The sequence below is a fragment of the Triturus cristatus genome, chromosome 5_2, assembly GCF_964204655.1.
Source record: "Triturus cristatus chromosome 5_2, aTriCri1.1, whole genome shotgun sequence".
Taxonomy (NCBI): Eukaryota; Metazoa; Chordata; class Amphibia; order Caudata; family Salamandridae; genus Triturus; species Triturus cristatus.
The window spans coordinates 1087764088-1088052445 of NC_140588.1; the positions used below are offsets into that span (position 1 = coordinate 1087764088).

General features: G+C 49.8%; 1 protein-coding gene and 1 pseudogene across 6 annotated transcripts; both read left to right on the top strand.

Moving 5' to 3' along the window:
- The first annotated feature begins 41478 nt into the window (after positions 1-41478).
- LOC146829723 (gap junction alpha-3 protein-like) lies at positions 41479-226181 on the top strand. 6 transcript variants are annotated; one of them, XM_085608434.1, is made up of 5 exons: positions 129276-129407; positions 180666-180765; positions 203165-203341; positions 209443-209711; positions 224756-226181. In XM_085608434.1, exon 5 carries the CDS (start codon positions 224778-224780, stop codon positions 225855-225857), a length of 1080 nt encoding a protein of 359 aa, XP_085464560.1. In that variant the 5' UTR covers positions 129276-129407; positions 180666-180765; positions 203165-203341; positions 209443-209711; positions 224756-224777; the 3' UTR covers positions 225858-226181. The 6 variants fall into 6 exon arrangements, 5 of the variants coding, with proteins under 5 accessions (XP_085464562.1, XP_085464560.1, XP_085464559.1 ...); XR_014962288.1 differs by lacking the exons at positions 209443-209711; positions 224756-226181 and adding an exon at positions 208388-208730; XM_085608433.1 differs by lacking the exon at positions 209443-209711.
- A 36069-nt stretch (positions 226182-262250) lies between these two features.
- Positions 262251-262321, top strand: LOC146829724 (U6 spliceosomal RNA; annotated as a pseudogene).
- Positions 262322-288358: the final 26037 nt, after the last annotated feature.

A 288358-nucleotide genomic window follows, 5' to 3' on the forward strand; every position in this document is an offset into this window, starting at 1 on the left:
GCAGCTTTTGGACCTCTATGCAGAGGTGCTAGAGACAGGTTCATTCCCATCGGAGACTGACACGGCTACGATAGTCGTTCTCCCTAAGACGCAGCCTCCGTTGCAGTCCTGTTCGGACTACCGACCGATATCTCTTATTAATACTGAGGTCAAAATATACGCCACCGTCCTGGCACAGCGGCTGCGTCCATGCCTCAGCTCCCTGGTCCACCCGGACCAATGTGGGTTCATGCCGAACCGAGGTAAGCGGCACTGCCTGCGGCGCCTGCATCTCGCCATGGCCCACCGAGCATGCCTCTCTCCATATCTAGCTCTGTTGTTGGTCGACTTCGAAAAAGCCTTTGACTCAGTGGGGTGGGTCTACCTTGATGAGGTATTGGAGAGGATGGAGTTCGGTCCTCAATTCCGCGCCATGGTCCGGATCTTATACGCGGCTCCACGGGCTAGGGTGTTGGTGAATGGGGCTCTATCCCGCCCGTTTCCTATCGGGAGGGGGACGCGTCAGGGCTGTCCGCTCTCGCCCCTCCTCTTTGCCTTGGCAATGGAGCCTCTGGCGGTTTTGGTCCGCTCGGACCTTGCTCTCCGTGGGTGGGCTTGGCCGGGCATGGTCCCCGATAAAATAGCTCTGTATGCGGACGATGTCCTCCTTTACCTTTCAGACCCGGCTACCTCTGGTCCTATTGTGCGTGGGATTCTTCGCCGGTTTGGTCAGGCGTCGGGTCTTCGCCTCAACCCTAGGAAATCGGTCTTGGTTCCGCTACACCCGGCTAGGGATTGCTTCGATTGGCAGTCCGATATTCCCCTCCGGAGGCTTTCTTTTAAGTATCTAGGAATCTGGGTCACCCTTTTACCAGAGCTCTGTTGGGCCCTTAACGTGGCTCCCGTGGTTAATAAAGCAAGATCGGACCTGGCGCGATGGCAGTCGCTCCCCCTGAACCCACTGGGGAGGATTGCTCTCTACAAGATGATGATCCTTCCCAAATTCCTATACATTCTGCAAAACACGCCCTGCTCTTTCTCCCGTCTGTGGTTCCGGGACTTGGATGGTATGGCGACCAAGTTTCTATGGGGTGGCGGTGGGGCCCGTCTGGCCCTGGGCCGGTGCCGGATTCCATCGCACGATGGAGGTATGAGCATGACCAACCTTTATTTATACTACCTTGCGACTCGGCTCCTGGTGGTCCATGACTGGTTCTCGGGCGGGTGGGGCGACCCGGCCTACAGGCTGGAGGTGCAGATACTGGGGTTCCCCTCTATTCAAAATAGGCTCTACGGGGCGACGCTACCTCGGTCGCTTCCGGATGTTGTGCGGGCCCCCTTCTTGGCTTGGCGTGCTGCTCTACGTCATACCCGATGGTCGAGGAAACTGACCCGCGTTACACCACTCTGGCAGGGCACTTGGCTGCGGGATCTGTGGCGAGGGAGTCACATGTGCTCCTTCCAGGAGCTTCAGGCTCGCTTCTCGCTGTGCCCCACACAGTTTTACAGATATCTTCAGCTGCGCCATGCGCTTCGGTCTCATATACCTCTTGACTCGCGGATCCCTGATCATAGCCCACCAGAAACGCAGGTGATGATGGGATTTCTGGGTAGGGGGGGTATCTCCCGTATTTACCGGACCCTGGTCAATAACACCCCTATGGACTGGGAGGACACGAAGTCGCGTTGGGAGGCTTGGGTGGGGCCGCTGGACGAGATCGATTGGAGGGAGGCCCTTATGGCACCTAGGACGATCACCTCCTCGGCCAGGCTGCGGCTCATCCAGCTTTACTATTTGCACACTGCCTATCTGACCCCGGAGCGCCTCCACCGTGCGGGTCTTTCTACTGATGCTTCCTGTGCCCGTTGTGGGGCAGACCCGGCGGATTTTTTCCACATGGTGTGGACATGCCCGCGTCTGGAGAACTACTGGGGCGAGATTGAGGCTGAGCTAACCGAGACACTGGGGTGGGAGGTCCCCCATGATCCCAGAATGGCCCTGCTGGGGATAACGGACGGTCTGGATGGCTCCCGTCATGAGAAATTTTTCTTGACTACAGCTTTGGTGGTAGCAAAACGGGACATTGCGGCCGCGTGGAAGCGGTCTGAACCACCCACATGTGCTACGTGGAGGAGGGGGGTGGATTGGTGCGCAACGCAGGAGCGTGTGCTGTACTCAGCGCGGGGCTGTCCTAAGAAGTTTCACAGAGTATGGGGGAAGTGGCTAGGGGGTATAATTTAGGGGTGTCAATGCGGGTGGAGGGAGTGAGGTGGTCGGGTAAGGGGCGGGAGTTCTTGCTGTTGTTTGCCAGTGGTCGTAGACGATATCTTTTGATGCCAGTTTTCTTGGACGGTTGTCCATGTAACTTTGTATGTTTATTTTCAAAAATAAAAATTTGTTTATCAAAAAAAACCACATTAGTTTAAGTTCACATGACAAAAATGCAGGGTTTGTAAATTATTTAGTAGGAGACTCAGTTTTGCATCAATGAGCTCTTTTCATCGACAATCCCAGTCAAATTCACAAGTCAATGGATGGAGCAAGCAATAACATATGTGAGTCGATTAAAACCAGGCGAATGTTTGCACTCTTACTGGTCTTAAGACCACAATATATCTTACGTCAGTGGTTTGACTGTCTACAGCGAGGGAAGAGCTTTCGAACACATCTGCCTTGAGAATTCCATCTCAAACCTAATCCAGTTGTCCACATGTTCCTGCACCTCCTTTTCTTTCGGGGTATTATAGTGCAATATCTGATAATACAACTTACGTACTTGAATGGATTAGTAGTAGATTCATCGAAGGTGTTACAAGAGATATTGTTAGTGACACGCTAGTGATCTTCACACATCTTGTGAAACCTATGAAATGCTGCATGGAGACATCGTAGACTCTAGTCAGGTTACACATTACTCCTCGGAGGGGTCTCAAATGGGGATTCATAGAATCATCAATGTGTCCAAGAAGTAGAGGAGCCCCAGGTGCTGGTTACTATCTCGAGGTTGCTTCAAGTAAGGATCTTTTTCAATTTTCGTAGTCGACTTTTATGCAACTCAATCAGACTTGTAATTCCAGTTATCACCCTTCTCTTCTTTTTTGGATATGAAATCAAGTCAAGTAGTTTATTATGCATAAAATTAATTAAAATAATTGCATAAACGAGACACATACAACACGTACAGTACATTGTTTTTAAATAATATTAAAAAGATTGCCTATGTTAGTGACATAGAACCCAGCTATAAAGTTTGAATTGCTGGACACGTTTCTGTTCCAAAGCGCTTCGTGCTTCCAGGAAGACACCCTCCGCTGGGGCAATGCACCAATCTCCCTTTCCCTAAGCTATCGCTGGTAGGTACCGCAGACAGGGTACATGCACCCTATTCTTCATCCTCGCAGTTCATCCCTACTAATCTGACTTCTTCTTTGGTGCACTGTCCCTCCGTCGGGGGCGCAAATTATACCTAGCCACTCCGGGCACAGAGTGATCAGTAAACAGGGGCTCAATTTCAGAGGGGACAAGGGACTGAGGCTCAAGCACTTGTGGGCCAGTCGAAGCAGGATCCTGAATGGCCTTTATTTACGGGGGCACTACCTCATTTAACAACGTGCCGTTATCCTCCTCTGTTTGCACCCGCATCAGTTCGGCATCCAAAAAAGGAATGAAGCGTGGCACGTGCTCTTATCATTCTGCCACACGGGGTCTAGTAGCCGGCACGTCTCCCTCGACCCCGCGGCTGCCATCTTAACGGCGTGGTCCGAAGCGTTGGTGCCGGCTCTTTAGTGCTACCCGGATTGTCGCGGGCGCTCCTTGGCACTGTGGTGTGGCCGGTAGCGTCGCGCTACTGTGGGGTGCCCGCAGCTGCTTCCTCCGCGCTCGGTGTGCAGCCACAATTCTGCCGAGGGCTGAGCTGGGGCCCTGCTTTTCCTGCTGTGGGCGGCGCTGGGACGGCTGCATCTAGAGCCGGAGGATTGCACTGGACATTTGGCTCGTGCACCCAGGACTGACGCGCGACTGCCCTGGTGGAAGTGTCTGCACACAGGGCACCGATGAGAGTCTCCTGACGGTGAGTGGCCCGCCAACCTCCATCTATCTCCCATTACTGGCAGCCTCAGAGTATTGGGGCCAATCCTGCATGCTGTGGGGCTCCTCAGGTGGAGACGGCCCTTGACTGGTACATGTGGGCCTTGAGGGGGCTTTGACTGTGGCCTGCGCGATCTGTGATTAACTTACCAAGGGCCTGTGGGGGGGCCCCGGACCGGGGTGCTTGTTTGGTGCGCCGGACAGGGGTGGATGCCCCCCACCTGTGGACTCGTATTCCCCCCCAGCCAGCTCCCTTGGTTATGCCACATACTTTGTGACTGTATCTTTCTGGCCTCTGGCATTCTGGTTCCATCTAGCGAGGCAGCCTCCTGCCCAGTGGGGCGTGCTCCTCGTCCCCTGTCCTTTGCACAGCCCACGGCCGCACATCCAGATGGGCAAGGGCGGGCCCGGCGGGGCCGGCCCAAAGCAGGGCACCATAGACCAGTTCACCACGGCCACCGGGGCGGCTGTAGGTGGGGATGGGGCCAGCTCTGCTCCGGATAACGCTGCCCTTCTGGCTGCCATCAACAATGCTCGAGATATCCTGGATGCAAAAATTTGCGCAGTGGGGTCTGAGGTTTCCTTTCCCCGCCAAGATCTCCGCAAAGCAGTAGACCGAATCACCAAGGCGGAAACGAGGGTCTCGACGGTGGAGGATTCGGTAACCTCACTCCAAAAGAAAGTCAATAAGCTGACTGTCACACAGGAACTGGCTTCTAGGGTGGAAGAGGCGGAGGGCCATGCCCATAGGAACAACCTGCTCTTTGTGGGCCTGGCCGAGGGTTGCGAAGGGGCATCTATGCCTTCATCGTAGAGCGGGCGCACAGGGCTGCTATCTTGCGATTCGCCAGGACACATAAAGACAGCTTCGTATATTTGAATCTAGTTCTATCTTGGTCTTCCCGCACTACAAGCGCTTAGTCCAGCAACAACACCAATCCTTTATGGCAGCAAAGCGTAGACTACGAGACCTGAATGTACAATATATGCTGCTGTATCCGGCTCGCATGCGCATAATCTATAATTCCAAGTCCTATTTCTTCGATACCCCAGAGGCGGTCTCTGCATGGTCTGATGAGCGCCCACGGATCCGGGCGGGATCCCCATCAGCCTTGGATTCGGACTCCTCTCGCAGCTTCAGATCTCAGCGGCCACGACGCAATAAGTCCCAGAAGCGGTGAGGCCCGGGGTCAGATAGAGCTTCGCCGAACCCTGAGCGACCGCCTTGATGGCTTCAGACTGGTCCATTTCCCAAATGGTGATCCGTAAGACAATGTGTTTCTTGAATATTGCTTTAGAGATGTCGTCTTCTGAGTGGGCGTGGGACCCGCTTTGCGGGCTGCTAGGCCATGATTGTTTTGCACTTCCCGTTTTCTTAGGTTGATTGGGTGGGTTGGGAACCTTTGGTGTGGTACCGGAGGGTCCCCAGTTGGGGGTCCTCTGTTCTCTACACCGCAACAGATGATCCTTGTTTCTGGTAGAGTCGGCTGGGGGGGTCCGTTTTTTGGAAAGGTTGGTTTATTTTGTCTATGTTCGGTTCATACCTACAGACAGTGCGTTATGTTACATATTGTCTCCTATACAGATCCCTTGCTTAATACAACTTCTTCCTAGAACCCAATGACGTCCGGTGAGGCACATCCTTTGGGAGACTTGAACAGTGGTCTCCTGGAATGTTCAGGGATTACTAAATAAGGTGAAACGGGGGGCTGTCTTGCGACAGGCTAAGAGGTATGGGGCAGACATCCTACTTTTGCAGGAGACCCACATGCTGGGCACGAAAGTCCTCTGCCTTGCTCGGTTTGGCTTCTTTTACATCTACCATGCGGGGTTCACGAGTGGCTCCAGGGGGGTGGCAGTTCTTATACACCGCAGAGTACAGTTTCAATATATAGCACATAGAGCAGACCCTGGGGGCCGGTTCCTTTTTGTCACTGGCAAGGTGCATGGCGAGCAGATCACCATTGGGAGTATTTATGCCCCTCCACCTCTGGGCGCTACTTTCATTGACAATTTATTGGGGGACTGGGGATCCCTTCCGACTGGCTTGACCCTGATGGGGGTGATTGGAATGACACGATGGGGCCTTCTGATAGACAACGCACCTTGGATACCCCTATACCTCAGGGTCCGACTAAACTGCATACCTTAGAGTCGACATTAGACTGGGCAGACATATGGCGCGAACTCCACCCTACTGAACATGACTACACGTATCTGTCTGCAGTCCATGGGTCACAGTCCCGACTCGACTACTTCTTTGTTCCTCTGGTATTTCTCCATAGATTCTCCCAGGTGCAACACCAGCCAACGGCCGCGCGGTCACATTGCGCTTCCACACGTGCTCACGCAGGCCCCCATTCCGCTAACGCATGTCACCTTGGCGCCTCCGTAGTCCAGCCCATCAGGACATGCTCAACGCAGCGATCACTACATTTCTTGCTGACAATGGCCCATCCGCCCCTCGAACACTACCCTCTGGGAGGCTCTCAAGCCAACCGTCAGGGGCTCTGACATTAGGTATCGCACACAGGAGAAACAGAAGCACCGCGAACAATTTGATACCCTAGAAGAGCACCAGATGACCCTGTCTGCCCAATTCAGTGCCAATCACTGCCCCGTCCTTCGCCGTAATTTGCCTTTAGTGCAGCAAGAACTGCGTCAACACCTCCTGGATGGAGCTAAAGAGATCTGGGAGGCATCTCCACATCGGATATATCAGTGGGGGGACAAGTCAAGTAAAATGCTCCATAGACTGTGCCAAGCGGACGGCGCCCTGGCTTTCACGCCTACGATCCAGGGCTCAGACGGGTCCCTGTACACGTCACCGGCAGAGGTAGCGGACGAATTTGCGCGACACTTCACATCTCTGTATGCCCGTAAGGAGCAGATTTCTGCCGAACTTATCGCTGAGTTCCTCAGGGACATTCCGCCTCGCCGGCTCCCTGATTCAGTGCGGGAGAACCTGGAGGCACCCATTACATTAGAGGAGCTGTCTGATCTGTCTGGTGCCCTCAGTGCGATCCAGCAGTGTCGCGCCCCGGGTCCCAACGGGTTCCCCATAGAATTCCTTCGGTCCCATATGACCCAATTGGGGCCTCACTTGTTGGCGACGATTGCGGATGCAACCGATCGGGGAAGTCTGCCGGAGGACTGGCGGCACGCGGAAATAGTGCTATTTCCTAAACCTGGCAGACCCCCTGAGGACCCGTCTTCCTACCGCCCCATCTCTCTTATTAATTTTGAACCCAAATTGTTGGGGAAGGTCTTGGCCGACCGCCTTTATGGGTGCGTCACAGATCTGATCCACCCGGACCAGTCGGGCTTTATGCCACAGAGGGCTACAAGACAAAACATCAGGCGCGTTCACAATGCCATTGCTGCGGCCCCTACGTTAGGCCGCCCTGCTGCCCTATTATTGGCCGATATTGATAAGGCATTCAACTCCTTAAGCTGGGTCTATCTTTTCCAACTACTCGAAGCTGTCAACTTTGGGCCCCGTTTCCTGACCTATGTTCGCCTATTGTATACGAATTTGACAGCGTCAGTTCGTATTGCCGAACACCGCTCCCACCCTTTCCCGATTCAGAGAGGTACCCGCCAGGGCTGCCCGCTTTCTCCATTGTTGTTTGCCCTGGCGGTCAAGCCCCTGGCGGCCTGGGTAAGAAGCGACCCGGTGCTCCGGGGGTTCGATTGGTCCCGCTCGCGGTCAGATTTTATAGTGCTATATGCTGATGATGCCCTATTTTATTTTGACTGACCCGTGGTACTCTGGACCCCGAATCCTGGAGATCCTCAGAATGTTTGGTAGCACCACCGGCCTCCACACTAACCCTGCTAAATCCATTCTCTTCTCGGTATGTGGACATCAGGGCCGTGAATCGTGGGCTACGCAGCAGTCCTGGGCCACGGATGGGTTCAAATTTCTGGGGATTTACATCTCCCCATGCCCCAAAATCTCTTGGGCACACAATATTTCCCCGTTAATGGTTAGCCTCAAAAACGAGACGGCGGTGTGGTCTGCTCTCCCGTTGTCCCTCTATGGGCGATCGGCCATTTTTAAGATGGTGTCCTTGTCTCGGATATTATATCACCTCCAAAATTTCCCATACCCTATCCCTCACGCCTGGTTCGTACAGGTGAACGCAATTCAAAATAACTTCCTACGGCGAGGTGGGGTTGTTCGGGTGGCATTTCGCACCTGTTCACAGTCAATCGTACTGTGGAGGGATTATGGTAGCTGACATCTATTCCTATTATGTTGCATCTCACATCCTTGTGATCAATGAACTATGGTACAATTCTCCCACAGACCCGGCGTTTGCTATTGAACATGCCTGCATGGAGCAGGTTCCCCTACTCCATCTATTATACAGTTATACGAAGCTTGATCATCTAACGCCGGCTGGCAGACAAGCCATACAGCTGTGGCAGGCTAAGACCAGGCAGATGGGATGGAAGCGGAGACTAACTCAACAGACCCCCCTGTGGCAGGGTACAAGCCTCAAGTCTGCTACTGCATTGAGGGGATTTAGAGAATGGGACCTGGTGGGGATCTCGACCCTAGGAGATGTCATTAGAGGTGCCACACTAAAATACTTTCAACAATTACAAACAGATTTCAGCCTCCACAAGTCACAATTTTACAAATATCTACAGCTCCGACATGCGCTCTCCCCTCAGATCCGCAATTTGGGAACCCTCCCTGAGTTTCAGCCTTTGGAGGGCTGTCTATTAATGGGGGACATCGGATTACACAAAATTAGACAAATTTACCAAACACTGACAACACACACCCCCACTACTTTGGACAAAACCCGACAGGCCTGGCAGGCAGATATCCCCGATTTAATGGATGACGACTGGGCCGAAGCGATAGCCAGACCTAGGGGCGCAGCCGTCTCCACACGCTACAGGCTCATCCAGTTAAAATATTTGCATAGAGTTTATTATACCAGGGTACGTCTGTGGCGGATGGGGGTCATTCAGTCCCCAGTATGCTTGCGGTCTGTCTGTGAGGAGGGGTCCTTTTTCCATACCGTGTGGACTTGCATGGCCCTGCAGCCCTTTTGGAACAGGGTTCGATCATGTCTCAGTGAAGTGTTGGGGTGGGTGCTCCCATTAGATCCACAGTTGTTCCTATTACATTCCACAGACGACATTGGGGGGAATCGCTATAAACAGCATCTATTGTTCCTTGCCCTTACTATTGCCAAGAGGGACATAGCGCAGTGTTGGAGGGCATCCTCTCCTCCGACCATAGGCAAATGGAAGGCCGCACTAGATAGGTGTATGGAAGCTGAGATCGCTGTCTTTGCAGCTCGGGGCTGCCCCCGGAAACACCGTAAGATTTGGACATGATGGGCGACTTATCGGGGAATTGACTTGCCCCCTCTGCCTGAGAAAGACTCATAAAAATTACCCTTTGCTCCCCACCCTGCAATACCCCGGACTATGTTGTTTGACTGTATCACCGCCTTATTGGAATGAATATTGGGAATCTGTTGCATTATGTACTATATTTTGGGATCTGTCTGCATATTGTTTATTTTGCTTTTATTTTTGGTTTACCTGCATGTTTGGCAGGGGCTGTTTATTTTGGTGGAAATGGTTATTACTGCATATGCTGTTCAAATGATTATGTATGCCACTGTGGGGCTTCCGCCCGATAAATTGCAAAATGACCAAATAAAATTTGTTGTTAAAAAAAAAAAGTGTATCAACAGCATGAGGTACTATGACTGTGAGATCAGTATCAAGGGCGAGCCCTGCCGATTGTCGAATAGAGATGGCCGCAACCGCTCTTAAACAGCTCAGGAGGGCTCTCACGACATTCTCAAGCAAAGCAGCAAAATAAGCACACACCCTCTGCTTACCTCCAAAGGCTTGTGTTAAGACAGAAAGCGCACAACCATTGTCACGTGTACATACAACACGAACGGCTTAGCATAATCTGGCATGCCAAGCACAGGCGCAGAGCAAAGCGCAACCTTTAACTGCTCAAAAGCTTGTTGACATTCAGGCGTACAGGGCAAGGGTTCATGCACATCTTTAGTGGTTACCTGCAGCAGCAGCTTTGTTAGTAAGGAAAAGTTAGGAATCCAGTGACAACAATACAAAGTAATGCCAATGAAAGTTTGCACATCCCGCTGAGTCTTAAGGATGGGCATTTTAACAATAGCACTAATGTGTTCAGGTGTTAGTCTCCTTCCCTCCTTTGACAGTAGGTGACCTAGGTAGGTGACCTCCTGTCGACAATATTGGGATTTTGAAAGGCACACTTTATATCCGCGCTTTTTAAATTATTGATTTCAGTGACAATTATACAAAGAAAAACATTAGGCAGTAATCATCAGGTTATTCATCTCATAACAGTTTTTACAAGGGTCATCGTCAGATATACATCAATCAATTCTTTCTCGGTCTGTATTTCTGCGCATCTCTAACTCCACCATGGTAGACACACATATATCTCCGCAATAACTGTTCCACTTGGACCACTTCTTGTCCAATTTTTGGGGCATCCCCTGGCTACAAAGTCCTCCGTCTCCGCCAGCATGCATCTGTCGAGCTCTTTCGCCCACACGGAAGTGGAGGGTGGAATGTCCTCCCCCCAGCCCTTTGCCAATTCCCGCTTGACCAGTGTGTAGCCTAATGTGGCCATCTGTTGCTCCGTATCAGTCAGGCCAGTTGCAGCCCAAATATTCAATAACCCCAAATGTGGTGTCAGGGTCATCTCCTTCCCTAATGCTGTCTGCACGTGATTTGTGGCTTCTTCCCAGAAGTGGCGTATGGCAGGGCAGCTCCAGACAGTGTGATAGAAGGTGGCCTGTTGTTGGCCGCCCCTCAGGCAAAGGTCGTCAGGTCTGGTTCCTAGTTTTGCCATTACTTTCCAGTCACATATGATCTATGGAGAATCCTAAGCTGTATCAGCCTATATCATTGTGTAATGGCTGCTTCCCTTGAAATGTAGTAATAATTTGATTGTTGCATCTTTGAAACCTTCCTCAGTGTCGGAAGCAATCAAGGGATCATCCATGTACTGCAGTAATACAATACCTGGGGTAAGCGTGAGGGAATCCAATTGACCTTTTAGAGCTTGACTATATATGCTAGGACTTTCAGTATAGCCCTGAGGAGCTCAACAGAATCTAAAGCTCCTACCGGCTAGGATAAATCCAAATAGGTGTCTGCTATCTGGATGGATCGGAATGCTGAAGAAGGCATTTTTTAAATCAATAACGGAAAAGAATTTGGCAGAGGAAGGAATCATTGTCATAAGGGCAGTGATGTCAGGGACCACTGGGAACTGAGGGACCACAATCCTGTTAACCTCACTTAAATCAATCAGAAACCGATAGACATTAGGATGGTCATCAGAGGCACCCGAGGGTGCTCTCTTAAGAATGGAAAGGATATGGCTATTACACATGTTTGCAGTCGTCTCTTCAACAGCCCCTGACTTAATCAAGTCCTGTACAGAATCTGCAATAGGGCTCGCACCCCTGCTTGCAGTATTTTGTACTGAGGAATACGAGGCAAAAACAGCATTGTCTTTGATCTTAATAGAAACTGGAGGTATCTACAACAGCCCCACGTCCGTATCACCTGGAGCCCACAACATGGGCGGCACCTCCTTAAATTCAGCAGGGAGGGGCGTGTCCTTGGACAAACACTGCTTGGTACTAACCACATTAGGACCCACTGTCATATAGACACCAGCCAGGGAACAATAAATTGTAGCATGCAACTTCTTCAATAAACCTAATCCCATCAAATTCTCACCGCAATTGGATGCCAGAAAAAAGGCGAATCAACAGTATTGGGACCAACGGTCAGGGCAAGGGGTTTGGATATGTGGCTCACAACCGGCATACCAGAAAAGCCTACCGAAACATTATTATGACCAGACAGGGCTGCCCCAGGGACCAGTGAATGAGAAACAGAGCTGTTCATTGCGCCTGTATCCACCAAGAATTGCTAAGCTGAGTCCTGCAAATCAGCAGTAAGATGAGGTCTGCGCTGATCTACAGGTATCTGAACTGGTCCCTCGCCCTGTCCCTGGCTGTCCTAACCATGGGACAACCCTGTCACTTTGTCCAAATCATAGTCATCATGATAGTACTGTTGCCGTCGAGGGTCATCAAAATAGTCATGACCACCTGCTCTACGAACCCGTCCACAAGAACCCCGTACTCTAGGGGTCGCAACTTTCTGCAACAATGCCGGGCACTCGCTGCGCCAGTATTCCTCCTGCTTACAATATGCGCACTGATGCGGCCCCACATGCGCAGCATTTCTGCTTGTGCGGGGCAGCTGTCGGGCCGAACCAATGCCACGTCCTCTCCCGTTCCCTCAAGATACCTGCTGCATCAACACCTTCATCTTTAAATCCTTATTTTTCTTCTCCACCTTCTCCTTCTCTTTGTTCTCTCAATGCTCATAATACTGTGCCATACTCAATATTACTGGTGGGGAGGAGGTCATTCAAGTGCTCTCCGAAGCCTGTAATCGAGTCGCGATCTCGGGAAGCTGCTTCGTAACAAATTTGTTAATGAAGAATCGGACATCTCCCTCCATTGACAAATCCTGTCCACTGAAATCCAAGAACACACCTTCAAACCGAGTGAAAAAATCAGATGCACTATCATCTTTCTTCTGACAACATGCAGTTAACTTGTCCCAATCTACTCTTCTAGTTGGAATAAGAGAGTGCATGTAAGTAATAATTCGACCTGGCAAAGCTAGGATCTCAGCCTTAGGCTTCTCACCAGGCTTCCTCTCCTAATCCCAGGCTCTGATCTCGTCCCAAGTGCCACCCAATTCCACAACGTGGTCCCGTGTGTGCACCTGCCGCCAAATATCAACTGGTACCAACAAACCAAAAAACATCTCAATGTCTGCCAATGGCATCACTGTCAACGATGCAGCTTCTGTCAATTCTTTATAATATGGACCAGGATTTGTCCTAGGATCGGGCAGCTGATTCTTGAGGGACAGAACCTCACTTCTCTTCCATGGGGTATAAGTCCATTGCTCCTGTAAATGGCCTTCTACTCGCTGCTGTACAACAACATCTTGTGCATTCCTTACGTCCGGCATTTCGGGGTGATACAAAGGGTTACTTCCCTAATCGGAAACTGGAGTATCGCCTTCGGACTTTCCTGAATCAACCTACCTCGATAACCGAGTAACACTGCGACATTACCAAAAACCTGATCAGGTGCCATGTCAGCCGCATATACATGGCCCCTAAAATCATAAATGACCTGAGGGGCCACTCCACTAAAACACTGCTCCCATAACCCAATCAGGGTAGCCAACAAATGGCTCGTAGTCCTTTAACACACTCCACACATCCTCTAGGCTATAAATGGGGTTACGAGCCCACTGGGCAGATTGATTAGCTACCATTTTCCTCTCCTCCTCCCACACATCCGATCGTATCAGTACCCATCCCAATCGTTCCTTAGCAGCTCCCAAGTCCCCACTTCCAAATCCACACACTGGCATTCCAAAACTCAAGGGTGTTGGGGTATGGGGGAGAGGGGAGGCTGTAGCAATGGAAGCATCTGGTACTAAAGTTATCAGAGGCTGTGAAGTGGGTGTGACAGCTGTGGAAAGAGATGCCGAAGCAACAGGCGTAGCAGGAAGACTGGCCATCGTAGTAGCCGCAGGGAGAGAAGCTGAAAGAGATATCGGAGAGACAATGACCGAAGCAGCCTGGTCACTAGCAGAAGAAGCAGGAGCCGCAGAGACAGGAGAAGCAGATGGCTGGGGCTGTGGGATAGCAGGATATATTCTCTGCCGGGCACATGGAGGTGGAGGTTGTGTCTCCAATAGTTCCTCCATGAACGGATCATCTTCCTCGCTAGAAACATAAAACTGATCACATTGTAATCAGAACTTCCTAGCTGCACACCCTATCCCTTTCTCTATTTTCTGCCTACCATACGCTACAGCTTTCTGAGTTACTGTCTGCGTTCTCCCTTTCTGATCCTCTTTTTCTGCCTTTATACTTCTCCTTCGTGTCTCTTTCTGTAGGTTTGGAGTGAGTCAAACATCGACTGCCTACTTCTTTTTGCAAATACCCTATCCTGCAGGAAATTAAATTTTTGTTAATCAAAGGAGCCCGTCAACAGCCACTACAACTCTGCATTGTCCCTCATATATTTGTGCCATAATGTACTAAACATAATAGGGCCAACACCATGTTTTACATACATTTCAAAGTTCGGCATGCCCTCCGGAGATGCAGGGTTACTCTATTTCAATTGAGCATCAGTAGAACAAAACGACATCCCACACAACACAACTTGCAAAGACTAGGCATTCTTTCCCACAGACGCACATTAACTACATATATACCAAACAAGTAGTTGCAAATAGCTTCACCAAAATTGGGCCATAGACCCCGTAAAATACAATTCTCAAATGGTACCATACTCAAAGCGAGCCCAAACAAAATCAAGCACTTGTCCAAAACCGATCCGCAGACCATATCCAATTTAAGCCAATGTGCGCCACAATCACAAGGAACAAAACCAAATTCACCTGGTGCACACAGGTCAAACAAATTTATTTTCCACTGCCGACTCTTTGGACCAAACGGTCAGATCCAAGGGTCTCACTTTTCAGGACCCCAGTCGGGATGACCATTGGGCGAGGCACCACCCGGTCAGACAGGCGGGAAGCTGCGAGTACTAGGCAATATCGTGCAGGGATCCCCGATCCGCCCATCCGACCCAATGTGGCTCCATCCTCCTCACCTGTCCGCGGGTAAAGAAGGTTAATTCATCCGACGGTGGTCCCTGTTCGGGCGCAAAAGGAAGAAAGTGACCCGATTAGGGCCACCCGGGTCACTCACGACCACCTCTCAGCCTTCCATCCAAATGAAGAGTCGGTCAGACAGTCGAGAAAACAAACCAAGTTATTTATTAGTATTGCGCTCGAGCGGAGTCCAGTCTGACTAGCCTCCTAAGATGCTACCGAGGAGACTGACCCTCATCAACATTACATCAGATGTTATACATTGCCAATGCCCACTGGGACCTGCCCAGAACTGGAAATTTCCAGTTGGAGCAGGTTTACAAAGGAGACACAGAAGATGAGCTACACTCCTGGGATCGGGTACATGTTATCTCAGTCTCAAGGTTACTCTGTCCGTGCCCGCCACTGTGAGCATGAGAACAGGCCTATCTAACAAAGAAGGTATGTGAAGGCACATTCATATATTCAGTGTGACAACCAAGCTCAGCCTTGGAGGAATAATAAAAAAAATATCGAAACTGCTTTCTGGGGGGAGGAGCCAAGATGGCGACCGGAGCAGACGCTTGAGCGCCCGGCTCCGTCGGCCCTTGGCCTCGGACTATCATCCTGATTCCTATCCTCGCCGATTCTCGAGGTGAAACGTGTGCGACGACGCGCTGTCCACGCCGCCGCTTCCCCGAAGTCTCAGCCCGCCCGGATGCCGGAGTTCTTGGTGCTTTTGTTCTCCGCCCTGGATCCCTGCTCCATTGTTGCCTTTGCCGGCCCCCTGGAAGCTCCGCAGTCACCGGACCCGCTAGCGCAAACCCGAGCCGCGCGGTCCCGACCTCACCTCACACCACGGACTGTCGCCAGCTGAGCCTGGGGAGGGACGGCCAGACACCTCCTGCACCCTGCGCCTGAAGGGCTGGGGCTGTAAGGTAAGCCCCGGTGCGGCGGGTCTCCTGCCCCGATCTGTGGACCGCGCTGTGGGAGGCTGCCGACCCCCTTCTTCCATTGCCTAGTCGGCTGCAAAGAGAACCCGAGGGAAGGGAGGCGACTGTTGGCTTTCCCTGTTGCGGCGCAGACCTGAGGGGAACTGACTCCTTGCTACGACCCCCCCCCCCTGGCCATTGTACCGTCCGGCGGTAAAACATGGCGTTGTTTGCCTGCTCGCGGCTGGAGGGTGATACTCCGGTCTTGCCCGCTGCCCGCTTTGCCCTCCCTCCACCAGACACCAGCTCCACAGTGCCGTCCCGGATTGCTGCCGATGTGGGGGTGCAGCTTCCGCTGACATGCGGCTCCGTTCTGGCTGTCCTGCGGGACTTTCGTCTACAAATGTGTGCTGGCTTGCAGGCGCTGAGTGAGCAGTTTGACTCCATCCTGTCGGCTGCGGGTCGTGAGCGCCCCGTTTGTCATCAACACGGCGTGGATCTGCCAGTGCTTTTGTCCTCTTGCGGGGACGCAACGGCTGTGTGTGATCGTGCTACACTGGTGCCTGCAACTGGCTTTCCCGGCACCCAGGATCAATTGCTCTCCAGCTCAACAGCGGATACTTTGTTTCCCCGTTCATTGCTGCCTGCTTCATTGTTGCCTGCCTCACCGCGTCTGCAAGAGTATCCAGCTGAGCAACACCTAACATCCTCGAGGAATCGCTCACGGTGGCCTACTGCTTCTTTTTTGTGGAACTCCTGTACTTTACATGCCATGTCTGGACTTTATGTGGTGCACAAAGGGACCTCTACAGATGGTCGGCGGCCATTTTGTGATTCTACTTCACCATCTTCTCCCAAGCGGCCATATTGTCTTTGTCTGCACGGGATGCGGGGCCTTCATGTAGGGGCTGGCTTAATCTCAAGCCCGCGATCGGGCCAGGGCTAGACTGATTTATATCGCCATGGTTTCACGGATGGGCTGGACTGGGACTGGAACTGTATGTATATGTTGTGCGCACTCGTCGCGATCTGTCTTCCTTCATTTAAATTGTTGTGACAATTCATTTTCACACGACCGCTTTTGGTGTAGTGGGTTCTCAGTGTGTGGAGGCCATAGATGGCCGATGGTTCAGGGCGCTCTGATGATACGTAGGCTCCTCCCCACTTTCTTCTTTTTGGGAGTTTAGATTAGAATAGTCCTATTCTTTTCTCACCCCCTTTATCATAGGTGTAATGTTTTCTTATCTTTCTTTACTCTATTCTTACTCTCTTTCTTGTCTATATTTCGGGTTTCTTGGGCGACAGGCACTATGCTGGGGGGGGGCGGGCAGGCCGTAGCCTCCGCATTGGTGTAGGGTGGGGGGGTAATTTACTGTTTCTAATTAGTTCTATGGGCCTTTTCTCTTTCTATGTTTCTGCGCTATACTTGTTTCGATTCTGGGTCCCGGTGTGGGGTTGACTGAGTGGGGGCGGCACTGGAGGGGTGCGTAATTGCTCATGTGACTATCCTGTTATATAACTGCATTGCCTCACTGCCTGAGATTTTACTTCCATTGCTGTTTTAATGATGCTGCTGCTCTCCCGTGTGGTGAAGATATCGTGCGGACTCGAATCTCCTTGGTTCTTACTCTTCACTGACTTTTTCCCTGATAAAATTATTTTGAAAAACTTTAAAATTAACCTTCGCTTCTCCTCCCCCTGGTGTCAAGGATCTCTCCAGTGTATAATTCATGAATCGTTGCTAATCTTGACCGTTGAAGCGCAGGGGCCGTAATGTTTGTATCAGTGCTTAACCGTATCGTGGCCGGCCTGAAGGTTGTAGGCCCGTATTTGTTCTTTTAATATGCACGAATAAAGGTTTTCAAAAATTTAAAAAAAAAAAAAAAAGAAACTGCTTTCTGCTGAGGCAGACTAAATGAGACAGAAGTTAGTTTCGATCATCACACAAAATGGCGGCTAAATGCAAAATGGTGCCGCAAATGCTAACTTAAGCATAATGCTAATAGAGGAGGAGTCGATTAGAAATATTTCCTAGTCTAACACCCGTGCCCGTCGATCACTGACTCCAACACATCAGGTGGCAGATCACCAAAAGCTATGAGTCCCCCCAAGAGTTTTAACTGTCCCCGAGCCTGAGGGAACCTTTAAGACCGCCTCAATGGCTCCAGTACCCAATTTCTCGACCCCCTCCTCCATACGTTACTACATCAATGGCGGCTGATCCAACACAGAGTTCTTCACAAGGCCCTCCTAATCAATCTTCTACGTTTGAAGTCATCCGAAACATAGACTGGGAAGGACATGATGGTCTTTCTGAGCCTAGGCCCCGTACGAGTCTAGATCTGCCGGCAGCAGCGTGGCCCTTTGGGATCATCCTGGTCAATTCCCCGCAGCTGAAGAGCCTGCAAAAGGAATCCACAGAACAATTGATGTTAAAAGCTCATCAATGGATTAGTAAACACACGGAGGGATGGTCAGAAGCTTTCACAAGCATTATAATGGCGAGGAGGATGGGTGGGTGGGACATTCAGACAAGAAATTCAGGGGGGGCTGTGTTGTTTTGAATTTTAAATCGCACACTATGTCCTGGAATCTTTTATGCTTTCTACCTAAGGCCCCTTCTTCGCTGTCCCAAATATTCGCCCTACCTTTGGGCTTTTTTTTATAAACCTGTAATTCAAACTCCCTGGGGAAAGGGAGTTAGGGACCTGGCAAGTCACCCCCATTTAATGAACAATCAATCACCTCTGAGGCTACTACCTAACCCTACACCAACCAGCAACAGCTCTTTGCTTTTGGCTGATTTGGAAGCCTGCGATTGACAGATGACAAAGGGGGCCCCCCAAAAACACAATTTTGAATAGTGATAGAGAGGGGATTGTGAATCCATCATTAACCAATATGGGAAATGATCGGTTAACGATGATTGTATGGAATATTGCAGGGCTAGGTCCCAAAATGTGATCAAATATGGCTCCGATACATCACTACCTACAATATAATTTGTTTACAAGAAAAGTGGGAATTAGCCCCCTTTTATGTGGATGGATATCGTACCTTCCATACCCTAGCGATACAGCCAATATCGGGCCGTGCAAAGGGTGGTATTTTGACGCTATTAAAAAACACAGTGAAATTTCAAGTTTTAACCGCATGCAACAACACACCATATTTCAACATATTACAAATATTAGGGCCTGGGGGTAACACCATTCTCCTAATAAACTATTACAATAACAACTTTGGAGGCGAAATGGCAAAAGTTGTTTATATGTTGGTGGGGAAATAAAACAGTAGCAATTCAGAATTGCAAGAAGACGCCCCCCAGTATTCTAAGGGTGGGTGACCGCAATGAGCACATCGGCCCCTCGGCAACCAACACGAATTGTGGATTCTTCGATGAGGAAGGTGGGGGCATCGTGCACTTTACTCACAATCTGCATGGGGAGGCCCTTAATAGACTTCTTTTTCAGCAAGATTTAGAAATTTTGAATCCTATTACTGAGTCCACAGGTCAGTTAGAGAATACTTTCGGATCTATGTACCATGGATCGACCATTGATTAGGTAATCCTCAGCATCCCTTAACAAGCCCATTACTGATCTAAAGGTAACCATCTCTAGATTTAGTGGCCATGCGGCTATTACTGGCTGCCTGGCCTGGGAAGGGATACACGCCCAACAATTAATCCACATAAAAACATGAATAAGTAGGAAAAATTGTATTGTTTTATAATAGGAAAAAAATGATAAGGAAAAACTGATCCCTTCAGTAGTTTGCAAACCAATACAACGAAATTATGACATGCCTGGAACATCCCAGGAAGATTGTGACAGCTTTTGAGTCAATACTGTGTGAGGTAAAAAATTATTAAACAAAAAATGGTATAGCGTCCTAATCAACTGCCCCAATGTGGTTTGACCAAAATTGTACCAACCCTCTCAAAGCTACATAAGGCCATCAGGACCGAACCCAGAGACATGGCACAGTTAAGCTATCGTGGAAGCTTTATAAAGACCTCAGGTTGGCCAGACTACAAGTAATGAAGGAGGAAGCCTGGGAACAACTCCAGAAGGCCGCTACCTTAAAAAATTCAAGAGAATTTTGGAAGGTTATGAATGGCCTATTTTTTAAATCATCCTTTGACCCTAACCTAGATAGTCATGTGGATGAAGATTCATGGGTGGCTTACTACTCAAAAATATTTGGAATAGGGAGCGAGGGAAGGCAAGTCCCCATGAACAGCATCAGTTCTAATTCACCCCCCTTTCTCATTATTAATCTTTTAGAGGTAAGAGAAGCCCTCTCCCAATGTACAAACAAAAAGGCACGGGTCCAGATGGCACTCCAATAGACTTTTTTACTGAGCTCCCGGACCTTTCGGCCCCAGTTTAGACCAATGTTTTTAACCTGGTGGCTAAGGTTGGCCTGCCGGAGTCATGGTCAAAATCTGTTATAATCCCGATATTCAAAAAGGGGGAGAAATCAGAGCCAAAAAACGATAGACCTGTCTCACTCCTGGACACCACGGCCTAACTAATAAGTCGAATCCTACTGAATAGACCGAAGGAATGGGCTACAAACAACAATGTCCTGATCCCCGCCAAGTATGGTTGTAAGACGGGGAAAGGCACCAAGGACCAGTGTTTAAATCTCAGCTTGCTTATCGCTCAGTACTCACTAGCCAATCAAGGCAAGCTTTACTTGGCTTGTATGGACCTCTCAGCAGCTTTTGACTGTGTGGCTCATCACCATCTGTGGAGACTCATGAAGGACATGGGGTCGAGGCGGCCATTATTCTCTTTATAAGACAACTATACTCTAGGGCAGCGCCTTGTGTCTGCTATAGGAAGCCGGGAGAGTGTACTAGGTGGTTCCATATCAACAGAGGGGTCCACCAGAGGTGTGTCCTCGCCCTTTTTCTTTTCTCCTTGTACACTAATGGGGTAGAGGCCCCCTTGTTAGAGTCAACCCCTGACTTTCCAAAGGTGAATAAAGCCCACATTCCCATCCTGCTCTACACGGATGATGCGGTTTTAATAGCACGCACAGGCGCTCCAGAAGCTTCTAAACACCTATGTTAACTTTATGTATAAATTAGATTTGCATACCAATGATACAAAATCTTTTATCTTGGTGACTGCTCCGAAAGTGAAGAGAACCCCATCTTTTTAACATAGCGGGTCAGAGATTGTCTCAGACAGACACATTCTCCTACTTAGGGGTGACGTTCAATAGTGTGCTACTATGGTCCCATATAATGAGAAACAGGGGCCTAAAGCTAGAAAAAAGCATTGGCGCTCTACTTTCTTTTAGTTAGGTTTGAAGCCCTTAGACATTGTAAACAAGCATTTGCAATGCAATAGGTCTCGCATTGGCAGGAGTTTGAGTTATTGGCATTGTAAATGACAATGAATAATTTCTGTGTTTTCAAAACCTGGAAGCAGTGTGTAAACACGCACTTTAAACTTATAGTCCTTGCTTATGAAAAGCAAGGCTGGCAGTAAAAGAGGTGCAGTTACTGCCAGCGTTGCTTCTCCTAACCAACGACTATATGTACAAAGTGTGTGTTTACACACCTCTTGTTCTTTAAATTATCACTCCACTTAGAAAACATACCTAAAACACATTGTCATTTACAATGTCAAAAGCTCCAACTCCAACAAATGCGAGACCTGTTGCATAGCAAATGCTCTGAAGCCAAGGCAAGCCGGGCCTAAATGAAGGGGCTGGAGCACTACACAGAATGATGGCGCACTCCCACACACCTCTGTAAAACAAACACAAATAAACACTCCCACGTGCCCCTTTTCTGTAGGACAAGGCTACAGCGCCATCACATACCAAAAACATGCACTGCAGCCTTAGTGCTTCCCCCAGTCTGCAGCCTTGAGGCGCCCCTGCAGCCAATGCTTTGAACCACCAAGCACTCGAGACACAGAAACATAAAACAGTAAGTTAACAGCATCAGCAAGTAGCCACCGAGAGCTCAACATGTGTTCAGTTTTGAAAGCATGCAGGATTGGATTGGACGAGCCTTTCGTTGCAGCCAAAGGAACAGCAGCTCGCAGACTCGAGAAGAGTGAATGAATGCACACTAGACAAAGCTGGGTTTGAGGTGACGAGCGCAGTCAATTTGTATCCTAATCAGACTCCCACGTCCAACGCTCAAATTAACAATTTATATTTCCCTATATTAATCCACCTCTAAAAGTTTGTGTTCGGGAGTAACATGCTACTCGCCGAAAAGCGCTTCACCGCCTCGTCAGGTGCAGTAAGCGCTAAAGAAATACAGTTACAATTTCATCAAACGTGGAAGAATAAAAAGTAGAGATGTCCCAGCGGAGATCTGAACCGCTGACCTGCAGCAGGTACTAACACCTTCAGACAGGTGCCTGCACTTTCACGCTGTAAAGCCCAATTGTTCTGCAAGGAGGCTCAGCTGGTTCAGCGTTTACTGCACGCCTCGAGTCTGATGGGATCTGTAGATAAACTCAAGAACACTGAATTAGACAATTTGAAAACCATTGAAAGTGCTTACACGCAGCTCTACATAAATAAAACAATCTGATGCAGACTTCAAGAGGTGGGTATCCGATGAGTCCTATGTAATAACACGATCTGTGTATACAAGATTTGTTTGGGGTGTTTAAACAGGAGGCCACCACAACTGTAATCTGTAAGCTCAAATGACCTTACAAAGTAGGAAATGGAGCCTGGCACTACCTCCCCCTGTGAATGTTGTCGTTCACAGGCAGAATTATGCACTGACATGAAGCAGTACCAGGAACAAGCAGTGCGGATCATGCGCTTTTACAGAATTTCGATGCTTGCATTCGGTTAGGCTGCAGTTTAAGCACAGCCATGGCCAAATCCAAACTATGGTAGATTATGACGTTACATTCAGAAAGTAATCCGGGGGACTGAAAAGGCATCTGGAACTTAAAAAACAATTCATTTTCCGCACATTGGTCCCAAAGATGCACCATTTAAAGGCAGTTCTGAAGCCGAACTAATGGAGTGACCAATATTTTAGGGTGCGGCAGAGCAGCTTGGGTAAAATGTCTCTGCAGCAGTTAAGCATGTCGGTTCCTACAAAGACAGGATTGCGCCTCGCCCCCACGTCTGGTGCTCGGGCAGAATGAGCTGGGGTTTTAACTAATCTAGCCCTCCAAACATCAGCAGCGCCAGTCGGCCTAACGGGGCTTTCCTGTAAGGTCTGTTTGGCGCACCATGGCAGGTTACCAGTATACATGGGGCACATCTCACGCCACCAGTATCGCTGTCAGGGTGCAGGCAAGGAAGAAGTTTAGTTTTAGGTTATAAACTATCCTCCGCCATTTACACCCATTGCTGTGCTTCTAGCATGGTTACATCGCTCTCCTTCAAAGCTCTTCTAACTTGCTCCACTCCTAGCTATCTGCTCAACCACTGTCGCCCCCACTTTAGAGGCAGCTTGCACCCCCCACCTCCTGGCCACTCCCCTCCGCCCCATCCGGGCTATCTTCTTGTTTTCAAACACAAGAGGAATGCTGGAACAATGCAGGTCTCGACTGGTCCAACAGGTTCGTTGTAAAATGAAACGTGCAGAGGACGCGCCGGCAGGACATTGGCAAAAGCCTCTCCACCAGCACCAAATAAATGCTAACAAGACAATGAAAGCAAAGAGGGAAATGTGTACATTTGCAAAGCTGCTCCAGAGACAGAGCCCGTACTATCGGGAACTCTTACATAATGATCCTGGAGCCGCTCACCTGTTCGAGTCCATTTCCAGCGCTGCATCCGAAAACACGCAACCTTTCTATAACACCTCCAGGGAGCAGCGCCTCCCTCCACGCTCGCTCTCACATAATAACCCCGGCTGTTATTTCCGTCACGTTGAAATCCAAGCACGCGAGTGGTGCGCGTGCGCCACCACTGCCATGTGGTTTCAATTATCGTGCCCGTTTCTGGGCACAATAATTGAAACCACATGACCGGCGGTGTGCGTAATAGACACCATTAGGCCATGGGCGGAGCAACGCGACCGCCTTTGGCCTATTGCGTGCCGTCTTAGTGAAAAACACACACACAAAGCCCAATAGCGTGGGCCAAAAGGAAGAGCACACGCACGAGCGTGTGCAATTCCTAGGCTGATTTTCAAACCACGTACAAGAGGTCTCTTGCTGCGCGAGCAGTGCTGCGCACTGCAACGCTAGACGCGAGACCTAAAAAGGTATACTCAGCCAAGTCCACTGCAGTAGCATTTCATTTCATTTCTTTCTTTATTTCGGTGTTGTACACCATAAAATAACAAGCACCTATAAATGCAAACAATGCTAAAACAGTTAAGAAAGGCTAAAAGTCAGGATAGAAACAATTTTGAATTAAAAATACATTTGGGATTTAAAACAGTGAGAAGGTTAATCACATAGCTTAATCTTAATAGCAATGGTGGCAGCCATCAACCCCTGGACCCACAACAAAACACGAGCCAGGCAGAGGGACGACTCAACAGAACCCGCAACAGAGTCTGCAGGGAGAGGATCCGAACAGGGGGGAGAAACACCGCTCCCAGAGAGGTGTCGAACTGTCCCCCAATGAACTGAAGTCCCCAAACGGGATCCAGATGAGACTTGGCCAGATTCATCTTGAACCCCAGCTCCCGGGAACAGGGTCAACGTAGCCTCCACCGCCAGAAGAGCCACAGGAAAGGAGAAAGCAGAGATCAAACAATCATCAATATAGGGAAACCCGGAGAAACCCGGATGATGCAAAACCCCCACAGCAGGAGACAACACCTTGGTAAAAGTCCTGGGAGCAGTGGAGAGGCCGAACGGCAGAACCTGAATATGGAAATGCATCCCGTGGACCGCAAATCTCAGGAACCGCTGACTGGCAGGATGGACCTGAACGTGAAGATAGTCGTCTTCTAAGTCCAGAGAAGCCAAAAAATTGCCCTCCTGGATGAGGGGAATGACGGACTGCAAGGTGACCATCCGAAAATGATCCAACTGCACCAACTTGTTCAGAGATAGGAGATTCAGGATCGGGCGGAAGGAACCAACTGGCTTTGGTACCAGGAACAGATGGGAATAGAACCCAAGGCCCACTTCCTCCACTGGAACCGGCACAACAGCCCCCTTTGACAACAACATGGCAGACTGCCGCGCTGGATCTCTTGATAACGGGGTAACCAGAAAACAATCCAGAGGGGGAGGACCCCGGAAGGGAATCTGGTAACCCCACCTGATGACAGACAAGACCCACTGGTTGGAAATCAGAGCTGATCAAAGGTCCAGAAACAAACGGAGTCGAGCCCCAACAACGGCATAGTCACTTCTGTCCCGCACCAGAGGGATTCTGCTCCTGCTGCTGCTGCTGCTGAGGACGGGACTTATAATGGAACGCGGCTCCCCGACCACGGGTCTGACCAGAAAAGGGCTGAGAAGACAAGGCTCCCTGAAAACCCTGTTTATGGAAAGAGGACTTTTTCTTAGGTGCAGGCTGAAAAGGCTTCAACAACTTATTTTCCTCCGCAGAGCGCTGGACCATCGCATTCAAAGCATCCCCAAAGAGACGGGGACCCTCAAAAGGCAGCTTATGGACCAAGGCCTTCTGCACAGCCTCAATACGCCAAGGTTTGGTCCAGAGAGACCTCCTACCAGCCCCGCCACCCCAGCAGCTGAGGAGAAGACCCACAAGGAATAAAAAGTCATATCCAAGAGAATTGCGCCAAGACCTCCATTCGAGCCAACAGAGGAGTAGGGTCGCCCTGATCCTGAAGACAGTCAAACAACTTCTCAAAATCCTTCAGAAGGACCTGCGAGGCATAGGCCGCATAAGTGCTAGCACGCACCCCAAAGTGAGAAGCGGCGTAAAAACGTTTGAGAGCAGACTCCACATTCCGCTCCACCGAATCTGTCAGGGAAGCCTCCTCCGATGACAAAGAGGAAGAGGAGGTGGAAGCCATAGAGGACAAAAGAGAATTGACTTTGGAAATCGCAGGAAACTGGGTGCCAAAATCCACAGAGGAATACCCTGCTTAGCCACCTCAAGCCACGCCTTAGTCAGAATATCCTCAGGACGTCATAGAAGGGAAGGTCATCCACCACAGAGGAACTATACTGTGCGTAAAACCCCTCATCAGACAGGGATTTAGGGGTCAAAACCAAGCACCTTCCAAATATGGACCAAGATATCAGAAAAAAACTTGCCCTGAACGTACTTTCCCTTAGGGAAATTATCCATGTTCTCCTCATCATCCGTAGACCTCTTCGCCGCAGGTTCCAACAGCGCAGACTGAACAGATGAATTTATCAACTCCTGCAGAAGAAGCCCCCCCACTCATGGTGAGCAAACCGGAGTAAACCTCACAGGAGCCCACCACACAAAAAGGAAGTGCCGAGCAACCTCCAATAAATACTGCCCCCAAAAACCAAGTCTCGTAACGTGAGAACGGAGAATGACAATAAAAAAAAAAGGCCAGCCCTGCAGTCTCCACCCACAGCCACATAATGAAAGAACATGGCCGTGGGGGCCGGACGCTGCACTAAAGCACCAGCGCCGGAATTACCCGGGGCCAGGACACCAGGAGAGCTCCCCACCCCAGCCCAGCACATGCACAGGGAGCGCCTCACCCCAGAACAGGAGCGTAGCCGACCGGAGCGGCCGCGCCGGGAGAAAATGACATTTCAAACAAATAGAAGCATTTTTTTAAATACAAAAGAATCCCACACGGCACCGCCAAACCATCCAGAAGAAAACCAGAACAGACACAGGAACCAGGAGCACCAGCGTTCGATCCGAACGCCGTCGGAGCAGAAAAAAAACAGGCATGGTGGCGATTGTGAGGAGCTTATGTAACCTATAAGCTTTTGGATTTCTGGCGTTTTGATTGGCTGGGTGGAGGCAGGACTGCCTCACTCAGTAAGGACTGAAGGGGTAATGTCATGGGTGCAGCTCTCCCAGCCCCTGTGCTGCGGCCACTTGCACATACTTATTTCAACCCTTGACAACAAAGTGAAAACGCCGTTATTGCCATAGTGGGCATTATGCATATAAAAGTCCTTTTGAGATCCGTTCAATGGTTGTTTCGGACGACCGAGGCCTAGTGTGCAAACATGCTTCTTCAGCCCTTTGGCTCAAAGGTCCTGGGCATTTGAAAGCCACCGGCCCCTCGCACAGTCCTAGGAGTCTATGGAGCGACTGCAGCAAACGAGCTTCTTCCGGGCGTCGGCTCATGGTTTGCAGCTGTTGGAGGCCAGAGGGCCCTTCACAGTCCCAAGGCTCCATTGCGCGACTGGTGGCTGACATCGCACGCAGAGCATGGGTTGCAGCTGTTGGAGGCCAGAGGGCCCTTCACAGTCCCAAGGCTCCATTGCGCGACTGGTGGCTGACATCGCACGCAGAGCATGGGTTGCAGCTGTTGGAGGCCAGAGGGCCCTTCACAGTCCCAAGGCTCCATTGCGCGACTGGTGGCTGACATCGCACGCAGAGCATGGGTTGCAGCTGTTGGAGGCCAGAGGGTCCTTCACAGTCCCAAGGCTCCATGGTGCGACTGGTGGCTGACATTGTGCGCAGAGCATGGGTTGCAGCTGTTGGAGGCCAGAGGGCCCTTCACAGTCCCAAGGCTCCATGGTGCGACTGGTGCTGACATCGCGCCAGAGCATGGTTTGCAGCTGTCGGAGGCCAGAGGGCCCTTTACAGTCCCAAGGCTCCATGGTGCGACTGGTGGCTGACATTGTGCGCAGAGCATGGGTTGCAGCTGTTGGAGGCCAGAGGGCCCTTCACAGTCCCAAGGCTCCATGGGGCGACTGGTGCTGACATCGCGCGCAGAGCATGGGTTGCAGCTGTTGGAGGCCAGAGGGCCCTTCACAGTCCAAAGGCTCCATGGGGCGACTGGTGGCTGACATCGCGCGCAGAGCATGGGTTGCAGCTGTTGGAGGCCAGAGGGCCCTTCACAGTCCCAAGGCTCCATGGGGCGACTGGTGGCTGACATCGCGCGCAGAGCATGGGTTGCAGCTGTTGGAGGCCAGAGGGCCCTACACAGTCCCAAGGCTCCATGGTGCGACTGGTGGCTGACATCGCGCGCAGAGCATGGGTTGCAGCTGTTGGAGTCCAGAGGGCCCTTCACAGTCCCAAGGCTCCATGGTGCGACTGGTGCTGACATCGCGCGCAGAGCATTGGTTGCAGCTGTTGGAGGCCAGAGGGTCCTTCACAGTCCCAAGGCTCCATTGCGCGACTGGTGGCTGACATCGCACGCAGAGCATGGGTTGCAGCTGTTGGAGGCCAGAGGGTCCTTCACAGTCCCAAGGCTCCATGGTGCGACTGGTGGCTGACATTGTGCGCAGAGCATGGGTTGCAGCTGTTGGAGGCCAGAGGGCCCTTCACAGTCCCAAGGCTCCATGGTGCGACTGGTGGCTGACATTGCGCGCAGAGCATGGGTTGCAGCTGTTGGAGGCCAGAGGGCCCTTCACAGTCCCAAGTCTCCATGGTGCAACTGGTGCTGACATCGCGCCAGAGCATGGTTTGCAGCTGTCGGAGGCCAGAGGGCCCTTCACAGTCCCAAGGCTCCATGGTGCGACTGGTGGCTGACATTGTGCGCAGAGCATGGGTTGCAGCTGTTGGAGGCCAGAGGGCCCTTCACAGTCCCAAGGCTCCATGGGGCGACTGGTGCTGACATCGCGCGCAGAGCATGGGTTGCAGCTGTTGGAGGCCAGAGGGCCCTTCACAGTCCAAAGGCTCCATGGGGCGACTGGTGGCTGACATCGCGCGCAGAGCATGGGTTGCAGCTGTTGGAGGCCAGAGGGCCCTTCACAGTCCCAAGGCTCCATGGGGCGACTGGTGGCTGACATCGCGCGCAGAGCATGGGTTGCAGCTGTTGGAGGCCAGAGGGCCCTTCACAGTCCCAAGGCTCCATGGTGCGACTGGTGCTGACATCGCGCGCAGAGCATTGGTTGCAGCTGTTGGAGGCCAGAGGGCCCTTCACAGTCCCAAAGCTCCATGGTGCGACTGGTGCTGAATCGCGCGCTGAGCATAGGTTGCAACTGTTGGAGGCCAGAGGGCCCTTCACAGTCCCAAGTATCCATGGTGCGACTGGTGGCTGACATCGCGCGCAGAGCATGGGTTGCAGCTGTTGGAGGCCAGAGAGCCCTTCACAGTCCCAAGGCTCCATGGTGCGACTGGTGGCTGACATTGTGCCAGAGCATGGGTTTGCAGCTGCTGGAGGCCAGACGGCCTTCACAGTCCCAAGGCTCCATGGTGCGACTGGTGCTGACATCGCGCCAGAGCATGGTTTGCAGCTGTTGGAGGCCAGAGGCCCCTTCACAGTCCCAAGACTCCATGGTGCAACAGGTGCTGACATCGCCAGAGCATGGTTTGCAGCTGTTGGAGGCCAGAGGCCCCTTCACAGTCCCAAGGCTCCATGGTGCAACAGGTGCTGACATGGCGGCAGAGCATGGGTTGCAGCGGTTAACTCATTCTTCCTGGGTTGAGGTGCTGAGCTTTCTGATCCTAACCGGTTTTTAACAACCACTCAGTATCACAAACGTTACCAGCCCACAGCTTAACACCGAATCATCCGATCTCAAACATGCGAGTATGGCTTCGTGCCTTGTTTTAGGCCGCGGCGGAGTAGGTTCCGCCTCTCATTGATTAGTTCTGGCAGAGGAGCACAGTATGAGTTCTGCCCTCATGGGCATCCCAGCAGAGCCGACACAGTGGTGAATTGACCTCTGTTTTCCAGGTATGCCAAATCCATACTTTAGCAATGTTTCCTTCATGTGGATGGACTAGCCAGTCTCCAAGTGTGGCTGGGGTTTCAGGAGATGATTATTGTTGCACGTCATCCATCCTTGCCGTGTGCTAGCGCGGGAGACTTTGTCTTCAATAAGTAACTGTATGTTGACTGATCTATTAATCATTCTATTGAAGCCTGAGTGACCTCTCGGAGTTCCCCAGAGCTCTGTGGCTCCTTGGGATGTCAGTGCCAGGGTTAGGTATTGCCATGCTGGAGACTGAGAGCTTCATTTTCAATATTTTGAGGCACGGCACACAGCAAGCCTTCCCGCTGCGCTGCTGTGCGTCAAAATAAAAGGGCAGGAATGCACCACAGCTACAAGATACGGCGCATTCATGTCCTTCTCCCCTGTGCCGGCGCACAAGCAGCAGCCGTGCACCATCGCAGACACCCTTGCGTCATGATGGTGCATTCCTGTCCTCCTCCCCTGCGCCGGCGCACAAACAGCAGCCATGCACCATCGCAGACACCCTTGCATCATTTTGCAAGGGTGCCTGCACTGAGGGGATGATTCTTTTTGTGAAGGAAGGGACACCTTCCTGCACACAGACAATCACTGCAGGCATTTTCATCTTTCCATGTGTGCTTCAGAATGCAGCATCCGTAGAAAGAGGAAAAAACGAGGGGAAATAAAAGTATTTCTCCTCGTCATGCCTCCTTACGCCTCCCCTGGGGAGGCGTAAGATTCTGATGCATTCCCAGCTTTACAAAATATTGTAAATCTGGGAATGTGTCAGGTCCCATGGGTGCTGCGTGGCAACACCGACAGCAACACCCATGGCACGCCCCTTTCACACAGAGCAATGTGTGAAAAGGAAACATATTTACAAGGCCATGAAAAATCATGCGGGTGACTGTGGCCTCGTAACTATGGGGAAGCCGTTTGCGCTGCTGACGCGACAGTAAAAGTGACGCCGTGGTGGAGCAGTGGGCTTGTAAATAAGCCCTTAATTTGGCCTGACATCTCCTTCCAGAGTAATGTTTTTGAGTTTGTGGCACATTTTCACAAAGGCTGCTTATCTAACCAATGCTTGTTTCTTGACTCCAAACTCGCGCCAAGGCTGCGCTGGTGAGAGGTGGGTTGGGAAGTGGAACACGTACCATAGGGTCTTAGAAGTCGTTTCCAGCAGTGACCTGTCCCTCCCTCCCAAAGGTTCACGGCCATGCGCAATAGCTGGAACGAGCTTGTCTTCCATCCCTTTTATTAGCGGTGCGAGACATGGACCTCTCGGGGTTTTGGAGGGTCTTGAAGGCCACAGCGAGCCCCACCCTTTCCTTTTGATCTGCGCCTTTTGTTCATTGGAATATCCCTTTGACTCAAACACAACCCCTCGATTGCAGTCGCTCACTCCATCGAGAGGCTCCAAGGTGCCACCTCAAGCCACACCCCCTCTTATCTCTGACTGCCACATCATTTCATTCTTATGTTTTATTACTAGGTCCATGGTGTCAGGAATGCTTCCTGACTGTGGGGCGTCCCTGGGGGCCAGTGGGCGTCCGGCTCAGTGGGACAGCATTGTCGGCAGATCACACATGGCTTAGTGGCAGTCCTCCAATCACAGGGGCGTGAGAATTTGTTCCATTTAGTAATAATTTGATATTAAATCAATACAGGAACACAAGTGTTTGATTTTCAATGCATTTTCTCTTGCTCAGTTTTGGGTGACCTATGAGGATGTCTCTAGCATGGATGTCATTCAAGGGTCTCCAGGGGTCACAGCTGCCACCTTTGGCCTGCCCCTTGATACCCCTACCACTGCCGGTGTGACCCGTGGCCTCAGAGGTGGCAAAGTCAGTGCCAAGAATACAGGAGCCTCTCACTCGACTGGTCGTTGGGGTTCAGGTCTTCTTTGCTTTTAGCTCATTTTTTATTCCACCGATAGTGAATAAAAGGCTTTTATTCACTGTTAGTTTAATACAAAATGGAGAACCAGGACCCAGGAAAGGACTTTCACTAACATCTGAGGTAAGTAGAAAAATGTTTTCAAATGTATGCTGCGTGCAGGCTTGCAGGTGAGAGCTTGTGTGGGAGAGGCAGCTTGTGAATGTTTATGTGTGAGTGAAAGTGAGTGGGTGAGAGCCAGTGACAGGTAGTGATTGAGAGTGAGTGGGATTGAGTGTGAATATGAGCGAGTTAGAATGAGTGAGAATAAATGACTGAGAGCAAAGGTGACTGCAAGTGAGTGAGAATAGATAAGTAAGAGTAAATAAGAATGAGTGTGGAGTGTGAGTGAGAATACGTGAGTGAGTGACTCAGTAACGAGAAAGAGTGAGTGAGTCAGAGTGAGTGAAAATACGTGAGAATTTGAGAATGACAGGTTAAAGGTGATTACAAGTAGTGTAAATAACAACTCCTGGTCTTCCATAGCATCGCCTGGTCCACACAGCGACAGCGACAAGTTCATCGTCAACTCTCCCACATCTTCCGACAACGGTGGGCAATTGTCTTTCGTGCCTCCTGGTCCCTCCTGAGTGGCATAGACTCTGACCCCTCTGCTAGCAGGTACTTCTCTTCCCGAATACACCCTTGGATTCCACCGGACTCTTTCACCTTCTTCGCCAGCGGCATCTTTTCTGAAGTCCTCCTTTGTGTTCTACGGCGGTTTCTGATGGCACTGCGCACCTATGCACCCGGCTTCCCTGGTGTATGTATCCTGCTTCCCGGGGTATCCACAGATGGGGTAACTCTTCCATCTTCCCCTGGGTTTCTTTTGGGTCCTCTATAATAATAATAATCCACATGTGTAAAGCGTGATCAATCACCCGTAAGGGTCTCTAGGCGCTGGGGGCCGTCGGGAAGATTAAGCAAGCCATTGCCCAGAGTCACATGGTGCTGGGCTAATCTGCCGCCGGGGATCGAACCGTGATCCCCAGATTCTGGAGTCAGTCGCCCTGGCCGCGGCGCCACTGTAAAGGGTCCTTCTTCTTGAAAACTGCAACCACGACTTCCCCATTGACTTTTCTTGAGCTTGCAGTCGTGTTTCCAGTCTGCACACGAGCTCTGTGGAGTTCCTGGGTACTCACCTTGGGTGGTTCCTTGGGTCCCGGGCACTACTACGTCTTCTGGGTCCAGTCTCGACTTATGTTGTGGTTTGCATTCCCTGGAGATCACTGTGTATTTGTGCTACATACCTGTTCTATTGTTGAAGTATTGTGTGTAATGTGATTATATCTCCAGGTAGGAGATATCCCATTGTGTTAGTGAGGGTTTATAATAAATACATATTTTTTATAACTGCACTGTGCCAGGGGTGGATTGGGATGAAAATTTGGCCCGGGCACCCAAAAAAAAAAAGTTGCCCACAGTTGCAGTTCACAATCCTTCATGCCAAAAAGGGCATCCGTTTCAAGTCAGATTTGTTTTTAAATTGTAAAGTTATTTGAAAAATTTTGTGTTTCTTGTTTTTTTCTCTCATTCCAGTGCACAGTATTTGAATGAAACGCCCAAACTCAATCTGAGAAGACTGGCAGCAGGCCCCTGAGGCTGGCCTGTCGGGTCGTTGTGACCTGCTCTGAGGACTAAAGGTTCCTCCTCGCGCCGACCACTTGTTAATTGCGCTGCTCATGAGACACGCCCCTCTCAAAGGCTCACTGACACCTTCTGGGGCCCGGGATGGAAGGACATGCACCACATGATGGTGTCCGCCTGACGCCCTAGTGTCATTCTGCAAATAACAATTAATGGGCCTCATATGTGGCCTGCTCAGACGACCTCTCACCCGAAGCTGGAAAAGGCTTGGCAAAATCAGCCCAGGTATATAGGGTTTCTTGATCCCCAGACTAACAAAATCAGCCCACAAGCTGGCCTCTGTCACAGGCTCCTCAGGCACGGGCGATTGCCCGCCCTGCCAATCCATCCCTGCACTGTGCGGTTCTTTTTCGTTCAACCTACACTATATGATTAGTTCTGGTGAAACAAGCTGCTTTACACTCCTTCTGGACTAAGCCTGACGGCTGCTCTCCACAACTACCACTTAGAGAGCTTTCTAAGGTTGTCTAAGACTTCTTAAATCACCATAAGGGTTGTCTGCAGGGCACGTGTCTGCGATACACGCAGGTGGACGGCGTCCACCCACTATTTTGACAGGGTAAACGCCGTCCACCCTGCCAAGAATGTGGGCCCCAAGGAATAATGTGCTGAACTCATCCCGGTGTAAATTCCAAACACCGGGACACTTTCAGCAGCGCCTGCAGGTTGTGTGCTTTCCATCTGCAACAAGCAACACCGTGCAGGCGGGGATGGGGCTTCCTTATTCCTGACTCCTGGTGGTCCATAACAAAGGCGGAATTTGGGGGGTCATCGGGCCTCCTTTTGTTCGAGTCTCTTGGCTGGGAGCAGTCAGGAGCGTCACACCTGATGCAAATGTAGCAGAGGGGAAACAAAGGCTCACGCTTTGGTAGCACTTTACACATACTTAAGAGAGGCAGCTTTTTACTTTGTTCAGTCCCTTTTAGGAGATATGCATACACTGTAAGAATATCAGATGTGTTAGTCTTTCCCAGTATTTACACAAAGCAAATTGCATTTATATAGAGCTCACTTTCCCTGAGGAGGCGCTGAAATAATTTAAGTACCACTATTTTTTCTTGTATAGCCATACTCATTCAAACGCAGGGTGTCGGAGCGCTTTACATCAACACATGCATATTACATGTACAATAAATTATATAAGTTTGTGAATGAATGTACAGAATGTGTTACAAAAAACTGGGGGATTGCAAGGTGTAGAAGTCACATATCATCTTCCATAGCTCACTGTGCTATTATCCTCGCAATGTGTTCAAACGTACACGATAGACCTGCTAAATATGTATGTGACGGCTTTAGATCTGATGTCACTTCTTGTGATGCCACTTCCTGTAAAGTCGTGGCTTGTGATGCCACTTACTATGATGTCAATTCCTGTGATGCCATGTGTGATGTCATGTGTGCCGTGATGTCATGCGCGGTGAGGTTGCGTGCTGTGATGTCGCGCGCCGTGATGTCACTTGCATACTGCCAAACTAGGTTAGAGTCCCCACCTCTTTTTTTAGGACTTGAGCCCTGGTTGTCTGGATTGGTGCAGGGTGACACACTTGCATAAGTGAGCCCCATATACAAAGCCAGCCTCCTACAGGCAGAATGCCAATACTCAGAATGAAGTTAACCTATGGCTCATATACAAAGCCCGCCTCCTACAGGCAGAATGCCAATACTCAGAATGAAGTTAACCTATGGCTCATATACAAAGCCTGCCTCCTACAGGCAGAATGCCAATACTCAGAATGAAGTTAACCTATGGCTCATATACAAAGCCCGCCTCCTGCAGGCAGAATGCCAATACTCAGAATGAAGTTAACCTATGGCCCATATACAAAGCCAGCCTCCTACAGGCAGAATGCCAATACTCAGAATGAAGTTAACCTATGGCTCATATACAAAGCCTGCCTCCTACAGGCAGAATGCCAATACTCAGAATGAAGTTAACCTATGGCTCATATACAAAGCCTGCCTCCTACAGGCAGAATGCCAATACTCAGAATGAAGTTAACCTATGGCTCATATACAAAGCCTGCCTCCTACAGGCAGAATGCCAATACTCAGAATGAAGTTAACCTATGGCTCATATACAAAGCCTGCCTCCTACAGGCAGAATGCCAATACTCAGAATGAAGTTAACCTATGGCTCATATACAAAGCCTGCCTCCTACAGGCAGAATGCCAATACTCAGAATGAAGTTAACCTATGGCTCATATACAAAGCCTGCCTCCTACAGGCAGAATGCCAATACTCAGAATGAAGTTAACCTATGGCTCATATACAAAGCCTGCCTCCTACAGGCAGAATGCCAATACTCAGCATGAAGTTAACCTATGGCTCACGGGGAGCCACAAAAGCGTTACTGGAATGGGCTGCGCAGTGGGACCTACATGATGTCTGGCGGCAGCGCAACCCGGGGGTGCGGACGTACTCTTACTACTCCGGCGCTCACGACTTGCATGTCCGCCTGGACAGATTCATGGCTTCCACTGCCCTCCTACCCCACGTGACGGACACACAATACATGGGCCGCACGCACTCGGACCACAACCCACACTTCATGTCGCTGGCCTGGGCGCACCCGCACCCTCCTGTCCCCACTTGGCGCTTGCAGCCTGCGCTGCTGCTAGACGCGGCTTTCCGAGATAACTTGCTCACATGCATTGCGCAATACTTCGAGGACAGCGCTGGCACGGCGTCAACTCCACAGACGGAATGGGACGCCTTTAAGGTGGTACTCAGGGGACATTGTCTACGCGCGCAGGGGCACATAAGGCTCCAATTGGAGAGGGACCTGACCAGCTTGGAGTCGGACTTACTGCCACGGGAAGAGGGGGCTGTGGCTGGCGACGGGGGTCCGCTACATGAGGCCCGTGCAGAACACGCACGCCTTCTAGAGCGACTCCGGAACATAAACTATGCCGCGCACTCGGCGAGGACGCATCACCTGGGCGACAGACCTGGCAAACTTTTAGCGTGGCTCATCTCTCAGGAGACCCGCTCGACACCAGTGGCGGCTGTACAGACGGGAGGGGGGGACTTAGTATACACACAGATCGGTATCCACGAAGCCTTCACGACTCATTATGCAGGGCTGTATCGCTCCCGCTTGGCGGCTCCTCCTATGGCTATCGCTGACTACCTCTCCCCCCTGCCAATGCCGCACCTAACTATTGCGCAGCAGGACGAACTAGGTGCCCCCCTGGAGCCTGATGAGCTCCGAGAAGCCATCTTTAACCTGTCGAATGGTAAAACGCCGGGTCCGGATGGACTGCCGGCCGAGATGTACAAGGCCGGCTCGGATATTCTCATTCCGGAGCTGCTGAAGATGTACACCGCGGCAGCGGAGACTGCCGTTCTGCCCCCCACATTAAATGAGGCCACGCTGGTCTCTATTCTTAAACCGGGCAAGGATGGTACACAGGTGGGCTCTTATCGCCCATTGGCACTCCTGAACACAGATTATAAAATCTTGGCTTCTACCTTGGCTAGAAGACTGGCCCCCCATGTGCCCACCTTAGTACACCGTGACCAGAACGGGTTCGTCCCCACACGCCACACTTCCTTTAACATACGCCGCCTCTTCCGGGTGCAGGAGTACGCTACACGGCAGTGGCCGCGAGCGGGATGCCTCATATTGGATCTGGAGAAGGCTTTCGACTCTGTGGAGTGGCCGTACCTGCGGGCGGTTACAGAGAAATATCGACTGGGGGGGGGATACCAGACTATGATTGGCCTGCTCTACGGCAGACCGACAGTCCGGGTTCGCACGGGCCGCCTCATCTCGGACACCATCCGGGTCTGCAGGGGCACCCGCCAGGGCTGCCCGTTGTCGCCACTGCTGTTCTCACTGGCCATGGAGCCATTGGCCACGACCCTCAGAGCACACGGGCTGGAATGGGGAATCCCGCTGGCGGATGGAATACACGCCGTGTCACTGTATGCAGACGATTTGCTACTGTACGTCAGGGACATAACCGCCATCCCTGCCTCCCTCGCTGGCGTTTTCCGCACTTTTGAAGGAATATCGGGCCTCAGGGTTAACTGGGCCAAGTCGGGGGCGTACCCCTTTAACCCTGACGTACAGGAATGTGACATCCGGCTGGGAGGGGACAGGCTACAATGGCATCCCACCACTTTCCGATACCTCGGGATCCAAATCTACCGCACACCGGCGGATGTCTTGGAAGGGAACATTTGCAGAGCGATCGCTTCTATCCGAGCGCAAATTGGCTTTTGGAATACCCTACCCCTGAACGTGCCCAGCCGTGTGGCGCTAACCAAAATGATCGTGCTACCTCGCCTCCTCTACTACTTCGCGAACATGCCTCTGTATGTGCCCGTCAGGCTCTTTCGCGACCTAGAGGCACTGCTCCGTTCACTCATCTGGAACAAGGGAAGGCCACGAGTGGCGCTGACTAAATTATATATGCTCACAGACTCGGGGGGTCTGGCGGTTCCTAACCTGGAGCTGTACTACCTTGCGGCGCAGATGCAATGGGTGGCGGGATGGCTGAGCGGCAAACACCTCGAAGACACGGCCACACATATAGCTACATGGACGCAAACGCACATTAATGCGCTGTTCCATCCGATAACCCGCGCACCCTGCCCCTCCCAGATCTACCTGGCAGTGGCGCGCAGATGCTTTCTGAGGAGCCTTCGCCTCACGCGCGCTACGAAACCTTATGCCCCTAGCGTACCACTTCTGGGTATGCCCAGCCCGACGGGGCCGCTCACGGAGACTCACTTAGCTGGCTGGGACCAAGCGGGAGTGGCCACGCTGAGCGATCTATATGCTGATGGCGCACTGCTCACGTTCGCCAACCTGTCTGAAGACTCGACCCTCCCGGCGGGGCAGTTCCTCTTACATGCTTCCATTCTGCACACACTCACGGCTTCCTGGGGTGACATGACAGATGAGCCTCCGATGCATACCTTCATGCAATACCTACACGTTATGGGCCATGGTGCGCACGTCGTACACTGGCTGGCGCAGGCACTACAGGCGCACTCGCAGCCATCCACAATGGCATTGAGGGAGCGCTGGGCGACGGACAGGGGAAGAGACTGGGCGGACAAGGAATGGGCGATGATACTGGCCGGCCCAACGAACGTCCCACGCAACCCCCGCTTTAAACTTATACAGTACTACATCCTACAGCGCGCATACCTCACCCCTGATAAAATTAACAGATATTTCGCGAGGACAGACGCAACCTGCCCGCGATGCTCCTTGCCGGGAGCGGATCTCTTACACATGCTATGGCACTGCCCGGAGATACAGGCATACTGGGGCACGGTGCTGCCACTGCTCGCGTACGGCGCGAATGGGCGGCTCCCGCACACATGGGAAGCATGCATTCTAGGACTCTACAGGCGCACAAAAGACAATAAGGTGCAGGCACGCTTTTGGGACATGGGTCTTATCACGGCCAAACGTATGATTACCAAGCACTGGAAGGCAGCAGCTTCCCCGCACGTACGCCACTGGAGAGCCTCCTTTGTTAATTGGGCGCAAGCAGAGAGCGCGGTGCTCCTTCGCGAGGAAACGGCAGGGCTCCGGAAGTTCCCCATCGCACACCTCTGGGACACTCTCCTTGGGACATTCCAGAGGGCCTGCCGGGATAGGGGGATAACCTGAATCCCTGAGATATGTTGCACCTCCGCTGGTGGGACAGCGCCGGCCCTGGGGCTGCTGGGAGGACGACTCTTATCTCCCCCCCCCCCCCCCTTGCCCCTGCTTGCCCCTGACGCCCTGGGGAAACTGGTGGGCGGGTGCGGACGCGGACACTAGGGAGTCTCGACCTCCCTGAAAGCCCTCTGTCTCTTTTGTTCCCCTCTCCTGATTTGCGACTCCCCGCGCACGTCGCGCGGCCCTGCCGAGCCCAGCCTGACAACCAATGACCCTCCTGCTCTGCCGCAGACCGATCTCCCCCCCCCCCCTTCACTCCCCCTCTCCCCCTCAGCCCTGTTTGAGTTTATGACCTTAACCCTAGCACATATTCTTGCTATGCTCACACGGGATAGATAAGGACTATGATGCTGCATACCAGGCTCGCCAGCTCTATGCGCTGCCATATGTGTAGCTGTGAGCTATACTGGGTTATCCTTGCCGCGCTTCGGCCCGCACTCTGAGCGCGCTGCTGGCGTTCGACCACCCAGAGGCCTCTACATTCTGGGGACATGGCGACGTCCGCTGGGTCACTGGCTTGGGGCTTGGGTGGCAGCCGGCATAGCCGTGGAGTGGGCTAGATCACAGCGCCATCCTCTACCGTTGATAGCATGCACCTGAGACACCTCTAAAACTAAAAAGCACATGCGTAACATTCCGCGCCTACTCCCTTCACAACGCACACACCCCCCCTTCTGCGCGCATGTCATCCTGAACAATGCCGCCGGACCTCCGGGTTGTCGGCTAAATGGCTGTGTTCTCATATCTGGAGATGTACACTTTATTTAACTGCTTTACCACCTGGACGGTGACTGTGCGTTGTAAGACGACATAAATGTGCACAATAAAGGTTTTCAAAAAAAAAAAAAATGAAGTTAACCTATGGCTCATAAACAAAGCCTGCCTCCTACAGGCAGAATGCCAATACTCAGAATGAAGTTAACCTATGGCTCATATACAAAGCCTGCCTCCTACAGACAGAATGCCAATACTCAGAATGAAGTTAACCTATGGCTCATATACAAAGCCTGCCTCCTACAGGCAGAATGCCAATACTCAGAATGAAGTTAACCTATGGCTCATATACAAAGCCAGCCTCCTACAGGCAGAATGCCAATACTCAGCATGAAGTTAACCTATGGCTCATATACAAAGCCTGCCTCCTACAGGCAGAATGCCAATACTCAGAATGAAGTTAACCTATGGCTCATATACAAAGCCTGCCTCCTACAGGCAGAATGCCAATACTCAGAATGAAGTTAACCTATGGCTCATAAACAGAGCCTGCCTTCTACAGGCAGAATGCCAATACTCAGAATGAAGTTAACCTATGGCTCATAAACAAAGCCTGCCTCCTACAGGCAGAATGCCAATACTCAGAATGAAGTTAACCTATGGCTCATATACAAAGCCTGCCTCCTACAGGCAGAATGCCAATACTCAGCATGAAGTTAACCTATGGCTCATATACAAAGCCTGCCTCCTACAGGCAGAATGCCAATACTCAGAATGAAGTTAACCTATGGCTGTGTGGGCAGACTCACTGCTTCATGCTGTGTGCTGATTGGGTGAAAGAATACTGTGAATGGCACAACAAAAGACCAATGAGTGCAGAGTGCTGACTGAAAACCCTATTAGTAAATATATTAAAAGTATAATTTTAGAAAAATCAAAAGTTCCTGCGTTTCACTACACATAATAAATGGCCTGCCCATAGATAGTGGAAGTTCCCAAACAGTCAGTACGCTGCCACGATGCACCTGGGGTGAGGCCGTCAGGCCTATGCCCAGTAAGAGGGCACACGCGTTGTGCCCCTCGAAACCAGAGGGCAGGTCCTGGGCCGCGCACTGGCAAGGACAGGCTTAGGCCTTTACGCACGCACTGGCCAGGATATCAGTGCAGTCTTGGGGGGCTCAGGGGGGTAACGTTCACCATGAAGGGGACACTTCCGTCTCAAAAGACATCACAAGCACATGAGTCCCCTGTGCAGCTCTCTCTCATACGCTACCCCCGCACCCCCCCCCCCCCACACACACACACACACACCCGCACCTTATCACCCGTATCTTCTAGCGCTTCTACGTTGAATGGAGCTACATTACCAGGGAAACACAAAGTTGCGTGACACATCAAGGCGGGCACTAGTACACATGACTGCTCAACGCATACCCCCCCCCACCTCCCCCTCTGCTAAGAGGACCCCTCTAACTGGCTTCGTGGCGCCCCTCCCGTGACCTCGCGGTCAGGCCCCATGGCCACCTTCCTCACTCCACCATGTGCTCCGATGTCCAAAGATCGGGGGGCACCCTGCGAGGCCCCCTCCATCACTACCTCCGTGCCACTCCTTCTTATGCCCCCTATGTCCAGCCAGCCGTGCCCTGTGCCAGGCGTCTCCTGCCACCACACCCTCCCCGGGCCTGTCCATCATTCCAGCCTCGGACCAGGTTACCCGGCGATCCCTGGTATGCCGAGGGTCACCGGCAGATCACCCTCCCTGGCCGGCGCCCACCCACCCTCCAGGCTGCTGTCGGGTCCCAAGGGGAGCTTTAAATTTAGCCAAGAGTCCAAGTCAAAAATACTCGAAAGGAGATCCGCAGGGTGGGCGCGGCAGCTGCCCCTTGCCAGTCCGGCAAACCAGGGGCGTCCGGGGCACCTAGCTCCTCAGTTCAACTCTTGGCGCTGCAACTCACAGGCAGGAGCCGCCTGGGGGTATCCGAGATACGCGGGAGTGGGCACTGCACGGGGTGAAGGTACCAGGAGGAACCCTCGCCGAGGAGGACCGGCCTGGGCACTCTGGTCCACGCTCCCCCCGATCAAGATGTGTGATCTGAGGCACCCACGGGTGAGCATGCAGAAGTGAGGGCGCGTTCGGAACCCCGGAGAAGCAGGTGAGTGAGAAAACACCGCACTGGGTCAATCCACGTGCTGCACTCGTTTGTCCATGCCTGCCCGTCATAGAGGTTATTGGTGCAAAGTGCAAACACCTCAGAGGGTCACTGCGCCTGCTGCACGGACCTGTGTCTAAACCTGCCCGACGCAGGTTGCAATCCATGTTGGATACCTCGGAGGGTTAGGGTGCCTGCTGAAGTAGCCAAAGTGCAGCCTGCATGTCACAGGCTCCACCCAATAGCTCCATGAGTCCATGTGCCTGCTGCGGAGAGCGCTGTGTAACATAGACTCATCTAGGGGCCCACTCATCCTTTCATCCCTCTGAGGCTGATAGATGCGCGCCATTGAGTTTAACAATCTGAAAGCCTGAGGTAATTGGCTTCCCATTATGCGTCATATATAGAATGACCAGGCTATCATTTGCCAATGGGCACCGCGTGGCTCGCCGCACTATCGATTCCGCCACAGTTGTGCCTTGTGAGTGTGCAGTAACCGTTTCTAAGCGCTTCCGCTTCGGCAGCAGAGGCCAAGGAGAACGACAAGGGGTTTGTCCAGGATCACACAATGTAGTCAATAAGGAAAATTCTATTTCACAGTCGCACCTTCTACCCCCCTCGACCGACAGCTCGACCCCCGATTTAGATGCCCTGTGTGGGAGTCTTCCCTCTAACTACGAGTCTTTCAGGGTCAACAGCTTGTGCATGACTTCGCCCCAGCCAGACCAGCCTTCCAGGTGGACCGGTCTGCGTATGATTCTACCCCAGCCCTTGCAGCGTCCCAGAGGTCACAGTCCGTATGCGACTGACTACTCAGCCTAACCCGTCTCCTGGAGAAAATTCCTGTTGACCATTTACAAATAGGTTACACTGTTTCCAGTTACGTCAGTCATGATTTTAAGGGTAAATGGGCCTGTTGTACGATTTACAATTCTCAAAGAGTGGTCGCATATTACACACCGATTTTCTATGAATGGAACAGTATTTTGTGAGCTGACCTTTGCACAAACAGGCTAGGTCACAAAATACCAAATCGTCGTGGGTCACCATCCGACCTACCTACCGTATCAATATTTATGAAGCGGGTCGTAAATTGTAGCCCACTGTGATTGGCTGTCATCACCAGGGGGTGGGCTCCTAGGGTGAGCAGACCACAGTGTCTGTGATCGCATTTTAACAAACAAAACTTTTTTTAAAAATCGCGGCCTGTTTTCCTTAAAGGAAAGGGGAGTGCAGTCAAAAAGAAAAGTTTATTATTGTTTTAAATTTAGTTTGAGCGTTGGCAGTGGTCTCCTGCCCCTACCTGCTCCCCTGCAACTTTCTTTTACATTCTCAAAATGGAACAGCCCTCAAGGGGACCGCCCCCTCCCTTCTCCAAATGTGTTACTAGCCCAGCTCAGGAGCCGGTGACTGTTCCGTGTTTTACGACTGTATTATGGCCACAACAGTGATACATCCTTTAACAAACTGTCATTTGGAAGAGATGCTCTAAACAGGCCCCTCCCCACAGCGATTCGTTAAGGGTTTCAAAACCCGTTTTGTGATTCCACGTTAATGAATCGTAAAATGGGTTTAGTAAATCACTAATGGCCGTTCTGTACCTGCAAATGATGTGGTTTTTCCAGCCAGGCTTGGTGAATATAGCTTTGTAGTTCTGACCGCTGCCGCCAAACTGCGAAAAATGTTACATGCAATGGAAACACTGAGATTGTGGGGCTAGTCCTTGTGGGGCTGACTGTCCCTGAACATGAAGGCTGTAGGTTAAATATAAATATACAAATGTCAAATTACCTGAATGGAAAGAGTTTTTATGAGGTGAAACATGGGATATCTGTAATGTCGCTCAAACGATCACTCGAGGCACGTTGTTGATTTACCGATATATTTATTTGGCATACAAATGTAATTGTACCGAGGAGCGCCGGCCGGCACTCTGCTCTCTGGGATGCTCGGCGCGCTAATGCCTGCGCGCGCACCCCGGCGCCAACATGGCCGCCTGCGTCACGTCAACGTGACGTGACAACAACTAGACCACTACATATCTCCCCCTTTTACCAAACCAAAGATCAGTCACTTACAGTTCGCAGTTTAGTTCAAAGTCTTGGAACCTGGAAGGCCTTACAACTTGTCTTCCGCTCCTGGTCACCTTACCAATGTTCCCTCGAGCCCCTTGGCTCTGCGTTTCCTCGATTTCTGTTCCTCCACTCATTGCTCCTTCGCTGTTCATATTGCCTCTCGGCCTGTCCATCTCTACCACTGGAGTCTCACCCCCTAACTCGCCTTCTTCCTCCTCTCCTGCACCTGCTTCTTCCATTCTTTCACTTCCGCCCATCTTGTTCTCTTCGTCCACGTCTTCCATGTGTTCACCTTCCGGACACCACTGTTCCCATCTCAATATCTTGTTGCACCGGGCCATGCGGTCCTGCGACCACACGTTCCCATCACTGAGCAGGGCCGCTCGATCATAAACTTCCTTAACCTGCATCGGCTTGCTGTACTTGCTGTCTCCCTTTCTTTGTAGGGTAGCCAGCTTTACTCTCACCCATTCTCCTCTCTCTAAATGAGTGTCCTTCACATTCCTCCTCTTATTGTAGTTGTTGGTGTAGATGGCTTGTGCTCTCTCCAGGTTTGCTCTTACTACCGCCGGAGACCATTCGCTGGTCACCACCTTCTCCTTCCAGATTCTGTTGTCGTGCGTGAAGGGTTCACGTCCTCTCAATATTTGAAACGGGCTGTACCCCGTGCTTGTGGGCGTTATTCTGTAGGCCCATACCATGTTCTCCAACGCTTTCTTCCAGTCTTTATTACAGGTGATGGCCGCTTGTATGGCCCCCATCACCACCCTGTTAAATCGCTCCACCAGACCGTTGCCTGCCGGATGGTATATGGCCGTGTGCTTTACAGAGATGCCATTTCTCCCCATGAATTGTTTCCATCTTTCCGACGCGAACTGTGGTCCATTGTCACTTAAGATGGACTTGGGAATTCCTTCTCGGGTGAATGTTTCCGATAGAAACTCCAGGATGTTCTCCGTGTCCATGGATTCGCTCACTTTTATTTCTGGCCATTTGGAATAACGGTCGATGAGGACACACACGTATTTCTGTATGCTCTGGTCATCCAGCACCGGTCCTAGAATGTCTATTGACAACTCTTCCCACGGGTTTGAGGGATTGTCGAATTTTCCAAGGGCTGGACGTAGTGGTCTCAATGTTTTGTCGGCCCCTTGACATTGGGGACACTCTCTGACATGCCTCTCTGCTCTTACGTCCATACCTGGCCACCAGTAGTTCTGTTTCGATCTGGCCTTGAGTTTCCCTATGCCAAGGTGGCCTTCGTGTAATAAGTCCAGCAGCTTGTTGATGAGATTCGTGGGGGGAATTACTCTGTCTCCCCGGTAGATGAATATGCCCTTGTCTCCTACTGTCAGTTCTTCTTTCACGTCATAAAATGGTTTGAGGTTAGTTCTCACCTTTTTCTTATCAGGCCACCCTTGTGTGATGTGCGCTCTTACTTCCTTAAGGCCAGAATCTTCTTCATAGGCTTCAGTCCACTCTTGTATGCTGATTATCTTCTCTTGGTCCTCTATGAGAGCTACCATCTCTCCTCTGTCCGCTGGGTCTTCTTCTCCCGGCTCCATGGCCGCCGCTCGACTCAAGTAGTCCGCCACTCGATTCTTGTTTCCAGGGATGTACTCCACATCGTATCTGAATTCCAACAGTTTTAAGGACATCTTCGATATCCGGGGTGTGGCGCTGGCGTGCCCGCACGATGTTAATACCTTCACTAACGGCTTGTGGTCCGTCTTGAGCAGAAATCGGGTACCCCATAGGAACTGCCGGAACCTCGTCATGGCCCACACTACCGCTAACATCTCCTTCTCGATGACGCTGTACTTGCCTTCTGTCTCCGTCAGTGCTCTGGAGGCGAAGCTGATTGTCTCCATGTCCCCTCTTCCTCGGTCTTGCATGAGTACAGCGCCTAACCCCTTGTCGCTGGCGTCGGTGATGAGTATGGTGGCGCCTTGTGGGTCGTACCCCTTGAGTGGTATGGCTTCCAGGATTCCCTTTTTGATGGCTTCAAATTCCGCTTGGGCTTCCGGTGTCCACTGAAACGCCGTGCTCTCTCTGGTCAGCATCCTCATGTTGTAGGTCTTGGATGCGAAATGTACCACGAACTTGCTATAGTACTCCGCCATCCCCAGGAACGACCTGACTTCCTCCTTGTTCTTGGGGGGCGGTGCTTCAGCGATGGCTTTCACGTTCTCCGTCTTGGGTGTGATCCCCTGTCGCCCTATTTCGTGGCCTAAGTAGGTTACCGATTGCAGTCCCAACCGACATTTCGACCATTCTGCCGTGAGACCTTTGGCTTCCAGTGTTTGTAGTACTTTTTCTAGTTTCCGGTCATGATCTCTCCTATCTCTCCCCATCACTAGGATATCGTCCTGGAAGTACTGTACGTCTTTGCAGTCTCTGAACAATTGGTGCATCATCTTCTGAAAGACGGCTGCCGCCGAGGCTAGTCCGAACGGCATGCGACAAAATCTGTAGCACCCAAACGGGGTGATGAACGATGTCAGGCTTTTGCTGTCCGGGTGTAGAGCTACCTGGTGGTAAGCTGATGTAAGGTCAATGGTGGAGTACCACTGAACTCCTCTGGTTTTTGCCAACATCTCCTCTATCTTGGGAAGGGGAAATTTCTCCACCACTATGTTTTTATTGAGTTCTCTCAGGTCCACACAGAGCCTGACCTTCCCGTTGGGTTTCATCACGACCACCAAGGGCGCCAGCCATTCGGCACAGGTAATGGGTTCTATGATGCCCTTCTTCTCCAGATCTTGGAGTTCTGTCTGGACGGCATCCCTTACTGCAATGGGCACATTCCTCACTTTATGTGCTACTGGTGTGGCTCCTTCCTTAAGCACTATTTTATGTTGAAATTTCTCCATTTTCCCTACAGTGCCCCCAAACACTTTTGGGTAGGTCTTCTTCCATCTGTTCATGTCCGGCCATTCCTCCTGTTCTGTGAGCAGAATTTGTTCCTTCCCTCCTGGGTCGAGTTTTATGCCTAGGTCACCCTGGTCTAACCATCCTAGGACGGAGGGTCCTTTCTCGGCCACATATAGTTTGCACCGCGCTGATCGGCCTCTGAACTCGAACAGTAGACGTCGGAAGCCTAGCATGGGAATGCGATCCCCATTATAGGTAACTGGTCGTATGTCTAGTTTCTCCAGCTCAGGGCCCAACTTGGTTTGGAACTTTTCTTCCCACACTGCTCTCTGTATAATGGTAAAAGGGGATCCGGTGTCTGCCACTACTGAAATGGTGATGCCGCCCATGGACATCTCTAGGACTGGTTTGGTTGATCTCTTGTCGTCTACGCTCAATACCTGATCGTATATACATAAGACGGTGACCACTTCTTCCTCTGTGGCTTCCTCCAGGTCTTCTTCGCTTTGGTCAACATATTTCACCACTCCTTTCTGTTGTTTCTTCTGACACACCTTCTCGTAGTGACCCATGATACCGCAGTGCAGGCATTTGGCTCGGAATGCCGGGCAACGTCTGTCGTGGACTTCGTGGGACCAACTTCCACACCTGTAGCACGTTTTCTTGTTCTCACTGTTCGCATGTTTCCCTTGCCATCTGCTAGTCCCTTTGGCTATGGGTTGTTTGTTTTTCTAGTCCTTGCGGTGATCTTCCTCCTGTATCCTGTTCACCATGGTTGGGGTGACCGCCTCTTTTTTGGTAGCATTAGCGCACCTCTTCGCGAGTTCTGCCCTCTTCACTATGACCAGTACTTCTTTGAGTGTGGTGTCCCCACTCGCCCACAGCTTGTCTTGTACATTTGCACTAGTGGTGTGCATGACCACCTGGTCTTTTATGAATTCGTCTTCCCACAGTGCGTACTTACACGGGGCTGCTAGCTTCCTCAACGCTGCTACATACTCTTCGATGGTTTCCCCCACCTTTTGTTTCCTTTGCTGGAAGTTATATCTATCCACTGAAACACAGATGGTGGGGCGGTATCGCTCATCTAGGTCCTCCACTGCATGCGCATACACATCGTCATCTGTGTCCTCTCTCTTCTTTGGTACTAGACTCTTGTATATTCTCAGTCCTTCTGGGCCCAGATTTAGTAGCAGGATGCGTTTTTTTCTCTGAGGAGTGAATTTCTCTTCATTTTCGTCCTCCAGGACCCCTATGAAATTGTCTATATATTCCTTCCAGTCCTCCCATTTCATCAGTGGGTCTCCGGGTTTCGGTAGGAATTGCACGGGTGCAATCGCATACCCTGCCGGGGTACTCATCTTCACTTCCTTGGCGTTCGTTCCGTCGGTGGCTTTGCTCGGGGGGCTGCCTGGGGTGTTGTTGTTGTTCCCTGTGTGCTTGATTCTCTGGGGGCTCTTGTTACTAGACCCCACTTCCTCCTCTTTGGTAGCCAGCGCAGCGCTCCCTGTACGTGGTTGTGTGTGAAGGTGGCACGTGTGCTCTTGGCCGTTTGTGGATAGCGTCGTCCCTGTGGCCTATATGCAGCTCGTGTGCTGTACTGTGGCACTGCCACGCTCCCCGGTTGCTCCGTACCTCAGATCGTCCAACGTGGTTGACTAGGACGTTTTCCGCGACTCCACCGCTCCAGGCAGGCCTGTCTGGTGTTCCGTTTTGGGCCTGGTGACCTGCTTGCGTGTCTTCCTTCGCCTCGTGGGGGCCACGTGGAGTGTTGCCCTCTCCTGTGCCCCCGCGTCGGTCTGGTCTCTGTCCCGACCTCGTCGCCACTGTAATGTCGCTCAAACGATCACTCGAGGCACGTTGTTGATTTACCAATATATTTATTTGGCATACAAATGTAATTGTACCGAGGAGCGCCGGCCGGCACTCTGCTCTCTGGGATGCTCGGCGCGCTAATGCCTGCGCGCGCACCCCGGCGCCAACATGGCCACCTGCGTCACGTCAACGTGACGTGACAACAACTAGACCACTACAATATCATCTGGTCAGCATCAAGAAGAAGGTTGTTCCAACATCAGCCACTAGAGGGAGCAGTGCGACAACAATCCCCACTGAGGCGTTTTAACAGAGTGCTGTTTACAGAGATGAAGGCGGGTGTGCAAAGCTGCTGTTTCTTGGCCGGAGTGACCGCAGAGCCACCGAGCTGGTTTCTTGTCCTCCTGTCCTTCACTACTGATGCCCAAGGACACCTGGCATTTCAGGAGAGCCCTTGGACTGGTTCCCTACAGCACAGGAGGGGCCTCTCAGTTCACCTGGTTCTGGCCAGGGTTGTGCCCCCCTCCCCCTCAGCTGGGGCAGGTTTCTACAGCCCTCCTAGAAGGCTCAAGTTGTCTTAGTGGCCTGCTCAGTCTTTTCTTAAGGCAACTTACAATGTAAACAACATAGAACAAGCATTGGCAGAGTCAAGAGTCTCGTCTTTAGGACCAATGCTTTTATGCTATATTGTAGAGCAGCAGTGTGGCTGCTGTTCAGCGTGCTGACAAGTTATTATATACAAGAGTTAGAATGGGCGCTGTAAATGACAATGTCTTTTACCCACGTGTTATGGAGTGGATGTATGTGGCGCTGGGTGGAATTATATCGGTTGGATTGGAATTGTTAGTTGTGGAATTGTGTGGGGTGGAATTGTGTGTTGTGAAGTGGATCTGTGGATTGCAATTATGTGGCATGGTGAATAGTTATGGTTTGGGGCCTGTAAAGATTAATTAATAAGGGTGGTATGCGGCCTGTGCATGCCTAAAACTAAGCATTGGCGTTGTAAATGATAATGTGTTATACCCATGTGTTATGGAGTGCAGTGAATGTATGTGGTGTGGGATGGAATTATGTGGGTTGGATCAGAATTGTTAGTTGTGGAGTTGTGCAGTGTGGAATAATGTGGTGTGGAATGGATTTGTGTAGTGGAATTATGTGGCAGAGTGTGTAGTGGAATTACGTACATAGTAATTATATGGGATTAAGTGTGGAGAATAATTATGTGAACTGGTATTTTGTCTTGGGGAGTGGTATCTAGCGGAGTTTAATTATGTGGTGTGCAGTTGAATTTTGTGTCATGATGTGGAATTCTCTGGTGTGGCTTGAATGTATGTGGCGTGTTGTGTAATTGTGTTGTTGAGTTGAAATATGTGGTTTGTTGTTGAATTATGTGGTGTAGAATGGAAATATGTGGAGTTGAATTGTGTGACATTGAACTGTGTGGCGTGGAGAGAAATTATGCTGATTGGAAGTATGTGGATGGTGTGAAGTGTTTTTTTGTGGATTGTTGCTATGTGGTATCAAGGGGTTTCATGTGGAGTGTATTTATCTGGTATTGAGATAAGTGTAATTATGTGGAGTTGAATTATGTGTGTTGAGTGGTATTATGTGCAGTGTAATTATGTTGTGTGTTGATTAATTGTGTGGTGGTGAATTGTGTGGTGAGCAATTGCGTGTAATAAGTTAACCCACCCTTTAAAACTGATGTGCAATTACCACATAGAAAAATAGCCCATGATAGCAAAGTGTTCCCTCTGCCTCAAATCTTTCTTTAACATTGAAGTATGAATGCTTTTGCAAGGGTAACTCTGTAGACTTATTGCTGTATTTGGGTGTTCAACTGGTACTGAGGTGAAACCTAAGCTCTGACACGTACGAGTGTAAACATGTCAAAGCAATTAATGCTATCACAAATTGTGTTGCAATGTGCCGCATCTTTTCCTTTCCTTGCCGCATACTTCAGTCTACCCAGCAGAAGAATTTGGTCCTCCCTTACCGCATAATTTCAGCGACTCTCCAGAATGCCTGACCAATGTACTGTAAACAATGTGTTCTACTTTGCTGCCAATCAGTGCAGGGCTGACTTTGCCTGGCGTTTCATACCTTTTCTCTGTACAGTGCTCCGACACCCGATTGGGTACAATTTCCACTTCATAAGGAGACAAATAAACCAATAACATCACATCTGATCACCGTCCTGCATATCCCAGTAAGGGTGGTCCGGGACAGCTGTCCTGGTTGGCTTGACCTTGCCCTCTGCAGTGTGCAAGGACAGAGGAGAGAAATTTGAAAAAAGTAAAAATTCATTTTCATTACCTCTCTCTCCCTTGAACTTTGCGATGCAAACTATTTCAAAAAGCCCCCGGAAGACGCCTGGCTGATTTTTTGCGCTATGTGCAAAATTACATTGCAAACTTACCTGACGCCCAAAAATCAAGAACAAGTGTGGGCTTTTTCATCTTCTATCATGAGGTGCTGACAATCCTCTCTGGGACCGTCTTGGGAGTAGACAGCCGGAGGACAGCTGTCTATGGAAGGCATCGTTACCTGCCAAATATTGTCTTTCCCCTTATTAAAGACTCAGTCTACAGCGCTTCGAGGTAATAGCGCCAAAGACCTAGATCACGGAATCAGTTCTTCCGATCAGACTCGCTGTCAACGGAGGAGCGAGGAATGCCCCCGCCCCTCCCATGAATCCTGCCTGCCCCGCCTCCCGGACTTCTGAAATATTGATGAGTGAGCAAGAGTCCCCTACCTCAAGCGCCGTGAAGCAACTTGCAGTCACGTGCAGCGCTGACCGCGCATCACTAAAAACAACACAAAATGAAATAACCAAAGGGAAACGGGTGGGAAACGAATAATAGACACATGCATAAGTAGATTATCTTTATATAGAATTAAAGGTACATGCATAACCGATATGTAATACGCAATCCATTTGTAACTGGATAAATACATGGCTGGATAATCGGACACATACATAAAAGACTAAACAAAATGTTAGATCGTTTATTAGCAGTACGGCTGGGAGCAGCGCCGAAGACACGATCAGCTGGAAGCAAGTGCTGTCGGAAAGCAGCTAATTAAAAACAAGATAAGCGAGCAGCGGCAAGCCACCAAAATAAAACAAGCATTGGCATAGCCAATAGATCTCACCTTTGGGACCTTATAAGTGTTTAGCAATGCAACAGTTGCATAACTAAACACTTATAAGGTCCCAAAAGCGAGACCTATTGGCTATGCCAATGCTTGTTTTAACTGCTGCAATCTATTGAAGCCTCACGGAGAACATCAAAGCGGCCGTGCGACCGCGAAAGTGATCGCCATCAAACATCAAAGTGGCCCTGCGGCCGCGAAAGTGAAAGTAATCGCGGTAAAGCGTGACGCGCGCGCCCGCGCTCATGCACTGTAGCTCTAGGCTGGCCTGGTAGCACCTTTTGGAGCCCTCACAAAATTTCTCGCCAGACCAGCGCATTCGCTGGGTCAGGCGAGACCTAAAAAAGCATTAACACAGCGGCAGCTGAAAGTAAGGAAAAAGCTCTATGATGCGGCCAGTGCTAGCTGCGTCATAGCATTTTTCTTCTGGCAGTAGTACTATGGGGGGTGGAATAGGGTAGGTGGAATGGGGCAAGCAACACCAATCAATCAATCAGCAATTTTTAAAGCGCGCTACTCACCCGTGAGGGTCTCAAGCTGCTGAGGGAGAGTGGGCGAGCAGCTACTGGTGGAGCAGCCATGTCTTGAGGAGTCTCCTGAATGTCAGCAGGTCCTCGGTCTGTCGCAGGTGGATGGGGAGGGTGTTCCAGGTCTTGGCGGCGAGGTGGGAGAATGATCTGCTAACGGCGGTCATTCTGCAGATGCGTGGGACGGTGGTGAGGTCGACGGAGCGGAGCTGGCGGTTCGGGGTGTAGAACGTGAGTCGTTCGTTGAGGTACGCTGGGCTGGCGTTGTGGAGTGCCTTGTGTGGGTGGGTGAGGAGCTTGAAGGTGATCCTCTTGTTGACTGGGAGCCAGTGCAGGTCTCTCAGGTGGGCTGTGATGTGGCTGTTGCCAGGGATGTCAAGGATGAGGCGTGCAGAGGCGTTCTGAATTTGTTGAAGTCTTTTCCTGGAGTTTGGCTGTGGCTCCCGCATGGAGGGCGTTGCCGTAGTCCAGCCTGCTGGTGATGAGGGTCTGGGTGACCGTCCTTCTGGTTCCGGTGGGGATCCATCTGTAGATCTTGCAGAGCATGCGGAGGATGTTGAAGTAGTAGAAGGCGTTGACTTGCTGGGTCATTGACAGTGATGAGTCCAGGATGAACCCCATGTTGCGTGCGTGGTCAGTGGGTGTCGGCGCAGCTTCCAGCGAGGCTGGCCACCAGGAGTCGTCCCAGGCGGTGGGGGTGGAGCCGAGGATGAGGACCTCCATCTTGCCTGAGTTCAGTTTCAGGCGACTGCTCTTCATCCATTTGGCGACGGCCTTCATCCCTTCGTGGAAGCTGGTTTTGGCAGTGGTGGGGTCTTTGGTGAGGGAGAGGATCAGCTGGGTGTCGTCGGTGTAGGAGATTATGTTGAGATCGTGCTGTCGGGCGACGTCTGCGAGCGGGGCCATGTAAATGTTGAACATTGTCGGGCTGAGGGAGGATCCTTGGGGTACGCCGCAGGAGATCGTGGGGCTTCGGATCAGAATGGGGGGAGGCGGACTCTCGGTTCTGTTGGTGAGGAAGGAAGTGATCCTGTGCAGGGCTCTGTCGCGGAACCCTGAGTTGTAGAGGCATGTGCGTAGGGTGCGGTGGCAGACAGTGTCGAAGGTGGCCGAGAGGTCCAGGAGGTGAGGGCCGCAGTCTCGCCGTTGTCCAGCAGGGTCCTGATGTCGTCGGTGGCGACGATGATGACGGTTTCGGTGCTGTGGTTGTTGCGGAATCCGGATTGGGATGAGTCCAGGGTGTTGTTCTCCCCGAGGAATTGGGTCAGTTGTCTGTTGACAATCTTCTCGATGTCTTTCCCTGGGAACGGGAGCAGGGAGATGGGCCAGAAGTTCTTGAGGTCCTTTGGGTCTGCCTTGGGTTTCTTGAGTAGGGCGTTGATCTCAGCGTGCTTCCAGCTCTCCGGGAAGGTGGCGGTCTCAAAGGAGCTGTTGAGGATCTTCCGGAGTTGGGGTGCGATGATGGAGCTCGCTTTGTTGAAGATGAAGTGAGGGCAGGGGTCGGATGGTGAGCCGGAGTGGATGGTGTTCATGGTCTTGATGGTGTCTTTGTACTTGATGTGGTTCCAGGAGGTCAGGCAGCCGGTGTGACTGGGGGGCGGTGGGTCTGGGGTATCGGCAGCTGTTGGAGGGGTCTGGGAGTTGAAGCTGTCGTGGATGTGTGCGATCTTGCGGCGAAAGAAGGTTGCTAGAGAGTCGCAGAGGTATTGTTACTGCGGGATGTCGTTGGAGCTGGAGCTGGGGTGGGCGTTCAACAAATTGAGAGTGGGGATGGGGCATGGCATAAACAGAAACAAAGGGCAAGGAAAGGTGGCAAGCACAAACAACAGGGAAGGAAGAATGTGGGAGGGGCACCAGCCAAGCGAGGACGCTTGGTGGGGCATAGGACAAGAACAAACACCAGTAGAGAGGGCACGGGGCAAGAGCAAACAAAGGGGTGGGAGCAGGAGACAAGCAACAGCAGAGTAATGATTTTACGGACACAAAATATAAACCAGAAAAAGCAATTAGAGACCGGAAGCAACAAAGAGGCATTGGGTACCAGTGCGAGCACGCAGCCTATGCCGATTATTGGCTGTAAAAAACACACATCGATCCGTGGTAGCGAGCGTTCGCATATCAAAATAAACAAGCAGGGAGGGGGTGAGAAGTGCCACAGGGGCGGCAGGGGAGAAAATAACCCAACAAGCAGGAGAGAGGAGGAGGCAGCTGCAGTCCGAGGAGAGGGAGCGAGCGTTTGCAACCGTGGAGAGCTGGTCAAAATAAAAAGTTCCTGAGCCGGAAGCAAAATCGGAGAAGTGGAAGAGGCCAAGTCCTAGGGGTGGTCTATGGGAGTCAACAATTGAGAAAAAAGGTGGAACAAGCTGGAACCATTATCTGATTAGAAGCAACGTGTTTTAAAGGACACTGACTAAAGCAAATCGGATGCTGCAGGGGGGGATGTAAGCCCCTCCAGTGCTTAATTTGTAAAAAAAAAAAATACGTGCCAGGGCTCTAGGTAAGGGGCCTCCGTAGCTTGCACTACCCACTGCCAGCGTTGCCGATGACAGTACTTACACAACTGCTAACAAGCACACTGCTACAAGTGTGATAATTCAGAATAATCCAGGCCCCCAAAGGTATAAAAATGGCTTGGATGGTAGATATTAGTTGTTTTCAATGTGTACTGAATTAATAAACAATTGTTGTTCCGCTCATCTCTAAATTATGCAAACAGCGCCACCATGTGGCAGCTGTCATAAGTGCTGATGTTATCAATTAAGTGCTGGTGCGCAACACCAGAAACCACCGGCTCAAATTAAGCGCTGCCTTGACTGAATACAGCATGTCGAGAGACAGCATATGCATTGCCTAGGCTTGACTTAAAAACCTTCAAGGCACCTTAGGGCCAGGTGGCGGCAATGACCTGTAAAAAGCCCACATTCGCAAAAGCTTTGCGCTGGTGAGAACGTGACGCAAAAGACTGTGTGGCAGATTTATCAAAATGTCACACAATGCAGCAAAGCAATGTATGTTGCTGCACTGAGCTGTGTGCGTGACACGGCGAGGGCAGAAATGCGCAATATTTATCATTATACAGCGCATTCCTGTCCTCTTCTTGCGCTGTCACACTATATGCTGCCTCGCTCCAGCACAGTCACTCTTGCGCCATGGTGCAACGGAGCCTGCGTTGCAGGCAGGATTGTTTTAGTGCAGGAAGGGGCACCTTCTTCTACAAAACCAATAATCTGAGGCTTTTCCTCTTCCTACGTGACTGCAAACTACAGCACATGTAGAAAGAGGTTAAAATGAGGAGTAATATAGATATTTCACTTTGTTACACCTCCCCAGGGAAGGTGCAGCATAAAAAGAGGAAAAATGAAGATATGTTTCCTTTTTACGCCTTCCCTGGGAAGGCGTAACTTTTTGATACATTCCCAGGTCTACCAGTAATGGCAAATCTGGGAATGCCCCAACATCCATGGGTGGATGCGTGGGACGCCCCACACTCCTCTCAGGGAAGGCCTCCTTGGGGCATAGTAACACAACGCACTGGCTTACGCTGCCTTGCATTACTCCAGATTTGCCAAGCCACGCAGGGCCACACGAGGAGGCGTTCAGTGGTTTGGTAAATCTCGTTATAGTTTTTGTGTCATCCAGCGCTCCCTTGCGTAGCACCACGGCGATGAAAAACCCTTGATAAATATGCCGCTTTGTTTACTTTCTTTCCATTGCAAAGGCCCGCGTGTGCGCAGCACTAAATTGCATTGCGCTGCGTAGCAAAAGCATCAAGGAACATTTTTGTAAAAATGGACCATAGTTGGGAATAGTGGACTATGGTATGTAGATATGTTTTTCAGAATTTGTTCTGTGTGGTAGTTCTAGACCACAGGAGCCCTGATTGAGTCATTTGTCACACAGTACAGCGCCCACATTTGCTGCTCTGTACCAGGAGGAAGACACAGCGCAGAGCCTTCATTGCTGAGATGAACCCCTGCTGCTCGCTGTGTCACTGGAGCACAGTCTTACTCATTCAGGGTGAGTTTTATGCCTTGGTCTCACTCACTTGCTTTGAGTACTACTCATCTTGGTAGAGGCTCACATGCAGAGAGTGAGCCTCACGTCTTAAAGTCGTGTCTCCCTCTTGGCCATTCTCAATGGCGCCCCTGACTTTAACAGAGTTGGGAGTCAGTGATTCTGGGTTTAACCCCCTCAAATCTCATTCCTGTGGTCTCTTGGACCTTGGGTGCCTGGAAAGGAGTCCAGCGGCTGAAGGGTCAGAAAGAGGATTTCAAAGGCGCCTCAATCAACGCAATAGGTGGAGTGTCCGCAGAGGAATGTGCGTCACCACACCTTCGGACAGTGCCCTTCACACCTTCGGAGAGTGCCCTTCACACCTTCGGACAGTGCCCTTCACACCTTCGGAGAGTGCCCTTCACACCTTCGGACAGTGCCCTTCACACCTTCGGAGAGTGCCCTTCACACCTTTAGACAGTGCCCTTCACACCATCGGACAGTGCCCTTCCCACCTTCGGACGGTGCCCTTCACACCTTCAGAGAGTGCCCTTCACACCTTCGGAGAGTGCCCTTCACACCTTCGGACAGTGCCCTTCATACCTTCGGACAGTGCCCTTCACACCTTTAGACAGTGCCCTTCACACCTTCGGACAGTACCCTTCACACCTTCGGACAGTGCCCTTCACACCTTCGGACAGTGCCCTTCACACCTTCGGACGGTGCCCTTCACACCTTCGGACAGTGCCCTTCACACCTTCGGACATTGCCCTTCCCCAGAAAAGGGAAAAGAGACCAGAAGATGAAAAGAAAGTGTAAAAAAACAGACCGGAAACAATTTGAGGTTGGGGAGCCAACAAAATTGCCTGGAGAGCTGAACCAGAGCCGAGCCGAGGGTCTGTCTGGGCTCTAAGAGCCCAAGCATGAGTCGAGTCAGAGCCGAGCAGGGGGTCTGTCTGGGCTCTAAGAGCCAAAGGATGAGTCGAGCCAGAGCCGAGCAGGGGGTCTGGCTGGGCTCTAAGGGTCCAAGCAGGAGCCGAGCCAGAGCCAGATCGAAGGTCTTACTGGGCTCTAAGAGTCCAAGCATGAGTCGAGTCAGAGCCGAGCAGGGGGTCTGTCTGGGCTCTAAGAGTCCAAGCATGAGTTGAGTCAGAGCCGAGAAGGGGGTCTGGCTGGGCTCTAAGAGTCCAAGCAGGAGTCAAGTCAGAGCCGAGCAGGGGGTCTGTCTGGGCTCTAAGAGTACAAGCAGAAGCCAAGCCAGAGCCGGGCCGAAGGTCTTACTGGGCTCTAAGAGCCCAAGCATGAGTTGACTCGGAGCCGTGCAGGGGGTCTGGCTGGTCTCTAAGAGTCCAAGCAGAAGCCGAGCCAGAGCCGGACCGAAGGTCTTACTGGGCTCTAAGAGCCCAAGCATGAGTCGACTCGGAGCCGTGCAGGGGGTCTGGCTGGGCTCTAAGAGCCCAAGCATGAATCGAATCAGTGCCAAGCAGGGGGTCTTGCTGGGCTCTAATAGTTCAAGCATGAGTCGAGTCAGAGCCGAGCAGGCGGCCTGTCTGGGCTCTAAGAGTCCAAGCAGGAGCCGAGCCAGAGCCAGATCAAAGGTCTTACTGGGTCTAAGAGCCCGAGCATGAGTCAAGTCAGAGCTGAGCAGGGGGTCTGTCTGGGCTCTAAGAGTCCAAGCAGGAGCCGAGCCATAACCGGATCGAAGGTCTTACTGGGCTCTAAGAGCCCAAGCATGAGTCGAGTCATTGCCAAGCAGGGGGTTGGGCTGGGCTCTTAGAGCCCAAGCATGAATCGAATCAGAGCCGACCAGGGGGTCTGTCTGGGCTCTAAGAGTCCAAGCAGCAGCCGAGCCAGAGCCGAGCAGGGGATCTGTCTGGGCACTAAGAGCCCAAGCATGAGACGAGTCAAAGCCGAGCAGGGGGTCTGTCTGGGCTCTAAGAGCCCAAGCATGAGCCGAGCCAGAGCCGAGCAGGGGGTCTGGCTGGGCTCTAAGAGCCCAAGCATAAGTCAAGACAGAGCTGAGCAGGGGGTCTGTCTGGGCTCTAAGAGTCCGAGCAGGAGCCGAGCCATAACCGGATCGAAGGTCTTACTGGGCTCTAAGAGTCCAAGCAGGAGCCGAGCCATAACCGGATCGAAGGTCTTACTGGGCTCTAAGAGTCCAAGCAGGAGTCAAGTCAGAGCCGAGCAGGGGGTCTGGCTGGGCTCTAAGAGTCCAAGCAGAAGCCGAGCCAGAGCCGGACCGAAGGTCTTACTGGGCTCTAAGAGTCCAAGCAGGAGTCAAGTCAGAGCCGAGCAGGGCTCTGGCTGGGCTCTAAGAGTCCAAGCAGAAGCCGAGCCGGAGCCGGACCGAAGGTCTTACTGGGCTCTAAGAGCCCAAGCATGAGTCGACTCGGAGCCGTGCAGGGGGTCTGGCTGGGCTCTAAGAGCCCAAGCATGAATCGAATCAGAGCCAAGCAGGGGGTCTGGCTGGGCTCTAATAGTCCAAGCATGAGTCGAGTCAGAGCCGAGCAGGCGGTCTGGCTGGGCTCTAAGAGCCCAAGCATGAGTTGAGTCAAACCCGCGCAGGGGGTCTGTCTGGGCTCTAAGAGTCCAAGCAGGAGCCGAGCCAGAGCCAGATCGAAGGTCTTACTGGGTCTAAGAGCCCGAGCATGAGTCAAGTCAGAGCTGAGCAGGGGGTCTGTCTGGGCTCTAAGAGTCCAAGCAGGAGCCGAGCCATAACCGGATCGAAGGTCTTACTGGGCTCTAAGAGCCCAAGCATGAGTCGAGTCAGAGCCGAGCAGGGGGTTGGGCTGGGCTCTATGGGCCCGATTCACAGAACTAACTTAAGACAAAATCCTAAACTTACTACTATTTTGGTATTCACAGAAGGCACTTACTCATTTTGGTATTCACAGAAGGCACTTACTCATTTCGGTATTCACAGAAGTTAGGAGTCCTAACTTTAGGACTCCTAGATGCCTTCTGTGAATACCGAAACTCTTAAAATTAGGATTTTTCTCAGTTTAGTAGTATTATAGTTAGGACTCCTAACTTTAGGACTCCTAAATGCCTTCTGTGAATACTGAAAGACTTAAAATTAGGATTTTTCTCAATTTAGTAGTAGTAAAGTTAGGTCTCCTAACTTTAGGACTCCTAAATGCCTTCTGTAAATACCGAGGGCCCGATTCACAAAACTAACTTAAGACAAAATCCTAAACTTACTACCATTTTCGTATTCACAGAAGGTACTTACTCATTTTGGTATTCACAGAAGATACTTACTCACTTCGGTATTCACAGAAGTTAGGAGTCCTAACTTCAGGACTCCTAAATGCCTTCTGTGACTACCAAAAGTCGTAAAATTAGGATTTTTCTCAGTTTAGGAGTCCTAAAGTTAGGACTCCTAACTTTACTACTACTAAACTGAGAAAAATCCTAATTTTAAGGCTTTCGGTATTCACAGAAGACATTTAGGAGTCTTAAAGTTAGGAGTCCTAACTTTACTATTACTAAATTGAGAAAAATCCTAATTTTAAGATTTTCGGTATTCACAGAAGGCATTTAGGAGTCTTAAAGTTAGGACTCCTAACTTCTGTGAATACCGAAATCAGTAAGTGCCTTCTGTGAATACCAAAATGAGTAAGTGCCTTCTGTGAATACCAAAATGAGTAAGTGCCTTCTATGAATACCAAAATGGTAGTAAGTTTAGGATTTGTTCTTAAATTAGTTCTGTGAATCGGGCCCTCGGTATCTAAACTTTGTTAAAATATATATTTAATGTCTGTGTGTCTCAGATTTGAGGTCATTTCACTGCTGGCAAACACCATCCCACGGTCTGCTGGTGTTTTCCCAGGGTGATAGCGGATTTTGCAGCTTCTTTTTTTGTTTTTACTGGGGGGGAGATTCCCCTGTACCTCTGCTCCCCTGCCCAACCTACTGACAGGTGTGTGTGATGCCAGGTCTGGTGGGTTAGTGGGATCATGTGTCCACTCTCGGGGCCTGTGTTTGATCATATGGTCACAGGTTCAAATCCAAGCAGGTCCACTCAGCCTTTCATCCTTATGAGGTCAATAAAATGAGTACCATTGAGTTGGGTAACAATAAACATCTGTTATTCAGCGCCAAGATACTCTTCTGGGTGAACATGCACTTTACAAATACACATGTTATGTTGGGCGTGTATCTGTATGTGTTTGCACACGCGTGCACGTTTGTTGGTGAAGCCGGCTCTCATACACAGAGTGAGACACTCATTCACAGACAGGGTGGGCTGTTACTAGTGACTGCCATCGAGCCGAGGGGGCCACTGCTGTCATCACTCCTTGGGAGGGTCGTCTTCAGCTGTGGTTTCTTTTTTAACCAAAAGCGCACTGCATGCTGGGGCGTGTTGGGCCATAATTAACATGAGGAAAGGGAAACTACAAGAGAGGAGGTGGGTGCAGGGAGAGGGAAGGGTGCAAAGGAGAGGGTGCAAAGGAGAGGGAAGGGTGCAGAGGGAAGGGTGCAGCGAGAGGGAAGGGTGCAAATGAGAGGGAAGGGTGCAAAGGAGAGGGAAGGGTACAGAGGAGAGGGAAGGGTGCAGAGGAGAGGAAAGGGTGCAAAGAGAGGGAAGGGTGCAGAGAGAGGGAAGGGGGAAGGGTGCAAAGGAGAGGGAAGGGTGCAAAGGAGAGGGAAGGAGGGTGTAGAGGAGAGGGAAGGGTGCAGAAGAGAGGGAAGGGTGCAAAGGAGAGGGGAGGAGGGTGTAGAGGAGAGGGAAGGGTGCAGAGGAGAGGGAAGGGTGCAGAGAGAGGGAAGGGAGCAGAGGAGAGGGAAGGGTGCAGAGAGAGGGAAGGGTGCAGAGGATAGGGAAGGGTGCAGAGGAGAGGGAAGGAGGGTGTAGAGGAGAGGGAAGGGTGCAGAGGAGAGGGAAGGGTGCAAATGAGAGGGAAGGGTGCAAAGGAGAGGGAAGGGTGCAGAGGAGAGGGAAGGGCGCATAGGAGAGGAAAGGGTGCAAAGAGAGGGAAGGGTGCAGAGAGAGGGAAGGGTGCAAAGGAGAGGGAATGAGGGTGTAGAGGAGAGGGAAGGGTGCAGAGGAGAGGGATGGGTGCAGAGAGAGGGAAGGGTGCAAAGGAGAGGGCAGGGTGCAGAGAGAGGGAAGGGTGCAGAGGAGAGGGAAGGTTGCAGAGGAGAGGGAAGGGTACAAAGGAGAGGGAAGGAGGGTGTAGAGGAGCGGGAAGGGTGCAGAGGAGAGGGAAGGGTGCAGAGAGAGGGAAGGGTGCAGAGGAGAGGGAATGTACAGAGGAAAGGGAAGGGTGCAGAGGAGAGGGAAGGGTGCAAAGGAGAGGGAAGGAGGGTGTAGAGGAGAGGGAAGGGTGCAGAGGAGAGGGATGGGTGCAGAGGAGAGGGAAGGGTACAGGAGAGGGAAGGATGCAGAGGAGAGGGAAGGATGCAGAGAGGGAAGGGTGCAGAGGAGAGGGAAGGGTGCAGAGAGAGAAGGGTGCAGAGGAGAGGGAAGGGTGCAGGAGAGGGAAGGGTGCAGAGAGAGGGAAGGGTGCAGAGGAGAGGAAAGGGTGCAGGCATGGGGGAGTGCAAAAGGAAGACCAAGAGAGGCTTAGAGTAAAACCTGGAGTCTGCAGCTGTGTGTGCAAGCATGCATGTGTGTGAGAGACTATGCATGTCTGTGTGTGTGTACGCATGTTTGTGCATTGAGGTCCTATTTATGTATGTAAAGATGTGTATGGAAATGTCTGTGTACTTGTATGCATGAGTGTGTTTACATGCATTGCCAGGTATATGAGCAGGACTTTGAGTGAGATGAAAAGGGTGGGGGCAGGGCTTAGTTTGTAAACACATAAGTGCCGGGGCCCTCGTCAGGGGATCACTGCAGCTTGCACCACCCATTGCCCCTGCCAGCGCTTCCAGTGACAATGGACAGTGGCAATTCAGAGTATTCCAGACCCGAAATCTATAAGAATGACTTTGGTGGCTGGTATAAGTCATATTTTAATTATATTGACTTAATAAACAGCTGTTGTTTCGCTTATCTTTAAATTAGACAGCGCCACCATGTGGCAGACTGTCATGAGTGTAGGTGTTGACAATCAAGTGCCTGTGCCACGCATGGGGAAGACCACGGCTCAAGTTAAGCACTGGTGGGGCGTAGGGTCTCTACAGGAGGCGTGGCCAAACAAGTGCAACGAAGAACCCTTTCCAAGAGACATGGCCTATATGGATTGTGGCTTGAAACATGTACATTAAAACACTGTGCTTCCCATAGAGTCTGTGCATCCCACAAACACTGTGCTTTCCATAGACACTTGGCATCCCATAGACACAGTGCTTCCCGTAGACATAGTGCCTACCGTGGACACTGTGCTTCCCATAGTCACTGTGCTTCCCGTGGACACAGTGCTTTCCGTAGACACTGTGCTTACCATAGACACAGTGCTTTCCATAGACACTGTGCATCCCATAGAAAAAGTGCTTCCCATAGACATAGTGCCTACCGTGAACATTGTGCTTCCAGGAGACACTGTGCTTCCCGTAGACACTGTGCTTCCAGTAGACACTGTGCTTCCCGTAGACACAGTGCTTCCCGCAGACACAGTGCTTCCTGTAGACACTGTGCATCCCATAGACACTGCGCTTCCCATTGACACAGTGCTTCCCATAGACACAGTGCTTCCAGTAGGCACAGTGCCTACAGTAGACACAGTGCTTCCCGTAGACACTGTGCTTCCCGTGGACACTGTGTTTCCAGTAGTCACTGTGCTTACCGTAGACACAGTGCTTCCAGTAGGCACAGTGCTTCCAGTAGACATAGTGCTTCCCATAGACACTCTGCTTCCCGTGGACACTGTTCTTCCCGTAGACACTGTGCTTCCCATAGACAGACACTGTGCTTCCTTTAGACACAGTGCTTCCCGTAGACACAGTACTTCCCATAGACACTGTGCTTCCCATAGACACTGTGCTTCCTATAGACATAGTGCTTCCTGTGGACACTTTGCTTCCAGTAGACAGTGCTTCTCGTAGACACAGTGCTTCCCGTAGTCACTGTGCTTCCCGTGGACACAGTGCTTCCCATAGACACACTGCTTCCTGTAGACACAGTGCTTCCTGTAGATACAGTGCTTCCCATGGACACAGTGCTTCCCGTAGACACAGTGCTTCCCATAGTCACTATCCTTCCCATAGACACAGTGCTTCCCGTAGACACTGAGCTTCCTGTGGACACTGTGCTTCACGTAGTCACTGAGCTTCCCGTAGACACAGCGCTCCCCATAGACACTGTGCTTCCCGTGACACAGTGCTTCCCATCGACACAGTGCTTCAGTGCTTTCCGTAGACACAGTGTTTCCCGTAGACACAATGCTTCTCGTAGACACTGTGCTTGTAGACACAGTGCTTCCCATGCACACTGTTCTTCCCGTAGATACAGTGCTTCCCATAGACACTGAGCTTCCCGTAGACTCAGTGCTTCCCGTAGACACTGCTTCCCGTAGACACAGTGCTTCCAGTAGACATAGTGCTTCCCATAGACACTCTGCTTCCCATAGATACAGTGTTTCCCGTAGACACTGTGCTTCCTGTAGTCACTGTGCTTCTCATAGACACAGTGCTTCCAGTAGACACAGTGCTTCCCATACACACAGTGCTTCCTGTAGACACTGTGCTTCCCATAGACACTGTGCTTCCCGTAGACACAGTGGTTCCCATAGACACTGTGCTTCCCGTAGACACTGTGCTGTAGACACAGTGTTTCCCTTAGAGACTGTGCTTCCCATAGACACAGTGCTTCCAGTAGACACAGTGCTTCCGTAGACACAGTGTTTCCTGTGGACAGTCTGCTTGCAGTAGACACAGTGCTTCCCATAGACACAGTGCTCCCGTAGACACTGTGCTTCCCTTAGACACTGTGCTTCCTGTGGACACAGTGCTACCCGTAGTCACTGCACTTCCCATGGACACTGTGCTTCCCATAGTCACTATGTTTCCTGTAGACAAGTGGTCCCCTGTGGACACAGTGCTTCCCGTAGACACAGTGCTTCCCGTAGTCGCTGTGCTTCCCATATACACAGTGCTTCCCATAGATATAGAGCTACCCATAGACACACTGCTTCCCATGGTCACCGTGCTACCCATAGTCACCATGCTACCCATAGACACAGTGCTTCCCGTAGACACTCCGCTTCCCGTAGACACTGTGCTTCCTGTAGACACTCTGCTTCACATAGACACAGTGCTTCCTGTAGACACAGTGCTTCCCGTAGACACTGTGCTTCCTGTAGACACAGTGCTTCCCGTAGACACAGTGCTTCCCATAGTCACTGTGCTTCCTGTAGACACAGTGCCCCCCTGTAGACACAGTGCTTCTCGTAGTCATTGTGCTACCAGTCTGACACAGTGCTTCCCGTAGACACAGTGCTTCCATAGACACTCTGCTTCCCCTAGACACTCAGCTACCCGTAGACACAGTGCTTCCCGTAGACACTGCGCTTCCCATAGACACTCTGCTTCCTGTAGACACAGTGCTTCCCATAGACACTGTGCTTCCTGTAGACACAGTGCTTCCCATAGACACAGTGCTTCCTGTAGTCACTGTGCTTCCCGTAGACACAGTGCTTCCCGTAGACACAGTGGTGCCGTAGACACTCTGCTTCCCCTAGGCACTCTGCTTCCCATAGACACTTTTCTTCCCGTAGACACAGTGTTTCCCGTAGACACTCTGCTTCCCGTAGACACAGTGCTTTCCGTAGACACAGTGCTGCCCATAGTCACTGAGCTTCTTGTAGTCACTGTGCTTCCCATAGACACAGTGTTTCCCGTAGACACTGCTTCCCGTAGACACAGTGCTTCCAGTAGACACAGTGCTTCCCATGGACACTGTGCTTCCCATAAACACTGTGCTTCCCATAGACACTGTGCTTCCTGTAGTCACTGTGATTCCCGTAGTCACTGTGCTTCTCGTAGACACAGTGCTTCCAGTAGACACAGTGCTGCCAGTAGACACAGTGTTTCCCATAGACACTGTGTTTCCTGTAGACACTGTGCTCCCCATAGACACAGTGCTTCCCGTAGACACTGTGCTTCCCGTAGACACTGTGCTGTAGACACAGTGTTTCCCATAGACACTGTGCTTTCTGTAGACACAGTGCTTCCAGTAAACACAGTGCTTTCCGTAGACACAGTGTTTCCCATAGATACTGTGCTTCCTATAGACACAGGTCTTCCCGTAGTCACTGTGCTTTCCCTAGACACAGTGTTTCCCGTAGACACTGAGCTTCCCATGGACACTGAGCTTCCCCTAGTCACTGGTGCTTCCCGTGGGCACTGTGCTTCCCGTAGTCACTGTGCTTCCCTTAGACACAGTGCTCCCCTGAAGACACAGTGCTTCCCTTAGACACAGTGCTTCCCATAGTCACTGTGTTTCCCGTAGACACAGTGCTTCCCATAGATACAGTGCTTCCTGTGGACACTGTACTTCCCGTGGACACTGTACTTCCTGTAGTCACTGTGCTTCCCGGAGACACAGTGCTTCCTGTAGACACAGTGCTTCCCGTATACACTGTGCTTCCCATAGACACAGTGCTTCCCATAGTCACTGTACTTCCCATAGACACAGTGCAGACACTGTGCTTCCCGTACACACTCTGCTTCCCGTAGACACAGTGCTTCCCATAGACACAGTGCTTCCAGAAGAGACAGTGCTTCCCTTAGACTCTCTGCTTCCCATAGACACAGTACTTCCTGTAGACACAGTGCTTCCAGTAGACACAGTGCTACCCGTAGACACAGTGCTTCCCGTGGACACTGTGCTTCGCGTAGTCACCGTGCTTCCCGTAGACACAGTGCTTCCCTTAGACTCTCTGCTTCCCGTAGACAGTCTGCTTCCTGTATATACAGTGCTTCCAGTAGACACAGTGTTTCCAGTAGACACATTGCTACCCGTAGACACAGTGCTTCCCGTGGGCACTGTGCTTCCCGTAGTCACTGTGCTTCCCGTAGACACAGTGCTCCCCTGAAGACACAGTGCTTTCCTTAGACACAGTGCTTCCCGTAGACACAGTGCTCCCCTGTAGACACAGTGCATCCTGGAGTAACTGTGCTTCCAATCTGTGCAGTGCTTCCCGTAGACACAGTGCTTCCCGTAGACACTCTGCTTCCCCTAGACACTCTGCTTCCCATAGTCACTGTGCTTCCCGTAGACACTGCACTTCCTGTAGACACTTTGCTTCTCGTAGACGCAGTGCTTCCCTTAGATACTCTACTTCCCGTAGACACACTGCTTCCCGTAGCCACAGTGCTTCCTGTAGACACAGTGCTTCCCGTAGACACTCTGGTTCCCGTAGGCACAGTGCTTCCCGTAGACACTCTGCTTCCCATGGACACACTGCTTACCGTAGACACAGTGCTTCCCGTGGACACTGTAGTTCCCGTAGACACTCTGTTTCCCGCAGACACAGTCCTTCCCGGAAACACTCTGCTTCCCATAGACACAGTGCTTCCCGTACACACTCTGCTTCCTGTAGACACAGTGCTTCCCGTAGACACAGTGCTTCCCGAAGAAACAGTGCTTCCAGTAGACACTGGGCTTTCCATTGACAATCTGCTTCCGATAGACACTCTGCTTCCCGTGAACACAGTGCTTCCCATAGACACTCTGCTTCTCATAGACACACTGCTTCTTGTAGACACAGTGCTTCCCGTAGCTGCCAGTAGATGGATGGTTCTCTGTGAGCTCTCTGCTGTTGCACCCAGTTATAGCACACAGGAACAGACGTCCACCTAAAACTAGCCAGACCCAGTGCATTTGCCAATGCTTGTTAGCAGCATCAAATAAATGAGTAACAGCTGTGATTTTGTTGTGAATAATTTCAACTGAAAATGTTTCAATTCTGACAATGTAAGAGGTGAATGCAAGATGACTTATGTCTGGAGTGATCTTTAGACACCTCAGTCACCCCCTCCCTCCTCATCACATCTCTTTGGCTGCAGATACTCAGTCTCCTGGGCACTCCCCCTGTTGTGAGCTCTCTGGCAGGGACTGTTGAAGCTTCTTCTGTTCTCACCATGTGCTTGCTTTCGCATTCTTTTATCTCTCCTTAGAAAGTATGAGGTTCTAAGACACGTGCAGAAACGTCATCACGTCTGCTTACTGTCTGGACTCTAGAGAGACCGATTCAATTGGTTTCAGTTCTGGACGCTGCCATAACAGCAGCTGACCCATTTTTATTCTTTTAGTTATAGGATCTTATAATCAATATGAGACTCGAAATGATACACGTTGCCATGTTTGTTTACCTTGTTGAGGCTTTTGTGGCTGTAAGAGCCGCATTGTTTTTCTAAACCTCAGATACTATCAGGACCGTTGGGCACAGGGACTCACCCCTAGGGCTGTCCAGCCAGCAGTGAGGTGGCTAGGCAGTGTAGCAGGGCAGCCCCGGTCGGTGGCGGCGCCGCAAGCAGTGCAGAGAAGCAGCTTTCACCCTAGCGCTGTGTGTCATTCCCGAGCAGAGCTGGGATAGAGACTAAGGGCCCGATTCACAGAACTAACTTAAGACAAAATCCTAAACTTACTACCATTTTGGTATTCACAGACCGTACTTACTAATTTTGGTATTCACAGAAGGCACTTACTACTTTTGGTATTCAAAGAATGAATTTACGACTACTAACTTTACGTCCGCACTCGGACCGAAATGCCCCCACCCGGAGCGGGAATTCCGCTATCGGGCCGGAATCTCCGATTCCAGACCGTAATACACGCACTGTGGCCGTTGATCATTTTCCTCAAGAGTAAACACCTGTCCAAGTGCCTACCATCCCCCACCATGCATCAGCTGACACTGCAGCCAATCCCAGACCTGCAGCATGTATGAATGCAGAGCAGACACACACAAACCCTTTCAACGTGTTGCTGAATGTGTGTGTTGCTCTGTCCCTTGCCATGCGGCAAAACTACTTGAGGAGGAGGAGGAGGAGAGCAGAGAGGATCTTCAGGCAGAGGATCAATCTATTTGGAATGTCCAGCCAAGATGTCAGGGCCAGGTACCGTTTCCCTCCAGAAGTCATCTTGGAGATGGCGTGTGAGTGGGAGCAGGATCTTGACTGTGACCTACTTACTTTAACTTGTTTGACTTCATTGTGAATGTCTGTTACAGAAAATGGACACGTATTTGGTGAGTCATCTGCTATGCACATAGTGGCTCGGTGCAATGATGGGTTACACTTGTAACTGTGTCACATACACACACATACCTCCTGGCATGTCTAGGCCACCTACATCGTATACAGGACATGATACACAACAGAATCTTACTTGGGAAGATCTTTACTTTCTCTTTACAGATATTCACAGTGGTCAATTTGTTTTTGGGATGTTGTTAATGGCGATCGTGCTTGCGACATCGCAATTTCGGAGGTGATGATCGCTGTGAGGGATCAGGTCTGGCTTGGTGCCTACGTGTAGGTAGGTGTTGTCCATGTGCCTGTACAGGGTGATCTACATGTGCAGGGGCAGATAGTGTATGCACAGTTGGTGTTTGTGCCTGGACAAGGGCTGGATGTGCAGTTGGCGGGGATGCCTGTACAGGGGTTGGTGGTGGTTGTGCAGGTGGTGGGAGTGCCTGTACAGGGGTTGGTAATGGTTGTGCAGGTGGTGGAAGTGCCCTTACAGGGGTTGGTGGTGGTTGTGCAAGTGGTGGGAGTGCCTGTACAGGGTTTTGTGGTGGTTGTGCAGGTGGTGGGAGTGCCTGTACAGGGGTTGGTGGTGGTTGTGCAGGTGGTGGGAGTGCCTGTACAGGGGTTGGTTATGGTTGTGCAGGTGGTGGAAGTGCCCTTACAGGGGTTGGTGGTGGTTGTGCAAGTGGTGGGAGTGCCTGTACAGGGTTTGGTGGTGGTTGTGCAGGTGGTGGGAGTGCCTGTACAGGGTTTGGTGGTGGTTGTGCAGGTGGTGGGAGTGCCTGTACAGGGGTTGGTAGTGGTTGTGCAGGTGGTGGGAGTGCCTGTACAGGGGTTGGTGGTGGTTGTACAGGTGGCGGGAGTGCCTGTATAGGGGTTGGTGGTGGTTGTGCAGGTGGCGGGAGTGCCTGTATAGGGGTTGGTGGTGGTTGTGCAGGTGGTGGGAGTGCCTGTACAGGGGTTGGTGATGGTTGTGCAGGTGGTGGGAGTGCCCTTACAGGGGTTGGTGGTGGTTGTGCAGGTGGTGGGAGTGCCTGTACAGGGGTTGGTGGTGGTTGTGCAGGTGGTGGGAGTGCCTGTACAGGGGTTGGTGGTGGTTGTGCAGGTGGTGGGAGTGCCTGTTCAGGGTGCCGGTGTGAATGGGTACCTTTGCTGTGGTGTTGTGCAGTTGGTGGTACAGGTGTGTGGATGTGCTGTCCTGCAGGCAGATATGATGGCTCCCCTCCCTGCGTTGACCGTGAAGGGAGACTTTGGATCACTTTCAACATGCACTCCATCATCTTCATGAGCAAGGCATGGTGTCTTGCACTCTCTTCCCTTTGGATGGATATCATGTCTCTCATATTCCTGGACATGTCCTGCCAAGTTCTATCCATCCTATTCAAAACTTGGCTCAGCCTGTCCACCACCTGAGGGAATTGCACCATGTCCTGCAGGGACTCAGACATGTCTGACAGGGTAGCCCCTAAGGCACGAATGTCCTGCCTCACATCTGTCTGCTGTTGAAAGAAGCCCTGCTCCCACTGGCCACCATAGCCAGATGCAGGCCCTCTCTGTAGGTGTCTGCCATGGATGGGACCGGCAGGTCCCACAGCAGGGGGGGGTCTTGCAGGTAGAAGCCTGTGGACAGGGGAATGGTGCCCAGGGGATACGGGAATACCTGCACCCCAATAGGGTTGGTACTTCCCTCACATGGTGGAGAGGGTGCCGGGGATACACTGTATAGGGAAGAGCGTGAAGGGAAACCACCAGGTCGGTCCTGGATGTGAGTCCTGTGAGGGAGTGATGTCTGTGTTGGGATGCGTGGGAGCGGTGGCTGGTTTGCTCTATGCTGGGGACAGGCAATTGTTTGTTTTGGAGGAGGCTGACAAACATTGCTGGGCGGAGGATGTGATGCCGTGACTGATTTTGGCAATCTGCGAAGATAGCTCTCATTGGTATCAGAATCGTCATCCCGGAGTGGATGGACATATAGTCATCATCATCCACCAGGTCGCCGTCCTCAGGAAGTTCCTCCTCCTCTTGAGCAGTACTTGCTGCCCACATAACTGCCTGGAGGATCAGGGGATTCTCCCCTCTGATTCCCCGTCGGCCCGCACTCGTCATAGGTCTGTCATTCTCATCCTCAGCATCCCCTGGAACACAGAGGTTGCAGCCGTATTAGTGATTGACCTGGTATTACATGTGGTGCAACACAAGGGTTGTATTAACTGCACTTTGCATGAACAGCTGAGGATCAAGTGACCTGGTTAGGGTACCACCACCAATGACAGCTCACACCATAGCACTGAGGTGTTACACGGAGATGTACATGATACAAGCAAACTCACCACCTCCAGCCACAACTTTCTGTCCCTTCGTGTTCCCCCAGGTGTCACCTGCTGAACCTGTCTCCTCATGGCTGTTGTAGACATAGCTGTCCCCGATCCAGCAGCTGTAGAGGGAAGTGACAACATTCTCAATGATCTGCATCACTCATTGTCAGACAGGCACATGCCACTCCTGATTTGTATTTCACTTTTTAAACAACAACTGCTGATTCCATGCAGAGGGGGATCTTGATCTCTGTCATGGCTTAGGAATCTGAGCCAGTGGTTCCCAAACTGGGTCCGTGACACATTCCCTGGGGGTCCACAGGCAGCAGTTTTAAAAGCACTGCAAAGTTCCTTGTATAATCAGCAGTTTTTGGGCAGCAATAAAAGTGTCAAAATAACTCCGGTGATTAATGTACCTGCTGAAGAGAGATGGGGGTTTTGTCCAGTGGCAGCTTTGACTCATCTAAGGAAGCGCAGATGGTTAATATGCCTTCTGCAAAGAATGTCTACAATGCATTTTAAAAAAAGCTGTATCTTGTTTTGTGCATAGCTCAGAGGGTTCCTGTGGTTACCATAGAGATTCTTTTGTTATTGTGCAGTTCACAAGTTCCAATCGTAATCTAACACAGTGAGCTATGAACTGCCATCAAAGAGCTGCATGCAAACTGCATGATACTAGTTAATAAGTTAAAGCTTTTTCCCGGTCTTTCATTATCCCAATGCTGCTAAAAAGGTTTGTTTGGGTAGAAATAAATCCTTATTATTAAAGTCAACGCTAACCCCTGTGTTATGTTCTGAATCCTACGTTTGTGCTTCTCCAGACCAAGCACTCTTAAAAATGCCTTCCAGTATGGATGACATGTGAATCCTACACCTTGTCGTCCCCTTTGCCTCATGTAACATTTTCTATTCACTGATTTACACATGTATGATTCATTGTCTCTGTATGTGTGTGATGTAAAGTGCTCTGACACCCTACAGAGGTATGAGAGGTGCTATGAAATAAAATAAATACATGTGGCAGTGGGGCTGTGGAGAGATGAGAGGCGCTGTTGGAGGGTAGTAGTGAGGGAATCATTGAAGATTGACAAAGGATTGTTGAATCCTGGTGCATAGTCAGGTCACTATTTGCAATGCTTTAAAATCTAATATAGTTCAATATATAATGACAAATGTGTTGTAAAATACACCATTTTCCCCCAAATGTTCTTTGGGGCGAGCCCCTCACAGCCCCCTTTGTAGTGGTCAGGCTCACTCACTGCACTTGGTGTGCACTGTACAGGGACTGGTGTGACAACATATGCCAGGGCTGCATTGGGTTTCCAGTCCAGCCATTGGCAGTAGCAGGAGCCTCGGGCAGCAAAATAAAACCAAACAATGATAAGTTCGTTGCAAGATGCAGCACCAACCGTCTAGTAATTCAAGTCTAGTCTTTGTTTGATGTGCACACATGTGTGTTTATTTTTTCGAATTACAGTTTTAATGTTTGACATTTAAATCATACAAATTGCTTGGGGGTCTCCGGCTTCCAGTAGTGACTCAAAGGGGTCCTCAGGAGTGAAAAGTTTGGGAACCACTGATCTAAGCTAGTGACACACTTGATGCCAGAATTACCTGAAGGACAGGTGCGCGATGGTTTCACTGCTGCAGCCAGGCTGTCATGCAGTCCCCGGGATGGTGACGCTGCAGTGGTGTCATCCTGTCAGCAGCTGTGATGAGTCATACATGTCCATATTTCAGTACAACAGATGGTAGCTATCAGCCAACATGTCATTCTCAATATCCATTTCCGGATAATCCTGGACAATGTGCAGCATGTTTACCTCATGGACTTTACATGTGGACACCTCCGTCGTCTTTAATGAAATCAAGATTCTCTCTGTATGATAATTGGAGAATCGTCATTTGTGCTTCCCTACCCATGAAGTCACAGAGCTCATTTCTGAATGAGAGAACCCACATTTCTTATGCCCATCCTTTGAGTGTCCTCTCTTTGCATGCTCTATTTCCAATATCATGGTAGTATTTAGCTGACAACAGATGGTGTCTTGTACAGCAGACATCCAAGCCTTATATGTCTAACACTCACCTATACATGTGAATACGGTAGGAGAGGAGGCAAGCAGAATGGAACACATTGCGGATAGGCTGAGAAGCTTTGATGCTTTCCGCCTGCACTGGATTAGCATGTTGCTCTTCAGCCAAGTTATTTTGCAGGTGTGACTGCATGAAGATTCAGCTTAGCAGCCCATACACCCATCTCAAAGGTAAACACCTGGCATCAGTGTGACCCTCATCCATTCCAATTTCAACATGATTTTTCCATAGATATTTTGCTAGGGAGTTATCATATCATTGAATTGCAAGCCTGTTGTGTTTTGGACACTTCATATGACACAATGTACTATTTTATGTCCATTCTGCACTCACTTGGCATACATTTTGTGTCATCCTTTCATTAGCCAGCAGGGTCTGATCTTGCATGGGTTCAAATGCCATATGTGAGCATATTGTGATGCAGGACAACAGTGTTGTACAACACATACAACATACGGCGGACGTGAAAGGCACATTTAATGAGTATTCAGCCTGATTTATTCTTGGCTTTACTTCCCTTGGCCCAGCACCGGAACAGTGTGTGGTCCCTGAACAGATGTCACAGCCAACCTTGTAGCAGAAGTCAGTGTGTGTCTTTGATTCTGGGAGGACCTCATTGTTCCCATAATGATAAGTGTGTTTTGCAACTTTACATTTCTGCAGCCACATGTGATGCACTAGATTTCTGGCACAAAGGATGAGCACAAGCAGTTGTGGGCACCAGCGTTGCTGAAGTGTGTAGCACTTAATATCATGAGTGATCCCACATATATCATAGAATGGGCCCACTACCTAGATGCAACCTATATCACAATGACATGACTCCGAATCCTGAGGTAAGGTCCACTATTGTGTTTTGTTGATGGCCAACAAACAAGCCATCCAATGTAAGAAGTACATGACCAGCTTGGTGGGCCGGGCGATTTCATGTATATTGGAAACATTCGAAGTTGGACAGTGGATGCATTGTCAATACTACTGACCCTGGGATCTCACGTCTTGTTCATCATTGTCATATTTGTTAACATTGGAATTCTTGATTAGGTCGACAGACACTATTACAATACAGTGGGGACACCCTTTTGAATTGTTGTGGCAATCGATAACAGGATTGAGCTCCCAGGTCTGGGACTGTTGGTGGAATTCATGTTACGTTCACCAATTACGAAGGCATGATGAGCCAAGACATGTTATATTTTGTCTTTCGCTGTTCACATATGTCATTTGCTAAAGGGGAATGTCCATTGACAAATCCAATAGTTATTAAGCTAGTTTTTAATCTCTGGTTACCTTTCATATTCGGGCACTATATGTCCCTCTGTCGTCTCCTGACAATGTATGCCTTTTGACCATCTCCTGGCCACTTTGACTTACCAGTCGGTGAGGGTGGTATGCCTATCTCTGTACGATGGCGATTCCTCCCAGTAGATGCAGGGACCTCTGCTACTGCGGTTGTCTGTGCTCTGGCTGAATGTGTCAATAGGTGAGAAGAGAGAAAAGTAATCAAATGGGAAATGTGCTTGTGGAACTTTTCTGTGATTTCCCCATTTCTTCTGCACGCTAACAGTGTTGTGCAGTACTGCCCGCAGACGGGGCAGGTAGGAGCAGTGGGGCGTTGGGGATGTAATGGCGTGGCAGGGTGGGAAATGAAGAACGGAATATGTGAATGACATATTTTGATCTGAGGATTCTCTCACCTCCTGCTTTGTGATTTTGGCTGGCACAGGGTGAGTTACTTCTTGGATATTTTGTGGCAGATTTACAGGCCCCTTGCAAAACATTTAAGCCGCCGCTGCATCACTCCTGTGACACAGCGGCGGCATAAACCATGCGCTATGTTGCGACTTATTTACAACGTGACGCATCTAGGGAGATGCGTCACGTTGTAAAGCCCTGCGCAACATTAAACCTGCATCAGGTTTAATGTATGCAGGGTGGGCGTTCCTTTGGAAAATGCACCGTAAAAGTGATGCAGTGAATCTACAAGATTTCACTGAGTCACTTTTTCGAGACCGCTGCGACATAACCTTACGCCTGCTTGAAGCAGACGTAAGGAGTGGTGCAGCACGTTAGGTATGGGCGGTCCATGAACATTGTTGCACTTACGACACAACTCCAGCAAAGCGACGCCCTTACGCCATCAGATGCGACACACATCTGTCTATCCCTGCGCCACGGTGCGCAGCATTGTAAATGTGACGCATCCGTGGTGGCGCAAGGGTAGAATTGCGTGTCGCATCAGTACTGGCGCATCCCTGCTAATATGCAGGGATGTGCAAGTCCTTGTAAATCTGCCCCCTTGTATTGTCCTAATTCATTTGTCAGTTGATTTTCATATGCTCCGCAACCCCTTACGTTTTTGACTGACTCCGACGCATTTGGGCGAGTGGAAAGAGCACTTTGTCAATTGCTACTTAACAGGGTTAGGTATATACGGCAGCAGTACTGTGCCCATGTTTTCAATAGTGGGAGAGGGATTTGCCATTTCTAATACAAAGGATTCTGGGACTTGTGGTGCTACATACAGAGGGTAACACATGAGTCTCTGACTGACTCTATTTTTATATACACTTTGGACAACTTCCTTACTCACAATGGCAGTGCAACGCAGACAATCTTTTCATACACTTTTTTTTATCATCCTATTTACCTGGTACCACATAGCGGACGTCACTAACAGGCAGCCCATGGAGTATGTGGGGTGGATTGTGGTGAGGATATCCTCCTCTAGTGGGGTGAGACGGAGGCGGGGTCCGGATTGTGGGGCAGAGAGAATGCTGTTCAATTCGATCCTGGAGTACTTCTCCTTCACCCTCTTCTTTTCATCCTGCCACCTCTTCTTGATGTCCTGGACACTGCACTTCTCCTCCCCCAGTCCTGTGACAGGAGTGGCTAATTGCTGCCATAGAGCTGCCTTCTATGTGCCACTGGTGCAGTAATGTGGGTGACCATATAGGCGTTTGTGGTGCCTCACTATGTACTCCACAATTATGGTGGTCTCCTCAGTGGTAAAGTTCTTTTTCCTCCTCATTTGTTCCATTTTCCTCTGGCGATGTACAGCGATTGTAGACACGAACTCTCTGTGGCCAAACCTGTTCCTGCAATGTGTGCTGCTTTTCTTTGTTTTGTGGTGCTGGTCTTGCAGTTAGTGTTAATTGACTACAGAAGGAGCGCGGTGGGGGATGGTAGGGACTTGAAACGTTCATCAGGCCAAAATGGAGTTATTCCGGCATAAAATCGGAAATTCCAGCCCGGGAGTGGGGATTCCGGCCCGGGAGCGGAGATTCCATCCCGAGAGTGGCATTCCCGCTCCGGGTGCGGGAATTCCCACCCAAGTGCGTACGTAAAGTTAGTAGTCGTAAATCCATTCTGTGAATACGAAAAGTAGTAAGTGCATTCTGTGAATACCAAAAGTAGTAAGTTTAGGATTTTGTCTTAAGTTAGTTCTGTGAATCGGGCCCACTCTGAGGTGCTATTTTATTAACAGAAACAGGAACACAGATGCAACAACAGGCTTCCTCTTTCAAGCTCTTTGAAGCTTCTGCTAAAATGTAGTTTAGCGCCTAGAAAGAGGTTTAGTATGTTGGGAGATTAGGAACCTGCTGCCTATGCTGGAAATGTTCTTGTGTTTCCGCTGACCATGACGTGTATTACTACGTTTCTTTTTGTGTTCCGTGAGTCTAACATTAATATTTTATGCACTAGACAAGTACTTTAAATTAAACATTTTAACGGATCTCTCCAGTTTTAGCGCTATTTTGAGTGTATTATTTGTTGACTTGTGAGGGTTTAGTGTTCCACTGCATTCCTGAACTAATCTTGTGGGACTGATCATTATCAGAAACCCTTTCTGCACTGCATTGCTCAGCAGGTTGTGTATGCGTTGCAGTCCAAACTGGTTTCGAATTTGCACTGGTGCATTGACCGAGTCCTTGCACCAGGGGATTAGAAATCCTACCCAAGTACCTCATAAAGGGGCTAGATTGTATCAGCCTTCTTTCTCCTCAGATCTTTCGGAAATCCTCGATTTCTCACACCTCCTCTCTTTCCCTTTCCATCACCTTCTTTTTATACTCTCCGGAATGGACTGCTGTGTGTGTCCTTCAGCTCACATCCTCCTCCTACACACAACGCACCCACTTATCTGTAAGCATTGCACTTTCTTTTACTTTGGTGCTAAGTGCATTTGAACATCTGTGCACTTGTTCACACACTTTCCCATAACGACAATTAGCAGGTATGTGACCAGTGCTCTGTGCAGTCTGCAGAGAGGCCAACGATTGGATGTGCATACAGTCTGAACACCTTTATAATCCACTGACAGCAACTGTGAGAAACTCGCACTGTCTTCAGCCTCATCTTCAGAGCTCTCATTGTGCCCCATCATCAACACCCACAACCTGAAGTCACCCAGGTGCCTGGAGAGGCTCAGTTTACAGTAAGCACTACACAAGCGTTCTGCTGCATGAAATCATCCCCATATTGGCAACGCTCCTGGAGAAATGTGTGCACATCCAACTCTGTAACCACATTGATCAATTCCAACTCTTGGACCAATTTCAATCCGATTTCCGCAAGGGTCATAGCACGGAATCCGTTCTCACTCACATTGTAGACGATGCGCTAAGACTGCTTGATCAAAACGAATCTTGTCTACTGATCCTCCTCAACCTTTCATCAGCGTTTGATACTGTTAAACACGCAGGGCACGAGTCGGGTGTACACGCAGGTGGACAGCGTCCACCTACTATTTTGACAGGGTGAACGCCGTCCACCCTGCCAAGAATTTGTGCCCCAAGGAATAATGTGCTGAACTCGTCCCGGTGTAATTTCCAAACACCGGGACGCTTTCAGCGGTGCCTGCACGTTGTCTGTTTTCCATCTGCAACAAGCAAAACCTTGCAGACGGGGACGGGGCTGTCTTATTTAGGACTCCTGCTGGCCCATAACAAAGGCCGAATTTGGGGGGTCATCGGGCCTCCTTTTGTTCGAGTCTCATGGCTGGGAGCAGTCGAGCCGCACACCTGATGCAAATGAAGCGGAGGAGAAACAAAGGCTCACACCTTGTTAGAACTTCACACCTACTTAAGAGAGGCAGCTTTTTAGATTGTTCAGTCCCTGTGTAGGAGATATGAAAGTAAGAATGTTAGAAGTGTTGGTCTTTCCCAGTATTTACACAAAGCAAATTGCATTTATATAGAGATTACTTTCCCTGAGAAGGCGTTGAAATAATTTAAGTACCACTATTTTTTCTTGTATAGCCATAATCATTCAAATGCAGGGTGTCAGAGCACTTTACATCAACACATGCATATTACATGTACAATAAATTATATGTTTCTAAATGAAAATACAGGATATGTTACAAAAAACTGGGGGATTGCAAGGTGTAGAAGTCACATATCATCTTCCATGGCTCACTGTGCTATTATCCTCGCAATGTGCTCAAACGTACACGATAGACCTGATAAACATGTATGTGAGGGCTTTAGATCTGATGTCACTTCTTGTGATGCCACTTCCTGTAAAGTCATGGCTTGTGATGCCACTTTCTATGATGTCAATTCCTGTGATGTCATGTGTGATGTCATGCGCTGTGATGTCTTGCGCCGTGATGTCATGCGCCATGATGTTGCGCGCCGATGTTGCACACCGTGATGTCGAGTGCCGTGATGTCACTTGCATACTGCCTAAATAGATTAGTCCCCCCTACTTCTTTTTTAGGACTTGTGCCCTGTAAACACGATTACCTAATTGAGCTCTGGAAACACAGAATGGGGCTTTCTGGGCCTGTTCTAAACTGGTTCGACTCATTCCTCCACAATAGAACCCAAAGCTTCATGGTGAACCAGTCCCTGTGTCGTCCTTCTCCGGTCACGCTGGGGGTTCCACAGGGATCCACGCTCCCTCGCTCTTCAACCTGTTCATGGAGCCTTTAACAAACACATGGAAGCACCTGAAGTTAAACGCTCTTAAAACTGAATTCCTCCTAATCGCACCACCCAAACAGTCTCCAGTCATAGAGCAATGGATGAATCAGCTATCGGCTCTTAACTGTAGGCCACACATTATTGATTCCGCAACCTCTTTGGAAATAATGCTGGACAAGAGTCTGAACATGCAGAAGCACATTAGTACACTCACCAAAGAAGCGAATTTCCAACTCTAACCTTTAACCCCTTCGGTGCTCATGACGGAACGGTTCCGTCATGAGCCACGGTTGAGCTGTGCTCATGACGGAACCGTTCCGTCATGACCACGCCCGCGCAAGATTCCGTCAGCACAGCGGCGGAATCTGCGCAGCATGGAAGGGGTTAAGGAAAATAAAACCTTTTCTCCCTTCACCGGACCTAAAGGTTGTGGTGCAAGCCTTAGTGATGTCAAAGCTGGATTATGGTAGTGCAACCCTCTATGGCCTTCCAAGATCGAAGACGGCTCCTCTCAGTCCGCCCTCAATTCTGCTGCAAGGCTCTTAAAGGCGCTAAAAGATACAATCATATCTCACCAGATCTTATATCCCTGAACTGGCTGCCATATGAAGTTAGGATACAACTAGAAATTGCATTTATGGAACATAAAGCCATCCACTTCAATACCCCGCTGTACCTCACTCAAAAACTGAAGCTCTCGGGTGGATCGAGAGCCTCTAGAAGTGCCAGCACTTTACTGCGCAAACCACAAAAATGTAACAACAAAAAACCTTACAATTGAGCCTTCTTGGGTATCACCCAGATAATATGGAACTCCTTGCCCCCTGAAGTCAGGTTTAACCCCTCTACTGCCCTTTTCAAAAAGGAAATTAAATTGTTAGTGATGAAGACATTTTTGCCAAAGAAAGGGAGCTTCCAAGGAGATAGAGAACACCCCTGCTGGTTTGAGTTTGCAAACTAAGTTTTGTGGATCTGTTGTGACCTCCGCTTCTTCCCTTTGCAAATGTTATACTGTACTGTGCCATGACACCCCTATGGCCTTGTTCGCTACATAATCTGAATTCCGCCACTGCCTTTTCAAGGAAGCAAACAATACGGATGAAGAAACGTCTGCCTTCGAGTCCTAGCTCCCTAGGGTGCCCAACTCTACAAGACTGTTCACTTTGTTTTTTGTTTGGTTGTTCTGTTTTACCTCTTGTATCCTTCTTGATGTATAAACTGTATAGCGCTCTGATATCCTCGGTGGTCATGTTCTCGCTATAGGAAACTTTTTAAATAAAAATAAATAAACAAACCTGAATAACTTGAAAAAAGCAAACACTCTCACTAAATGCAAGATAAGATTTGTAAGTACAACACTGACATGGATTTCATGGACACTCATTCTTCAGAAACTGATCAGTGTTTTGTACGTGAAGGATATGAATGGAGGGCCTGGTTGGAACTGCTTCAATGTCAGATTTTGATTCCGCCCTCTCCACTTGCAGCTGTGTTTATAGGTGTGTGTATGTCAGTAGGTGCACGTGCATGTGTGCACAACCATGTATGCATGTTTAGGGCCTCATTTACAAAGAAGTGGCGTAGGGCCGCACCACAAGTCTTCTTGCTGCACTGCTGTACGCCAATTCGAAAGGGCAGGAATGCACTGTGTTTACAAGATACAAGTCCTTTCAGCCAGCGCCGGCGCACAATTTACTGCCGAATGTCAGCGCAGGCACTCTCGCACCATGGTGCAAGGGTGTCTGTGTTGCATGCCTGGTTGTTTTTGTGCAAGAAGGAACACCATCCTGCACAAAAACAACCGAGAGAGGCGTTTTCCTCTTTCCATCTGTGCTGCAGGATGCCCCACAACTGGTAGGAGGAAAAAATGAGAAGAAATGGCAACATTTCTCCTCGTTACGCCTTCTCTAGGGAGGCGCTGCCCCAGGTTTACCTGATGTTGTAAATCTGGGGCAGCGTCAAGGTCCATGGGTGTTGAGTGGGAACACCCACCGTGACGCCCATGGCACGCCTTCCTGAGGCAGTAGGAGGCATCGCAGTGACTTGCGCTGCGTTGCCTTACTCCATATCAATGAGACCACTCCAAGCCAGGCAGGGGGGCTTTGCGTGGCCTCGGAGATATGATTGAGAGGCCGGCGCCACTGCAGCGTCAAAAAAATTGACGCTCTGGCAGCGCAGGCCTCTTATAAATGAGGGATTAAGTGCTATGCACACTTGTGCAGTACAGCCCTTCCTTAAAGGGGGAGGTGGGGTGCACACGCCATGAGGTCAGGAAGGGTGTGAATCCTGCCAGTGCACTCTGAGCTCTCCTTTGCTCTGAGCCCACCAAGGCTTGCGGTGCAGGGCCGCCCCCAGCGGGGGCTTGGTCTGGGCTCACCCTGCTTCCAGTGACGCTTCCAAATGAACTCAGCTCACGCAGAGGTCACTGGAGAGGTAGAGTTACACAACTCCTGCACACGTGAAGACATTCTGCAAGTGGGAGTCCTGTACTTAAAAACCCCCAGGTTGAGAAGCTCTCAGACTTCGAGCTCTGAAAACAACATAAACAAGCATTGGCATAGCCAATAGGTCTCACCTTTGGGACCTTATAAGTGTTTAGCCATGCAACAGTTGCATAACTAAACACTTATAAGGTCCCAAAAGCGAGACCTATTGTCTATGCCACAAGGCCGCAAAAATGAAAGTGATCGCAATCGCGATCAAACGCAAAAGTGATCGCGATCGCCATCAAACATCAAAGCGGCCATGCGGTCGCTAAAGTGAAAGTAATCGCGGTAAAAGTGGCGCGCGTGCCCGCGCACATGCACTGTAGCCCTAGGCTGGCCTGGTAGCACTTTTTGGAGCCCTCTCAATAAGTCTCGCCAGACCAGCGCATGCGCTGGGTCAGACGAGACCTAAAAAAAACGCAGTAATATCGTGGTAAAGGTCGGCGTGAACCGGCTGCGTCACTGAGGCTGCGACGGCGATGGTGAAACACACGAGCGTGCACTGCACACCTATCGCTGCCGCCGAGAGCTTGTCGTCTCTGATGTCATAGTAAGAGCGGTAGGACATTTGCGCAATAGGAGAATTATTGCAGCACATATTAGTAACAAACGCCTGGTGACATTTGCATGAGGAAAAAAGTGAGAAAGAGAGAACATGTAAACAAACAACGTCCCAAACCCCGACTCCTCGGGACATCTCCCATCCTCACCTCATTAAGGTGCCACAGGGCGGTAATTTCACCTCTGGTAATACCACAAGGATTGGATTTACCTCTCTGGAAATGTACTACTAGGTGGTGATTCCGGCAACTCATAATGACGCCTTAAATTGCCCCCGGCTGGAAAGTCCAGTTGAATGTGGTAACACTATTGCCACAATGCGGTAATACCCCACACTGCATGAACGTGGGAGAGCCAGAGAGGGAAAGACAGGTGTAAGGCAGGAGTACTCTGAGAGTAAATCACAGCTGGGCCCCTGCCTGTCACTTGCCTCCTGATGGAGTGAAGCGTATGTATGTGGGGCAGTGTGTCTATCTGTCCAAGGTCACACTGCTGGACGCACTGACCTCTCGGGTCCGTCGTGTGACCTGTGTCGCACAGTCTCTGCTCCCAGTCGCCTGCACGTTGTATGTTCGACCGCAGTCTGCTTTTCTGCACCTGATGTATAGCGCTGTCATCGGTCGTGCATCATAAAAGGAAGGGAACTGTTATGCTGTGCACAATGGGGCAGGATGAGTAAGCGTGGGGGCAGGGTCAAAGACGTGACAAAAAAAACCAATATATATATATATATATATATATATATATGCAACCAATCCTGTTGTGGAAATATAGACAGGCGTAGACTCCGTGAGCATAAAGCAAGAGGTGGTTTATTTTCATCAAAAGACCATGACGCGTTTCGACGTGGGGAATGTCCAACAAATTAGGCAGCACTCAGGCACAAAAGAGCTTACCCCATTTGCTTTATTAGGTACAGCAGTCACGTTAGTCCAGAAATTAAAAGCAGCGGTCCACACCCCTGACGCGTTTCGAGTGATTCTCTTTTTCAAAGGGTAATTGTAGTCCAGAGCGCAAATGCGGCAACACCTTCCCTTGCATTTACACCATATCGTGAGTCCTGATTGGACGCCTCAAATGAGTAGATTCATGTTGTCTGCTGGGAGGTGAAGTCCACTAATGTATCCTCAGATGGTTGCGCTCACAATTCTCTGCTTGTTTACGGCTCCACATGAGCCCCGGCACGCGTGACTGCTTAAATCCATCGATTGTGCCCCACATATGAAACCCCTCATAATTAGGAGCCCTGTGGCCCCCGCTTCTGGAGTGGAGCTAGCCCTGCGGCAGGACGGCCGCACATAGATAATGCTCCGTGGGGAATGTCCAACAAATTAGGCAGCACTCGGGCACAAAAGAGCTTACCCCATTCGCTTTATTAGGTACAGCAGTCACGTTAGTCCAGAAATTAAAAGCAGCGGTCCACAACCCTGACGCGTTTCGAGTGATTCTCTTTTTCAAAGGGTAATTGCAGTCCAGAGCGCAAATGCGGCAACACCTTCCCTTGCATTTACACCATATCGTGAGTCCTGATTGGACGCCTCAAATGAGTAGATTCACGTTGCCTGCTGGGAGGTGAAGTCCACTAATGTATCCTCAGATGGTTGCGCTCACAATTCTTTGCTTGTTTACGGCTCCACATGAGCCCCGGCACGCGTGACTGCTTAAATCCATCGATTGTGCCCCACATATGAAACCCCTCATAATTAGGAGCCCCGTGGCCCCAATTTTCTGGAGTGGTGCTAGCCCTGCGGCAGGACGGCCGCACATAGATAATGCTCCGTGGGGAATGTCCAACAAATTAGGCAGCACTCGGGCACAAAAGAGCTTACCCCATTCGCTTTATTAGGTACAGCAGTCACGTTAGTCCAGAAATTAAATGCAGCGGTCCACAACCCTGACGCGTTTCGAGTGATTCTCTTTTTCAAAGGGTAATTGCAGTCCAGAGCGCAAATGCGGCAACACCTTCCCTTGCATTTACACCATATCGTGAGTCCTGATTGGACGCCTCAAATTAGTAGATTCACATTGCCTGCTGGGAGGTGAAGTCCATTAATGTATCCTCAGATGGTTGCGCACATAATTCTCTGCTTGTTTACTGCTCCACATGAGCCCCGGCACGCGTGACTGCTTAAATCCATCGATTGTGCCCCACATATGAAACCCCTCATAATTAGGAGCCCCGTGGCCTCCATTTTCTGGAGTGGTGCTAGCCCTGCGGCAGGACGGCCGCACATAGATAATGCTCCGTGGGGAATGTCCAACAAATTAGGCAGCACTCGGGCACAAAAGAGCTTACCCCATTCGCTTTATTAGGTACAGCAGTCACGTTAGTCCAGAAATTAAAAGCAGCGGTCCACAACCCTGACGCGTTTCGAGTGATTCTCTTTTTCAAAGGGTGATTGCAGTCCAGACCGCAAATGCGGCAACACCTTCCCTTGCATTTACACCATATCGTGAGTCCTGATTGGACGCCTCAAATGAGTAGATTCACATTGCCTGCTGGGAGGTGAAGTCCACTAATGTATCCTCAGATGGTTGCGCACATAATTCTCTGCTTGTTTACGGCTCCACATGAGCCCCGGCACGCCTGACTGCTTAAATCCATCGATTGTGCCCCACATATGAAACCCCTCATAATTAGGAGCCCCGTGGCCCTCATTTTCTGGAGTGGTGCTAGCCCTGCGGCAGGACGGCAGCACATAGATAATGCTCCATGGGGAATGTCCAACAAATTAGGCAGCACTCGGGCACAAAAGAGCTTACCCCATTCGCTTTATTAGGAACAGCAGTCACGTTAGTCCAGAAATTAAAAGCAGCGGTCCACAACCCTGACGCGTTTCGAGTGATTCTCTTTTTCAAAGGGTAATTGCAGTCCAGAGCGCAAATGCGGCAACACCTTCCCTTGCATTTACACCATATCGTGAGTCCTGATTGGACTCCTCAAATGAGTAGATTCACGTTGCCTGCTGGGAGGTGAAGTCCACTAATGTATCCTCAGATGGTTGCGCTCACAATTCTTTGCTTGTTTACGGCTCCACATGAGCCCCGGCACGCGTGACTGCTTAAATCCATCGATTGTGCCCCACATATGAAACCCCTCATAATTAGGAGCCCTGTGGCCCCCGCTTCTGGAGTGGAGCTAGCCCTGCGGCAGGACGGCCGCACATAGATAATGCTCCGTGGGGAATGTCCAACAAATTAGGCAGCACTCGGGCACAAAAGAGCTTACCCCATTCGCTTTATTAGGTACAGCAGTCACGTTAGTCCAGAAATTAAAAGCAGCGGTCCACAACCCTGACGCGTTTCGAGTGTATTCTCTTTTTCAAAGGGTAATTGCAGTCCAGAGCGCAAATGCGGCAACACCTTCTCTTGCATTTACACCATATCGTGAGTCCTGATTGGACGCCTGAAATGAGTAGATTCATGTTGTCTGCTGGGAGGTGAAGTCCACTAATGTATCCTCAGATGGTTGCGCTCACAATTCTCTGCTTGTTTACGGCTCCACATGAGCCCCGGCACGCGTGACTGCTTAAATCCATCGATTGTGCCCCACATATGAAACCCCTCATAATTAGGAGCCCCGTGGCCCCCATTTTCTAGAGTGGTGCTAGCCCTGCGGCAGGACGGCCGCACATAGATAATGCTCCGTGGGGAATGTCCAACAAATTAGGCAGCACTCGGGCACAAACGAGCTTACCCCATTCGCTTTATTAGGTACAGCAGTCACGTTAGTCCAGAAATTAAAAGCAGCGGTCCACAACCCTGACGCGTTTCGAGTGATTCTCTTTTTCAAAGGGTAATTGCAGTCCAGAGCGCAAATGCGGCAACACCTTCCCTTGCATTTACACCATATCGTGAGTCCTGATTGGACGCCTCAAATGAGTAGATTCACGTTGCCTGCTGGGGGGTGAAGTCCAATAATGTATCCTCAGATGGTTGCGCTTACAATTCTCTGCTTGTTTACGGCTCCACATGAGCCCCGGCACGCGTGACTGCTTAAATCCATCGATTGTGCCCCACATATGAAACCCCTCATAATTAGGAGCCCCGTGGCCCCCATTTTCTGGAGTGGTGCTAGCCCTGCGGCAAGACGGCCGCACATAGATAATGCTCCGTGGGGAATGTCCAACAAATTAGGCAGCACTCGGGCACAAAAGAGCTTACCCCATTCGCTTTATTAGGTACAGCAGTCACGTTAGTCCAGAAATTAAAAGCAGCGGTCCACATGAGCCGCGGCACGCGTGACTGCTTAAATCCATCGATTGTGCCCCACATATGAAACCCCTCATAATTAGGAGCGCTGCCTAATTTGTTGGACATTCCCCACGGAGCATTATCTATGTGCGGCCGTCCTGAACTGGGGGCCACGGGGCTCCTAATTATGAGGGGTTTCTTGAGAGATATATATATATATATATATATATTCAATGAAAAAACCATAGGTTTCACACATGTTATAGTTAGCTGGAAATTTTACTGATAAAAAACCAATGAAATTCCCCCGTTATAGTTACTGTAGGCAACTATAACTCACGCGACCGCAATCCTCTGCTGATGCTAATACTGTATTTAGACACTTTTTTGCCCATGTCTTCTTCCATTAAATTTTAGCTATACATATATTACAAATATTTTTTTTTCATAAAGACACATATGTCATCAGCAGAGGATTGCGGTCGCGTGAGTTATAGTTGCCTACAGTAACTATAACGGGGGAATTTCATTGGTTTTTTATCAGTAAAATTTCCAGCTAACTATAACATGTGTGAAACCTATGGTTTTTTCAGTGAATTTGTACGGTTTTTTAAATGCTAATTCCTAACTATAACGTGTGTGAAACCTATGGTTTTTTCAGTGAATTTGTACGGTTTTTTAAATGCTAAGTTACTTTACGCCATTCGTGGCGTGCACGCCCACTTAACGCAGTTCGTTCCGTGCGCGCACGGTGCGCTTCGCGCACCGCGCGCCCACTTTACGCAGTTAGTGCCGTACACGCAAGGTGGGCACGCAGTGCGCTACGCGCACCGCGTGCCCACGTTACGCCCCGTGCGCACATGGAGGACATATTATGCGCTTCCTTGTGATAGGTAATCTGTTAAATTTAATTTGTAAGTGATGACAATAATATGCCATGCACAGAGAGTGTTTTTTTTTTTTTATTAAAATTTTTTGCGTAAGCGCACCGTACGCGTACGGTAAGCGTAATCGGCGAAATTTTCAAAAAATAAAAATTTACCGTTTTTGGCCTTGGGGGATCTTTGAGGACTCAACTAACATGGCTATGTGCATGGGCGCTGTCTAAACAGCCCCTTTATATGTTTTTTGCCTTTGTTTACAGCCCCCCCCTCAGAGTGCGAGAGAGAAAATGGCGGCCGCCGCTTCCTGGTTTCGACCGATTCGAATGTTTACTTAGATGTAACAGCCAATCAGAATCGCGCTCGCGCACGCCACCGTACGCGTACGGTAAGCTTACGGTAAGCGTACCGTAAGCTGGCTCAGATATATATATTGATTTAAAGGCTATTTTCTCAGAATCTACTGAACAGATTTACACCAAACCTACAAAAGGCACTTCCTTGACCTGAGGACTACCTCTCTGCCAAATTTCTAGTAATTCTGTTCAGCCGTTCGGGCTGTAGCCCTGTCTAAAGGTCCTATGGAAAAATGCATGGGAAAAACGCGTTTTGGGACCCCCCTTTTATCTCAGCCCCCGCTTGACGAATCCCCCCGAGACTTTCAGGGTAGGAGCGGAGCGTAGCGCCCCACCTATTTTGAGAAATTCGCGAGGATTCGTCGACCGGCGCCAAAGTTATTCAAAATAGAATGTTGCGGATTTCCTATGGAAACAGGGTCCTAACTATAACTACCTACTGGCGACCGCCAGTAGGTAATATATATATATATATATATATATATATATTCACTTAAAAAACCATAGGTTTCACACATGTTATAGTTAGCTGGACATTTCACTCGTAAAAAACCAATGAAATTCCCCCGTTATAGTTACTGCAGGCAACTATAACTCACGCGACCGCAATCCTCTGCTGATGACGTCAGATATTACATCACTGTATTTAGACACTTATTTACCCATGTCTTCTTCCATTAACCTCTTCAATGCCCATGACGAGCTGGTCTCGTCATGGGCCGCGGTTGCGCTGTGCCCATGACGAGACCAGCTCGTCATAAACCCCGCCCGCTAATGCAACGGCCGGCACAGGGCGGGGAAAGGGGCGGGCACTGAAGGGGTTAATCTTTAGCTATACATATATTACAAATATTTATTTTTCAGAAAGACACATATGTCATCAGTGATGTAATATCTGACGTCATCAGCAGAGGATTGCGGTTGCGTGAGTTATAGTTGCCTGCAGTAACTATAACGGGGGAATTTCATTGGGTTTTTTACGAGTGAAATGTCCAGCTAACTATAACATGTGTGAAACCTATGGTTTTTTAAGTGAATTTGCAAGGTTTTTTAAATGCTAATTCGTAACTATAACGTGTGTGAAACCTATGGTTTTTTCAGTGAATTTGTACGGTTTTTTAAATGCTAAGTTATGTTTTTATTTTATTTTATTTTTTTCAGGTTTTACACCGTGCGCGCACCGTGCGCCGTGCGCGCTCTGTGGGCACTCGGTGCGCTGCGCGCACCGAGCGCCCACGGTTCGCAGTGCGCGCAGGGTGCGCGCACCTCGCGATTTTTTTAAAAAAAAACAATTTTTTTTTTTTTTTTCTCCCTTGGGGGTCCTTCTGTGACCCCCTGACCAAGGCTAGGGGGTCAGGAACTGTCCAGTCTGCCCCCTTTTCACGTTATCCATCTTTGTTTTTCACCCCCTCAGACTGCGAGAGACAAAATGGCGGCAGACACTTCCTGGTTTCGACCGATTCGAATGTTTACCGACATCGAACAACCAATCAGAATTGCGCTCGCGCACGGCAGGGTGCGCGCACGGTGCGCGCGTATAGATATTGATATGCTTTTAAATGCTATTTTCTCAGGAAATACTGAACAGATTTACACCAGACCTGCAAAAGGCACTTCCTTGACCTTATGGCTACCTCTCTGCCAAATTCCACGTAATTCTGTTCAGCCGTTCGAGCTGTAGCTGCGACTAAAGGTCCTATGGAAAAATGCATGGGGAAAACGCGTTTTGGGACCCCCCCTTTTTCTCGGCGCCCGCTTGACGAATCACCCCGAGACTTTCAGGGTAGGAGCTGAACGGAGCGCCCCATTAGTTTTGAAAATTTCGTGAGGATACGTCAACTGGCGCCAAAGTTATTCAAAATAGAATTTTGAGATTTCCTATGGAAACTAGGTTGTAACTATAACTATCTACTGGCGACCGCCAGTAGATAATATATATATAAATATATATATATATACCAGAGGCCTAGTTCACAAAGCGCCTTGTGAGTAGTATGCCAGTACTTAAAGTGCAAAGTGCAAAGTAACACACAGCGTGATTGGTTGCCTACACCTACAATGGACATAGAAGAAATACATATTTTACCATAACAAAATAGATGGCCATTCGACATAGAGCACCGCAATAAATAGCTTAAAAATACTTTTTGTTTAAGAACACTTAATATGTGCAATTAATCTGTATTTTAAAGTACAAGCAGTAAAAAAGATTTATATAAAAAACATTTCATTATAAAAATCTCATTTAAACATAGTGCAAATACTGTTGTGCAAAATATGCAAAGAAAAATGCAACCCTAGTGGGTTGAGATTCCCATGAACGGACAACTTGGGCTATATGATAACAAGACTAATGGCCCGCCACTCAACAATAGGACATCAAATGATTGTCATCTATTTATAATGAACATGAGAGGGGACCACCATATCAAAGAGTTTACAAATACCTGATATAGCAATTTGGTCACGGATCATGTCTTCACAGATTGCAATATCTGCTTAAATCACAGTATTTGTACATAAGAAAACTGCTGAAATATTGTAGGTGCTACAGTCATATGTATCAATTTTTGTTTTTTTTAAATCACTATATGCCCTAGTGGACAAGGATAAAACTATGTCCAGATTGAAAGTGTCAGTGCAAAAAGTGCGTGTAATAAAAGAATGGTGTTAGCAATTTAAAATTCTGTGGATTCAAGGGGCAAGGCCGATGCTTAAGGATATGATGAATTAGTGCAGTAATGTAACGATGGGAGCCCTTTTACAGACATGTATAAAAGTCTTCGCTGGAATTTAAACCTGGTGGTGTCTTAGTATCAAGTTTAAGGATGTATTTTGTCCCCAGAGCTCGCAAGAGGGCTTCACGGTTGCCTCCTCGTCTGAGGGGCAACACTGAATTGATGACAAAGTATTTTAAAAGCACACTCCTGTGGTCATGGTGTTACTTAAAATGGCGAGCCACTGGGTAGGATGCATCGCTCCCGTTGATTGCCCTAATGTGCTGGAGTATCTGTTTGTGGACCTGCAAATTGGTACTACCAACATATTGCAGGCCACACGGACACTCCAGCACATAGGCATGAAATCAGTCTTGCATGTAAACATCCTATAGATTGGTCTTGGGGCATCACAGAAGGGGATCTTATATTCCGTTTTATTAACACCATGTCTGCAGGCTTTGCAGCTGGTGCATCTTCTGAAGCACTTGCTAGAGTGGAGCCATGATTTATTAATGACTAGCTCAGGACTAGTTTTCACTAGAGAATTGCTCATGGACCGTGCTTTCCTGAATGTAATCTCAGGACTAGCTGCCATTAGGTCCCCAATGGCAGGGTCATTTCGTACCAGGCTCCAATTTTTCTTAAAGATTTTCCGAAGGGCCTGGTGCTGGCGATTATAAGTTAGGATAAGTCTAGTGGGCTCCTTAACTTGTACCGATCCAGCATTGGATGTTTTATTTTGCAAGACCGTTTCCCTAGGAATGTGGTTGGCTTTGGTGATGGCTTTAGCAATCATGGAAGCCGCATATCCTCTGGCCAAAAATCTAGTTTTGCTGGCCTCCTGTGCTGAAAAGCACTCAGAATCAGTACTGCAAATGCGCCTGATGCGCAACATCTCACCATATGGGATGCTGTGTAAAAAGTGTGCCAGATGGTGACTGGCGGCATGTAAGACAGTATTGCCCGCAGTGGGCTTCCTGAATAGCCGGGTCTCAAGTCTGTCACTTTTAATGAAAATCTCTACATCTAGAAAACAGACAGAATCTTGACTTAAGTTAGCTGTAAAATGAAGATTGAGTTTGTTTACATTGATCAAATCGATGGAATCTAAGGCCTGTTGATTGGTGCTTTGCCAGATCAAAAAGATATCATCGATATAACGATACCAATGGATTACATGTCTGGTGAAAATTTCATGATGTGCGCCATAGAGGACCTCCCATCTGCCCAAATGCAGGCAGGCGTAACCAGGGGAGAAGCAGGCCCCCATGGCGACACCTCTAACTTGCTGGAAGAATTGGTTAAAAACATGAAAAAGTTGTTATTCAAACATGTAGCAATCATAGCAATTAACACCTTGTTGTGATTAAACATTTGGATGGGCCTCTTTCCTAGATAATGGTTAATAGCTTTTAAACCATCTTGATGGCATATACTAGTGTAGAGGGATGTAACATCTAACGTGATCAACCAATAGGAGGAATCCCATACCACCCCTTCCAATTTCCTCAGGAAGTCGCCTGTATCTTGGACGAAAGAGGGCAAAGCCCTCACATGTTCCTGTAGGGAAGCATCGATGTAGATAGATGTATTTTCTAACAACCCATTGTGTGCCGATATTGTGGGCCTGCCAGGGGGTTTCTCAGCGCATTTGTGTATCTTAGGTATGAAGTATATTGCCGGGATTACTAGATGCTCATTTTAAAGAAATTTCAGTTCGTCTTGACTAAGTAATCCTGCCCTTCTCCAGGCCACCAGCTGTGTGTAGAAATCAACTTGCGCCTGTTTCACAGAGGCTATGTCACACCTCTTGTAGCATTGATGGTCATTTAGCTGGTTATAGGCTTCCTCTAGATGCATATCCCTGGGCCGCAACACCACATTTCCCCCTTTGTCAGACTGGCGAACTATGATGTTCTCGTTCGCCTGGAGTTTTTTGATAAGCTGGATGTAATAATTGTTAGGTGATGTGTGTCTATAGTTATCACGCGTTGTGGCAGTGTAAAGTCTTTTGAGTTCTGCAACAGAAAGTTCGGGAAAAATGTCAATGTTATATATATATATATAATAAAAGAAAAATATGCTGTTTAAAATTTCAGCCTGTTTTGTTTCCGGACCCACGAGGGTTTAATATGGACTCCAACTCCCAAGATTCTTAGCAGGGATTTCTACTCCCATGATGCTTATCAAGACCCACCTGGGCAGGTTTTCAAATTGAAGGGGTTATTTCAGTTGGAGTGACCGTTAAATGAACATGGCTTGGCATGCTGCCTCTGAGGAAGGAGGTTTACTCTGAAACGCGTCAGGCAAGGCATGCAATGATTATTTTATCTGTCTTTCTCTGAAGTTGTTCCTGCGCTTTTGAAAGACTTGTTGGGAGTGCATTCTGCTAAAGGCAACTTGTGAAACTTTATTTAATACGGCCAGCCAGGTCGGGGATTGCACCATTGTAGGAATCAGTACAAGTCCTGTGGCATGCAGATGCAAAGTGCCATGTGGGAGCAACAAGTTGCGCTTTACTTTTGGGAACAATTTTGAGAGACTGCACATGAAATGCTAATAAAAGAAAAATATGCTGTTTAAAATTTCAGCCTGTTTTGTTTCCGGACCCACGAGGGTTTAATATGGACTCCAACTCCCAAGATTCTTAGCAGGGATTTCTACTCCCATGATGCTTATCAAGACCCACCTGGGCAGGTTTTCAAATTGAAGGGGTTATTTCAGTTGGAGTGACCGTGAAATGAACATGGCTTGGCATGCTGCCTCTGAGGAAGGAGGTTTACTCTGAAACGCGTCAGGCAAGGCATGCAATGATTATTTTATCTGTCTTTCTCTGAAGTTGTTCCTGCGCTTTTGAAAGACTTGTTGGGAGTGCATTCTGCTAAAGGCAACTTGTGAAACTTTATTTAATACGGCCAGCCAGGTCGGGGATTGCACCATTGTAGGAATCAGTACAAGTCCTGTGGCATGCAGATGCAAAGTGCCATGTGGGAGCAACAAGTTGCGCTTTACTTTTGGGAACAATTTTGAGAGACTGCACATGTAATGCTAATAAAAGAAAAATATGCTGTTTAAAATTTCAGCCTGTTTTGTTTCCGGACCCACGAGGGTTTAATATGGACTCCAACTCCCAAGATTCTTAGCAGGGATTTCTACTCCCATGATGCTTATCAAGACCCACCTGGGCAGGTTTTCAAATTGAAGGGGTTATTTCAGTTGGAGTGACCGTGAAATGAACATGGCTTGGCATGCTGCCTCTGAGGAAGGAGGTTTACTCTGAAACGCGTCAGGCAAGGCATGCAATGATTATTTTATCTGTCTTTCTCTGAAGTTGTTCCTGCGCTTTTGAAAGACTTGTTGGGAGTGCATTCTGCTAAAGGCAACTTGTGAAACTTTATTTAATACGGCCAGCCAGGTCGGGGATTGCACCATTGTAGGAATCAGTACAAGTCCTGTGGCATGCAGATGCAAAGTGCCATGTGGGAGCAACAAGTTGCGCTTTACTTTTGGGAACAATTTTGAGAGACTGCACATGTAATGCTAATAAAAGAAAAATATGCTGTTTAAAATTTCAGCCTGTTTTGTTTCCGGACCCACGAGGGTTTAATATGGACTCCAACTCCCAAGATTCTTAGCAGGGATTTCTACTCCCATGATGCTTATCAAGACCCACCTGGGCAGGTTTTCAAATTGAAGGGGTTATTTCAGTTGGAGTGACCGTGAAATGAACATGGCTTGGCATGCTGCCTCTGAGGAAGGAGGTTTACTCTGAAACGCGTCAGGCAAGGCATGCAATGATTATTTTATCTGTCTTTCTCTGAAGTTGTTCCTGCGCTTTTGAAAGACTTGTTGGGAGTGCATTCTGCTAAAGGCAACTTGTGAAACTTTATTTAATACGGCCAGCCAGGTCGAGGATTGCACCATTGTAGGAATCAGTACAAGTCCTGTGGCATGCAGATGCAAAGTGCCATGTGGGAGCAACAAGTTGCGCTTTACTTTTGGGAACAATTTTGAGAGACTGCACATGTAATGCTAATAAAAGAAAAATATGCTGTTTAAAATTTCAGCCTGTTTTGTTTCCGGACCCACGAGGGTTTAATATGGACTCCAACTCCCAAGATTCTTAGCAGGGATTTCTACTCCCATGATGCTTATCAAGACCCACCTGGGCAGGTTTTCAAATTGAAGGGGTTATTTCAGTTGGAGTGACCGTGAAATGAACATGGCTTGGCATGCTGCCTCTGAGGAAGGAGGTTTACTCTGAAACGCGTCAGGCAAGGCATGCAATGATTATTTTATCTGTCTTTCTCTGAAGTTGTTCCTGCGCTTTTGAAAGACTTGTTGGGAGTGCATTCTGCTAAAGGCAACTTGTGAAACTTTATTTAATACGGCCAGCCAGGTCGGGGATTGCACCATTGTAGGAATCAGTACAAGTCCTGTGGCATGCAGATGCAAAGTGCCATGTGGGAGCAACAAGTTGCGCTTTACTTTTGGGAACAATTTTGAGAGACTGCACATGTAATGCTAATAAAAGAAAAATATGCTGTTTAAAATTTCAGCCTGTTTTGTTTCCGGACCCACGAGGGTTTAATATGGACTCCAACTCCCAAGATTCTTAGCAGGGATTTCTACTCCCATGATGCTTATCAAGACCCACCTGGGCAGGTTTTCAAATTGAAGGGGTTATTTCAGTTGGAGTGACCGTGAAATGAACATGGCTTGGCATGCTGCCTCTGAGGAAGGAGGTTTACTCTGAAACGCGTCAGGCAAGGCATGCAATGATTATTTTATCTGTCTTTCTCTGAAGTTGTTCCTGCGCTTTTGAAAGACTTGTTGGGAGTGCATTCTGCTAAAGGCAACTTGTGAAACTTTATTTAATACGGCCAGCCAGGTCGGGGATTGCACCATTGTAGGAATCAGTACAAGTCCTGTGGCATGCAGATGCAAAGTGCCATGTGGGAGCAACAAGTTGCGCTTTACTTTTGGGAACAATTTTGAGAGACTGCACATGTAATGCTAATAAAAGAAAAATATGCTGTTTAAAATTTCAGCCTGTTTTGTTTCCGGACCCACGAGGGTTTAATATGGACTCCAACTCCCAAGATTCTTAGCAGGGATTTCTACTCCCATGATGCTTATCAAGACCCACCTGGGCAGGTTTTCAAATTGAAGGGGTTATTTCAGTTGGAGTGACCGTGAATATATATAAATATATATATATATATATATATATATATATATATATATATATATATATATATATATATATATACATAGTAACTTTTTTTGGTCTTTCACCTTCGGTTATGTACATATAAAATATCACAAGTTTAAATGTAAAATAAATGCAAGTTAAGTTAATCAGTGGTGAATGCACTATCGCACTTGATGAAACCTCTGTTCGTTGATGCACTGCAGAGGTCTGTGTCTGTGACCAGAGAGCCACGGGTTCGAATCCTGCTTGGAGCAGTGGAGAACAGCTAGGAGCCTAACACAGGGCCCGGCAGCCTCGGGGGCTCACATGTAGCGCTGTAGCTTGTTGTACCACATGGAGCGCTGTAGCTTGTTGTACCACATGGAGCGCTGTAGCTTGTTGTACCACGTGTAGCGCTGTAGCTTGTTGTACCATATGTTGCGCTGTAGATTCTTGTACCACATGTAGCACTGGAGCTTCTTTTACCACATGTAGCGCTGTCGCTTGTAGTAATGCTGTAGCTGGCTGTACCACATGTAGCGCTGTAGCTTGTTGTACCTTGTGTAGCGCTGTACCTGGTTGTACCACTCAGCTGTCTATTCCAGGAAAGCTGCAGAGGAGACGTGAGAGACTCCTTCTTCCTGTTGGAAGGAGGCTTTCTCAAAGTTTCCTGTCTGCTTCTTTTAGTGCAGTGCTGCAGAGTTTTCTCAACTATATACTTTAAACAAGATTGGCAAAGCAAATAGGTCTGGCATTGACAAGCTCGTGCCAGGGGGATTCCTTTTTAGGATCCAGCCTACCACACAAGAGCTGTCTGGTTTGCTAAAGACATCTTGGGGACATTCAGAAAATTGACCTAGGAATGCATTCGGGCCGTTGTTTACCATTGGCTTTGTGGTTTGTAACTCACATTTTCTGGCTTTCTATTTACTGGCTTAATTTGCTTTTGGCTGTCCAACTCGAGTTTGTCCCTCCTGCTGCCCAAACCTTGTTTACTGTATTCTTCCACAAACTCGCTTTCTGTAATGAGGCCTTTAAATCTTGTTTCTATCTTGTCACATATGCTGTGCATTCAAAGGCAGTGGTAAAATGTCATGCTGTGCCTTCAAGGGAGCTTGTTGTTTATTTTTCTTTCTCTGACTTCAAAGTGAGTGGATGTATGTGGCAATCATGTTGGCTAGTGGGGATCTGCTTGAGGAAGGCTGCACAGATGTTTTTTTTCTAGCACACCACAAAATGCAAGTGTCTGTAAATGAACTCTGATGGCGATCAAATCAATACATTGAGTGATGACATTTCCACACATTATCGTTTTTGCGCTGTGTACTTTGATCAGTAAAACTGTATGAGAGTGCAAATGCAATGGTCGTATCAATTGAAGATGTGCTGTCTGTAATGGAAGTATGCTACCATGAATATGCCACGTTACCTCACATGCCATTACAATGCGGTCATTACAACGACCGTGTTGTAACAATGCATGCCATTAAAACGCAAGTCGGAACAACGACCTGCTCTGGGGGGGGGGCGCTGGATGTTGGAATAGTATAATTCAGTATCCCAACTCCAGTGTGTGCAACAGTAGTGAAGGCGTTGGATTTTAAATCCAACACCTTCTGACGCCTAGAGTAAGTTGTTGTTCCAACTTGCGGAGTAATGGCATGCAATGTAACAACGCAGTCGTTGTAACAACCGTGTTGTAATGGCATGCGGTGTTCCAGTTTCGTGGTAAACGATGTTTACTCTCTACCATACCATGCATACTCAATATTACTCCACTCTACTCTGCACCACTCCACGCCACTGCACTCTACCTTGCACCACTCCACACTACGCCACTCCTCTCTCCGTCAGTGCACTCTTATCTGCCCCACTCCACTCTAAGCATCTCTACTCTACACCCCTCCACTCTACTCCATCTCAATGCACTCTACCCAACACTACTCTACTGTGCACCGCTGCACTCTTTGTCATTGCACTCTACACCACTCCGTGCCACTCCACTCATTGCTACTGCACTCTGCACCAATGCAGTCTATACCACTCCACTGCACGCCAGTGCACTGGATGCCAATCCCCTCTACGCCACTCTAATCTACTCTGCACCACTGCACTCTATGAGACTGCACTCTGCGCCAGTGCACTCTACTCTGTACCACTCCACTGCACGCCAGTGCACTTAATGCCAATCCCCTCTACGCCACTCTAATCTACTCTGCACCACTGCACTCTATGAGACTGCACTCTGCGCCAGTGCACTCTACTCTGTACCACTCCACTGCACGCCAGTGCACTTAATGCCAAACCCCTCTACGCCACTCTAATCTACTCTGCACCACTGCACTCTATGAGACTGCACTCTGCGCCAGTGCACTCTACTCTGTACCACTCCACTGCACGCCAGTGCACTTAATTCCAAACCCCTCTACGCCACTCTAATCTACTCTGCACCACTGCACTCTATGAGACTGCACTCTGCGCCAGTGCACTCTACTCTGTACCACTCCACTGCACGCCGGTGCACTCTATGCCAATCCCCTCTACGCCACTCTAATCTACTCTGCACCACTGCACTCTATGAGACTGCACTCTGCGCCAGTGCACTCTACTCTGTACCACTCCACTGCACACCAGTGCACTCTATGCCAATCCCCTCTACGCCACTCTAATCTACTCTGCACCACTGCACTCTATGAGACTGCACTCTGCGCCAGTGCACTCTACTCTGTACCACTCCACTGCACGCCAGTGCACTCTATGCCAATCCCCTCTACGCCACTCTAATCTACTCTGCACCACTGCACTCTATGAGACTGCACTCTGCGCCAGTGCACTCTATTCTGTACCACTCCACTGCACGCCAGTGCACTCTATGCCAATCGCCTCTACGCCACTCTAATCTACTCTGCACCACTGCACTCTACTCTGAAACAATCTACTCTACGCCTCTGCACTCTGTGCCCCTGCACTCTACTCTGCTCCATTCTGCGCCACTGCACTATGAGGCAGGCTGAGTAGTAAATGCGGTAGTCTGAGCAGTCACTGAAGCGTTCTGATCACTGAATAAGGCAGTCAGGCTGAATGAGACTGAGGCTGGCCAATCACCGAATGAGGCAGTCTGAGCAGTCATTGAGGCAGTCTGAGCAGTCATTGAGGCAGTCTGAGCAGTCATTGAGGCAGTCTGAGCAGTCACTGAGGCAGTCTGAGCAGTCATTGAGGCAGTCTGAGCAGTTACTGAGGCAGTCTGAGCAGTCACTGAGGCAGTCTGAGCAGTCATTGAGGCAGTCTGAGCAGTCACTGAGGCAGTCTGAGCAGTCACTGAGGCAGTCTGAGCAGTCACTGAGGCAGTCTGAGCAGTCACTGAGGCAGTCTGAGCAGCCATTGAGGAGTTCTGAGCCCAAAATAGCAGTCAGGCTGAGAAGTGATTGGGGCAGACCTGATCGCAGCCACCGACATCAGGGCCCTCCTGGACCACGGAGAAACGGCAGCCCTCATCCTCCTGGACCTGTGAGCCGCTGTTGTGCGGTTTCCACTTCGTAGGAACTGCGCGTTTGCGGCCGACATAAACTTAGAATAGTGCCAGGCTGGTTCCATGCACCCCCTCAGGATAGGTTGTCCCTTGGACCAGCTAGCTCGCAGTGCCCCCGCTAGCCCCCTAAACCTAGGCCGGGAGCAAACAGTTCTGGCAACCACTGAACATGGCAGCGCTGTTCCCTCAGGAATCGCGGTGACAGACGTAGAACGTTTCGCTCAGTCACTCGTGCTCTCCTCAGAGAAATATACAAAGAATACGCAAAGGGACGTTTTTCAATATTTATTGAACTGTAGTGATTCTTGTCCAGCAGAAATGTGTGGAAATGATTAATAGACACAAGAAGCCAAAGTTATAAAGTGTGTCAAAAACAGTGAATAAAACAAAGAGTTCCACCATCTTGTCGAGACAGCTTACATACATACATATACAGTAGTATAACATACGAGCAAACTCCTACGATGCAAACCCTAACTCACGTGTCTAGGCTGTGAATGTATGGTCTGCCAAGAAGCCCCGTCCCGGATGATCTCAACTCTTTACCTGGTGGGTATGAATGTAGGACCCCGTCTTGGTCACAAACTGTACACCCCTCATGGAGATGTCAGTCAGCTGTTAGGTGAAAGCTTCAGCATGCAGGGACCCCTTGAAGTCATCAGAAGGGTCTTCTCTGATTGTATTTGAAAACAAAAGGATATATATGGAAAAGGGCATCCGAGCCTTGGGCCGTGATTGTGATCATGCTGCCGTGCGCCAGGGCCCTTGGTCGTTTCTCCCCCCAAACCTACTCCAGAGATCAACTGCTTGCCCTGGATAAAGGTAAGGACTGTCACCCTCTTTTATGGGATGGCTTAGAGGGTTGACCCCTACAATTGTAATGGAGGCAGTTATTAATCTCAGAGGGATCAGAGACTCTAGACTTTGGTCAGGAGACAACAATAGCTCAAACACTGTGGCTGGAACTCCTCCCAGAAGGGAGCCCCCACATGCTCCTGAGCGGAGGAATACAATTAACCAGGGAGGGGGGAGCTCGCCACTTGCCTGCTGAATACCAGTGCTTAATTTGAGCCAGTGCTTTCCGGTGCTCAGCACTGGCACTAAATTGGTTTCCAGTGCTCAACACTGGCACCTAATTGTCAACACTATACTTTGAACAGTCCACCACATGGTGGCGCTACTCATCTAATTTAGAGATGAGTAGAACAACGGTAATTTAGGACTACAAATACATTGAAATTGATAATACCTGCCTCCCCAGCCGTTCCTTTAACTTTGGGGTCCTGGAATAATTCTGAACTGTTGCGTTTACATGCGAGAGAGAGGGTTAGTAGTTGTTTTGGCAGCGATGACAGGGGCGATGGGTGGTGCAAGCTGTAGTGGCCTTCTGGTCAGAGCCCTGGCACTTAATATTTTACAAACTAAGCACTGCTGAATACTAGATCCATAAGTCGGCATAGACTCGAGTTTGAGGATTGGATGCAGACATATAAACCGGACCTGGTTTTCTTGACGGAAACTTGGGCCACGGATACGTCCGAACCAGACTGGAATGAGGCATTGCCAAACGGGTACGAACTGTTTAGCATAGACAGGAAAGGGAATAAGGGAGGAGGCATCGCCATTGTCTACCGCTCATGCTTTAAGGCCACTTGCCATCCTATCCAGCTGACAGACGCAGAGGCGGTGATGTTTAATATTAAAATAGACAATATCCGCAGTTTCCCAGGTCTGCTCCTATACCGGCCACCAGGGCCGCGTGCGTCTTTCATGCAGGCATTACACACTTTCATGGAATCTAGCTTTGAGTCCCAAAGTTTTACTGCCCTTGGGAATTTCAATTTTCATTTGGAATGTGTGAACAGTGGAGATACTTTCACCCTGCTAGATAACTTGGAAAGTCTTGGTCTGACCAAGGTAGTCACTGGACCCACCCACGATGCCGGTCATCATGCTCCACAAGATCTTCAGGTGGCTCCCAGTCAACACCAGAAAGACTGTCACGCAGGCCCTCATCACAAACATACTGGATTTGATAAAACTCTCCCACTTACATGGACAAATCACAAGGCGGTGTTTTTCATACTCCATTGTCCAGTTAGAGAAATGAGGATCCGAGAGAAAACAAGAATAGTGAAGTCTCGACCCTGGCAGAAAATTACTAAAACTAACCTTGAGGAGCTCTTGGGAGTGGCCCTCTTAGCCCAACCTTAGATAACAACAAGGCGGCGGAAGACTTTGACAGCTGAGTTAGGTCTGCGGTAGATTGCTTGGCCCCAGAAATAACCACCAAACGAAGGGCCCAACCGTCGTCACCTTGGTATACTACTGAACTTAAACCATCAAATCTAAATGTAGGCGCCTAGAGCGCGCCTGGAGAGTGGATTACGCCGAGCAAGATGAATTGAGCTATAAAATTGCCCTAGTTGAATACAAAGAAGCCATTATGCTTGCTAAAAAGAACTATTTTACCACTAAAATCGAGGCTGCTAAATGTTCTTCTAGAGAATTATTTAAAACCATCACCACGCTCTCCAAATTGCAGTGAACCAATCAATTTACTCCTGATCTAACATTCTGTAATAGGTTAGCTAATTTCTTTCAGGACAAGGTCCAAATCATCTATAAGGAGCCTACAGTAAATACCTCCAACACAGATAGCAGAACGAAAATAGAGAACACCATTGTAGATTAACCCCTCCTTGCCAATTAACAGCTTTTATGCCATTGACGCATGAGACTGTATGCAAACTGCTAAAAACAATAAAATCTGGCTCCCCGGCGGACCCTTGCCCCCCTCACATACTCCAGATGGTTGCAGATAAGGCAAGCATATATCTGACCCCCCCTTATAAACATTGTGGGCCCGATTCACAGAACTAACTTAAGACAAAATCCTAAACTTACTACCATTTTGGTATTCACAGAAGGCACTTACTCATTTTGGTATTCACAGAAGGCACTTACTCATTTCGGTATTCACAAAAGGTAGGAGTCCTAACTTTAGGACTCCTAAATGCCTTCTGTGAATACCGAAAGTCTTAAAATTAGGATTTTTCTCAATTTAGTAGTCCTAAGTCTAAACTTAGGACTACTAAATTGAGAAAAATCCTAATTTTAAGACTTTCAGTATTCACAGAAGGCATTTAGGAGTCCTAAAGTTAGGAGTCCTAACTATACTACTACTAAACTGAGAAAAATCCTAATTTTAAGACTTTCGGTATTCACAGAAGGCATTTAGGAGTCCTAAAGTTAGGACTCCTAACTTCTGTGAATACCGAAATGAGTAAGTGCATTCTGTGAATACCAAAATGAGTAAGTGCCTTCTGTGAATACCAAAATGGTAGTAAGTTTAGGATTTTGTCTTAAGTTAGTTCTGTGAATCGGGCCCTGTATGTCCATCCGGATCCTTCCCATCTACATGGAAGAAAGGCTCCATACGACCTATATTGAAGAAGCTGTCCTTAGATCCCTCTGAAACTAAGAACTACCGGCCTATTTCGTGCCTACCGCTGGCGGCAAAAATCCTAGAAAGATTGACCAATCAGCAGCTAACCACCTGCCTTGAATCTAACAATCTTCCTGACCCCGCCCAAAACGGTTTTAGATCAGGTCCTTCCATGGAATCGGCCCTGGCCTTGACCAGGGAGGAGATCCGCAAACAAGTTGATAGTGGGGGGAGGGCCGCCCTCATCTTACTGGATCTCTCGGCATCGTTTGATACAGTCACCATCAGTTATTAATACACAGGGTAGAGAGCCTCGGTGTGGGGGGGCCGGCCCTGGCCCTACTCACCTCATTTCTCACTGACAGAGAACAGAGGCTGTGTTGTGGGTGATCTGATTTCTGAAACCTTCTTCCTTCCAGGTGGCGTCCCACAGGGGTCAGCCCTATCACCGACCCTGTTTAATATCTATGTGTCCCCTCTGGCTAGATTGAGCACAGCACATGGCTGCGCTTTGATCTCGTACGCAGATGACACACAGATAGTGATATCCACATCCACGAAGATCCAAACTGTGGCAAATAGGTTTCATGACTGTATGAAACACATCATCGAATGGATGCATTCCAACTCCCTTAAGCTAAACACCGAGAAAACAGAGGTGGCAGGATTTGGAAAAGGCCCCTCCATTCGGAATTTTTCGTTGGTGGCCAGCAAATGACGAGTGTTGCCCGGTAGCCACCAGGAAGACAAGAAACCTGAGCATTATGTTCGATGATCATCCTTGACAGCAAATTTCCGATGAAGAAACAAGTCAACTCAGTCTCTTACCCCGCTTTCACATCCTCCACATGCTCCACAAGATCTTCAGGTGGCTCCCAGTCAACACCAGAAAGACTGTCACACAGGCCCTCGTCACCAGCAGGCTGGACTACGGAAATACACTTTACGTAGGAATCACCACTTTCCTCCTGAAGAGACACCAGACCATACAAAACTCAGCACCAAGACTTATCCCCGAACTCCCCAGAGGGACCCACATCACTCCCCACCTCAAGAAACTACACTGGCTCCAGATCCAGAAGAGATGCCAATTCAAGACCCACGCCTACAATGCCTTGCACAACAGAGGACCAGCATACATCAACAAATGCCTGACCATCCACCAACCGACCAGACACCTTCGATCTGCTTCACTCGCCCTCGCAGACACCCCTTGGAGTTCACCGACACAACAGCGGAGGACGCTTCTTCTCGCACTTTGCGGCCAAGGCATGGAAGAGCCTTCTCCTATACATCAGGACTGCACCTTCACTGCAGTTTTTCAGGAAGGAACTCAAAACCTGGCTGTTCAACTGAATACCCCACCATCCAACAGCCAACTTCTCCAGCGCCTCGAGTCCCTCACGGGTGAGTTGCAGCGCTCTATAAATATCTGATTGATTCATCACTGAATGAGGCAGTCTGAGGAGTGACTAAGGCAAGCAGAGCACTGAATGAGGTAGTCTGAGCAGTCATTGAGGCAGTCTGAGCAGTCATTGAGGCAGTCTGAGCAGTCACTGAGGCAGCCTGAGCAGTCATTGAGGCAGCCTGAGCAGTCATTGAGGCAGCCTGAGCAGTCATTGAGGCAGCCTGCGCAGTCATTGAGGCAGTCTGAGCAGTCATTAAGGCAGTCTCAGCAGTCACTGAGGTGTTCTCATAACTGAATAAGGCAGTCAAGCTGATTTGTGATTGAAACAGGGTGATCATTGTATGAGGCAGTCTGAGTAGTGACTGAGGGCAAGTGGAGCACTGAATGAGGTAGTCTGAGCAGGGATTGAGGCAGGCTAGTAAGAAATGAGGCACGCAGGCTCATAAGTCATTGTGGGAGCCTGAGTAGTGATTGAAGCAGGCTACGTAGTAACTGAGACAGCCTGAGCAGTGATTAAGGCAACCAAGGAGTGAGTGAGGCAAACTCTGGGTGTAAAAGTGAATATTCATCAGAAGTAATCTGGTGAGCAGTAACAAGCATTGACAATGCCATAGATTTGGCTTATGAATGAAAGTGCTTTTTGTATCATTGATGGATTCAGACACTCTGTAAGTCATCATACATGCACTTTGTCACTCATCTTTGCACTCATGCAGGCATTCATGCATCCACTGACTCATTCTTCCATTCACCCTCTGACACAACCGCAATAAAACACACACAACTAAACAACGTATACAAGATACATTTTAAAAGATACTAGTAGAAAAAAGAAAACATGCTGCCACATAAACATGGCGGGCACATGCTTATAGAACTCAACATAGCGGAGGGTGTTCATCTGGCAGAGTTATCGTAAATAGTCTACTGTTGCGTTAAAGTTACAGCATGGCCACCACATTTCAAACTTTTGCCATCTTGGATTGGTAAAACAATGAGACACTATGTACAACAGCGTTCCATAATGGTCTCCTGGTTTAGAGAAAGAGACCAGGTGGAATGAAATGCACTGCCGATGAAATGAGCGGCAAGCAAGCAACCCGTTAGCACTGCCAGGAGAGCTGTGGTGTCTCTTAAAACAATTAAAATAAAAATAGGAGAAGCAAAGCAATGAAAGGAGTACTATAAAAGGGGAAAATGAAACCTAAAGGACTGGCTAGCCAGGCCTGAGACTGAGGAGGATTATCTTGTTGCTATAGAAACCTCTAGTAAAACAGGGATCACAGATCTTGCAGTGTTCTGAGGATGACTCATTTTCAGGTGGATGTATACACTATCAGGTCATTCACAGGGCAAGAGAACCAATGACTGGTGTGGACTAAACCGCTATCCTTTGCATGCGCTATCACGGATGTAAGCAGAGTCAGACCCTAGTACAGTGCACCATGTGTGCCAAGGGCTTGTAAATCAAATGCTGCTGGTGGGCTTGCAGCACTGGTTGTGCCACCCACAGAAGCAGCTTGTAAAGTGTGTCTCAGGCCTGCCACTGCAGAGTCTGTGTGCAGTCTCTGACTGCCATGTTGACTGGCCAAGTGCACCCACTTGCCAGTCCCTAAACCTTCCCTTTTCTTCATATCAGATACCCCTATGGTAAGCCCAAGGGCAGGGTGCATTGTAAGTAAAAGGTAGGACATGTCCTGATGTGTGTGGCATGTCCTAATAGTGAATTGCAGCCATTTTTGATTTTCACTATTGCAAGGCTACCTGTTTCTCATAGGCCAGAATGGGCAGTTTGATTATTACATCTTATAATCCTAACTGACTCAGGGAACATGGTAGAAATTCGAATTTAGTATGCCTGAACTCAGAATGATAAAATACATCTTTTAGTAAAGTTGGTTTTAACATTCTGTGTGTGAAAATACCACTTTTAGAAAGTAGATATGTTCTTGCTTAAATGTCCAAGCCTGCCTCTGCTAGGTTGTGTATTGTGTGTCTGGTTCTGTGAGTGACAGGAGCTGGGGATTCCAGGAGAGAGGGTGAGTCAGCACAGGGCTGAATCGAAAGCTCTGCATGTAGATGGGTGGGAGGAGTTGCACCTGGGACCTGAATAGGGCTGTGCCTTCCCTCCACAATGCTGACTCCACCTCCTGTGGTGCGTCTGATGTCTCTGCCCTGCACTCGGAAAGAAGGAGTCTTGTCAACAAAGTGCTCCAGGACTGACCAGAACTAGTTTGGACTAGGCAAAGCCCTCTCTGCCTTCAGAGAACAAAGGGAAAAGTAGTATAAATATGGGAACCCAGACCCCAAGACTTTAGATCACTTCTGGAACAACAAGAAGAAACCTCTACCAAGGAGAAGAACCAAAGGAAGCTTTAGGAGTGGACTGCCCCCTGCCAGTGTGCTGTGTTGCTGGGTTAGCCTACAGTGGTGTCTTCAGTGCTAAGGAGAGGAGAAGGAACTTTGTGTGTACTTCATCATCTTGCAGAATATTTCTCCAAGGGCTTGAACTTGTGCTTGCGTCCTGCTGAAGTCTCAGGGACAACAGACTTCACCACCAGCTCCCCTCTGAATTTCCTTGCTGGGAATTCAATCTGCAAAAGCCTGGGTGTCGCTGTGAGCTGGAAGCGCGACGCAACAAGAAGAAGCGTGTCGCCGCCGCAGCTGTAGTCATCGCATCGCCGGAGAAGCGTGCCGCCGCCGCATTTCCCAGAAGCGTGCCTTCGTCTCTGCTGTCGCATCACCGGAGAAGCGCGTCGCAACCGCGAGGGTCGCCGTTGCATCATCGGAGAAGCGTGACGCAGGGCCTGCCAGGGCGTGTTGCATCGTCTCAACGTCGTCACATCAAGGCTCCATCTTATCGCATCGCACCGGATTGTCGCATCGCATCGAGGCACCATCTTGCCGCATCGCAACCGGGCTGCAGCACGAGAATCTACGCATCACCTCCTCTCCGGTAAGGATCAAGACGCATCCCCTACTCAGCGGAAGCATTGAGGCGCGACACATCATCTCCCCCGAAGCAAGGAACCGACGCATCTCCAACTCTGCGAGCCTTTTGTTTATTTTGCGTTACGCATCCAGGTACTTTTGTGAGAACTGTGTCGCATTTACCATCAACTTGAACTAAGCTAATTCTGCCATCTTCAAGTCAATTTTGGGTACAGTATTGTGGATTTTTGTCGTTTGTGGTCTTGTGTTAAGTCTATATAAAGAATACTCATTTTGATAAAAACCTGTGTGGTGTCCATCTGTAGTGTTTTCACTGTATTACTGTATGTGTTCACAAATGCTTAACACACTGCCTCTGAGATAAGCCTGTCTGCTCGTGCCAAGCTTCCAAGGAGGTGAGCAGGGGTTATCGAGTAGTGTAATCCCCTTTCCCTGACTTAGAAGCAAGGGTCCCTATTTGGTCAAAGGTACCTACCTCTGCCAACTAGAGACCCCCAGTTCTAACAAAACATTTGAAAGCTAGCACAAGCACACGCAGTGCTAAAGGGGACATCCACTCTCAGACCATCACATCAGCGAGCGCATGCGCACCAATTGCAGCAGAGTGACGGCCAGCACCGTATCTCCACCAAGTGAGATCGCATTAGACAACACACTTACCCACCTTAGAGGTGCATGACTTAGCAAAGTGTATGAAACAAGACGCAGACTCTATGCAATTAGAAATGATCATGATAAGAGCTGACATCAACACTATAAACAATAAAATAACAGACACAGAACAGAGAATCAGCGAAATAGAAGACTCAACCAATTAAACTATCAAAGACCTAAAGCCACTCCAACTATCTGCAAAACTTACGTAACAAGATATCTCTGAACTCGAAGACCGAAACAGAAGAGGGAACTTGAGAATATTTGGAATTCCAGTAGGTTCTGAAGAATCCTCTAACTCATATATATCCTTCCTTGAAAACAGGCACCTGCTAGTCACCGGCCTGAAATTTTGCAAAGAATTTGAATTAGAGAGGGCTCATAGAGTCCCAACCTTTAAACCTTCATCCAGGAATGCAACGAGGGCGATAGTCTGAAAACCACTGAGATTCCAACGTGCTGAAGCAATACTGGCCTACGTATGCAAAAAACATCATATTACCTGGAATGGACACAAAATACCTATTTCACAAGACTATTCCAAATCAATAGTTGAAACCTGAAAGGGTTTCCTAGCTCTATGGGACAGACTAAGAGAAATGAAACTTCAGTTTTCCTGTTCAGGTCCAGCGAGATACAAGATAATGGCAAAGGGCAAAATCCACATCTTTGACGAGCCTACAGCCCTATCAAACTTTCTGGATTAAATCACCAAACAAGAAATGGAACTCTTGAGAGCTTCCTCCAATAAATGGAAATCATGTAAGACTCATTTTTAAGAAACAAGGATACCCTGATATAACATGAACGTTATGAAAGTTTTAAATTGCTTGTGTGCCTAGTGGATCCACCGTGCCCGTTTTCATTACAAATGCTGTTTACGATGTTAACAACACAGATAAGTATATCTTGCATTAGTTGTTCCTAACTAAACAGGTATTATGACTCCTTGGTTAATTAGAATTGGAGTCTTTAACATAACAGGTGTAGCGCAGATTAACTCTCCTTGAAATGCCATTTTCTCTGCCATCTTGAGAGACAAGCTTAGGCCTCCTCACATGGGGGCGACTGAACAGACCCCCTCCAACTCTACCTAACCAATTAGATCTAGTAGCGTTTATTCCTACATCCTACAGAGACACATATGACACAATGCATTTCACAAAGAATTAACAACTTAACTGCTGGTGTAGGTAGGGTATCATTTATCCTGAGAAAGCATAACAAAAAATCTGAAATAATGCAACACTGCCTGTATGATTCCTACTTATGTTTTGCTATGTTATGTTCCGTGCTAGATGATGGACACTCTACGTTGGTTCTCCTCCTGTGTTCAATGCTTGTGGAGATGGGGGGAGTGGGGGAGGGACAGGTGGGTAGAGATGTGGGTTTTGCTTTTGTACAATCTTTCTGTATCTTTTTTCCATGTTTACCCCTCTTAATATCCTTTTAGCACTTATAGAACAACATGTCACATATGCAACACTAGACATCTTCGCATCCAAGTTCTTGAAACCCAAATGGGAAGCTCCTGTCCCATCAGCCGCAGTATACCCTTGGGATTCATTATTCTCCACAATACATACCCTTCGACACACTCCCATCAAAGAAGACCATAGTCCACCATACTTGAGATCAGTTGCAGAAGCTATGTTCTCTGGCATGTATCAGAATCCTCTTCCTACCATCTCTTGGGTAACCAAAGATATTGGAGTAGACGCCTCACTCACTTTATCATGAGATGCTTCCTCACGGTGCTTATCCACATCCTGGTAGGGTGATACCCCTAGGGCAGACTCAACCACAAAGAAAGTAGAGTTCTTAGATAAAATATGGCTGGATTAGCGGGGATCCAGAAGGAAAGTAGAAGGTTTAAAAATACCTGCAGGTATACCCAAAGGAATGTCTTTATTTCTAGGGTATCTAGGTCTATGAAGAAAAGGTTTCCCTCGGGTTTTTATTGAACTTGATTGTTCAATGAACCCTTCTATGTGAATGACAACATGTTTCAGCCCACCTGCCTGGGTCTTGGACCTCTGTCATGGCTGTTTAATGTATCCCTGCCTTGCTACGCATGCATACCATGCACATACGTGAGGCCTAAGGCTCTCACCTGCCTTGACCTTCTGTCCTAGGGGATTACCTAAGAGACAAAAAAGTATATCGGCGAGGTTAATGGTGGATACAAATGACTGTTATGTCATACTTTGATGTAGTCTCTTGTCCCACTCTGAATTTAGTGGGGACATATAGTGATTCCCTTATCCATACCAGTGGCGGCTCGCATAGGTCGTGCTGTGGGGGAGGGGCAGGGTGGGGCGGTAGCAAACACGGAATTCTACGGAATGGAGGAAAGTAATTATTACTTTCCTTCGTTCCAGTGTATGTTCGTGTTTGCTACCCCCTATCCTGCACCTCCCCCGCCACCCCCCGCAGCACGCCCTATGCGAGCCGCCACTGATCCATACTAGTGTTGGGGTCGGGATAGTACCGCTCCTGAATATGGACATCCTCTCTAAATTAAAAACTAAGGATATTGATTAAAAAGTGCTGGGTGGTGGTGTCGTCTTATAACAGTATTGTTATAGAAAAGGATCCTTACTTTTCTTCTTCTTTCTTTTCCTGGTCCAGTTGCTCCTTGAGTGTGAACAGTGACTTTGGGAGATTGCAGCTGGTCTCATAGTTCTCTCCATTTGTGTTACAATAAAATGTACCAGAATCGACAGAAATAGTACGGATATACACAAACTAGGGCTTTCGATAGAAATTACAACCCACCAACACATACTAATGGTCAAAACAAGTTTCACTGTCAAGCTGTTTCTATTCCATTCTTCTTAGTACCATGACTTCACAAACTATTACAGACAATCTCAACATTGTTTCCCTAAACGTGAAGGGTTTAAACCATCCAGTAACACGATGCAAAATAATGGACTATCTCTATAAATCAAGAGGAGACGTTATTCTCCTCCAAAGGACAAACATTACTGACAAAGAAGCCGCCTCACTCAAAAACAATTGGATATAGGAAGCTCTTTTCTCTCTGGCACTACATTAAAAAGAACAGAGTAATTACCTTAATCTCTAAGCACTCCAACATCTCACTTGAATCATACACTATGGATGAAGAAGGCAGACTGATAGTCTCTACCTTACATAGAGGGGAAACACAAATCCACTTAATCCATATATATGACCCCAATAATGACGATACCCTCTTCTGAAACAATATATCAGACAAGATTGGCCATATACCTCCAACAAACTTATTATAGTAGAAGGAGATTTTAACTTGATACAATGTTAGACCGCCAATCTACCTGTAAATATCACCCACCCAAAACTCATAAAATACTACAAAAACATACTCTAAATACAATTTCAAAGATATCTAAAATTTACAACACCCTGACTGCAAGGAGTATATTTTTTACTCAGCACCACATAATTCTTACACAGAAATTGATTATATCCTTATTTTAGGCTCCTACACACATTTGATTGACCACACAAACATATCTCCAAGATTACTCTCTGACCACGCCTACTTTATCAATAAGCTTCTAGTTGGGACTAAGCCAAAAGTACCAAAGTATGTCGATTTAACAATGATGCACTAACCAATCCAGACAACAAGAACAAATTGAAGAGGCTATATCGAACTACCTTATTGACAATGACTTACCAAACACAAATATACAAACACTTTGGGATGTCTTCAAAGCATCCCTGAGAGGCACTCTCACAGATATTAAAACAAAAATTAATAAAACAATGAGAAACTAGTGAAACTGGAAGAAGAAATAAGACAACTTGAACTATCTCACACTAAATACCTAGATAAAAATACGCTCTCTCTCCTCATGCAGAAAAAATAAATGTATAACAAGATTTGAAGCGAAAAAGCCAATGTAGGGATACACCAATTTAAAACCTCCTGCCTTAAGCATAGATAAAATCAAAAAAAGATGACTGTAATCAAGGACAATAAGAACAAAACAACATATTTTAGACACCTTTAAACTAGTCTACAAGACACTATACTTGGACAATCAGATTATCAGCCCGGACCAATGCAAAAACTACTTTTTACAGATACCTCGCTTATCAGAAGAAGACAAAACATCTCTATGTAAGCCTATCTCCCTAACCGAAATCTCAAATGCAATAGGCACGCTGAAAGTAAATAAAGCACCCGGCCCGGATGGCTTCACAGCCATATTCAATAAAACATTCGCCCAGTCAATCCTACCAGCCATGTTAACACTATTTAACCACTTTGCAAACTTAGGAGCCATCACAGGCACAACAGCAGAAGTCAATATTCAAAACAAAATGGAATAGTGCACCCAAAAGAAAAAATCAAAAAATCTATCGGTCTGTTTATAGAAAAAGTTCTGCCTTTGGTTAATTCCACTTTCAGATATAGGGTCCAGCATCCAAAGCATCCAGCCAACGCGTTTCGTTGAAAATCAATTGAACTTCATCAGGGCTTATATGTCTTGTTCAACATTGATTTTCTTATTCAATTAACTAATATCAATAGTTTTCATATGTCGCCCATGTACGGCATCCCATCAGTCAATCAATTGCAGAGTCCTACACCAAATCTGGCAAGCTCTCGAGATAAATTCCAACCGAAGGGGGTTATTGGTATCTCCCATTCAGTACCAGAGACAGTACCACAACACATCGTCAGTGTCCTGGCAATTTTGTAGTAATTCCGAAAGATGGAAAGGATCTGACACCCCATAACAATTACAGTCCCATTTTCTTGATAAATTTAGACACAAAATGTACGCAAAGACACTAGCCAAGCACCTTAATATCGTTCTTCCTCAACTAATAAGTAACACCCAAGCAGGTTTCTTAAAAAACTGTACGTCAAACAACAATACCCGCTTTTTGTGCCATGTCCTTGACAAAGTGAAATCATCTTCCTTGGCCTCTGTCGGGATTACACTTAACGCTGAAAAAGCATTTGACAGAGTATTATGGACCTTTCTTGAACAATCCTTTGACTCCTTCAATCAAGGTGACGAGTTTATAAAAATGTTTATGGCCCTATAAAAAGAACCCAAGCACCGGGACCTGCATTATTGGCTCCCTTTCCCACCCACTTAAACTACAAAAAGGTACCAGACAAGGTGGCCCACTTTCCCCATCCCTATTTTTACTGGCGCTGGAACCCCTTCTGCGGGACATAAAAAGCAACCTCAACGTATCGGGAATTAACTTTAACGGGAAATTGTTGAAACTTTCTGCCTATATAGATGACATAGTCACACATAACCCAGGCTCCTCTTTCTAGGCTCTCACGGATACTATAGAACGCTACTCTGAAGTTTTGAGATACAAATTAAATAGCGACAAATCTGAAGTAAAATCCCTTAACTTACATGGCACGAAAGACCTACTAGGAAATTCAGTTCTCCGGAACAAAAGGGACAACCCAGTTTACCAGGGACCTGGTCTGGACAAATAAGGAAATTCACCTAACCTGGCAACCCCACCACATCAAATATCTGGAGATGGAATTTGGTTCAGACCTAAGTGACACCATAAAACATAAGGAAAAACTCACCCTTCAGAAAAAAAATATTTACTAGACAGCTGGTCACATTAATTCATCACTTGGTGGGGCAGAATAGAAACTATCAAAATGATGATCACACCAATAATTAACTACCTAATCGGTATGCTCCCCCGACTTCTCTCAGACGTTTTCACCACAAACTAGCCAAACAGATTTCAAGGTTCATCCGGCAAGGTAAAAAAGCAAGAATAGTGCTGAAAAAACGTTACCAGCACAATACATTAGGAGGCGTTAACTTGGCTAGCTTTAGGGATGACCATAAAGCCTTTCTAGCCAAACAAGGTACATACTGGTTTCAATCCCCGGACAATTATACCCCAGTTTGGTTGGAGGTTGAAAGAGCGATCTTGAAAACTCTGGATCCTCTAGCTCTACTCACCAGGAATGCCTTATTGACCATCGATAGGAAGCTACCCTCACGGATAAAACATTCTGCCCTAGCCTCTCTATGGCACAACCCGAATGTTACGCACGAAGGTCAATCTCTGTCGGACTCATGGATCAACAAAGGTATCATCTTCCCTCAACAGTTGGGATCCAGGAGCTCTCCCCTATCCTTTTGGAATTCACAAACACAATACCATCTGGAGCATTCAGAGTTCTACAATTTCCTCGAGCTTAAAGCTTCCGTATCCAAATCTAAGCACCACTACAGAGACCCATCCCTCCCTGCACTCGTCTATACCCTTAATAAGCTAGGTCACCACGTATCTAAAATTATACCACCTACTACGGCCCAATGCATCGAAAGCAAAAAAGAACATAACAAAATATTGGGAGACTCACTCTTCCAATCCTGTGTCAGAGTCTGATTGGAACACCGTCTGGAAATCTGTCCCCACACACAAAATATCACCAGTACTCTCCCAAGCCAAACTTTGGATAATACACAAACCTTATTGGACCCCATCTCGCCTGCACGCCCTGAAAAGTTTGGAGAGTCCAATTAGCTGGAACTGCGAAGAGAAAGTCAGTGACCTTGCCCACCTAATCTTTCACTGCAAATCAGTGACCATCTTCTGGGACAAGGTGTTCCCCCTTTTCCCAAATCTATTTAACATTCACCCTAAGAAAGAATTCTTATTTTCTATCAAAGGATTCCTTGACCCAAGCACCAGACGCCCCGCAGATCGCTTTCTACCGGATCTTTTAATATCATCAGCAATTAAAACCATTACCCCCAACTGGAAGAACAAACACAAGGCTTATTTTCAAGCCCGGATTATCTGGGTATCACATATCACAGGTGCTGACAACATTGCCTTACAACACTCCCCCTGTAAAACCCAATACAAACCCAGGCGGGAATCCTTAGATAACTACTTTGCCACCAATAAACCACGGTAAACCATGTGCAATTTATTCCAACCTGGTATGGATAACTTGTTATATACTTTCAGAGGAGGGGAAAAGAGACCCCAAATAACACAACTGCTCCATCCATCAGCTCCTTGTGTCTGCTTTGTTCGCCCTAAGTTGGCAGGGTATGACCAGACCTGGTTCCCTTGCTCACTTAGCCACTGGATTCAAGCTAGCCTGGCTGATGAGGGGTGTTACCCCGAAACTGGTCCCAGGACGCAGCCATGGAGAAAAGGAAAGTGAGGAGGAGGAAGAACTGTAAAACAAACCCCGCCCTCCCCACTGTACTCTTTCGAATAGCCCCATTAAAACCATGACTAACCCACAGCATAGCAAGCAATACTGAATCCCTACCCTAGGGAATGTTTATGTTAAAGTGCATTTGAACAAAGTTTAAGTAGACCGCCCTTCCTAAAGGGAGAGGTACCACTTCCTTAAAAACGATGTCTCGCAAACTTTTAAGCACTAAATACAAGTTTTTGACACCCCCCCCCCCCCAAACAAAACAGTCCCAGGATGCTTGTGTCACGTCCAGGGAGGACCTTGCTAGGCAGTTTGGGCTGAACTGTTCCAATTGGGCACAAGGTCAAGACTGATTTGCATATGGCCGGGTCCAAACTGGGGTGGTGTGGTGAGTAAAAGGAAGATAGATTAGGCAAAAACCTCTTCCCCTCGCCCCCCCCCCCCCAACACCTGACTCTGTCTTTAATGCAGGGTCCAAGGACTGCTTGCTAAAGGTGGAGGCAGGGGAAGGGAGGGGAGGTTGAGACGGAATGTGAGCATATTGTAGAACCTCTACCATCAGGCGTACGGTGCTATCAGTACCAGTCAAAGGTGAGCTTGGGGGGGAGTCTGGGACAGGGGTGTGGCCATCTTATAGCAGTATGGTGCGAGCAGTACAGGTCAAAGAAGAGCTGGAGGGTCAGAGACAGGGGTGTAAGCCCCTCTTGTAGATGCTGTCGTTTCAGCTGTAGGGTGCTATCAGTACAGGTCAAAGGTGACCGCAGTGGTCTGGCTGCAGCCAGTGCTGGGCACCGGTCCATGGTCTACTCACTGACGTCAAAGGTGACCCTTAGACAATTCTTTAAGTGGCGCTGGATAAATGTTTGTACCGCTTTGTAAGGTAAATAAATAGGCAACTATGTAATGAGAATATATCAATTGATAAGTCCACGAACTAGAGTTGTCATTTTAGAAACTAAAAGAATATTTACTATTTTTTCAACAGACTTGATGTTGTTTATTCGCTGGTGCTCACACAGCTTTTGAAGGTATGGTTATCGCGTTTTCTGCTCAATAGAGAGTACAGTGTTATATTGAGAATACAGGCATATGAGACAGTTTTGTCGGTTGTATCTTTTTAGAAAGTAATCCACCACTATAATTGGGGGGGTTTATATGAGATGTGAGTGAGGTCTACCTATCTTACATGTGTCTGGTATTATCAAGATGTTGTTATATTTATCCTGTAGGTTGGATATATGTGTGTGATATCACCAGGATAGAAACACTGTTATATAGATTTGCTCATCGTTGGCACCTTTTAACACATGACACCAGCTTACAGGGGGCTATTGGGTCAAAACCCTTAATCATTCATCAACGAGGGCGCACACTAAGACAACAACTCTGCCCGAGCTTTATTCCTCCGGAACAGCATGACACGTGGTTACCTTCTGCCCCAAATGTTTTTTTTAGGTGTGGCTCGTGCAATATGTGTAGTTTTGGACTGCATAAAATCAATACCTTTAAGTACAAGTCAAGTTCCACTTTATTCGATTAATTAAAATCATAAAAGTAAGCTACAGCAAATATCTTACAATTCATATAAAACAGTATTAAACAATTGATAAATTTAAAAAACAGATTAAAAAGGCATTATTTACATAAAATACATTACAAATGCACTCAACTATGCGATAAACATGGATTCAAGTATCTATCATCAATTATTCTTCCAATCTTAGCCTTGATCTCTTGCATCTGACAGATGCGGCCAAAAAACTAGCAGTACAGTACATAATTAGTGGAGAAAGCAACATCTGTAAATATAACAATGCAGGCTTATACTGGATAAAACCCAGCTCCTTCAGAATGGATTTTAAATATCTAGTGCGAGGTTCATGATAGAAGGAACAAAAGAACAGAAAATGGGCATTATCCTGAATAGAGAAACCATCGCATTTGCATGGAGACGATTCCTCAAGCTTGCACCAGTCTTTCTCATCCCACAGTACCGTGTAAATTTGATTAAACCGAAATTTAGATAAAAGCCAACTATGAAAAGAATTGGTTACCACTGTTAAATAAGGAGCCAGCACACAAGATGGAGTTATCAATACATGGGCCCTCACAGAGGGTTTACATAAATCGTAAGCTTCGCGCTCGGCCATGCGTATTCTAAAAAAATTTGTTTTCACCCACGGCAAATCAGCTTTACACAGGGCTTCTGGTCTACTAAAAATTTCAGGGCGTCCCAGGAGTGCTGCCGTAGATTCAATGTAAGACAGCCACTGAATATCCCTCCTGTGATCAAGTGCGAGGCAATCTTTGATGATCCGATGATTAAGGCTAAGGTTCGGGTTAAGCCAGACCTTTATCCACATCAAGAGTGGAGCTAGATTGATTGTGTCTAGGATGTAGCCCATCCCCAGCTCAAGGTGTACTGAGTGGGTAGCAGTTGACTGGGGTAGTCCCAGCAATGAGCGAAGAAATTTATTTTCCTCAGTCTGGATATCTTTTGAATTGACATAACCCCAGACAGCTGCACCATATCTAGCAATTGCGACTGTCTTAGCTTTGTAGACGGCCATAATAGCCTCCATAGGTTTCCCCCCCAATCTCTTAGCAAACCCCAGAATTGCCGCATATGAACTTCTTACCGCATTCATTTTAGATGTTAACTGCGGTTTCCAGGTTCCCCTTTGGTCAAAAATCACACCCAAATAGGTAAAGACTTTGACACTTGTGATCACCTCTCCATCACAAAAAAAAGTTTTTTCTTTACGCTTACCACATCCTACTGACATGGTATGCGATTTGTTTTTGTTGATCACCAGGTCGAGACTAGACATGAAATTACCAAAGGCATCAAGTAGCTTTTGTAAGGCGACTGGGGTCCTAGCTATAAGTACCGCGTCGTCGGCATAGAGGAGCACCGGAATTGGTGCACCCCCCATGCTCGGGAAATCCTTTGTGGCAGACGTTAGGTAACCCTCCAAAGAGTTCACATAAAGCGTGAACAACATTGGCGCCAGGATGCATCCCTGGCGGACCCCTCTAGTGGATCTAAAACTCTCGGTACATTTTCCGTCGGTGGTCATTCTGATGCGGGCCCTCAGATCTTTGTGGAGCTCCGCCAGAAAGTGTACCAAGGAACTGTCGAGGCCCATCTTCAGGAGCATTGCCCACAGCTTAGATCTATTAACAAGATCAAAAGCTGTGGACAAGTCCATGAAACCAAGAAATAAACTGCCCCCTTTTGCTCTGGTGTATTTAGAGAGTATGAGGTGGAGGTTGAGGCATTGGTCCTCAGTACTCCTCCCTGTCCTAAAGCCAAATTGTGCCTCGGACAGGATGTTATTCCCCTTAGCCCACGCAGAGATCCTCGCCAGGACAGCCTTGCCTAAAATTTTTACCGAGGAGTCCAAAAGCGATATTGGTCTATAGCATTTTGGATCTCCTCTCTGCCCTTTTTTAAATATTGGGACAATTGTGGCTAAAGACCAGGTCTGAGGGAAACCCACTACTGCAGCAGCATTAAAAACTCTAGTGAGAATATTAGCCCAAAACAGCGGATTTGCCCTGAACATGTCCGCTGGCACTCCATCGGGGCCCGGGGTCTTGCGACCTGCTGTCTCCTCTATGGCTCTAAGAACCTCACTGATTTCAAATCTCATGGGCTCCAGGGGGCTCTCATTAACAGGGATTGTAAAAGGGTCCGGCTCCCTGTTACTGTCATAAATTTTTTCGAAATGACGAAGCCAGTCCTCCTCTGGAATATTTAATTCCTGTACTGAGTTTTGAATGCCTGTAAGTAATGGGGAATTTATTATTGTCCAAAACTCAGCGCTGTTTTTTAGGGTGGCTTTATCCCTTAAATCCTCCCAAGCTTTGCTTTTTAATTCATTTTTACGCAAAGTAGTGGCCGTATTATAATCCTTTCTTAATCGCGCCACAAGCTCCTTATCCCTTGGGCGAGTATTGAGGGCTTTTTTAAGGCGGTTATGAGCTTTGCTGCAATTTTTATCAAACCAGCCTTTAGCCGGATTTTGTTTGGCCCCCTGCCCTTTGGCTGAGAGACTGCTAGACACAAACCGGCAAATATCTTCAAAGGAAGATATAATGTCCTTGTGCCCAGCTGACGGATTGGCACACACAATTAACTCTTCCGCGACTGAGTTGGATAAGGTTAAGAAAAATGTTTCCGGTACAACCGTCTCCCATTTAAGTCTTCTCCCCTGATCCTTTTCCTTTACAGGCAATATAGTCCGATGGAGAACAACCGATTTTGACAAGAAGGAACTGTTCGTTAACACCAATCCCACAGGGTTATGATCACTCATAGGCATAGCAATTGCATTATATGAAATCACATAATTAAGGAAACATCACGAGACAAAAATAAAATCAATTATCGAGTCGCTAGCCCTTCCCGTGTAGGTGGCAACCCGTGTACTATTATCATAAAATTCAGGTTCAAATAGCTCATTTTCCTGCAATACATGTTCAAGTGCCCGACCCTTCTGAGTATGTTCTAAATGAGGGGGGGACACGCTGTCTGGCCCGTCTGTTTCCACCAGAACACAATGTGAGCACAAATGAACGTTAAAATCACCCATTAAAATGAATCGACACAGAGTGGAATGCTTGTCTCCGTAGAGAATTAAAAAGTCAGATAACCAATTAAAATGCATGGATTCAGGGTTGCTGTTAGGAGCACTATAACAGTTAACCAAAAGTAGTTTACCACCATCCTCTAAAGTTAACTCCAGAATAATAAAACTATGGGGAGCGCAGTCTATCGGGATCAATTTGCCTTTTAAATTCACCGAAACCAGCATCATAAGGCCTCCTTTATTCCGTCCGGCAGGAGAAGGCAAAGCAGGGACGAAGAAAGATGTGAAGCCGTCTAACCAGTAATCACACTCCAAATCCCAAGTCTCTTGCAAAGCGATAATATCGTAGCGCTTTACAAAATTTTCCCAATTGGGGTCTCCCTTCTTGGACCGCAACCCAGCAATGTTCCAAGATGACAGTCTAACCGTGTCCCCTTTATCAGTAAAAATCTCTGATGAACTGTTCTTGACCGCCTCAGAAGAAGGTACAAGGACCGTTGGTGTTGGAACCGCTACGGCGTTGTCCTCTGTACCCTCTCCCTCACCCCGTCAATCACAGAGGTCGAGGCCTGAGAGCGCATTAAATCTATTGTACGTTGTAATCGGGGGACCAAATGTACAAGGGTTATCTCGGCCATGCAACGAACTTTGATGAGCCAAACTGGACCCCACCGGGGTAAATGGATTTAGTCTTAGACTGGGCAAGGAGGGAAAATTGGCCTGGTTGTAGAAATACCCAAGCGGGCGCACTCGGATACCATTACTGTCCTCCAACAGGGAAGCTGCCCGAAGGAGGACTGTGGCCACATGTTGTGGGTATTTAAAGTTCACGACCACGCAATCCCCTCTACATGTTTTCCTCGATGGGCCAATCCAGTTCACTCTCCTCGTCGTGATGATATCTCCAACATGTTTAGAAGGGAAACCACATTTAGCACCTAACCAAGCCACCACTTTGTTTTTAAGGGAATCATGCGCTTCCTCTTGAGGCTCAGAATTACCTGAGCAAAGCATTTGCGAGTACAATGACATAAGGGGCGCAATCCGGGGGCAGGTTAATAGTATTGATGCGCCTGCCTTGAGCGGCAATAGTGTTATATAAGGGGCCAGATCTCTGAAAGCGCCCGGCCTGATCAACATCCAGGTCTACTGGTGGGGGATGGATGGCTGGGGGAACAGTAAGATTGTTAACCGTACAATTAACCTGAGGGATCAAAGTGGGTGGGTTGGGGGCTATTGTGGCACTTTTTCCTATGACTTCGGGGCTCACTAAACTAATTGGAGGGGGTAAGGGGTTCACCTGAGATAGTTTAGCCAACTGTTGGTCCAATAGACCTCCTAGTCTTTTGAGCTCCGCGTTCGCGGTGTCCAATTTGACTGTAAGGCAGTCAATGGAAGCCTTAAGTTTTAGGTCAACAGCCGCCTCTATACGTTTAATTAGCAAACCAAACTGCTCAGGGCTCAGTGTAATACTGGGGTCCTTTGTGATCTCTACATTTGATTTGGATTTAGGGGAGATGTAGCTATCTGGCAGGTGGTTTTCCCCTCTTCTCCTGTGGATGGTCTTACCCCCCCTCTTGCTTTGCTGCCTTCTGCATGATCTAAAGGGTCTCTTTCCCTTAATTTCTTCCAATACTTCCGCCTCTTCCTCAGAGTCAGAGCATACCTTCTCAAGCATTGTAGGGTCCATCGTTACAGAATCAGGCTCCCGGTGGATGGAAGCTACTCTAATACTGGCTGGCTCGGTAGCGTTTTGATCTCCTAACGTGCAGTCCACGCTGTTTTCGCCCTCTTGGGAATCCTCCAGTGTAGCAGCTCTAGCTGGGGGGGGGTCGCAATCTAGAGCGTCTACTTTACCCAAAGAAGCCCTTCTATCATCGTTAATTTTGTTCACCATTTTAACGAGGAAGTTATTCATGGAACCAGCCCCCGTGACCACCTTGTCTTTCTTAGAGCCTGACAGGATAGGAAATGGAACGTGGTTAAATGTCAGCTTTAACTACTGTCTTACTGCCTGCAAGGTCTCACAGCCTTAAACCCAGACTACTCCAGGTAATAAGGCGCGGTTTAACTCTCACAGGATCTTAGAGCAATTAATATCTCTACTCTTGCATAGCAGTTGTCAGAGATCATAGAAGTCGCAAGCAGGCAAGAAGATGTATTGCGGCCACCGCGGACAGGATCCAGATTACAGCCAATGTACACTATCATAAACCGACTCCGCAGCATCACACATAGAGAAGAGTGTGAGAAACAACAGCAGTACATGATTTGGGGCAGATGCCCTGGTCTCAAATTTCAGAGGGATGGCCCAGCCCTGCCTCCTCCTGCCCCGGACGGCCACAGACGGCCCGCCCTCTGCCCGGGCTCAGCCCGGCATCGCCCGCGCGCGTCCGGTGACGCGGAGGGAGCCGCCGGTTTTCTAACGCCTCCGGGCGCGCTGTCGCCGGAAGAGGCGTGCCAAAGAGCAAGGGCTCATGGGGGATGTAGTCCCCTCGCGCTACTCGGTCGCGGTAGCGGTGTGTCGCTGTCTCTGTGCTGGGTCAGGGAAAAGCTCAGCAAACTCCCCCGCTTCTCCTGCTGCGCTGTAAAAGGGTTTCCGGTGAGTCTGGCGTCTCAGGTACCTCCCCCGCTCCACCGAGGGAGCCGCCGGTTTTCTAACGCCTCCGGGCGCGCTGTCGCCGGAAGAGGCGTGCCAAAGAGCAAGGGCTCATGGGGGATGTAGTCCCCTCGCGCTACTCGGTCGCGGTAGCGGTGTGTCGCTGTCTCTGTGCTGGGTCAGGGAAAAGCTCAGCAAACTCCCCCGCTTCTCCTGCTGCGCTGTAAAAGGGTTTCCGGTGAGTCTGGCGTCTCAGGTACCTCCCCCGCTCCACCGAGGGAGCCGCCGGTTTTCTAACGCCTCCGGGCGCGCTGTCGCCGGAAGAGGTGTGCCAAAGAGCAAGGGCTCATGGGGGATGTAGTCCCCTCGCGCTACTCGGTCGCGGTAGCGGTGTGTCGCTGTCTCTGTGCTGGGTCAGGGAAAAGCTCAGTAAACTCCCCCGCTTCTCCTGCTGCGCTGTAAAAGGGTTTCCGGTGAGTCTGGCGTCTCAGGTACCTCCCCCTACAGAATACAGGCATATGAGACAGTTTTGTCGGTTGTATCTTTTTAGAAAGTAATCTACCACTATAATAGGGGGGGTTTATATGAGATGTGAGTGAGGTCTACCTATCTTACATGTGTCTGGTATTATCAAGATGTTGTTATATTTATCCTATAGGTTGGATATATGTGTGTGATATCACCAGGATAGAAACACTGTTATATAGATTTGCTCATCGTTGGCACCTTTTAACACATGACACCAGCTTACAGGGGGCTATTGGGTCAAAACCCTTAATCATTCATCAACGAGGGCGCACACTAAGACAACAACTCTGCCCGAGCTTTATTCCTCCGGAACAGCATGACACGTGGTTACCTTCTGCCCCAAATGTTTTTTTTAGGTGTTTTTTAGGTGTGGCTCGTGCAATATGTGTAGTTTTGGACTGCATAAAATCAATACCTTTAAGTACAATACGGAGAAAACATACTCCATCAGAAGGTTCATTAATTGTAACACCAAATGGGTGGTTTACTGTATCAAATGTGTTTGTACCAAAATTTACATCGGAAGCACAATTAGACCTCTGAAAGAGCGGATGCAAGAACACATCCGTGCTATCAGAAACAATAATTCGCAGTATCCCCTAGCAGTTCATTTTAATACTGAACACACACCCAATGATCTACGCAAACTTGGCTTTCATGGTATTGACACAATAAATCGGAATGCACGGGGGGTGACATGACGTCGCAATTACGCAAACTAGAGAGTACCTGGATCATCAAACTGAGGGCGGTGGAACATGGGTTAAATTTCGATAAAGAGCTGTGTGAATTCCTATAAGCGATGTTCAGATATCCATGTGCCTTCTTTCTGCTGTCTTGACTATCTTTCACATACCTTGGATTCTCTATCCCTATTTCTCCGAGCCGCAGACTGAATTATATCACCCTTATTCCACATGAAGAGAATTTGGGAATACTGACCTTCTCTTTCTTTCTTTTTCTACTCACACTATCACTGATTGAATATATATCGCCTTACTTTGACTAAATGTCCAATTGACTTGCCTCTGTCATTTTGTTGAGATAATTGGACAGGCCACCAGTGTTTTTGTGTTGTTTTCGTCTTCCATTCCAAATGGATGGTGAAATTCCATCGTTTTATATTATATGTGCCCTTTAAATCAAGGACATAACCTCACCTACATTGAATAATCTTCATTAAGATTCACTAGAAAATGTGATACGTAGGTACATAGGAACACCATTGGATTGGTACAACACTGTCCATGAAACGATATATATGTTTAGTCCTGAATAAATCAGGGGACTTAAGCAGTATGCATATGTTTTGTATGCATATTACTAGACTCATATACTATGTAGCTCGAGTAATGAAGATTATGAACCTCAAAATACCTTCGATGTATTTTACAATCCAAGACCGTGTTTTCTCATCGTTGATGAGTGAGGTTAGTCTTTTGTCTATTTTCATTAGAATCCATACTTTGTTTATAAAAACTTTTTTTGTTTTTGTATGTTCTTGTTACCAAAAGAATCACATCCTGGTTGCAAGCCTAAATATTTTAATGTGGCAGTACTAGCGATTGTTGTTTACATTTTTCAAACCACTAGAAACAAGATACGATCGCAGCCACAGTCCGCTTTCTATAGCCATCTGCTACGAGTATTTAAACCTTCAAAATGGCAACAGCGTGTAAAGAACGCTGAGTTGCCACGCGTCTCTCACTAGATTTCACTTTGAATCAGGTAAGGATAAAGCCACAAACTTTTGATTCGCTGTATGTTTCCATACAGCTCTAATACCGATTAGATGTATTCGACATAACTTGTACTGTGTAGCTAGACACATGTACTAAGGTGTATTATTAACAACGATACTAATTGCGCTCGTTGTTTTTCTTAGTACTTTGGCTGCTGTAATTTTTACTAAGATCACGTCACTCTATTTTTTAACATAGGACTTATCAAGGTCCGGTGCGTTTACCACGACGACAAACCGCTTTTTGAGAACGTGTCTCGGCCACACATACCCACGTGTTACAAGAAGAGTAACGTGGGCGGTGGTGATTCGGGGTAAGGAAAAGGCATAGTAATGACTTGAATCACCCAACGTGTCCAGAAATATACCCTCTGTTTATAAAGCTGATTTGCCGAAAATATTCATTTTTCTCTTTAGAATTAATCCTCCAAGTTATCGATACATAATCTTCGACTCTGAACTAGCTAGGAGCTTTAGCCTCGACTTCCAAGGTGAGAGGAATATCTCTAACACTCAGTGTCGACTATGGGTTTCTCTGCTTAAATCATCTTTCGAAAGCCTTATAATTTGGTTTTAGTTTTCACTATCGGTGTTGTGGTGGTGGCTTTTCTTTTCGTAGTGAGGCAATCTGCTCTACTTTTCAAGCTTGTCACGGTGTGCCTTCTTCATGGTGATTGGCTATCTGCGATTATTGTCCTGTATTTTACATTTGCAATCAGGTTGATGTGCTTTTTGTTTTAAAATGATTCATGCTTTATTCACATTTGTTGATCTAGTACTAAGTGTTCTCTTGTTACAAACACAATATTAGAAGGTTTGAGTGTCGTATCCCTAGACCTCCGGTTTCAGGCTAAATCAGTATAGGGAGGTGGGATATGCAACGGATGACATATTCGACATATGTACATTCATGTGCAATAGAAATGTGTTGTCTAGGGCATTTCAATGTGTGTTAACATTGTGGTGACTCTTATTGGTCACCATTGGTCATATCTGATCACTGTACTATGACTGTCATATATGTATCCTTCTGCAGCCTTGAAAAAGGCCAGAGGGCGAAACGCGCGTCGGCTGCTGCTGTTCTGCGTTGTTGCTTTATCATTAAAAAATCTGCAACCGGACCTGATTGGAGAGTTTCTTGTCATACGACTGTGATTAAGGACATTTGAAATACTGACTATTGTTTGCAGTGCATTTGTTTTTTCATAAACTTTGGATTATAGTTACTCCTTTTGGGTGTGCTAAGGTGTACTGTGTATGTACATCGATGTGCGCTGCTCACTTCTCACTAGTGCGGAGGTTACGGCATGACGTCACGCCAGGTGAGCGTTGCAGGGGAAGGGAATCCTTTCAAGAGAGTCATTTTCTCTCTGGATTTCCCTTCTCTTTTTGAAACCCAGGAGCAGCAACATTGTCGTGGGGTCACCAGGGCTTTAAGTGGAACCTTTTTCAATATCATATACAAGCCATAGTTGCTGCTTATCTATCTTATGCAACTAACAACCATTGGCAAAGCCAATAGTCCTGACTTGTTGTAGATATGATGTTACTTGTTGTATCATATATCTGAATGCGATGACAGAAACAGCAAACTCAACAACTCAACAAGTCGCGCGGCACACTATGTAAAGCACAGATTTTTAGCTTTCGTGTTTTTAAGCCACGCCCTTACTTACATTTGCCACGCCCCTTTGAGAGACCCTCCCCCGAGTTTTTTCATCCCACTTAAACCCCGGCCCTTTATGCTGCCCGAACCAGATGTGCCGACAACAGTCCTGTAGAGATACAAACTCTTTGCGGTGGATTTACTAACATTTTGGCGCAATTTACCGCAAACCGTAGCGGTGATTTACCGCATACCGTAGCGGTGATTTACCGCACATTCTAAGGTTCTGCGAGCCCTGTCACCAGAGAGCGTCCGGCTCCTCGATTCTTAAAGGGGGGGGGTCGGGTCGAGACGCAGACGTGGCCAAACCAGAAAGAAATCTATGAGCCAGGACCTGCTCCACCGGACCCAGGACATGGCTGGAGACCCCGCTCGGATGGTACCGGCTCCGCCTTTCATCCTAAAAGCATACCTTTCAATGCATTGTGTTGGCTGCGCCAAGAACTAACGTTAAAATAGTGCGCTCGGACAGGCCTGGGCCTTACTGCCCCGAGCACTGCCAGCCCCTCGGAGCCTGCCTTCACCCTCACCTTTCATCTCCACCCCTCCTGGCCGTAGCAACAAGCGTGCCATGGGGCTAATGCAACCAAGAAAAATACCCCACCCTTCGCCACTGCTGAGGGGTGGGAAAAGAAGTTATGTGGAGTGCAGGGGAGGGGCTCTAACACCGCGAGCCCTCGTGCCACTGCACGTGTGACAGCTGCACCCCCACACCTAGGAGTGTACCCCTGAATATCACACCACCAACATCCTGGGACAAGAATACTGGGAATATTACAAGGCGCTCGCGTGTAAGGAAGTACAGATGTGCTAGTCAGGGGCGTAACACAGGCCTCTGCATCCCCCGCAGTGCGGGGGGGCCTCCCAGCTGCAGGGGGCCCCCTTGGCACAGCGCTCGGGCGGAGCGCTCCGGATAAAATCCGGAGCAGGGGCCCCTCTGTGTACATTGCAGGGGGGGGGGCTTAAACTTTCGTTACGCCACTGGTGCTGGTGTGCGTGCCTCGAAGATATATGGACCGCCGAAGTATGCGGGGAGCTGGAGACGGCAAATCTAAACTGACCTGTCAAGATTTTATTTCGAAATCCTGTCCTCAATATTGAGGATCCGATATTCAGGGGGCAAGAGCACACCCCGCTTCCTGGTGAGTACCCCGCACCGCTGACCCTCGCACCCTCTGTCACCCCTAGACCACAGACCCTCACACTCTGCTGCACCCCAGGGCATCGGGCCCTCACACTCTGCTGCCTTCTGTCTCCGGACCTCAGGCCCTCACACCCCGGACATCAGGCCCTCACACTCTGCAGCCCTCACATCCAGGACCTCAGGCCCTCACACTCTCGGACCTCATCTCCTCACCCACGGACCACAGACCCTCACACTCTGCTGCACCCCAGGGCATCGGGCCCTCACACTCTGCTGCCTTCTGTCTCCGGACCTCAGGCCCTCATCACACCCCGGACATCAGACCCTCACACTCTGCAGCCCTCACACCCAGGACCTTAGGCCCTCACACTCTCGGACCTCATCTCCTCACCCACGGACCACAGACCCTCACACTCTGCTGCACCCCAGGGCATCGGGCCCTCACACTCTGCTGCCTTCCGTCTCCGGAACTCAGCCCTCTCACCTCGGACATCAGACCCTCACACTCTGCTGCCTTCCGTCTCCGGACCTCAGGCCCTCACACCCCGGACATCAGGCCCTCACACTCTGCAGCCCTCACATCCAGGACCTCAGGCCCTCACACTCTCGGACCTCATCTCCTCACCCACGGACCACAGACCCTCACACTCTGCTGCACCCCAGGGCATCGGACCCTCACACTCTGCTGCCTTCCGTCTCCGGAACTCAGCCCCTCTCACCTCGGACATCAGACCCTCACACTCTGCGGCCCTCACGCCCAGGACCTCAGGCCCTCACTCTCTGCAGCCCTCTAACCCCCGGACCTCAGGCCCTCACACTCTGCTGCCCTCTCCCCCCGGACCTCAGGCCCTCACACTCTCGGACCACATGTCCTCACCTACGGACCTCAGACCCTCACACTCTGCTGCACCCCCGGGCATCGGGCCCTCACCCTGCTGCCTTCCGTCTCCGGACCTCAGGCCCTCACACCCCGGACATCAGGCCCTCACACTCTGCAGCCCTCACACCCAGGACCTCAGGCCCACACACCCCGGACATCAGAGCCTTCACACTCTGCAGCCCTCACGCCCAGGACCTCAGGCCCTCACACTCTCGGACCTCATCTCCTCACCCACGGACCACAGACCCTCACACTCTGCTGCACCCCAGGGCATCGGGCCCTCACACTCTGCTGCCTTCCGTCTCCGGACCTCAGGCCCTCACACCCCGGACATCAGGCCCTCACACTCTGCAGCCCTCACATCCAGGACCTCAGGCCCTCACACTCTCGGACCTCATCTCCTCACCCACGGACCACAGACCCTCACACTCTGCTGCACCCCAGGGCATCGGGCCCTCACACTCTGCTGCCTTCTGTCTCCGGACCTCATGCCCTCATCACACCCCGGACATCAGACCCTCACACTCTGCAGCCCTCACACCCAGGACCTTAGGCCCTCACACTCTCGGACCTCATCTCCTCACCCACGGACCACAGACCCTCACACTCTGCTGCACCCCAGGGCATCGGGCCCTCACACTCTGCTGCCTTCCGTCTCCGGAACTCAGCCCTCTCACCTCGGACATCAGACCCTCACACTCTGCTGCCTTCCGTCTCCGGACCTCAGGCCCTCACACCCCGGACATCAGGCCCTCACACTCTGCAGCCCTCACATCCAGGACCTCAGGCCCTCACACTCTCGGACCTCATCTCCTCACCCACGGACCACAGACCCTCACACTCTGCTGCACCCCAGGGCATCGGACCCTCACACTCTGCTGCCTTCCGTCTCCGGAACTCAGCCCCTCTCACCTCGGACATCAGACCCTCACACTCTGCGGCCCTCACGCCCAGGACCTCAGGCCCTCACTCTCTGCAGCCCTCTAACCCCCGGACCTCAGGCCCTCACACTCTGCTGCCCTCTCCCCCCGGACCTCAGGCCCTCACACTCTCGGACCACATGTCCTCACCTACGGACCTCAGACCCTCACACTCTGCTGCACCCCCGGGCATCGGGCCCTCACTCTGCTGCCTTCCGTCTCCGGACCTCAGGCCCTCACACCCCGGACATCAGGCCCTCACACTCTGCAGCCCTCACACCCAGGACCTCAGGCCCACACACCCCGGACATCAGAGCCTTCACACTCTGCAGCCCTCACGCCCAGGACCTCAGGCCCTCACACTCTCGGACCTCATCTCCTCACCCACGGACCACAGACCCTCACACTCTGCTGCACCCCAGGGCATCGGGCCCTCACACTCTGCTGCCTTCCGTCTCCGGACCTCAGGCCCTCACACCCCGGACATCAGACCCTCACACTCTGCGGCCCTCTAACCCCTGGACCTCAGGCCCTCACACTCTGCTGCCTTCTGTCTCCAGACCTCAGGCCCTCACACCCAGGACCTCCCCCCCTCCCCCCTCTCCCACGGACCTCAGACCCTCACACTCTGCAGCCCTCTAACCCCCGGACCTCAGGCCCTCTCACCCCCGGACCTCAGGCCCTCACGCTCTTCAGCCCTCTAACCCCCGTACCTCAGGCCCTCACACTCCGCAGCCCTCCCCTCTCACCCCCGAACACTCAGGCCCTCACACCCTCGGACCTCGGGCCCTCTCACCCCGGACCTCAGGCCCTCTCACCCCAGACCTCATGCCCTCTCACCCCCGGACCTCAGGCCCTCTCACCCTGCAGCCCACACACCCTCGGACCTTGGGCCCTCACCCCATGCTCGGCGATGAGTAACCCCCCCAGCTGACCCTCGGAGCTGCTATTTTGCTCCAGAGATGCTCACAGCTGTTCCCGGACTTCAGGGCTATTTCGGGCCCCCGGGCTCACACTTGGGTGCCCGCCCGCCGCTCGTGGGTGCGGAATTCCACGTAGGAGGTAGGTACACGTGTTTGGGCAGCACGGTTTGCACAGGCTCACACGGTTTGTGGCGTACGGCTTAGGGTGACCTCACAAGGAGAGTAGGAGGCTGGGACAGGAGGAGAGAGCGCCTGCCCCAGGACAGAGCAGAGGACAGAGCCTCGGTGAAGCAGCGGGTAGGGTCTGCATGGCATGTGCGCGTAACGTGTTCTGTGCGAGCCTTGTGCACTTCTTGTGTATTGAGGACACCGCGTTTACATTGTTTTGGAAACCCCGTGGGCAGAAGGTGACGTGTGTATTTTTTTTCGTGCGGTGTTTGTTGAACATATAGTATGTCGTGTTGAATACACTAAGTGCAGACCTCGTTTGTGTCTATTTACTGTATATATTTTTGTTTGTATGGAACACTTGGGGGCTTATTTACAAGCCCCTTCTGCCGCCGGTGCCTCACTTTTATTGACCCACCGGTGGCGTACTGTGCTGGCCACGCAAAGCCACCCTGCGTGGCTCTCCATGGCCTTGTAAATACGGCCCCTTTTCATGCAGCACTTCACATGAAAGGGGCGGGCCATGGGTGTTGCTGTGGGGGGGGGTTCCCACGCAGCACTCATGGATTCTGCAACATTCCCAGATTTACAACGTTTCGTAAACCTGGGAATTTGTCAGAATGCTGAGCCTCCCCGTGGAGGCGAGGGAGGCGCAACGAAGAGAAATCCTTTCATTTCTCCTCGTTTTTTGCTCTTTCCCTGCGTGCGGCATTCTGCAGCGCCCACGGAAAGAGGAAATCACCTCTCATGATTGTTTTTGTGCAAGGTGTCCCTTCCTGCACAAAAACAACCATCCCCGCAACGCAGGCAGCCGTGCACCATTATGTAAGTGTGCCCGCCTCGGCACGTGGAGCCAACTGTGCGCAGCGCAAGGAAGAGCTGGGTGATGCAACATGTTGTTGTAAATACGACGCATCCCTATGCTTTCGAAATGAAGCCGCTCGGTGCTGCAAAAGGGATGGCGGCGCCGCGCTGCGTCATTTTGTGGTCAATGAGGCCCACAGTGTGTTTATCGCACATCGACTGTGTTATACGCTGAGGGCAGTGCATTCTGCGTGTGCTCAGGTTGAATTAACTACTAACTACTGACAAATGGTGTGTGTATGTGTGACCATAGTGTACGTCTGGTGAATGTTATGTGGTGAGTGCAGTTACAGTTTTGTAAAGTGCTGTATACTGCGTGTGCAGGTTACACTGTGAGCGTGTGCTGGCTCAGCGTCTGTTGTGTACGCTGCACGCACCATGGATACTTCCTGAGACTGTGCTTTTGGGTGGGGTTTCTAATACAAGGCGGGTGGATGGTGTGTGTGTTGAGCATCGTGTGTGTGTGCTCTGACTGTGTGTGTGTGTGAATGCTCTGGCTGTGTGTGTGTGAATGCTCTGGCTGTGTGTGTGAATGCTCTGGCTGTGTGTGTGTTGAGCATCGTGTGTGTGTGCTCTGGCTGTGTGTGTGTGTATGCTGTGGCTGTGTGTGTGAATGCTCTGGCTGTGTGTGAGTTGAGCATCATGTGTGTGTGCTCTGGCTGTGTGTGTGTGAATGCTCTGGCTATGTGTGTGTGTTGAGCATCGTGTGTGTGTGTGCACTAGCTGGGCATGTGTGTATGCTCTGGCTGTGTGTGTGTGTGTTTGTGTGTGTGAATGCTCTGGCTGGGTGTGTGAAGCCACCGACATCATCTGCAGCGTACCCCAGGGCTCATCCCTCAGCCCGACGCTGTTCAACGTCTACACGGCCCCCCTCACTCACGTCACCCGCCAGCACGATCTCGACATCATCTCCTACACCAACGACACCCAGCTGATCCTCTCCCTCACCAAGGACCAGCACACCGCCAAAACCAACCTCCACGAGGGAATGAAGGCTGTCGCCGAATGGATGAGGAACAGCCGACTGAAGCTGAACTCGGACAAGACGGAGGTCCTCATCCTCGGAACCACCCCCTCCGCCTGGGACGACTCCTGGTGGACGACCACGCTGGTAACAGCACCAACACCCACCGACCACGCACGCAACCTGGGAATCATCCTCGACTCCTCCCTCTCCATGTCGAAGCAGGTCAACACTGTCTCCTCCTCCTGCTACAACACCCTCCGCATGCTCCGCAGGATCTACAAGTGGATCCCCACCGAAACAAGAAGAACGGTGACCCAGGCCCTCGTCAGCAGCAGCTTGGACTACGGCAATGCACTCTACGCAGGTATCCCGGCCAAACACCTGCGACGACTTCAACGCATTAAAAACGCCTCCGCCCGACTGATCCTCAACGTCCCTCGCCGCAGGCACATCACCCCCCACCTGAGAGATCGACACTGGCGCCCCGTCGACAAGAGGATCACCTTCAAGCTACTCACCCACGCACACAAAGCCCTCCATAACACCGGACCAGCCTACCTCAACAGCCGACTCAGCTTCTACATCCCCACCCGCCGGCTCCAGTCCGCCAGCCTTGCCCTCGCCGCAGTCCCCCGCATCTAACGTACGACCTCCGACGGCAGATCCTTCTCCTTCCTCGCCGCCAAGACCTGGAACACCCTCCCTACCCACCTACGGCAGACGCAGGACCTGCTGACCTTCAGACGACTCCTCAAAACCTGGCTCTTCCAGCAGTAGCAGCCCCCCCCCCTCCCAGCGCCTTGAGACCCTCACGGGTAAGTAGCGCGCTTTATAAGTGTAATGATTGATTGATTGATTGATTGATTGGATGCTCTGGCTGGGTGTGTGTATACTCTGGCTGTGTGTATGTGTTGAGCATCGTGTGTGTGCTGAGCATCGTGTGTGTGCGCTCTGGCTGGGCATGTGTGAATGCTCTGGCTGTGTTTGTGAATGCTCTGGCTGTGTGTGTGTTGAGCATCGTGTGTGTGTTTCCTCTGGCTGGGTGTGTGTGAATGCTCTGGCTGTGTGTGTGTAGAGCATTGTGTGTGTTTCCTCTGGTTGGGCGTGTGTGTATGCTCTCGCTGTGTGTGTGTGTTGAGCATCGTGTGTGTGTGCTCTGGCTGGGCGTGTGTGTATGCTCTGGCTGGGTGTGTGAATGCTCTGGCTGTGTGTGTGTGTAGAGCATTGTGTGTGTGTGCTCTGGTTGGGCGTGTGTGTATGCTCTCGCTGTGTGTGTGTGTTGAGCATTGTGTGTGTGTGCTCTGGCTGGGCGTGTGTATATGCTCTGGCTGGGTGTGTGAATGCTCTGGCTGTGTGTGTGCGTGTTGAGCATCGTGTGTGTGTTTCCTCTGGTTGGGCGTGTGTGTATGCTCTCGCTGTGTGTGTGTGTTGAGCATTGTGTGTGTATGCTCTGGCTGTGTGTGTGAATGCTCTGGCTGTGTGTGTGTGTGTTGAGCATCGTGTGTGTGTTTCCTCTGGCTGGGTGTGTGTGAATGCTCTGGCTGTGTGTGTGTAGAGCATTGTGTGTGTTTCCTCTGGTTGGGCGTGTGTGTATGCTCTCGCTGTGTGTGTGTGTTGAGCATCGTGTGTGTGTGCTCTGGCTGGGTGTGTGAATGCTCTGGCTGTGTGTGTGCGTGTTGAGCATCGTGTGTGTGTTTCCTCTGGTTGGGCGTGTGTGTATGCTCTGGCTGTGTGTGTGTGTGTTGAGCATTGTGTGTGTTTGCTCTGGCTGGGCGTGTGTGTATGCTCTGGCTGTGTGTGTGAATGCTCTGGCTGTGTGTGTGTAGAGCATCGTGTGTGTATGCTCTGGTTGGGCGTGTGTGTCTATGTTGTGTTTGTGTGTATGCTCTCGCTGTGTGTGTGTGTTGAGCATCGTGTGTGTGTGCTCTGGCTGGGCATGTGTGTATGCTCTGGCTGTGTGTGTGTGTTGAGCATCGTGTGTGTGTGTGCTCTGGCTGGGCATGTGTGTATGCTCTGGCTGTGTGTGTGTGTTGAGCATCGTGTGTGTGTGTGCTCTGGTTGGGCGTGTGTGTATGCTCTGGCTGTGTGTGTGCGTGTTGAGCATCGTGTGTGTGTTTCCTCTGGTTGGGCGTGTGTGTATGCTCTGGCTGTGTGTGTGCTCTGGCTGGGCGTGTGTGTGTGCTCTGGCTGTGTGTGTGTGTTGAGCATCGTGTGTGTGTGTGCTCTGGCTGGGCGTGTGTGTGTGCTCTGGCTGGGCGTGTGTGTATGCTCTGGCTGTGTGTGTGTGTTGAGCATCGTGTGTGTGTGCTCTGGCTGGGCATGTGTGTATGCTCTGGCTGTGTGTGTGTGTTGAGCATCGTGTGTGTGTGTGCTCTGGCTGGGCATGTGTGTATGCTCTGGCTGTGTGTGTGCGTGTTGAGCATCGTGTGTGTGTTTCCTCTGGTTGGGCATGTGTGTATGCTCTCGCTGTGTGTGTGTGTTGAGCATCGTGTGTGTGTGCTCTGGCTGGGCGTGTGTGTATGCTCTGGCTGTGTGTGTGTGTTGAGCATCGTGTGTGTGTGTGCTCTGGCTGGGCATGTGTGTATGCTCTGGCTGTGTGTGTGCGTGTTGAGCATCGTGTGTGTGTTTCCTCTGGTTGGGCATGTGTGTATGCTCTCGCTGTGTGTGTGTGTTGAGCATCGTGTGTGTGTGCTCTGGCTGGGCGTGTGTGTATGCTCTGGCTGTGTGTGTGTGTTGAGCATCGTGTGTGTGTGTGCTCTGGCTGGGCATGTGTGTATGCTCTGGCTGTGTGTGTGCGTGTTGAGCATCGTGTGTGTGTTTCCTCTGGTTGGGCATGTGTGTATGCTCTCGCTGTGTGTGTGTGTTGAGCATCGTGTGTGTGTGCTCTGGCTGGGCGTGTGTGTATGCTCTGGCTGTGTGTGTGTGTGTTGAGCATCGTGTGTGTGTGCTCTGGCTGGGCGTGTGTGTCTATGTTGTGTTTGTGTGTGTATGCTTTGGATGTGTGTGTATGTTGCTGGGCACCATGTGTGTGTGCATGCTGTCTGTGTGGATACTGTGTTTGTTCGGCACTGCGCATGTGTGTGTTCTCTGGCTGTGTGTGTATGTGTATGCTGTGTGTGTATACTGTGTCTTCGGTACGCACATGTGACTCTGGCTGTACGTTGTAGTGTGTGTCTTGTGGTGTTTGTTAAAGCAGTGACGGCTTTTGGGCGGTGCGAGCGGTGCCACCGCACCGGGTGCCAAGGTCAGGGGGGCGCCATTCGTGCTCTGAAATCGGCACGTGTCTCATTGCCCAAAAGCCTGCACTGTCGAACACTGTTGTCGCTCTTTCTTTTCCACGATCTTAAACTTCTTTGGAATAGAAGAGAGAAAACGGTGTTAACAGATCAGGAGGCGCGCTTTTATGCCACCCGTGCGCTGCAGTTAAAGATTTGCTTTGCTTATGAATCAGAAAATAAAATAAAATAAAAGGTTTTGCGTGAACGTTCGGGGTCTTTTATTTAATTGATCTGGGCACATAGAGCCGAGCTCCGCTCTCCACTTTCACTATCAGTGGGTCTAAGTTAAAACATGTAACTTCTAGGCAGGGCCGGCTCTGTGGCGGCGCAACATATCCTATGGTTTCAAAGCCCCTGCTGCGGCGCTCTCTTCCTGCAACAATAAACATGACTCGGTAACTCCAGGCATTAATATTCTTTCTGGAGCGAGACGTTGGAGCTTTGTTAAGAGGAAGTTTTGATTCATCGGAAGGTAGCACAGAGGGTTAAGGTGCCTGCTGCAAAGAACATGCACCGTGCACATCACAAAGAGCCTATAATGTAAATAAGTCAGTAGGTCACTGCTCTTGTCAAAGAGATCCTATTGTTACTCGCAGTTTGTAAGTTCAAATCCTAATGTAGAAGAGGGAGCTATGAACTGTCATCAAACCGCTGCATGCAAACCACAAGGGATAGATTGCAGCGTTATGATTTTACCCCGGTCTTTCGTTATCCTAATGTTGCAAAATGGGTTCATTTGGGCAGAAATCAATTCTTATTATTCAAGAGAACCCCCAACCACGGTGTGAAGTGTTATATTCGAAGTTTCTGCTTCTCCAGACCACGCACTCTTAAATTATACTGCCTACGAGTAGGGATGACACGACTCCTTTGAAGTCCTCTGTCTTATGCAATGTTTCCCATACACTGATTTACACACGTATAATTGATTCAGTGGTGTAGCAGGGGGGGGGGGGGGTTGGGGGTGGTCCACTTAAGGCGACACGAGTTTTGGTGGCAGCGGCCTCCCCCCACTCCTACCTGTCGTCTCGGTGCGACAATCCCCCCCACTCTTCAATCGGCCGCCACGGTGTAGCAAATGCAGTGACCGCCACGGGCAGCCAAAGGGCTAGCTACACCACTGGATAGATAGTGCCAATATCGGCCACACTCACCAGCCCTCCCGCAGCAACATCCAGGTAGCATAAATAAGCAGACAAGACAACTTTTTGGTGGAGAAAATTCCTGCAGGTTTATTAGCATACCAAATATGCCAACATGGTGGGTTATCTTACAGGCGATCCCAAGGCAGCCGCCCCTCGCGGCCTACCACCTGATGGGCCAACTTGCGTCGTGGCCTTAGCCAATCAGTGCTTAGCGGTTGTGGTGAGGGGATAGCCCCTCCCACTTCCGGTGAACCATTGGTCCACTATATAACTCACACCCCCCCTACGAGGGGCGGAGCGTTCAAGCGCCCCCCAGTTGTACAGGTTTCCAACCGCCCGTAGGACAGATGAGGCGCCGTCGCACCCCAGGGTCCACGGCACAGACTTCCTGGGGATATTCGGCCTCAGCACCCTTTGTGCTCCTGAAGAGGGTACCCCTGAGTACCTTTCCAGCTCTGGATCGCCATGTAACTCCACCAGCAACACAAATAAACGGATTAGAACATCCTTAGCCCCCCCACCCTGATTACGCCGGGTAAGCGGTAGGGAGGGAAACGGCGTCAGGGCGAGGGGACAAAGAGGCCGCCAGGTGGGCAGGGGAGGAATTTATACCTCCTCCCGACCCCAACCACGGCCGGAAGCGACGTGCGGGACCCCAAAGGGGTCTCTGGACCCTAGGCTGCCCAGTGTGCCATCCTGTGGCACTAAAGGGGCCGCCCTCTTATGAGGGTCCCCTGCGGTGACTTTGTCTGCCAGCCCACATTGTCTCAGTGTAATATTTGTGATGTAAAAGGCTCTGACACACTAAACTGATATGAGTGGCGCTATAAAACTAATTTAATGCCTGTGTGAGAGAATAGTTATGGAGAGTTGTTGAAGGGTGGCACTGTTGAAGGGTGGTAGTGAGGGAATCCCTGACAAAGGTGGTCATTGGAGGGCATCAACAAACATTGTCGCACAGGGCGCCACCAGCGCTAAAGCCTCTCTGCAGTGACAGTGACGCGCACCCATCACGCACCGGCACTGCCCAAAGCCTGTGACCTGTGCCCTCTGGGTGCCGGCTTGTCTCGTGCGTGAGCTGCACCCCGAGGGCCTGGCTGGCACCGGGCAGGGAGTCTCCAAGGGGCAGGAGCAGTGATCTCTGCAGGGTGCCGGCTGGCCTCAAGCCTTAACTCTCCTCCGAGAGCCCAGCTGGCATCGGACAAGGAGTCTCCCAGGGACAGGAGCTGTGCCCTCTGTAGGGTGCCAGCATGCCATATACATCCCCGCGAGGGTACAGCTGGCATCGGGCAGAGTCTCCCAGGGGCAGGAGGAGTGCCCTCTGTAGGGTGCCAGCATGCCATATACATACCCGCGAGGGCATAGCTGGCATCGGGCAGAGTCTCCGAGGGCAGGGGCAGGAGCTGTGCCCTATGTAGGGTACCAGCATGCTGTATATTTGCCCGCGAGGGCACAGCTGGCATCGGACAGAGGGTGTGCCAGGGACACAAGCTATGCCCTCAGTGAGGTGCCAGCATATCTCTCTTCCAGCCGCCCCTAGGGGGTCCGAGCTGGCATCAGCACAGACCCCCACAGGGGCAGCTGCCCCTTCTCTGGCACCTTCTGAGTGTATTCAGCTGCCCCATCATGGTGGTCTATTAACATATCAGCACGTGCCGCCGCCCCATGTGCTGGCCCTCGTGACCTCGGGTGCCCTCGTCAAGGGGCCTGAGTTACAGACAGATCACTGATCGAGTTGACGGGAGGTGGGCGCTGGGGCTGAGGTGGGCGCTCTAGTCACCAAGGACATAGATGCCCCCCAGGGCACTGCTGCCTGAGCTGGCACGGGTGCTAGTCACTGCAGGTGGTGAGCCCGGGCACTGTTACCCAAGTCTGAGCTGAGCTGGCACGGGTGGTACTCACTGCGGGTACTGAGCCCGGGCACTACCTCCGGAGAGTGAGTTGAGCTGGCACGGGTGGCACTCACTGCAGGCGGGCCTCGGGCACTGCCGCTCGAGCGTCATCCACCGCCCCGGTGCCCATCCCGTTCCTAGCGTCACGTGCCCCGTGTGTGCCTCTGCTCTGTGCCCCGCATCTCGCCTGGTGCCCGGTGCTGTGAGGGGTCCAGCAGTGCCAGGGGTGCGTCAGGAGTCCGAGGGACCAGGGGCACTGGGCGTCATTTACACTCCACCCAGGGACGCTCCTCACACCTCGAGGGTTGTGCAACAGAGGGCTGGCTCCCCCCCCGCACGACAGGGCCCGAGCTCCGGCCCACCCGGCATACCCCCGTGACAAGCCCCTGTACTCCGTCTCCCGACGGACCCTCTGCCCTCGGACCCCTACTCATCACGGGGTCCAGCCCCACCGGCTTCCCCGGCCAGGTCAAGCCGCCATCTTGGGCCCTGCACCACGCGGCCGCGTGGCCTCACCTCGACCCTAACCCCGGGCCTGGCCGGCCCCGACATCCCGGCACCACCATCCACCCAGGAGGTGAGCGGACCACTTGGCAGGTCAATGGGAGAACGAAGCGTCAAGAGCTCTTCCCCCGCCAGGTGCCGATCGCCTCCAGCAGCCCCCAGGCGCTGGCTCCACCCCCTGCTGGGTGTCTGGACACCTTCATCCCGGACCCTCCGACCTCCAAGTGCGAGGGTCCGGACATCAAAGGGCACCAGCCCTATAACTAAGACAGCTCCGGAGCAGGAAGGCAGTTGTATCCTGGAGTCGAGAGACACCGAGTGAACTCAACCCTGACGGTCTACTGGCGCTGCCGTAGCCCGCTCTTGTGAACCATCGTCCTGCCTGCTGGCGCTGCCGCGGCCTTCTGCAACCTTCATCTTCCTGGGACCTGCTGGCGCTGCCGCGGCCCGTTGTACCGACCATCCTCACCGGGACCTGCTGGCGCTGCCGCGGCCCTCTGCAACCTTCATCTTCCTGGGACCTGCTGGCGCTGCCGCGGCCCGTTGTAACGACCATCCTCACCGGGACCTGCTGGCGCTGCCGCGGACCGTTCATCTTCCAGGGACCTGCTGGCGCTGCCGCGGCCCGTTGTATCGACCATCCGCACCGGGACCTGCTGGCGCTGCCGCGGCCCATACCACCTAACCACCAAGCTCGAGGATTGTGAGCTCATCACCATCTCATCCGAATTACCTGATTGGTAAATAGACTGTCCCGCTACCCCCTTCCCTACCTTACGAGACTCTAATCGAGGGGACCCCTGAGTCCAGACCTCCTTGTACCATTTTACCGTACCTTAAATAAGTGCCGATAAAGATCACTGAACCTTATCCGTGTGTGATATCTGTCTGTGGGGGGGAAGTTACTTGTCTGTACGATCGCTGGAGACGGCTCTCCCCGGAGACCTCTCCTCCTGACCCCGGCCGACCCTCCCGGTCCATCTACCTTTTCTAACATTGGTGGCCAGCGGCGCGATCCGAATCAACGCGTAATCGTACAGAGAGTAGCTCACCCCACGACAAAGCACGATGTCGACCAAAGATAGCAGCTCCACCGAGAAGTTCCAAATGGAGAAACTAGAGGAGTACAACCACCGCGAACTGAGACAATTTTGCATAGAACTTGGCATTGCTACCACTGGCCTGAGTACCAAGGATGACCTAAAGCACGCCCTTGAGTCGTGGACAGAAACGGGGGTCGCAAGACCCTCCGACCAAAGCAGCGTCACACCAGACCAAAACAGCGTCACACCAGAGGGGAACGCCACGACTCCCGAGGAACGGGGAACGGGCCTCTCACCGGAGGAGATACGAGAAAGAGACAGAGTCAGACTGCACGAATTAGAGATGGCACGACTCAAGATGGATGGGGAGCTCAAGTTAGCTGAACAGAAACTCAACCTCGAGCATATGCGGATTCGAGAGGAGCGAGAAGAAAAACAGAGACAGAGAGAGCTGGAAGAGAAAAAGATAACGCTCGAGCACGAGCGCCAATTGGCAGAGATCGAACTGCGCAAACAGCATAAGGACTTGGGGGTGCCTGAAAGACCACACACCCCGGGACCAACTGAGAAAAAAGTTCACATCCCCAAGGATGTGGTCCGCGAGTATGTCCGAGAAGACGACATACAACAATGGTTTAAGGCCTATGAGATCGCAATGACCTCCCACCGGATCGACCGGAGTGATTGGGGAGCCGGACTTTGGGGGAGATTTATCAACGAGGGTCGCGATGCCCTGCTGCAGCTCCCCGATCACCAAATGTCGTCCTACGACCACATGAAGGCTGCCCTCCTCACCCGCTACGGCCTCACGCCCGAGATGTACCGCCAGAGGTTCAGGGATTGCACCCGGATCCCAGGTACCACTTGGGTGGAATACGTGAACTATTTCAGCCGGGCCTTCGAGGGTTGGATCAAGGGAAGTCAGGTCACCACCTACGAACAGCTCTTCAACCTCATGGTATGGGAACACCTGTCAAACAACTGCTTCGTCGAGCTCCGGCAGCATCTACTCGACAGTAAGCTGACTGACCCCCGGCAGCTCGCCGCCGAAGCTGACCGGTGGGAGAGCACCCGAGTGGGCCGGAAAGGGCCACACGACCAGAACAGAAGCAACCAAGGCCAGCACCGTCCTCGGGGAGGAGGAGGAGGCCAGGGGCGGGGGAGAGACGCCTTGCCAGCAACAACCGTGGCCAGCACCCCGCCGCCGGCCGGCCGGGGCAACCCCCCGTTGCGGCCTGGGTACCGAGCCAACGTCACGTGCCACAGATGCCAGCGACTAGGCCACTACGCCAACGATCCGAACTGCCCGCTGAACCAAACGCCCAAACCCCGCCAGGTAGCTGCCGCTGCCCTGGGGGAGGAGCAGTCGTTGGAGGGTCCCGAGGAGTGTGAGCCGGACCAGCAAGGGTGGGAACCGGCCGCCATGGTCCTGGCATGCTTAGGGGGAAGAGACATGGTTCCGCGGGCTCCCCTACCCGCCAACACCAGGAAATACGGTCAGTGGGTGACCATTAATGGACAGAGAGCTGAGGCCTTGCGCGACACCGGCGCCAGCGTGACGGCCGTCCGCTGTCACCTGGTGAAGCCCGAGCAGATCTTGCCGAACATTCTCTGCCCCGTCCGCTCGGCAGATAACTCTGAAAGCATGTGCAAGATGGCCTGCGTCCCGTTTGAATGGGGAGGGGTCTCCGGCCTACTGAAAGTGACGGTCCGGGACGATGCCCCCGTGGACTGCCTCCTGGGGAATGACCTCGAGAGTTCCCCGTGGGCCACCGTCGAGAGAAGAGAGCACTTGGGGATGCTGGGCCTCCCGGACTGGGCCTGCATAACCACCCGATCCATGGCCGGCCGGGCCGCCCCCCGATCAGAAGAAACCGAATGGCCGGCACCTCCGCCCCCGGTTGCCCCCGTAGAGGACAACGGCGAGGCCGACCTCCCAGACCCGGCCCCCGAAGAAAACGCGCAACCCCAGGACCTTCCGGATCTGGCTCAGTGGCGGCAAGAAGGGGGGCCCACCCAAGAACAGTTCCGCCAGGAGCAAAAGACCTGTCCCTCCCTCGAGGGACTTCGCCAACAAGCCAGCACCCAAGCCGCCGGGGACACCACCGGAACCCACTGGGTCTACTGGGATAACGACCTGCTCTACAGCGAGCAAAGAATCGCCAAGCTGGGGGCCAGTCGAGTTCTGGTGGTACCGCTCCGCTTCCGAGACTTTCTACTCAACCTAGCCCACGATGTCCCCCTGGCTGGGCACCTGGGCCAAGATAAAACGTACAGTCGACTGGTGACCCACTTTTTCTGGCCAAAAATGAGGAATGACGTCCTGAACCACTGCCGATCGTGCCCCACATGCCAAGCAAGCGGGAAGAGTGGCCGGAAGCTTAAGGCTCCTCTACAACCCTTCCCGGTGGTCACCACCCCGTTCGAGAGGGTGGGGATAGACATTGTGGGGCCGCTGGACCCTCGCACGGCACAAGGACACAGGTTCATCTTGGTACTAGTGGACCATGCCACCCGCTATCCCGAGGCGGTGCCCCTACGGACCGTGACCGCTCCAGTGGTTGGCCGGGCCCTGATGGGGATCTTCTCCCGGGTAGGCTTCCCCCGAGAAGTCGTCAGCGACCGAGGTACGAACTTCATATCGAAGTACATGAAGTCCCTCTGGCAACAATGCGGGGTCACATACAGATTCACGACCCCCTATCACCCCCAAGGAAACGGACTAGTGGAGCGGTTCAACCGCACTCTCAAAGGGATGATTGGGGGATTGGAAGAGCCTCTCCGTCGCCAGTGGGATGTACTGCTCCCGTGCCTCCTCTTCGCCTACCGAGAAGTACCCCAGAAGTCCCTCGGCTTTAGCCCCTTTGAACTCCTATACGGACACCCTGTGCGAGGGCCCCTCAGCCTCGTGAAGGAGGGCTGGGAGTTGGCCCCCCTAACGACCCCTCCAGACGTCTTCAAATACCTCCTGGCCCTACGAAACCAGACCCGGCGCTTCAGGGAGATGGCCAAGGCGAACCTCGAGGCCAGTCAGGAGGACATGAAAAGGTGGTATGATCACAATGCCTCCTCCGTTGAGTTCGAGCCTGGGCAGCAAGTATGGGTGATGTCCCCCACCGAACCATGTGCCCTGCAAGACAAGTGGACGGGGCCCTTCAAAGTGGTCGAGCGTAAAAGCCCCGTCACTTACCTCATCGACATGGGGTCCACCCGGAACCCCCTGCGGGTCCTCCACACCAACCGGCTCAAACCACACTTTGTGCGCTCCGAACTAAGCCTCCTGATGGCGACCGACAGTGGTACAGAAGAAGACTCCGAGCCCCTCCCGGATCTCTTAAAGACTCAGGAGAAGGACGGCTCCGTGGATGGGGTCCGGCTCTCCGACGCCCTCACTTCGGAGCAACGCCAGGACTGCCGGGACCTCCTGCTGCAGTTCGCTGCCCTGTTCTCACTCACCCCCGGGGTCACCCCTTGGTGTTTGCACGACGTAGACACCGGGGACAGTCCCCCTGTCCGGCACCGGGCCTACCGCGTACCAGATCGGGTACGGGCCTGCATACAGGAGGAAGTGGCCAAGATGCTCACGATCGGGGTCATCGAGCCCTCGGACAGTCCCTGGGCCAGTCCGGTTGTATTAGTTCCCAAGGCCGCTGCCCCCGGCACCGCCCCTGAACTGAGATTCTGCGTCGACTACCGGGGCTTGAACGCTGTCACCCGGACCGACGCTCATCCCATCCCCCGAGCAGACGAGCTGATCGACCGGCTGGGGGCCGCCCGCTACCTTAGTATCTTCGACCTGACGGCGGGCTACTGGCAGATCGGCCTCACACCCAGGGCTCAGGAACGGTCAGCCTTCTCCACCCCCGATGGCCACTATCAATTTAAGGTCATGCCCTTTGGCATGAAGAATGCCCTCGCCACATTCCAACGTCTTGTGAACCAGGTCTTGGCAGGGCTCGAAGAATTCAGCGCTGCCTACCTGGACGATATCGCTGTATACAGCCGCCACTGGTCCGACCACCTCCGTCACCTCCAAGAGGTCCTCCAAGCCCTCCAGCGGGCCGGCCTCACCATTAAGGCCGGCAAGTGCCAAATTGGCCAAGGGTCTGTGACCTACCTGGGGCACCAAGTGGGAAGCGGGCTGGTGGCCCCACTGCAACTTAAGATTGCTGCCATCCAGTCCTGGCAGCCCCCCGTCACCCAGACCGAGGTCCGAGCCTTCTTGGGGCTCACCGGCTACTACCGGCGGTTCGTGAAGGACTACGGCAGCATCGTGGGGCCCCTCACGGGACTCACATCCAAGAATCAACCGAAGCGGGTCCACTGGACTCCTGATTGTCAAGCGGCCTTCGAGGAGCTGAAGGCCGCCCTGTGCACCGCCCCGGTGCTCCAGGCCCCCGATTACAGTCGGGAATTTGTAGTACAGACCGACGCCTCCGACCACGGCATCGGGGCCGTCCTCTCTCAGCTGAACCCCGAAGGTCATGACCAGCCGGTGGCCTTCATCAGTCGACGTCTCCTGGCCCGAGAACAGCGTTGGAGCACAATCGAGAGGGAGGCATTTGCAGTAGTGTGGGCCCTCAAAAAGCTCCGGCCCTATCTCTTCGGTACCCACTTCCGGGTACAAACCGACCATCGACCCCTGCAATGGCTGATGCAGATGCGGGGGGAGAACCCAAAACTCTTGCGCTGGTCCATTTCCCTGCAGGGAATGGACTTCACTGTGGAGCACCGGCCAGGCCAAGACCACGCCAACGCGGACGGCCTGTCCCGCTTTTTCCGCCTCGACGAAGAGAGTCCCCAAGGAGATGGGTGACTCTCCCCGCCTTCAGCTGGGGGGGACGCATGTTGGACAGGCCACACAGAGGGCTGGCTCCCCCCCCGCACGACAGGGCCCGAGCTCCGGCCCACCCGGCATACCCCCGTGACAAGCCCCTGTACTCCGTCTCCCGACGGACCCTCTGCCCTCGGACCCCTACTCATCACGGGGTCCAGCCCCACCGGCTTCCCCGGCCAGGTCAAGCCGCCATCTTGGGCCCTGCACCACGCGGCCGCGTGGCCTCACCTCGACCCTAACCCCGGGCCTGGCCGGCCCCGACATCCCGGCACCACCATCCACCCAGGAGGTGAGCGGACCACTTGGCAGGTCAATGGGAGAACGAAGCGTCAAGAGCTCTTCCCCCGCCAGGTGCCGATCGCCTCCAGCAGCCCCCAGGCGCTGGCTCCACCCCCTGCTGGGTGTCTGGACACCTTCATCCCGGACCCTCCGACCTCCAAGTGCGAGGGTCCGGACATCAAAGGGCACCAGCCCTATAACTAAGACAGCTCCGGAGCAGGAAGGCAGTTGTATCCTGGAGTCGAGAGACACCGAGTGAACTCAACCCTGACGGTCTACTGGCGCTGCCGTAGCCCGCTCTTGTGAACCATCGTCCTGCCTGCTGGCGCTGCCGCGGCCTTCTGCAACCTTCATCTTCCTGGGACCTGCTGGCGCTGCCGCGGCCCGTTGTACCGACCATCCTCACCGGGACCTGCTGGCGCTGCCGCGGCCCTCTGCAACCTTCATCTTCCTGGGACCTGCTGGCGCTGCCGCGGCCCGTTGTAACGACCATCCTCACCGGGACCTGCTGGCGCTGCCGCGGACCGTTCATCTTCCAGGGACCTGCTGGCGCTGCCGCGGCCCGTTGTATCGACCATCCGCACCGGGACCTGCTGGCGCTGCCGCGGCCCATACCACCTAACCACCAAGCTCGAGGATTGTGAGCTCATCACCATCTCATCCGAATTACCTGATTGGTAAATAGACTGTCCCGCTACCCCCTTCCCTACCTTACGAGACTCTAATCGAGGGGACCCCTGAGTCCAGACCTCCTTGTACCATTTTACCGTACCTTAAATAAGTGCCGATAAAGATCACTGAACCTTATCCGTGTGTGATATCTGTCTGTGGGGGGGAAGTTACTTGTCTGTACGATCGCTGGAGACGGCTCTCCCCGGAGACCTCTCCTCCTGACCCCGGCCGACCCTCCCGGTCCATCTACCTTTTCTAACACACGCCGTCTGTTGTGAAAGGAAACGTAAATGGCCGTTACTATAGGGCCTCGACCTATACCATGCAATTACGCTTAATAGGTGCAGAAGCTCGCATTCCTAAATGTACATGAGATGTTTCCTGACTAGCACGGAAGGAGTTGAATAGCGCTTCGGGGCGTGCGCGCTTCATCGAGCGCCCCAGCTCCCTCCTGAGTTCAACCCTGGAAGGGGTGGGGGGGCAGCTCAGGACACGGGACTGCACCAGGCACTGATGCCCCCTTTCAACCCCGTGCCACGGGAGCGGGAGGTCCACGCGAGGCCTGTGTAGCGAGGAGCACACCAGGTGTGCCCATCCGGGGCTGGCGCCGGGCACAACATACTGCGGGCACACGTGCAGTGCCACGGGCCTCAGCTGAGACGGGCACGATGGGGTGTTCACCAGAAGGGCATGGCTTAGATTGACTTCACTGTATGCCACAAGTGCAACCGATGTTCACAGACACAGACATCGGAACCAGCACATAACACTTCACACATGTTCAATATCTTCATCCCTCTTATGACCAACTTTATAGTAACGGGAGAGGGTTAGGGTTTTCCACTCACCCGACCAGATGTACTAGTGGTTTGTGCTGGGTCAAAGTTGTGCAAAGTGACACAAAGCAGAGCAAACTTCGAAGAATGTTTAGGGGTCTATTTATCAAAGAGGTGCGCTGCACCTGGGCCACCCTCGCGCCGCGCAGCGGGACACGAGCGACGCAACTCTTAAGTTAGATTTATCTAGCCGCGCAAGTGCGTGTCATTGTGCAGCTTCATAAACCGAGAGAACGATAACGCTGCGCGCGCTGCGCTGCGTTGCTCTGCCCCAGGAAGGCGTTCTATGGGCGTTGCAGTGGGTGTTCCCACGCATCCACCCATGGATTTTGGCGCTTCCCAGATTTACCGTTGCTGGTAAACCTGAGAATGCGTCAAACCTGCTACGCCTCTTGAGGTGAGGCGTAACGCGTGCGAGAAGTATCTTTATTTCTCCACCTTTCTTCCTCTTTCTGTGTGTGCTGTATTGTCTCAGGATTGTTCTTGAGCAGGAAAGAGCTCCTTCTTGGACAAAACAATCCTGCAGAAACGCAGGCACCCGTGTACCATGGTGCAAGGTTGCCTGCGTTGGCGCTATGCAGCACGTTATGTGCCAGTGCGGGGGAAAGACAGAAATGTGCCATGTAATGTTAAATAATGTTTTCCTAATAAACAGCGCATCAAGGTGGCTTGCTGCGTTGCGTGGTTATTTAGTAAATATGCCGCTCACGTTCCAGTGAACTCTGTATTTCGCTCTGTACTTTCAAGCGCAGACAGTGCTTTGCGCGGCTTCAGGCCACTTTGCATCAAGGGGGCTTTTCTCGGGCAGGTTAATGCAAGAACTGGCGCAGACCGCGATCTGCTACGGTAGCCGGACCAGGCTTTGCGCCAGAAGCAGCCTTCCTATGGAGACATGTTTTCATTGCTGCAAACGTTCACATATTGCATGTGCACTGCACAGCACTGCACACATGAAATGTGTGGCATGTTTCAGAATGTGTCTACACGTGGGATATCATACTATAAGGGGTCGCCTCCCTTCGAATCCTATGCTGGACCGCACACGCACGCCTCGCACCATGGTGCAAGGGTTGTGCAGGGTGTATGCAGTGTGTCTGTGCACCAGCACAGGGGGAGTGAGCAGCACAAGGCATGGTAATGAATATGGCTCTGCGTTGCTTTCTCTCCCGTGCAGCACGTTACTGCGCTGCGCTGCACTGCGCTGCACTGCACTGCACTAACAAACACTCAATCTCCCCCTAGTGTGAATGCCCACCCTCAACCCTCGCACTCTCAGCTGGGGGCTTTTAAATCAATCAATTATTTCCCTCTCCTCTGTGGTAAATATTTCATTACCGGTACTATTTTTTATGCGGTAAAGTCTAGTAAGAATAACTCAGTAAAAATAAGAGGCAGAATCCGTGGTATTAGAGGTTCTGAAAGGCTTTATTCCTCTACAAAGGAATTACAGTTCGAACCGTAGGCTTCAAATTCCATCACCACGAAGGTTCAGGAAGGGAAGGCAATACATTATTGACAAGTAAAGGTATTTATATGAAAAGCATTACATTAAGACAGATGCAGGAGGCGTAACAGCTGATAATACAGATAATGATACACATACGTAATGAAAAAAGGCGTAAACATAGGCGTAACTAGAAACGTCATTAAACATGATGTCACAAGTGGGTGGATCCATAAGAGAATCCTGCAATGTCAGCAGAAAATATTTGGCAGAGATGCGCGCGCAGCCATATGACGTGTGATTGACGTGCAACTAGGGGGTGAAGGGGACTTGACATTTAGCTCTACATGTGGAGACAGAAGTCTGAGGGGTCATGTCAACCTAATCCCAAATCATATCTAATATCTTATGTTTAAAGAACTGTATTATCCAAAAGGAAAAGTCTCTCGGGCGGAATCTATTCTATACTGACTGTTAGTGCGTGTACAAGCGTCTAAGTGTCTACATGAGATGCGAGGGGGCAGGAATCTTCCATGGTAACAGGGGCTATGTATTACTTGCATGAGGACAGTGAGGCCTGGCCCTTTGCTCGGTAGCTGGAAGAATGTTTACCTAAACTACTAGACAGGAATGCATCGGATGAGGAGCGGAGCAGATAATCTTGAAGGTGAAATACAGTTTTTGGCAGGCAACGGCCGGATCAGGCACCGTTAGCCGCGCAGGGAGTAGGACAAAGTTCATGGGTACAGATGCGGGCTCGGACTGGAGCTTTCAGAGGCAGAAGGCAGAAAAAGGCTTGATGACAGAATTCAGGGCCTACTCGCCTGAATCTGTAAAATGTGGAAAGTGAACCACATAAAGTCGGTGGCCTTTCATACTTAGGAACGGAATATCCGACTCATTCATGGCGGATCTGAAAGAGGACATGTTGACGGTGGACGCACATGTATTTGCGTCTTCATAACTGGAACTGGAGGGAACATACATGTACTTGTAGCATGTACATGGAGCCGTTGGGGTCTACGATAGGGGACATAACTGATCACAAAATTCATATTTCCTCACCTCACTTCACCTCACCTCTTCTCCTTTTAACTTCTCTTTATCTCTCTCTCTCTCTCTATCTATCCACCTTCATCCTCTTCCTTGCCCCCAGCTTTGTCTTCCTCATCTCCCTCTCAATACACCCACATACTTCACTCTCTAACTCTCGCATGAACCCCCGTGTCACTCACTGTGCCTCTCTCCCCCCTCTTTCTACCACAGCTCTCCCTCTGACCTCTCTGCACCTTTTCCATCTCACCCCCAAGGATTTCTTTTGATTTACTTCACTTCTCACACAGCAACATCTCTAGCTGTACCTCGCCTCTTTACTTTTCTCTCCATGTTTCTACCTTACCTTACTTCTCCATACCGTACCTCTCCCCTACTTTTTTACTCTCTTCCTCACAACTCCATCACCCCATAATTCCTCTCTACCTTACTACTCTCCCTCCCACTACCTTACCTCTCAATTTCTCTCATCATTAATTCTCCACCTCACCTCTCCAATTTCTGGTTCTCTTGTTCTCATTTCTCTTTTCTACCACTGTTCATTCTCTCTACTGGCACCTTTCTTTCTCTAGCTCATTCCCTTTGTCCCTGTCATGACCTCCTCTGTCACTCTCCGGCTCTGTCTTTGTCTCTCTCTGTCTCTCACACACACACACCTCTCTCCAGATGGCCTCCAACTCATCCCTTCCACCTCGAGTACTTTTATCGACCTCTTTCTTTATTGATCTCTTTCCATCACCAGCTCTTTCTCTTCTATCTCACAACCCTCCCTCTGCTTAGACCTCACTTCCTTTCTATATTTCACATACACCTCTCAGCTCCTTTTCACTCCACACCTCGTTTCTCTTTCAGCCCTTCACCCCTCTTCATACATTTCTCTCTTCCCCACTACTATCTTTGCCTGAGCCACTTTCTATACTGTTTGCTGTCTCTCTTCCTTCCACCTCTTTCTCAAGCCTCTCTACCTCTCACTGCGTTTACCGCTCTCTCATTCACCCTACCTCACCCCTTGGAGAGCTGCACTCTGTTGCCTCTCTCTCCATTCCTCTCTCCCAATCCCTGTCTCTCTCTCCTGCACTCTAAAACACTACCTATGTCTCTTCCTCTTTGTCTCTACTTACATCTTCTTTCTATGTGTCCTTATCTTCATTTGAGCTGAATCACCTTTCACTATTTCCTTCTCACTCTGAGTCACATATCTTTCCACATCGTGTCGATCTCGCCCCGTGTTCCTCACTCCCATCTCTCTCCCTCAGATGCCTCCGTCCATCTTCTGTACTCGGCCTTACACTCTGCTACTCAGCAGGGGCGCAGGTCACTGTTTACAGTGACCCCCAAACACGAAGGGAACTGAAATCAGCAGAAAGTGATTTGATTTTCACCAATGGAACGATAGGATTCAGCAGACAAGCTCTTTGAATTCACTGTTGCAGCCAAAACATCGGTGGTGACAGAGGGTCCAGCTAGAGTACAAACATTCAACGAATCAAGCTACAATTCCAAGCGAGGGGTGCGCATTCCTTACTTTATTACTACGCAGCTGCCCCCTAAGCATCTAGCAGGCCACCCCTAGCATACAAGGGGAGGCACACTCGGGTCAGACTCTGAAATAAACATCAAACGTTGTAGCACGTCTAAAAGACTTGGCTTTATCAATGCTTGTTCAAGCTTCCTTTGTACTGCGTGGCCGGCAGACACCAGGCAGCTTGAGCCTCCGTTTGTGAAGGTTTAACATATAATTCAATATTCTTTGACATCATGAGAGTTTGAATGAGCCAACAAGTGGTAGTAAATTCAAAGTTGCTCCTAAAAGGGGACCCCAAAAAGATCTTTCCTGGGACCCCACAAATCCTTAAGATGTCCCTGGGTCCTACAGCCAGGAAACATTTGCATAAGTTATCAGCACATGAACTCCAGATGAAATGAAAACAGCACTTATTAAGTGCGACGCTACCCGGGGGCATCCCAGCGCTGAAGTGATTAAACTCAGGCAATAGGGGATCGCTTAGGGGAAGAGCCACGTTTTTAGCAGTTTACGGAAGGCCAGATGGTTGGGTTCCTTTCGTAAGGGCAGAGGGAGGGAGTTCCATAATCTGGCGGCATTGTATGAGAAAAGCCGGCCGCCGCTTCTGGCCTTCTTAGCCCTGGGTACAACGGCCAGGTGTAGCTCATCTGAGCGCAGCCGCCTATTCGCTCGATATGGCTGAACCATGGAGCGGTTGATCGCTGGTCCGCTCCCTCCAAGCGTCTCGTGAGTAATGCACAGAGCCTTGAAGTTAATTCTCTCCTGAACAGGGAGCCCGTGGAGAGACTTCAGGGCGGTTTCGCAGAATGCCGATTCGAAATCCCCATGCACATCCTTGCAGCGCAGTTCTGCACTATTTGGAGTTTTGCGAGTGACAAGCTCGGCGCACCTAAATATAAGGCGTTGCCGTAATCCAGCCGTGATAGAATAAGTGCCTGGACCATCATCTTCTTGGCCTGGAAGGGGAGAAGGGGGAGCACTTTGCGAAGCATCCTCAGGATACCATAACAGGAGGCCACGACCTTCCTGGCCTGGACCTTAAAGCTGAGGTCCTGATCCAGACAAATGCCCAAACTCTTCGTCTCGGTCTTGGGAGCAGGAGCGCGGCCCACACAAGCGGGCCACAGTGTGTCCGCTTTAAAGGAGGAAGGATTGCCGAGAATCATAAGCTCGGTCTTGTCCCCATTCAGTTTTAAGTGTGTGATTCATCCACTGGGCGACTTCTTCAAGGCAGGGACGAAGGCCGATAGAGGCCTGATCGGAGTGAGTCAACGCTACGGCCAGTTGGGTGTCATCAGCGTAGGTCACTATGTGAACCCCAAAAGGAAGCACAACGTCCGCAAGCAGGGCCATATAAACATTAAAAAGGGTGGGACTCGGGGACGATCCCCGGGGGACTGCACAATGGAGGAGCAAAGATCTTGAAATTACCTTACCCTCGAACACCTGGAAAGATCTTTCTTCCGGGAAGGATTGCAGCCATATTAAGGCTGATCCGGTCACCACCAAACCTCTGAGTCGGTGGACCAGAATTTGGTGGTTGACCGTATCAAAGGTCGCACTGAGGTCCGAAAGAATCATACCTGACGAGCCTCCTGCATCAAGAATCTTTCTGGATTCTTCGACGACCGCTAGCAGAGCAGTTTCAGTACCCTGGTCTGGACGAAAGCCAGTTTGAGAGGGCTGGAGAGGATTATGGGATTCCAGGAGTGTGGAGAGTGTGGTGTTGACATGTTTCTCCGCTATTTTGCTGACCCCTGGGAGGAGCGAAATGTGATGATAATTGCACAGAAAATCCGGGTCTAAACTTGTTTTTTTCAGGAGAGATTTCACCATTGCCCTTTTCCACAGAGGAGGAACCACACCCATAAAGAGCGAGGCATTGATCAAATCCACGATGATTAGGCCAACTGAATCAGCTGCCTGCGTCAGAATATTGGGTGGAGCTGGGTCGCTTGGCGACCTGCTCTTGACGAGTGCTGAAATGATTCCCGGTTCATCGGCGAAAGGCCTCCAAGGAGTATTCCCTGCTGAGCAGACCAATGACCTCTGGGTGTAGATTGATGTAGCTGTCGACCGAGGGGAAAGACGAATAAATATTTTGAATTTTATTATACAAATAATTTGCGAGTTCATTGCAGCGATGGCCTGTAACATCAGGTATATCTGGGGGTAGAGGGGCTTAAAGTAATTATTTTGCAATGCGAAAGGTTTCCTGGGAGGAATTGGCAGCCAGGGAAATTCTTTCCTCATTATAAGAGGCCTGGGCCCTTTTAATTTCTGCCTTATATGTTCTGATGGCCTCCCTGTAATCCAATTTATTACTGGGGGAAAAGTCCTTTCTCCAGACTCTTTCAATTTTTTTTCAAATCTGTTTTAATTCCCAGATAATGGGGGAATACCAAGCCGTCTGGTTAGGCCCTGGATCAGTTTCTTTGGAAGGACCTGGTCTAAAGTACACTCAATCCAGTTGTTGAATCTTTCATTAAAAACAACTGGAGAGGTGTCGGGTGGCTTAGACTTTTACAATTCCGAGACCCACTTATCTAAGGGGAGTTTAAGCCAGAGACGGGACAAAGATTGTGTTGGCCTAGTTGGGGGTGGGAGGGGGCAGCACATGTAGGGGTCCAAGGGAGAGGTATCAGAAAATGATCTGACCAGATGAGCACCAAGTTGTACATATATAACACCAGGGACAGGGCCGGACTGCGGAACCATAGCAGCCCCACTTCCCTCCTCTTCTTGTACCGTCTCTTTCTTCCCATCCATCCATTCCATGTCTCTCCTTCTGTCTCCCTCTTCTCGCTCTCTGATCACTTTCTCACTACCTTTGCCGTTCCTCTCTCGAAGCCTACCCTGGCCTGCTCTAATTAACTTCAGGGAGCGGGGGCTAGTGAGAGGTACCAGAAGTGGGCCCTGCCCCAGAAAACAACTTCCAGGGCCTCCAGACCCCACTGTGGAAATGGCCACTGAAATATAAAGCCTGTCCGGCCCTGACCAGAGAACCGCTTCCCGCACCCTCCCTGCTTGGGGCAGCACAGCACCGACACAATCACACACCCTAAAGATCATACAGTGGGATTGGTGGCCAGCGGCAAATAAAACTGGTGGGCCGAATATTTAACCCACTGACAGGCATGGATAAAAAAACATCAGAGCCCTCAGGCTCCGCCCCAAAGTTCTCAATCGAGGTCCTTTGTAAAGAGTGTTTCTGATTGAGAGGCCATGATTGAGAGCTCGAGAGTTGAGGCTGGAGGCACTGCAAGTTTCTCAGAGTGCCTGTCAGTGGGTTAAACCAACTTTAAATAAAAAAATATAAAGATCTACTTACCCACTGCCTCGGTGCGCCTCTTCGTCTTGGCAGTCGGTGGGTCCAGAAGAGGTGCCCAGAGCCTCAGCCAACTCCCCTCTACCAATCCAGATGCAGCTCTCATCAGAATTCTGATTGTGAGGCATCAAGTAGATTGGTCTGTTCCAGGTATTCGGTGAGCTGTTGGTTGATGGCTTTCTGTGGTACTTTGGCCGGACAGGAGAGCAGGGAGATCGGTCGATAATTATTTTATCACTGGGGTCGGCGGAGGGTTTCCATCTGTCCGGGAAGGCTGCTGTGGACATGGAGGTGTTGATGATGCTGGGGAGTTCTGTGCTGATTGGATTGGTTCCGAGGTTGAAGAGAGGGTGAGGGCAGGGGTCGGTGAGCACCCTGATGCAGATGGAAGACATGATGGGCTTGGTGGTACGAGTGGTGAGCGGAGACCAGGTGATGATCATTCGGCTGGTGTGTGTTTGGTGCTTGAGGTTGAAAGCAGTGGGTTGGTGGTCGAAATTGTTGTGGATGGTGGCAATTATGCTGTAGAAGTAGTCCGAGAGGGTGTTGCAGAGTTCTTGGGAGGGGTGGATGGTGTTCTCTGTGGCTGTCAGGTTGGAGAATCCTTTGACTAGGGAGATGTTGATGACCTTCCGTAGTTGGGGTGCGATGGCTGCGTCTGCTCTGTTGAATACGTACTGTGGGCAGGGGTCTTATGGTGATCCTGAGTGGATGGAGTTCATGACCTTGCATGTGTCGTTGACGTTGGTCCAGGAGGTCAGGCGGTTGATGCGGGTAGAGTTGGTCGGGCGGGTGGGGATTGGTGTTGTCGGGGTGGTCGAGATGTTGAAGCTGCCGTGGATGTCAGTGATCTTGCGGTGGAAAAAGGTAGCCAGCGAGTCGCACAGTTCCTGTGAGGGCGGGATGTCGTTGGTGCTGGGGTTGGAGAGTTCCTTCACGATACTGAAGAGCTCTTTGCTGTTGTTTGCGTTGTTGTCCAGGTGGGTTTTGAAGGAAGATCTCTTGGCTAATCTGATGAGGTGGTGATGCCTGCGGGTGGCGTTTTTGTGGGCTGCGTGGCTGTCTGGTGTTGGTTCCTGGAGCCATGTCTTCTCCAGCTTCTGGCATGCTCGTTTGGAGGTCAGTAGCTCTTTGGTGAACCAGGAGGCTTTCTTGCTGGTGCGGCTGTTTGGGGGTTTCTTGAGTGGGACGAGGGTGTTGGCGCAGTCGGTGATCCATTGCCTGAGGTTGTGTGCTGCGTCATCTGGGTCGGTGGGGTCGGTGGGAGGGTTCTGGGCGAGTGTGGTGGTCAGTTGGTTCTAGGTGACTTTGCTCCAGCAGCGGCGGGGCAGCTGTTTGGTGCGGTGGTGTGTGGTGGGTTTCTTGAAGATGAAGTGGACGCAGCGGTGGTGGGTCCAGTGGAGTTCGGTGGGGTGTTCGAAGGAGACGTGGGTGCTTGTGGTGAAGATGGGGTCAAGCGTGTGGCCGGCGGTGTGGGTGGGTGCTGTGACGAGTTGTTTGAGGCCGAGGTTGGCGAGGTTGTCGATCAGGGTGATGGAGTTGGCGTCGTTGTTGTTCCCGAGGTGGAAGTTCAGGTCCCCGAGGAGGATGTAGTCCGTGGAGGCGAGTGCGTGGGTGCTAGCGAGGTCGGCGATGGAGTCGCTGAACTGAGCCCGTGGTCCGGGGGGTCTGTAGACGAGCGTTCCTCTTAGGGTGGTGATGGGGTCAGTGTGGATCCAGAAGTGCAGGTGTTCGGCGGTGCTGAGGGTGTCGTCTGAGTGGGTGGAGACCTTGAGGCTGGACTTGTGGACGATGGCTTTTCCTCCTCCGATTCCGTTGGTGCGGTCTTTGCGGGAGATCTTTTAGCCGTCTGGGACGGCTATGGCGATGTCGGGTGCCGAGGAGTCATTCCATCAGGTCTCGGTCAGGAAGGCAATATCTGGGGCGGAGGTGTCGAGCAGGTCCCAGAGCTCGACGGCGTGTTTGCGTGCGGAGTGGGTGTCCAGGAGTATGCAGCGGAGGTGGTTGGGTCCGGTCTTCGGGGGTTTTGTGACTCTGTCTAAGGTGAGGCTGCAGGTGCGGCAGGAGAAAGGTCCGTGGGTGCGTTTTGGGGCGGCCTGGACGCAGCTGTGGTTTCGTCCGTTGTTGAGTGCATGGAGGGTGCTAGTGTCGTAGCATAGTCTGGCGTCGTCGTGGCTGTTGCGGGGTCGAGGGGTTCTGGCGCTGTGCGCGGTCCAGGCACGGACGGGCACAGACGCACTTGCCTCTGGCGCACGCGCGCCAGCGGCTCGCCCGCTGCACGCGGCCTCCATAAGTAGGGAGGTGGGAGGGATGATCCACTGGGAGGGGGGTATGAAACAGCCATTGGGAGCGGGGGCGGGGCCGCAGGGGACGCAGAGGCGGGAAAGGCGAAGGGAAAGGAAGAGAAGGGGGTGGGGATGCAGGGGGCGGCGGCAGGAGGGGGGTGGCGAGAGCGGGGACACGGGCAGGCAGAGAAGTAAAAAAGAAACAAAGAAAACAGGCACAGTGAGAAGAAAACAAATGTGATACAGTAGTTACACAACAGCACAGTCCAAACTATACCAAGAGCGACAAGCAGCAGCCCAGGGGGGCCTCGAACACTGGAGCACTGACACTCTCAGCAGCTGCGGGGACGGGCGCAGTCAGGTGGAGCTGCGCGGTGTGGGGAGCGACCGGCCTCAACCAAGGTCAAGGGTCGAATCATATAAAGGTGTTCACCACAAATATATGGAAGATATAAGACAAACAAAAACATATTTCTCCTAAATCGTATTGAGACGGCAGCAAACTCAAACAAAGAGCTCTACCAAATCTTAAAAGAATTCTCTACTCCACCTGTTCAGACGCAACCCTCTACCTCTCAGGACTGGATAGATTCCCTCTCCAAATTTTTTGATAAGATCATAGCAATTCATAATTCCTTTCCCCCACTAGCCGTTATCAACGCCCCGGGAAATCTTTCCATAACTGCCTCTGATCCTCCTCACATTTTGGAAGAATTTACCCAATGTAGTTTTGAAGAAGTGACCAAAGCTATTATAAAAGTAAAATCCAGCTCTCCTACAGACCCCCTGCCACCAAGAATTCTTCCAATCATAGCCCCAGCGTTGTTAGACAGCCTCGTCGATTTATTTAACAAGTCATTGTCAAAATCGGAAGTTCCTACAATATGGAAAACTGCTAGAGTCAGGCCTATACTAAAAAAACCTACTGCAGACCCGAAGCTTCTTTCCAGTTATCGTCCAATATCGTTGCTCCCCATTTCGGTAAGATGCTCGAGTCACTGGTCAATAAACAGCTCGTTGTCCATCTTGAGAGCCAGGGACTGCTAGACCCCTCACAAGCGGGTTTCAGGGCAGCCCATAGCACTGAAATAGCTCTGCTGGAAGTAACTGACAACATCAGACGGGCGTTGGACAGGGGGCAGTCATCTATCCTCGTCCTGCTTGATCTATCAACAGCGTTTGACACCATCTCCCACAGTATTCTTGAACGTCGGCTCTGGGAGATTGGTGTCAGGGGAAAGGCTTTACAGTGGCTCAAAAACGATCTAACCAATCGTACTACGATAGTGCAGGTGGGCAATATCATCTCATGTAGTAGGGATGGGAGTACCACAGGGCTCTATATTAGGCCCGACACTCTTCAACCTTTACGTGACCCCCTTAGCCAAAGTGACTAGATCTTATGGCTTTGATGTCGTGTCGTATGCCGACGACACTCAGATTCTGATCACTCTTGGTCCTGATCCAATGGAAACTAAATCTCGTTTTAGGGACTGTATGTCTCACATTGATAAGTGGATGTGCACCAACCACCTGCAGCTAAATGGAGGGAAAACCGAGATAATACTCTTTGGCAGGGCTTATGAGCACTGGTCAGATGACTGTTGGCCCTTAAGCCTTGGCCCCTGTCCAACTCCAACACAGACAGCGCGTAATCTTGGCTTTCAAATGGACAATAAATTATCAATGAAAGACCACATTAATAAGACAGTTAGCTCCTGCTTCGACATCATGCGTAACTTGTGCAAGGTTTTTAAATGGATTCCGACAGAGGCGAGAAAACCCCTAGTCCAGTGACTTATTATCAGCCGTATGGACTATGGGAACGCCCTGCTGGCATCCACAAATGATAACCTTCTTTCAAGGATGCAGGTTCTGCAGAATACTGCAGCGAGGTTGGTACTCAATCTCCCACCAAGATCCCCATCGGCACCCAACCTGAAACTTCTACACTGGATGCCTGTGAGGAAACGAATACGCTTTACGATTCATTGCTTAACGCATAAGAATATGTACGTAAAAGGTCCGGGGTTTTGGGCCAATAAGTTAAGCTGGTATCAACCTGGCAGAACTTTGAGATCCAGTAATCTAGCACTCCTCACATCTCCCAGAATTCGTACCACTACTAATGGAGGGAGATCTTTCTCCTTCCTTGCTCCGATGTTCTGGAATAAACTGCCCCTGCATCTACGTACCATAAATGACCATAACTGTTTCCGTAGGAAGTTAAAGACATGGCTGTTTGACATCTAATTGCACCAAACCTATTTCATCTCAGAGCCATCCACCAGCGCCATGAGACTTTCGAGTGATATGTGCGCTAAATATCCCATGATTTGATTTGATTTGAATCTCCAAGGTAAGAAAACACCTCTCTCCTGCCCAGCCTATTTATTTATTTGGGATTCTATACTGCACGGACATGGCCAGGAGACATCAGAGCAATTTACAAGAGTGCAGTTTCCAACAATCAATGCATGAGAACATTAGAGTTACAACAAAGGACAAATTAAAAGCAGACATTCAAGAGAGAAATGGAGATAAAACATTTAACCCAATTGTCTCAAAGAGAAGAGCTTTGAGGTCCTTTTTGAAGGTAGCACGGTAAGTGATCATGCGCAGGGGTCGAGTTTCAAATTCTTGTGGCGCTTCCCAAGAATGACTGTTCCTATATTGCTCTGTTTTGGAGGTGGGGGCTCCAGGAGAGGGGATTGAGCACTGCTTGAACCCAGTTTTTCACCTGAACTTTAAATTTTTCAGTCTGCTACAAGTGTGAGGAGGAGTGCAGAGCCTTGTGTGAGGTGCCGGCAGCTTTAAATTGGACTCTCACCTCTATAACCGTACACTGGTGAGATAGCCTGATACGAGCGATGTGGTCAAATTTCTTGTGACCAGTAACAAAGCTGGCAGCAGCATGTAGAACTGCTCCGAGAGGATCTAAGTGAACTTTGGGATGCTTGAGAGGAGTGGCAACCCATAGTCAAGTCAGGAAAGAACCAACTCCTCTACAACTGATATTAGGTCCTCTTCCGGGATGAGCTGTCGGATCCGTAAGAGCAGCCTTAGTTGGAATCGGGTATTCTAGGCCATGGCCGTGATATGACTCTGGAGGTTTCACTGATTGTCGAGTGACTTGGCATTCTGAACAATGGAGGGTTGCCACTGCGAGGCAGGGAGGAATTCCAACCATTCTTGTACAGAGAGGTTGGCTTGCTTCAGAGATGTCAGAGGGAATTCTGTTTCCACAGGTATAACCTAAGGATGAGAATTGGCCTCTATGTTTGACTTCTTATCAGTCTCGTCAGGGGATAAGGCCTTCAAGTAGATTTGAGTATTTGCATACCGGTGAAGAGGATCCTAGTGTTCCTAAGGGTCTCACAAAGAGGCTCAAGTTGGAGGGTGAACAGAGTTAGAGAATGGATCGAGCCTTGGAGCACCCCTGGTTGCAGGCTGACTCGCTTCCAGACAGAGCTCTCAACTTTTACTACTTGAGAGCGGTTCATCAGATTGTAGGAAAGTCAGTCAAGAACTTCCCTTCGACGCCCCTTCCATTCCTCAGGACGCTGATCAAAGTGTCGGAGCTGGCTGTGTCGAATGCTAGTGTGTTGTCCACAATATGCAAACCTGCGGCCTCGCAGCTGTAGCCCTGTCGGAAGCCCGATTGGAGAGTGTCAAGGAGGTTGTTTGCATGGATGTGATTGGCTACTAAGCTTTCAATCACCGTACCTAAGACGGCAAAGGTGCAGGCTGGACAAAAGTCATTGGGGTCCAGTGATTATGTTTTTTATAAGAGGAGCAAATGACCAACTTTTAGACAGTTTGGGAATGGACACGGTTCGAGGGAAGAGTTGACCAGGGTGGTTCAAAAGGGGAGTGCTGTTTGGTGAGGGCTTTACTAACGGAGCCAGGGATGGCGTCGCAAAGATGGTTTGATTGGTTTCATCTTGGATATGGTCACCAGTAGTTCTGTTTCTGAAAAGGGACAAGAATCCCTGTGCTTTGCAAGATAAATTCTCCTCTGCTTTATTGTCAAAGGTGGCCAGCAGGGAGCTATATCTGTCTTTTATTTTCTTTCGAAATACTCCACAAAGTAATTCCATAGGGTTGTTAATCTGTGTGAATATTTCAAAGAGGAGTTTAGGTCTGATCTTGGCGGTGTCCAGGAGGGATCTGATGTGTGTTGACTTGGCTCTAAAAATGTGGTCTTTGTACTTTATCTTGCAGATCTCAGCCTAACCAGACTCCGAGGGGAGGGCGATTGTCTCCATACCTTCTCGATCCTTTGAGGTGCTACTTTTCTTCATAGAGATCTTTTGAGAACCAAAGTAGAGAGGATTTGGGTCTGCAGTATTTGTTCTTGAGTGGTGCAAATTCCTCTATCAAGGATTCCATGCAGTTATTATATTTGTATGTGGCCTCGTCGACGTCAGGTTGGAGAATTTCCAAGGCAAGATTTGAATGAGCCATGTTCACAAGGGCACTATATTTCATTGCCACTTGTGTCCCTAAACCATATTTTCTCCTCATTTGTTGGATTGCAGGTTTTGGTTTAGGTAAAAGACACTGTAAAGGGGATTAGAAGGTGGGCAGATCAGTCTACCTAGACGAGATCATTGGTTCATAGCTGGGGGGCTCTAGGTTTGATCAGATCCAGAGTGTCGCCTTGAAGGAAAGTGGGTTTCTGTTGCAGTAACCCCCCCCCCACTTCTTGCCAGATTCCTGAAGCACTTTGACTCAATGTGCCCTGGGTCCCTGCCAATCAGGTACCCAGGTCCTATGTTCTTTCCCTAAAAGTGTACTGTTGCAAACCCAATTGGCAACTCTCTGGCCACATGCAAGTCCCTTGTACAATGGGTACCCAGGGCCTTGTGACTAGGGAACCCCTCTAAGGGCTGTAGCACATATTGTGCCCCCCTTAGAGGTCCTGTACCTTTACACCCACACACAGCCATTGCAGGCTGCTTGTTTTGGTGCAGAGAAAAGTGAAGAGTCGACATAGCACACATCTCTGTGTGCCATGCCAGCAACCCACTGCTTATGGTATAGGTAAGACACCCCTCTAGCTGGGTGCATTGTAGTGAAGACAGGGTTTTGCCTGCACACATTGCTATGTTAGCATAAGCGTTTTAGATGTTAACGCCATCTTGCCACTTTGCTGCTTTTGCACACAACACTACAGGTAGTTGTTGTTACAAGTAAAACTGCTTGCTTGCTTTTCTTCACATGAGAACGGTCTGTTGTTCACATCCCTAGACGTGCACCGCGACCTTAGTCTGAACACTGTTTGCAGAAACCGTCAAGGTCAAATAACAATGTATGCTGTTTAATTCCGGTTGATCGGCCCAGGCTCTAGACACAACAAGCACACAGCTGCAAATATTTGAAACTCAGTGCCTTTAATATTGTATTTGCATGCATGATTCTGACACACTTGGAAAAAACCTTTCCAGACACAGAGAGCAGTGCTGATCCTGTGATGTGATTCACCTAAGCTGATCTTTGAGGTATGGGGACCCCCATTCAAACCTCAAGACCATCTATTATTATATAAAACTAGCTGCTAGCCAGGGGAGGGTGGTACACAAGTTATTATAGGACCTGTTTCCACTATCATTGTAATATGATTTCTCCCTTTGTTTTTTATGCTATTGTAACAATGCTGATGGTTTTATTTCTAATCATTTGTTTGCTTATGTTAGCCAAAGTACTGCACCTTAGAGCACGTAGTTCAAAATAAACATTTTAAACTTTTCCGTGTCTCTGATTACTCACGTTGTGGACTGATATGAGAACAATAACGAAAAGGTGTTCTTGATTCCCACCATTCCTGAGCGTATTCTAAGCCGCTTGTTCTGGGTTGTCTAATCATTGGTAGCTTTGATAAGATACGGGGAACAAATGAGACACTGATGCTAGTCGGATAGGGGTTCTGGGTACTGAGGTGAGTTTTTGGTACACCACAATTTACTGAGGTCCTGGTTTCCTGCGCATAGTTCTGTGCATGAGCAGAATCCCCGCAACAGCATTATACCACTGGTGAGGGTAGAGCTGCATGAGCACTTCACCCCAACAGTGTCTAAGTCCATTCGTAAACATTGTAAGTGCAGTGCTGCCTTAAAGAATATATTATTTGGGAGTTTGTCATTATGAACTCCACAGCACCATCATGGCTTTATTGAATCCTGGAAAGTGTGGTAGCAAACTTCTCAGTATAGTAGACCCACACTGATGCCAGTGTGGGATTTATTATACCATGCACTCAGAGGGCATGGTATAATAACGAAAAAACGACCAGCCTCTGGTGGGTTGCCTCACAGGTACACACCAGCCTGCCACCGCGAGACATGTTTCTGGACCCCTAGGGTGGGAGCCTACACTCCCTGAGCCCAGAAACAAAGCCTTTCCTGGGCAGAGGTGTTCACACCTCCCCCAGGCCAGGAAGAGCCATCTGTGGCAGGGGAGCTTCAAAGGCCTGGCAGCCTTTGTAATGCGACCCACAGCCTCTCCTGCTATCAGGAGCAGGCCCCTTCCTGTCTCTCTTCCCTTTCAGCGGGAACACTGGCGGTAAAAAATAGCCAGCCCAGGAGGTGTGCCCACCTCTGCCAACTCCACTCCTCAGGTGGGGGAGGCGAGGTGAAGCCCACTCTTCAGTGCCCGCCATCTTGCAGATGGCGGGCACTCTCCAATCAGGGTTAGGGATTGTGCCCACTCCCACATGTGGGATGAGCACACCAAGAGTGTAGTCCCCCTAAGGGCAGTAGCCCATTGGCTATTGACCTCGAGGCTCCTCAAACTCTCCCTAATTACAGCATTTAGGGGGCCGCCCTGAACCAAGAAGGCCGATTCCCGCAACCTACGAAGAAGCAGGACGATCCTGCACCAGAAGTCACCCCGTCCTGCAGCCAGCGACCTCCAGAACCCCTGGGAGGACTGACTGCCTTCAACAAAGACTCGGATCTCCTGTGAACAGCAGCTCTGTTCAAAAGAAACAGCCAAGAAAGTCTCCGAGCCTGCTGAGGACAAAGAAACCCGATACCTGTAACCAACACTGCACCCGACACCTACAGCCCGAGTCCGAGTGGCTCACCGGTCCCAGGGAGGTCCCCCAGTGCTCCAGAGTCTGAGTCCACTGTGGGTTGACCCCTTCAGGACTCCCCAATGCTGCCTGCAGCCTCTGCACAGTGACCCCCCCACCCACGAGTGGCCTGGTAAGTGAAATCCGACCTAAAAACGCAACCCTGCATCCAGCCGTCTTGGACCCTGGAGAAGAAGATCTGACGTGCACCGACATCCCTGACCCCTCCAACTTACCTGCCCCGCTGTTGGTTCCTCCTGGAAGACTTCCTGGACCAAGCCTTCAACCAAAATCCAAAACCTGCATCTCCCATTGAAAACAACGGGGCACCCGACGCCAAATCAGCACGGTGCACCCAGCCGCCCCTGTGCCACTGTGGGTGCAACGTGGGTGCTAACTCGGATACCCCCTTGCCCTGAGCTTAACTCTAGGAGCTTCGCTCCCACATCCAAGTGGTGTGCCCATGAGAAGCCACCAACCAGAGGCCCCCTACACCCCATTGAATAATATTGGGCCTCAGCACTCTGCACCCAGCCGCCCTAGCAACGCTGAGGGTACTTTTTGAGTACATCATTGACCCTGGGGGAACCCTTGTTTTAACCCCAGAAACTCATCCCCCCAACACCGTTTACTTACCTGCAAACTGATAACCTTTTTTATCTCCATAGGATTGCATTTACTGTTTTCCTCTGAAAACATTCTAAGTGTTGAGGGGGGCGACCCTTGACCCTGTCACCAGGCAGGTCGCTCCCCTCACCGCCACGCAGCCCCCTGTGTGTCTGTGACCCTGCTGCTCCTGCACCCGTGTCAGCTGCCTGCTACTGCCCGGTCACCCCCGCTGGCTGACTGCTCCTCTGTGGTTCCTGCCTCTCTGCTGTACCCCTAACCCTTCTCTTCTGTACCCCCTTTTCTTGCTCCCAGCTCCCAGCCTTGTTCCCCTTGTGCCTCCTCTCTCCCCTTCTCTTCTGTTTCCCCCCTCCCCCCGTGTCCCTCGCCGGTTTCTCCTGCCGTTTTTTCCCGCCGCTGACCTCTGCGGCCCTGCCCCCTCCTCTCCCATTGGCCTCCCCGCTCCCACCTCCCAGCTACTCCTCCCTCCCTCTCCCCCTTATATGGAGGCCGCGCAGCGGTGGTGAGAGCGACCCTTGACCCTGTCACCAGGCAGGTCGCTCCCCTCACTGCCACGCAGCCCCCTGTGTGTCTGTGACCCTGCTGCTCCTGCACCCGTGTCAGCTGCCTGCTGCTGCCCGGTCACCCCCGCTGGCTGACTGCTCCTCTGTGGTTCCTGCCTCTCTGCTGTACCCCTAACCCTTCTCTTCTGTACCCCCTTTTCTTGCTCCCAGCTCCCAGCCTTGTTCCCCTTGTGCCCCCTCTCTCCCCTTCTCTTCTGTTTCCCCCCCTCCCCCGTGTCCCTCGCCGGTTTCTCCCGCCGTTTTTCCCGTTTTTTCCCGCCGCTGACCACTGCGGCCCCGCCCCCTCCTCTCCCATTGGCCTCCCCGCTCCCACCTCCCAGCTACTCCTCCCTCCCTCTCCCCCTTATATGGAGGCCGCGCAGCGTACGCACGCAGCGGGCGCACCGCTGGCGCGCCGAAGGCGCGCCTAAGGCAAGCCCGTCTGCGCCCGTCCGCGTCTGGAACGTGCCCAGCGTCAGACCCCCTGGCCCTCGCCGACGCCAGCGCACCCGACTCACCTACGACACCACAACCCTCCACGCACTCAACGCCGGCAGAAACACCGCCTGCTACCGAGCCACCCCGAAACGCACACACGGACCCTTCACCTGCCAAACCTGCCGTTTCACCTGCCTCCGAACCAGCACCGCACCAGCCAAACCGAGCCCCAGCAATAACCATCTGATGTGCATCCTGCTCAACACCCGCTCCGTCCACAGGCATGCCGTCGAACTCTGGAACCTCCTCGACTCGACAGCACCAGACATCGCCTTCCTGACGGAAACCTGGATGAACGCCTCCTCAGCACCCGATGTCGCCATCGCCATCCCAGACGGCTACAAGATCACCAGGAGGGACCGCATCAACCAGACGTGAGGTGGCATCGCCATCATGCACAAGAACACCATCCGCATCACGACCAACTCGGATTACCCCTTCACCTCCGCCGAACACCTTCACTTCCAGATACACATCGACCCCAAGACCACGCTCAGAGGCACCCTCATCTACAGACCACCGGGACCACGCACACGATTCAGCGAAGACATCACAGACTTCGTCAGCCCGCACTCCATCAACTCCACCGACTACATCCTCCTGGGGGACCTCAACTTCCACCTGGAGAACAGCAAGGACCACAACACCGCCACCCTGCTGGACAACCTTGCCAACCTCGGACTCAAGCAACTGGTTAACACCCCCACCCACTACGCCGGCCACACGCTCGACCCAATCTTCTCATCCAGCAAGTACGTCGCCTTCAGCCACTCCACCAAACTCCAGTGGACTGACCACAGCTGCGTCCACTTCAGCTTCAGAAGGACTATGACCCACCACCGCACACAACAGGCCCCTCGCAGGAGCTGGAACAAGATCACCGACGAGCAGCTCACCGTCTCCCTCAGCCAGAACCCCCCCGCCGGCTCAACGGACCCCAACGAAGCCGCCAACTACCTCACACAGTGGATCACCAACTGCGCTGACTTCCTCGCACCACTGAAGAGCCCTCCCAGCAGACACGGCAGCAAGAAAGCATCTTGGTTCACCGACAAACTCATCACCTCCAAGAAGAACTGCCGCTCCCTGGAGGCTACCTGGCGCACCAACCAGACCACAGACAACATGATTGCCCTCAAGCACGCCACCCGCAAACACCACCAACTGATCCGCGCCACGAAGAAGACAGCCTTCAAGGAACGTCTGGACAACAACACCCACAACAGCAAGGAACTCTTCAACATCGTCAAAGAGCTCTCCAACCCCTACGCCGGAAACAACGACATCACCCCCTCGCAAGACCTCTGCAACTCACTCGCCACCTTCTTCCACAACAAGATCACCGACATACACAGCAGCTTCGGCCCTCCAACCACGAACCCCACCACCGAACCAACACCCCCCACCTCCACCCTCCGCACCTGGACCCCGGTCAGCACCGAAGAAACAACCCAGACGATGAACACTATCCACTCCGGATCCCCCACGGACCCCTGCCCACACCACATTTTCAACAAGGCCAACGGCATCATCGCACCCCACCTTCGCGACATCATCAACGCCTCCTTCGACACCACCACCTACCCGGAGTGCTGGAAACACGCCGAGATCAGCGCCCTGCTGAAGAAACCTTCAGCAGACCCCACCGACCTCAAGAACTTCCGCCCCATCTCGCTCCTCCCGTTCCCTGCCAAAGTCATCGAGAAGACCGTCAACAAACAGCTAGCCGACTTCCTCGAGACAAACGGATCCCTCGACCACTTGCAGTCCGGCTTCCGAGCCAACCACAGCACGGAGACCGCCCTCATCGCGGCCACAGATGACATCAGAGACCTACTGGACAACGGGGAAACAGCGGCCCTCATCCTCTTGGACCTCTCCGCAGCATTCGACACTGTCTGCCACCGCACCCTAGTGCAACGCCTGAACAACACTGGAATCCAGGAGAAGGCCCTGAAGTGGATCATCTCATTCCTCGCCGGAAGAACCCAAAGAGTCCGCCTCCCCCTGTTCCAGTCAGCGGCCACCGAGGTCATCTGCGGCGTTCCACAGGGATCATCGCTCAGCCCCACCCTCTTCAATGTTTACATGCGCCCCCTCGCAACCATCGCACGCCAACACAACCTCAAGATCATCACCTACGCCGACGACACCCAGATGATCCTCTCCCTCACCAACGACCCGGCCACCGCCAGAGCCAGCCTACACGAAGGGATGAAAGACGTCGCCGAATGGATGAAGAACAGCCGCCTGAAACTGAACTCTGACAAGACGGAGGTCCTCATCCTGGGATCATCACCCTCAGCCTGGGACGACTCCTGGTGGCCCCCTGCCCTGGGCACCACCCCCAAGCCAACGGACCACGCACGCAACCTGGGCTTCATCCTGGACTCCTCCCTGTCGATGACCAGACAAGTCAACGCCGTCTCATCTTCATGCTTCAACACCTTGGGCATGCTTCGAAAGATCTTCCGGTGGATCCCCACTGAGACTAGGAAGACGGTCACCCAGGCACTCGTCACCAGCCGGCTGGACTACGGAAACACCCTCTACGCCGGCACCACCGCCAAACTCCAGAGGAAACTCCAACGAATCCAGAACGCCTCAGCACGACTCGTCCTGGACATCCCCCTGCACAGCCACATCTCCGGACACCTGAGAGTCCTGCACTGGCTCCCTGTCAGCAAGAGGATCACGTTCAGACTCCTCACACATGCACACAAGGCACTCCACGACCTGGGCCCCAAGCTCATCAACACCTGCCTGACCTTCCACACGCCCACCCGCCAGCTCCGCTCCACCAGCCTCGCCCTCGCTGCCGTTCCACGCATCCGCAGAACCACCGCCGGAGGAAGATCCTTCTCCTACCTGGCTGCCAAGACATGGAACTCCCTCCCCATCCACCTCCGGAAAACCCAGGACCACCTCGCCTTCAGGAAGCAACTCAAGACCTGGCTGTTCGAGCAGTAACGTTCCCCCCCCCTAGCCCCCCCAGCGCCTTGAGACCCTACGGGTGAGTAGTGCGCTATACAAATTCCATGATTGATTGATTGATTGATTGGTTTCTATGGAAACATAAGAAACTGTGTTTTTGTGAAAACTGTTTTACTTACATTTTATCCAGGAAATGTCCAAGTGTGATATCTAGGCATATCACACTGAGTAGAAAAAGTAATCTGAGAACTGTAATCTAAAAAGTAATCAAAAGTAGTTCAAAAGTAAGTTTAACTTTAATTGAATCTTTGCACAAACCTATAACAAAAGTCATTCTTATCCAGCTTGCTTGTTGATCAATCTGTCTGGGAAAGTACAATTCTATTTGACTGTACCAAGTCCTGCTGGTCCTACAATTAAAATACAGCCAAGAAATATGTTTTATTCAATCAAATGTTCTGAGTTGAGTCTTTGAGTGTGTGACATCATTTCTTGTCTGAGTGTGTACAATAAAGGCTTAACACTACCCTCAGATCAAGCCTTACTGCTCGCCCACACTACCACAAATAGAGTAAGGTTCTATCTAACTTTACCTCTGCCCACCTTTGGGGTTCCACTGGACTCTGCACACTATACTTCACTTTGGTATAGTGTATACAGAGCCGGCTTCCTCCACGCCTTTGTCGTGTGTGGACCTCTGGGAGTGGTCCAGGAGGTCATTGAAAGAGTTCATTGGTTGCTTGCCCTCGGTACCCACGTGAGGATTGAAGGCACCTCGGAAGAGGGTGAAGTTGGAGTTAAGCAGTTGGGATGTGAAGAGCTCCATGCCTTCTTCAACCAGAAGTGTTAGTTAACCTTAGAGGGTAATAAATGACCTTCACTCTGATGTTCGGGGTAGTGCGTCAGGAGATTTCAAGTGACATGAATTCAAGGAGTGAATTGAAAGAGTTCAAGGGGAGGGGGTTGCAGCTTGGCAAGTTTCTGTGATTGACAGCCAAACCTCCCCAGTGTCTGGCATCTCTGTCACACTGGAATAGAGTGGGGGTAGCAGAAGGAACAGAATATTGTTTGTAGCACCATTGAGCCAGGTTTCAGTGAGAAACATGATGTCAATCTTTGATCATTTACAAATTTTCAAGGCAGTGTTTGACTGCTGAGCAACAGTTATGAAGCATCCATCTGAGAGACGATCTGGTGAGTTGATGCACAGCCTGTCTGGGGGTGCATTTGGCACTTGGATACGGTTCATATGATTTTGGGTGGTTGAGTTCATGTGGTTTGGGGTGGTTGAGTTCATATGGTTTTGAGTGGTTGAGTTCATATGGTTTTAGGTGGTTGAGTTCATGTGGTTTTGGGTGGCTTAGTTCATATGATTTTGGGTGGTTGAGTTCTTGTGGTTTTGGGTGGTTGAGTTCATGTGGTTTTGGGTCGTTGAGTTCATGTGGTTTTGGGTGGTCATGTGGTTTTGGGTGGTTGAGTTCATGTGGTTTTGGGTCGTTGAGTTCATGTGGTTTTGGGTGGTCGAGTTCATGTGGTTTTGGGTGGTTGAGTTCATGTGGTTTTGGGTGGTTGAGTTCATGTGTTTTTGGGTGGTTGAGTTCATGTGGTTTTGGATGGTGGTGTGAAGTGGATCAGGGTGTTCATGATGGTCATGGAAATGGTAAGTAGTCTTGTTTTTGTGGATGACTGCTGGTGGGTTTGCTGTTCTCTTGGCTTTCAGACTGCGTAGATCTTTCTCATTGGGGGGAGAATGCACCAGTTTTGGTCTGGTAAGGGAGCATTGTCCCTGGGGACACTGATTGCCTGTGGTCCATTATTATGAGAAGGCTTTTAAGGGCTGTTAAAGGCAACAATTATAAAATGTAACAAAGATAAGACTTGTGCATGGCGTTGATTTTCTTTCTGAGGAAAGGACCTCAGAAATGGAGGGCATTTGCATGTCAGGAGAGGGTAGGGCTTACTGTACACTTCCAAAACAGGTCTCAAGTAAGGCTTGTAGTTCAGATGTGCCGGAGGTACGGAACATGAGATGGGAAGATGAGAGGAGCACGGGCGAGGGTAGTTGCTGACAAGAGAAGGGTGGGTGAAGTAGGAGAGCTGGGAAGGGAAGCCGGTTATCAGTGCCTAATTTGATAAAAGATAACTACCAGGGCCCTTGGCAGGAGTCCACTGCCTCTTGAACGGAGGATTACTGCTGTCAGCACTACCAATAACAGTATCAACGCAACTTCTAACCATCACACCCCTGCAAGTGTGACAGTTCCGACTATTCCAGGCCCCCAAAGCCATAGGAACGGCTTTGGCAGCAGATATTAGTCATTTTTAATGTATATTAAATTAATAAAGAACTGTTGTTGTGATGCTCTCTAAACTGGAAAAGCAGCGCCACCACGTGGCAGACTGTCATAAGCGCCGGTGTTGACAATTCAGTGCCGAGCACCGGAAACCACCGGCTCAAATTAAGGACTGACTCCACTCCAATGTATGGCACTCTATGCCACTCCACTCTACAACACTTTACTCCACTCTTCACCACTACACTTCATGTCACTCAACTCTATGCCACTCTACAACACTCTACTCCACTCCACTGTACACCGCTCTACGCCAATCCACTCTACAACACTCTATGCCACTCCACTCTGACTCTCCACTCTACTCCATCTTACACCACTCCACTTTATTCCAGTCCATTCCACACCATGACAATACACTCCACGACACTTTACTCCAGAACACTCCCCTCCACACTACTCTCCTCTACACCACTAATATCTAGCCATGCTGAACACAGCCATGTTGGTATACAACATTGCTAAACCAATCTTACGTAGGTGAGACCTATTGGCTTTGCCAATGTTTGTTTTATTATTTTTTTCTCCTCATTTCTAGTGTGTCCATTTCTTCCTCACCACTCCTTGTTTTTTCCCTTCCGTGTTGACTTCTCCTTCACACTCTCCTCCATGTCTCGCCCACTCCTCTCGTCACATTATTTTGTCAATGCTTGTTTCCCTCTTCTCTTCCCTTCTTTTTTCTTCTTATATTATACTCAATCAATCAATCAATCAATCATTTGCATTTATAAAGCGCGCTACTCACCCGTGAGGGTCTCAAGGCGCTGGGGGGGGGGGGGGGGGTCAGTGCTCGAAGAGCCAGGTCTTGAGCTGCCTTCCGAAGGAGAGGGGGTCCTGTGTGGCGCGAAGGTGGCTGGGAAGAGAGTTCCAGGTCTTCGCTGCTAGGTAGGAGAAGGACTTGCCTCCGGTGGTGGTTTTGCGGATGCGAGGTACGACAGCCAGGGCTTGTCCGGTTGAGCGTAGGGTGCGAGGAGGAGTGTAGAAGGAGACTCGGTTGTTGATGAGTTTTGGTCCGAGATCGTGCAGGGCTTTGTGTGCGTGGGTGAGGAGTCTGAAGGTGATCCTCTTGTTGACTGGAAGCCAGTGGAGTTTCATCAGGTGTCCGGAGATGTGGTGGTGGCGAGGTATGTTCAGGATGAGTTGTGCGGCCGCGTTCTGTTCTTCTCTTTCTCATCCTTTCCTGAAGTGTTACTTTTCTTAAAATAGGACAATTTCAAACTTTATCTGAAGACTGTCCCTTCCGATGTCTTGCGAGTGAGAGACATTTTCTCAGTTTTGCGGGGTGCGTGCTGGGGCATGAGGCTGCCGGTGAAGGTTGTCCTCTGAGCTCGGTCGGCCACAATCAGACAACTGTGAATGCGGCAGAGATTACATCTCTCGCAGTGTGTTCTGGGTAAGACCCCGGTCAGGCAGAGTCTGCCGGTCCAGGGACCTGGGAGCATACCACCTTCAGAACGATGGTGCTGCTGAACGTCAAACAGAGAGAGTTCTTTGTAAATACGCCACTTGTTCGCTACAGCTCCTCACCATCAGCTCAGCCAGCTGTGTCCTGGCCTCACAGCAGGGATGTCTCAAGTGTGATGAGACAGGGTCAGGGCTTACAGCAGGGATGTCTCAAGTATGATGAGACAGGGCCAGGTCACAGCAGGGATGTCGCATGTGTGATGTGACAGGGCCGGGCCTCACAACAGGGATGTCTCAAGTGTGATGTGACAGGGTCAGACCCGAGCAGGGATGTCTCAAGTCTGCTGTGAAAGGGTCAGGCCTTAAAGCAGGGATGTCTCAAATGTGATGAGACAGGGCCAGGTCCGAGCAGGGATGTCTCAAGTGTGATGTGACAGGGTCGGGCCTTACAGCAGGGATGCCTCAAGTGTGTTGTGACAGGGTCAGGCCTTACAGCGGGGATGTCTCAAGTGTGATGAGACAGAGCCAGGTCCGAGCAGGGATGTCTCATGTGTGATGTGACAGGGCCAGGCCTTACAGCAGGGATGTCTCATGTGTGATGTGACAGGGCCTTACAGCGGGGATGTCTCTTGTGTGATATGACAGGGCCAGGCCCGAGCAGGGATGTCTCATGCGTGATGTGACAGGGCCGGGCCTGAGTAAGGATGTCTCATGTGTGATGTAACAGGGCCGGGCCCGAGCAGGGATCTCTCATGTATGATGTGAAAGGCCGGGCCTGACAGCGGGAATGTCTCATGTGTGATATGGCAGGGCCGGGTCTGACAGCAGGGATATCTCATGTGTGATGTGACAGGGCCGGGCCCGAGCCGGGATGTCTCATGTGTGATCTGACAGGGCCGGGCTCGACAGCGGGGATGTCTCGTTTGTGATGTGACAGGGCCGGGCCCGAGCAGGGAAAGGATGTACCTGAGGGTGATGTGGTCTCATCTCTTCTGTTAGCGACAGGTGGGCCTCGGGGTCCGGCTGCACCAGAGACTCTCCTGACACCCAAGGTGGTGTAAACTGCACTCACACTGATAGTGCTTTGAGGACACCGGTTGGGGGTAGGTTACATCACGTCAAAGTAGGAGTAAAGCACACGAAAAAATGGTACAGACCTTAAAATGTGCCATACCACAAACACAGAGTCCAGAACTCGACCCTATAACATGCAGATCTGGAACCAAAACGCTGCGAGAGGCACAGGCCTACAGGCTTAGACGCAGCTCAAACTACTGCTGGCGTTTCATTCAGGCAGGTTACTCAAGCCAATAGAACCAGACTCCCAAAACAAACTAAAGTGTCAAATCGAATAAGGGTCATCCTGGGACTGAGAGTGACGACACCTGTACACCCCCCCCCCTTTAGGAACGTAAGCCTCTCTGCCTTTAATCCCTAAATGCTGCCCTTAACCCATAGCAGCTGCTTGACTTCTAAGTACTGTCTTTAACCTCTAGGCACTGTCTTTAACCTCTCGCCATTGTCTTTAACCTCTAGCTGCTGTCCTTAACCTTTAAGCACTGTCTTTAACCTCTAGGCACTGTCTTTAACCTCTATGCGCTGTCTTTAACCTCTAGCCATTGTCCTTAACCTCTAGGTGCTGTCTTTAACCTCTAGGCGCTGTCTTTAACCTCTCGCCATTGTCTTTAACCTCTAGCTGCTGTCCTTAACCTTTAAGCACTGTCTTTAACCTCTAGGCACTGTCTTTAACCTCTATGCGCTGTCTTTAACCTCTAGCCATTGTCCTTAACCTCTAGGTGCTGTCTTTAACCTCTAGGCGCTGTTTTTAACCTCTAGGCGCTGTCCTTAACCTTTAAGCACTGTCTTTAACCTCTAGGCACTGTCTTTAACCTCTAGCCATTGTCCTTAACCTCTAGCTGCTGTCCTTAACCTTTAAGCACTGTCTTTAACCTCTAGGCACTGTCTTTAACCTCTATGCGCTGTCTTTAACCTCTAGCCATTGTCCTTAACCTCTAGGCGCTGTCTTTAACCTCTAGGCGCTGTCTTTATTCCTCTAGGCGCTGTCCTTAACCTTTAAGCACTGTCTTTAACCTCTAGGCACTGTCTTTAACCTCTAGCCATTGTCCTTAACCTCTAGGTGCTGTCTTAAACCTCTAGGCGCTGTCTTTAACCTCTAGGCGCTGTCTTTCACCTCTAGGCGCTGTCCTTAAACTTTAAGCACTGTCTTTAAACTCTAGGCACTGTCTTTAACCTCTAGGCGCTGTCTTTAACCTCTAGCCATTGTCCTTAACCTCTAGGCGCTGTCTTTAACCTCTAGCCGCTGTCCTTAACCTTTAAGCACTGTCTTTAACCTCTAGGCACTGTCTTTAACCTCTAGGCATTGTCTTTAACCTCTAGGTGCTGTCTTTAACCTCTAACCATTGTCCTTAACCTCTAGGCACTGTCTTTAACTTCTAGGCGCTGTCTCTAACCTATATGCGCTGTCTTTAACCTCTAGGCGCTGTCTTTAACCTCTAGGCACTGTCTTTAACCTCTAGGCACTGTCTTTAACCTCTAGGCGCGGTCTTTAACCTCTAGGCACTGTCTTTAACCTCTAGGCGCTGTCTTTAACCTCTAGGTGCTGTCTCTAACCTATATGCGATGTCTTTAACCTCTAGGCGCTGTCCTTAACCTCTAGGCACTGTCTTTAACCTCTATGCGCTGTTCTTGAACTGCTACCTGAGAGGTTGCTGGTGGTCCCCCTTCCAGCCCCCATTCACCTCTGCTGAATACCTGAAAGGGGAATCCACTGTGTCGTGCATTCCCTATAAACCCATATAGAATCTGCACGTTTAGACAACATACACTGCATGACTGGTGTCCAGACTGGTTCCAGATACCCCCACCATGTATGTTGGTCTATGTACCAGCTAGCTCGCAATGCCACTATAACCTCCTCTTACCAAGGAGAGAATAGTTCTCGGCAATTATCGAACATGACAACCCTGATCCCTCAGGATCGTGGAAACAGTACGACACTTTTCACTCAACCCCTTGTGCTCACTTTGTCTCAGAGAGATACACAGAATAAACGGTGGGGACGTTTTCAATAAGCATTTATTGAACAGTTATTCTAGTGTAAAATAGGTGAGTTGAAACAAACATTAGACAGTACAGGATATAAATAATTAGAAGCACTAAGAAAGTAAAAGGATGGTAGATGTTAGAAGGCGACCTCAGAGGAGCCCGGAGGGGGCCCTGACTATCCTGAGACCAACCCTCGAGGTATCGTAGCCGGGCACTGGCGGGAGACTCCTCAGGGGAGGAATCTCGTATCTAGGATCGTACACTCGGCACCACACGACAAAGAGACGCCACACCGTGAGTTCTTAAGAACAAATCTTTATCAAATCGGAGTCGTAGGATCTTTATGATCAGCAAGGCAAATATATACAAGTAGAGCACGGGCTCATAGAGTCTCGGGGGGGGGTAGTAGGTAGCGGGACAGTCTTTGGGGATATGGATCAAATGCAGGGGCGTACCCGGCGCACAGCTCACAATCCTCAAGCTGGGGGATACGCTTGTCGTCGTCGGGGTCCGGCGGGACCAGGGGAGTCTGTGGGAGCCGCGAGTCACTCAGCAGGGCTCAAGCACAAGTTCGGAGGTCTTACGATCTTTCGGGGAGCCGCGAGTCACTCAGCAGGGCTCAAGCACAAGTTCGGAGGTCTTACGATCTTCAGGGAGCCGCGAGTCACTCAGCAGGGCTCAAGCACAAGTTCGGAGGTCTTACGATCTTCAGGGAGCCGCGAGTCATTCAGCAGGGCTCAGGTGTTTACAACGGCGAATCTCCCGGATAGTCCCAGAGCACCCCTTGTTATAGGTCGACTCCCCTTTGATGTCCGGAGTCTGTGCAGGCAGGGGTTTTGTCACCTGGGGGTCGCTTGTCGGGGTTTCCTGCCATTGTCTTTTGATCCTTTCAGGGCCGGGTCGGGAGGAGTCCCAGATACCCAGCAGGCGTGGAGCCAGCCCTCGGGGAGGCCGGCGGGCCGATCGAAACCCACCTTCCCAGGGGAGCTCAGAGGTGCGATGGAAACTGCTCCTCCCTCTCTCGTCCCAATGGGAGCGCGATGTCCCCCAGCCGGAGTGGCGCCTCTAGGCCAGGGTCGCGCTGGGGCCGGGCGGCCATCATGGTGCATGAAGTGGGCACGAGGGCCCGGTGTGGCCGAAAGGAGGAAGGCCACGGACGGGGAAGTCCGGGTCGTGTGTGTGTGTGTCCTGGTGGGAAGGATCGGCTAGGCCGTGTGCTCGGGTGCTGCATGAGGTGCATGGGTCAGGATATGTGGTGCGGGGACAGGGATGGCCATGCCACGAGGCCGGGTCTAACAGTAGATCTCTACCATTTGCTATAACCATAAATATAGACAAGTATATAAAATACATGACAATAAAATGCGTACTCCTAAGATGCAATCCTAACTAGATGTGCCTAAGTGTACCTAGCGTGTATGTAGGTGTTAAGCCAAGAATCCCTCGAGGATAAAGTCAACCCCATTACCTGAGGTGAAATACTGTGGGACCCCGTCTTGGTCTCGAGTTGGACACCCCGCTAAGGATGTTAGACCAGTGCGAGCTGGAGTGTCTGCGTGCAGGAACCTCAGCGTCTCGCGTCAGTGTGTCTGGCGGGAAGTCCTGGTCTCCTCTCCTTGTCTCAGCAAGATGTGATGTTTATATACCCAAAGGTCTCCCCAGGGGTTCTACCTTGCTGTGCCACTTGTCAGACTTAGGATGAAGTCGGGAATGAACTTTATACATAGATGTTATACAGGAGATGGTAGTCTTGCTGAGTTTCCAAGAATCCTAATGCATAATGTTTGAGGCCTTTACCAGGGAAAATCCTGTGTTCTGTGCGCAGTGCCGTATCTAGGTAAAAGGTCAGTCCCTAAGAACCGTTATGTACGTAATGTAGGGAAGGATATAGGTGAAGGGTTACGATGCTACCTGAGCCTATATTGGGGTACCTATATGGAATATAACACCACACCATAGTCCTCAGAGAGCAGCAACAAGAACAGTGGCGCGCCCTTCCTGCTGAATGTGATGTGTGGCAGAAACATGTGGGATCGAACCCTAAATGCTGGACTTGATGTGTGTCAGAAGCATGTAGGACTGAACCCTCACTGCCAGATGTGATGTGCAGTAGAGGTATGTAGGACTGAACCCTCACTGCCAGATGTGATGTGTGGCAGAAGCATGTAGGACTGGACCCTTGCTGCCAGATGTGATGTGTGCCAGAAGCATGTAGGACTGAACCCTCACTGCCAGATGTGATGTGCAGCAGAAGCATGTATGACTGAATCCTCACTGCCAGATGTGATGTGTGGCAGAAACATGTAGGACTGGACCCTTGCTGCCAGATGTGATGAAAGGCAGAAGTGTGGAGGACTGGCCCCTGCTGCCAGATGTGCTGTGTGGCAGAAGTGTGGAAGACTGGCCCCTGGTGCCAGATGTGATATGTGGCAAAAGTGTGAAGGACTGGCCCCTGCTGCCAGATGTGATGTGTGCTAGAAGTGTGGAAGACTGGCCCCTGCTGCCAGATGTGATGTGTGGCAGAAACATGTAGGACTGACCTACCTAATAACAAGATCTCTGTTAGCGACAGGCCTGGGGCGGATGGAAATACTGTTGTCTATAGCTCATGTCTTTCAAACACAAAGCCCACACCCCCTCCCACAACCTGCCTTCCACGTGCACTCAGACAGCAAAATGTACGAGAGTGCGAGGGCTGTAGTTGAAGCAGTTTCTGCCCATGTCACACGCACAGCTGTTTGTAACAATCAGCGCAAAGGTGGGTTTGGACCTCACAAGGCAGTGATAAGGTGAGCCGCGGGGGGTGCGGCAGCAGGGCGGTGAAGGGTCACCGCTGATATATAAATGATTCCACACACACACACTGTATAGTGCCACTGTACCAAAGCCAGGGCTTCAGAGCGCTTTGAGTACAAAGAGCTGCTCCCTTCACATCAGCGCCACAGAGCGCTGGGTCACCAGGGGTCGCAGCTTTCAGACAGCGCTACAGTTCCTGCCGCTGTAACAATGTATCCCTGGGTGTCTTGGTCGCACCCGGAACCCTCATGCCATGAATATCACTGCTATTATTCTTAAGTAAATCAGGGGGGTGGAACCCCACCAGTCTGTAGACCCGAGGCTCGAAGAGATTCCATCGGAGACCCTCGACCACCAACAGTGTACATTAACTCCGTTGCGGTGACGTAGTAGATCGTGTCACCAACAGGTCTCTCACTTTAGGGTTCGGTTCTCCAAGGGAGTCAACCCTCCCCCAATCGTGGTGGCTCATTGGTGGAAAAGTTTAGTGAGTAGATTAACTCACGGTTCTTCTCTCGCGGGCCTGGTTATGGCCCATGACAGTTCTTTGTTATGGGCGTGGTTGTTGCCTATAACTGAAAAGAAAACAAAGATTCTATTACGAGGGGCGTGTATTTTGTACATGAACATTTCCCAGGCCATTCTTTTCCTAACACCCCATGTGATGGGCAGTGCAGCCTTTGCGTTGTTCTCAGGCTGGTCTGGCTTTACTTCTGCCGGTGTTGTGCCTGTACCAAGTTGTTTTCTTCCTAACTCTGTGGTGATGGTGGGGTAGGGAATCGCATGGAAAAGTGAATTAAATACCGAATTACAACCCCGTGAATTATCGAATATGCACTGTAATTCTATCGTTCCCCCAGAGTGGGCTGGATGTGTGTGCGCTTTTAAATGTATGGTGGGTATAGAATGCCCTGGAGCTGTCCTCTGTGTCCACTGGTACAGCGGGCCCTATCTCTGGCTTGTTTAGATTGGGTTCTGTGACCCTACACCTGTCCTCTGTGTCCACTGGTACAGTGGGCACTATCTCTGCCTTGTTTAGTTTGGGTTCTGTGACCCTACACCTGTCCTCTGTGTCCACTGGTACAGCGGGCACTATCTCTGGCTTGTTTAGTTTGGGTTCTGTGACCCTACACCTGTCCTCTGTGTCCACCGATACAGCGGGCACTATATCGGCCTTGTTTAGTTTGGGTTCTGTGACCCTACACCTGTCCTCTGTGTCCACTGAGACAGCGGGCACTATCTCTGGCTTGTTTAGATTGGGTTCTGTGACCCTACACCTGTCCTCTGTGTCCACCGGTACAGCGGGCACTATCTCGGCCTTGTTTAGTTTGGGTTCTGTGACCCTTCACCTGTCCTCTGTGTCCACTGGTACAGTGGGCACTATCTCGGGCTTGTTTAGATTGGGTTCTGTGACCCTACCCCGGATGGTTGCCCCTTATTTGAGGCCAAATGTAAGTATTTTTACTTTGCTGGAGTGTTCGTGCAGGTCTTAGTGAGGAGTAGTTGCGTGGAGTGGATAGAGTGACACAGAAATCAACAAACAAGGAAGATCGGAGTCACCTCAAAATGGGTTAAACTTGGTCCTGGGTTCGGGTAGAGCTGGGGGTTCCGCCTGTCAACAAACTGGTAAAGTCGCAATAACAACATTAGGGAGTTCTTGTTCAGCTTGAATTTGTGAAATGTTGCAGCATTTGGTTAGTGCTCTAAAGCACCACGAGGGGTCCTAAAAAGGGTTGGTTGGTTAGTTAGTTAGTTAGTTAGTTAGTTAGTTAGTTAGTTAGTTAGTTATCTGTAAGCTCGGGTTGCAATGCTGGTGTTGGCGAACTATCTGTCTACTTAAATAGGTGCAGGTGGTAGCATGCGTGGACAATGAAATGCCCAAACGAGATGCTCCGAGAGTGTTCATAAGCTATCAGTAAAGGTTTCTGAGCACTTTGAGTGCAAAGAGCTACTTTCTTTAAGTAATCATTTTTATATCGGTCCCACAGAGCAGTTGGGTCACCAGCGGTAGCACCTTTTAAGTAGCGGTACAGTAACTGCCAGTGTAACAATGTACTCATATGTATCATTGGCGTATCCAGAATCCTCTTGGTATTATTATTCATGCTATTATTCTTAATTCTGTTATTGCTATTTTTATTATTAATACAACTTTTGTCAACTTTCGCTCGTATCAGCCTTCTAAGCACCCATTGAAAATTCGCTAGTTTCCTAGCTTAGTGCTTAGAGCCCACCCATTGCTTTCCATTGGTTAACTCTTCTGTCACTCTCATTTGTTTGCTTTTTATTGACCAGCTTGTGTGGCCTTTATTTCTTCTTCTTGTGCTTCTCTCTTCCCTGGAGCATGGGCCCATTACGTGTGTCCTTCCACTGCTCACTTTTCAAGCACTACTTTTTTTACGTGTTGACTAGGCAGTTAATGTGCTGTCTCTTCGAGACATGCTGTATTCACTCTGTGAGCTTACAGCTCGCTCATTGCTTTTGATTCATTTCTTAGCTTGCCCTTCCCAAAAGCTTGCTTCTGTGTGGGTAATCTTGGTTTTTGGCCTTCTTTTGGTGTCTTGCTTCCTCTCTCGGAACAGGGGCCTATTAATTGGATACTTTCACTTTTCTCTATTTCTGTTTGTGTATGCGCACAATTTGTTTTGTTGGTTTCTGCCCGTCTGTGTTTTCAGTCGCTTCTCATTTGCTGTTATAGATGTTACTTCAATATCCGCTCCTGTTTATCGTCACATTCGTCAGATTGCCCTCACATCCCAACATGGAGAACAACTCTGTATATAAAGGTCATAATTAGAAAACAACATTAAAGTGAGAAGTGAACTGTCATAAACCGGTTTCTATGCACGACTGAGAGAAACACAAACTGAAATATGAAAAGTATAGATCGTTAAACTAGAATTGTTTCACAATGTCCATTGTTTTGAGCTATCCCTCCATTCCCAAACTGCCCCCAGGCTAAATGCAAAGAACTGTGTGTGCCTTTATTGGAGGATTCTTCTACCTCCCTCCCCCCACCCCCCTTTGTCTACCCCTTTTGTTTGTGCTCCTCGGTTGGCTTAATTCGGAAAGATGAAGAAAGACGCTACAGAAGCCACCATCTTGAAAGAGAGAGATTGCAAGTCCAATGAATAGAGAGCCACAGGAAACAAGCAAAAGTCACAACTTGTTAAAATGTTGGCACCTGATGTAAGGAGCTCGTTTGCTCGTTTTGATCCTGGTAACGTCCGATCCGCTAGCAGAACCAGAGCACTTGAGAGTATCTGTCTCCCACCCACCTCATCCCTATTCCTTCTCTAGCTCCGTTAGCCACCCCCACCCAATTGCAACAGCCAATAGCTCGACAATGGGCAAAACCAATTGGTTTTGTCAATGCTTGTTTCTTTTTGATTATGCACTTCATAAGAGTACATCTGTTTTCCAGCTGTTTCCCTGGTATACAGCTCTTCCCCTGTGCTCGCTTTTGCTTTCGCTCACCCCTGTGCCTCTCCCTGCCCCATCATGTGTTGTGCTCACCCTTGTGCTCCTCTCACCATGTTGCTTTCTCACCCATGTGTTTCCCCCAACAGCTCTATGTTCCTCTTTCTCTCTAGCCCATGTGCTTGTCTTCTCACCCCTGCACGTAGCTTTCCTTTCTTTTGCCTGTACTGCACTATATTGCTTCCAGCCCAACCCTCCGTGTTGTTCCTTCTCCTGTGCTGCTTCTCCCCGCATTGCTTTCTTCCACACCCCTGCCTTCTGTATTGCTTCCAAGCACCTGCACCTAAAAAGAAGGAATAAACACTTTAAAGCGACTTTTTTTAATTGATGGATCCAACTCAGATTGGTAAAGAAAAAGAAGTAGGGGTGAGCATGCGTATTGAACATGTCATAGCGCATTTTTTTTTCTCTTTGTACATGCTGCATAGCATTGGGTATGCTGTAGAACGTCACTTAAAACCACTGGCAAAGCCAACAGGTCCCAACGGCGGGACCCATTGGCTTTGCTAATGCTTGTTTGAATTTGTAGGTGTTTATGTTGCCTTTCAGAGTGGCTTGGCATGCATTTGACGAATGCCCACTTTCATTGTACCCCGTTAAACATGCATCAGGTGAATGCCTAGGACGGCGCCGTCTCACACTACCTACCTCCATTTCAGAAGCCGCTCCTGGGATGGCGTTGTCGGGAGTCGCGGAAGCCATGAGTCCGGCACTAAGGTTGTAAGCATCTCTCATGGGAACACAACACCTTACCACAAGGTGAGTGGACAACGTGCCTTACCTCATGTGCTAACATGCTGCTCTCCTAGAGGTCACCTCCGAAGTCAGGAGGATGTAAGCGGCGGGGTCTGCAGCGAGATGGTTTACACCGCACCCAAGGTCAGGAGTATGTAAGCTGGGTGTCTGCAAGTGAGATGGTTTACACCACACCCGAGGTCAGGAGTATGTAAGCAGCGGGGTCTGCAGCGAGGTGGTTTACACCACACCCAAGGTCAGAAGTATGTAGGAAGTGGCAGGTCTGCAGTGGGGTAGTTTACACCACACCCAAGGTCAGGAGTATGTAAGCAGCGGGGTCTGCAGCGAGATGATTTACACTACACCCGAGGTCAGGAGTATGTAAGCAGAGGGGTCTGCAGCAAGATGGTTTACACCACCCCTGAGGTCAGGAGTAGGTAAGCAGAGGCACGTCTGCAGCGAGGTAGTTTACCCACACCCGAGGTCAGGAGAATGTAAGCAACAAGTGTTTCTGCAGCGAGGTGGCTTACACCACCCACTCCCACCCAACAACTGTATCAACAAAGAAAACCCAATGTATGTCAAAGAAAGTGGTGTGCAGTGTGGTACTAAGAGATGAGGATAAGTTTCCACCATGGAGGAACTCTGCAAATCCAACTTAACACCCGTTTATTTAATTATATACATGGGGGTAATGTGGAACTTGCAGAGTTTTACTCAGTTGAATTCTATGGAGGGCAGCGCCTATACTTGTGGTGGGCTGCTCGCACCCAGCGCCCCCTGACTTCCGCCGTTTGCACTTCCTGGTATTGTCGCGGTCTAGTGCTCGGAACGGGCAGCCGCTGCACAGCAGGGCTGAGTGGTGGGCGGGAGGAGTCCCTGGCCTTAAAACCAATGCTGGAGCAAGCGTGCGGGATCAGAGGGCAGCGCCTATACTTGTGGTGGGTGCTCAGAACGCCGCTTTGCCTTCACCAGATAATTGCTGCTAAAACGCTGCTGAGTTCTAACTGCTGACATTCTTTTAAAACATTTAAAACTATTTTACCTGTGTAATCTGTGATTTGCACTTTGCACACGTAACTGCTGCATCGCGCTCCCAGCGCCCCCTCACTTCCGCCTTTTGCACTTCCTGGTATTGTCGCGGTCTAGTGCTCGGAACAGGCAGCCGCTGCACAGCAGGGCTGAGTGGTGGGCGGGAGGAGTCCCTGGCCTTAAAACCAATGCTGGAGCAAGCGCGCGGGATCAGAGGGCAGCGCCTATACTTGTGGTGGGCTGCTCAGAACGCCGCTTTGCCTTCACCAGATAATTGCTGCTAAAACGCTGCTGAGTTCTAACTGTTGACATTCTTTTAAAACGTTTTAAACTATTTTACCTGTGTAATCTGTGATTTGTACTTTGCACACGTAACTGCTGCATCTCGCTCCCAGCGCCCCCTCACATCCACCTTTTGCACTTCCTGGTATTGTCGCGGTCTAGTGCTCGGAACGGGCAGCTGCTGCACAGCAGGGCTGAGTGGTGGGTGGGAGGAGTCCCTGGCCTTAAAACCAATGTTGGAGCAAGCTCGCAACGGCGTGCCTAAGGCAAGCCCGTCTGCGCCCGACCGGGACCAGGGGCCAGGACCCCTGGCCCGCGCTTCATGTACTCCATGAAGGAACTCCAGTCCTTAAATCAAGGTTCGCTGCCACTGCATAATAAAGTGACAGATACCCTTAGGTTGGAAGGGCTGCTGAAGCCTCAATTAAATACGAGGAGGCTAAGCCATACCATACCCCTCCCCAGGCCGCCCTGACCTTTCAACCCGCGTGGACTTAGTTTTGCCACTCTTAACACCCGCTCTTTGCAGAAACACTCCCTCGAGGTCTTCTCGCTACTTCAAGAGGATAACCTAGACGTTCTAGGTGTCACGGAAACCTGGCTGGAAGAGTCCTCAACCCCGGATTTGGTAGCCTCCCTTCCACCGAACTATGCGGCTCTATATCCTAACAGGTCCGGCAGCTCCAGAGGGGGGGGGGGTCGCAATCCTCTACAACTGTCTATTAAAGACAGAAACCCTCTGTACAGAAAGTATCGAAGGTGCTGATGTACTGGGGGTTAAGTTCAGCTCCCCCACGGACTGTTTGGTAATTTTGATAGTATATCGCCCACCACGTACGCCACCCAGGTTCGTGGAAATGTTTTTGGAATTAGTCCACGATCTCCGCTCACGATACCGAGGGCTGGTGGTGATGGGGGATTTTAACTTCTATTGGGAGCACACTCCGAAAGATAGCCAGGCAAAACAGCTAGAAGAGGCGCTGATCTCTCTAGAACTCCGCCAATTAGTGGTAGGGCCCACGCATGTGAAGGGCCATACATTGGATCTGGTCTGGTCGTCTCACCCGCTGATCAGCCCCATAGTTATTACCCCCTGCTCCTGGTCGGACCATTATTTAATCTGTGGACGACTCTTCTTTACCAACCTAATAGCAACTCCTCCTCCGGAGTGGAAAGTACTGCGGAGCTGGAACACGATCAGAGCAGACGATCTGGTATCGACCCTTCTACACTCTGCCTCATCAACAACCCCACAGGGAGACCGATAGTTTCACCCTATCGATAAGGATCAGGAACGCCATTGACAGGGTTGCTCCTGCACGCAGGGAAAGCACTAAGGACAAAGGCAAAGGGGCCCCCTGGTTCAATGATGCACTTAGAAAAATGAAACAGACTCTTCGCCAGTGCGAGAGAGCCTGGCGCAAAGAGTATGAACCCAGCGCCCAGGCAGATTACGTCTCTATGTTCACGTCCTACAAGAAGGCTATTCTGTCAAGGAAGGCAGAATTTTATGAAGCAAAGATTGCTGCGGCAACGAATCCTCAGAAGGAGACCTTTCGGATCCTGAACGAGTTAAGAAAGGATAAGGGACAGAAGCCCTCCTTCTGTCAGGAAGACGGTCACAAATTCCAGCCCTTTTTTACTAAGTAAATAGAGGACCTCTTGACGGAAATCAATGGTACCCCGACTCTCGCCTACTTCACAGGACTGACCTTCACATCCCCCTCGTTCGCCAACCCTCTTAGCACTTTACCACTACTCACAAAGGAGGCCCTGTCACTTTTAATCGGCCGGGTGAAATCAGTGTCACCGGCTGACCCATGTTCGCCAAAGATTTTTAAGATGACCTTCCCTGGAATTGATAGCGAGGTGCTTTCACTTCTCAATCGGTCCCTGGAAACAGGGCTTGTCCCAGCTAACTTTAAGGAGGCCCGCGTCATCCCGCTTCTAAAAAAACCGGGGGCAGGCACCAAGAATCTAAAATATTTTAGGCCAATCTCACAGCTGCCTTTCCTCGCTAACGTACTAGAACAGTATGTACTGCTTTCCCTCTCACGCCACCTGGAAGACAATCACCTTGTAGAATCTAATCAGGCAGGGTTCAGGGCTCACCACAGCACGGAATTGGTCATGCTATCCGTGCTGGATGAATTACGACTGAGGGCAGACAGGAAGAAGCCATGTGCCCTGGTTTTGCTGGACCTATCCGCGGCATTTGACACAGTCAATCATGACCGATTACTGTCGCGGATTTCGGATCTAGGAATCTGGGGCACGGACCTGGCCTGGACTACTTATTTTCTTAAGGATCGCTCACAAAGAATCCAGCTAGCGGATCTGGTGTCCGAGCCAGGCTCTCTCTCATGTGGGGTACCCCAGGGCTCGGCACTATCACCCCTCCTTTTTAACGCCTACCTTCAGCCCTTAATATCTGCAGATGGAGTGCCGAATCTACAACTATGCCGATGATACCCAAATTACCATCCAGATTGACAGCTCACCGATGGCCCACTTAAAGATGCAAAACATTTTAAAATTTACTGTTAACTGGATGACGGCCAACACTCTTAAAATTAATCCAGACAAGACTGAGGTACTGGCCGTCACCACAGATTCCAATCCAAGGAATGATCTTTTGTGGCCACAAGAACTTGGCCCTTTTCCGGAACCGGCCGGGCTGTGAAAAGCTTGGGCATCAACATTGATGCCAAGCTATCCATGATACAACAGGTGTCGGCAGTAGTGGGTACCTGTGTGGGCCTGTTAAGACAACTGCAGAAACTGGCCCCCCTTCTCACCCCTCCAACACTTAGACTGGCGGTCTCAGCAATGATACTGTCGCGTCTGTACTATGGCAACGCCCTATATACTGGCCTCCCACAGCAACTGTTGGCCAGACTGCAGGTTGTCATGAACGACGCGGCCAGACTAATCTACAGAATGCCGAGATGAGCCCACGCCACCCCCTTGCTACGCGAGCTACATTGGCTCCCGGTCAGACAGAGAATCATGTTCAAAGGTCTCTGCATTGTACATAAATCTATGTATGGCCAAGCCCCAAGATATATCAAACACCGCCTAGCCAATTATGTCCCTAGCAGGGTGATCCGGTCAGCAGAGGCCAGCCGATTAGTCTGTCCCCGTTTCAACCTGTCTTCCGTGGGAGGAAGAGACTTCTCTACATCTATCCCTCAGTTGTGGAATAATCTGCCGGTAAACCTACGCAAGGAAGTGAACCTCCTCCCTTTTAGGAAAAAGCTGAAGACAGTTCTCTTCTCAGAAGCTTGGGGCATCATTTAACTTCTGCCAATCCTCTACTAACTTGATAGGTACGCCCTCTGAAAGCGCTTAGAGACCTGTTGGTGATAACGCGCTCTATAAATATAAATTACAAATACAAACTCTGTGAGATTCCACGAAGGTCCACGAGCAGTGGAATTTCGGCATGCCGTGCTGCTGATTTTTAATGCCGGGTGGCAAATGTCACCAAGCGCCGTGTCAGAGGGTGCAGCTCTTTCAATGCAAATGATAGTGACCTGCCGAGATCACCCGCATTGAAAAATTGTGCTGCCCTCCCGTCCTGTGAGTCCCAAGAATGATTCCCGTTTCTGCCCTCCCGCCCTGTGAGTCCCAAGAATGACTGTCTTTTCTGCCCTCCCGCCCTGTGAGTCCCAAGAATGACTGCCGTTTCTGCCCTCCCGCCCTGTGAGTCCCAAGAATGACAGCCGTTTCTGCCCTCCCGTCCTGTGAGTCCCAAGAATGACTGCCTTTTCTGCCCTCCCGCCCTGTGAGTCCCAAGAATGACTGCCGTTTCTGCCCTCCCGCACTGTGAGCCCCCAGAATGACTGCCTTTTTCTGCCCTCCCGACCTGTGAGTCCCAAGAATGACAGCCGTTTCTGCCCTCCCGTCCTGTGAGTCCCAAGAATGACTGCCGTTTCTGCCCTCCCGCCCTGTGAGTCCCAAGAATGACTGCCTTTTCTGCCCTCCCGCCCTGTGAGTCCCAAGAATGACAGCCATTTCTGCCCTCCCGTCCTGTGAGTCCCAAGAATGACGGCCTTTTCTGCCTTCCCGCCCTGTGAGTCCCTAGAATGACTGCCGTTTCTGCCCTCCCGCCCTGTGAGCCCCCAGAATGACTGCCTTTTTCTGCCCTCCCGTCCTGTGAGTCCCAAGAATGACTGCCGTTTCTGCCCTCCCGTCCTGTGAGTCCCCAGAATGACTGCTGTTTCTGTCCTCCCGTACTGTGAATCCCAAGAATGACGGCCTTTTCTGCCTTCCCGCCCTGTGAGTCCCTAGAATGACTGCCGTTTCTGCCCTCCCGCCTGTGAGCCCCCAGAATGACTGCCTTTTTCTGCCCTCCCGTCCTGTGAGTCCCAAGAATGACTGCCGTTTCTGCCCTCCCGTCCTGTGAGTCCCCAGAATGACTGCTGTTTCTGTTCTCCCGTACTGTGAATCCCAAGAATGACTGCCGTTTCTGCCTTCCCACCCTGTGAGTCCCCAGAATGACTGCCGTTTCTACCCTCCCCCTGTGAGTCCCCAGAATGACAGCCATTTCTGCCCCCCCCTGTGATTCCCCAGAATGTCTGTCGTTCTGCCCTCCCGTCCTGTGAGTCCCCAGAATAACTGCAGTTTCTGCCCTTCCGCCCTGTGAGTCCCAAGAATGACTGCCGTTTCTGCCCTCCCGTCCTGTGAGTCCCAAGAATGACTGCTGTTTCTGCCCTTCCGTCCTGTGAGTCCCAAGAATGACAGCCGTTTCTGCCCTCCCGTCTTGTGAGTCCCAAGAATGACTGCCGTTTCTGCCCTCCCGCCCTGTGAGTCCCAAGAATGACAGCTGTTTCTGCCCTCCCGTCCTGTGAGTCCCTAGAATGACAGCCGTTTCTGCCCTCCCGTCCTGTGAGTCCCAAGAATGACAGCCGTTTCTGCCCTCCCGCCCTGTGAGTCCAAAGACTGACTGCCGTTTCTGCCCTCCCGTCCTGTGAGTCCCAAGAATGACTGCCGTTTCTGCCCTCCTGTCCTGTGAGTCCCAAGAAAGGCTGCCGTTTCTGCCCTCCCGCCCTGTGAGTCCCAAGAATGACAGCCGTTTCTGGCCTCCCGCCCTGTGAGTCCCAAGAATGACAGCCGTTTCTGCCCTCCCGCCCTGTGAGTCCCAAGAATGACAGCCGTTTCTGACTGCCGTTTCTGCCCTCCCGTCCTGTGAGTCCCAAGAATGACTGCCGTTTCTGACTGCCGTTTCTGCCCTCCCGTCCTGTGAGTCCCAAGAATGACTGCCGTTTCTGCCCTCCCGCCCTGTGAATCCCAAGAATGACAGCCGTTTCTGCCCTCCCGTCATGTGAGTCCCAAGAATGACTGCCGTTTCTGCCCTCCCGCCCTGTGAATCCCAAGAATGACAGCCGTTTCTGCCCTCCCGTCCTGTGAGTCCCAAGAATGACTGCCGTTTCTGCCCTCCCGCCCTGTGAGTCCCAAGAATGACAGCCGTTTCTGACTGCCGTTTCTGCCCTCCTGTCCTGTGAGTCCCAAGAATGACTGCCGTTTCTGCCCTCCCGCCCTGTGAGTCCCAAGAATGACAGCCGTTTCTGACTGCCGTTTCTGCCCTCCCGTCCTATGAGTCCCAAGAATGACTGCCGTTGCTGCTCCCCGTCCTGTGAGTCCCAAGAATGACTGCCGTTTCTGACTGACGTTTCTGCCCTCCCGTCCTGTGAGTCCCAAGAATGACTGCCGTTTCTGCCCTCCCGCCCTGTGAGTCCCAAGAATGACAGCCGTTTCTGCCCTCCCGCCCTGTGAATCCCAAGAATGACAGCCGTTTCTGCCCTCCCGCCCTGTGAGTCCCAAGAATGACAGCCGTTTCTGACTGCCGTTTCTGCCCTTCCGTCCTGTGAGTCCCAAGAATGACTGCCGTTTCTGACTGCCGTTTCTGCCCTCCCGTCCTGTGAGTCCCAAGAATGACTGCCGTTACTGCCCTCCCGCCCTGTGAGTCCCAAGAATGACAGCCGTTTCTGCCCTCCCGTCCTGTGAGTCCCAAGAATGACTTCCGTTTCTGCCCTCCCGCCCTGTGAGTCCCAAGAATGACAGCCGTTTGTGCCCTCCCACCCTGTGAGTCCCAAGAATGACAGCCGTTTCTGACTGCCGTTTCTGCCCTCCCGTCCTGTGAGTCCCAAGAATGACTGCCATTTCTGCCCTCCCGTCCTGTGAGTCCCAAGAATGACTGCCATTTCTGCCCTCCCGTCCTGTGAGTCCCAAGAATGACTGCCGTTTCTGACTGCCGTTTCTGCCCTCCCGTCCTGTGAGTCCCAAGAATGACTGCCGTTTCTGCTCCCCCGTCCTGTGAGTCCCAAGACTGACAACCGTTTCTGACTGCCGTTTCTGCCCTCCCGTCCTGTGAGTCTCAAGAATGACTGCCGTTTCTGCCCTCCTGCCCTGTGAGCCCCCAGAATGCCTGCCTTTTTCTGCCCTCTCGTCCTGTGAGTCCCAAGAATGACTGCCGTTTCTGCCCTCCCGTCCTGTGAGTGCCCAGAATGACTGGGGTTTCTGTCCTCCCGTACTGTGAGTCCCTAGAATGACTACCGTTTCTGCCCTCCCATCCTGTGAGTCCCCAGAATGACTGCCGTTTCTACCCTCCCCCCTGTGAGTCCCCAGAATGACAGCCATTTCTGCCCCCCCTGTGAGTCCCCAGAATGACTGCCGTTTCTGCCCTCTCGCCCTGTGAGTCCCCAGAATAACTGCTGTTTCTGCCCTTCCGCCCTGTGAGTCCCAAGAATGACTGCCGTTTCTGCCCTCCCATCCTGTGAGTCCCAAGAATGACTGCTGTTTCTGCCCTTCCGTCCTGTGAGTCCCAAGAATGACAGCCGTTTCTGCCCTCCCGTCCTGTGAGTCCCAAGAAAGACTGCCGTTTCTGCCCTCCCGTCCTGTGAGTCCCAAGAATGACTGCCGTTTCTGCCCTCCCACCCTGTGAGTCCCAAGAATGACAGCTGTTTCTGCCCTCCCGTCCTGTGAGTCCCTAGAATGACAGCCGTTTCTGCCCTCCTGTCCTGTGAGTCCCAAGAATGACAGCCGTTTCTGCCCTCCCGCCCTGTGAGTCCCAAGAATAACTGCCGTTTCTGCCCTCCCGTCCTGTGAGTCCCAAGAATGACTGCCGTTTCTGCCCTCCTGTCCTCTGAGTCCCAAGAATGACTGCCGTTTCTGCCCTCCCGCCCTGTGAGTCCCAAGAATGACAGCTGATTCTGCCCTCCCGCCCTGTGAGTCCCAAGAATGACAGCCGTTTCTGCCCTCCCACCCTGTGAGTCCCAAGAATGACAGCCGTTTCTGACTGCCGTTTCTGCCCTCCCATCCTGTGAGTCCCAAGAATGACTGCCGTTTCTGCCCTCCCGCCCTGTGAATCCCAAGAATGACAGCCGTTTCTGCCCTCCCGTCCTGTGAGTCCCAAGAATGACTGCCGTTTCTGCCCTCCCGCCCTGTGAGTCCCAAGAATGACAGCCGGTTCTGACTGTCGTTTCTGCCCTCCTCTCCTGTGAGTCCCAAGAATGACTGCAGTTTCTGCCCTCCCGTCCCGTGAGTCCCAAGAATGACAGCCGTTTCTGACTGCCGTTTCTGTCCTCCCGTCCTGTGAGTCCCAAGAATGACTGCCGTTTCTGCCCTCCCACCCTGTGAGTCCCAAGAATGACAGCCGTTTCTGACTGCCGTTTCTGCCCTCCCGTCCTGTGAGTCCCAAGAATGACTGCCGTTTCTGCTCCCCCGTCCTGTGAGTCCCAAGAACGACTGACGTTTCTGACTGCAGTTTCTACCTTCCCGTCCTGTGAGTCCCAAGAATGACTGCCGTTTCTGCCCTCCCGCCCTGTGAGTCCCAAGAATGACAGCCGTTTTTGTCCTCCCGCCCTGTGAGTCCCAAGAATGACAGCTGTTTCTGCCCTCCCGCCCTGTGAGTCCCAAGAATGACAGCCATTTCTGACTGCCGTTTCTGCCCTTCCGTCCTGTGAGTCCCAAGAATGACTGCCGTTTCTTCCCTCCCGTCCTGTGAGTCCCAAGAATGACTGCCGTTTCTGCCCTCCCGTCCTGTGAGTCCCAAGAATGACTGCCGTTTCTGCCCTCCCGTCCTGCGAGTCCCAAGAATGACTGCCGTTTCTGACTGCCGTTTCTGCCCTCCCGTCCTGTGAGTCCCAAGAATGACTCCTTCGAATTCCCAGCACCGTCAACTCAGTCAGGTCTGGTCTAGGTCCGGCCAGCGGTAGCTTCAGACAATGACCTGCTGTTCTTCTAATAAAGTGACAACGTGATGATTATTTCATTGCAGTCATTGAGGTGTTGAACTTCTCTTAAGATTGTTTTGTTTATGAAACCATTGAGCCAGCAGAGTAAGGGAAGTCCGGAAGCAGTGCTTAATTTGTAAAAAGATAGGTGCCTGGGCTCTCGTCAGGTGGCCACTGCAGCTTGCACCCCACATTGCCTCTACCATGCTGTCAATGATAGTGATAACACAAATGCTGTTACTATCATTGGCTTTGGGGAGAGGAGATGGCCTAACGGCTAGGGCGGTTGACCTCAAATCTGGGGCTCCGGTTCGAGCCTCGGCACAGAGGAACAACATCCAGTGATTCTGGGCAAATCACTTCATCTCCCCCTGCCTAACAAAACTGAATGTGTCCTCATGTAATGCAACTGGTGCTCGTGTGAATGGTCCGATACCTTAGGGTCAATTTCACGCTGTATAAAACTCCATAAAAAATAAAAATAAACTTCTAAGCCTCAGACTTGAACAAATGTGATGATTCGTACTGTTCCAGGCCTCCAAAGCTATAAGAATGGCTTGGGCAGCAGGTAAAAGTCCTTTTTAATGTATATTGAATGCATTTTAACCTTTGTTGTGCTCATCCCTAAATTAGCCAGACACCGCCACCTTGTGGCAGATTGTCAGAAGCACTGGTGTTGACAATTAAGTGCAGGTGATGAGCACCAGAAACCACCGGCTGTAATTAAGCACTGGCAGGAAGTGCTGCTTTATGTTAATTTTACTGCTGGTTCGGTTGACACGGAGAAAAAGAACGATTTGAGCAGAGGCTCAGTGCTTTAAATGGGCCGGTACTCACCGGTACGGAGTACCGCCACTTTTTATTTTTCTCCCTTTGAGTACCGGAACTTTTCCTTAGCCAAGGACAGTACCGGTACTCAGGGGAAAGTCAGGCAGTGCAGGCTCGATGGCACTGGAGACTGTGCTGCGCAGAAAGTGCTCTGCTCGGCTGCTGCCGAAAAAGAGAAGGCAGAATGGAGGGAGGGGCAGTGTATGTCTTGAATGGAGCCGCTGCTGGGCAATCCCTCCCGCAGAGGCTCATTTGCATCACTTAAGGGCTGTTTAGGGTTGTGAATGCCCTGCGGCCCTCTGTGAAAGTGAAGGGTCCAATCAGACCCTGCCCAGTCAATCACACTGTAGGTGTGGGAGTCTGAGCCTATCCCCTACCCCACAAATCTAATTACAGCGTGACACCCGAGATGAATGCACCTCTCAGCACGAGTCTGCGAAGGTGGGGTGGGGGGGGTTTACACGCTACCTAGCATCGGATTGGGAAGGCGGACAATGGGCGATGGGATGGTGCCTAAGGGTCTCTCTGTTTTTCTTCCCTGCTCCCTGTCCAGGCTAGCGCCCTGAAGCTATAGTTTGCTGGGAAAGGGGAGAGTTAGTGAATTGGCCTTGATGTGTGCCTGTTGTTAGCACCTTCACTCCAGTGTCTTTCAGGCCGTGGTGGGGGGTTCATGTTTGCATAGGCCGTGAGGCATCTTTCCCAGATAGGAAAATTAAGAGGATGTAATGTTAGGGCCGGTCAGAGCTGCCTAACAAGGAACTATGAAAATAGGTTTGAGTCCCAGCTTCAGCTCAACATCCTGTGAGTCTGAGCAAATGACTTAATTGTCCTAGGCCTAAAACAAAAATTAATGTGACTGTCTTTAATGTAACTGGTGCTCATGTAATCTCTGCCCTTGTGTGTCTGCTATGTTTGCCTGCATTTGTATGCCTGTTTTTGTAAGATAAAAGTGAGAGAAAGAGAGAATCAAGACACTCTCAGGCTCTCAGGAGGTATTTTAAAGAAAATGGATGGCACTTTGTGTGTACATGTCTGCTCGGCGACAAAGATACATAAATAACGAAAAAAAGGGTTGGTGGGTGAGTGAGTGGATGGATGAGTGAGCAAGGGTGGATGTATGGATGGATGTATGGATGGATGGATGAATAGATGGATGGATGAGTGAAAGCATGAATGGGTGAAAGAGGGTGGATGATTGGCTAAAAGGGCGGATTATGGGTGGATAAGTGAAAGATTGGATGGATTAATGAAAGGGTGGATGATGGATGAGTGAAAGGAGGGATTGAGTGAAAGGGTGGATGGAATGAAAAGGTGGATGGAATAAAAGAGTGAAAGGGTTGATAGATGGATGAGCGAATGGATTGATGGATGAGTGAAAAGGTGGATAAAGAGATGGATGAGTGAAAGGATGAATGGATAGGTTTGGAGATGGATGGATAGGTTTGGATATGAAGGGTGGATAGACGGAACGGTGAAAAACTGAATGATTGATGAAAGACTGAATAGACAATAGAATGTAAAGGTTAAATGGTGGACATCAGTAGGTAAATGGTAGGATGTAAGGATGAATGGATAGATCGATGGAAAAGACAAGAGATATCTTCTGGGGAGGGTCATGATTGTTTGCTTCATTTTCTTGGTGCCATAAGATCTTTTGTTCGAAGTGGGGGTATTTTCAGTTTCTTCCTACTTGCATGCTCAAAAATATCTAGTATTGTGCCAAACAGCAATTAACAGTATGACAATAAAAAGGTGCAACTATTTTTAAAAAAAAGGAAATGTTAACATATTATCGCATTTCTCTTTCAATTTGTGTAATAAGTTAACTTGCTTTGTTTATATAAACACATTTCTCATGTGTTTTGGTATGTGCTGCAACTAATATAGAAGTCGTTAAGTATCATGATGTCTGGCCTTTAGCCCCGCCCCTAGCCCCGCCCCCTCACTACACCTGTAGCTCATTTTAATGAGTACCTGCACTTATTTTTTCCCATTTAAAGCACTGCTCCTAGCGACTCCTCCCACATGCATTGTAGGTGGTGTCACTCCTCAGACTCCTCCCACATGCATTGTAGGTGGTGTAACTCCTCAGGGTGTCACTCTTCAGACTCCTCCCACATGCATTGTAGGTGGCCTCACTCCTCAGACTCCTCCCACATGCATTGTAGGTGGTGTCACTCCTCAGACTCCTCCCACATGCATTGTAGGTGATGTCACTCCTCAGACTCCTCCCACATGCATTGTAGGTGGCGTCACTCCTCAGACTCCTCTCACGTGCCTGTGGCTTGATGTGTGGGAGGAGTCTAGCAGCAGCGTTCTGAACCCTCTCTAATCTCACATCTGGCAGAGGTGAGCCGTGATGCGGACCATCAGTGTAATCCAGTTTGGAGAGCACCAGAGAGCTGGCAGCTTGAACCCTGAGGGGGTCCAGGGGCAGGAAGACGCGTGGTAGTGTTTTCATTGTGAGAAAGCTCGAACTGGTGACTTTACCCACCTGTGCACCCATTCAGTTTTGCATCCGTGGTAACGCCGAGCTTTCTTACCTCCTCAGATAGTTTTGGAGGTGGTCCCAGATGGTCAGGGCAGGCGCAGAGGGTCACGAGGTTTTCAGTCGCCACAGGTGAGTATTTTGGTTTGGGAGGCCTTCCCTTTGAGGTGGCTCCATCTCCTCCATTGGTCAATGGCCCAAAGGCACCTGAAGTGTTTTCATCTTCCACTGTCTTGTAGGCTTTCTAATTTCAGAAGTATTTGCACTATCACAGCGGGGGCTCTCCTGTGTCGTAATGACCTTGCGCAGGAGCAGATGTCACGCTCGGCCCATGTCCAAGCGGCGTTCCTTCATTTCCGATGTGGCTGGCAAAGCCCTCTCTCCAGAACCGGCGACACGTCACTGGCACGTGACACTAACTGAGCACCTTGTAGGAAGTGCTGCACACTGAGTGCACCTCATGAGGGGTCCCTCTGAAATGGATCCCTCCCCCCAGGTAGCCTCCCTACATGCAGGTGAAGTCACACACTGCACCCGTCTGGAGGTAAGTTGTGTTGGGGCCTGGGTCAGCAAACCGAAGGGGCCCTTCACACGACAAGGACAGGTGTCAAAGTATCAAAAAATGTCCTCCAGGTGAAGAGAGACACAGCAGGTCCGGCATCCACGGGTGTTATCCCACGTGTCACCTAGGCGTGAATAAATAAGGTAAGATTGCTTTGAACGTGTCCCTGCTGCAGCATGGCTGCGGGGCCTGAACCAGAGAGGGGCCTGGGGCAGGAAGGCACTTCGGTCCGGCTCTTCTGGAGTGAGAAGACCAAGGCAGCCCTGTGGAGGGAAGGGAGGAGTGCTGGTTGAAAGCTGCTGGTGCTTGTTTCACTTCCGTGGTGCCCCCCCCCCCCCCCCCCCCCCGCCTCCGGCCCCCAGTGCAGGCACACATTTTTAGGTCTCGGCTAGCGAAGGCTGCGCTTGCGCAGTCTCGCTCGCGAGATTTAATGACTTGGAGAAGAGGGGCTTGAAAACGCCCCTCTTCTCTCCTCTTCTCCATTGGCTGGCCTCTTAAATGCTGGCCAGCCATTGGAGAAGAGGTTCGTCTCGCAAAACAGGCCCCGTCCTTTTCGGATTCGGGGGAGTTTTTTTTCGATACTTTTCGCTGGGCGTGTTTTTCTCTCCTCCTGCCAATGGCAAGAGGAGAGAAAAAGAAAAACACGCCCCCGAATCCGAAACCACCGCTGCGTTTCTCCAAGGCATTTCTGCTTCACCTCGGAGAAAGGCAGTGGTGTGCTTGTTTTCTTCTGGGAGTAAGCCTCTCTGTATTCAGATGCTGCCTGTGTGCCTGTTTTCTGCCTCGTGGTGTGCTGGAATCCAGAGTTCGTCCCTCGGGGTCGCGTCCACATCCTTCCCCGTGCTTGAATGGGTGACATAACCGGCGCTCATGTAAGGCGCTACTAATCTCCCCGTGCCGAGATGTGTAATGAAAAAACGGTGCTATGTGGCGCGCTCTAACACCTTCCGGTCGAGTTCACGCTATATCATTGCTTTGGCCGTCGACTAGACTGCCGACTTTTGTGCTGGAGACCGGAGTTCGTCCCTCGGGGTAGCGTCCACATCCTTCCCCGTGCCTGAATGTGTAACGTGACCGGCGCTCATGTAAAGCGCTACAAATCTCCCCGTGCCGAAATGTGTAAGGTAAATACGGTGCCATGTAAAGCGCTCCAATACCTTTCGGGCGAGTTCACGCTATATCATTACTTTGTCCGTCGGCTACACTGCCGATTTTTGTGCTGGAAGCCAGAGTTCGTCCCTCGGGGTCGCGTCCACATCCTTCCCCGTGCTTGAATGTGTAACGTAGCCGGCACTCATGCGGGGCGCTCCAAATCTCCCCGTGCCTGAATGTGTAATGTAAATACGGGGATATGTAAAGCGCACCAATAACTTCCGGGCGAGTTCGCGCCATATAAATATATAACTCTGCCAGCTGGTGCTTTTGTTCTACTGCTGCCTACATCGGGAGAATAAAGGGGGTTAAGAGTGCTGGTTAAGTGTTGTGTTGAGGGTCGCGTCCACATCCTTCCCCGAATGTGTAACGTAACCGGCACTCATGTAAGGTGCTCCAAATCTCCCCGTGCCTGAATGTGTAATGTAAATACGGGGCCATGTAAAGCGCTCTAATAGCTTCCGGGCGAGTTCACGCTATATCATTACTTTGTCCGTCGGCTAGACTGCCGACTTTTGTGCTGGAAGCCAGAGTTCGTCCCTCGGGGTCGCGTCCACATCCTTCCCCGTGTTTGAATGTGTAACGTAGCCGGCACTCTTGCGGGGCGCTCCAAATCTCCCGTGCCTGAATGTGTAATGTAAATACGGGGTTATGTAAAGCGCTCCAATAACTTCCGGGCGAGTTCGCGCCATATAAATATATAACTCTGCCAGCTGGTGCTTTCGTTCTACTGCTGCCTACATCGGGATAATAAAGGGGGTTAAGAGTGCTGGTTAAGTGTTGTGTTGAAGATTTGTGGTGGGGGTTATGAGCAATGCCAATAGCTCTAACTTTAACAATGCCGAGACCATTGCATTGTAAATGCTTGTTATTAACTGAATAGGAGCTGCAGTTGACGCTCAGCGCACCCAATAAGCGCAAATCTAGAACATGCGCAGTTTACATAAGAGTATGCCTCGCAGGCATTAGTTTTTAATTTTTATAAATAAATACAGTACAAGATTTATAACAAGCATTGAAAATGCAATAGGCCTCGCCTTTTATTAAGTTAAAGCCATTTGCTTTGCTAATGGTATTATATAGCAAAGCAAATGGCTTTAACTTAACAAAAGGCGAGGCCTATTGCATTTTCAATGCTTGTTTTCTTTCAGTGCGGAAAGTTTCCAACCCACGTGACTTCCAGTTTCATGGTTCTCGGCGCCGCTTTACCAGAAACCACAGCGGCCCCCAAGCATAGCGAAATATGTCACCGAAACAAAGTGAGATATCGACGGCAGATAGGGAGAGCCTGGGAGGCTGAGAGAACTGCGGGGAAGAGTCAGAGAGTGGTAGGAGGAGGGAGAGGGGCAGTCGGACCAGAGACAGAGCTAGGAGAGTGAGAGGGCAGAGAAGGGCAGAGACAGAGGGGCAGTCAGAGCGGCGAGAGTAAGCGCGCAGAGAGCCTGGGAGGCAGAGAGAGCAGTGGGGCAGAGTCAGAGAGTGGCAGGAGGAGGGAGAGGGGCAGTCAGCCTAGAGACAGAGCTGGGAGAGTGAGGGGGCAGAGACAGAGCGGCGAGAGTAAGAGCGCAGGGCAGAGAAAGAGGGGCAGCTGAGAACCACAGGCAGAGCGGAGAGAGTAAGAGGACAGAAGGACAGAGTCAGAGAGAGGTAGAAGGAGGCAGGGGGTAATTAGACGACCACTGGCAGAGCGGGGACAGAGAAGGACAGAGTCAGGGAGGGTAAGAAAAAGCCAGAGGGACAGTCAGTCCAAAGACAGAGCGGGAGGTTAAGGGGTCTAAAAAGGGCAGAGCTAGACAGGTGTAGAAGAAGGTACCAGGGAGTCCGAGAGCAGAGAAGGGTAGAGTTAGCAGGGTTGAGAAGACCCCGACGGCTCACGGAGAGTCCAGGGAGAGACGGCGGTGTGCGGAGACCGGCTGGGGTGATTAGGGGTAGGAGCGGAGGCAGAGGGTAGTCTGTCCTGGTGGAGAGACCGCTGCCTGCTGAAAGAGACGCGGTCGAAACACTGCAGACAGAGACACCGCTGCAGTCAGGCAGCCCGGCACGTGAAAAGGAGAGGCCACGAGGCATGCCACAAGACTTGGACAGCAACGACCAGAGCTACAGCAGCAGCTCCCCTCCACCCAGCAACAGACAGGTACCGCTTCCCTCCACCCAAAAACAAACCGGTACCGCGCGCCTCCTCCCTGAAACAGACAGCAACAAACTCTACTTCACTCCATTCAGCAACAAACAGACAAGAGCAAACACTGCTTCACTCTTTTAGAGCCATCTCAGTTGGACTGGCTCGCGAGCCGTCCCAGTTGGACTGACTCGCATGACTGGTTTCTCATCTTTATGGGGCCATGTATTTGGCCCCATAAAGATAAAAAAAACCTTTTACGCCAGCAGTAAGTCAGGGCAGCCAGTCCAACTGGGACGGCTCTAAAAGAGAAAAGTGCACGTCACTAGGCGCTCTTTCCAATGGCTGGCCACCGTTTAGCATAAACGGTGACGCCAGCCAATGGAAACGAGGGGCGGGGCTTAAAGCCCACTAGAGAAATCTACCCTAAAACATTAAATGTCACCAGCGAGACTGCGCATGTCTGCGCAGTCTTACGCCAGGCTAGACCTAAAAACTGTTGCCTTCATTGTGTGTTTATGGGTTATAATTAGACAAAGTGGAAAACAGAGATCCTTTGTACCAGTACAGAAGACAGTAGCTGCAAGACCGGAAAAATAACAGTAAAAAATAATGTAAAATTGTGCAAACCCAGGACACCTTGAGGAAGAAATGGAGGCTCGGACGAAGAAACCACTGGCGGAACTTCCTCTGTCAAATTATAATGCTATCTTGGAGGAAAGTCCGTCAGAAGACTCCTCTCCGGCTTGAACACTTGTTCACAATCAGAAATATTCTAGTTTCCACCAGGGCTGCACGAGTTCCCTCGGCACTGGTGGTCACGAGGAGGAAGACGTCTAAAAACCTTCTGGGCTGTGCCAAGTGTCTGCGAGCAGACCTCCCCTGGCATTTTAGGCAAAGCTCAGTTTTAAAAAAACGGAAAAATCTGACTTTATGCTAAAAACGCACGCGGAAACCAGATTATCATTAGACATGGGTAAGAACAGGAAAGAAAACACATGCACAGTATTGTATTGTAATTGCATTTATATAGCGCTTACTACCCCTGACGAGGCATCAACGCGCTTTTTCGCCGAGCAGCACACTACCCCGGGACCCATAAAGGAATAGTGTTGAAATAGTATAGTGAAATATGGAAGTAATTTGAGTGGTGGATAGGTTAGTCAGTTATTTGGATTCAGAAGGATAGCGGAGGGATAGAAGAGGAAAAAAGGTTTGCATTTATATAGCGCTTGTTACCCCAGATGGGGTGTTGAAGCACTTTTTGGGCCAGAACCCAAAAGTATTAGTGGTGTATTAGTATAGTGAAATATGAAAGTAATTTGAGTGGTGGATATTAATCAGTTATTTGGAATGAGAAGGATAGCGGAGGGACAGAAGAAGGAAACAAGCATTGGCATAGCCAACAGGTCTCACTTTTGGGACCTTATATGTATTTAGTTATGCAGCACAATATCCTTGGTGCAACAACATCTACTGTTGCATAGCTAAACACTTATAAGGTCCCAAAGGCGAGACCTATTGGCCATGCCAATGCTTGTTATGTGCAGCAATACAAACAATTGGCGCTGAAGCAGGAAATTAACAAGTGTCGCCGGTGTAAACAGCAGACTCTCACACTAATCCCAGTTGGCCCTTGCCTCCTCGCAATGTGTGATCTTCTGCAAATCAGTTGTCTCTCCGGCGCGATTCCCTTGCTCATAAAGATTAGGCAAAATATGACCTATTACCACTAGGTGTTTTGCAGGGGCTGAACTGAGAACCCTATGAACAAGAAAAACATTTTTTAAAGCGCCGCTCAAGTCACCTCTAAGTGTTTTTTAATAGCAACAGTAACTGTTACCATTACTCATTGTAAAGATACAACATTTACCCACCTCAGAAGTATGGTCCGCAATAACATCCCAAGTCAGCAGCAATGTTTAACTCGCTGAGCCACCTTGCACGGTTACTATGTTTGGGAGATAGCTGTGCAGTGGCGAGTGCATGCATATACTAAGTATGTGCTTTTAGTTTAATTTCTCCTTTTTAATCTGAATTAAATTCCAGGTATGCCCGAATATTTCCACCCTTATTGGCACGGAGATTTATACGTGGTGTTGTCTGATGGGCAACTGCCATTTACAAGGGATGACGGAAAGCCCCCCTCGTGAGATTGGGCCATTTGCAATAACATTTTAAACGGGCGGAAAATAAGTGATCAAACATACAAGATCAGGTGTGGCAAAATGACAGGCGGCTGGACACGCAGCTACAACTTGTCATCTCTTGTTATGTCTGCTACATAACAACACAAGTCGAGAAGTAAGAACTGCACAAAGAACATTAGGTGGTTTATGATCAATCTTTTCTCCCTTCCTTTCTTTCTAACACAGATGTTTCTTCAGTAAAGTTTTGTTGTTTACCTACCAAAGGTTCCCCACAAGCTGCAAGACTTGCAAGCAAAGAAGCAAGCTCGCACGCACAAAGCCAACGAGTAATCCTTATCTGTGGAGTATGTGAATTTCAAATAATGAGTAGTTAATGCAGACGTGCTCCGCTTTTCAGACAATGTTTTTAAACATTGAAATTCTGTTGATCACTAAATATCGATAAATGAGAATAACCAGTTACTGTGCCTGGGCTGGTGGATGATTAGTGTTGCGAAGTACCATGTTATTTGGTGTTGACTAGCAGAGTGTGATACGAAGCTCTCTGCTTACCTCGGTGGCACCAGGCTTGCTTGAAATGGCAGCATGGCTCTGTCTGGTGGCTGCAGAGTTGGACACGTGCCGCGGGCGAATGATCCTTCGTCGGGCTTTGAGGGTGCTCATAAATACGGGTTAAAAAAACAAGAAGCGCGAGCAACAAGCCCGGGAGTTGTATGCGCACACACAAAAAAAAAACCAGCACATGAGTGGTGCGCGCGAAAGGAGAGGCCTGTGCATGTTCACGCTCACATGCACACAAGCTTTAGGCCACTCTGGTAGCACTTTGAAAACCCGCTTACTAAAGGTCTCGCCTGAGCTAGCACATGCGCTAGCGCTCAGGCGAGACCTAAAAAGGTTTGCATTTATATAGCACTTGTTACCCCCGATGGGGTGTTGAAGTGCGAGACCTAAAAAGGTTTGCATTTATATAGCACTTGTTACCCCCGATGGGGTGTTGAAGTGCTTTTTCAGCGAGTAGCATGCTACTCCAGAACCCATAAAGGATTAGTGTTGAATTAGTATTGTGAAATATTAAATCTTAGAAGTGGACATGTTAGTCTGTTATTTTGATTGAAACAGATATTGAAGGGATAGAAGAGTGAAGGATTTAGACTTTTTTTGTGGGTCATAGCAGTAGTGGGATGCTTGGGATGAGTAAAAAAGGATGTGGAGAATAAGAGTCAGAGGGAAGAGTTTAGTGAGGCTTGTTTTTGGGGATCAGTACAGTAAAAGAGGTGTCAGATGGTGCAAGGAGGGATAGAGTGGGGGAGAATCTAGAAAGGGTTATTTTGGGGGTCATAGCAGTGGTACGGGGCTTGAGATGAAAGAGAGTGGAGGTAGAGGATGTATTGATAGAGGTATAGGGTAAAATAGGGCAGTGCACTGGATATGATAAATTACAAGAAAGTAATAAATATATAGATGCATAAGTACATGGAAAGTTTATAGAGGCATAAAAGAAGTAAGTATATGTAGATTAAAGATATTGATAGAGGTCTAGGGTGAGAGATAGGGTAGTGCATTGAATATGCTTTTGTTTTGGGGGGGGGAGTAATAACTACATAGATCCAAGTACATGGAAGGTATATAGAGGCATAAAGGAAGTAAGTATATGTAGATTAAAGATGCATTCAATAAACTCTGTTTTTCAAGCGTTGTACTTAAGTTTATTTTTAAACAATTATTCTACATGTTTATACAAAGCAATACACATATATCGGTACATATCTATGGTACAAATAAATGCTTATATACAGAGGGATATGCTGTATATTTCTGTTTGCGTATGGTGCCCATGTGGGGAAGAGCCAATTCTTGAGTAGTTTTCTGAAGATATGGCGGTTGTCGGTGGATCTTGTGTTGAGAGGTAAATAGTTCCATATTTTGGCTGCTTGAACAGAGAAGGATGTGCCACCCATGTTTTTTTCTTGTATCTTGGGATTTTGAGGCGAGGCGCCACTCTAGAGAGGAGGTTCCTATGAGGAATGTGTTTGGTGATTTTATTCCTGATGAAGGTCGGTCCCATTCCATGTATCGCTTTGTGGGTGATACAAAGCAGCTTGAACGTAGATCTCCTGGCAACCGGTAACCAATGCAGGGCTTTCAAGGCAGGTGAGATGTGGTCCCACGGTTTATACATACACATACATACACACACACACACACACATATACATACATGAACAAGCCCTTGTGGTGAAACGTGTGGTTGGTAGTGGTGGTGAAATAAACAACCCTTGAAAATCCATTGCTGGTGTGCAGCATTCTCTTTTGCTTTGGAATTAATATCGGGCTGGATTCCACCCGTTCTTTGCCTGCACCAGACGGATGAGCGCGCTGACATCCAGAATCGTTTGGTGGCAACATATACATACATATACACATACATATATGCACACACACACACACACACTACATATACACACACACACTACATATACACCCACACACTACATATACTCACCCACACCCTACATATACACACCTACACACTACAGATACACACCCACACACTACAGATACACACACACACACACTACATATACAATATATACATACACACAACTGACAAATCAGTATAGATAATAGACCCAGGTTTTTGGTCGGAACAACATTATGAAGTCACTCCTGAAGTGGGCCTTGTGGATAACCAGAGTACTAATCACCTAAACTGAAGATTTACCACAGAGAGGAACCACACCTGCTTACATTTTCTACAGAGTACCTAGTAACAGACTGCACACCTCCAGGCCCAACATTGAAAACCACAAGATCTCTAACGAGGTCTACTTGCAACCACATGACCTCCAAGATGAACACAGTGAGGCCTACAGAATGTGTCCTATAATCACAATAGGAAAGGCCTACTGCTTTTAGCAATGCATGCACATAGGAATGTACCACGTCACCACTGTATTTTATCTGTGATCCAGTCCTTCACTGGATGGGCGCTGAACAGCCCTCTGGATAAGTCCAGTACCATACCATGGCCAATGGGATTCCCACCCTATTGGGGCCTGAAGTAAATCCCAAGTGCACAAGAACTCCGGACCTACCTCTCCCCAGGACCTCACATATTACCCACTAGGAGAGATTCTTATAAGAAGGTAAGGTCCGGGTCTTGTATGTACAGAAAGTTCTGTACGATTCACCTTTTGATCTTGTGCCCCAGGCTGAATCTTAGGGCTTTGGTAATTCTACCCCCTCCCCCATGATGTGTTGGACCCAAGTAGGCCTTCCAATGGATCAGAATGTCCCACATGCCTCACCTCCCCAAGCCCCTCCCTCAACCCCAACTATCGCCAGCCACACCCCCACCCTTACTCACCACACCACCAGATGCTGCAGGTTTGGAACTGCCTGCTTTCACAATGCTGGAGAAGTCTGTTGCCCACTTACCAAAACCATCAACGCACAAACGTGTTCTAGCAACAATAATTACTACAGTTCCCATTTATTGGGGATGTGTGGTTTGGCTATAAAATGCAAGTCTTGTTGGTTACAGCCTCTGCCCATATTTTCTCCGTTCATGTAGAGTCCTGCTCCTCTGCGCGCTTGTGTGGATGCGCTGTACTTATTCAACAGATTGAAACCTGCCTGTAGACCAGTCCCAGGGTATCCACTTCTCCTACCCATGGCAAGGATCTCTGCACCCGCTGTTTCAGACGTCTCACCGGGGACCAGTCCTCCAGTCAGTCCAAAACCTTGACAGGTGCGTTGAACCACAATTTTCATCTACTGGGATTTTGAGTTTTGACGGTGCAGGAAGCTGGCTCTGTCTACGATATACCACCAAGTGGTTATACCATGCACGGAGTCCAAAGATTCCCCCAGAAGTGTACAGGGCTCAATGTAAACCCAAATTGCTCGATTTGTGGTAGCGTGGGGGAGCAGCCTTAGGCCCACCACAGAGGAGTGTAAGACATTTGTTATACATACAGTGATTAAACAAGCATTGAAAATGCAATAGGTCTTGCCTTTGGTTAAGTTAAAGCCATTTGCTTTGCTAATGGTATTGTATAGCAAAGCAAATGGCTTTAACTTAAGAAAAGGCGAGACCTATTGCATTTTTAATGCTTGTTTTATTTAAAGCGAATCTTAGTGCAAGAGTGCCCCCGCTGTAGGGAGAACAAAGTTGCAGAAGGGGGTGGAAAGGAAGGACACCAGCTTGCTCCGCCACCATGGAAGGGGATTGGTGTTGAGCAAGACGGTCGCGGAGACATAAGCAGAGGCAGTGGCTCCTGGAGAGAAGCTACGGAGAAGGGGACTATCGAGGTACAGGAGGTGCTGAGAACGGAGCCGAGTAACCCACCAATCATGAAGATCCAGGAATGATATCTCGGGAGCTCCCTACCATCTAGGGTATCAGATGCAGTCCTAGAAGTACGCTGAGGCGGAAGAGAACTGGACAGGACTTTAAGGAGCAGCGCAGACCAGCAACCACTGTCCTACTGAATGCAGCCACTGAGGAGAACGAAAGCCCAACGCATCCACTATAAAAGCATAACAAGGCACCTCCCACTAAGACCAAAACATCCACTGTAAAAACATAACAAGGCACCTCCCACAAAGACCAGCTCCAGCCACACCGTCTGAGCAGGAGAATCTGGAGCTGGCAAACCAAAAATCATAGCACCCGCTGAGGCCTATAAGGTATGCACTCACTCGAGAACACCTGGGGGGGCATGCACTCACTTCAGAACACCTGTGGGCATGCACTCACTTCAGAACACCTGTGGGCATGCACTTACTTCAGAACACCTGGGGGCATGCAGTCACTTCAGAACATCTGTGAGCATTCTTTCACTCGAGAACACCTGTGGGCATGCACTCACTTCAGAACATCTGTGGGCATGTACCCACTTCAGAACATCTGTGGACATGCACTCACTTCAGAACACCTGTGGGCATGCACTCACTTCAGAACACCTGTGGGCATGCACTCATTTCAGAACACCTGTGGGCATGCACTTACTTCAGAACACCTGGGGGCATGCACTCACTTCAGAACATCTGTGAGCATTCTTTCACTTGAGAACACCTGTGGGCATGCACTCACTTCAGAACATCTGTGGGCATGTACCGACTTCCGAACATCTGTGGACATGCACTTACTTGAGAACACCTGTGGGCATTCCCTCACTTGAGAACACCTGGAGGCATGCACTCACTTCAGAACATCTGTGGTATTCTCGGACTCGAGAACACCTGGAGGCATGCAATCACTTCAGAACATCTGTGGCATTCTCGGACTCGAGAAAACCTGGGGGCATGCACTCAGTTCAGAACATCTGTGAGCATTCTCTCACTACAGAACACCTGTGGGCATGCACCCACTTCAGAACATCTGTGGGCATGCATTCACTTAAGAATGTCTGTGGGCATGCACTCAGTTCAGAACATATGTGGGCATGCACTCACTTAAGAATGTCTGTGGGCATGCACTCACTTCAGAACATCTGTGGGCATGCACTCACTTCAGAACATATGTGGGCATGCACTCACTTCAGAACATCTGTGAGCATTCTTTCACTTGAGAACACCTGTGGGCATGTACTCACTTCAGAACATCTGTTGGTATGCACTCACTTCAGAACATCTGTGAGCATGCACTCACTTTAGAACATCTGTGGGCATGCACTCACTTCAGAACATCTGTGAGCATGCACTCACTTCAAAACATCTGTGGGCATGCACCCACTTCAGAACATCTGTGGGCATGTACCCACTTCAGAACATCTGTGGGCATGCACTCACTTCAGAACATATGTGGGCATGCACTCACTTAAGAATGTCTGTGGGCATGCACACACTTTAGAACACCTGGGGGCATGCACTCACTTCAGAACATCTGTGGGCATGCACTCACTTCAGAACACCTGTGGGCATGCACTTACTTCAGAACACCTGGGGGCATGCACTCACTTCAGAACATCTGTGAGCATGCACTCACTTCAGAACACCTGGGGGCATGCACTCACTTCAGAACATCTGTGAGCATTCTCTTACTACAGAACACCTGTGGGCATGCACCCACTTCAGAACATCTGTGAGCATTCTTTCACTTGAGAACACCTGTGGGCATGCACTCACTTCAGAACATATGTGAGCATGCACTCACTTCAGAACATCTGTGGGCATGCACTCACTTCAGAACATCTGTGAGGATGCACTCACTTCAGAACATCTGTGGGCATGAACTCACTTCAGAACATCTGTGGGCATGCACTCACTTCAGAACATCTGTGAGCATGCACTCACTTCAGAACATCTGTGGGCATGCACCCACTTCAGAACATCTGTGGGCATGCACTCACTTCAGAACATATGTTGGCATGCACTCACTTCAGAACATCTGTGGGCATGCACCCACTTCAGAACATCTGTGGGCATGCACTCACTTCAGAACACTTGGGGGCATGCACTCACTTCAGAACATCTGTGAGCATGCACTCACTTCAGAACATCTGTGGGCATGCACCCACTTCAGAACATCTGTGGGCATGCACTCACTTCAGAACATCTGTGGGCATGCACTCACTTCAGAACATATGTTGGCATGCACTCACTTCAGAACATCTGTGGGCATGCACCCACTTCAGAACATCTGTGGGCATGCACTCACTTCAGAACACTTGGGGGCATGCACTCACTTCAGAACATCTGTGGGCATGCACCCACTTCAGAACATCTGTGGGCATGCACTCACTTCAGAACATATGTTGGCATGCACTCACTTCAGAACATCTGTGGGCATGCACCCACTTCAGAACATCTGTGGGCATGCACTCACTTCAGAACACTTGGGGGCATGCACTCACTTCAGAACATCTGTGAGCATGCACTCACTTCAGAACATCTGTGGGCATGCACCCACTTCAGAACATCTGTGGGCATGCACTCACTTCAGAACACTTGGGGGCATGCACTCATTTCAGAACATCTGTGAGCATGCACTCACTTCAGAACATATGTTGGCATGCACTCACTTCAGAACATCTGTGAGCATGCACTCACTTCAGAACACCAACAGTGTAGGCCACAGTAGTACCAAACAAGCTCAGAATGAGTTCACTATCTAAACGCAGCGACACTTCGACGTCACTCTGATTTCTCATTGGCTTTCAGTAACTTTGAAAAGGTTGAAGTAAGGGGCAGCAAGGTGTTGCAAATGGTGCATGGGAAGTGCAGTGAGATGCACAGAGAGCAAGAACAGGGCAGTGGCATTGCAGGAAAGGTTGTGAGGAGCAGTAGCATCTCGTAGCATTTTTAATACAATAATGCATTTTATTCAAGTTTGGTATCGGTTTACACAAACCATACAGACAAAGCAGCACACGTGAAAGCTTTACACACGTGAATCTGCTGCTCTTAGAGGTGAGCTAATGCTTCTCTTAATTTGTTGCATTTGTTTCTTGAAGGTTTGCATTTTTGTATCTTATAAATGTGGTATTTATATATCGATTTCATATGGAATGTATCTGTGTGGTTTATGTAATGTGGTAATAAACCGTTGGCCAACAAATGCAGCCCATTCTCAAACTGCATTCTGAAGGAGGGTGACAAAGGCCATGCTTGCGGTATAGACAAGATGCTCACAGAGATGAGTGAGGGCTAATCACTCATTCAGACTCCATGGGAAAGGAAGCCGGGCTCTACCCGGGCATGTGGAGAATGGAAGCAGCTACACACTAGAACCCTTCATGAATTACCACAGCCAGCAAAGAGTTGCTCAAAACATTCCATTTTTGGTACCATAACCAAATACATTTCACAAGTGAGATGTTAATAGAGACAAATGATGGAGGGGATGTGGCGACAGTGGAACCCTACTGTATTTAATTTAGGAGTGTCCAGGGCTTCATACATTGTGAGAAAAGAGATGTAGGTAAATTGGGTAATACCGAATTTCATGTAATTTGGTATTTAAGAGTCGGTAATTAACACTGACTGAAAGCAGGTGGTAATCAGCTACAGTGTATATAAACAATCCCAAAATGCAACAGTGTGAGCACAATGGCGGCCCTCTATGTGATAATAAGGCGGCTACGGTTACAGGCAGCAGGAGTGAGGATCTGGAGACGGGAGGAGCGCGTTTACAGACAGCGCATCACACTCTTCCAACAGACTGAGGATGAGATCCATGAAAGGTACAGGCTACACCCCCATACCATCCTAGACCTGATAAGGGACCTGCACCCACTCCTGGAGCACCCAACACCAAGGGCGCACGCCATACCACCACATGGGTAGGTGCTCTGTAGCCTACACCTACTTGCATCTGGCAGTTACCAGGGGGTGATAGCTGCGGTAGGCGGGTGTCTCAGAGTTGCCTGTCCCGTTTCTTCAGAATGTTCCTGGACGCCATGATGCAGAGAATGCATCACTACATTAGCTTCCCAAACACACAGGCGGAACTGCAGAAAACCAAGACAGACTTTTACCAGATGGCACAGTTCCCGCATGTCATAGGCTGTATTGATGGCACACACATTCCAATCTGCCCACCAGCAGCCACTGAGTATATTTACAGGAACAGAAAGTCCACCCACTCCATAAATGTGCAGGTAATCTGCGATGCTGCCAACATAATTACTGACATCGTGGCCAAATTTCCTGGGAGCCCCCACGACTCCTACATGTTCCAGAACAGTGGGATCTACACACGCCTGGCTGCGGGAGAATTTGGAGAAGGATACTTACTGCAGATGAATGTGTATTGGTGTATGTGACTAATGGCACTCTCTTCCTCACCTAGGCGATAGTGCATATGCCGTGCGGTCATTCATCCTCACACCCTACGTAAACCCATCAACCCTGAGTGAGAGACGATACAATGTGGCACACAAATCAACACGCAACGTTGTGGAGCGCACGTTTGGACAATTGAAAAGCAGGTTCCGCTGCCTCCACAAAAGCGGAGGCGCACGTCAGTACACACCCATCATCTGCCACAAAGAAAGGTACAGAAGTGGAATTAACTGATTTTGAGGACAATGATGATGAATTTGTACAGCCAGAGCCCAACGCAGCAGGAGTGCCACCAGCAATAGATGGGAGACAGAGACGGGCAGAGATCACATGCAACTATTTTTAAATAAGTAAGGAGACACAGCCAGTTGCTGAATGTAATGACGTAGTTTTAATTTCTGGGCACTACGCCACAACACAAACGGCCAAACTTGGCATTCCAATTTGTGACATCCATAGTAGGAAGTCATGGGTTACTTCACCCAATTCTGTCCTGAGAGTGTGGGCTGCATCAGCGTCTGCGGCCACGCACAACAGTGCGGGATGCCAGTGACTGACTGTCCTCACTGGCTGTGGGACCAGTGGCAGCCCCATGCCGGCTGCTGCTCCTCCGGGTGTCTGTTACAGGGGGGATAATGCTGCTCCGACTGGTCGTGTCCTCGCTGTCCCCAACATCCACAGCACCAGTGGTAGCAGACTGACTCGTAAGCAGCACTTCAAGAGCAGTGGTCACCTTCACCAGCCCCCTTGAAACATCAGTGCTGCAGTGCGCAAGCCCCTCCTGCATGGCCACGGAGCGCCTGCAGAGCAGAGAAGTGGCAGTAGCTAGTCGGTTCACTGCCCTCGTATGGTGCTCCATTTTCTGCCTCTCCCTTCGCCGTGTTGCTCTGTCCTCATCCATTTTACTGCACAGCAGCATCACAGACTGGGACATGTCCCGCATGCCCGCAGCCATCTCCTTCATGCCCTCAGCCATTGAGCTAATCCCTTGTCAATGTTGGTCATGTTCTCATTGAGGCGCCTCATTTGTCGCTGGACTGACTGTATTGCCTTGCCTTGTAGGCGCTGCACCTTCACCACGGTTGCCTCCAGCCCTCCGAAGACACCATGGCTCTCACCCTGTGGAGATGGACTGCTCACACAAGCCCTGCGGCGGCGTCTGGTACCTGTGTGTGCTCCCTCAGCAGTGGACAGCAAACCAGCATTGCTGCCATCCAGTGGCACAGTAGATGTCTCCCCCCCCCTCGAGTCTTCTGAGGAGGACTCAAACTCCTGCAGTCTGGCAACAGCACGCCTCCTAGGTCTAACCACTACAGGTGGTGTTGATGCTGGTGAGGCTAGCAGTAGTGGCGAGGCTGACTGTGGTGGTGAGGCTGGCTGTGGTGGCGAGGCTGGCTGTGGTGGCGAGGCTGGCTGTGGTGGTGTTGTGTGCCCTGCACTCGTACTGGCCTTCTCTGGGATGTCTTTCCGGGGTGCCCTCTCTCCCTTGTCCTGAGCAGTCCTGCGCGATGTCTCGCCTGTGGACAGAAATTGTACATTAGCTCAGTGTACCTGCAGCCCTGCATTGCAAAAATTAAAATACATTTCTGCCACGCTATCTCATTGTCCTCTGCCTGCTTATCGCTGATGTATGTCACATGCCTTGTTGTTCAGTGCGATTCCTGTCATGATAGGGGTTTCACTGACTACATCTCCCATAATGCATTGCTGGTCTGAACAAAAACTTGTACTGGAGTGGGATTCCCATAGCCCAATTGGGGATTTGGGATAGGGGAAGGGGGGTGCACAATGCTGTGCATGCTTCTTACCTGGTTTGGAAGCAGCTCTGGCAGAGCTGTCTGCATCCCCGATTCCACAACACTTTCTGGCTCTATCGTGGACTCCACGAACCGCTCAAGTTCAGTCAGGGCAGGTGCCCTGTTCCTTCCTCCTCCTGTCTGGCTGGCTTGTGTTTTAAGATCAGCCATCTTCCTCTTGGTGATGATCCTGATGTCATACCTCCGCTTCTTGAGCACATCAATGTCCCGGGGGTCACTCCAATGGCATTCACCTGGGACTGGATTCCAAGCCAGATATTTCTTTTTACTGACTCTGCAACTTGCAGGGACTGCTTTCCAAACAGCTTTGTGTGCTGCTTCACTACCTCCTCCACAAGGACCTGCAGTTCCTTCTGGCTGAATTTCAGTTTCCCCTTCCTTTCCCCTCCTTCTCTTTCTGTGTCCTGGCTGGCCATTGTGCAAGATTTGCAGGAAAAGTTCAGGCAGTGGCTCTGTTGCTCTCCTCTGCACTCCCAGCCTCTCCAGAAGGTTCTGATTGTGTGCACCTGCCTGGGTGTGGCCACTTCCTGGTTGGGAGGGGTGGTGGTTGCACAGGATTGGCTGATTCCTCAATTGCAGTATTTTTGAATTCCGATTCGGTATTTACCGATTCGGTAATATTTACAGATCCAGTAATATTTACCGATTCGGTATTTGCTGAATCGGAAAGACCGATCGGTATTGTGGATTCGGTAAATATTTAACGATTTTTACAGATTCGATAATATTTACCGAATCATTACGTACATCGGAAATACCGATTTCTAAATACCGATTCGGTAAAATTCGGTAATTAGGAATCGGTATTTCCAAATTACCTACATATGGCCCTAAGTGATTTCCCAGAATCACAGCATGTAAACTCGACCACAAGGCTCGAACCTTGGTATCCCAGCTCCAAAGTCGGCAGCTCTAGCCGTGAGACCACATCCTCTCCCCCAAATGATGGTACCATTCTGGGGGAGGATGGGGCAGAGTGACGTTCGTATCACAAACATACCCAACACAGATGAACTTCATTCTGGGGGAGGACGGGGCAGAGTGACGTTCGTATCAAAAACATACCCAACACTGATGAGCTTCTGTTTGTAGGAGGATGGGGCAGAGTGACGTTGTCCACATGCACTGGGAAGGCGACCCTAAAAACCAAGCAATGCTCGCGGGAAGCCTCGCACCAGCTTCCTCGGCACTGTCTGTGAAAGCGAAAGCACACCGCCATGCAAGCGTAGGGACAAAAAAATGCGCGCGCGTGTGCACAAAGATGGCGTCGGGCTGTCCACATCCGCGTGCATTTATTTGTCCCTACGCGTGCATGTTTAGCTTTGCGGGTGGCGGAGCAGCCATGTTTGTCCATCTGGACCCGAGTTCATTTAGCTTTGGCTGATTCGATTACAAAAGGTCCTCTCCATGGCGGAGGGCGGCGCATGCGCTGCTTTCGCCAGGCGAGACCTAAAAATGACAAGTTAAAAAGGAGATCTCCATAAATTTTAGAAAAATTTGCATTGTTCAAGTTTTATTTTAAGACCAAGATCTACATTCTAAGGCAAGTACATTTTTCAATAAAAATACCTCTGTTTAAAAAGTGCAATTTTCAAGCTTTGCAATGTTAACCTATGGAGGAAAACAATAATGTGATTTTACAGTTAAGTGCACGACTTACAGTTTCAGTCTCCGGGGTTTCAGATCAACTCCAGGCAAGGTTCATATCAGTACCAAGAATGCAACACCAGAGAAACAGGGGCTGCCGGGTGCAGAGGTCAAATTTGGGGTCGGACGCCCAATGTTAATCAATGGAGACTGGGGGTACACCGAGTTGTGCTGCTCACGGGTGAGTAAAGCAGTATCAGGGGTCAAGATCCTGCAGTTAAGGTAAGTACAGGGGGGCCACAAGGCAGCACCAAGCTTAAACCCTCGGCAGCCCAGGGTCGGCCAGGTGCAGAGTGACAACATAACTTTGGGCACCCTATGCAAACCAACGGATATCAACTTTGAGAAAAGGCTGCAGGCTTAGGCCAGGAGGTTGGATAAAGAAAATCACAGCTTTCTGGATAAGTAGAGATGCTAGGGGACGTAGGGAAACGCTCAGTTAGGTCTCACAAAACCCAGGTGCTTTGGGTGCAGGGGTGTTTTAGACATCAAAAATCTTGCCAGGCAGGTCGTGGTCAGGGCGAATCTTCAAGTTGAGGCTGCAGGCGTCAAGGTGGAGTCCAGCAGGGGTCAACCCATGGTGGATTGGCTCGGGATTGCTAGATGACCTCTTAGCGAAGGCAGGCAGTCCTCCCAGGGCTTTGGAGGTTGCTGGGCCTGCAGGACAAGTCATCTTTTTGTAGCAGGGGCGAAAGGCAGCGGACCGGCCAGTAGGTCTGCTGGTCCTTCCCTCGTGCTGGTGCAGATCTTCGGTGTGTGGGCTTCTTAGGTCATCGCAGATCTGATTTCAGGGTCTGCGCGAGCCACCTAAATACTAGAATTGGGGCGATACAGGGGAGGAACTGGTAGGGACCAATGGGTTCCTTACCTGGGGTGTCTACACCTAGAATTATGCCACCCTCCTGAGGGAGAGGGCCATAGCCCTAGCCCAGAATGGATAGGTCCCACCATCTTCAACATGGTGGGGACAGAAAAGTGTGCTGACTTTGCCTCCGGAACCTGAGGGTTTCTTTATAACTTTTGCTGCCTGTTTTCCCACTCAAAAGTGGTGGTTTGAACTGGGGGCTTCCCTCTGCTATTAGCACCAGAGGTTGGCCTTGCATTACAAAGGTGCAGGTCTTTGAAGCTTCCCTCTCAAGCACTCTGCACATCCTGGGGAAGGAGGTGTGACACCTCCGCTCAGGATGGGTTTTCTTTCTGGCCACAAGAGAGCAGAGGCTCTCGAATCAGCAGGTTGTCAGGTGAGTGTTCCCTTACTCCGCAGTGTAGTGCTTGGAAGCAGGGAGAGAAGGCGTAGAAAACGCTGAGGAGACCTTTGGTTGATGCTTCAAGAGAGAACCTTTCATCTGCAGGTCCCTGAACATATGCTTACATCACTGTTCTGGGTCAGTGTTCTGCATGAGGGTGTGGGGCGGGTTCAGAACTGCCAGTAGCGCTAATGCAGTCCTGGCACCTCCTCTGCTGGAGTGGGTCTTTGCTAGCCTAGTGACACATTTTTATTACGCAAGTGTAATCTTTCAAAGGTATCCAATATTGGGCTACCCGTAGCTCAGATCTTTCCTGCTTTCTGTACAAGCACACTGATCGGCGGCTTCCTCTCGTAGATGGAAGCAGAAGTGTCTCGTGACAAGGGGCAGTCACAAGAGAAAGAACCTCTAGATTAGTCATTCCCACTAACATGGTTTTTATGGGGACCTCTTGGTGAAAAGCATTGCAAGAGTCCTGGTAGCTCCTCTCGCATAGCACATGGAATGGCCGTATTACGCATGCTGTACAAGAAAAAACTCCATAACTCCCCCCAACCCTAGTGACCTCTTTTCCTGGTGACATGATCAAAGCAGTCGGTATTTGTATAGCACAGCTTATCACCCCGGAGGTATTCAGGTGCTGACAATGGAAAGTCTTAGTCGTACAGCCAGGTCTTGAGTCCTGTTCTGAAGTCTGTGAGCGAGGGGGAGATTCAAAGGTGGAGTGGTAGGTCGTTCCAGGACTTGGCGGCGAGGTAGGAGAAAGAACGACCTCCGCTGCAGCTTAGCCGGATTCGTGGGATGTGTGCGAAGGAGGTGGATCGGAGTTGTCTGGTTGGCTGGTGGAAAGTCAGGCAGTGGTTGAGGTAGGAGGGTCTGGCATTGTGGAGAGCCTTGTATGCTTGGGTCAGCAGCTTGAATTGGCATCTCTTCTGGACTGGGAGCCAGTGGAGGTTTCTGAGGGGGAGAGTGATGCTTGTCCATTTGAGGAGGTCAAGGATGAGTCTAGCTGATGCGTTCTGTATAGTCTGTAGTTGTTTAAGGGTGTGGGAGGTTGTTCCGGCAGAGGGAGAATTTCCCTAGTCCAGTCGGCTAGTGAGGAGGGCTTGGGTTTCTGATTTCCTGGGGTTGACAGGGATCCACCTGAAGATCTTACGAAGCATGCAGAGGGTGTGGAAGCAGGAGGAGGCTACTGCATAGGCCTGATGCTTCATGGAGAGATCGCTATCCAGGATGATGCCAAGTTTGTGGGCTTTGGTGGTGGGGGTGGGTGAGGGTCCGAGTGCCGTGGGTCACCATGTGTCATCCCATGGGGAGGAATTCTTTCCAAAGATGAGCACTTCTGTCTTGTCCATGTTCGGCATCAGGCAGTTGGATCTTATCCAGTCTGAAATGTTGGACATGGCGTTCTGGAAGTTGACTCTGGTGGTAGTGGTGTCTTCCATGAGTGAGAGGATGAGCTGGGTGTTATCAGCGCATGAGAGGATGTTGAGTCCTTGGGTGGGGGCGATGTAGGCCAGGTGCATCATGTAGGCATTGAAGAGGGTGGGTCTGAGGGGAGACCCTTGAGGAACTCCGTAGATGATACCCCTGGGTTCGGAGATGAACGGAGGTAGGCAGATTTTTACATGCGTCTTTTGAGGAAGGAGGTGATCCACTTAAGGGCGTTTCCTCTGATGCCAATGTGGTGGAGTTTGGTGATGAGAACGTGGTGGCAATGCGATGCCGAAGGACACTGAGAGGTGGAGGAGGATCAGGACTACTGTCTCGCCACAGTGGAAGATGTTCCTGATGTCACCGATTGCATCTATTTGGGCGGTCTCGGTGCTGTGGTTGGAGCAAAATCCAGACTGGGTGGCGTCGAGTAGGTTGTTTCCTTCTAGGTGGTCTGTGAGCTGGTGGTTGATGGCTTTCTCTAGGACCTTGGCTGAGAAGGTGAGCAGTAAGATGAGGCACGAGGTCAAGCTCATTGGGGTTGGTGGAGGGTTTCTTCAGGAGGGGTTTCGCCTCTATGTCTCCAGGCGTCAGGGAAGGTGGCCATGGTGATCGATGAGTTGAGGATGTCTTTGAGTGAGCTGCAGATTTCTTTCTGTCCGAGGTTAAAGTCGTGGTGAGAGCAGAGGTCTGTTGGTGCTCCAGAGTGGATGGAGGATATGATAGCTGTGGTGATTGCCATGATGAGCGGTGTCCAGTCAGTGAGGTGGCAGTGGGGGGTCACCGGTGTGCGTCAGGAGGTGGCCGATGTCAGTTGGCTGCGGGTCAAAGTTGATGTAGATGTCTGCTATCTTGTTGTGGAAGTGGTCTGCCAGGGCATCACAAAGTGCTTGAGAAGTGTGATTTGTGGTCTTGGTGGCAGACGGGCAGGAGAATTCTCTAACTGTGCTGAAGAGTTCTTTTGTGAATGGCGCTAGCTTTGATGTGGGTGGTTAGGACATTCTTTTTGGCTTCTTGAGGTGGTGGTGGTAATTGCCGAGGGCAGATTTGAAGGTGGTGAGGTCTGAGGGTTCATGCCAGAGTGACACCGTCTCACCAGTCGCTTGCACCTGCATTTGAATGCGGGAGGTATGGGGGAGAACAAGATGGCGTGCTAGCTAGCTGTCTTGCTGCTGGGCGTTTTGATGGGTGCGATTGTGTCGGCGCAGTTGATGATCCAGTCAGAGAAGTTTTGGATGGCTTACTCCAGGTTGTTAGTGGTGTGTGGTCTGGTGGTGTTGAAGGAGGCAATCCAGTCGGTCTCGGTGATGTTGTTCCAACTGCGCAGCGGTGGGGGGCTTCGAGGTGGGTTGTGGTGATCCAGAGATGGTGAAGTGGATGGACGATGCTATGGTCTATCCAGGTAAGTTCGGTGGTGTTGCTAAATTTGATTCTGTTGCTGGCTGTAAAGATTGGATCCAGGGTGTGTCCTGCGCAGTGTGTAGGGCTGGTGACCAGTTGCATGAGTCCGATGTTGCCTATGTGTTCCAGGAGGTTGGCAGAGTCGGTGTCATTGAGGTGGAAGTTTAGGTGGCCGAGGAAGATGGAGTGCTTGGAATCGATTGCCAGGGGGCCAATTACTTTGGAGATGGCATCACAGAAGCTGGGGCAGGAGCACAGAGGTCGGTAGGCGAGATTTCCTCTCACTATAGTGTTCGCATTGAATCGGATTTGGAAGTTGAGGTGTTCCATGATTGATGAGATGTCATCGTCCATGGTGGTGCAATGGAGGATCTCCTTACGGATGATGGCAATGCCTCCTTCAGGTTTGTTGGCGCAGTCTCTGTGTATCATCTTGTAGCTATGGGGTATTATGGTCGCAATGTCGAGTGTTGAGTACGGTGTGAGCCAGGTCTCGGTGATAAACATCATGTAACGGGCTGGAGGTGGTGATGGTATCCCAGATTACGGTGGTGTGCTTGGAGAGGGATCGGGCATTGAACAGCATGCACTGGTGCTGTTCCGAGGGGTTGGAGTTTGGCTGTGTAGGTGTCGTGAGGGTTCCAGTATTGCAGGTGAAATGGTAGTTGTGGCAGGCAAAGGATCCCTCCGTTCGTCTCAGTGCGGTGATGTAGCAATTGTTTTTGTGGTCTCTGGGGACTTGAGCTAGAATGTCGGAGGTGTAGCGGTGGATGGCAGGAGATGCAGGGGTTCTGGCGCTGGGTGCAGTCCAGGCACGGATGGGCGCATATGGGCACAGACAGGCCTGTCTTCGGCGCGCCAGAGGCCGGGCCACGCTGCAGCCTCCATAAGTAGTCCTGGGAGGTGGGAGTGGCTGACTTGGAGGTGGAAAGGTGGGAAACCAGCAGAGTGTGGGAGCAGGGTGGGAAGAAAAAACTATAGTGATGACGGCAAAGGAATAACATCACCAAGAGTACAGAAATACAGTGGCACTGTAAAATGGCAGAAATACACAGAAAATATGCAGCAAGAACAAGTAAAAGGGACAAAAGCTTGACAAAAGTGAAAGCAAGGAGAAGAAAGACTGGGCTGAGTCGGGAGATACTGAAGTCTGTGGCCGGTGGAAACAGAACCTCAGGGCCTCGAGGTCTGAGGCTAAGCAGTAATGCTCAGTCCTAGCTCTAAAGCAAAGACCAGTGGGAGTGGAGCACAAGCCTGGAGTCAAGGGCTTTCAGCGAGAGAGGTTAGAATCTCTGTTTCAGGATCTGTAGACACCCTATGACATGCTCGTCCCTTCCTGGAGGTCCATGGTGCAAAGTGCAATTACACTGTCAAACCTTTTTAATTTTTACCCAGTCACAAGAAGAGCATGTCAGTCCCGAAAGGTCTATCATAATGGCCTGCACTACAGGTTCTACTCACACTACTACCAAAGTCATTACTGTCATAAACGACGTATCACATAATGGTGGCCCAGAGACATTCCAAGTGTTGATTTGATGTCTAAACGTTTCACCCTGACACACAAATCACAGAAACATTAATGCTGGAACTTTTAAAAGGCCCACACAAAGACATCCCTTCTCTGGAAGGGGAACTAAAAGTGGTGCATGATCTGAGGGGAATGGTCTCCCTGGAGGATTTAGGTGACGCCTGGTCTGAGGATATTGAATTCATCAGACAGGAATTAGTGGACTAAGAGCAGAACCTAACCTTGCATGCTCATGCTGAAGATCTAGAAAACGGCTCTTGACAGAATAATGTAAGAATAAAAGGATTTACATGCTTAGCTGAAAAAAATAACATCAAAGCCCACATGCAGAAAATGTTTAGATTCTTCCTACAAGCAGAAGACAAAATAGAAATAGCTCGACAGAACCCACAGAAAAATAGGGTACAACTATCAGAGAGACAAATCACCTGATGTTCAAACAAGCGTCCACCCCTTCCAGCAATAAATAATGGCAACAGTGCAGCTTTCTACAAACTTCACATTTGAGAGCTATCATGTTTTGTTCTTCCAAGACTTCTCTGCTATCATCTTACAACAAAAGATGTGTGTTTGAGTAGAATCTGACCATCATCAGCAGCAAAAGATCAAATATCAGTGGGGGTCATCTTTTTCAACTCATATTTTAGTAGAAAAGTAACATTTTCCAAACAAGCTCGCTCTCACTCAGAGGGACAGATTATCTTTAAAAAAAAATGTTTTATTAATTTATTTAGTGAAACTTAGACAGACATATATATTATATAGACATACAAGCAGCAGCAATTTACATCGTTTTTTTTGCAGATTTACAATTATAGAATTACACAGTAATCACCCAATCCAGATCGGAATCATGTTATAGCTGGTAAACTGTAGGCGTTCCAATGACATGCACATTGTGTTGGCATAAACACTACACACACAAGACAATGCGAGCAGAGTAATTATCTATACACATGGTATTGATGGTGATGACTGCGCCATACCTGCAGGAATCGCGATGGCAACTTATGACACATGGAGTATAAGGTATGACGAGTGTACCAGCGTGTATCTAAGATATAAAGGACCACTGGAAAATATGAACCAGGCCAATAACTGAAACAGTATTGGTAGTTAATTGGCCTGTGTTATAGCAGCTACAGTTGACTCATTTCTTACTCTAAGCGAGGTCGTGAAGGGTTCCCCAATATCCTTTGGGCGAGATGGTGTGGGCATGAGGTCCCAGAACGCACCCAGCTGCTCTTGACAAAAAGCAACATCCTGTACCCAGGTACTTATACGAGGAGTCTCTGCTGCACCCCACTGTATGGCTAATCTGCGTTTCGCAAAATGTAGCAACAGAGCTATCAGTCGACGTTTTTCAGGCAGAGCTCCCTCAAGGAAGCCCAAAAGGGCCACCAGGAGCATGCTTTCCAGGGCTATCCCCGTGACCTCCTGTATGGTATCATAGACTCCCTTCCAGAAACTAACTATGTTTGAGCAATTTTTGCAACGTGCAGAAAGGATGCGTTATCCTGTTGGCATTTCCAGCACCTTGCATCTGGGCGCACGCAAAATGTGTGCAAATTCAATGGAGTGCTCAATACCCTATGTATAAATTTAAAATGTATAAGTCGTAATTTGTAATTTGGGGAGAGGTGTCTCAATTGGGAACAGCAGAATGTCCATTGTTCATCTGTGGGCAGATCAGACAGATCCACCCTCCATTGGAGCAGTGCTCTCGGGGCATCAATTTTGGCGTTTGACTGTGTAAGATTATATATGTAGTGATCAGTTTACGGGGAGACAGGGTGACTAGTAGGTGTTCCAGTGGCATCATAGTAGCAGGAGGTGAGGGAAACGAGGAGTGCAGAGTTTTACAGGTTGCTCTCAGTTGATAGTAAAGTAATAGGTCTAGGATGGGTATGGGATTGCCATCCTGAGACTGCGGTGGCGCCAAGAATGCATCTTGTAGGCACAGATTGGCCAGTGTGGAGAAGCCCATGTTTCGAGCACGCGCTATGGCGCCCTTATCATTGAGCGTAGGGAATAGCGGGTGGTATGCAAGAGGGGTAGAGGGTGCGTATAATAGTGAGGTATCAACACGTTTCCTAAGCCCCTCCCAGGCCCATCTAAGCGTCTTGACCGTACTAACTTCGCCAGCCGTTCTGTGATATGGCCTGTATATGGCGGCATGCAAGGGTGTAGGGTCCGCCACATCTTTCTCGATAGCCACGTGAGGTTGGAATGGAGTGGGATGTATCCAGAAATGGAGAAACTGGGCTTGTGCACATAATGCATAAAGCTCAAGATTAGGGGCTCCCCATCCCCCTTGAGAGCGGCCATGTCAGCAATTCCCAACTTACACGTGACTGCTTGCCAGCCCACACTCGCATTATTAGAATGGAGAAAAGTGAGGGGGATGGGCATGTTAACAAATAGATAGAGATATTTGGGGAGGACTATCATGTTTGTAATGGCAATTCTGCCAGCCAAGGACAATGGTAGAGCCGGCCAGAATTTAGACCTACGCTCCAGCCAGTTCAGTAGCTTACCAAGGTTCAAACGCCAGACCTGCTGTAAGTCTCTACTAAGCCACACGCCTAGGTATTTAAGCGTGAAGTCTTATTCTGTTTCTACTGAGGCACCAGTTAGTGGCAGAATTGATGATTTAGGCCAGTTAGGTACAGATTATCCTTAAGATCCTTGAGCACCCGCAAGAAGCAAATGGCCAAATCATCAAAGCCGACATGTAGAAGAGCCGAAAAGTCTGGAAAAAAATTCAGAACCAACATGAATGGAAATAGACCTTCCCATCTTGCAAAAACAAATAATTACAGCAATTTATCCAGCCTGGAAATGCGCCCGGATCAGATGGATTCCAGCTATCATTCTATAATGCTTTGTGGCCAGGAATGCAAAAATTCTTGGATAAATTGTTTAACAATTTTGCTGTAACATGAGAAGTTACCCAATCAATGTCACAGGCAAGAATTCCCACTATATTAAGAGGAGGCAAAGATCCTGGAAGCTGTGGATCTTACGGACCCATCGTGCTCCTTAACACTAATGTGGAAATATACACCACAAACCTAGCATCATCTGAACAAATAGAGACCTCATATGATCGATTGAAGGCAATCAAGGTGAATTTATACCCAGAGACAAGTAGCAGACAACACGAAGAGTAACACACCTCATTGGCATTGCCAAGAAACAGAAGAATAATACTGATATCATTAGATGCAGAAAAGGCATTTGACAAGGTCAATTAGACATTCCTGAGGTCGGTCCTAAAGTGGCCTAGGACCAAACGTTCTAATAATGGCCCGGTTGGGCTATGCCTCACCCACAGATAGTGTTCAATAGAGGCTCCGACAAGATCCCCATCTAACGTGGAACCAGGCAGAGATGCACGTAATCACCCTTGCTATCTGCATAGTATGTACACCCTTTAGCCCTGCTGACAAAAGAAAAAAATATTACTGGAGTGAAACTAATTATAAACGAATTAAAAAAACACATTATTTGCTGCCAATATTCTGATCACACCGGGAACTCACTAACCTAAATCCCACCTCTCACAGATGAGCTAAACCTCTCCTGCAGAATATCTGGCTTCAAGCTGAACAGGCACACATCAGATGAATTCAGCCTGACTGTAAGGGGAGAAGCCCATGCTTTGTACTCAGCATCCCTCATTTAAATGGCGTGCCTCCTCTATTAGATATCTAGGCATTGACGTAACACCAGCCATTGCAGGCATATTTACAACAAATGTTCCCCAGTTGGCCCAAATCATTCAAGCAAGATCTTCAGAGATAGCACAATCGGTCTTTAACCTGGCTAGGGAGGAAACACATTGTGAAAATGATATTTCTCTCTTGAATCCTCTTCTTATATCAAGCCGTACCAATTTAGATCAAACATAAATGTATCTGTCAGCTACAGAGTATATGCACCGACTTTATTGAGGGGGTAAGAAGGCAAGAATACCAGCAAAGATAGCAAGCTCGCAAGGCAATACCAAATATATTACTATAGCACCAGGTCAATGCACCTCCGCTACCTACTAGAGTTGTCCAAAGCAGAAACAGAGAAGCATTTGTGCTTCCTAGATAACACATTGGCAGAGAGAACTCTCTGGGAGGAACCGTGGTTGACTTCCAAAGACAGACCAACCAACAGGACTAGATGCCCAAGCCACTTTTAGGGCTTGGGATAACCCTGGGCGTAGTTCGCGGTGGCGCTACGCGTAGTTACGCAAAGTGCACTTCGCACTACGCGAGCTACGCGAACTGCGTAGTACCCTGTTCGCACTGTGCAAGATGTCGTTTTCAATGATTGCACAGTGCGAACAAGCAACCGGCACTGTGCAATCATTGAAAACGGCATCTTGCACAGTGCGAGCTGTAGTTTTCTGCCGCTCTAGTAGATTTTTACTCGAGCGGCAGCTTTCTCAACGCGGACTGGTAGTTTCTCATCGCGAGCGGTCGCGAGAATACGCGACCACTTGCAATGAGAAACCTGACCTCCCTGCGTTGAGAATCTCGCCGGGAGGTTTATTTTCCACGCTCGCGATCGCCAACTTGACGTTGCTGATCGCGAACGAGGAAAAAGCCTCGCCGGGATGTCATTTTGCTTGCTCGCAGTCGCCAACTTGACTTTGAGGACCGCGAACAAGCAAAAAATGGCCGCTGCACTACGCAATGCAACGCTACGCGTGTTTGCACTGTGCTACGTGCAATTCACGTAGTGCGAAGTAGCGCAAACTTCGCAAACTATGCCCAGGCTTAGCTTGGGATCAACCTGCGACTAAACAGGCTCGAACTAGCATCCAATCCCAAATCTGTCCATTCTTGGAAATTCTAAGACTAGCCCATGTCTAGATAGAAAAGCTTTCAAAGTGGTGCAATGAGATGGACAATCTGTTTGATAAAGGAGAAATAGTGAGCAATGAAAGCAGGATTATAATTTATCATAGCAGGAAGACTTTCAATGCACTAAAATCCATAATTGGGTCATGAATAAGAGAATCGGGGAAACAGCCAAGCGGCCATTAGCCCAAATTGAGGAATTACTCAGACAGCTTGAAGATGAGGCCCACCTCATGCCTAGGAGCTACAAGCTTTTAATAGACTACAAAACACAGGGAAATAAACAATTTCAATCTAAATGTGAGAAAGAAGTTGGACAGTCCTTCACCAGCGCTCAATAGGAGGAATCAAAGGCATCATCCAAGCACAGGATAGGGACACAGCAGCAAAAAATACTTCCGAGATGGCACTGAACACATAAAAACCTCCATATGATTGACCCTACAAACGTCTGCCCTATGCTGGAGGTGTTGCGGGCAAAAGATGTGGGGAGAGGATGTGGTCCGTCGGCTGCGCTGCCGCCTCTGGTGCAGGAAACCAGGGTTCGAGCCTCGAGGTCGCGTCCACATCCTGTGATTCTGGGCAAATCACTTAATCTCCCCGTGCCTGAATGTGTAATGTAAATACGGTGCTATGTAAAGCGCTCCAATACCTTCGGGTCGAGTTCGCGCTATATAAATATGCACACAAAAAAAAAAGGGTATAAGAACCCATACACTATGGAGCTGTCCTGGACATGTCCCCTTCTGGAGGAAATTATACAATAATAACATAAATTAAAGAGGTTCTTATCCCCAAGCAGTGTCTTCCTGGGATGGAAGCTGGAAATAAAATGGGGTGACCAGTAGGGACTGGACTCCTTGGTTAACATACCGACTTTGAAGTTAAAGCACTTGCTCTTGGTCAAGTGCATAGTGCAGGCTTGCCTAACCATAGATGAGTGGCATGCTAAACTTTGGCACATCTTTGGGATGGAAAACATAATGTATGCTGGACATGAATCAGAAAAATAATTCTGCACCATATAGGCTCTGGTTCTTGGTTATTTTGCTAGAGACTTTTGAGAACTTACATGCCAGAGTACCCTCAGAGCTCTACAGATCATAGAGGCAAACAGCTGATGCTACACAAAATCCTGAAAGGCAGCACAACTAAAAGGAGAGGGGTAATAAAGAATCATTCCTAACAGTTAGACAACTGCACTCAAGAGATATGTTGAAGTGAGAAAGGATAGATTGGACTTAGGAAATTAGAATCACACAGTGTAGAGGGCAATTAAACAAGATGAGGGGAGAGGGCCCGAAGGTGGGCTGGGAGGATAAAAATTAAGTTGATGTGGCTGCTGAAGGTTGTATGTTATCTGTTTGAAAACGTTGATAAAAACAATTAAATCATAAGTGTTTTGCTCTACTGTTGACAGGGACAGCTTAACACAGATCGCTGCAGTGTAGGGACTTAAGCTGAACCTAACCGTAAAGTTGAATAACAGCAACTAACATGAACGTTTGTTTGTGTTCCCATTCAGAGGGGACGTGGCCTAGCAGTTCAGGATTAGCTGCTCCTACAAAAGCAGAACCAAGTTTGATTTGCATGTACTTGCCCCCCTTCTGTAACGAGACAGACTAATTAAAAATTATGCAATGGAATGCTCCCCAGCAAATTTATAATAGTTGAGATTGATACACGCATTTGTCTTCATTCCTTTTGTCTGGGTAATGATACTAAACATTAAACTGAGGCCTTCAACCATCCACAGAACAACAGGCGGGTTGAAAGATCTAATAGAGTCATTAAAGAGATATGGGTGGGCGAAGGCTACCCTAACAGAGGACTTTATAAAGAGAGCAAAGTGGTTAAGGAAGGTATGTACAAAGTAAAGAAGGACGTTGGGACGATTACCCTTTTAGGGTGGCCCACCAATGACATGTCCAAATACAGAAAGCACATAAGAATACTTATGTAAGATGTGCTTCTGCCTCAACTAAAGAAAACCTTGTTGGAATTCTCAGCAGGTGAAAAAAGACTTTGCAGCCATAGAGATCCATTTAGGGCTCTAGGAGAAGTGGATGGAGACTATGATGACAATAGAGTGGATGTGATTGGAGGTGCAATGGAGGGACATGAATGGGGGAAAGCTGTGTGGCTCAGTCAGGTAACAATACTAAGGGTGTATCCACAGGGATCTAATGAATTGTTTGGTAGCTTGTACATTTGTAGCATGGCAGAAATCTGTTAATTTTTGGCATCCAAATGAAATCCAATGGTGAATCGAATATCATTACAGATTAAAAAATTACAACAGAGCATGCTGCTAAGTGAATAATTGTTTCCTTGTCTCTTTTGCAAGCAGACATTGGCTCTGTTCTAAATCTCAGATACATTTCCATCTGCATCTGTGCGCTTCTTCTACACCACTAACGTGTACTTTCTCCCCCACAGGTAATATGCTACATTCACAGTAATGGCAGACTGGAGCCTGCTGGGGAAGCTTTTGGAGAGTGCCCAGGAGCACTCCACTGTGGTCGGCAAAGTCTGGCTCACCGTCCTCTTCATCTTCCGGATCCTGATTCTGGGCATGGCAGCTGAGAAGGTTTGGGGTGATGAGCAGTCAGGGTTCACCTGTGACACCAAGCAGCCAGGTTGCCAGAACGTCTGCTATGACAAGACTTTTCCCATCTCGCACATGCGCTTCTGGATCCTGCAGATTATCTTTGTCTCCACTCCGACTGCCATCTACATGTTTCACATCATGCACCTGGTGCGCATGGAAGAGAAGGAGAAGAAAAAGAACAAGGCTCGACAGAGCAAAAAAGGGGCCGAGGAGGACAAGGAGCTGCTCCTGTCCACACCCAAGCCCAGCAGGCAACCCATAAAGGATGACATGGGGAAGGCTTACCTGCGAGGGGCCATCCTGAGAACATACGTTTTCAATATTATCTTCAAGACCCTTTTTGAGGTGGGCTTTATCGTCGCCCAGTATTACTTGTACGGGTTCCAGCTGCACCCGCTCTACACTTGCAGCCGGTGGCCCTGTCCCAACACTGTCAACTGCTACATCTCCAGGCCCACTGAGAAGACCATATTCATCATCTTCATGCTGGCCATGGCCTGCCTCTCATTGCTCCTTAACCTCATTGAAATGTACTACCTGGGCTTCAAGAAGTGCCGGCAGGGCCTCTCTGCTAAGAACACCACAGAACTAGAGCTCGAATGCAAGCCCAGCCCAAAGAGCCCCGGGGACACTGTGCCCCACTTCATCCCACATTACTCCCACTACAAGGCCTCCAATGGGCCCCAGGCCTTCACCCCAGGACTGGGCTTTGCGCGTTCCAGCTGCCCCAACAAGATCCCTCCCTTGCCCCCTGACACTAGCCAGGTAGCTCATCAGCAGAACAGGGAGAACCAGGCGGTGGAAAAGAATGGCCGGTCCGACAGCAGCAGTGACCTGGAGGATCAGCCGAAACATCGGGAGAAGCACAGGAGAGCGAGCCGGGCCAGCCGGCAGAGCACGCGCTCGCGGCCCAGTGATCTTGCGGTCTGAAACCTGGCAGCAAATGGCAGCCTAGAACAGAACTTGTCATAAACAGACCATTGACTGATGCTTGGACCCTCATGATCAATGGCGGGGCGAGGATGGGGAAATGAGATGTGTGGTCAAAAGAGAGAACATAGGTGGACAGTAGAGAGGAAATCTCATGTAGGCACATAGGAAGGGCCAGAGGGTGTAACCATGTGTACAGATCGCGTACTTCCTAGTCACCTGTGAAGTGACAGAGCGCCTGGACAACCAGTATTACTGAACTCCACCGACTGCAGCCTCTGGAATTTTCCAGGAATAAAATGGGTCAAGGAGAAAACCGGAAAACGTTCAGAGCTTTGGGTTTTACCATCCCTCCTTCCCCTCCCATCTCAGGGGGTCTATGAGTGAGCATGGGCAGTTCATCTCACCCCTGAGGTGCTTGAAATACTGCCCCTTTGCACCCCTCTGCCCTGCATTTACTGACATACACTGTCCTTCAGCTTGTCTTTCACCAGCCACCACCCACTAATCCCTACCTATGGCACCAGATACTACAGACTGTGCCCCTCGGATCTCCTCTCATTGTGCCGCTCATTGCCCACCCTTGCCCTGGGTCCTCCACAACTCTTTGAACTGTCTGCGGGTTGGATGCAGGGGAGCAACAGACATGGCGAGGCGAGGGCAGAGCCGGAGACCAAGTAAGCTTTGGGGGTTTAGGAATGAGCAGGAAGTGAATGGAGGGGAAGTCCCATCACCCCAGAGCCTTGGGCTCTGCCAATCGACTTTATCTACTCGACTATGCATGACATGTCTGCCCAATCACTCTCCCTTAGAACACCCCCTGCCCACCATGGCTGTCATGCCCCTTAGATCCCATCGCATGTCCCCTCTCCACGGGTGTCCCACTGCCCTCTCGGATATTGAACCTCTCTGCATTACTGCCCTTTTCGATACTTCCTCTATCAAAGGCCATTCTGCCCTGTAACCAAAGCGTCACTGCCCAATTAACATCTTTCAATACAAAACAACTATAACTGCCCCAGCAAAGAGCTGCTGTCCCTATAGGACACCCAAAGAAGAGAGGCCAAGAGCTTCTCCCCTCGGGGAGCCTATGCCACACTGCCCCAGAGTGCCTCCAGCAGAAAGATGCTGACTCATGATATCTCACAGAGATGGAGGCATGGACTCTGGGTACAGGCCTCCCAAAGCAGGAGACACTGCCCACAAACTACCTCTAACCCAGAACTATAGACTTTAAGAATACCTCCAGCATAAAGAGGGCTGCTGTCCCCCCCCCCCCCACACCCCTAACAGAGAGAAAGAGCTTCTGCCCCAAGGAGAATACCCCTGAGAGAGAGAGCCACTGCCTTTCATAATACCCCAAAGGAGAGAGAACTATTTCCAACGTCAAACCGCAGGATACTACTAGTTAACTGCCCCACAGAATACCTATTACCCCAGAACACAGAGAGATACTGGCCCTCAGAATACCCATTGCCCCAGAACACAGAGAGATACTGCCCCACAGAATACCTATTGCCCCAGAACACAGAGAGATACTGCCCCACAGAATACCCATTGCCCCAGAACACAGAGAGATACTGCCCCACAGAATACCCATTGCCCCAGAACACAGAAAGATACTGCCCTACAGAATACCTATTGCCCCAGAACACAGAGAGATACTGGCCCTCAGAATACTTATTGCCCTAGAACAAAGAGAGATACTGTCCCACAGTATACCTATTGCCCCAGAACACAGAGAGATCCCGCCCCCACAGAATACCTATTGCCATAGAACACAGAGAGATACTGCCCCACAGAATACCTATTGCCCCAGAATACAGAGAGATACTGCCCCACAGAATACCTATTGCCCCAGAACACAGAGAGATACTGCCCCACAGAATACCTATTGCCCCAGAACATAGAGAGATACTGCCCCACAGAATATCTATTTCCCCAGAACACAGAGAGATGCTGGCCCTCAGAAAATTCCTGGAAGTAGATGGATGCTGCACTTCAAAATGTACATAACGGAGACAAATACTGCCCCAAAACAGCCCTAATAGAGAGCTGCTGCCCATAAACCCCCTAGTACCGAGAGCAACTCCCTCTCCCAACATCCATGCTAGAGAGAGCTATGCTGCACTTCAGAGTATCTGTAACAGAGAGAGATACTGCTACAAAATGGAAAGAGAGGGCCACTGCTCTTTGGAATACAATTTAAAGAAAGATCTACTGCCCCATCGAGTACCTAGAGCACAATGAGGGATCTGGTGCACACCCAGGACATACCTAAAACAGAAACTGCCCTTAGAATACCTCAAGTTACCTCCACTTCCCCTAAGACACATCAAGCAAAGAACTAGTGCCCTTTTGTATACCTCATCCAGAGAGATCTGCTTTATGAGAACACCCCCACAGCGACTGCGCTACTGCCCCTCAGAAAGCCTCTAACACAGAAAGCTACTGCCCAGTGGAGTGTGTATACCTCTAGCAGAGCTACTGATGCACAGGATACCTCTAGCACAGCAAGATACTTCCCTGCTGAGGGTGAATATCTCATCTGACACTCAGGATACCTCTAGCACAGAAAGATACTGCCCCGCTGAGGGTGAATATCTCATCTACTGACGCTCAGGATACCTCTAACACAGAAAGATACTGCCCTGCTGAGGGTGAATATCTCATCTGACACTCAGGAAACCTCTAGCACAGAAAGATACTGCCCTGCTGAGGGTGAATATTTCACCTACTGACGCACAGGATACCTCTAGCACAGACAGATACTGCCCTGCTGATCGTGAATATCTCATCTACTGACGCTCAGGATACCTCTAGCACAGAAAGATACTGCCCTACTGAGGGTGAATATCTCATCTACTGACGCACAGGATACCTCTAGCACAGAAAGATACTGCCCTGCTGAGGGTGAACATCTCATCTACTGACGCTTAGGATACCTCTAGCACAGAAAGATACTGCCCTGCTGAGGGTGAATATCTCATCTACTGACGCTCAGGATACCTCTAGCACAGAAAGATCCTGCCCTGCTGAGGGTGAATATTTCACCTACTGACGCACAGGATACCTCTAGCACAGACAGATACTGCCCTGCTGAGCGTGAATATCTCATCTACTGACGCACAGGATACCTCTAGCACAGAAAGATACTGCCCTGCTGAGGGTGAACATCTCATCTACTGACGCTTAGGATACCTCTAGCACAGAAAGATACTGCCCTGCTGAGGGTGAATATCTCATCTACTGACGCTCAGGATACCTCTAACACAGAAAGACACTGCCCTGCTGAGGGTGAATATCTCATCTGACACTCAGGAAACCTCTAGCACAGAAAGATCCTGCCCTGCTGAGGGTGAATATTTCACCTACTGACGCACAGGATACCTCTAGCACAGACAGATACTGCCCTGCTGAGCGTGAATATCTCATCTACTGACGCACAGGATACCTCTAGCACAGAAAGATACTGCCCTGCTGAGGGTGAACATCTCATCTACTGACGCTTAGGATACCTCTAGCACAGAAAGATACTGCCCTGCTGAGGGTGAATATTTCACCTACTGACGCACAGGATACCTCTAGCACAGACAGATACTGCCCTGCTGAGCGTGAATATCTCATCTACTGACGCTCAGGATACCTCTAGCACAGAAAGATACTGCCCTACTGAGGGTGAATATCTCATCTACTGACGCACAGGATACCTCTAGCACAGAAAGATACTGCCCTGCTGAGGGTGAACATCTCATCTACTGACGCTTAGGATACCTCTAGCACAGAAAGATACTGCCCTGCTGAGGGTGAATATCTCATCTACTGACGCTCAGGATACCTCTAGCACAGAAAGATACTGCCCTGCTGAGGGTGAATATCTCATCTACTGACGCTCAGGATACCTCTAGAACAGAAAGATACTGCCCTGCTGAGGGTGAATATCTCATCTACTGACGCTCAGGATACCTCTAGCACAGAAAGATACTGCCCTGCTGAGGGCGAATATCTCATCTACTGATGCTCAGGATACCTCTAACACAGAAAGATACTGCCCTGCTGAGGGTGAATATCTCATCTACTGACACTCAGGATACCTCTAACACAGAAAGATACTGCCCTGCTGAGGGTGAATATCTCATCTACTGACAATCAGGATACCTCTAGCACAGAAAGATACTGCCCTGCTGAGGGTGAATATCTCATCTACTGACGCACAGGATACCTCTAGCACAGAAAGATACTGCCCTGCTGAGGGTGAATATCTCATCTACTGACGCACAGGATGCCTCTAGCAGAGAAAGATACTGCCCTGCTGAGGGTGAATATCTCATCTACTGATGCACAGGATACCTCTAGCACAGAACGATACTGCCCTGCTGAGGGTGAATATCTCACCTACTGACGCACAGGATACCTCTAACACAGAAAGATACTGCCCTGCTGAGGGTGCATATATCATTTACTGACACTCAGGATACCTCTAGCACAGAAAGATACTGCCCTGCTGAGGGTGAATATCTCATCTACTGACGCTCAGGATACCTCTAGCACAGAAAGATACTGCCCTGCTGAGGGTGAATATCTCATCTACTGACGCTCAGGATACCTCTAGAACAGAAAGATACTGCCCTGCTGAGGGTGAATATCTCATCTACTGATGCTCAGGATACCTCTAGCACAGAAAGATACTGCCCTGCTGAGGGTGAATATCTCATCTACTGATGCTCAGGATACCTCTAACACAGAAAGATACTGCCCTGCTGAGGGTGAATATCTCATCTACTGACACTCAGGATACCTCTAACACAGAACGATACTGCCCTGCTGAGGGTGAATATCTCATCTACTGACGCTAAGGATACCTCTAGCACAGAAAGATACTGCCCTGCTGAGGGCGAATATCTCATCTACTGACGCTCAGGATACCTCTAGCACAAAAAGATACTGCCCTGCTGACGGCGAATATCTCATCTACTGACGCTCAGGATACCTCTAACACAGAAAGATACTGCCCTGCTGAGGGTGAATATCTCATCTACTGATGCACAGGATGCCTCTAGCACAGAAAGATACTGCCCTGCTGAGGGTGAACATCTCACCTACTGACGCACAGGATACCTCTAGCACAGACAGATACTGCCCTGCTGATCGTGAATATCTCATCTACTGACGCTCAGGATACCTCTAGCACAGAAAGATACTGCCCTACTGAGGGTGAATATCTCATCTACTGACGCACAGGATACCTCTAGCACAGAAAGATACTGCCCTGCTGAGGGTGAACATCTCATCTACTGACGCTTAGGATACCTCTAGCACAGAAAGATACTGCCCTGCTGAGGGTGAATATCTCATCTACTGACGCTCAGGATACCTCTAGCACAGAAAGATCCTGCCCTGCTGAGGGTGAATATTTCACCTACTGACGCACAGGATACCTCTAGCACAGACAGATACTGCCCTGCTGAGCGTGAATATCTCATCTACTGACGCACAGGATACCTCTAGCACAGAAAGATACTGCCCTGCTGAGGGTGAACATCTCATCTACTGACGCTTAGGATACCTCTAGCACAGAAAGATACTGCCCTGCTGAGGGTGAATATCTCATCTACTGACGCTCAGGATACCTCTAACACAGAAAGACACTGCCCTGCTGAGGGTGAATATCTCATCTGACACTCAGGAAACCTCTAGCACAGAAAGATCCTGCCCTGCTGAGGGTGAATATTTCACCTACTGACGCACAGGATACCTCTAGCACAGACAGATACTGCCCTGCTGAGCGTGAATATCTCATCTACTGACGCACAGGATACCTCTAGCACAGAAAGATACTGCCCTGCTGAGGGTGAACATCTCATCTACTGACGCTTAGGATACCTCTAGCACAGAAAGATACTGCCCTGCTGAGGGTGAATATTTCACCTACTGACGCACAGGATACCTCTAGCACAGACAGATACTGCCCTGCTGAGCGTGAATATCTCATCTACTGACGCTCAGGATACCTCTAGCACAGAAAGATACTGCCCTACTGAGGGTGAATATCTCATCTACTGACGCACAGGATACCTCTAGCACAGAAAGATACTGCCCTGCTGAGGGTGAACATCTCATCTACTGACGCTTAGGATACCTCTAGCACAGAAAGATACTGCCCTGCTGAGGGTGAATATCTCATCTACTGACGCTCAGGATACCTCTAGCACAGAAAGATACTGCCCTGCTGAGGGTGAATATCTCATCTACTGACGCTCAGGATACCTCTAGAACAGAAAGATACTGCCCTGCTGAGGGTGAATATCTCATCTACTGACGCTCAGGATACCTCTAGCACAGAAAGATACTGCCCTGCTGAGGGCGAATATCTCATCTACTGATGCTCAGGATACCTCTAACACAGAAAGATACTGCCCTGCTGAGGGTGAATATCTCATCTACTGACACTCAGGATACCTCTAACACAGAAAGATACTGCCCTGCTGAGGGTGAATATCTCATCTACTGACAATCAGGATACCTCTAGCACAGAAAGATACTGCCCTGCTGAGGGTGAATATCTCATCTACTGACGCACAGGATACCTCTAGCACAGAAAGATACTGCCCTGCTGAGGGTGAATATCTCATCTACTGACGCACAGGATGCCTCTAGCAGAGAAAGATACTGCCCTGCTGAGGGTGAATATCTCATCTACTGATGCACAGGATACCTCTAGCACAGAACGATACTGCCCTGCTGAGGGTGAATATCTCACCTACTGACGCACAGGATACCTCTAACACAGAAAGATACTGCCCTGCTGAGGGTGCATATATCATTTACTGACACTCAGGATACCTCTAGCACAGAAAGATACTGCCCTGCTGAGGGTGAATATCTCATCTACTGACGCTCAGGATACCTCTAGCACAGAAAGATACTGCCCTGCTGAGGGTGAATATCTCATCTACTGACGCTCAGGATACCTCTAGAACAGAAAGATACTGCCCTGCTGAGGGTGAATATCTCATCTACTGATGCTCAGGATACCTCTAGCACAGAAAGATACTGCCCTGCTGAGGGTGAATATCTCATCTACTGATGCTCAGGATACCTCTAACACAGAAAGATACTGCCCTGCTGAGGGTGAATATCTCATCTACTGACACTCAGGATACCTCTAACACAGAACGATACTGCCCTGCTGAGGGTGAATATCTCATCTACTGACGCTAAGGATACCTCTAGCACAGAAAGATACTGCCCTGCTGAGGGCGAATATCTCATCTACTGACGCTCAGGATACCTCTAGCACAAAAAGATACTGCCCTGCTGACGGCGAATATCTCATCTACTGACGCTCAGGATACCTCTAACACAGAAAGATACTGCCCTGCTGAGGGTGAATATCTCATCTACTGATGCACAGGATGCCTCTAGCACAGAAAGATACTGCTGTGCTGAGGGTGAATATCTCATATACTGACACTCAGTATACCTCTAACACTGAAAGATACTGCCCTGCTGAGGATGAATATCTCATCTACTGCCACTCAGGATACCTCTAGCACAGAAAGATACTTCCCTGCTGAGCGTGAATATCTCATCTACTGACGCACAGGATACCCGTAGCACAGAAAGATACTGCCCTGCTGAGGGTGAATATCTCATCTACTGACGCACAGGATAACTCTAGCACAGAAAGATACTGCCCTGCTGAGCGTGAATATCTCATCTACTGACGCACAGTATACCTCTAGCACAGAAAGATACTGCCCTGCTGAGGGTAAATATCTCATCTACTGACGCACAGGATACCTCTAGCACAGAAAGATACTGCCCTGCTGAGCGTGAATATCTCATCTACTGACATACAGGATACCTCTAGCACAGAAAGATACTGCCCTGCTGAGGGTGAATATCTCATCTACTGACGCACGGGATACCTCTAGCACAGAAAGATACTGCCCTGCTGAGCATTAATATCTCATCTACTGACGCACAGGATACCTCTAGCACAGAAAGATACTGCCCTGCTGAGGGTGAATATCTCATCTACTGACGCACAGGATACCTCTAGCACAGAAAGATACTGCCCTGCTGAGCGAGAATATCTCATCTACTGACAGTCAGGATACCTCTAGCACAGAAAGATACTGCCCTGCTGAGGGTGAATATCTAATCTACTGACGGACAGGATACCTCTAGCACAGAAAGATACTGCCCTGCTGAACGTGAATATCTCATCTACTGACGCACAGGATACCTCTAGCACAGAAAGATACTGCCCTCCTGGGTGTGAATATCTCATCTACTGACGCTCAGCATACCTCTAGCACAGAAAGATACTGCCCTGCTGAGGGTGAATATCTCATCTACTGATGCTCAGGATACCTCTAACACAGAAAGATACTGCCCTGCTGAGGGTGAATATCTCATCTACTGACACTCAGGATACCTCTAACACAGAAAGATACTGCCGTGCTGAGGGTGAAGATCTCATCTACTGACACAGTATACCTCTAACACAGGAAGATACTGCCCTGCGGAGGATGAATATCTCATCTACTGCCACTCAGGATACCTCTAGCACAGAAAGATACTTCCCTGCTGAGCGTGAATATCTCATCTACTGACGCACAGGATACCCGTAGCACAGAAAGATACTGCCCTGCTGAGGGTGAATATCTCATCTACTGACGCACAGCATACCTCTAGCACAGAAAGATACTACCCTGCTGAGGGTGAATATCTCATCTACTGACGCACAGGATAACTCTAGCACAGAAAGACACTGCCCTGCTGAGCGTGAATATCTCATCTACTGACGCACAGGATACCTCTAGCACAGAAAGATACTGCCCTGCTGAGGGTGAATATCTCATCTACTGACGCACAGGATACCTCTAGCACAGAAAGATACTGCCCTGCTGAGCGTGAATATCTCATCTACTGACATACAGGATACCTCTAGCACAGAAAGATACTGCCCTGCTGAGGGTGAATATCTCATCTACTGACGCACAGGATACCTCTAGCACAGAAAGATACTGCCCTGCTGAGCATTAATATCTCATCTACTGACGCACAGGATACCTCTAGCACAGAAAGATACTGCCCTGCTGAGGGTGAATATCTCATCTACTGACGCACAGGATACCTCTAGCACAGAAAGATACTGCCCTGCTGAGCGAGAATATCTCATCTACTGACAGTCAGGATACCTCTAGCACAGAAAGATACTGCCCTGCTGAGGGTGAATATCTCATCTACTGACGGACAGGATACCTCTAGCACAGAAAGATACTGCCCTGCTGAACGTGAATATCTCATCTACTGACGCACAGGATACCTCTAGCACAGAAAGATACTGCCCTCCTGGGTGTGAATATCTCATCTACTGACGCTCAGCATACCTCTAGCACAGAAAGATACTGCCCTGCTGAGGGTGAATATCTAATCTACTGACACTCAGGATACCTCTAGCACAGAAAGGTACTGCCCTGCTGAGGGTGAATATCTCATCTACTGACACTCAGGATACCTCTAGCACAGAAAGATACTGCCCTGCTGAGGGTGAATATCTCATCTACTGACGCACAGGATACCTCTAGCACAGAAAGATACTGCCCTGCTGAGGGTGAATATCTCAGCTACTGACGCTCAGGATACCTCTAGCACAGAAAGATACTGCCCTGCTGAGGGTGAATATCTCATCTACTGACGCACAGGATACCTCTAGCACAGAAAGATACTGCCCTGCTGAGGGTGAATATCTCATCTACTGACGCACAGGATACCTCTAGCACAGAAAGATACTGCCCTGCTGAGGGTGAATATCTCACCTACTGATGCACAGGATGAAGATACTGCCCTGCTGAGGGTGAATATCTCACCTACTGACGCTCAGGATACCTCTAGCCCAGAAAGATACTGCCCTGCTGAGCGTGAATATCTCATCTACTGATGCACAGGATACCTCTAGCACAGAAAGATACTGCCCTGCTGAGTGTGAATATCTCATCTACTGACGCACAGAATACCTCTAGCACAGAAAGATACTGCCCTGCTGAGGGTGAATATCTCATCTACTGACGCACAGGATACCTCTAGCACAGAAAGATACTGCCCTGCTGAGCGAGAATATCTCATCTACTGACGCACAGGATACCTCTAGCACAGAAAGATACTGCCCTCCTGGGTGTGAATATCTCATCTACTGACGCTCAGCATACCTCTAGCACAGAAAGATACTGCCCTGCTGAGGGTGAATATCTCATCTACTGATGCTCAGGATACCTCTAACACAGAAAGATACTGCCCTGCTGAGGGTGAATATCTCATCTACTGACACTCAGGATACCTCTAACACAGAAAGATACTGCCGTGCTGAGGGTGAAGATCTCATCTACTGACACTCAGTATACCTCTAACACAGGAAGATACTGCCCTGCGGAGGATGAATATCTCATCTACTGCCACTCAGGATACCTCTAGCACAGAAAGATACTTCCCTGCTGAGCGTGAATATCTCATCTACTGACGCACAGGATACCCGTAGCACAGAAAGATACTGCCCTGCTGAGGGTGAATATCTCATCTACTGACGCACAGCATACCTCTAGCACAGAAAGATACTACCCTGCTGAGGGTGAATATCTCATCTACTGACGCACAGGATAACTCTAGCACAGAAAGACACTGCCCTGCTGAGCGTGAATATCTCATCTACTGACGCACAGGATACCTCTAGCACAGAAAGATACTGCCCTGCTGAGGGTGAATATCTCATCTACTGACGCACAGGATACCTCTAGCACAGAAAGATACTGCCCTGCTGAGCGTGAATATCTCATCTACTGACATACAGGATACCTCTAGCACAGAAAGATACTGCCCTGCTGAGGGTGAATATCTCATCTACTGACGCACAGGATACCTCTAGCACAGAAAGATACTGCCCTGCTGAGCATTAATATCTCATCTACTGACGCACAGGATACCTCTAGCACAGAAAGATACTGCCCTGCTGAGGGTGAATATCTCATCTACTGACGCACAGGATACCTCTAGCACAGAAAGATACTGCCCTGCTAAGCGAGAATATCTCATCTACTGACAGTCAGGATACCTCTAGCACAGAAAGATACTGCCCTGCTGAGGGTGAATATCTCATCTACTGACGGACAGGATACCTCTAGCACAGAAAGATACTGCCCTGCTGAACGTGAATATCTCATCTACTGACGCACAGGATACCTCTAGCACAGAAAGATACTGCCCTCCTGGGTGTGAATATCTCATCTACTGACGCTCAGCATACCTCTAGCACAGAAAGATACTGCCCTGCTGAGGGTGAATATCTAATCTACTGACACTCAGGATACCTCTAGCACAGAAAGGTACTGCCCTGCTGAGGGTGAATATCTCATCTACTGACACTCAGGATACCTCTAGCACAGAAAGATACTGCCCTGCTGAGGGTGAATATCTCATCTACTGACGCACAGGATACCTCTAGCACAGAAAGATACTGCCCTGCTGAGGGTGAATATCTCAGCTACTGACGCTCAGGATACCTCTAGCACAGAAAGATACTGCCCTGCTGAGGGTGAATATCTCATCTACTGACGCACAGGATACCTCTAGCACAGAAAGATACTGCCCTGCTGAGGGTGAATATCTCATCTACTGACGCACAGGATACCTCTAGCACAGAAAGATACTGCCCTGCTGAGGGTGAATATCTCACCTACTGATGCACAGGATGAAGATACTGCCCTGCTGAGGGTGAATATCTCAACTACTGACGCTCAGGATACCTCTAGCCCAGAAAGATACTGCCCTGCTGAGCGTGAATATCTCATCTACTGACGCACAGGATTCCTCTAGCACAGAAAGATACTGCCCTGCTGAGTGTGAATATCTCATCTACTGACGCACAGAATACCTCTAGCACAGAAAGATACTGCCCTGCTGAGGGTGAATATCTCTAACAGAGCTACCACCATTCAGGATACCTCTAACACAAGCTACTGCCCTGCTGAGTGTGAATTTCTCATCTACTGACGCCCAAGATTCCTCTAACACAGACAGCTACTGCCTGGTGGAGTGTTTATACCTCTAACAGTGCTACTGTCGACCAGGATACCTCTATTACAGAAAGCTCCTGCCCTGCTGAGGGTGAATATCTCATCTACAGATGGTCAGGATACATAAATCCTTCTAAAATAGAACTACTGCCACAACCTACCTCCCACCGAGAGAGCTACTGCCCAACAAACAACCTCCCACCGAGAGAGCTACTGCCTCAAATTACCTGAATGAATGAAATGAATGAATGAATGAAATGAAATTTATATTGCGCAGGACAATAACCCTCAGGTATCAAGGCGCCTAACAAAAAACCAGAAAATGATCAAAAGGTGGAGACAGGAAACCCTACATGTAGGCTTGCCGAAAGAGAAGAGTTTTTAAAGCAGAACGAAAGTCCTGTAAGGACGGGAGAGATCTCAGGTCCAAGGGGAGGTCGTTCCACCACTTAGGAGCAAGAGTGGAGAAGGCTCTACCTCCCCACTTGGTTTTTCGCACACGGGGGGTAGTCAGACGCAGTTTCCCAGAGGAGCGCAAGTTCCTTCCGGGAATATAATGGGAAATGATGGACCCAATTCCTGTATCGCTATTTTTGGCAATGGCTCTGTAGGTCATACATAGAACTTTGAATCGGATTCGTTGTTCTACCGGCAGCCAATGCAGTGTTTTCCTGGCTGCAGAGGCCGAAGAGCGTCTGGGGGTGTCCAGGACAAATCTGGCTATGGCGTTTTGGACTACCTGTAAGCGATGCAGCTGGCCTTTGTTAAGCCCAGCATACAGTGCATTACAGTAGTCCAAGCGCGATCCAATGAGCGCAACAGCTATTTGTTTTCTTGCCTGCAGGGAGAGATAATTCCTAATCCTTCGTAGGGTATGAATCAGACCCCAGCAGGTGGAAACAGTTCTGCTCACCTGGCTGCCTAAGTCAAGAGCAGGATCTATTAGCACCCCGAGGTTCTTGGCAGATGTTGTAGGGGAAGGGCATGTCCCTAGTGAGTCAGGCCACCAATTGGCTGACCAGATGTTTTCTTTCCCCCCGAACACCATCACCTCAGTCTTCTCCCCATTCAGTTTTAGAGAGTTCTGAATCATCCAATGACCAACCGCCTCCATACAAAATCTAAACCTGGAGGCGATTAGATCATCAGAATGGGGAAGAGAGACGAGGATTTGAGTGTCGTCTGCATAAGAGACTACCTCCATCCCGAAAGATCTTATTAGTTTGGCCAGTGGGGTCACATAGATATTAAAAAGGGTTGGGCTAAGAGCCAACCCTTGAGGGACCCCACATAGCACAGATCGGGATGGAGATAGAAACTCCCCCAGCTTGACTCTCTGCTCCCTCCCTGTGAGGAAGGAGGTCAAAAGATCCAACGCTGCGTTCTTCACCCCCACCTCCCTCAGTCGAGATGTAAGGACTGAGGGGGAGAGGGTATCGAAGGCCGCCGTTAAATCCAGCAGGACCAGGAGAGAGGTCTGGCCCTCATCTACTGTCGTGCGAATTTTATCGAGCACGATGGTGAGGGCTGACTCGGTGCTGAATTCTCTTCTAAATCCATGCTGGGAAGGATCTAAGCATTCCGAGCCCTCCACAAAAACAGCGAGATGCCTGTTGAGATAAGTCTCAAGCATCTTCGCTGGGGCAGGGAGCAGAGAGATAGGCCGGTAGTTTTTTAAGTCACCCGGGTCCAAGGAGGGCTTTTTCAACAAGGGTTTTACTACCGCCTTCTTCCATTCCATAGGGAAGATACCATCTCTAATAGCTAGATTCATTACCTGTAGCAGTGGAGGTAAGAGGGTATCCCTACACTGCTTGATGACTTTCAGTGGGCAGGTATCCAGAGGGGAACCAGACTTGGTCTTAGTTAGCAGTAATTCAAGATCTTGTGGGACCAACGGGGGAAAAGAGTCCAGGGTGCTTGGGGGGGGAGATTTCTGTGAAGGTCAGACTCATCTCTACCCCAGGTATAGAAGCACTAAGACCAGCTCTTTGTTCCTCGAGGGCCAAATGGATATCTTGGATTTTAGTGTGGAAGAAGGAGGCAATCTTGTCGCATAGATCCTGCGAAGGAATAACAGGATCGGGGGCTTGCAGTTTGACCAAGGAATCTACCGTTTTAAAGAGCTCCTTCGAGGAGGAGAGCGAGGTGGTCACAGTAACAAAGTAATCTTGTTTAGCTTGCAAGATTGCAACCTTATATTTTTTGACAAGGAGTTTATGGGCTTCCTTGTTCTTAAGGTCCCAACTAGTATGCCAGAGCCTCTCCTTTCTCCTCACCTCCTGCCTAAGGAGCCTGAGGGAATCAGAGAACCAGGGGGCAGATGGTCTCTTTCTGGCTCGGCGCCGGGATTGTACTGGGGCCAGTTTATTCAAGGCCTCGGTAGTAACCTTTTCGAAGCGAGCGACTGCAGTCTGTAGATTATCTAGGTCCGTGATAGTAAGTCTAGCGGCCCAGGGCTTAAGAGAGTCGCTGTTAATATTCCTAAAATTTCTGGCAGTCTCCATTAGGTGGTTCCCTTTTGTACCGGAGTCCATCCTATGATATTTCAACAGAAAAGGGACCGCCAGATGATCCGACCAAGAAAGATGAATAGGGTCCTTAGTAGTCAAGCGAGGGTCATTGGAAAAGATACCATCCAAAGTGTGTCCTGCCCGATGTGTGGCTCCGGAGACACGTTGTGTGAGCCCACAAGATTCAAGGGCCTCAGTGAGACAGGAGGTATCAAAAAGATCAAGCCGTTCAAGGTGGTAATTAAAATCACCCATGATAGAGAAATTGTCTCGGCCGAAATAAGGTTCTAGGGACTGAAGAAAATTGTGCGTAAAGTGAGTCCTCGAACCGGGAGGTCTATACACTAAAATACCATTAAAGAAGGGGCGTTGCGCTTCCTTTATGGAAAAGTAAAGTGCTTGAAAGCTCTCTGGAAAATCAAGTATGGGGACGATATGACATTGTAGGTGATCTTTATAAAGGATCGCTATCCCCCCTCCCACTCGTCCCTGTCTATCGAGTCTGGCCAGGCAGTACCCTTCCGGGACCGCCTCGATGAGGTCTGGGTCAGATGAGTCCTTGGCCCATGTTTCGGTCACCAATACAAGGGTGGGTGTTCTATCCAAAACCATCTCCTTGAACATAACCTTGTTCTTGACAAGGGAACGGGCATTAACCAAGATGCCCTCTATTCCTACAGAATTAGGACTCGATATGCCGGGGGGTTCCACAGGAGGATGGATGGGGGCGGAGTTACGGGGCCTTGACGTCGAAGGACAACCACATCGCAGTGGGAGGAGAAGGTCATCCGGTTCATAAGAGTGAGAGCAGCATTTAGTGCGAGGTTTAAGGGCCAGCAATTGGCTGACGGTGTAGCTGCAAGAGGGGGAAGGCATTTTGGCAGAGTCCCAGGGCCAGCCGTCCAGCCCGTCCTCCGCGCGGACGAGCGCAGACGGGCAGGACTCTGGCTGGACTCAGGCGCGATGAAGGCGCCCCGCTGCGCGTCCAGAGAATGGCTCAAATAGGCTCAAAAGGGCGACATCTCGCGAGATTACGCGAGCGAGCCCCTGCCCAATCCAAGATGGCGCTCAAAAAGCGTAGCCCCCACAACCCTGTGATCCCGGACCCGCCAAAGGCGGTGTAGATGGTCCCCAGGGGGGGTTCTAATGTGCAGGAATGAGGCCAGGAAGGTCAGCGAGATAAAACCAGGGTAAGAATCACCTAAAATAAACAAAATACAAAACGGGGGAAGTTAAAATGTAGAAAGCTGCTGAAAAGCGTAGCTAGCGGCTAGCGCGCTCGATGTAAATGGTCTCCTTCACCTCCCACCGAGAGAGCCACTGCCTAACAAGCGACCTCCCACCGAGAGAGCTACTGCCACAAACCACCTCCCACCGAGAGCTACTGCCCAACAAACGACCTCCCACTGAGAGAGCTACTGCCGCAAACTATCTCCCACCAAGAGAGCTACTGCCACAAACTACCTCCCACCAAGAGAGCTACTGCCTAACAAACGACCTCCCACCGAGAGAGCTACTGCCTCAAACTACCTCCCACCGAGAGAGCTACTGCCCAACAAGCGACCTCCCACCGAGAGAGCCACTGCCACAAACTACCTCCCACCAAGAGAGCTACTGCCACAAACTACCTCCCACCAAGAGAGCTACTGCCCAACAAACGACCTCCCACAGAGAGAGCTACTGCCACAAACTACCTCCCACCAAGAGAGCTACTGCCACAAACTACCTCCCACCAAGAGAGCTACTGCCACAAACTACCTCCCACCAAGAGAGCTACTGCCCCACAAACTACCTCCCACAGAGAGAGCTACTGCCCCACAAACTGTGTCCACAGAAAGAGATAATGCCCCACAAACTACCTCTCACAAAGAGAGAGCAACTGCCCCACAAACAATGTCCACAGAAAGAGATAATGCCCCACAAACTACCTCCCACAGAGAGAGAGCTACTGCCCAACAAACTACCTTCCACCGAGAGAGCTACTGCCCAACAAACTACCTCCCACCAAGAGAGCTACTGCCCAACAAACTACCTCCCACAACGAGAGCTACTGCCCCACAAATTATGTCCACAGAAAGAGATAATGCCCCACAAACTACCTCCCACAGAGAGAGCTACTGCTCACACAAGCTTCCTCCCACAGAGAGGGCTACTGCCCCGCAAACTACCTCTCACAAAGAGAGCTACTGCTCAGCAAACTACCTCCCATGGAGAGAATTCCTGCCCCACAACTGTGTCCGACAGAAAGAGGTAATCCCCCACCAACTACCTCTCACAGAGAGAGAGCAACTGCCCCACAAACTACCTCCCACAGAGAGGGCTACTGCCCCGCAAACTACCTCTCACAGAGAGAGATACTGCCCAACAAACTACCTCCCACGGAGAGACCTGCTGCCCCACAACTGTGTACCACAGATAGAGGTAATGCCCCACAAACTACCTCTCACAAAGAGAGCTACTGCCCAGCAAACTACCTCCCATGGAGAGAACTCCTACCCCACAACTATGTCCCACAGAACGAGGTAATGCCCCACAAACTACCTCCCACAGAGAGTGAGCAACTGTCCCACAAACTACCTCCCACAGAGAGGGCTACTGCCCCGCAAAATACCTCTCACAGAGAGAGCTACTGCCCAACAAACTACCTCCCACGGAGAGAATTCCTGCCCCACAACTGTGTCCCACAGAAAGAGGTAATGCCCCACAAACTACCTCTCACAGAGAGAGTTACTGCCCAACAAACTACCTCCCACGAGAGAGCTACTGCCCAACAAACTACCTCCCACGAGAGAGCTACTGCCCAATAAACTACCTCCCACAGAGAGAGTTACTGCCCAACCAACTACCTCCCACCGAGAGCTACTGCCCAACAAACTACCTCCCACCGAGAGAGCTACTGCCCAACAAACTACCTCCCACAGAGAGAGCTACTGCCCAACAAACTACCTCCCACAGAGAGAGCTACTGCCCCACAAACTATGTCCAAATAAAGAGCTAATGCCCCACAAACTACCTCCCACAGAGACAGCAACTGTCCCACAAACTACCTCCTACAGAGAGGGCTACTGCCCCACAAACTACCTCTTACAGAGAGAGCTACTGCCCAACAAACTACCTCCCACGGAGAGAACTCCTGCCCCACAACTGTGTCCCACAGAAAGAGGTAATGCCCCACAAACTACCTCTCACAGAGAGAGAGCAACTGCCCCACAAGCTACCTCCCACAGAGGGCTACTGCCCCGCAAACTACCTCTCACAGAAAGAGCTACTGCCAAACAAACTACCTCCCACAGAGAGAACTGCTGCCCCACAACTGTATCCCACAGAAAGAGGTAATGCCCCACAAACTGCCTCTCACAGAGAGAGTTACTGCCCAACAAACTACCTCCCACCGAGAGTTACTGCCCAACAAACTACCTCCCACCGAGAGAGCTACTTCCCAACAAACTACCTCCCACAAAGAGAGCTACTGGCCCACAAAGAGAGCTACTGCCCCAAAGACTATGTCCACAGAAAGAGATAATGCCCCTCAAACTACCTCCCACAGAGAGCTACTGCCCAACAAACTACCTCCCATCGAGAGAGCTACTGCTCAACAAACTACCTCGCACTGAGAGAGCTACTGCCCAACAAACTACCTCCCACAGAGAGAGCTACTGCCCCACAAACTATGTCCACAGAAAGAGATAATGCCCCACAAACTACCTCCCACAGAGAGACAGCTACTGCCCAACAATCTACCTCCCATCGAGAGAGCTACTGCCCAACAAACTACCTCGCACTGAGAGAGCTACTGCCCAGCAAACTACCTTCCACAGAGAGAGTTACTGCCCCATAAACTATATTCACAGAAAGAGATAATGCCCCACAAACTACCTCCCACAGAGAGAGCTACTGCCCCACAAACTATGTCCACATAAAGATATAATGCCCCACAAACTACCTCCCACATAGAGAGCTACCTCTCACACAAGCTTCCTCCCACAGAGAGGGTTACTGCCCCGCAAACTACCTCTCAAAGAGAGAGCTACTGCACAACAAACTACCTCCCATGGTGAGAACTCCTGCCCCACAACTATGTCCCACAGAAAGAGGTAATGCCCCACAAACTACCTCCCACAGAGAGAGAGCAACTGCCCCACAGACTACCTCCCACAGAGAGGGCTACTGCTCTGCAAACTACCTCTCGCAGAGAGAGCTACTGCCCAACAAACTACCTCCCACAGAGAGAACTCCTGACCCACAACTATGTCCCACAGAAAGAGGTAATGCCCAACAAACTACCTCCCACCGAGAGAGCTACTGCCCAACAAACTACCTCCCATGGGGAGAACTCCTGCCCCAAAACTCTGTCCCACAGAAAGAGGCAATGCCCCACAAACTACCTCACACAGAGAGAGAGCTACTGCCCCACAAACTACCTCCCACAGAGAGAGCTACTGCCCCACAAACTACCTCCCACAGAGAGAGCTACTGTCCAACAAACTGCCTCCCACTGAGAGAGCTACTGCCCAACAAACTACCTCCCACCGAGAGAGCTACTGCCCCACAAACTATGTCCACAGAAAGAGATAATGCCCACAAACTACCTCTCACAGAGAGAGAGCTACTGCCCAACAGACTACCTCCCACAGAGAGAGCTACTGCCCCACAACTATGTCCCACAGAAAGAGGTAATGCCCAACAAACTACCTCTCACAGCGAGAGCTGCTGCCCAACAAACTACCTCCCACAGAGAGAGCTACTGCCCCACAAACTACCTCCTACGGAGAGAGCTACTGCCCCGTAAACTACCCCACACAGAGAGAGCTACTGCCCCATAAACTATCTCCCGTGGAAAGGACTAATGTCCCACAAACTGCCTCCCAGGGAGAGAGCTACAGGCCCACAAACTTCCTTCTACGGAGAGAGCTATTGCCCCACAAACTATTTTCCACAGAAAGAAGTAATGCCCCACAAACTACCTCTCAAAGAGGTAGAACAACTGCCCCACAAACTATGTCCCACAGAAAGAGATAATGCCCCACAAACTACCTCTCACAGAGAGAGAACAACTGCCCCACAAACTATATCCCACAAAAAAAGGGTAATGCCCCACAAACTACCTCCCACAGAGAGAGCTACTGCCCAACACACTACCTCTGGTGCCAGACATACACAGAACTGCCGCCCCTCAGAATATCTCTACCACAGAAAAATGCTGCCCCTGTGAATACCACTGAGAGAAATCTGTTAGGAAATATACACAGACGTAAAGCCTCTCAGAATACCTCTATCACAGAGAAATGATGCCTCACAGAATTCCGCTAAGATTACGCTGGGATACATACATAGAGTTACAGACCCTCACAATATCTCTATCAGAGAACCCTGCCGCCCCTCGAAAATATCTATCTCCCAGAAAACTGCAACCCCTCAGAATATGTATGTCCCAGACAACTGCTACCCCTCAGAATATGTGTGACAGAAGACTGCTACCCCTCAAAAATATATATGTCGCAGAAAACTGCTACCCCTCCGACTATGGACCTGACTGAGATCCTGGTGGACGGGTTACTCCATCATAACAGTGATGGAGTAGCCTGTCCGCCAAGATCTAAGTCAGGCATTATGTTCCACCGAAAACACCAACCCCTCAGAATAAGCATTTCACAGAAAACTGCTACCCCACAGAATATGTATGTGACAGATAACTGCTGCCCCACAGAACATGTATGTCACAGATGACTGCTACCCATCTGAATATGTGTGTCACAGAAAAATGCTTTCCCACAGAATATGTATGCCACAGAAATCTGCTGCCCCTCAAAAATATGTATAGCATAGAAAACTGTTGCACCACAGACTGTGTAAGCCACAGAAAACTGTTTCACCACAGAATATGTATTTCACAGAAAACTGTTGCACCACAGAATATGTATGTCACCGAAAACTGTTGCACCACGGAATATATATGTCACAAATAACGACTACTCCTCAGAATATTTGCACCACAGAATATGTATGTCACAGAAAACTGTTGCACCACAGAATGTGTATGTCACAGAAATCTGTTGCACCACAGAATGTGTATGTCACAGAAATCTGCTGCCCCTCAAAAATATGTGTCATAGAAAACTGTTGCACCGCAGAATATGTATGTCACAGAAAATGACTACTCCTCAGAATATGTATATCACAGAAAACTGTTGCACTACAGAATATGTATGTCACAGAAAACTGTTGCATCACAGAATATGTATGTCACAGAAAACTGTTGCACCACAGAATATGTATGTCACAGAAATCTGCTTCCCCTCAAAAATATGTATGTCATAGAAAACTGCTGCCCCACAAAAAAGTATGCCACAGAAAATTGTTGCACCACAGAATATGTATGTCACAGAAGACTGCTGCCCCACAAAAAAATGTATGCCACAGAAAATTGTTGCACCACAGAATATGTATGTCACAGAAGACTGCTGCCTCTCAAAATTTGTATGTCACAGAAATGTGCTACCCTCAAACATATGTTGTCAGAGGAAGTTGCTGCTCTACAGAAAATGAATGCCAAAGTAAACTGCTGCCCCACAGAATGTGTATGTCACAGAAAACTGCTAACCCGGAAAATATGTACGTTACAGAAATCTGCTGCCCCCTCAAAAATATGTATGTCATAGAAAACTGCTGCCACACAGAATATGTATGTCACAGAAATCTGCTGCCCCACCAAAATATGTATGTCATAGAAAACTGCTGCCCCACAGAATATGTATGTCACAAAAGACTGCTACCCATCTTAATATGTGTGTCACAGACAACTGCGGCCTCACAGAATATGTATGTCACAGAAAACTGTTGCATCACAGAATATGTAGGTCACAGAAAACGACTACTCCTCAGAATATGTATGTCACAGAAAATTGTTGCACTACAGAATATGTATGTCACAGAAAATGACTACTCCTCAGAATATGTATGTCGCAGAAAACTGTTGCATCACAGAATATGTATGTCACAGAAAACGACTACTCCTTAGAATATGTATGTAGCAGAAAACTTGCATCACAGAATATGTATGTCACAGAAAACGACTACTCCTCCGAATATGTATGTCACAGAAAATTGTTGCCCCTCTCAGAATATCTACCACAGAAAAAAAAACGACCCAACGCGAACTGCCTCTAAGGGAAAAATCTGCCACAAGAAATACACAGACCCAGAATACCTCTAGCAAAGAAAACATTTTGTTCCTTAGAATACCTCCAAAATAAATCTGCGGACGCGCATACACAGATCTACAGCACCTCAGCATACACCATCACAGGAAAGTGCCTCCTCTCAGATTACTGAAAGTGCCATGTTTGCCTTTTTAAGTGGAAATGACGTCATGATAGCCTCTCACAGACCACCATGCCTATACTGATGTGAGAGTAAATACCACATAGAAAGGGAGATCCACACATGGGGTGAACTAGCAAGAATTACTGGGCGCCAATAGCATCATCCGATTTTCTGATGTAGTTGCATGCTGCATACAGGAGTTAAACTGATCGGTGACGTAGAACACAAACATACAACAATGCAGAAGACAGTGGTGGGTGGGAAGAAAAAATAAGTATTTGGGAGACAGCATGATGGGGGAGAACACTGGAGTAGAGAGGCAAGTCCTGAGGTCACTGAGGGGTCAAAGTAAGAACGTAGCTGTGGGACAGCAGGGCTGACCATGTATAAACTATCAATAGCCACGGTTTGGCCATGAACATGTCGTCACTGCATCATCGCGATGTCTCCACACCTCGCACAGGTCTCAGGGATACCGGTTTGTAAAAGATCTGAGGTGACCTCGTGCTTGACCAGGGCATTGAAATATTCACCACTATGTTCACTACCATGCCTTCTGCATGTTGAGCATACGGTGTCGCGCACCATGTTCCTGCTCAGAGGACACTGGTCACAATGTTGCTGGTCAGAGTACACTGGTCACCAAGCTTCTGCTCAGAGTGCACTGGTCTCATGTTGCTGCTCAGAGTGCACTGGTCTCCATGTTGCTGCTCAGAGTGCACTGGTCACCATGTTGCTGCTCAGAGGGCACTGGTCTCCATGTTGCTGGTCAGAGTACACTGGTCTCCATGTTGCTGGTCAGAGTACACTGGTCACCAAGCTTCTGCTCAGAGTGCACTGGTCTCATGTTACTGCTCAGAGTGCACTGGTCACCATGCTGCTGCTCAGAGTGCACTGGTCTCATGTTGCTGCTCAGAGTGCACTGGTCACCATGTTGCTGCTCAGAGCGCACTGGTCACCATGTTGCTGCTCAGAGAGCACTGGTCACCATGTTGCTGCTCAGAGCGCACTGGTCACCCTGTTGTTGCTCAGAGCGCACTGGTCACCATGTTGCTGCTCAGAGCGCACTGGTCTCTATGTTGCTGATCAGAGTACACTGGTCACCATGCTGCTGCTCATAGTACACTGGTCACCATGCTGCTGTTCAGATTACACTGGTCTCATGTTGCTGGTCAGAGTACACTGGTCTCCATGTTGCTGGTTAGAGTACACTGGTCACCAAGCTTCTGCTCAGAGTGCACTGGTCTCATGTTGCTGCTCAGAGTGCACTGGTCACCATGCTGCTGCTCAGAGTGCACTGGTCTCATGTTGCTGCTCAGAGTGCACTGGTCTCATGTTGATGCTCAGAGCGCACTGGTCACCATGTTGCTGCTCGGAGCGCACTGGTCACCATGTTGCTGCTCAGAGCGCACTGCTCTCCATGTTGCTGCTCAGAGCGCACTGGTCACCATGTTTCTGCTCAGAGCGCACTGGTCACCCTGTTGTTGCTCAGAGCGCACTGGTCACCATGTTGCTGCTCAGAGCGCACTGGTCTCTATGTTGCTGCTCAGAGTACACTGGTCACCATGCTGCTGCTCAGAGTACACTGGTCACCATGCTGCTGCTCAGATTACACTGGTCACCAATGCTGCTGCTCAGAGTACACTGGTCACCATGCTGCTGCTCAGAGTACGCTTGTCACCATGCTGCTGCTCTGAGTACCCTGGTCTCCATGCTGCTGCTCAGAGTACACTGGTCTCCATGTTGCCATATATGAAGGTGAGGCAATCACAATACAACCACCTTCCAGGACCACTGGTGGTGGGGAAGCTCTGAGTGGGGCTTCGGTCTTGGTCAGCGGGGCCGGATGAAAGTCCTGGCTGCTCTTTCCATAGTTGTGTTATATGGGGGTGTCCCTTTCAGACTCTGGGGTTCAGTTGAATCAACAGTACTTTGTGAGTAGTTTGAAAACGCCTCAGCAGGAACAAGGCACGCTTACTCATATATGTATTTATTGTAGTGTTCAGTCAGAATAAACTTACAGACTCAAGGATTCGTTGTCCGTATTTGTAAATATTAATAAAGTTCTCAGATCAATAGATGAAGGCTGCGCCTTCCTGTGGTTTGCAGTGACGTAAACATGGGCGCTGATGCGAGAAAGGAACAAGAACCCCCCCCCCATTCCATGGTCTGGCCCTAACAACAGCCATACTTGGGCTGCATGGGATCCCCGGGGGTCCTAGGTCCCACTGCACCTGCTGCACTACTGACACCTACACCCCTGGAGGGTTGCCCATCACACCAGGCCTTTCTACTGCTCCTCCTGCAGTGTGGGCCCTCGCAGCTGCGGTGCATGCTGGGTGGGTTCCCTGGAGCCTGCCTCTTCCTTCTGCTCCCTCTGTGCCATCAGGGCAGAGGGCACAGTATGGATGGGCCCAGAACGCGCAGCAGGGTCTGGACGGCTTGAGCGATGGTACTTCAACCCACTGTAGCCCTAATGGAAGTCAACATGCCGCGGGCACTACCAAGAGAGTCTCCACTGTTCCTGCACACACAACAAATAAAGCGCCAACTATCGCACGCAGAAATCAGCAGTGACATTACTACTTCCACTCTATCTTTAATATAGCCTTATAGCCCGCCGTAGCGGGCTTTACCGGCTATTAAAGGCCTGCGGCATCGTTCAAGGCCCGAGCCGAAGGACTTTAATAGCCGGTATAGCCTGCTACGAAGGGCTATAAGGCTATTAGAACATTCTGCCACTAGAGGGCAGAATGTTCTAACAAAAGAAAACAAAACCTTCAGGGAGCGTGAGGGGATTCAAATCCCCTCAGGCTCCCTGAAGCCTTTGTTCACAGCCAGAGCTGTGGACAAAGAAGCATTAGAATGTTGGAGCTCCGGGCTTATACCAGCCATTATAAGCCCGGAGCACTCCGTTGTTTTCAGTGGAGCTTCCAACATTCCAATGTTCTAATTTGTAATAAATAAAACAATAATAAGTGCAGGCACCCACTGCTGGCGCTGATAAATACCAAGGCTGCCTCGTCTTGATGCCGCTTCATGCCTCTTCCTTCCATCACTCTAAACGTCCTCTCTCTCTAGCTCACTCTTGCAGGTTGTTTTTTATCCTTGATTACTCCTTTTGTAGCTTTTCTCCTACAAGCAAACACAAGGAGATGATGTCGGAGCGATGAAACGTTTCAGACACTCACCCCCAGTCACAGATCTGGGTTGAATCCATCATCATTCTTTAGCTCACTTCGCCTCCCCAGTTTGACCCAGCTATATGCAAATCAGTTTTGACCCTGTGCCTCATGGGAACAGTCCAGCTCGAACTGCCAAGCCATGCCTTCCCTGGACCGGAAACAAGCATCCTGGGACCGGTTTTGGGCTAACTCCCTAGATCAGCCAGGCTAGCTTGAATACAGTGGCTAAGTGAGAAAGGGACCCATGTCCGGGCATACCCTGCCAACTTAAGGCAAACAAAGCAAACACAAGGAGATGATGGACGGAGAGCTGAAACTTTTCAGACACTCACCCCCAATCACAGATCTGGGTTGAATCCATCATCGTTCTTTAGCTCACTTTGCCACCCCAGTTCAGACACAGCTATATGCAAATCAGTTTTGACCCTGTGCCTCATGGGAACAGTCCAGCTCGAACTGCCAAGCCATGCCTTCCCTGGACCGGAAACAAGCATCCTGGGACCGGTTTTGGGCTAACTCCCTAGATCAGCCAGGCTAGCTTGAATCCAGTGGCAAAGTGAGCAAGGGACCCACGTCTGGGCATACCCTTCCAACTTAGGGCGAACAAAGCAAACACAAGGAGATGATGGACGGAGCACTAAAACTTTTCAGACACTCGCCCCCAGTCACAGATCTGGGTTGAATCCATCATCGTTCTTAAGCTCACTTTGCCACCCCAGTACAGACACAGCTATATGCAAATCAGTCTTGACCCTGTGCCTCATGGGAACAGTCCAGACCGAACTGCCAAGCCAGGTCCTCCATGGACCGGAAACAAGCATCCTGGGACCGGTTTCAGGGTATCCCTCCTCATCAGCCAGGTCAGCTTGAATACAGTGGCTAAGTGAGAAAGGGACCCATGTCCGGGCATACCCTGCCAACTTAAGGCAAACAAAGCAAACACAAAGAGATGATGGACGGAGAGCTGAAACTTTTCAGACACTCACCCCCAATCACAGATCTGGGTTGAATCCATCATCGTTCTTTAGCTCACTTTGCCACCCCAGTTCAGACACAGCTATATGCAAATCATTCTTGACCCTGTGCCTCATGGGAACAGTCCAGCCCGAACTGCCAGTCCAAGTCCTCCCTGGACCAGAAACAAGCATCCTGGGACCGGTTTCAGGGTATCCCCCCCTCATCAGCCAGGTTAACCTGAATCCATTGGGAAAGTGAGCAAGGGACCCACGTCTCGGCATACCTTGCCAACTTAGGGCAAACAAAGCAAACACAAGGAGATGATGGACATTCACCAGCCCTCTCTGCAGTAGTGTGGATGAGCAGTTTATCTGGAGGGTGTGTTACACATTTATCATATTCACTCAATCAAGAACTGATTACACACACTCAGACAGAATCCAGACCAATTAGGTAAGTATAAAAAAAGGTATACTTTTTACAAAGGACCCGAGGCGAGGGTTAGGGTTAATGGAGTTCTCTTTGAGACCTGGCCGATCCAAAGGGGGACTAGACAGGGCTGTCCCCTTTCCCCCTTGTTGTTCGCTCTTATTCTGGAACTATTGGCCTGTGTGATTAGAGACCTCCCAGGGTTGGGTGGTTTTGTGGATGACTCCCAGCTATTAGACGCAGAACGCATATCCTTGTATGCATATGATATTCTGTTATATGTAACGAACCAGGCGGAGACACTTCCCCGAATCTTACAGGTTGTTGAGGAATATGGGAGTCATGCGGGATATAGAATCAACTGGACCAAAAATACTTTATACCCAGTGGGGGGGAATGGTAGATCCCCAGAGATACCCTGGTTGTTTGCATTGGTCGACAGAGGGATTTACCTTGGTCTTTATATTACAACGGAAGTGGCCACTAGCCTAGCTCATAATATTAGGCCGGTATTCCTTAATTTTCAGGCAGATGTTAAGAGGTGGAGGATTCTCCCCCGGACCCTAATGGGGAGAGCCGCCATGTATAAAATGGTTACTCTTCCCCAACTGCTCTATGTACTGCAAAGTACTTACACCAAGATTCCAGACAAAATGTTCAAAGATATGGATAATGAACTGCGTTTACTCATATGGGATGGGGCTCATCCGCGTATTGCACTTCACACTCTACAGAGAGATCCATATAACGGAGCTTTGGCCCTTCTGGATATTAGGGCACACTACTGGGCTTCCCACCTCATTGCCATCAATGAATGGATTCATGCGCCTGGAGACCACCCGGCATATAGATTGGAAAGGCTACAATTTAGAAACCGTACATATATTCACTATTTTTATCGAGGTATGGGATGTAGTCGACTACTCCAGGCAACCCAAATGAAACTTGAGGCATGGAACGGGGCTGAGAGACAGATGGGGTGGGAACCCACATGTACCAGGGAGACCCCTTTGTGGGAGGGGACACAGCTACTTGAGATAGGGAAACTGAAAGGTTTTAGGCAATGAGACTTAATTGGCATCTCTAAACCAGGGGATCTCCTGGCGCAGGGTGGGTTGGCTTCATTTCGTACACTTCAAGCTCGATATCAGCTCCACGACACACAGGCATACACCTATCTCCGCTTGAGACATGCATGGGCAGCTGAGGGGTTAGATAAGGAGACGTTACCGGAATATGCCCCACTAGAAGGCCGACTTCTCCAAGAAGAGATCCCTACTAAAGCCATTTTGTACACCTATAAAACAATACTCAATAACATGCCTAATAAATTGGGTCCACTACGGACGCGATGGGAAAAGACCACTGGTGTAATGGAAGCCAGACTGGGAGGCCGCTCTTATGCACCCACGCGAAGTGGCAGTCAAATTACGGCTGCGTCTTATTCAATACAAAATCCTACACCGAGTTTATTTTGCTGGAGCAAAATTACATACAATAGGGAGAGCTGAAAGCCCGGATTGTCTTAGATGTCGTCCAAAATGTGGTGCATTCATACATACCCTTTGGGAATGCACTGAGATTCAGATTTATTGGGATAGGAGTGTGAGAGAGCTAAGTGCCATACTAGCAGTCCAAAAAGACCTGGAACCAAGGTTTCTCCTTTTGGGAATTCTGACCGATGTGGATATCCCACGTTATAAACTTGTACTGGCCAATTTGGGGCTAGTGGTGGCAAAACGGGATATAGCGAAATACTTGGGGGGGCCCTCAAATACCAACACTGAAAGAGTGGAGGGCATGTCTTGATTTGTACATGGTAGCGGAGCAAGTGACATACAAGGCTGGAGGCTGGCCCCGGAAGTTCCGGAAGAAATGGGCGCCATGGATCAAGTACTATGGCCTGGAAGTGGTGGGGGAGGTAGAGGCAGGGGGAATGCAGTCTGGAGAAGTGGGAATAGAGCCTTGAATGATGTAATGTTGGTTCTTAACACTTGTACTCATGAGCAGTGGAACCATGACCCTTTATTTTGACCTGCCTGGGTGGCTCGGACCCCTCTGTGGATTCCACTGAGACAGATATTTTGTTTCTATAACTGCCATTTTTGTCATCAATGGTGCATCATGTATTCATGCTTTGTTTGAAGTTTGTTTTATGTTTCAAAAATAAAATAAAAATATTCTTAAAAAAAGAAAAAAGGTATACTTAAGTTTTAATTTAGAACCACGCAGGGCTCGGCACAGGCAAGTAGAATATACTTTCAAATGCAAAACTTTACAAGGAAATGCAGTTGTGGTTTGAATTGCAATTGTTACAGGTTTGTATTTACTTTTAAAACAGTTTAAAGCACATAGGAATTACTTTGGAATGCTGTTAGATTACTTTTAGATTACATCACCTACTCAGGGTGGCATGCCTCGATATCACACAGTTGATCCAGCATTACAAAGGTAAGTAAGACACTTTTTGGTTAAAAGCACAGTTACTTTTCTTTCATACAAAACACAGGTCAACAGACATTTTTAGGGAACAAAAACTCGTAACATTGGTTCTTATGGGGAAACGAGAGTTAACAGTTTACAGGTAAGTAAACAGCCTGCAAGTATGGCTTTTGTGGGTTAGGACCAAGGATCCCCAAAGTCAAGTTAGGCACTCAAATTACACCACCAGTGGCACTGGGGCGGCCGGGTGCAGAGTGCAGGGGCCCAAAGTTAGCCATTGGAGCTAAGGGGGCCTTCAGTCATGGGCTGCTTACGAGCAGGCAACTCAGACGTGGGAGCAAAGCTCCTGGGGTTTAGATCAGCATTGCAGGGACCAACAATCAGCACAGGAGCTGCACCACCAGCGGCACGGAGGCAGCCAGATGCAGAGTGCCAAGAAGACATCGGGAGTCCTGTGGTTTGCAACGGAGATCGTCGGTTTGAAGAAAAGGCTGCAGGCTCGGGCAGGGAGGCTTCCTGGAGGTGCCCACCGACAAGAGAGGTAAGTTGGGTTCTTGAGGGATACCTGTACATAATCGGTTGGGCCACCCAAGGCCGTGGGGCGTCAGGTGCGGGAGTGAATTTGTGCGCTGGGTCTTCTTACCAGCTTCGGTCGCGGTCAGGGGGACCCTTCAGGTGAGGCTGCAGGCGTTGGCTTGAAGCTTGAGGTAGGTCGGGATCACCTGATCCCAGTTCAGGATAGCTGGGGAGACCTTCTTGTGGTGTTAGGCCACTCGAACTTGGGCTGTAGACGTCGGGTGCAGAGTGGTACAGAACCACAGAGCTGACTGGATCCGGGTTCTTTGTTTGAAGACTGTTGAGTAAATCCGGTGCTCAGGGAAGACAGAGTCCGTGAGATGAGTGCAGAGCAGGTCCTCTGGGCTCTGAGGGGCTGCTGGACACGCCGTGGTTTCTGCTGTAGGTGGTCGGAGTCGGTACAGGCCGGTAGGGCTGGTGCCAAAGAAGTTTGTGTCCTCTTCTTCCTGTGTCAGCACGGCATTTCGGTCTTTCTTTCTTCCTCGAATCTGAGGAGCAAAGGTTCAGGGTCACACCTAAATACTAAATTTAGGGGGCAATAAAGGGATGTGCAGGTCGGGACCATTAGGACTCATTATAATGCCACCCTCCAGTGTAAGAGGGGCATGAGGCTCTCTCTAAATGGCCTAGTCCCCTCATCTTCAAGATGCAGGGGACTGAGATGTGTGCTTCACCTCGCCTCCCCCACCTGAGGAGTAGGGTTGGCAAAGGTGGGCACACCTCTCCTCCTAACTTCCCGCCGATTCTCCCACCCAAAGTGGTGGGTCAGAACCGGTGGGAGCTAGTTGCTGGGGGCATCAAAAGGCAGGGACAGGCTATAAAGGTGGCAGATGTTTAAAGCTTCCCCTTCGTGGACACAGCCCATGCTGGGGGGGAGGCATGACACCTCTGCCCAGGATGGGCTTTGTTTCTGACCCAGAGAGCAGAGACCTTCTACCCAAGGGTCCAGAAACTTGTCTAGTGGTGTCAAATGGCGGGCAGCCATTCAGGAACTACATCTGGGCTGGCCATTTTTCAGGGGGCATCTCTAAGATGCCCTCTGAGTGCATTTTATATTAAATCCCACACTGGCATTAGTGTGGGTTTAATGCGCTGAGAAGTTTCCTACCAAACTTCCCAGGTTTCAGTAAAGCCATTATGGTGCTGTGGAGTTCGTAATGACAAACTCCCAGACCATATACTCCTTATGGCTTTACTTCAATTCCAATGTTTATGAATGGACTTAGACATCGTTCAACTGTACACTCACCTGGGGGCTAGTGCACTATGCATGAGGAACCACTCAACTAGGTCCAAGGCAGTGGGTTGCAGGCATGGCACACAGTAGGTGCTGCAGCCTTTAGAGACCTTCCCTGGTCACAGTGCCCTTGATACCATGGTACCTTTTACAAGTGGCTTACCTATGGCCAGAGATGTGCCAAGTGTGGGTACAAAGATACAGGTTTGGGAAAGAACCCAGGCCCTGGGAACCTGATTGACAGGGACCCAGGGCAAACCAAGTCAAGTTGCATCAAATGTCAGGCAAAAATTGGGGGGTAACCATGCAAAAAGGGGCACTTACCTACGCCTGGTAAGGTGCCAATTGGCCACTACCCGTCACACCCTTGTAAACACCTCTAAATTTCACAGTTAGGTAGCATCCCCAGACCCTGAACTTCAGTTCCATGGACACAAGAGGATGACGAATGAAGAAATGCTGTTGAACCGAGAACTGCAAACCTCGTGGTGGACTTTGGGCACAAACTCCTCCCTGCCACCACAGAACTCAACAAACACCATCCTCTAACTCATCTTGAATCACCAAATAAATCCCTCAAGATAGAGGTACCATCTCCCTGCAGTTGCAAGTCCCCAAAATAGCAACGTCCAGTTCAGTGTCGTCCAGCTCGCCAGCTCAACCGACGTCTATGAGTGCCAGCAGAAGGTAAGCCTGTTCTGGAGGGTCAGCTTGGCCTCTGCACCAAGTTTTGAGGCTCCAGGGCCCATCAGAGCCGCAAGGCACCAATGTCCAGGGTACCGGACCCCTAGGTGAAAAAACCTACAAAACAGAGTCCAGGCATACTCAAACTTTATAGCGAGCCAGCACCCGGCGAGGGACTTCAGGACTTCGGCAACCCAACTCAGCATTGGTCCAGCAGCTCCAGATTTGTCTCTCCAAGGAGCCAGCTCCTGACCAAGAGTTGCTTCTTTGCGTGCCGTTGCACAGCTATACATCGTCACTGCACACAGCCTGACCGCCCGGGGCCTTTTCATTTCAGCTGTACTCCCACGGCCCCAGAGCCCTTGGAACCTCAACTCTCCATTGAGAGCCCTCGGACTTGCCTGCAATTCCCCGTTTGCTTTGTTTCTACAGGTGGCCCCCTGGCTTCCAACCGCTATCTACACAGTCCCCTTTTTCCTTGCTACCGGTGTAATCCAGGAAGCTCCAGAGAACTTGGCCTCGCCACTTTGGACCTTGGCCCCAAACTTCCGATTTCCAAAAGAGTAACCACAACAATAACTGTACTGCTTTGCTTTTTTCCATGGTCTTTTTTCCTTCCAAAGCAAATGTATTGTGTGCAATTGCGCACAACTGTGGTTATTACATTGTAATGTGATTTATCATATTGCGAAAATTATTTACCTTGTATCCCAAGTTCTTGGTCTAAATATTTATATAAAAAAAGCATTATTTTTCTAATCCAGTCTTTACTTCATTCATTGAGTGTGTTTAAAAATGATTGCCTCTGTGAGTACAACAAATGCTTAGTACTACCCTCTGATGAGCTTAAATGCTCCTCCACAGTACCACAAAAATAGAGCTTTAATATTGTCTACTTTTGCCTCTGTAAACCAATAAGGGTCTCTCTGTCTCTGCACAATATACCACCTTTTTGTGCACTATATAGAGATTCCTACAGGCGGCCTTACCCAGATTTGATATAGGTAACAAGAGACGGCGGCCACGCCCAAGTTTGACATAAGTAACAAAAGAGGGCGGCCACGCCTGTGTTCCATATAAGTAACAAGAGAGGGCGACCACGCCTGGATTTGCCAGAAGTAACAAGAGAGGGCGGCTACTCTTGGGTGTGACATAAGTGACAAGAGCGGGCGTGAGGGCAGCAATGCCGGGGTTTGACATAAGTTACATGAGAGATCGGCCATGCCCAGGTTTGACATTAGTAACAAGAGAGGGCGGCGACACCCGGGTATGACATAAGTAACAAGAGAGGGCATGAGGGCGGCGACGCCTGGGTTTGTCATAAGTAACAAGAGAGGGCGGCCACGCCAGGATTTTACATGAGTAACAAGAGAGGGCAGCCACCCCTGGATTTGATATAAATAACAAGAGAGGGCGGCCACGCCAGGATTTTACATGAGTAACAAGAGAGGGCAGCCACCCCTGGATTTGATATAAATAACAAGAGAGGGCGGCCACGCCAGGATTTGACATAAGTAGTAAAAGAGGATAGCTATGTCTGGGTTTGATATAAATAACAAGAGGGTGGCCACGCCCGGGTTTGATATAAGTAAGTTTGACACAAGTATCAAGAGAGGGTGACTACGCTCGGGATTTGCCATAAGTAACATGAGAGGACAGCCACATCCGAGTGTGACATAAGTTACAAGGGAGGTCGGCCACACCCGGATTTGACATAAGTAACAAGAGAGGTCGGTGACACCCAGGTATGACTTAAGTAACTTGAGAGGGCAGCCCCTCCCGGGTTTGACATAAGTACCCAGAGGGCCACGCCTGGGTTGTCATACGTAACAAACTAGGGTGGACACACCCAGTGATCTAAGTAACAAGAGAGGTCGGTGACACCCAGGTATGACTTAAGTAACGAGAGGGCATGAGGGTTGTCACTCCCAGGTTTGACAAGTAACATGAGAGGGAGGCCATGCTCGAGTTTGACATAAGCAATATGAGGGCGGTCACGTCTGGGTTTGACATAAGTAACAAGAGAGGGCGTGAGTGCGGCTAAGCCCGGGTTTGACATAAGTAACAGGAGAGGGCGTGAGTGCGGCTAAGCCCGGGTTTGACATAAGTAACAAGAGAGGGCGTGAGTGCGGCTGAGCCCGGGTTTGACATAAGTAACAAGAGAGGGCGTGAGTGCGGCTAAGCCCGGGTTTGACATAAGTAACAGGAGAGGGCGTGAGTGCGGCTGAGCCCGGGTTTGACATAAGTAACAAGAGAGGGCGTGAGGGCGGCTAAGCCCGGGTTTGACATAAGTAACAGGAGAGGGCGTGAGTGCGGCTAAGCCCGGGTTTGACATAAGTAACAAGAGAGGGCGTGAGTGCGGCTAAGCCCGGGTTTGACATAAGTAACAGGAGAGGGCGTGAGTGCGGCTAAGCCCGGGTTTGACATAAGTAACAAGAGAGGGCGTGAGGGCGGCTAAGCCCGGGTTTGACATAAGTAACAAGAGAGGGCGTGAGGGCGGCTAAGCCCGGGTTTGACATAAGTAAAAAGAGAGGGCGGTCACTCCCGGTGATATTAAGCAACAAGAGAGTAACAAGAGAGGGCAGCCACACCCAGGTATGACTTAAGTAACGAGAGCAAAGAACAACTTGGGTTTTGGCTCTTATCAGTATGGCTGAGCCCTAATCATCAAATAAACCAAAGCAAATGCCAGCACTGATCTAATTTTCAATATTATTCAGTGTGAACTACACGTAAAACAATCGCTGTAGTCTCAGAGAAATGAATTCATTCCTTATTTAATGAATTTATATTTTCTTTTTAGATCATTCTCTTTAGGAAAAATACTTTACAAACATTTTAGAAAGAAAAAGAGACGCAATGACAACAACAAATGTTCAAATACATATTCACAATATTTACAATACTCTTCACGCCCAAACCACAGAGAACATAGAAACACATTTAAGACATAGACACCACATGGACAAAAGACTTCAAAAGTCGAAAAACACAACACAACTACCCCGTTTAGAATTGAGAAATATTGTCAAGTTTTGTTCTCATATTTTAACGGGGAAGCCAAACTGTTGAGAATTTGATGTTGGATATTCTCTGTGCTAGCCACAATATTATTTGTTTCAGAATGCCCAGGGGTACAATTTTACTCAACACATGTTTGGCTTAAACCTAAGGTCAACGCGTTTCGAACCCCGCACAGTCTTGGGGTTCTCATCAGGACCAACAGGCTTCATACACTTGTTGAGATCAGCCGATCTCTTATGCGCCCATTCACAAAAAAAAATCTGTTTATTTAGTCTACAGAGGTTTCCCAGGAGTCCGGTTCCCTTGTCACAGCCTATTTATTGACGGGACCATAAGCTCCACAGTGACAATTTTTGAATCCGCATATTACCCCCAGGTCCCTTATGTCCTCGTCCCCTTCATTAACACATTGGAGATTACTATCTCCCGACAGAAAAAAAGAGCAGAAGGCATGCTGGGACCCTAATACTGCCCCTCCCACCGGGAGTACATAAGCAGTACTTACCCAGCATCCAGTCTGTTCTTTTTTTCTGTCTGTCGACAGAATGGACGTGGTGTGTTGTTCTGCTACTCCTGCTGGGCTGGTGTGGCGTTCCTTTCTTCCTCCCCCCGCCCGGCTGCCTGGCTGTGCGGGCGGGGGGGGGCATTCCTGGTCCGTCCCCTGGCCTGCCGGGCTTGCTGGGGGTCGTGACGGTGGCGGCCGGTGTGCTGCCTGGATCCTGCGGGTCCTTTGCGGCTGGTGCGCTCCCAGGTACTTCCGGGTCGCGTGCACGTCTTCCTGAAGCTGGGCGTTTGGGAGGCGTGCCGCGTTTCCTCTGTGCCGTACCTTCCCGCTGTTGGGGTGGGGGCCTTGCTGCTGGTGGTGTCCGGCCCCTGCCCTGGGTGAGTCCCGCATTGCGGTGTTTTTTGTTCACGCTATGCTGTGGTGCTCTTTTCTTTCTTGCAGGTCCGTGGTGGGCGGCGGAGGCTCCTGGGGATGCCGGGGTTTGTACCCAGGAAGTCATGCATGCGATGTAAATGCGCTCTGCCGCTGAGCTCCTTCCCGACCGTCGCGCCCATGGATTACCTTTCCTTTGGGTGGGGGCCTTGCTGCTGGTGGTGTCCGGCCCTTGCCCTGGGTGAGTCCCGCATAGCGGTTTTATGGTTCTTCGCTGTGCGTTGGTGCTCTTTCTTTCTTTCAGGTCCGTGATGGATGGCGTGGGCTCTTGGGGATGCCGGGGTTTGAACCCGGGACCTCGTACTTGCGAAGCATGCGCTCTGCCACTGTGCTACATCCCGACTGGCGCGCCCATGGATTCCCTTTAGGCTGGCGCTGTCCTGGTTCTTTGATGTCGCTGTCGTCGCTAGACTGCTTGGGGGTGTTGGGGTGCGTGGCTCCTTGCTCCTCCTTCCTGCCCGTTTGCCCTGTGTCCGAGAGATTCTTCTGCTGCCGGAGTTTGTGCCTGCGGCAGTGTGACGCTCCTTCTGGCTGCTGCCTCTGCGTGTGCTGGTTGCCTCCTGGTTGTGGGTGCTGCCTTACCGCGTGGGCTGCCTCTTTTGTGGCTGGGGTCCCGGGTTGGAGCCTGACAGGGGCGGTTCGCCTGGTCTCCCTGCGCCTTGCGCACTTGTAGGTATCCTTGGGTGCCGTCCCTAGTGTTCTTGTGGGGCGCTCCGGTGCCTTTGCGTTGGGTTCCCGTTCTGTGACTGTGTGACTTGCGGTTCTCTGCTGCACTTCAAGTGTTTGCGTGGTGCGACGTAGAGTTGGTGTGCTCCTTCTCTTTTCCCCGTGTCCGCCCCTCTCTGTCCTGTCCCCGGTGTGTGTTGGGGTTCTGTTCCCTGGTGCTCTCGTGGGTTCTGTTGGTTGTGCACTAGGACTGCTGTGTGGCCCTTTCTTTCGGGGGATGTTGGCCGCTGGAAGCCTCTGTCTTTGGGCGCTTCCTGCTCATCCCGCGCTGCTGGTTGCTCTTTTCCACAGAGAAGATTAGCATGGCCCCTGCGCGAGGATGACACGCAGATTCGTGAAGCGTTCCATGTTTTAATGGTGGTGCCGGTCCTCCCGCTCCTGTTCCGTTTTTGGCGGGTTGCCCTTGGCCTGTTTGAGTGGCGGTGGCTCCTGGTGTTGCCGGGGTTTGTACCTAGGGCCTCCTGCTTGTGCTGCTTGCTCTCTGCGGCTGCTCTGCGTCCCCACTTCGGCCCTCGTGTGTGGTCTATGGGGCTGGGGTTCTTGCCTGGTTGGGCTGTTCCTCGTCCTTGGCTTCCTGTATGTTCCGGGTGGCTGGGATAGTGTGCTGGGGTGTGCGGTGATGCCGGTGTTTTGGTTCACCGTGTAGGCTGTCTTTATGGCTTTGTCTCTCTTGCGGGGGCCTGGTCGCCGGTTTGGCTCTCTGCCTCTGCGGCATCCTGCTCCCTGGCTGCTGGGCTGGCGCTAAGCGTCCGCTGTCGTTTGCAGCGGGTCTGTGCCGCCTTGTCCCCTTGCCACTTTTTCCTCCGGGGCTTCTGTGTTGCTCCACTGGGTGTCTGTGGGCTTTCTTGCTAGCTGCCGCTTTGCCTATGTGGGACGTGAACTCCCTGGGTTGTGTGTCTGGGGTCGTGGTCCTCTCTTGTCCGCTTGGGCTTGCCCTCTCTTGCTCTCTTGGTCATGCCGGGGTCTGCCTGTTTTTTGGCTTTCTGCGCAGTCCTGATGCTGGGTGTTGTTGGGACCCGTGCTGTGGTCTGGCCTGTAGTGGGCTGGGTTTCTAGGTTGGATTCCCTCCCCGGGGGTCCTTGCCTGTGTGGCTGGCTCTGTTCCTCTGCTGCCGTCCGGTTCAGCTGGTTGTGGGGCGTGTTTGGCTGTGCCGTGGGATATTTCTGCATCTCTTCGGGGTTGCTCGCTCTGTCTGCTGGGGTACGGTGTCCCCTTCCTTTCGGGGATCTGCCCTCCCTGGGGTTCGGTTTTGCCATATGCTGGGGGGCTTCTTTTGCTGTTGCTGCCTCCTTTTTGCATCTGTTTCTGGCATCTTCCGTGCTGGTTGCTATTTTTTTTTGGTTGCTCATGGCTCTGGCACTGATGTTTCCTGGTTTCTGGGGTTCCTTGGTGTGGCCTTGGGTTCCTCTGCTGCTGCGGCGCTCCTGCTCGTTTTCTGGGCTTGTTTTTGGCTTCATTCGGTAGGTCCTGGTCGCCCCTCCTATTGACTGTGGCGCTCCGAATCTCGCCTGGTCTCTGTGGTTCAGCTGGGTCGGAACAAGTTTTTTCCTGCTTGTGGCTCCCTGGGGGTGCCTGTGACGGTCGGCTTCTCCGACGGTTTGGGTTGGGTCCTGCTCTCCCTTTCCTTTTGCGTCCCCCCTGGGGTGTGTTTCCAGTGGCGGTTCGCGTTTTGGCTCTCTGGCGTTCGTGCCTGGTTTGTTTGGGGCCTGGCTCTCTTTCGCTGGTGCTGTGTCCTTGACTTGGCTCTGGTTTCCCCTCTTTTGGTATGCAGGGGTTTCCGGTTTCTGCTGGTTTTGGGCGTCTGGTGGTCGCCTTTTTTCGGATGGGTATCCTTGTCTGTGCTCTCTCGGTGGATCCTGGCGGGGTGCTCTCTTGGTTTCGTGTCGTGTTCTGGTGGGTCCTTCTGGGCCTGCTCATGCCGGCGCTTTGTTCCTGGGTTTGGTTCACCTCTTGTTGGGTGTCTGTGTCTCTGCCTGGTTCCTGGGGTGGGGTTGGGTGCTGTTGAGCTTCGGTTCCCCGTTGCTCCTGTCTGGCTGACCGCCCTCTTCTTTTTTCCTGGACTGAGGGTCCCTTGTCAGGCCCTGTGTGGGTCCGGGTTTTCGGGGCTTCTGGGTTGGCTCCTCCGGGGTTGCCTCCTATTGCTCCTGGTCTGCGGGCTTCCTTCTTGTTCTGAGTGTTCTCTGGCTGGGCCTCCTTGTCGTGCTCTTCCTCCTGACTCATGGGTGTCCGGGTTCTTCTGCTGCTTGGCCCTCTGCTTCTCTGCTTCCTCGGGTTTCCATTTTGGTGGTTTCCTGTGCTTGTTCTTTCGTCCGGCCTTCTGTTTGGTCCGGCGTTGGGTTGCTGGGGGTCTCGTTTGGCCTCCCTGCCTTTTCTTTGCCCTGGGCTCTACGTGGGCTTCTTCCGGGGTTGGTTGGGCCTGTCGGTCCTCCTGCCCTTGCGGGTTGCTGGGTTTCGGTTCTGGCTTCCTGGTTCCTTGTCCCTTGTTACCCTCATTTTTTGCTGTCTCTTGGCTCCTCTTCGGTGTTATGTGGGGTCGGACCTGGTGGTTTTCCGGTCTGGGTGCTATGCGCCCTAGGGCTTTTTGTTCTGTGGCTCTGGCCCTTGCTGTGTGCTTGGCCTGGGTGTTGGGTGCCTGTGCGGTCATCCTCCTTCTTGGCTGCTGTTTTTTTTTTCTGCCCTCTGTCTTGAGGTTCCGGTTCGGTTCTGGATTGCTTCTTCTGCTCCGCCTGTTCTGGGTTTTGGCCGCCCTGTTCGCTTGGCGGTTTTTCTTCCCTGTGGGGGCTTTGTCCTCCTGGGGTTTTTGGGTTTCTGTCTCCTTCCCGGTCCTTTTTGGTCTGGTTGGGGTCTGGTTCCTGTTCTGCTCACGGGCTCTTGCTGTGGTTCATCCCCGGCCCTGGCCTCCTCTGCGGGGTTCGTTGGCTTTCTTCTCTGTGCTTTCGTCTGGCCGGGTCGTTCGGTTTGGTGTGGTGGGCCGGTTTCTGGCCTGGGCCTTCCTCCTTTTTGTTGGTCTGGGTGCTTGGGGCTGCGCCTCGTTGCCTGGGCTGGCCTTCTTTCTTTGGCCTTCTCCGGGGGGGTCGGGATTTGCTCGGTGTCTGTTCGGCTGCCGGGTCCTGTGTGCCTTCCTGGTGGTTCTGGGCTGGACGGGCTTGTCCGTCCTTGGCCGTGTCGTTTGGCCTGGTTGTCCTGTCTCCTGTTTCTCTGGTTGGTGGCCTCATTTTTGTGGTCCTGGCCTTGTGTTGTTTTCTGGGTTGTCTCCGGTCCTGGTTTGGTGCTGGCCGGTTGCTTCCTGCGGTCTCCCCTTGCCTCCTTCTCGGTGCTCCCTTGGGTTGCTGCGTTGGTGTGGTTTCCTGGGTGTGCTTTCGGTTTTGGAAGGCCGGTTTTTCTGCTTTGGTATTCTCCAATCTGTTAATGAAGGGGACGAGGACATAAGGGACCTGGGGGTAATGCTCTATTACTTACCGGTAATCTTCATTACTCCGGGTCCCGTTGTCCTCGTCCCCTTCATACGCCCCTCCCTCCCTCCCGGGCGACCGGCCTTCCTGTCTGGGCTTGGTTGTACAGACGGGATGCTGGGTAAGTACTGCTTATGTACTCCCGGTGGGAGGGGCAGTATTAGGGTCCCAGCATGCCTTCTGCTCTTTTTTTCTGTCGGGAGATAGTAATCTCCAATCTGTTAATGAAGGGGACGAGGACAACGGGACCCGGAGTAATGAAGATTACCGGTAAGTAATAGAGCATTCTTATGGTCTCGGAGCATGGTCTATGGACGCGTCTCTCTCTTCCTAAGCGTTTCCACAAGGTTGCCACGCCCAGGTTTGACAAGTAACAGGAGAGGGCGTGAGTGCGGCTATGCCCAGGTTTGACATAAGTAACAAGAGAGGGCGGTCGCGCCCGGTGATATTAAGACCCAAGAGAGTAACAAGCGAGGGCAGCCACACCCAGGTATGACTTAAGTAACGAGAGGGCATGACCGTGGCCACACCCAGGTTTGACATAAGTAACAAGAGAGGGTGGCCACACCCAGGTTTGAGACAAGTAAAATGAGAGGTGGGCCACGCTCGGTTTTGATTAAAGTAATATGAGAGGGTGGTCACGCTTGTTTTTGATAAAAGTAACAAGAGAGGGAGGCCACACTCGAGTTTGATATAAAGTAACATGAGAGGGTGGCCACGCTCGGGTTTGACATACACAAGAGATGGCGGCCATGCCCGGGTTTGATATAGGTAACTAGAGAGGGCAGCCATGCCTGGGTTTGTCATAAGTAACAAAAGAGGGCAGCCACACCCGGTGATATAAGTAACAAGAGAGGGCACCCAGATATGACTTAACTAACGAGAGGGCATGAGGTCGGCCACGCCCAGGTGTGACATAATAACAGGAGAAGGCGTGAGAGCGGCCACGCCCGGGTTTGACATAAGTAACAAGAGTGTGTGTGAGGGTGGCCATGCCCGCGTTTGACATAAGTAACAAGAGTGTGTGTGAGGGTGGCCATGCCCGGGTTTGACATAAGTAACAAGAGTGTGTGTGAGGGTGGCCATGCCCGCGTTTGACATAAGTAACAAGAGTATGTGTGAAGGTGGCCATGCCCGGGTTTGACATAAATAGGAAGAGAGGGCGGGGACGCCTAGAGCATCAGTTCATATATTTCTTAAAGGCACACTGGCTGATGTCAGAGTAAGTCTCCTCCAGTGAAAGGCTTGATAACCAGCCCCAAAGTTATTTGAGCTGAGCTGTCAAATGTGTTCAGACCTGGAGGCTCCAGTCACTCCCTGGTCAACTGGGGATGCAGCTTCGGCAGTGTGACCCTGCACAGGTGGTTGTGCCAGATAAGTTCCCCCCGAAGTGTCTCTACTTCACAGAAGAGCTTTTGGGTGAGAAAGATGGGAATGTTGGTGAAATAGTATAGGAGATGGGGTAACGTCACCATCTTAGATAGGGCGATACGCCCCATAGTCGAGAGTGGGCGGGACCTTTGAAAGATGTTCTGTGCTCAAGAGCAGTCATCGTCCTAGCTAGTAGAGGTGCCCATATACAAGTCTTTGATCAGTGTGACATATATTGATGCATAAGTAACGGAAAGAGGTACCCAGCAAAACCTTGTTAATAGGGTCAGTGTAGAGCAATTTGATCTGCTGTAAGAAGCGCCTCTGTTATATGTTTCATACATGTCTTATTTTTCTATTTACTATTGTTCTCGTGCTTGCATGCACGAGCTCTTATTTTGTTATGGTTCAAACTCTTGGTTCTTGGCACGATCAGTGTGTTCTGTATTAGAACACCTGATCGGTCCCAAGAATCAAGTGTAGACAGTTGAGGGGAGCCAGCCGGAGCTTGAAGACCTGTAACCGGCGGTGCTTCCTTATTTCTTTATTTGGAATAAACTTATCTTCAAGATAATTCACCACGAGTCCTTATTCATGACTCAACAGCCTCCCAAAACCAAATTCAGGCAGCACAATGACGAGGTATTCCCACCCTGGGGTGTCAAAACGCCTTTTCCAGGTCGAGGACCAGGCAGGCAATGCAAACCCATGTGAATGGGGTTGTTGTCATGATTTTGCATACTTTTTTTTATATCTGGGGATGAAGCAGCTTTGACCCGTAGGGATCAGTTCGGGGAGCACTCTATGTATGCATAGGGGTGGGCGGAATTTGCGAAATTAACTTTCGCAAATTATCGCGAAAATGTTTAAAATTATCGCAAACAAGCGGAAATATCGCGAAGATGCGGAAGTTTTTTTCCGGCATGTTCGCGAGATTTTCTGCATGGTTGCGGGTCGCCAACTTACCCATGTGGTTGCTTGCGGGCGCGGCCATCTTGTTTTGAGTTGTCTTGCGGTGCATGATCGCGAGAAGAAAGACGTGATCGCGCGACGCATGACGTCACTGCGGGCGCAAACTGTCGCGAGACAGCGCAAATGGCTAAAAACAATACAACATCTCATGGAGAACGCGACCGGATCAAGAAAACTTGTCGGCGAACGCAGGGATTCAGGTAAGGCGATCGCGCGCGCGCGAGAATGTATTATTTTACAGCGCGAGCAAGAAACAAATTATCGCCAAGCTGCTGAAACCGGAATTTTTGACATTTTCGCGCTCTCCGCGGAACGCGAAAATGTCAAATTATCGCAATTTCCACGAACAGAACGAAATTTTCGCCCAGGCCTATGTATGTACACAGCCAAGGATTTTGTACTCCGAATTCAAAATTGTAATTGGTGAATAAGTTACTTACCATCTGTAACGCCTTATCAGGTAGAGACAGGATCAAGTCGTAGATTCCTTATCTTAGAATTCTCCCCAGGTGCCAGACTGGATCCGTAAATGTTTGTACAGCAGTACCTTTGTACGTCGGTAGAGGGCATCAATCGACTCCATAGCGACGTTGTCCTCCAGACAGGATGTAAATGGAGTCCATAAAAGGCCTCTCCTGACGGGCGGAGGTCAGTTTCTTCTGTGACTATTTTTCGCGCCAACGTGGAACTACTATAGAAACTGCCGATGGAAACAGTGTGCCAAAAAAAGTCATCTTTAAGTCAAATAATTACTAAGTCCTATAGAAAAGGATCTTGTAGGTAAGAGGACTGACAGCTCGCAGAGCGGGGAGGATAGGTGGGCGGTTAGGGACTCTGCGGCTGGATCCTGTGTCTACCAGATAAGGCGTTACCGATGGTAAGTAACTTATTCATGCGATAGAGGCATCTAGCCCCAGATTCCTTATCTTAGAATTAGATTCCCAAGCAACACCATCCTTGGCGGCGGGTCTGTGAACTTAAATGTCAGAGATCCCTAAATAAGACTCGCTGGTCAAAGCAACCAGGCTGTCCGAAGAATCACAGGTGAAGCAAAGAGCCTCCACTAGGAGGACCGTGGGAAGCCGCATGAGAAACATGTGACAACATAACCCACAGAAGGGGGATAAGGAAGTGATGGGAAAAACACACTCTAGAACAAAAATACCATGCAACCCTGCCAAAGGTACACAGCCCATGACTAGACAAGGCTAAGGGGCCAAGGACATCAGCCCATACCACTGAAATAGAGCACCGGCTCTTTGTTGTGGAAACCGGAACATGCCCTAACCCCTCGTTGTGAAACAGAGTGTAGGAAAGTAGGATCTGCTTTTATGGTTACCCCCACTTTTTGCCTGGTACTAAGCTGCTACTGACTTGTCTGACAGGGATCCTGCTAATCAGGACCCCAGTCTATCTGCTTCCTCCCTTAAATTGGTATGTTCAGTACTTAGGTAAATCCTAGATTGGGTACTGGGGCACCCGTATCAGTCCCTAGTATATGGTACTAGGGTACCCAGGGCATAGGTACCACAGAGGTGCCCCATGGGTTGAAACATGCATTATGCCACCCATGGGAGACCATTCAAAATGGAACTACAGGCCTGCCATTGCAGCCTTTGTAAGCTGGTGCTAACACCACTTACTACAGATATAGGTTTCCTATATCTGGGGTCACTGCACTTAAAACCTATGAATCACCCCTATTGCAGGCCTTATCAATCCTAAAGGCAGGGTGCTTGGTCCTAAGAGTGAGGGTGCCCCTGCATGGGCAGAACACCCCTACAGCCTAGAGAGTCCATTCTCCTGATGTGTAATTGAAGCACCCATATATTATGTAAACGGGCATCGTGTAATTAGGCGATGACCATCGCAAAACTGGCTGCAACAAACCCTATCATGTTTGGTATCAAACATGTTGGAATCATACCCCCACAACGTAAACGGTGGGGGAGGTATGATTCCAAGGACTGGAAGAGCCCTCCGTTAGGCTCCGAGTGCCCCTGGTACCAGCCTTCTTGACCCGGACAGCACAAAATGGTAGCTGCCGACCAGAGACACGATGCTGCCCTCCTGCTGCTGAGCCAAGCTTGAGCGGGGGAAGGCAGAACAATAGGTATCCTGTCACAGGGAGGTGTGACCACCTCCCAGACAGGATTTAGTGTATTGGGGCAGGGTGGGTGCACTTGCCAGCGCCACTTAGTCTGCAGGTGGGGCACATCTAGTGTTCCCAAGCATAGTCCAGTTCAAACCAGCTCTGGGAGCTGTTGGCTCCCGCTCTGGAAAGAAACTGGACAAATGACATGGGAGTAACCTCCCCCCTATCCAGACCCTCCCCAGCGAGGGTCCCCTGAATTGTCAAAACCCTTGCCAGAGGGTACTTAAGGGCTTACCTTTGGGTGGGTCCCTAGATTCGTCGTGGGACAAGATTCAGATCAGACACCACTTCTTCTACCATCTGGCCACTCTGGACTTCGCTGGACTTCGTTTGGGTTCGACAGTCTCCATTTCAGTCTGCTGCATCGTCTGTACATGTGCACCATACAGGAACCTTCCAAGGCCTGTGGGCATCACAGCCACCCAAAGGAATCTCCCTTGGAGTGAAGGAGTCACTCCCATGCATTCACAGGCACTGCAACTAAGTTAACTGGACTGCTGATCCGGAGCTCCTCCAGACTCCGTAAGGTACTGCAACACAGGTTGTGGTTTTCCACAGCTCCCGAGGCCTGCCCTGCCCTCTCACCAAGTTTAAGGCCAGTATCCCTTGTGGGGGTTGCAATAACCGAACCCCTGTGCACTGCGTCAACTTGCAGTTGCAAAGGCTTGTTAACTTCCGTCCAAGAAGATCTTCGGGCTCCAAGTAGCCCCAACCTCGAGCACCTCCAGTTACCAGAATCTTCAGCCACACCGTATTGTGTGCATCGTGGCCTGCATCTTTTGGTGAGCTGCTTAAGGTCCTCTTGCGACTTCAGTGCCTCCGGCCTGTGGGTTCATTTGAGGATCACTGTTGTTTCTTTTGGGCTCCTCTGATTGCTTGGGGCCTGCCCTGACTCCCCTGCTTGTGGTGAGTCCCCTGGACTTTGCTGGTCTCGACGAATTCCTGCATTGGTTGCATTTGCCAAGGCTTTTTGGTGCTCCAGCCAGACACCGAACCCTCAGCACTCGACATCCTTCGAGGGACAGCTCGTGCATGGCTCCAGGTCTTCCTCAGTGTCGCCTGGTCCTCACAGCTGCAGAGTCAAGGTCCTCATCATCCATCCTGCAACTCCGTACATCGGTGGGCATTTGTCTTCCAAGTCTCCTGGTCACTCCTAGGTGACATAGACTCTGTCCCCTCTGCTTGCAGGTACCTCTCATCTAGAATCCACCTTCGGATTCCACCGGACACTTTCTCCTTCTCCAGCAGCGGCACTTTCCTAAAGTCCTCCACTGGGTTCGACTGCGGTTTCCGACACCACTTCACACCTAGCACCCGGCTTCCCTGGTGTAGGTAACGTGGGTACTAGGGTATCCACGGGTGGGGTGGCTCTCCAACCTTCTGTCTTCCACAGGGGTTCTTCAGGGTCCACTGGGAAGGGTCCTTGATCTTTAAAAATCCAACCGCGACTTACCTGTGTAGTTGTACGGAGCACATGGTTGTGTTCCCACACACTGCACACGCACTCCGTGGGGTCCCTGTCTACTCACCTTGGGTGGTTCCTTGGGTCCCTAGCACTTCTACTTCCTCTCGACCTTCTCTTTATCAGAGTAGTGGTTTTTATACCACTTTCTAAGGATATGGTTTGGGCCCCCCCTGGGGTCTACTGTGTATTCTGTGCTATTTACTGTGTTTCTTTGCAAAGTATTTCGTGCATTGTGCTTATCTCCGGGTGGGTAATATCTAAATGTGTTAGAGAGTATATTATAATAAATACATATTTTTATAAATGTGGTTCTTTTTCACGTAAGCTAAACTATAAGATTGCATGCTAGTAAAACAAGCAGGTTTACACTCCTTCTGGATTAAGCCTGAAGGCTGCTCTTCACAGCTACCACGTAGAGAGCTTTCTAAGGTTGTCTTAAATCACCATTAGGGTTGTCTGGACTGGTGCAAGGTGCCCACTTCCATTAGTGGACATCATATACCAGGCCAGCTTCACACACAGAGGAAGAGGAATCTCAGAGCACATCCACGATAGAGAGAGAAAAAGAGAGACACCCCGACAATGCTGAGCCAAAGCATTGCAAGAAGAACAACAAAGGTTGGTAGAGACCCCTCTCCGTTGGAGAAAATTCTACTAGAGAGATGACAACCCTCCGGGACTAGTAACGTAGAAGCCAATAGGAGAAGGAAAAAGGAACTGCAGAGGCAACGACCAATTCAAGATCGAACTGGTCTGAAGAGGAGCGCAGCAACAAAAGCAGATACATACTCCCTCTGGACATATTTACAATATATACCCGTATATACATAAACACATGCACACCTATAGACATATACATACAGATATATACTCCTACACACAAGAGTATCATACTACACCAGTATTATTATCTACATCGGGAAAGAAAAAAACCCAGTCACCCTCATGCAGGAAGACTGACCAGAGTAGGAACAAGAAACCCTCGTATGATAGATATATCCATTGAAAGACCGATCTAGATATTAACAAATATTGGGTAATCAACCAAATATGCGACTGTAATAGAGTGAAAATACAGATATTAAAAATAAGCTAGAAAACCAGTAATCATAATACTGTATAAGAGGAGTGAGAGTGGAGGAACACCCACCCCAGAAAAACGATGCAAATGCCCATGAGCCGACCTTACTGCGTGTCGAGGCTACAAAGAAGCAGATAATTAGAAATAAAAAAGTAAACAGCGGACGTGAAAACTTCTGCCGATGAAGGGGGTAAAGGCCGCCACCGAGGTCCATCCAGAGCCACAGTCGAATTAAAGAACAAGTTACTTACCTTCAGTAACAATAGATCTGTAAGAAACATTAGTTCGCTAGCAGTACCTCTGAGTGTCAGTAGGTGGCGCAGTGCGGCTCCGCGTCTGTCGCTGGAGTCGTATACGCCGAGATGACGTCACGGAGGCTACTTAGGCGCCACCCATGCGTGCTGACGTCAGTTCTGTACACGACTTTCCGCGCCAGGAACGCAGAGCCATGTAAGACACTGACTACTGGTGCATAAAACTAAGGCCCTAAAAGGGATGACCTTAACCCTAGAAATCAGTTCGTAGAACGGGGAAGATGGGTGGGGCGGTAAGGAATCTAACACTAACTAATGTTTCTTACCGATATATCGTTACCGAAGGTAAGTAACTTGTTCATCTGAAAGAAACACGTTAGTGTTAGATTTCTTACCTTAGAATAGATACCCCAGCAATACCAACCCCGGTGGTGGGTCTTGCGAACTAAGATCACACCAGAGAAACCCGGAGAACAGAACGGCCAAAGAAGCCATCTCTCCGGACTTGGCTCTCAAGGCAATAATGTTTGGTAAAGGTATGCAGCGAGGACCACGTAGCTGCCTGACAGATATCCTGCAATGGGACTCCCCGTCCCAGAAGGTAGTGGCTGCTGTCGCCCAAGTAGAATGGGCACGCAGCCCCACAGGAGGCTCCTTTTTAGCCAAGGAGTAACAGGCTTAAGTACACAGAACGACCCACCAAGAGATGGTTTGTTTGTGCACAGCCTGACCTTTCTTGGCGCCCACGTAGCCAACAAAGAGTTGATCATCCAGCCGGAACTGTTGTGTGCGCTTCAGATAGAACGAGAGTGCACGTTTGGGGTCCAGACGGTGGAGCCTCTCTTCCTCTTTCGAAGGATGCAGAGGCGGAAACAAGGTGGGCAAAGTGACGGTCTGCCCGATGTCGAACGGTGTGACAACCTTGGGCAGAAAAAAAGGACGGGTCCTGAACACCACCTTGTCCGGTTGAACAGAAAGGAAAGGAGGTTTAGAAGAGCCTGGAGCTCACTCACTCTTCTGGCAGAGGTGATAGCTACCAGGAAAGCAGTCTTTAAGGTGAGACGACGTAAAGGACAGTTGTGAAGAGGCTCAAAGGGACGCACATCAAATAAGTCAACACAAGACTAACAACAGGGGACTTCAAAAGAGAAGGCTGATCTGGAAGCCTTAAAAAGGCGGAAATGGCCGAGAGATAGCCAGTGATAGTGCCCAGAGGAGAGCCCTGCTGGGCTAGAGAAAGGAGGAACAGAAGTAATTCTGAAAGAGGGGCAGAAAGGGGATCCACAGCCTTCGCTGTGCACCATGCCACAAATTTATTCCACCTGCAGGCATATACCATTTTAGTGGAGGAACGCCTGGTTGCCAAAATAACATCACAGACTTTGGCAGGAAGGTCAAAAGCTGTCAACTGTCACCGCTCAATCTCCAAGCATGGAGGTGGAGGCTGGACAGGTTCGGGTGAAGGACCGTCCTCTGCTGCTACGACAGAAGATCCTCCCGAAGAGGCAGTCGGATCGGAGGACAGATTGCCAGACTAAGTAGCTCAGGATACCATACTCTTCTTGCCCAATCCGGAGCCACAAGAATGACTTGGGCCCGGTCGCGCCTGATCTTCTTCAGCACTCTGGGCAGAAATGGTATAGGCGGAAAGGTGTACAACAGACCACAACTACAATCGCAACGAAAAGTGTCTCCAAGCGAGTGTCGCCTTGGAAATTCCAACGTGCAGAATTGATGACATTGCGCGTTCTCTTCAGTGGCGAATAAATCTAACCAAGGCTCTCCCCACTGCAGAAAGAGACTTTGCACCACGTCCGACGTCAGACGCAATTCGTGATCCAACACGCATCTGCGGCTGAGTTCGTCCACCCTGGCGTTCAGGGAGCCTGCCAGGTTTTGAACCACCAGAGACATGCCCCGGTGTCCCAGCCATGTGCAGAGGCTGCAGAGCCTCCTGACATAGGATCCTCGACCCCACCCCGCCCTTTTTGTTGCAATACCACATGGCGGTGGTGTTGTCTATGAACACCTGCACTACCTAGCCCCGAACAGAGGGAAGGAAGGCTTTCAGAGCAAGTCGGATCGTCCGCAGCTCCAGAAGGTTGATATGGGGCCGGGATTCTGTCAGAGACCAGAGGCCCCTGATCTCCACCTCTCCAATGTGGCCACCCCATCCCAGGAGGGACGCATCCATCACCACTGTAAACTCCGGTTGGGGAAGGGAGAGGGATCTACCATTGACCCAACTGCGATTTGTGAGCCACCATTGCAATTGACGTGCAGTGCCCTCCGAGATCTGGATGTGATCTGGAGGTTGCCCTGATGCGGTGCCCACTGAAACTTCAGGTCCCACTGCAGAGCCCGCATATGCCATCTGGCAAGTTGCACTAGCAGGATGCAGGAGGCCATCAGGTCCAGGAGCCGGCGGGTCATCCTGACTGAAACACGGGATAGAGGCTGAAAGATCGGAATCATGGCCTGAATATCCCGGATCCGCTGTTCGGGAGGATAGACCCGAAACTGTGCCGAATCCAGAACTGCTCCGAGGAATTGGAGCTTCTGAGAGGGATTCAGGTGCGACTTCAGCACATTGATGGAAAACCCCAGCAAATTCAGGAGGTTGGCCGTAGTCTGGAGGTGGGAGACGACCGTTTGGGGCGAGCTCGCCTTTAACAACCAGTCGTCTAGATAGGGGAAGACTGAGACCCCCGATCTGCGCTGATGAGCTGCGACCACCGCCATCACTTTCATGAACACCCGAGGGGCGCTGGTAAGGCCAAAGGGGAGCACGTTAAACTGAAAGTGCTCGTGGCCTACCATGAACCGCAGGTAACACCGGTGGGCCGGCAGGACGGGAATATAAAAATAGGCGTCCTGCAAGTCCAATGCTACCATCCAGTCTCCTGGATCGAGAGCAGCCAAGACCTGAGCCAAAGTCAACATCTTGAACTTCTCCTTCCGGAGGAAGCGGTTGACGTTCCGGAGGTCCAAGATGGGACGCAGACCCCCTTTGTCCTTCTTGGGGACCAGAAAGTAGTGGGAATAACAACCACTCCCAACTTCTGGCCCAGGAACGCACTTGATGGCCCCCTTGGCCAAGAGGGCCGTGACTTCCTGCTGGAGAAGTGCCAAGTGTTCCCCCGACATGCGGTGGTACTGAGGTGGACTGAAAGGGAAGGGAGTAACCTTTGCGGATGATCTGCAACACCCACATGTCCGATGTGATAGCGTGCCAGTGGGGGAGGGGATGGCGGATCCTGCCACCCACTGGCGTGGGGTGCCTCCCAAAGCTCAGATTTTGAAGGTTTGGAGGTAGGAGCCGTAGGGGTGGAGGTGGACTGACCCCCACGCTGATTACCAGATCCGCCCCTGCGGAAACCGCGGCCGCGCCGAGGCTGGGTCTGCACAGGCGTGCTGAAGGAACGTGCTTGGGCGCCCCTTCCGTGGCCATGAAAGGAATGAAAACCAGGAGTGGCTGGGCTTTTCGTGGAAAGACCTAAGGACTTGGCTGTGGCCCGCAAGTCTTTAAAACGCTCCAGCGCCCTGTCGGCTTTATCGCCAAACAGGCGAGTGCCATCAAAGGGCATGTCCATGAGTGAGCTTTGGGCATCTGGCGAGAACCCGGTAGATCTCAACCAGGCATAGCAACGAAGCGCCACAGTCGTAGCAATTGCCCTACCTAGTGAGTCCGCGGTGTCCAAACCAAACCGAATGGTGAACTTCGCCGCATCTTTACCCTCAGCAACAGCTTGGGACAGCACAGCTTAGGTCCCTTCAGGGCACTGAGGCAACACCTGCGCTACTTCATCCCACACCGTGTGGGAATAGCGGCCTAATAGGCAGGCGGTGTTCACCGACCGCAGCCCTAAACTGGCCGAAGAGAACAACCGCTTGCCGAACTGCTCCAGCTTCTAAGAGTCCTTATCCGGTGGAGCCGTGGGAAAGGCACTCTGGGATGTCGAAGCTTGGATAACCAGGCTCTCGGGCATAGAATGAGTGGTCAGAAAGGCAGGGTCATCCGGCACTGGGTGGTGACGCCTGGAGACGTTCTTATCCACAGGGGACCCTGTGGCTGGCCGTGACCAAGTGCCCAGTGAGACATCAGTGAGGGAGTCATTAAATGGCAGCAGGGGCTCCGACGAAGTGGACGCCATCTGGAGCACCTCAGTGAGGAGATTAGTTTTTAAGGCCACAGTAGGGAGATCAAGGTTGAGGACCTCAGCTGCCCGACGGAGCACCACCGTGTAAGCAGCGCCCTCCTCCATGGTAGGCGGAGGAGAGGCAAACCCTGGGTCAAGGGTACATCAAGGTCGCCGGCCTCCTCTAACCTGTCCGCCCAGTCCTGCTCAGCCACACTGACTAGCAAGAGGGTCCTCGGACCCCTCCCAGTGGTCATCCACCTCCGCCGTATGTGATACAAACTGCGGCGGCAGGGACCGGGGAAGGAACAAACGGCGCTGTGTCCCAATGCGGATCCCAGGTAGGGACAAAATTGTACTGGAACCTGGGCAGGGGCGGAACAAATGGCATACACTGCGGCGCCGGAGGTGGAGCTGAGGGTGGCACTGGGGCCGGAGCCGGCATCTTGGGACCTTGTGGCGCCGTGGCCGGAGCCAGCGGCGCAGGATCCTGCGGCGCCAGGGCCGGCGGCTCCATCGTCCCGACAGGATCCTGAAACGGGACCACGGGGCCCAAGGGCGCGCCGGCGGGAGCCCGAGGCCTAAACAGGCGGTCCAAGGTAGCAAGAAACTCTTGCACCTGTGCGGGAGTCGCCGACGGACCCAGATAAGGTGGGTAGGCCGCGGGACTCCCGGGCTCCGAAGGAGTCGCAGGGGTAGAACCCCTGTCCCCCTCGTCCGCATCCGGGGACCGATGGGGGGGGATGTCTGAGAGCGACAACGCTTCTTCAACTTCTTTTTGTGTCGCCTCTTTCCCGAATCCGAGGGTGAAGACTTGGAGCCCGAGGAGCGATGATGGTGGCCCCGCGAGCGTTCTCTGGAGCGGCCCCTGGACCGTGAACGGCGCTGGGACAAGTGCCAGACCTCAAGCAGCTTCCGGTGCCGCTCCCTCAAGGCCTTCGAGGTCATGGCCAGACAGTCCATACAGGACCGGGAGTCGTGGTCGCTCTCCAGGCAGTAGAGAGAGAGATCGTGGGGGTCCGCCACTGACATATTGCGACGGCAGGCCCCACAAGACTTAAAACCAGGCATCCCTACGTGCACCAGAGTAGACTCAAACTTACAGGAGACAATCGTGTCAAAGATAGTAAAAAAGTGACTACGGTACGTGCTCTTACCGGATCTGCGCTTACTGGTGCAGAAAAAGAAAGAACTGACGTCAGCGCGCATGGGTGGTGCCTAAGTAGTCTCCGTGAGGTCATCTCGGCGCATACGACACCAGCGACGGACACGGAGCCACGCGGCGCCACCTACTGACGCGCAGAGGTACTGCTAGCGAAAACTTTCTGGATCCAGTCTGACGCCTGGGGATATTCTTAGGTAAAGAATCTAACACTAACGTGTCTATTTCAGATGGCCAACACACATAAGACCCCACCAGGTTCAAGACACCAGGTAGCGAAACTCAACGGACATTTCTTGATTAGAAATGAAGTATCAAAGACATGATGGATCAAGCCCTACAAGACAGAAACATCGAGAATAATGGATAGCAGTGCATACAAGCAGCACAAAAAAAGGATTGAGACCAGGAAGAAATGTCCCATCTTGAGACACAGTGTATACCGGACTAAAAAAAAGGGCATACATACCTCTTCCTCCAAAGGAAGAGATAGAGGAAGAAAATACTCCTCCAACCAGAAAAAATTAACAAATAAGGTGAAAATGGTGCAACAGAACTTTGAGTGATTAAATCCCTCACACACTATAAGGAGGCAAAAGAACCACCAGGAAAAGGATTGTAAGGAAGAAGGAAGACCTGGGCCTCCTTAGAACCCAATCCTCAGAAGAATGGGACTATAACATCAAATGAGCACACATTCCAGAAGGAACCCTTCAGATAAAAGTTAGCAACCTTGACGCCAATGCAAAGAAAATATGACCAGCAAACACTATAAAGAAACCAGGTCCAGGGTAAAATCCTGCCCATGCCACGGATTCTGCCCTCCTTGGCAATACTCTCGATATGGAAGGATAGCAATAAATGAAGAAGTGCCCCATGGCTATAAAGAGAAGCTACATGATGGCAGCGAGGGAAGGAGACGAACATTTCACCGGTGCACTGCGAACACCAAACAGTACGAGTCAAACACAGATAACTAGTCCCTATAAGGTACATCGAGCATACAAAGTAACAATCTCAAAATGCCCACAAGGCATACAGAGGAACAAGGCCACGACGCATGCGCACAAGGCAAATAAAGTACCCACACTAGAATAAGTACTCGGTTAGAAACTCTAGCTCCAGCAAGCAACCTGTAAGTATGGGTGTACATAAAGTCACAAAATAACACACATACCAGATTGGAAACTTAACTGCCACTCACAAAATAAAAAGAACAAAAGTACCTGCAGCAAGCAGGAATACCCCACTGAGTATTACCCTGGAAAGGGAAATCTGAAAGGAAAAGCCAATGGGCATCGTGCTGTGAATGGCCGATATGCCAATGGGAGGTTCCCCGTACAAACTATTACAAGAGAACCAGAAAAGCAGTTGGTGGCAGCATTAAGAATCTGCTCCACCCCGACTATTTCTAAATCTCCACAAAGTAGTGTCCGCATGCGCGCCAAACAGGCAGGCGCTATCAAAAGGCATATCAATCAAAGTGGCCTGAACTGCCCCTAAAAATCCGGAGGTGCGCAACCAGGCACGACGACAGAGTGCTACTGAAGAGGCCATGGCCGACCTACAGAATCAGTGGTGTCCACACCACAGTGAATAATCCTTTTAGCTGCCTCGTGCCCATCCCGTACTAATGGAACAAGAACGTTCTGGGTCTCTTCCGGAAGGGAGGGCAGCAGGCGCTCCAACAAGTCCCAGAACACATGGGAGAAACAAAGGGTACAAGAAGTATTGAGATAGATAAAATAAATAAAACAGAGACCCATAGGCATATAATAAAATAACATATGTAAACTATGCAGCGATCTATATACATAAGAATATATATATAATTATTATTATATACATTTGGTAAGCAAACCTATTAGAATATCTATATATTTGTAACCCATTAGTAATATATATATGTCCCCAATCCTCGCTCCTCCACACAGCGATGAAATTCATGACACCATGCAGAAAAAGGTATTCTTTTGATTATTTAACACCCCATATTGCTAACAAAAATAAGGACAGTCTACGCGTTTCGGCTCCCAGCCTTCTACTGGACCATAGAGTCCCTTTGTCTAGAGCGTCTTTAAAGTGCTCAAGTGCTTTTAGTCCCTCATCGCTTTCCATTGCAATACATCACTTGACTGGTAGTCCCCATGTCCTAACCGTGGCAAGTGTTATCAGCCATTTTTAAAGTGCCTGTAAAGTACATATACATTATTTCAATATATTCCTTCATATGGCATAAAGTGAAGGTGCATATATTTTCCAGAAGTGTAATAGGAATTTGATACATAGTTCATACAATAAGATAAAATTGTCCCAAGAAGTTCATGTTGGTTTTGGTATTGATTAAGTTAAAATAAGGGGGGGGGGGGTGATGTGAAAACGTTTAATTGCATAAGAATTATAAGATTTATATATGTGTATCGACTATTGATGAAATTCAATATCATAAAGTGATCCGTGCAGCTGAGGGGATATAGGTGAGAGAGGTTTCTATTGTATCAACTTTCTCTTTTGGCTCAATTAAAAGTAAAGTACATTATAATCGATTCCTATATCATTCCATTATTATAATTCTAGCAGATTGTTGAGAAAAACTTCCTATTACCAAATTTCATCAGGGTTTCTATCTTATCATTCTAACGATCAGTTCCCATGAGTGTATTAATAAAGTGCTAGTGTATTTAAGTCGATATGATTTAAAAGAAGCATCATTCTGCATCATCTCGTATTTTCAGTTTCTCATTTTTCTTAATGTGAAACGTTTCTATTTTGAGACAATTATGAGGAAGTGTTGACAGAAAAAAGTTCATTTTCTTGGATCGATTTGGATTTCTACAAGTGTATATGCAGTTCTGCATCCAATTTGTGTCCAAAAGGGTTTACTTTTCCAATGGCGAAGATGAGACAAGATTCTGTCCGTCTAAGCTTTAAAGTTCTGTCACCACCCCGTTCTTTTTGTTTCACAATTTTTATACCAAAGTATTTCAGTTGTTGGCTATCACTTGCGTGAGGGTCAAAAAAGTGTTTAACCATTGGATAGGAAAAGTCTTTATTTTTGCTAGCCCGCAGTTGTTGAAGAATTCTTAGTTTCAATTTATTTATCGTACTTCCTACGTATTGCTTTCCGCAAGGGCATTCTAAAACATAAACCACATATTTTGACTGACAAGTGATGTGCTCTTTGATTTGCTCAATGTTTCCATTTTGAAGTTTATCTGATAGTAAATTTGACCATGTTTGCATGCTGGGCACTTTGAGCATTTCCAGAAACTTGGGTATTTAGCCAAGATGATGTTGTTGGTTGCTTGATATTCAGATGGCTTTTTGTAAGAAGTTTTCCCAGGGAGGCTGTCTTTCTGTATGTGATACTTGAATTTGGGGAGTGTCCTTTTCAAGGTTTCATCTAAGACCAGAATTTTCCAGTTTCTTTGTATGATTTCTTTTAACTCTATTTTCATTGTTGAAGTCTTTAATCAGACGTGTTTTTTCATCATCTTCATTGTCTCTTTCTGAAAATGTTGTTTGTGGTGTTAAAAGTTAATTTCTTGGTTTTTGCCTTACTTTGGTCTTTGCAGTTTCAATTACTTCTAAAGGGTTATCCTTGTTCAAAAAAACAATGTCTCATTTCCTCCAATTGAAGTTCAGTGTCTACTGCTTCTGAGCAGTTTCTTTTTACTCTAAGCATCTCACCGTACGGTATGCTCCACTTTAGGTTTTTTGGATGTCCACTGGTTGCCTGGAGGATACTGTTGCACGAGGTTGGTTTTCTGTGCATTTTTGTACAAAGTTCTGATTTTTGATGAACACTTCCACATCTAAGAAGATGACATTTAGTTAGCAAATTGCGGATGTGAATGATAAATTGTATTTGTTGTTATTCAATGACTTCATGAAGGTTTCAAAATCTGTTTGATTTCCTTCCCATATCACAAAGAGGTCATCAATGAATCTTGTCCAGAATTTGATGTTCAGCTTTTCTTGAGCCTTCATAATTTCAGTTTCCCATACCGCCATTAGCAGATTGCCATAGGTGGGCGCAAAAGATGTACCCATTGCGGTCCCCTTTTTTTGACGAAAAAGGTCTCCTTTGAATTAAAATAGGTTATAAGTTAGGCAAAATGTTAACATTTCCAACAGAATTTCTGAATGCTCTAAGACACTTATAGATCTTGTTTGTTGGAAGTGCATTACAGCCGATATTCAATCCTCACAGAGGATTGATGTATACAGAGATGTTACATCTATTGTTGCCATAATGAAACCTTTTTCCCATGGGATTTTTTGAATTTTGTTGAGGAAGTCATTTGTGTCTCGTAAGTAGGATGGTAAAGAGGTGACATAATCCATTAGGAAAATCAAATCAGAAATCAGAAAATCAGATTAGGAAAATATCGATGAATCTAGATGTTTTCTCTAAAAGGGACCCAATGGAACTCAGTATAGTTCTTCCTAGTGATTTATGTACTTTCGGTAGAAGTATATCGTTGGAATGGTAGGATGATCAACTTAAGTACATACATTTCTCAAAGTCAATTAAACCTCGATCTTTCCATTCCTGTAGTTTAAGATGATATTCTTGGGTCCAAGCTTCCATGGGATTATCTTTGAGTTTTTCATAGTGATCTTCATTTCTCAGTTGTCTTTTGGCTTCTTCTATATAATCAATTAGATCTTGAACTACAATATGGCCATCTTTGTCTGAGGCTTTAATGATGATCTAAGGATCTTCCTATAATTCCTTTAAGGCTCTATGTTCTCCTTGGGTAAGATTCCATGATTTCTTATTTATCTTGCTTTTCTTAATCTGGGAGTTGTTTTGCATTAATTGGTCGATCTCCTCTATCATGATCACTCGGAATAAATCAATTTTGCCAGGTGGTAGTTGTGGGCAAAGGTTGATTGTGTTTTTAGCTCACATTCTCCTCCTTTCCATGTGGCAATGCCCAAGTTTTGACAGAATTTTGTGTCCGTTTCCACAGATTGAGCCAATTCTGTAGATCTAGGTTCTTGATCTTCTCCTAAGGATATCAAGGTTCTTAGAGTTGGTATATCTGTTTGACTTATTTGTGATCTATCCATGCTTATTGCTGTTGTTTTTGCTCGGTTCTGTGGTTTGACTCAAAGTGTTTTTTGAGTTTTAGTTTAGAGCAGAATTTATATAGATCAATGCAAAAGTTGGGTAGGTTAATGTCATTGTTGGGGCAAAAAGTAAGTCGTTTATTTAACAGTTTGATCTGATCAGGCATTAACGTTTTAGTAGAGATATTGATCACTAATCCCTCTCGATTTGTTTATTTTTTTATTTTGCTTTTTCTTTTCTATTCCTTTTTTGATTTTTGCTTTGTTTTCTACTTCTGGTTGTGGTCTGCTTTGTCCTCTCCCCCACGTAGTTCCTCTTCCTTTGTCTCGTGATCATCTGGACGAATCACATTTCCTCGAAAAAATCCTAGATTCGAGGTGTTAGATTCTTCATCCGCTGTACTTATGTCCGAGCTGTTCACCGTCCCGGTTGCTTCGTAGCCAGCACATTTATCCAGACCTGCTCTGTTTCTGTACATGTCATACTTTCTAGCAAATGTGTAAATCCGTCCACTCACGTAGTCTATTCTGTCCCTATTAAATTTATTCACTTTCATTTTTTCCACTTCGGTTTCATGTTTGTTTATTTTTTTCTCTATTGCCTCTATTAGCTCTTTGCTTTCCTCATTTACGGTGTACTTTTCAAGTTCTTCCCCCAGTACCTTAATTTTTGTGGTTATTTTCTCCAATTTTCTTTACGTGTGCATGATCAAAGCTTTCATTAGTTTGAAGGAACACTCATTTGTATCAGTTTGCTATTGTTTTATCAGGTCTACATCCAAGTCATTCAAAGTTGGCATTATCAGAATTCTTCGACCTCTCGGCACTCTTTTGAATTCAATGTATTTCTCAAGGGTGGGCTTTTCCCACCATTTATTCACTTCAATTAAGCTATTTTGTAATTCCCTAATGACACAATTGATTGCCATTCTTTTTCATTCTCCATGGATCTCCTTTGTATTTGTGCTCGTCATTCAGCAATCCACTTGCTCTTTGTGTTCTGCTCGTTTCTGCCATATTTGGATATGAGAATTTCACTTAAATTTCTTATGTTGCCTTGGTGTGTTATATAACCTATTCAGCTCTTATTTATAAATAATTGTGTCACCTTTCTCCTTCACTTTTACAGCCTTATTTCAATTTTGTAAAATTCCGGGAAATGTTTGATGATCAGGGTCTTTTTGAATTTATGTGAGTCTTCCAAAATACGTCACGCTGAGGAATATATATATATTTGTACAAAGAAATGCACATATCTAAATACATACATATAATAAAAGTATACATATTTACATACACAAGCATATGCAGTACATTTGTATTTTAAGTATGGTGGTCATGTAGGAAAGAGCCAACTCTTAAGTAGTCTTCTAAAGAGAATATAGTTATCTGTGGATCTTATGTTTAGGGGTAATGAATTCCATAGTTTGGCCGCTTGAACAGAGAAAGATGTACAAACCATGTTTTGTTCCTTGTATGTTGAGGTTTTGTGGCGAGCTACCAATCTGGTGTGGAGGTTCCTTTGTTGTATGTATTTGGTGATTTTATTCCTTATGAAATGCGGCCATGTTCCATGTATTGCTTTGTGGGTGATACAAAGCAGCTTGAAGATGGATCTTCAGGTAGTTGGTAACCAATGTAGGGCCCTCGAGGCAGGGGAGATGTGGGTGTGCGACTTTACATGTAGCCGTAGTCTTGCAGCAGAGATGTGAATTCTTTGCAGTCTTTTCATAGTAGATAAAGATGAACTTTGGTAGAGGCCATTGGGTAATCAATTTCAGACAATACAAGAGAGATAGTAGCTTGGACCTTGTGTGGAAATCCTAAGTGGGGGAAGACGCCCTGTAGAGTTTTCATAGTAATGAAGGTTGATCATGCTAACTTATCCGAAGTTAGGTCTCGTATAGCCTCCTTCATGTTCTGGACTGTTATGAGGTTATCTATTTCCTCTCTTAGCCCAGGGGCCACCCTTGGCAGGGAGAGGCTGCAGAGAAAGCTACCTGCTGCTGTTTTGGGGCCCCCAGATCTGCCCTCCGTGAGCCTGCAGTAAAATTCATAAAGGGTCCTATAGATGGTCTGTTGCAAATGCAGAAGAATGCTACCCTCCATCCGAATGGATATTATAGTAGTATGTTCACTGTTTGTTATCCACACCAGAACTTCCAAGCCCTATCTACTTCCGAGTAAGTACAGATGGTATAAGTGCCACAGCCTGTGCATCTCAGCTTTTGTATACGGGCAGCTCTTCAAGCCAAAGTAAGAGTATCTTTGTGTTTGGGCTTGTGGAAGTGGCGGCTGTGATATATATCCTGTGCAACATCCAGGACACAATTAAAGTCACCTCCGATGATCAATGGGATAAATGCTCACCTGACCACCTGCTTGGAAAGCTGGTGGAGCGATACCTGTCCTATATTCGGGGCATAAATACTACCAATAATGACTGGGTCCCCATCTAGTATACCCTAAACTAGGACAAAACAACTGTAAGAATTTGGGTTATTAGTTGAGGGGGTTGTACCATAGGCAACAACCACAATCATTGTTAGGGTGAATAACTAAATGAACCTGAGCTCCACCACCTGGCAGCTATGGCACAGAGGTGACATGCTTAACTTAGAGGCAATGTGGAGATAATTTATGCAGCACTAAAACAGTAACACAGTTGAAATTCAAAACAATAAAAAAAACCAAAACAAATTAGAAAAAAGAGAATAGGATAGTCAATGGTCGTAGTAGACCTGCACTTAGTGCAATTTGACGCTGACCGCGATGGAGCATGAGTCGGGTACACGAACCACGTGTGTCCTGGTCAAACGTTTTACCTTCTGATTGTAGCCCTTTAATATTTCCAATCCACCACAGGCGTACACTTCTAGAGCCTCAGAGACTCACAAGGTGGCAGGCAGAATCCCATGGGAGGGGCAAGTCTAGGTCCTGTTGTAACTGGTCAGCTGGGCAATTGCAAGAAGATAATTCTTGAAGCTTGCTCTCTTGCTATGGCTTTAACAGGAGGTCAACCCTTATGGCCCTTGGAGTCCACTTCTTTGTTCTGGATACAAGAGAGAGAGCAGGCCCAGTCTTCTAGACTATTCTCAGGTCTCTGATCGCAAGTTCAGTCCTCTTCTGATCTTCTACAGGTCCAAGTAGTCATCAGTTTCACTAAACGTGAGCTCTGAAAACTGAGAGGGTGCGGGAGAGTGTACTATGGTAATCCTAGTGTCCTTCCACATCTCAAACTAAACTCCAGTTCAAGGCAGGTCCTTTCCCAACAACAAACTCAGAAACAGAAGTATGTAGAACAAAAGCGGAGTTTTCAGCAACCAGACAGTAGATACATAAGAATTGTTTTGGCACCCTGCTCCCACCCTTTGAAGTGCACCCCACGTGTGATATATAAAACCCAGCAGACCTGTCAAGCAGGTTTTGAAAATGGATTTGACACTGTGATGTCAACAAGAGACCAGCTGCCATTAGGGCTGATCTGGCTGGGGGCTAGAGATGTGGCAAAAGAAGGGTACAGGCCTCGATGTAAGCTACATTTGCATGTGACACTGTATGCATTTCAAGTTAATCAAGTTCCTAGGCCAGCCCACAGGCAATTCTGTCCAGGTCATCACACTACCTCCCCACACCCCAAGACCTTTTAACCCTGGGCTGGGAGCATGTTCACATCTCCTTCTCACCTATTCAAGTGCTCATTACCAGCGGGCAGAAGTGGTAGAGCAAAATGCAGATTCGTTTCCAGGGACTTCAGGCAGGCAAAAGGCAACTTGGTAAATGTTCCATAATATTGAGAAAAAATCCGACACCACCATTAATTTGGATTCTGAATACCTATTAAAAAGAGTGCTTCAGTTATTTTTCTAGTTGCTTCTAAACTAAAATTAGCATAGGGAGACCAGACAGTCTTGGTCTGTTCTTCCCCCAAACTTTTTGCCTTTTTCCATCCTGGTTGCTGGAATTAGTTTTTGTTGGCATAAGGACTCTGCACTTTACCACTGCTAAAGTGCTTGGGCTATCTCGGAGTCGAATAATTTACTGCGCATAGCATGTGAAAGCTACCGTAGAGGGCTTTGCCTTATGCCGTGCATCACTTCATGCTCCCCCGCAGTTAGAATGAGTAATATTGAATAATTCTGTGAACTAATAGGATGGGAAGGTCTGTTGGCTTGGGCTCAGGCTGGGGTGGGAATCCTCAGTGTTTTGTTCTGAGATGGCATGCTTAGACCATATGACCAACTGCAAGAAGAACGCGAGTTACCAGAGGGTCACTTCTGGGCACTAAGCAAACTGGTGGCTGAACAGGGGCGGTTATGGACCATCAGCTCCCCTCTTGGCCCACAGCAAACTGGTGGCTGAACAGGGGCGGTTATGGACCATCAGCTCCCCTCTTGGCCCACAGCAAACTGGTGGCTGAACTGGGTCGGTAACGGACCATCACCGATACGGAGCTGGAGCAGCATCTGCCCGTACATACACTCCACATAAGGGGCAGTGGCTGTAGCTCATTACACGGTTCCCAAGGCACTGGCACATACCACCCTTGATCCTTTGTTGTCGACGCGCCGGTGCTGTGAAAGAGACATACACCACGATTTCACACCCAAAGCGTGGGAAACAGCACTAACTATCCGCGGAAGCTATATCATGATACTAAATTTCAGTATATACAGCATAATATTCTCCACAGGGCCTATCTCACCCCTGCATAAAAGGTTGGGTTCTCCTGCCCTTTGTCTCAGATGCCGGGCACCAAACGCCAACAAGGCGCACATGTTCTGTAGCTGCCCCGTGGCCGCCCTCTATCAAAGGAGGTCACAGAAGCACTGTCAGAAATGAGTGGTCATGAAGACCTACTCACCACGGAAGTGGTGTTGTACATGGCAACACCATGGAAGGGGAGAGGTACATTTAAATGGAAAAAAGGCACACCGCAACTAATTGATTCATAGACTTGGCATTGACCGTCACTCGCCGGCCCATAGCAATGCATCAGAAGACTGATATAATATCGGGCCTGCGACACTTGAGTGGGGTAAGGTTGAGGCAGTGGTGCTGAGAAGGAGGAAGAATGAGGGCCGCACAGAGTTCTCATAGCAGCTTTGTGGCATGTCCTGCTACAAGATCTGCTGATGTTCCAAGACTCCCTCAACGCCTGGATAGCAGCCATTTCTATATAGAACAATCATTTGCAATGCAATAGGTCTCGCATTTTCGAGACTTTAAGCTATTGGCATGGTAAATGACTATGCCTTTTA

Coding starts and splice junctions, on each gene's coding strand:
- LOC146829723 (XM_085608436.1), top strand. CDS start 224,778: ATGGCAGACTGGAGCCTGCTGGGGAAGCTTTTGGAGAGTGCCCAGGAG.